This window comes from Corapipo altera, unplaced genomic scaffold (assembly GCF_003945725.1).
Source record: "Corapipo altera isolate COAL_440 unplaced genomic scaffold, ASM394572v1 2b, whole genome shotgun sequence".
NCBI lineage: Eukaryota > Metazoa > Chordata > Aves > Passeriformes > Pipridae > Corapipo > Corapipo altera.
In genome coordinates, this window is record NW_020884874.1 from 14,980,274 (window position 1) to 15,261,525 (window position 281,252).

The following is a 281,252-nucleotide window of genomic DNA, read 5'->3' on the forward strand; positions in this document are numbered from 1 at the left end:
CATTATTAAGGTAAATTAGGAAAGACCATCACAGTTGTTGCTAAGTAAGCCCAGGACAAGTCAGCCATTAGTGTTCTAACCAAGAAAGAACTACTGTTTGCCAGTGAAGCACATATAACAGATTTTGGACCATCAGTGCCTCTACAAATACATTACGCTTTCTCCATCACTGGCTTGGTCTGTTTCAGTCTTAGACTGGTAGACTTTTCAAAATCTAATAGTTCATTAAAGAAAGGTCTTTATAATGTTGCATGCTCTATTTAAGAGGACATACTATATGGGGCATAAAGATGGTCACATGTCCAAACAAGATGAGAGCTTGTTATTCAGCTCTTTCAGCATGATTCATGAAGTTTCTGAAAATTAAGATGACTTCAACTAAGAATTGGTTTGATTTGCTTTTTCAAGACAGAACAGCAGCTATAGCAATGCAGTTAATGGCTACGTGTCTCTACAAACTGCCAGTTTGCCACTCTTTGTTAAATAAGGTGCAGGAGAATTATGAGAGGAAAGAAGGGAAATGGGTGTCAAAAAGCACCCATCAACAGGAATTGTCTCAAGAAAATACCCAAGGTGAAAGGCCTCTTTGGCAAATAGCAGTGTTGGTTTTGTTATTGTAAATTAGAGAGTTGTAATTTGTTTGTCATTAATTTACTAAATAAAAAGAAAGCGAAGGTGATATGAATTATGCAATTGGAAAGTGGGATTACCAAATGACTAAAATAAATGGAAACATCTCACAGAATAAGACATTTCCACTTCAATAATGTAAAAAAAAAGGGAAAGGAGAAAGAGGGAGAGGAAAAATCTAGAAATAATGTACAGAAAAGTAGAGGTAACCCTCCTCAAAGAATTAAAAATTTAAACCCTTCTGATGAGAAACTTGCTATGTCATAGCTCAAGCCAAGTTGTATCTGAACTTCACCCAGTATTACATTATCTTTTTTGACAAAATATTATCATCCAAAGAGAGCTATACAAAGAAGACAGGCAATGTGAAAGTAATGAAGTAATAGAAATATATTATGTCAGCAAAACTTTCCAGTTTGGTACAGTATCATTACTGAACCCCAAGGCAGCAATTTTTATAGATAGAGCTTAGCTACTAGGAGACCTTACATGAAACAACTGTGTGAGTACTTTTTTGAGACCAGTTTCTTAAGGAAATGAGCTGATCAGACCTTATGTCTCTTCATGTCTGTTTTCTTTATGCAGTTGTGAATGGTTAGGCAAATTTCAACTGAGTTTGTTAGAGGAGTTTGTTCTTAAATTGACTTTTTTGCCAGAAAATGTCACATAAAGTGGTGCCTAGGTAGAGGAGAGGTGGCCTCATTGGTGATTCTCTTGGTGGAAAAGCACGTGGAAATTGTAACAGCAGTAAGCCATCCAAGTGGTGGTGCACATCAAAACATCTTCAACAGGCAATGTCTTGACCTCCTCTTACCTTGCTAAAAAAATGAAGAGTGTGCCATGCAGTTAGTTGAAAGGGGGGAACTCATGGCATTGTGGGAGTAGACCATAGGGGTTTGGAAGACATCTGAGATAGGGGAAGTTAGAAGAGTGTGGAAATGAACTACTACCATGGAAGGAAACGAGGAATTCATTAGTTCAGCTGCTGCAGAACACTAATTTTTATCTCCTTTATTTATTTGTTCATTCTGACATTAATAATGCTGCTCTGTTATGAACTCAAATATCTTAATCTTCCAATTCCTTAGTTTCTCTTACGTGCAATGCTCCTAACATTCTTTCCATGTCTTGTAAGTGTGCTCACAGTTTTCATAAAACTAATTTTGTTGTTAATCTTCTGATAAACATGAGTCTAGGTGAGTCTAATTAAAATAATAAGATAGTGTACAAGGTCAATTTGGCAAGGATGTACCATGAAAATTTTATATAGAGAGAACTAATTTAGCTAATGTGTTGCTGGACTAGTGAAAAAAAAGTCTGGTAACAAAACCATTATGGAAAGAAGCTTGGCAATGATCGAAAATGGAAAGCTTTTCCTGCTTGGAACTAAATTTGTGCAGTCTGATAGGTTTAAGAATGAAGGAGAGTGTGATCAATACTAGAATGGGTGAATAAATTGCATGAGGTATATCAGATATCAAATGTCAATTGAAACTTAGAAAGTTCCAAAAAGCATGCAAATAATCATGTTGATGAATAATCAGTATTATTCTTTGAAATAACTGGTTTAGGTTTTCCTTGGATTTTTTTACTGTGATTCTTCATTCATCCACCTGTGTCTTGTAAATCAAAACAAGTTATACAGGAATCATATTTCAACCAGTTATTTGCAGAGTTTGTGTTAATTATTCTTTTGGGACAAGTCAGAAACCTCATATAGGTAGCTAAGTTAGTTGAGTAGTCTGCCTAGACTACCTCTCTAGTCCATGGGGAGTGATAAACACTTTCAGAAGTTGCTTCAGAGCAATCAGAATAATCTATCTTCACTGGCTGCATAATATGTTTATGCATGAATGGAACAGATATAATTCAGTCAGGATATATTTGATGGGAGACAATCACTGCAGTGTGATAACTTCCCTGCCAGTGCACTAGAACATATTAAGAGGAAAAGTGGTACAACTGTCATACCACTTCTTAATATATCTGATTTCTCATCTAGAGAAGGTGAACCTGTTGTATTCTCTTTAAAAAGGAACCAAAATATTCCTGTGCCAGAGCCATATCAGGAGAAATGATCACTCACGATCCAATTTCTTCATCAGATTCTGTCAGGGAGACTAACATTATTTTTGTACCACATTCTGTGGGAGGGTCAACAAACCACTTGATATGAATAAGCACAGCTGAGCATTGACAGACTGTTAAACATTTGGGTTCTTTGTACTAGGATTTCCCAAAAGAAGGGTCAAATGCAGACAGACTTAGCACTGCTACACAGCACTAAATCTGAAGACACATCCCTCTCTCTGGGAACATCAAGATGAATCAGAAGCCAAAGTCATTTCACCTTGGAGTCCACTAAAGAGGTGCTTTCCCCGTACAAATGAACATCTTTTTCCTGGTAGCATGGCAATGTTATCTGTCTTACAGAGGATACTGGATATTGGTTTTAGTTTCTTTCTGACATGTTTTAGTACCAGGAAGAATGTTAGCATTGCGTTGGTATTTGTGTACTCATTGGATGTACCACTTTTGTTGCAAGTACCTAATGAAGACAAATGAACTGTGCCAACGATGTCCACATTTGTTCCATTTCATGATTGCTTCTGATATAATGGAGGATGGACAACAAAAGTTCAGCAAAGGTCAGCACACAGAAGGGGCAACAGGGAACACATCTATAGTTGTCCAGATGTCCCCTCTAGCTGGAAATATTTTGCAGATAAATAACCCCAGGAGAAATGAAGATACACAATGATGACTCAGAAAATTGCCCTGGCCAAGCTCGAAGACGCAATCGACTTTAAAGCTAGGGAAGGGAGAACCTGCCTGCAAAGCCAGCAGGCACAGAAGAACCTTTACTTAATCATGTACACTCTCTTAGTAGCATAAATTAATCACCTAATATTAACAGATCACTCCCAGTCCAGATATGTGTTTTTTGATTTAAATCAGCCTCTAATCTGACAGTACACTTTCCAGTTCCAAATGGAGAGGTCTGACATAGTGCCTGCCCCATAAACCATGGTAGATATTGAACTGTAAAACCCAAGTGTTCATAAGTCAAGCAGGTATAATTACTTGTAGGTTTCCTACTAGAAGCTGGGAAATTTGTTATGCATAAAAGATTTGTTAATGATAGCAGTAAATGTGAAAGTCTTTTATAACTTTTTTCCCTGGTTTGAGTAGAGAGGAAGACAAAAATGTAATCAATTCTATCCACCTCTTTAAAAGAAAAATGCTTCCCCTCAAGGGAAAGAAACAGAATGGGGGGAAAAAAAGACAAAAGAGAAAGTAAAGCATTTCCTGTACCTTTAAAAACACTGAAGGATTGAGGTACTATAGTGCTGAGCATCAGAATCATACCATGCAGTAAAGCACAGGTGTAAAGCGGAATTCCCCCCCTTCCATTTGAGATATCATATTCATCACCAAAAGATAAAAAATGAAGCCATGGAATGAAAGAATATTTCCACTGTTACTGGAAAAATGATGGGACAGGATATATATTCGTGAGGGTGATGAAAAGTCTCTCTGAGTATTCATTTCATTTAGACTTAGTCTCAAAAATAGTATTATCACTATTTTCATAGAGGAAAATAAAGAATATGCTGATTCATTTCCCCCAACTGGAGAACATGGCGACCTCTGAATTCTCTTGATGTAGTAATGTAAACCATTACTATTACTATTCTGTTTACACAACTTTTCCAATCAACAGCATCTCTATGTATGGTATAGCTGTATTCTTGGAGGCACATTTCATAGTTTTGTTATGATTGATATGTTTTTTTGCAAACTATGTTAGTAACTCAATAATATTTATCAATTTAGTGTTATTTCCTCTAGGAAATTAAATCTTATGTGTACATTCAGGTTATGAAGGAGCTGGTGGTGGTGGTGGGTGGAAAACAGGGATGCCTGCATATACCACTGAAGTAGTGTAGAACAGGCATTGGTTGATGTGTCAGAGTTCTCCCATTGACTCACTGTAGCAGAGTAGTTAAGGGAAGGTTGTCATCCAGATATGGGAAGCAGGACACAGTGATGCGTGGATGATTATCATTAGATTTATTGCTAATACATATCTAAATATTGCTAATGCAGTATCTAAATAACAACTTTATCATTGATTACAGTGGATTACAGTATCTAAAGGATTATAATATAAGCAGATTTGGCTAGAAACACACAGGTTTACAATCTTTGGCCTTGCAGAATTCACAATTAAAAAGCTGTAGTGCTTTTTGCTTACCTGTCCAAAAGGTGAGTGTTCCCTCTCTTTGGACTGGACATACTTTGCAGGTGTACCTGCCAGGGCAGGAATCCACTCAGAAGCTACCTGCAACCTCAGTAGCCCAGTCTTCCCCTTTGCCTCAGTCTCCAGCAGCATTTTATTCGCTTTTGGAGGCTGAGGTGCACCAAAGCCAATCACAAACATCTCAGCTACCCCATCTCTGGAATGCATTAATTATGTAAGCATTCAGACAGTTCCTCTTGCAAACCCTACCTGGTGTTCTTATCTTAGAACAGACCATGCTCTCTCTAAGAGATGATGCAAAAGGAGAGGGTTTGTATGTGTACACGTATGTGTGTGTGTATAGGACTGTCCTAGTTAGAACAGCTGGGACCAGTTCATCATTGTATGGGTGTATGGGTGTAAAAACTGTATATTCTGTAGCCTTCCATGCCATTTCCCAGAAACTGTTATTAATGAACCATTTACACCATCTACCCATAGAACCTGACTCCTCAGGCTATAAACTAGGTGCTAAGAGGCCTGTGAGATAGGGGTTGCTCTTGTCCTCATGCCCATTGAGGAACCCCCTGCCCTGAGGGAAGTACTGAACATTCCTGCCTGAACTGGAGGATATATAATCTTAGAGTCTTGGAACTTTTAGAACCACTCGTGGGATCCAGAGGAAGACTGCAGATCACCGCTCTCAACCAGACTGCAACCATCCCTCTCGACCGGACTGCAGTCACCAGTCTTGACCAGACTGCAACAGCACTCTCACCAATAGGTTTTCCCCTCTCCTTTTCCTTTGGACTCAGGGAGCCCAAAGAACACCACTCTGTTCATGCCCCAGGGTGCTGGGTTATACATTTGGGTTTTGTGGGTTAAAACCAATTGTTTGTCTGTATAATTGTACTTATTGTATTATTTTATTAAATTGTTATTCTGATTTATAATCTCTCTTTTGAGTTGAGTTCATTTCCCCTGCTGGTTTACCTTTAAACCAGCACAAGGACACATGTGAAGACCTGAATATCTGTCATTGTTACGTTCTGCAGGGCAAGGCATTTCTTATTTCATTGACTGAAAGAATAGAGATGGACGAAAAGCACAAGGAGGTTGAAACTGTAAAAAGTGCTGATGAACGAACCAAGAATGGCCAGCAATGGTACTGGTTTATGTAATGTGGGCTTCTTTTCTTCAAGAAGTGAACTGAGAAAATAATTGCTTTCAGAGCTGGCTGCGCTGTCATCTGGAAATAATTCTCATGCAGTAGCAGCTGGGTCTGGCTGAAATAAGCTTTTAGTACTGAGGCTTGGTATCCCGTTGCTATTCCCATAACCTATACAGCTGTTTTACTATAAAACTTAGTCAGGTAACATGTTCTCTGAGCACCATGATGTGGAAAACGAATAGTTAAGTTTTCATGATGATGATGTCTGATGATGGGTTATTTTTGTCAGGGGATGAATTGTTTTTATTGGGTTCTGCTGTTCTGCTGTACTCTTAGGCCTCATATCTCATCAATTCATCCTATACTGTTTATTTTCACAGACATAAATTTGGTAAATTGAAATACTGATATCAGCTGTAATCGGTCATTTCACACGTGACCTCTTTTTGTGACTGATTTTACCTAATCTGCTAGATAGATACAAGTGTCTATTTAGAGCTCCTGGGGTTCTCCATTTTGGTAGAGGGTTGTTCCTCTCCACTGTAGTATAATTGGGTGTTGGCAATGTGCATGTTGGCAGTATTCAGGAAGTCCTTCAGGTTTCCAGGCCTGACATATGCAACAAGGCTGCTGCATTTCATCTTTGTCCTAGTTAGAACATCATTGGATGGGTGTAGCCCAAAACTGTGTATTCTATAGCCCTCCATGCCATTTCCCAGAAACTGTTGTCAGTAGAGGCCTGTGAGGTGCCCCTTCCCCCCCCCCCCATGCTCCTGTCCTCATGCCCTTTTGTGGAATTCCCTGACTGAGCACCCTCACACCCTTTTATGGAATTCCCCACTCTGAGGGAAGGATTGAGCATCCTTTTATGGAATTCCCCGCTCTGGGGGAGGGGCTAAGCATTGTTACCTGAGCTGGAGAATATATAAACCTGGAGTTTCAGAACCTTTCCACCACTCGTGGAATCCAGAGGAGGACTGTAGCTCACCGCTCTCAGCCAGACTGCAGCTCACCGCTCTCAGCCTGACTGAGGCCACCACCCTCAACTGAACTGCAATTACCACTTTTGGCCGGACTGCAGTAGCTCTCTCACCAGCAGGTTTTTCCCCTCTCCCTTTGCTTTGGACTCAGGGGGGGCCCAGGGAGCACTATTTTGTTTGTGCCCTGGGGTGCTGGGTTGTACATTTGGGCTTTGTGGGTTAGGGCTGGTTGCTTGTCTGTGTGGTCATACTTATTGTATTATTTTATTAAATTGTTATTCTGATTTGCAATCTCTCTTTTGAGTTGGGTTGGTTTCCCCTGCTGGTTAACTTTTAAACCAGCACAATCTTAATGGCCATATTAAAATTAACCCACTTGGCCACAGTCAAATTTTTGCAAAGAAGAAGCTGTATCTGTGGCAAGAACTCCCATAAGGGAACTAGATGTTTAATTCTGAATTCTTTCAGCACACAGCCTATTCTTAGTATTTATTGATAAAAAATGGTTAAGGAGTAGGTGCTTTTTAAGAGTCAAGACGCGTCGTACATGTTCACTATACTAGAGTTAACAGTCTGCAATACATTAACCATGCATGCTAAAACCCTAATGTATAGTGCCCCAGAGGTTTACTGAAAAGCCACTACCGAAGAGACTTTCCTTTTTTTCCCAGAACTACAGATCTTCAGAAGTCAGACACCTGTTCTCAAACAAACACCTAAACAAGGGCACCCTCACAGGAAATCTGTTTTAGACAGCTTGTGTAAGTACTAGTGGAAAGTAACGCGTGGATTCCTTGACAAATTTTGGTAGATAAAAAACAATGTATCAGCAAAAGATGTACATGTTTAGTAGCACTTCCTCTATAAAACAGTACAAATTAACATATCACCTTTTCAACATTACTTCACTGACAAGTGACAATGTAGAATTGGGGTTCTTCAGGTTGAAAAAACCCGAAATGACTTAGGATAAAAAAGAATACCATGAAATCAGGAGTATCATAAAGGACAAAAATAGGAAATTATTATACACTCCCTTCTAGCACACAAATGGAAGTCAAGCAAATGAACCTAGCAAGTGGCAGGTGAAAACAAACTAAAGGCTATGGTTCCTCACACAGCATGCTATTAAGTAGTGGAGCCCATTCACTCAAAAATATTTTGGATACCAGTATTTTATAGAATTTAAAAACTGGTTAAACTCATGAAAGAAGAATTTGTTTAAAGTTATTAATTAGAAAGACAACCTTATTTCAGGAAACTTATTTCTGCATATTTTTGAATTTCCAAGGAGAATATCTTTATACATTTGCCCTACTCGTACTATTTACTAGAAATTTTCAGCCAGTGACAGACATTGATGTAAACAGAGCAAAAATATGTTTATTTTTCTGTGTGTAAAAATTGTCTGCACTGGTTCAGTGGTGTGCTGTTTTATTGCCCGAGAGGAAACTGTACTTGCTTTACCATATCTTTGTTGTATACTGAGTTACTCGTTTTATTTAGGTTGTTAGGTGGTCATGGAGTAGACAGAAGAATTGAAATCCTTCTGACTTCTCATTCCAGATTGTTCCTCACAATCCAGGTAAGCAGGACCCTTCGGGTGTACCTAATGCAATGCAGTGCACTGCAGACTTACCCAAGCAATTTCTAAATATACTTCCAGGATCCTAATTAACTCACCTAGCTTTGTCATATACTTCAATATAGTTATAACCTAACAACTATGCAAAATGAATTCTGTCAAACACCTCCTTTGCTTTCAGTAATTTCATGACATTAGGTCTTTCCCCTTTTTCATGCTTCGTCTTTCCTGTAGGTTGGTCCTAGCTTCATGTCTTGAGAACACTTCAATTGCTAGAGAAACTAGCAGGTTTCACCTTTTACCTCTCTTGACTGACTGGGCCATTCTTACAGCAATTGCAATATTTGATTCTAATAATATGCAAATATTGATGATTGTAACTCATAAATGCTCTAATCTGGGAGTAATTTACTGTTTATATTTTTTGAATGTATGTGGCTTTCAGTATTATCACAAAGCTGAACAGAAATTCCACAATAGATGTTAATTAACTCCTGAAAACAACTTCTGTAAAATAATACTCTTTATTCACATATTAGTACAAAAAAAGACATAACAGGATTATGGATGGAAAATAAATTATTTAGAGTTTGAAAAAAGCGATGGCACCAAAATATGATGTATTTGATGCAGAGAATTCACTAGAGACATATGAAGAGGAATTCGGTGTGATCATAGTGGTGGACAAAGTGGATGAAGTTTTCCCCAATGTATTGAAAGCTAAGAGACTGAAGAAGTTAGGTTGTAGGGAGTTAGAATGGAAGAAAATGCTCTAGTCAAAGTTTGATTTGCTGTGGAATGAAGAAGAATCCATACATTTTAACAATATGGAAATAATGACACATTATATCATAGATCCCACGTTGGAAGGAGAAGGTATGGTAGTTGAAATTATACTGTTTGGCTAGATAGGTCTTTTTATTCCCCCATCACAGAAAAAAGGAAAGAATGACTTTCAATTTAATTCTTTAAATTGCCTCCTCTTTCTCTGTTGCCCCTGGAGATATTAAGTATTTGGACATGTCCTTTGAGTCACTGACTAGCTCTTTATTAAAATACACACAAGGAGAAGAAACAAGAGAAAGTCAAATTTTAGAGACAGGATGATGAGAAATTTAAGCCCTGAACTTCACCCAGTGTCAGAAAAACTTGTGTGTGATGCCACCCCTTTCAGTGGTGTTGCAATTCAAGTGAATTGCAACACAGTTCACCAACAACCCTTCCCATGCGTGCTCCTCTGGATACACTCCATATGTAACTTATGTATGGAGAGTACAAAAATGAATAACCATATTGGTTTCTACAGGTTAAAATTTTACATAATAAGGTCTTTCATTTATCATGTGCTAAATGAAGCACAAGTGCATTCAGAAATTATATGGCACTTGCCTTCTTTTTAATAATAATAGCTGTTTCATTTACTTACTAACTATTAAGTATTTAATCTATGGACCTAAATTTTTCTTAAATAATTTTTCATGTATCTAGGTCCTTCTTTATGGTTCAACAACTAGAATAATTATCTCCATAGCATACTGTATAGGCAAATATATTATTTCTTTGTTCTGTACACATTCAGTATCACTTGAAATACTTCTGCTTCATCAGGATGTTGAAGAACAGTCAGACAGTTGTCTCTCTTTATAACAAAAAGAGGTTATAGGGATTCTGAGGTCCGGATTCCAGGCTTCCCTTTCTATTATAACTTGTCCCTCTTGCTCTTTATCCATCTCTGCCTACCTCAGTCTGACATATCTGTGAAAGTAGGTGTTTTTTCAAGTTAAGGAGAAGAACCTGGGATCTGTTCAACAGAGGGCTTGGTGCAGGTTTAAAAATCTATTCAGACAAAAAACATTAAAAATACAGTGTTGGCACTCTAGGTGTTATGTTATGCTAAGGTAGGGTAAAATATATCCACTTTCATTAAGATGTAGGAAACATGACAGAACGATGTACTCAGAGCTCTAAATTTGTCATGTTTGATACAAAGTTGAATCAGAAGAAATATCTTGCACTCTGGACAACTGATGGGTAAGTATAGTCCAGCATGGGCTTGCTGTCCGCAGTGCTGTCACTGAGGAGCTCTCTACTAAGGGAGAAGAGGTTCAGGGACAAATATTCTGTATCTACGTGGTGGAAGGAACGCTGCCTTTAGTATTGCACTGATCAGCAACCATGCTTTAAGGACGTGACCTTCCCGTGATTTGAAGTTTGGAAATGTTCCAATTAACTTTAGTGGTGCAGGCTTTTGAGTTGAGAGGAAAGCCTTTGACAAAGTTTTATTCCTGAACTGAAATATTATTGGCTGCTGTGGTTTCATCAGTGTCTCTGCAGAGGAATGAATCACTGATTAGGAAATGAGGGGTTTACACCTCTGTACATTTGAAGTAATTGTAATAAGTCAAAGAAGAAAAAAACCCTCCTACACAAGTAGCATGGGTAAAAAAAGAAATTTCTCTAGATTTTTATAATGTCCCAACAATTCAAACAATATTTATGTTCTGCGTAGTGTTGTGGGAATGGAAGCAGTCAGGGGATACTGATATTGTTCAGAGTTTGAACTGATTTATGTTCATGATGTTTGAATCCCGCCTGGCTGCCGCATACATTTTTTGTTTGTTATGTTACTTCAGTAACTTATGTTACTGAAAACAGTAACTTATGTTGCTGTTTTTTATGTTACTTCCTTTTGATCCTGAAAAGAAAACAGGAGGGAAATGGAAAGCAGCCTATTGTTTATAGGATCAGGGATTTACCAGCCAGCTTTGGTACTTAGGGATGACTTTTCCGTGTTTGGATCTGCAGTAACTCTGTTATGAAAGTACATAATTTCAACATGAGTAAGCCCTTGTGTTATAACTCCCCCACCTAATTTCCTGTAAAAAGACAAATTCTACAAATCCAAGTTATGCTTGTTCCATTTTTATTCATTAGATACAGTTAAGTAAATTGTGATTTTAAATATAACCTCTGCAAAATGTCACCACTTGGTGAGAAAAAAAGTACAATTAGAGAGTCTAGTGGCATCTTAGTCCTGTGGCATATAGGTGACATGGAATTAAAAGGGGAGGGGGAATGAGAAGAGTGAAATGACACTAATGTACCAAATTTGATATTAATACTTTTGCTTTTGGCAACTAACACTTGACAGAAATACAGAAAATGCTTCATTGCACTTTTCCCATATATCAAGATTATTGTCATATACTGAAATAAAGTCCATTTCTAGCTTTAGGACTTGGCACACAGCATCATAGCATCATAGATGAATCTCATATCGCTTCAGTCTTATGAAAGCTACAGAGATCTGCTCTTATCTAATTGAGAATACAGCAAATGAAGAAAGACTTTTTCCTCTCAGGGGTGATTCATCCCACCTCTCAGATTTTTATTTCAGACTAGATGAACTCTCATCAGGAGTTACCAGACTCTTCATTGACTACAGACTTAACATTGACTGAGCAACTGCCTTAGACTGGACACCTGACAAATTAGAGATAAAGTGAGACGAATCACATTCAGTGTCTTTTGAGCAATACAGTTCTGTATTCACTCTGAATTTTAGCTGTTCTATATAGTCACATGTCTTCCCTGTGACCTACTGGGAAATCAGAAATATAGCCTCAGAGTCTCTTTACAGTTTGTTTTATAGATTTATTCTATAAAGTCCAACGTAACAGAAATATATAACACAGATGGATTTTTTTTCTTTCATCTACAAATTAGGGCAGCTGCAGACGCCGAAGTTAGTCGAGTTGCAGAAATCTTAAATAACAGGATTTAATTTCTTTATGTTGGTGCTACTCAACATTCCTGAAAGAGAATTTGTACCAGTGGGATTCACAAAGGTTTTACTACTAAAGTGAGGTCTGTCTTACCAGAAAGAATTTTAATGTAACCCACTGTTTTCAATATTTGAAAAATATTTGATATTTGAAAATATGCCATAGTATTGATTGTCAGAATGTAATTGCTACAATGAAACACCTCATATGCTGTTTTAGAAGCTGGTTGACTTTGAAGGTACATATACTTTCTTGTCACTTCAGAATTCATTGCTACAGCAAGAAAAATGCTAAGGATATATATTAACTCAACCATAGTGTTTAGGGCTAGAACAGGCACTGTGAGGTGATCATCCTTCCCTCTAGGCAGGATCAGTTATAATAGTGTCACTCTTGACATGTGTTTATCAAACCTTTCCTTTAAAAGTTCTGAAAATTCTGTATTGCCTACAAATTTTCCACTTTTTAATTATCTATACAACCAGAAAGTGGTATCTAAGGTTTAACCAAAGCCCTGGAGTGTTTTTATTTTTTCTCTGATAGCTGGAGTATAGGAAGAGAATCTAATCCCATCTTTATTTCTGCAGTGACAGGAGTACGTGCATTTTCTTTTTGTCCTCACGCATTAGAATTTTAGTCAGCAACCAGAATCACATTTGTTGAAGCAATACATAGCACAGATCAGACAAGTTGGAGCCTACTGCACAAGAAAAAAAGATTTCTTATATATGAATATTCTTTTCACATAGAGAATTCCTAGTATTGTTATATGAGGTTATACTTTTTTGCAGCAGAAAGGCAGAATTATTAGGCCCAGGGCTGTGGTTTGCAAGAAAATGTAGTGTGTAAAAGACTGAGCTGGTTTCTATTCATCATGAGTGACTGGGAGAAGCAGGCAATGCAACAAATGATTCATAGAATCTTGTGGAAGGCTGAGCCAGGAGCTGGTGTGAAATACGCTCTGCATGTCTCTTCCTAGAGCTTAGATAGAAGATATTTAACTACCTCGTGGGATAGTAGTGATTACTTTTTTCTTTAACAAAAAATCCAACAGAAGCATTATCTAATATTTACTCCAATGGAAAAGAAATGAAACATCTGAAGATGCTTTTAGACACATTAAATAAAAAAGAAACAAGCAAAATTAATTAATTATTGAGTGGGTTTTCTGTCAGGCTCAGTGGTGAGATCTAGGGCCTTTTGTTTTCCTGCCTTGTACCTGTGAGGGTATAATAGAAATTACTGCCCATTGAAACTGGGTAAGGGGATAAAACTCATTACATTTTCTGTGTAATCACATATTTGCAAGTTTTAAAATTAGATGAGTTTAGCAGTGACTGTTTTGTTTTTGTCAATTTTCAGATTAAGACAAGTATTAACACAATAATATACATTGGACTCTTGATAGTTAAAGACAAGATGAATTTTTAGCTAAATTATCATTATCATAATATATAATTATTGATATATATTATTATTATATGTTATTTAGATGTATGCCAAGCCCCATGCAAATATATAGCAAATGATGGCTACTGATAACAACAATTAACAAAGGATCCAGCCTAGAGGAGTTCAGGAGCACCCTGCCTGAGTGCCTTGTTTGGCACAAACTGTGCTATGACAAGTTCATGAAGCAAATCATTCCCAGTCTTCACATACACTGTATCTGGTGGGTGAGGTGATTGCTTGCATGAGATAACAGCAGTTCAGTCCCCAGGAAGAGTTAAGCTTTCCAATACATCACAGAAGCAAGACTACATTTCTAGTAATTATCCAGTGCATGAGAATCAGTTTTCCAAAGAGCACTGGGATCACGCTGTACAGAGGTAATTTTTATTTCCCAGAGGAACTAGTAGTCAAAATTTAGGGTGTGTTTGTCCATCAGCAGAGGATGGTACAGACAACTTATTGCATTCGGGTGCTTGCCAGAAAATAGAGAAGGAAGAGAGAATGTTAATTTTTTTTAGAGGATCAGCAGCTTCAGCTGCACAGTTTGTAGATTTATACTTGTTAGGGCAATTGATTTGATCAGGGACTGATATCAATCCAAGCCATTATAAGAAAAATAATTAAACAAAAGCAAAGTCTGCTTGTGGTTTGCAAGGGAAATGAATTGAATTCCCTGTTCCTGAAACTGAACTTGAGCACTGTATATTCAAAGATAGCTCCTCAAAAATACTTGCAAAATTGAGTAATACTGTCCCAGAGAAGAATAGAAAATGTTTCAGGGCATTAAAATCTAACTTTTTAGCAGTGACAATATGGTTTGTTGGGTTCCATTACCTCCAAATCATCCAGGACCTCAAGTCTCTTGAGCCTTTACTTTCATTTGCTTTCACTCTCCTCCTGATTCTCATTTCTTCCTGGGAGGAACAATTCCCTGAAGGTCTGGTCTCTCCTCTCCGAGAGAGGGAGAGGGAAGGAATGGAAAACAGTCTTCTTCAGCAAGGAAAAATTCCACTAGTTCAGTTGTACTCATGTTTGTGTCCTTAATCTCTCACTATCATGGGTGATTTGTCCATTCAATAGTTTTTCTCCAGGCACTTTTTTCGTTAGTCTAACATTGGCTTCATAAAGTTTGGATATTTTTTTGGAAGGCTTTCTATTAAAGGAAAGTCTGTTTTCAAACTTTGAAGTAATTTAAGTCAGTTAATTTTAATGTGCAAACCTTAATTTTTAATGTACAAATATGTGCACATTTACTATAACCTAAGATGTTGCACGAGTTGAACCTCTCAGTGCTCCAAAATGAAAAGCTTTATAGCTTTTCCATTATTCATCTCCTGTAGAATGCCAGTGATTGGGTTTGTGTGAATCTGTGCCTCCTGAAGGTTTTTGTGGTAGGAAAAATCTGATCTTTGGCATCAAATACAATAATAATTGGCATAGATTCATCAATGAGCCACAGTGAAGCAATTTGTTCAGATCTCTGCCTCACGTGAGCCTTCACAGTTGACAAAATCAAATTTTGAGAGTCACGTATAGCAGTAAATTGACATGGCTTCATCAATGTTGATGGGAGAATAGTAATAGAAACCATTTCTAAAATGACTGTAGCTGTGTTTGTGGACAGATGAGACAGGGTAGCATTGGAGACTGAGACCTCTTATAATTACAGACAGTATGGGAAAAAGAGAGCACTTAATCTACAAACCTTTTTTTAGTTTGTCCAAAATAGATATTAAAGACTTGTGCTTTATTCCAGCTTGAGTTATTGGACTTAATACAAAAGGTCACAGATTAAAACATGAGGGTTTAAATCCCATGAGTTTACAGATGTATGCTGAAGGAGAGTGCTTAGGTCTCTGCATGTGCATGTCCATAGAAGTAAAGGTGCCTTGCTGCATTCACACACACACAAACATTTCTTCTCCTTGGTCTCTACATGCTGCTTTTGCAATGACTGTGAAAATTATGTCCTCAGATTGCTGACATGGTGTAGCTCCACTAAATGCACTTTTCAAGTGATTGGTATTTGAGCCATCAACATGTAAGAAATCATACACAGTTGTGAGACGCTGAAATGGTTAATGGCTTAAACATTGTTAAAAATCACTGAAGGACTTTTGTCCACTGTAGCAAATTGTGCAAAACAGAGACTGCTCACCAAAACCCACTCCTCCCTGATATACCTACTAATTTGAACTGTGACAGGAACTTGACATAAGATAAAGGTGGTACTATTGTCTAGTTGTCTCAGGAGAAGAATGTATCCACAGGTGTGAGAGACTGGAATGTTGATGGCTCAGGCAATCAAGTCGCAAGCTGACAATGTAACTGCCCCAGTGCAGAGGGCATACAAACCCACCACCTCAGGCTGCAAGCTGGGTCAGATAAAAGGCAAATCGTGCAAGGGGGGTAGTGTTTCTTTGTCCTTACACAAATGACTCCACTGTGATAACATCCTCTGGCAAAGCATCCAGACAATTCACACACAGTCTGAAGGGGCCATAATGTATGCAGATGTAAGTTCTTAGAAAGTCAAAGACTCATGAAATGTCCCATGATCCAGTATTACATCATCCATTGTAAACCTTCCTGCCCCAGGGGAGATATGAGGGGTGTTCCCACCTATCCTAAGCCTAATAAAAGCCACACTTGGGCTTCTTCCTGGACGGCATGGACTGCCCTCCCCCACATGGTCTCCTTCCATCACGACATGGACTTCTTCCTTCACTACCATGGGCTTTTTAGCCCACCACCCTGGGCATCCCTCAGAGGATCCAGGCCGCAACCATCACTTTGACAAATCTGGGACTTTCATCACAGAGAAGACCATAAGAAGAGGATCAATGGGATGCTATCAGAATCCACAGAGTGGTGATATTTTTTCTACTTAATTTGTCTCTCTATCACTTTCTTTCTTTCCACCTTTCTCTCTTTTTCCTATTTCTTTCTATACTTCTCTACCTCACATTTACTGTTAAATAAAAATCTGTACCATTGACTTTGGCATATGGTCTTGTTTGCATCTTAATTCAGGCAGAGGCATCTCTCTAATTTTGAAAGAACTTGATCATAACAACAGTGCTGACAGCTCAGAAGATACAGTCTATGTCATGTGCTTCTGGATTTAATTATTCCTTGCTATTTTTTACAAACAATATTTAATGTGTATGAAATAATTGGAAAAGGTCTTCCTTACTATTATTCTTTGACCAAACAGCCTCCTTCAGTAATTTTCTTTCTCTTAAAAGTTTTGGTTAAGACATTTATACGACAAAAATAAAAGAACAGTCTGATTTAAAAATGAAAACCAGAATTTTCTTATACTGATAGTTTCATCACAACCCTAAAGTGCTCAGTTCTATACTACAACTAAGTTCTTAGCATCTTAGCTAATTATATCGTTTTCACAACATATTAATATTAGAGAAAAAGTGCTAGAAAATGACTTAAACACTCTAACATATACATATATATAAATAAAAGCAGAGAAAGTAAAGTAAAAGACTGACAATGATTGCATATGATAAAAGACTTCTTCACATTAGGGGTCTCAAGGTGAAGGGTAAAAGCTGTCAAACAGGATTATACCTAAACTTGTTAACTGCTCTATGGTTGTGATTTTTTTTCAGAGAATTTATGGTCTCAACTAAATTGCAGAAACATTGTAGTCTACCAGTCACTACTGTTCATGACATAGCTGCCCACAAATAGATGTATTTGCAAAACATCCCTATGAAAATGTGAATTGGTCTCCTACACCTGGATTAAGTTTGCAGTATTTCTACCTTTGATTACATGGATTTGTCATTTTCACTAATTGTAACCTGCCAAAACTATAGGACATCAACAGCACTGCTAGCAGCTGAAAATGCTATACTTAAATCGTTAAGTTTCAGGCAAATTAGAGGCATGTTGTTGTCTTTATTTTCTGGAAGCTGAAGCACAGAGATGTTTCATTTTCATGACATTCAGCATTTAATAACCTCACTGTCATGGGTACTAATTTTCTAAATGCCTTTTCTGCTTTTTTTTTTTTTTTAAATTAATACATGAAAAAATGCTTGGTACTTCAGTTTTCTCTTCTACTTTTTGTGGAAGCTTCTAAAATGATTAGCGAAAAGATCAATCAGTTAAAGAAAAAATAGATTCAGAGTTGGATCCAAATGACCCTATAGTCTATAGCATTCTATTACCTTCTATTACTTGTGTCCAGACATGATAAACTAGTTGACAAGGCATTAATGGGAAAAAAACTCTTGACAATAAACTTAAAAGGAGGAAGATTTTCATGATTTAAACAGTAAGGGTCTTAAAATCTTAAAAAAGAGGGTATTCTACTTTTTTTCCACATGTTTTTGTAAATTTAAAAGAACAGGTAATATTATTTGGCACAACACTCCAGCTTCCTTGTTCTAGTTTACTAATTTGATCTATCAGAGAACACATCATTCCAACTGAAATGGAAGTATGCTACCATACCTATGTATACCCACACATATGTATGTATATGACAGCAGAACACTGTATTGACTTTCACACTCAGAAATCATCAAGCAGCAGTGATTTATTAACATTTTCTCAAGCCAGACTTACATTCACTCACATCAAGTTGGAGACAAGAGAGAATCGGTTTTTTTGAGAAAGGCTGGCCATATCACTTTGGCAGGAAGATACGATATTGAGAGAAGTGCATGGAAGGTTTTCACTAAATTGTCTTCATGTTGCCTATTCTTCACTGCAACACTACTGCTAAGCCCTAATTTAACAGCATGGTAGTCAAGACTACTCCTTTGCATTGTTTCTTTTCTGAAGGAAAGAAAGCGTAGAAGGTAGGTTGCACAATAAATGTGCATTTATATCTTTGTTGTTCAGCTGGAAAGTGAGCTGGAGTATTAATGTCAGCAATTTTATTTTCACATTTCTTTGACAGGTTCAAAACCAAGAAGACTTTCCTTTTGTAATGCCCCTTTGCAGAATAAAAAAGCAGGTGAATAAAGTATTTCTTTACCATAAAGAGTTACCCTTTGCCATAATTACAATTTTTCAGTTTGGTGATTCAGTTTCAAAAAAATATTTGCTTTTTCTGCTAGCTGGAGCTTAGCATGGGGTACATAGGAGAATAAATGAAATTCTGAGCAAAATTTAGCCCCCAAAATGAGAAAACTGTAGAATTAAAAAAGCAAATATGACACTTAACAGGAAGAAGCTGCTCCTTACCACTGCTACTATCTAAATTCAGTGACTTGCTGGTTCAACCACCAGCCCATATTATCTAATATGATTTCCTATTGATGACTAAGAAAAAACTCAAAAGTTTAGGGCATGAGCATGCTTATTACCATTAGATATTGTGAGAGAAAATTAATAGACTATTTCAGGTAAAGAAAATCCGAGAAGAAATTTGCCTGTTGGCAGAGTATCCTTTAGAATCATAGAATGGTTTCGGTTGGAAGAGACCTTAAAGATAATCTAGTTCACACCCTCCTGCCATAGGCAGAGGCATCTTCCACTAGACCAGGTTGCTCAGAGCCCCATCCAACCTGGTCTTGAACACCTCCAGGGATGGGGAGTCCACAACCTCTCTGGGCAACCTGTTCCAGAGCCTCACAACCCTCACAGTAAAAATTTTCTCTCTAATATCTAAACTAAACCTAACCTCCTTCAGCTTAAAGCCATTCCCCCTTGTCCTGTCACTACATGCTTCTGTGAAAAGACCCTCTTTACCTCTCTTGCAGGCCCCCTTTAGGTACTGAAAGACTGTTATTAGGTATCCTCGAAGCCTTCTCTTCTCCAGACTGAACAGTCTCATGTCTCTCATGCTGTCTTCATAGGAGATATGTTCCAGCCCTGTGGTCAACTTACTGGCTCCCCTCTGGACCTCCTCCAACATGTCAACATCTTTCTTGTGTTGAGGGCCCCAAAGCTGGATGCAGTATTCCAGCTGGGGTCTCACCAGAGCAGAGTAGAGGGAGGGAATCACCTCCCTCGACCTGCTAGTCATGCTACTTTTGGTGCAGCCCAGGATACAATTGTTTTTCTGGGCTACAATCACACATTGCCAAGTCATGTTGAGTTTTCTGTCCACCAACAACCCCAAGTCCTTCTCTCTAGGGCTGATCTCAGTCCATTCCCTCCCCAGTCTATACTTGTTCTTGGTATTGTCCCAAGCCAGGTGCAGAACCTTGCACTTGGCCTCGTCAAACTTCATAAGGATCACCTGTACCCACCTCTCAAGCCCACCAAGATCCCTCTGGGTGTCAGTCCTTCCCTCCAGCATGTTGACCGTACCACACAGCTTGGTGTCATCAGTGAACTTACTGAGGGTGCACTCAAGCCCACTGTCCATGTGACCAACAAAGATGGTAAATACTGCCAGTTCCAATACCAATCCCTGAGGAACACCACTAGTCACTGGTTTCCACTTGGACATTGAGCTGCTGACTGCAATTCTTTGACTGTGACCCTCTAGCCAATTCCTTATCTGCCCAGTGGACCATCTGTCAAATCCACGCCTCTTCAGTTTAGAGTCAAGGACATCATGTGGGACAGTGACTTTGCACAAGTCCAGGTAGATGATGCCTGTTGCTCTTCCCTCATTCACCACTGCTGTAACCCTATTGTAGAAGGCTAATGAATTTGTTAGGCTTGATTTGACTTTAGTGATGCCATGTTGGCTGTTAACAGTCACCTCATTATTTTTGATGTGCCTTAGCATAGTTTCCAGGGAGAGCTGCTCCATGATCTTGCCAGACACTGAGGTGAGACTGACTGACCTGTAGTTCCCTGGTTCTTCCTTATTTCCCTTTATAAAAATGGGTATATTTCCTGTTTTCCAGTCAGTGGGAACTCTACCAGATTGCCATGACTTCTCAAATATGATAGATAGTGGCTTAGCTACTTCCTTGGCCAGTTCTTTCAGGACCCATGGATGTATCTTGTCAGGTCCCATGGACTTGTACACCTTCAGGTTCCTTAAATGGTTTTGAACTCGGTCTTCTCCTACAGTGGGTGGAGAAAAAAAATGGGACCACTTAGGTTTTTCTTAACATAGAACAAGAATCAAGTCAAAGGGAACACAGGGGTCATTATGGTCATTTGAGCAAGAACATATTTTTCCCTTTGAGAATAAACAACTCATTGGAAGAAAAAGGGTCAAAGTTTTAGACATATTTTATCTAGTGAGTATTGGTAAAACAGATACATAATAAAAGTGGTATCTGGAAAGTGTATTTTTTTGCAATATCTTTCCAAAGGAAACATTACTGAATAAGTTGAATTGCTGGGCTTTTGGACCAGGTAAAATAAAATGTGTTCAAAAAATTTTACTAATTTCTATCATAATAAGTATCATAAAAAAGACAAGACTGGAAACTGAAAAAAAATGCTGATTTACAATGTTAACTAACCCAGTCCTTCAGATGTGATGTCTTCAGAACAGATTGTTGGGTAGAGTATGTATCACAAACAATGTACATACACAGAAATCCATAAAACAAGAGAAAACCTGAAAAATGTCATGATATTTCATGGTTAAATTGAATGGCTAAGAATTCTGCATTTAGAGGTACACTCTGTTTTGCCCACAGGTGAATAACATGATTCCCTAAGTACTTGGCTAATTGGAAATTTTTGAACAACTTCACTCAGTATGAATAGTTAGTATGCAAGCTAGAGATCTAGTAACCTTTTCAGGTGTATAAATAATACATGTTTCATATTTTCAGTTACCTTTGTGCTTTTTCCTTCTGAAGAACTAAAAGGTGGCAGAAATATCACTTTCTTTAAAATGAATTTTTAGCAAATTTTTCTTCTTTTATGTATGGTTCCTGCCTAGGAACCCTCATAAGGCATTTGATATTTCCTCTTATTTTGTCAAATAACAGCCCCTCACACCGTCACTTTCACCAGTACTACTCATGTAATACTTTTACTTTTGTTCTTGGCTTCCAAAGTCCCTAGAAAGAAGAGCTGCCAATGGTATATAACTCAGGGCAGTCAGATGATGACTGTCTTGAGTTCAAAGCAGCTTAAACAACCAGTGTTCTCCCTAAGGCGGTAAGTCACTCATTTCTTACCATACTGAGTGGTGGAAGAAAAGTATTAAGATAGGAAAGGGAAGAGTCTTTCAGCTGCTCTCCTGAGTGCCTACGTCCTAGCAGATAAAGATATTTCTCTGCAACTGTGTCTACTGCACTTCTATTATGTTGTCTTAAAGCCACATCATATGGTTTTGTCATAGAGAATTTGGCATCTAAACTAGACTACTAAGTAGTAAATGGCTGTGTATAAAAAAAAGTATCGGTGTGGTTCTAGAGCTGGGGGTCACTGGGATAAATCTTTGCGGCAGTGTACAAGTTATGTATGTTCTGTCTTGTGTTCTAGGTGGAGACCCTAAATGCGCAACAAATAACAGTTTGTTGACTTTTAGTAGGAATGTATAGGATCTGTGCTGAGAACACAGCTACACTGGGCAGGATACATCTCAAGGATGAAGGACCACCACCTCCCTAAGATCTTGCTTTATGGTGAACTTGCCACTGGCTGCCACATTAGGGGAGCCCCAAAGAGGAGATACAAGGACTCTCTGAAACAACATCTCAGCCTTGGCCATATTTATCAAAATAACTGGTCTACTCTGGCCTCTAACTGGGAGGTCTGGAGACACATCATCTATAACGCTGCTGATGCCTTTGAGAAAGCACGCAGGATCACCCTTGAGGAGAAAAGGCAACGCAGAAAGAATCGTGCCTTGCAGAACTTACCACCTAAGGAGTCTTTCTGCTGTGCCTTTTGCAACCGGACATCCCTGTCTCGTATTGGACTTTTTAGCCACCAGTGCGCTTGTGACAAACGTGGGTAGAGACCTTTCCCAAATCTTCGTTCGCGAAGCCCAGCCATGATAGGATCTGTGTAACAACCGGTTGTGGTGGGTTAGCCTTGGTTAACAACTGAACTCCCACCCAGCTGATTGCTCACTTATTCCCTAAGGGAGAGGTAATAGGAAGAATAGGAATGACAAAGCTTGTGGGTCAAGCTAAAGACTAGTAGATTTGTTACTTATTATTGTGGTGGACAAAGAAGACTCAGGGAAAATTAAGTCATAAAAAAGTAATTGCTGATTTGGATAGTGGGAAACAGAAAGACAAACATGAAATCAACACCTCTCCTTCCCCTTTCTCAAGATCAGTGTCACTCCTTCACACCAGTCTTCAGCAGTAATGGTTGCTACATGGTAGTTCCTCTCCACTGCTCTGTCCTTGTCACACTTTTAGCCTGTGGCAGCAGGGGTACTCCACAGGCTGCAGGTGAATCTCTGCCCTGGTGTGGAGCAGCTCCTCTTCCACCTCATCTTCTGACCTTGGTGTTTCATCTACTCCTTCCTCTTTTTGTTCTGTCCTCCTCTCTTTGTGGCGTTTCCAAATCTTCCTTACAAATGGTTTCCTTGAGGCACCACCATCATGGCTGCAGGGCTCCATTGTGCTCCGAGATGGGTGCATTGGAGCTGACTGGAACCAGCCAAGTCTAACCCAGGGCAGCCCCAGCAGCTCCTCATAGAGGCTGCCCTGCAGCCCCCACCAGCACCTGGGCATCTGCACTCTGTACACTGGCACAATTAATTATTAGAGAAGCTTTTTACACAGACTTTCTGACCACCCCTCAGTAATTGGTGCAATAGGAATGAGCCACTGAGAAAAGGTCCCATTTGCAGAAAGGTTTTAAAATGGACAAAATTGGACTCCAGCTATGCCATGGGTAGAAGTGTGAAACACTGAACAGGGACTGAGGGCTGCTGATGGGGTTTGAGGGCTGCACCAGTGAAAGCAGACAGCTCTGGGGCAGACAGCAGTTCAAAACTGATCTCACTGGTCTTGCTGGAAATTTACTCATTTCTGTTGCCCCGGTTACTGAAAGGTGGTTAGAAAGTCTGTGTAAGAGGCTTCTTTAGTGATTAACTGTGCCAGTGTATGGCACTGTGCCCAGATCCTGTTGATTTAAGCAGGATTTTAGCATCTCAGAAAAAGGTACACAGCCAAAATTCTGAGTGACACACCTCGCTCACCAAACTCCACAGGGCAAAGGACTCTTGAGCCCCAGTGCAATTGCAGTTGTATGGTCTTCATGCTGGAGTCTGGTTCCCACACTATCTCATCTGTCTTAGCAATTGCTGATATAGGCAAATCTCCTGTGGTGTGTGAGAGGAGGGAATCTCACCATTTTTTGCTATCTCAGCTTCTTGGTGGTCATTTTCTGAGTTGTCTGAACTACAGACTAGTCACTGGAGATCAAAGCTCTGTCTGTATTGGTTGTACAATTGCATGTCAAATAATCACTTTGATGAACATATGAGATTTGGTACAGATGAAGTCCTACCTTGAATGACTGCAGCAACAATTTAGCTTTTCCTACGTCAGAGTGTAACCAACAAAGTGTGTAAAAAAGCTAGCTAAGTATTGCTAAAAGCTCATTAGGAATAAATACAATGCTGAATGAATTATTTTCGCAGCCTAAATTGCATCTTTATAATCAGATTTTTATGAATTTACATATGTAAACCCTTGTCCTTCACTTTGGGATTCACAAAACAACATATTGCAGCCACTGAAACAAGGTTTATATTTTTTATTTTCCAAAATGGATAACAATCAGCATATGATTTTGCAATATTTCAGGCTAATTTGAGTAAAACCATGCAAATCAAGTAATTTTTTTTAATTTTACAGGTGAATTTAAAGAGAAAAATGCTTCCCACTTTGAGAGTAGACATGTTTCTCCAGTTTTTTGAGGCAGTGACTAAAATTGTGAAACAACAGTAAATGACTGATTTTATACCCCTTATTCAATTACACTAATTGTTTATATTTCCAGAGCTTTCAGATAGCTAATTGAAACATTATGGAAATGAGATCTGGAACAAATTCGTGTCATCTCCCCTCTCAGATAGGAAGAAAGGATTAAGGCTAGCTATAACGAGAAAAAATTATTTTGCCAAAAGAAACTGAAAAAAATGAAGGCTTATGGTATATTAAAATGTTGTGCTGATTATTTACATTAGATAAAATCTTGAATTAATTGATTTTTCAGAAAGTTATAATGTCAATTTCAAGATAGCTTTGACAGTAAAAACCTAGGGCAATAACATCCATAATAATACATACAAAATCACAAACTGGGAAGGAAAAAGTAACTGGAAATATAAAAAGAGACGTTGAAACAAAATTAAAGATTATCATGTGCTCTGTTGGCAACACTATATCCAGAGAAGATTTCACAGAGGACTTTGAGGGCATTCACCATAAACACTTATCTGCATTGTGGTCCTACATGGGAGGAGCTACTCCTAGCTGTTCCTACCTCTTTCTGCACACCACTGCCTAAACTGCTTGTTGCAATGACAGTTTTTGCAGCACAGGACCTGTGCAGTATCAGAGCGCGCTAAGACCAAAAACCCAGTTCATGTAAAGCCATGACCAGTAGTCATAGAGTACTAACCTGACCCAGCAGTGTAACAGCAAAGCTTTCTGAATTGCACTAATCTGTCAAAGAATCAGTTGCCCAAAACTCACGTGAGTCAATTATTTGATGAAGGTAAGAATGGATGGGCAGGGAAAGGGAATGAGGGAAAGGGCTAATGTTATCTTCAGCTACACTAAAAATAAAAAATAGTATATAGTTTTTGGTGTGTTCAGATTCCACAAGTAGTCAGGTCGTACAAAGAGAAACATGCTGTTTCACCAAAAAGCTATATAACTAAGATCACTCCTTCGTATTTCCCAGATTAAATGGAAAAATATAGTAAAGAAATACAAACAAATAGCAGCTTGCAAAAATGCGTGATTATTTACAATGCCAGACACAGACAGGCGAGATGCCAATTTTCAGTCATGTACCTTTACATGGATCGAATGCTATCTTGTCTCTTAAGGCAACAAGTTCATTATTTCTACATAAAGGCACAAAAGAAGGTTGAGAACTGGCGTATCTTTCAGTTCTGTAACTTATCTACAGTACTGTGCTATGAGGAAGCCCTTTCATTTAATCTAGTAAAATGAGCTACCTGGATTATTTCATGTGTTCCTGTTTCTGTTTTCTGATTGTTTGTCTGTTTTGGTTTTGGTTTTGCTTTTTTGTTGTTCTTTTTTTTGTTCACTGATCTGAGATATCACCAAATTCGCATGCTTACTTATTGGAAATTTGGGTTGCCTTAGTTTCATGAATGGCATCTCACATCCTAGCTTTTCATCTGATTTATGTTAATAGCCAATGGTTGGCTGGTATATTCTCCATTTACAAGGTTTCCACTGCAAGTCAATCTGATTTAGCCGCAGAAGAAAACTAGAAGCACTGTAACTATTTCATTAGTTTCTGGGGACTTTCATGTTGGTAAAACACTGGTTTTCCTAAACTTTACCATGTGGTTTCACTTTCTCTTCTCACTTTGGGCTTTAAAAGGAGATGAGTTTGTATTTCACCAACAGGCAGAGCAAACAGTCCATGCCTTTACAGCTTTAAGTTAAATAGAAATATTCATCATTAACATGACTTGGGGAGTCAACTTACTGGTAGTATATTGAGCTGTTCCAAGTAAGTGTGAGCTTCAGGCTACACTGGTCAATGAGACATAAAAATAGAACCAGTCACAGAGCACATTTTCACGACTTAGTGAGGTTTTTTCCTGTCAGCAGTTTGATTGAACTTTAAGAAGAAATGATTTAGGATTGCAGGAAGCCTTGCAATCTTGCTGATATAAGAGCTACATTCAACATTTCTCTGCTTAGATAAGATTAAATGGAAAACAGACTCACTTCAATGCTGAGCATGTAGGTAAAGAAAAACAAGAAGAGCAAAAGAGGCAGGAAAACACACACACATGCTCACACACACAGTCATGTCAATGCTTTGTTAGCATTGCAGCCTTTCCATGAGAAACGGGGCACTTTTACATTTCTTTTTGTTAAACACAGTTCATTACTGCTTGTTCTGCCTCTGTCCTATGGAAATTTTATACAGGTACATGTGTGCAAGTGGGTCATGTTCTTGCAATGATAAGTACCATTGTAGCTACTGTGGACCTCAGCAGAAAAGATAAAGTGCAAAATATCAGTGATCACAGGACTCAGTCTCTCTACTGCCCCGGTTTCCTTGTCTTTCTCTTGGAAGTCTTTGAGTGAGTCTTTTCTTCCTTGTTTGAAGGGGGATTAGTGGGAAATTGCAGCCCAAATCCATTAGGTCCATTTAGGAAGACACATTGAAAGTAGCGAACAGGAGCTAGGAAAACAAGGAAGAGATGATTAATGTTTATGGCTTCCAAACTGGGGCCACGAGTCAGTTCCATGTAGTTTCAGAAAACATCTGTATAATTTTATTCCCATTAAATGAGTTATAACAGCAGAAATCTCTAACGTGATCACAAGCCAGGTTTCACGCATCAACAAGATTTTAGCTAAAAGGCTCAATGGGACATCTTTGTAACACAAGATGAGAAATTACTGGCAATTTCACATTGAAATCTATTATTCCTCTCAGTGTTATAGCCCTAGTTCTCCCAGAATATTTGCATTTTGGGATAGCTGAATGTAAGGTGTTTGCTTCTTTGTTTTTCACTTTGTGAAAGGAACAGGAACTTTTTCTCCTCAAAAAAAAGGACAGAATTCCTTTAAATTATTTTTTTTGCCAGGATGGAAATCAGTTTGGAGAGAGAACAGCCAAGAGTTCTGGAAAGCAAAGAAACAAACAAAACCCCCTGGATTCAAAGTTTGTGTGAAGTTGTTTAGTATTTATCTAGTGGAAATGCTAAGTACATTCTGTAATTATTCAACAAATTATACAAATATTCCATGGAGCTTATTTTGCTCTTGATCTCTAAGTGACATGTATGTCACACAGAGAGCTGGTTTAAAGAAATGTGAGGAACATTGCAAGAGCACTGTCCTGGCATTTTCAATTCTTTAGCAGAAAGCAGGAAAGCAGCCTATAATAAAATTCACTAATCCTGAAGAGTATAAAGGTGTTTGTGTTTATGTGTAACAATGATTAAAGTCTTCTTTCTGTAAGGCTCAGATAGCTATTTTCAATGCAAGTCACCAAATAAAATATTCGTTAAAAAAGAAAACTTTTTTAGCAATACAGTTTGGTTATTAAGGGAAAATTACAGAGAATGTGTAAAGAAACAATTTTTACTACAGATGTTTTCTAGCTTAAATCAAATTTCTTCACTTGGAGGCTGTACTAACAGAATTAAAAAAATTCAAAAACCCACAAAAATTCAGGCAATCATAGCATTACAAACTACTATTTGATAAGCAATTACAAATAAAAGAAAAATATTAACTGTTGCACTCATTTATTTCTGATTGCTTCTCGGGAAAGCATATTCTGTGTGTTGGTTCAGCAATGAAAACAAAATCATAAAAGAAAAAAGAAATTTGTTCCAATGACAGAGTAGCCAAAGATTTTTTCACTTACTAAAGGTCCATGTTTAGGTAATGCCTATTCAAACCAACATTTTTGAGTCAAAAAATAAACTTCTTTTTTCTTTTTTTTTAAAATAAATTCTTTTAAACTCCTTTCTTATTGAGCATGCTGTACAGTCATGTGACTGCCATTCTCAGAAAATATAATGTTTAATGGGAAGAAAGAGGGGGAAAAGAAGAGAAGTTTTATACACGCATTAGAAGTAAACAAGAAATATCGCTACCACTTTAAATTAATTCTATGCATCTAAAAAGATCTTCTTAAACTGACATATTTCTAGCTTTGTATAGACAATGCATAGATGGGGAAAAAGCATGCTTCTTTTTCATCTTATTTTGTGTTTTGAATAACGAAAGACAATGAAGAATGTTCGGAAATAGCTCTCGAATGTACTTTCAAAGTGTCTGTGATACAATGCAATTAATTGATTATCTTTGCAAAGACCATCCAAGTTTTCATATCCATTTTAGCATGGGGTCTGTCAGATAATAAGTTATGTAATGAAAAACTTCTAAAGGTGTTTGGGTAGCAGAATTAAATACTAGAAAAATATTGTTATTATAACCATGAGAATTCAGATTGCATGTTCTCCATAAAAGCTCTTTTTCAGGCATTGTGGGACTTCTCCAACAAGGTCTTGAAAGGTAAAATAGATTTATTTTGCAATAATAAATACCTTTTCTCAGAAATAATGCTCAACAGTGAGCTAAAAACACCCAGAAGGTTGTTCTATTTTTTATGTGTGAGGTTGCAACTCACCCAGGAAATTTGCTAAATACACAAAAGAAATCAGCCTTTCTCAGTGTTTCAATCAGCAGAACAAAAATAGTATCAGTACAAAGTCGATAATACATGTCTCTAAAAACACTTTCTTAGTATTAAATGTTGTAGATGTATCAAATCAATAGTGATAGAAGGTCACTCGCATTATACTTAATGTCATTAGAGAGGAAAAATATCACCACAGTAAATGTATATATATAAGATTAAAAGAACAGAACTGGTTAAAACCAGCTATGATCTGTTACTTATCAGAGTCAGTGCTCTTTTTGAAACATAACAACAAAGCTCGATGAATGAGATCTTTATTCTAAGAAAACCAGTTCTTCAATAGAAGGTAAAATTTATTGTTTCTGTCTTTTAGCTTGAATGTGATAGATGACATCTAACTGCCATTTCAGGCATGAAAAAATCTATATTTTTCTAACTGGCTCTTGCATTGTCTAGTAAGAAGACTTAATGGATAAATAAGATGTAAGTTTATAGAATAATGTTATATTCTGTGTTATGGTCACTGCACACAAACAATGTAATTCTCATGCATAAATGTGTGAATAGCCGCAAAGTGACATTCCCCCAAAATTCATTAAAAAATTCTTTTTGTTAGACAGTTAAACCATGCAAGATGTAACAGTGCAACACACATAAGTGGTAATACAGACACTTCCAAAAAAGCAAAGCAATGATCAGAGCACATATGCTTTGCAACTTTGCTAGCATTGAGTTTTCAAAGGAGTCCAGTACTAGCATGATGTGTTTTATTACTGAAACATAGGAGCAAATGGATGAATCATTGAAGACACTATATACAAAAGGACCAAAACTTACTGGATTTTCCCACAGTGCAGTGGTAATTACATGAGACTGCAGTGGTATTTGGTGGGCAGCAAAATCGAATTGGATTTTATTGATATTGCCTAATAAACACTGACAGTGTCATGGTAGGATACACTGTGTGCTGGTCACACAGGCACATGGCAAGTTGACATGACATAGATCCTCTGTCAACTCATTTCTACATCCAGAACATTCAACTAATGTAGTTTCAACATACTGCAAGAAAATAATTGCTTCTGAATAATTGTCAGTCGCTAAAAGACTGGTTTGAACTTTACATACAAACACATTTATGTACACCAAAAGAAAATAAAACCAAAGAAGAAGGTAAAAAAAATGAGGGATCTTATTATGTTAATAAGAATGGATACCAAGTAACTGGAAGTTAATACCATATATTTATTCAGCTGTGAAGGCATGGGGTGGAGAAAGGAGGGGAGGAGAAGAAAAGGGAGAGGAGGGAAACAGTGAATGATAAGGCAGTTAAGCAGCCAATGAAAATTAAGCTGGTGTTTGAATGATACAAGTGATTTCTTAATTTATCATTCTAACTGAAATCTTTATTAAATAAAGGCAAGTGTGTTTGTTTTTGTTGGTTTTTTTTTTTTTTTTGGATGTGTGTTGCATTATGTGCACACATATTCATCAATGAGATTTTTTTCTGCTAGGAACAGCAGCACTTCTTTTATGACAATAAATACCCAGTAAAGAGACAGTGTTGAATTGTCTGATAAACTTTAACTACTTGACAAACCCTGATAGACCCAGATTCACCCTGCTTAACATCAGTCACTGGAGACACTACCTTCTGGGTTTAGCTCTAGCCACATAACATAATCCTAGGAGGTAATTCAGATTTTGAAGTGATGAGTAACCCATTGGAGAAGTTCCTCCCTGATTTACCATGGAGCAAATATGCTCTTATTTAAGTGCTAGCGATCAGAAAGATCAGATCTGTGCCTGTGTGCTACTTACAATGAAAGATAGAGTTAAATTAAAATATCTTCTTCACCCTGAATTTGCACAGTTCTGGGAATAAGGGAAAAAGGAAATAAACTATAGGAGCTCAATAGACTATCTTTTTAAAATATTTCACAACATTTAGTGTCACTAATTAAAAATTAAATCACATAATTATGATTTTTCTACTGAACTTGACTATACTGATGATAGCCTGGAAATATGAACTGACTCCAACATCAGGATGTCTGTTTTTCAGCTAAAATTTTTAAAAACAAAACCCATGTTGTTAAAAAGTAAGACAGCAATTACTTTCCTAAAGTTGAAGAGGGATTTGAAGTAATAGCCATTTATCTGAAACAAAGATAAATAATCTCTGACTCAGAAAACTGCTGAAGAATTACATTTTGTTTACAACTTGACTTTCACAAGGTATGTCATGGAAATATGTAATATGTACTTTTTTTCCTTTTTTTTTGCAATATGATTTAAGAAGATATACCAGTCAAACTAAAGGGCAAAATGAACTTAACAATGTTCATTAAGATAATATACATTGGTATTTTATTTGTGGCTAAATCATTCAGAGACTTATATATATATATATGCATTTGTAATTGTAAACAAATCTAGACCATAAACAAATTCAAGGTAAGACAATGGAATTACCAAATGTAGCTAAAGGTAAAAAAGATTAGTTTAGAGCTAGGGATAGATATCCCCCTGCAGAAGAAACAACAGGAACCCAAAGTGCTTCTTGATTCTCACTGCGAAGTTCTTTGTTTCAAAACATAAGACTTAACACTTTGATTTAAATAGAATCTCTGTAATTCATAATTTAAATTAAAGTGTTACTATGCTGAGAGGCTATAAACTTATTATTAACATAAAACCTGATTTTTGTTATCATTTTTGGTGTGTATTTACAGATTTTGAGTTTCAAAACTTATTGCAATCTATTAGAAGTTTTCCAGTGACATTTAATCTGCTTCAAGACAGGGCATACAGCTTTCATTTTACCTAGATGCCACAATCTGTCCGAAATTTCCCCCTTAGATGGCTTTTCTGTGTAGGAACAATTCAAGTTAACTTTAAAAATAGATTAATTAGGCCATATAAAAGTGTCGTGTGGGTGCTGATTCAGAATTAAATCACCCTCAGTAAAAAATTCATCAATTCAATTTCACAATAGGTTAAACTAAATTAATTCAAGGTCACCTTAGTTCTTAATAAGTGACCACTTCAGCATTTAGCACTCTTTTTCCATGCTCTTTTAACATATACGACTTCTAGTTGGATAGTATTCCTCCGTGTCTTCATTTAGACAAGCCTGATGAGATTTAGTCTCCAAGTATTTCTATAAAGTCAGTTTCAGAATAGCAGAATGACTAACACCAACTTGTTGGAGAGCCTGCATATACAGGCTTGGTCCTCACAATTCTAATGAACATGAAATGCTGAGACATTCCTGAGTGTTGGTTCATTCTAATTATTTTCTAGCCAATGGTAGACTTTCTTATGTCCAGAAAACACATTAATATTAGTGATTTATTGCTAAATTCTGGTGAGGAGAAAAAAAAGAAAGATGAATCTCTCATATAAATTACGTCAAGGATGCTATTACTGTTTTCATTATTACTTCCAGAGACACAGCTGTTACAGTTAATGATCCCTTCCTTAATCTCTATCTCTATTCTGCAAAAGGACATCACATCTTTTCTCCTCAATATTTTCGTTCTGCTTCTTTGATCTACTTGCATTCAAATGGTCAGCTTCAGGAATATTAGTCTATGCAGCTGAATTTCTGGGAGAAACTGCTGATAGAATACAGAACTGTCATACATCTGAGACACAGACACTTTCTGGGTGGCAAGGAGAGTAGAGAGTATACTATCTGCAGTTCATCACCTGTCTATAGATCAGAGCTACCTGTACTGCAGGGATTAAGATCTTGCCTTCTCTTTTGAACATTGTGCATTATTTTTCAAGTAATTCCAAACTTCTATTTTATATAACAGTACCAATGTTTGTGTTTAATGAAACTGACAAAATTTCTGCTACTTCAGAATAATGAAAAGGATCATATTTTATTCTAAAGTCTTCCAGCGCTCAATAACCGAGGAAAAAATTCAGTGGTCTCATTCTCTTTCAAAATAATTATCCATGGGAAGAATCTTACACATTGCATTGCTGACAAGTGTATGTTCCCTTAGCATTGAGGAAATATCCTTGATGATCTCTCAAATGGCTGTCATATCAAATCTCACATCAAATTAAACTTTCTGCTTTCGCAGATTTGGAAATCATCTTTGGTTTAGAAAATTTATTACAGGACAGAAAGTGCAAAGCAATAAACCAACCTCACAGTAATAAATCAATTATCACATGCTTATACAGATGTGATGAGTTTGCCCACTGCAGTTGCTGAGGTTTTCATGCGGTGATTACTATGTACCATTGAATATATTTTGATAGTATGATGAAATGCTTGTCCTTTATACTAGAAAATATTTGAGAATCTGTGTTGTATTTGATGATCTTAACACTGCAGAAGCAGAAGAAAAATCTAGCTGGATATTTTTCTTTTCACAAAAGTGCTTGCATAATATGTTCATATAAACAATATTCCAACTCTACTTAATGATAATTTTAGTTTTTGCAGAGGTAAAACTTCTTTGACTAGACAGTAAGTATAACAGTTCTTATGTCAAAGAAACTTTCAAACCTCTAATAATATATGAGGGTAGATACCTCGTAGAGGTAGATGCATTACGTAAGTCTATTTATGACACATCTATTTACATGGAAGTTAGTATGACTGGTTTGATTTCACTTGACCTTGAGAATAATCTACACTTTTCTCTAATTAAAAAACCCCAAACATATGTATTAGCATAAATTTCAATATTTCTCATTGTCATGCTCTTGCAATACAGCCTTACTTTATTTCTGTCACATTTGTACATTTGTGGGCTTAGATAACAGCACAGCAAAAACACTGACCTGTTCAGCTAACTGTATTATAAATGCAACATACGATGGTTCCAGAGTTTTCAGCCAAGAGGACATTTGGAAGGTAATTACAATAAATGTAATCAACTTTTGATCTATTTAGATTTTCATACTCTGATATTAGCTTTGAAACAAAGTAGGACTTATATAAGTGTACAGCTGTTCACATAAAGGGTATGGCAGATAATCCTTACTAGAGAATTGAATTTGTACACTACTTAAATTTCACCCCAAGAGGCAGAAACCTGCTTCTGTGTGCTTGCAAATACATTTGTTATAAGATGGAAATAAAAATGGAGTTGCGGCAACAATTCCCATTTCTTTGCTTTGGGTAAGTTCCATTCCTGGTACACTGCCAATTTTGACATTTAGAAGAGGAAAAAATTCTAAGTAATTGTTTGCAGATCTACAGGGGAGAGAAATTTAGTGTCTACTGCATATAGCACTGTTGTTTATGAAAGATACAATACTACTTAAAATTCTGTTTAAAAGTGGAGCATTCTAAAATTGAAGCTATATACAGCTTTTTTAATTGCTTATTCTTTCTTATCTGATTGCTGTTTAATATGAGGGAACGGTTGAAGGGGTCGGAGCAAAATCTAAGAACATGTGAATCTCTATTCAGCTTTTGAAGGCTGAAAGAAGATTTACTATTTAAAGTTTTAGATTAGCTCAGAATGTGTAAATCCTTTTCTACTTTCATTTATCAGAAAAAAAGTATTAGTGTTCAATGAACTGGGGAAAAAGCACTGGCTTCATCTGCAAACAGAACAGGGAAAAGCTATCAAGTTCCAATTCAGGTATATATGATCCAGGATTTGGTCTCAACTTTTAAATTCTCAACTTGAGCAAATACTAAAGACCAACATTCATAAAGAGAAGTAACTTTGATGTTCTTCTGGAAACCTCTCATTCACTGTCTGAAAGGTAACTTATTCTTTTCAGTGGACAGAGAATACTTTGAAAATACTTACAGACTAAGTTCCGTTTGCAAAAACAGTTTTGAAGAACTGATTGCACAGAGCTGCTTATGATCTGGGAAATATTCAATCAAGAATAATTGCACAATGATAATATATGATTAAATTAAACAAGCACATCAATTACTATAAATGAAAGCCACAGAAACAGTTTTTGAATGATGCAAACTTTGTAGGAGTGTGGTGTGCAGGAGAAAATCCACTGACAGACAATTTTTAGTACATTCCTGTTTTACACTGAATTTGGACTTTTGACCCATAAGATAATTCTTTTCTCTCCTGGTAAAATCTTTGGTTTAACTTACTGGTTACACATTATGATTAGCATTACTTGATCTATAAAAATTCTATATTAATAAAATAACAATAAATTTTTGCTAACATAGATTCTACCTTCTCTGTGTCTCAGGTAACAACATAATGAAGAGAAATTAAAGTCTGTATCTGACTCCATATCTCTGGAGTCCTGATTAAAGGAAAAAAGATGAAAAAAGCCAAGCCATTCTTTTATGTAAATGTAGTTGCCTTTACAAAATAGTCTGGATGATTAGAAGTGAACTTCTTTCCTCAGTAGTTTAAGCCTACAAAGTTTCATTAGGAGGAACCACATTTATATTTAGTTCATATTTTCTGTGTAAGTCAGTTAGACCTCAGGCGAGACTAAAGACTTCGATCCTTGTTTTTCATGAAATAATGCAGTTCCACTGAAGTCATAGGGATTAATTTATACTCGTCAAGAACCTGGAACATATTTATATTTTTGCTGCGAACTAGTAAAAACATGATAACAAAATGGATGGAGGTTTTCTTCTGAGGTGCCCTACCTTTATTCACCATTTTTGCCAGAGGGGGGTTGGGACAGAGTGTGATGGAAGACAATATTTATTAATATGAAAGAAAATAAATTGAATATGTTTCTCCCTGTGTGGTTTTGTTACAGAAAAGGTTTTCTATGAGGAGAATATATTTGTTTTAAACACTGCATGCCAAATTAATTAGACCACTTGATTAATAAAGTAATTGTCTGAATATATGTTTAAAAGTTTAGGAAGGTGGTACAGTAATACCATTTTAGCAATTAATTCCTCACAGGGACAATATTTATGGATTTGATTTGCCTGGCTTGTCTCACATCTTGTCCCTTAGACTGGAATTCGAAAAGAGAAAAGATTGCAAGTGTGATCTCTCTTACAGAAAAAAAAACAAACAACAAAACACCAAAACAACAAACCAAACAAAACTAAACAAGAAACCACAGCCTTCCTGAAAGGAAGTTCCTTCACAATAAAGGAAAATCATGTACCTGATGTCAGGTTTTGATGTCGTGGGGCTTCTTTTACTGGTGGGGCACCTAAAGGACAAAAGGTAGATAGTACATTAATCTTCAGTTTCAGGTCAAAATACTGAAATAAATTTCAGTAAGAAACATGTTGGTTTCTTGGAATCAAATCTCACATAAGAATTTCTTTAAACTAGACTTTTTTAAGCATGACTCTCCTAATAAATTATTTAAACATAGAAATGTTATGTCTGGTGAAGCCATAAAACCAAACTGCTTCTAGGTGCTAGTTTAATGCACTTGCACGAGTACAACTAACAGTTATCCTTTGAGGGTCAGGACTTCAATATACAAAGTTTATATGTAAGTCACTGTATTTAACCAATGTAGAGAAGATTTTTATGTCTTCCATCACTTCCTTAATAAAATAGGGTAATTTATTACTATTAATTATCTTTAGAGGCATAGCAGAAAACATTTCTCCGTTTGTATATTACTGTAGGGAAAAAATCCAAGGTAGTGCTGTGTCCAGCAGTGTAGCCAGAATATAGGTGATCGTGAAGTCTGTCTTATATATAAAAAAGTGCTTCTTGTTATCAGTGCAGTTATTCTACAGCATGAAGCTGGTGACCTAAGGGATCACACAAGCTATGGAGATGAACTTTGCACTACTTCTGTAGGGAGCATAACAGCAGACACAGTGGGGGCTGCCAACCCTGAAGCTGCAGTGCTGGAGAATCCTGCAGAGAGGCTAATGCTGTGCCAGCCAGGGAGGGTCATGGGCAGGGCATTGCTGCAGCCAGATTGGATGTGCTGATGTAATCCTTGATACTCATATGCAAAGGAGCCACCAGACATTCAATTACTGGAAATTTATGTACAATATCATCACTTTGGCCTACTTGCACACATGTAAAAAGACTAACAAACCTCCTTTTTCCAACCCCCTCAAAAAACCCCAAAACCTAATGCTTGCATTTTTACTACTGTTTACAAAGATACTCATCCCTTTATTACCTTTGTTTTTTTCATTTTTCAACTGTTTCTTCTCTGTTGGTTTTTCTAGCAAGGAAAAAGTAGCACAGTTCAAGTTTGGTAAGCTGACTGTTGAATAGATTATTGCCTAGAATTGTCTGGTAATATTCTTCACAAATTAACACAGATATATTAGGGGTTGTTTCAAACAACAATACATGCAAATTTGCAATCTCATGCTATTTTTATTGTTATTTTCTACATATATGTGCACACACAGAGTAAATCCTACCTTCTTTTTCCTTAGTTGTCTTTGGTTTTGGTTTTTTTGTGGCTAGAAAGATTTGCAAGGAAAGAAAATTACGTGACAGGCAGCAGAAATACAGGGCTCTTACAATAAGTACATTGCACAAAGATTCTCTCCCTTGTAATTTCCCTGCAAGAATTATTGTGGTAAATGTGTCTCATGGCACGTATACAATGTCTCTAATACTATAATAGTGGTTGCTACCCTTAGCAGCAGCAGCCATTCTGGGCTTTATGTAGAGTTTTTGGAAATTTTTTGAATATTGGTGGTTACAGAGTAGTTTAGAAAACTCTGATAAGGGCTTTAGGCACTTGAATTCTGTAATTCCTTAACTACTGCCAGATTTCCCTTATTATTTGTTGCCAAAATGCACCAGGGAAGGATCCCTCTGCCTATTGCTTGTTTCTTTCTCTCTTTCCCAGAGTGATCTCAATCTGAAAAAATTAAACAAACAAAACACCCCAGAATATGGAGCTCGATGGACTTTTAAAACTGCCAAGTGTGACCATTCAGAAGTCCTGCACCAACAGATTGTAATTTCTTTTATTCAAGGTTTTTTTCCCCCCTAATTGTCCATTCACTTAGAGCATGTGCTTTTTTCTTTTCAGCATCCTTTTCCCCAGCCTGCAAACGCATTTGGTCTGTGATTGCATTCAACAGAGCAGACTGAAATTAAGTAAAGTGTATCGCTTCAGGCGTCTGAGTCCATTTCAGTATTCCCTTTTGACTACAGCAGGAAACTAGCAGGCTGCCTTCAAATTGTTCATTTGCACTGTGTATCATCCAACCAGTTGTGATAATGTTTTTTTCAATGTCTTCTGGTGCATGTGTTATCTGATTAACACTAGCTTGCTCCGTGAGGATCACCTGTGTGTAGCTCACCAAGAGATGCTGCAGAAGATGAACAGTGAAAATCACGACTGACCAATCATAACAGTCTGTGGTAGAGAACTACATAGCAGCAATGCTGTCATTTCACCCATGCTGCTTTACATTATCATTGCTTGTTGCTGATGAGCAGTATGCACTAAGTGGTATGTTCATTAGTTCTTTCCACAAGGCATAGTAGAGAAATGTAATATTTACCTGCTGTTGGGATTTCAGCTGTTGGCTCTTCGGGAAAATGATCAATGATGAAGAGGAAGGGGATGGGGAAGGGAAGGAAAAGAATAACAGGTTGAGTACCATGTTTTTTTCAGGGCAAGCAACAATTTATGTAGATCTTCTCTTTCATCTGCAAGATGAAAGATATCTGCGACATCCTTTTCTGTAGGATATTAATTTAGAAAGAAATGCACCTCAACAATGGGTGTGTACATAGTTTCACATTGAAAGCTAAAACTCTTACTCTTTGAAGTACTATAATCCAACATGCAATGGTTCCTGCAAATGCAAACACTGTGCCAATGAAAGCCTTCCAGCAAACAAATATTTAAATACTTATTTTTAAATATGCCTTCAAGGTTATAGATGACTATGCTATTTTCCAAAAAATTTATTAATTTAAAATGTTTCCTCTCATTGTCCACACGCTCCAATGAAAAAATGACACTGACCTTGAATAGCTGCCTTTTCCCCCGTGTGTGTTTCTCCCGCATTAGTAGTTTACCTTGCCTTTTAAGAATAAAACCTCTTGGGAGATGCAAAGATTTTGACTACATATTTGTACAGCACCTAGCACAAGAGAAGCATATATTCTTGTGCTATTTTAATACCCATAACAATGAATGCAAATTGGTCAGTTCAATGGAATAGAAATTCTCTGGTACAAACCATCATTACTCTTTTTAAATCAAAGGAATGAATTAAATCATGATTTTGAATCCAAGAATTTTTTACCCATTGCTACTTCATTAGTCCCAGTTTTATCTTAAAATACAATTTGAAGGAAGAAGAATAACCTCACTAGCCAAGCAAAGCCTCTATTCCCTGAACCTGGAGCTGGACAAAAAGAGAATAACCTCTCAAAACATTTCAGGATATCTTTTGATTGATTTATCTCTGTATTTTCCTCCTGCTGAGCTTTGGTTTCAGGTGAACATGAGGCTCTACAGCTCACACCAAGGTGAAAATGTCTCCATCAATGCTTTTTCAACAGGAAGACTGAGCAATTAAGCATGATTTTCACTAACACATCCCAGGAAACTTTCATTCAAGTCTTGGTTTGTAAAGAAACCCATAAATGTCAATGCTCAATGCTTAGGCACCATGGGCATTCAGCAAAGGCCAGTTTTGCTGCTGTTAAATGCTGACATGCTTAAATCCTTTTAATATTTACATTTTTGCTTATGATCATGTTCATAGCTGCTGAAAGATGATACAGTACTGCATTGTCACCCATGGAATAATTAAAATTTTTTTTTATTTTCAGAAGATAAAACAAGATTTTTCTGAGGTACTAAATCTGGGAAAGAGTTTCATGCTCTCACTCCTTAATTGAGGGATTATCTTTCTGAGGGATCTGAATGGGCCCAGTTATCTGCATGTATCCTAATTTAGGATTAATGACTTAGACAGTGAGGTACGGGAACACTGTTGACCTCAAGGGTAGTCAGCTTGACCCTCTGGTCTATGAAATGTAAGAGCCATTTTCTCTTCTCAATGCATCAACAAACTTCCACTTACTCTGAGGACCTTGAGAAACACACTACCCTTATCATAGGACTTTCATTACAGAGCTAAACAGGAATATGGTTTGGCCAGTTCTTAGTTTTTCTCTTAAAATATCAGCCTACATGTTCTTCCTCTTGATTTCAACCTGCGGTTTGGTATTCTTGTGCGTGCAAGACCAAACATGGTTTGGTCTTGATGTACCAGGCACAGTACAAAAAAAGAAAACATAGGTCCTGTGCTAAAGAGGCTACAACGAATCCATCTGTGAAGGTCCATACCTCAATATTTTCACAATTCAAAGCATGCAGTGTAAGCACTGTCCTTCCGATTCTTGTCTGATCATGATTTGCAGTATGTAATGTGTAATGACTTGCCACAGTAAGAATAGATCCCACTCTTTATCTGTTCAGAAGTCTTAGTGACCTTAAGAACAACATTATCCAATGACTTCAGTGGAAGTATTTGTAATGTGAGAAATTCCACTTGAATCCTCCTTAAAACTCATCTAAATTGGAAATATTCCTTTCTCTTCTTTAATTTAATTTAGGGTTTTTATTAAAGTAGGAAAAAAAATCTTGTTTGGAAACAAGCCCAACAATGTGCTTAGTGAATTAATGGTATAAGTAATTTCAAAATGGTAAAAGAAGTAAGGAAAAGGTTGCCTAATTCAGTTATGCTACATGCCATTTTCAATAAAAAATATATTTGCATAAAGATAAATCATGCATCTAAACTCATCTAAAATCACCAGAACATCAATTTTGATACGAGTGTAATTTAATTTATTTTATAAGAAGTAAAAATTGCAAAAGTAGTTTGAAAGTTGCAGCTTCCCAATATTACATTATAAATGTACTTAGTATTGTTGTGTTCAGCTGCTAGTAAGCAGGCGGAGTACAAGAGTATCTGTAGTATAAGTAAGAAAATAACGTTACCTAACATGACAAAATTACAAAAATGCAAATCGAGACAACATGCATCTGAAAAGAAGGTTTATATTCTGTAAGAAACAAGACATGACACATACTTGCAGTGGTTTTTGGTTTGACTGGGAAGTAAAAAGAGGAAAGAAAAATGGTCAGAGCAGTCAGGTTCAGCATAACATTGTCATAGCAGAGAATAGCTTTATTTGTTCTATATGATTCCTGCGTATCAAAACACAATTTTTAATAATATCACAGTAATTAATAACAATCTAATAATGAATAATAGTAGTAGGGCTGTTCTCATCTACAGATGACAATTGTTTTGCTAGAGTTAAGGATGAATAATAATAAAAATAAGAATTTTAATTCTTCACTTATTTCCTTCCACAGAGAAGCATGGAGCAGACATTTCTTAAACCCATGATGATTGCTACACAGAGAAACTGAACAATACTCCTTCCTAACCCACCAGCAATTTTGCTCATCTTGTACAACTGAGGCTGTGCATGAGTTATGATATGCGGAAACATTTACCATAAATGATAGATAGTGCCAGGTCATGCTGAATAAACTATCATATAATACCTACTATGGATAAAAATTAAACTATTTCTTGTCCTGACAAGTTAACTCATACAGGAAGACCGTGAAGTTCAAATAAAAGGCAAATACCCACAAATAATTAACAAAATGAAGCCATGTAAAGTGAGCAATTCCAGAAAATGGTTCAAATTCCTTGCTGGTATATGCCTTTAACATCAATGGAATTACAAAAGCAGAAATTTGACCTTTGATATATACATATGTCTATATCTTAAGATGACAACCCACATTGTAAACGAGCACTGTGTTATCTTAGTTATGGTATAGCATGTCAAGGCCTTTCTATACAGCAAAATAGATCACAGGGCCATGACTGACATTTGTCATATAAAATTTTATTTCAATATTTCTTTAAATAACATTTTCAGAAGTAATGAATACATAAAGTGCAGGAGTCCTTACCTGGTTTTGTTCGTGGAACATCTTTTTGATGTCTAACTGCTTCCTGCTCTAGATGAGAGAAACAGGATAATAAAATCACCATTATGTTTCTAAGTTACATTTTGTATGGATACTTTGGTGTTTTTTTTCTGATTGGTTGGAGTTTTTGTGTTGTTTCTGATTTGTTTTGGCTTTAACTAAGAAAGACTACATGTATATTTTTCAGGATTAAGCATTCAATTTCTCTTGTTTCATGCTGTTGTTTTGAAAAAAACCAAACACATGCGTGATTATTTACAAATTATCCACTGAAGGATCTGTCACAAAATAACAAAGTTCATTAGTACTGTACATAGCTCTATGCATATAACTACAGTTAATACCACTAAGAGTTATGCATGTATCTTAAGGAAGAAGTCAGTTAACAGGGTCTCCTCTCAATTTTTGAAATGTAATTTGTATCTACTTTCCATTTTTATTATTTTAAAGAAGAGCATAGAGCAAACTCAGCAACTATTTACTCAGCCTTTATGTTGTTGATCCAGATATGCTTGAGTTGAATTCCCAAATTCTTGAACATGTACTGTTCCATATGAATAAATTATATTTAGCTTTGAAAATTGCATTTCATCTCCCCCTTCCCTCCCTTCTACTTCATAATTATTACTGGAAAAAATTATAATTTATGTTACTTTGCTTTGAGAAAACCCCACCCCACAGATCTCACACCATAGTAGAAGCTATGCAGTGCAAACAGGGACCACAATGCAACTCAAGGCTGAGGAATCAATGGACAGATCTGTTGGCCTTGTTTCCAGGTCATGTTTTGCACAGCTAAAGTACTGTGTATCGGTTTCCTTTTGAGCAATGAGGACCCAAAAGTGGGCTGTAAAGTGGAAAGTGGAGAGTGTTGAAAGTGTGAATGGCCCCTGAAAAAGGTCAATATGCCTCATCCTTTCTGCTACTTAGATGAATAATTGAATTCCTAGTAACTGTGATTTCGGGTGAAGATACATGTGGAGAAATACCAAGAGGAACACATGATAGGGAATTTCAAATGGGTAAGAGTTTTATGGTGTGAATGAAAACATATGTCAGTGAAGAGTGATATATTTCTCATATCTGGGCTTTTTTTGATAATGAAATTATTTAGGGAATTAATTTTTTTTTTTTTTGAAGTTTACTTGGGATTCTAAAGGTATGAAAGATATAGTAAAACAACAAGCAAGCTGTGTGGTAAGTTAAGGTATAGACTCTTTCTTGAGTTGTTTTTGACTGAGAAGAATTCAGGATGCAATTATATTAAAATAGTTTATCTTTTTTCTTTTTTTAATTCAGCAGGAGCATTTCTTCAATCCAAATAACTGTTAATAGTGATTTTTTAAAAACTTGTAAATCCTATATTAATTCTTTGTTGGGAGTTGTAATATGGGAAGCATAGAACGAGTTGACTCCTGTGCTGAAGGAATATGTTATGTAAAGTTGACTTTTAAAAAGCAATGACAAGACTATTATAAATCAAAGAAATGGAAGGCATGGTGATAAAGGAATTACAATTTTAGCAAAGCTAGAAATTGCCAAGGGAGGGTTTTCTCATGTAAAAGTAAAAAAAAAAGACACACATATGCAGCTATTTTACAGAAATTTTTCTGATCGAGGTAGGAATCACATACTTGTTGGCTTTGCCTGCACTACAGAAGACAAAAAAAGTTAAATTGTAGTATTTAGATACAAAGAGTAGATAAAATACTCTTTTCTTTCCCCTTTCTTTTTAACATTCAAATATTTTATGGCACTGAGTTCTCACTTGTTCTTAGCTTCCCCTACTTGTGTAAAGGTGCACAGCATTCAAACTGATAAAGTGCAGGTAGGCTAACATATATAGATCTTTGCAATTCCCACTAGTTATCAGCTCCTACTGATAATGCATTATTCTGTCATTTAGCACCGTAACATATTTATGCATTCCAGGATTACTTCTCCCTGTGTAATGGTGTAAATCAGAAGTAGCTTCAGATCAGTCAACAGATGACTGGAAATTTTAGTTAAGATTAATTAGATTTTCAAGATCAAGAGCACATCAGTCTACATATTTAGTCAGGAGAGTACTAGTCATCTCCAGAAGTTAATTCATGTAATTATGAAATGTTTATTAAATAAAGATGTTTGAAGTTGCCTGTTTCAAGCTCAACAGGTATTGATCTGAGAACTTACAATTATTTCTGTACTAACTTATGTTGAGTTGGTCAAACTGAAATGTTGTAATTTCAGTTTGGTTCCAACAAATAGGAAAAAGACATGATAATCACATGAACAAATCTTCTAAAAAGTAGCCAAGTCATGATATTTCTGTCAGTTTTGTTTCCAAATACTTGAACCTTTTAATTTTGATCACAAGCTAAAAGCGAAAATTAACTGACCATAAAAGCAAAATTGGGAATTCAGATGTGAAAATCCTGTAAATTCAAAAATGTAATTTCTTCCTTCTAGAGATTTGTTTACCTATCAGTAATTCCTAACTCATTAACTATTTAGGTTAGAAATATATTGAAGTGTTTGTCAGTAATTTCTCCAGTTAGTATTAGAAGAAACATAATTTATGTGGGTTTGAGCAAGCTACAGCAGTTTAGAATCAGATACAAACTATCAAACCAGTACTTTTACTGGATAATCAGAGAGCTCTAAAACATCATTCATAGTAAAATGACAGATTATCATAAGAGGTCTTATAGAAAGAAATATAAAACCACAAATTATATGAATGTACATCATTAGAGACAGAACCATAATACTCTGTACAACATCTATTCTGCTACTGCAAAAAAGAAAAGACATATACAAAACAAGAATACAAATCATCACCATATCAAATGAAAATCCATTGTTGACATCATTGTCCAAGATTTGGCAATCTTTCAGTTTATGCTTTGATCACAGCTACCCCCAGTAGAAATAAAGAGGTTATGAAAAATCCTTCTGAACGGCTTTGTGTTGACTGCTGCTGCTGATGAGAATGTTTTAATTCCTTAGCTGACTCTTCACAGTTGCTATAACAGTCAATATTACTTGATTTTTTTTTCTGCCATCATTACATTACAAAACTTACAAGGTTTGAATCATAGAAAAGCTCCAAAGATTTAGAGTTTAGTTCCAAAGTTGTTTTCCCCATGAGACAGCCAGTTTAAGACTGATCCAAGTTCCTAATCCAACTGAAGGTTCATCCCCATGTTTGAGATAATTTCAGAAATCTGATTTACAGCTACACCCCATTTCATTAGCCCAGCTCTGACAAAGAGGCTGGAACCAGCAGCTTAGGGGCCAAAAGGCCTTGACCTGTCTTCATCATTGGAAAGACTATCCCTAGAATGGTATCTGCAATTGCCACTCTGCTGGTTTTGCTCTAAGAAACTATTATCAGTTACATATTTCAAAATACTGTAAAAAATTATTGCAGTGCAAACATACTACACTAGATGAGTGCTGAATAGTGTTTGACACTCCCTACCCCCCTCCATAAATCAGGAGAGAAGGATTGATTCTTACCTGATTTCACAGTGGGAGTTGTCTTTTGTTGTTTAATTTTCTCCTCTGTATTGTGAAAGTAACATTAAAATCACAGTGCGTTAGCATAGGTGAATATAATTGGAAAAATATTTCTATAGGTAATAGTATGCATATGGTTCACAATGACAAAATAAATTCATATCTTTAGCATCACTATCCCATTGTAGCACTATAAAACAGCATGCATGCATTATGAGTTCTGACTGCATGGTGAGATCATACTCCATGGAAAAATTAAATTACTGGTCCTAGTGTCTCAGCCGTCAGAAAACAGCCACATACCTTTTAGTTCTTTCAGGCAGGCACTCTGGTGGAAACTATTCTATTAATGCATCTATTATAGTTTTGAGAACATCACTTTCCTAAGTGTCTAAGTTCAACAATTTGGTATCATGCAATAATGAGAACTTCTGCTTAGATGTTACCTAATCACAAGCATGAATGGAGGTATACATGTGTGTCTACACTCTGAAGATGAAGGTATGGAGACTCCTAAGCACATGCTAACTCACAGAGGGACATGTGGGACAGTCTGAATGTCAGTTCATACCACCTGCTACCGGACAAGCTTACTTAGACCTAGCTAGATATCTATCACAAAACCTCAGAGCAGCCCTGAACTGCTAATCTCACGAGAAAAGCTGCCCAAGTTCGCTTGCCCTTCAGCTGCCTGTGGCTTTACTGAGCACGATTCTCAGATGATGTAGACCCATGTCAACACCAGCCACCAGACTTGAGCCGCCTCTTCTCCAAGTTAGATGGTGGATAAAACTTCAAGCAGAGGCATGGGTGGGACTACACTTCCTAATTAGGTGGAGTTTGTCTTACCTGCCAAATGTCCACATCAGGTGGAAATTTGGGTGTTTATTTTCCTATTTCTACTGTACTCAGTTTGTTTGATTTAAACTTCACCCTAACAGATCCTTTTTATAACTACTCCATCTTATCTCTTTTTCCATAACTGAATTCAAGCCCCTCTCCCAGCTGCCACCTTTTGACATTAACATACATCACTAAATTATTCTTAAATATGCTTAAGACATATTCAGACCATATTTCCCCTTCCTCTGCTGAAAGCAGTTTGCAGCCACATGCCTCTGACCCCTTCCTTTCCCCTAAGACTTCTGCAAGGCATCAGACTGAAGCTGACAATGGTTGGGTGGAGGTCAGGTCAGGCAGGTATATTTTTCCCCAAAGCCATTTGACTAATCTGAGTACTATTTGTCTAGAAATCCTAATGTGTAATCTGTCTGCATGCACAAAGCTGCTTGACCCCTGACTGAGACCAATGTTTCCAGCCTGGCAGTCAAACTTGTTCTTAAATGAGTTCATAGAGGGAGGTATTGGAAAAGAGACAGGTGGCTAGAGCCACCTGTGGATGGTCAGAGCCTTGGTTAACCCATCACTATACCTATGTACCCTCAAATAGTCAACCTCAAGAACTGTTCTTTTGTAGGAGCTATTTCTATGGAATCCAAAAGTCCAAGTTCGGCTACTATATCCTAATCTGCACTCTGACTAAATATGTGGGTAGTACAGTAATTAGAAGAGCAGACTGTTGAGTGGTCTCAACATACATGATGTTTCCTTTGAATTTAGTGTGTAACTTCCAGAGAATTTTTCTTTCTGAGGGCAGAGAGAAGGTTTATCTTCTCTTCTGTGCTGATTTCCTTTTAAATTTTTTCTGCTGTTAGAAAAGCTTTACCATATAACACTACATTTCACTAGTTTAGATCAGGATGTTAAGCTTTTGATGTACCAATACAGAAATAAACCCAGCATGCTGACTTTAAACATAGGACCTGTAGCATGCATTGGATTAATAACACGCAAAAATCAAAAGGCTTCTTTTATTTGCGTATGACCCCAACTGTTTTGAACACCAAATAAGGTATTTTTCTAATTCTGTTGAGAATTTACAGCAATCTTTTCTCTGTAATTCTAAGATAATAAGTCTGGAGGAAATAAGTAGGGAAATAAGTCTTTGACTGGATGGCACATCTGATCAATTTAAAAGTAGGGGAGGAATTTCTTCTCAAAATCAATTTATTGTTGAAAACAAGAGTGTCTTGAAGAGGCCTGTGAATTTGTATTCATCTGGGAATAAATACAGCAATTTTTTGGTATTCATTCACCTGCTTATTCTACAATCTAACCATACAGTAAGTATTGATCTATTGACTCCATTGGAGAACACCTTGACACATTCCCTGGCAGATTTCCAGGTGATGACTGTATGGTTTTTTCTCTGAGTTTCTAGCTGTTGATTGTAGCCAAAGTAAAATTGAAGGATTAGATCATCCAGACTTAGGTAGAACAGTTTCTATAAGGGAATACACTTCAAGACATTAGAAAGCTTCACAAAATCACTCTGTTCACCAGCTTCAGTGTGAAAAAAAGCAGTGAAAAAAACCCGATGAGGATAATGCATATTATTTTGCTAAGAACATGTCATATTTCTAATTTCTTATGCATGTTTTGTTTACCATATCATTAGTCTTGCTAAAAAAAAAAAATTAAACTATTTTGATGACCTCATAAAGCAGAAAAAAGTCCAAAATAAATTTTGTGAATATATAAACAAAAAATCTGATTTTGTTTGGATTTTGAGTAAGCCAAAAGTTTAAAACTCTGAAATCTTTCATTGGAGTGAATTTATTTCTTTGCAGAGCTCCAGTTTTGGAAGCACTACAAGCATTAATATTATTTTTTCCCTGATGTATTTAATGTAAATGGAAAAACATAAATCTGTAAACATTTCTCTGTGTGTTGAAGGCAATTTCAGCAGAATTACATCAGGAATGAATTTTCTTGCTTTACTTGCTTTCACTGACATGCACAAAACACTCTTTAATTTAAATATTAATTTAAATATCCCTACAGGATCAATATATTTTCTGAAGTTCTCTAGTACCTCAGCCATGTGATACTTCTAAGTCTGATGACAGGAGGCATAGGAATAATAGTTTTGAAGCTGCTCTGAATCAAGGTGAAAAAGGAGGTCGCTGCTTTGTATAGAATAAAACTTTTATAATTCAAGTTGCTAACTCAAAAGCACTCATTGGCACACAGCGGGCAGAAACACTATTACCACCAGTGCTTGCAGATTAATGCTTCCAGTGATCAACTGAAACTCAAAGCAGCCCCTGTTCTCCAAAGCAACCATTAATCACCTGAGAATAGGTCTTTTATGTTAAAGGAAATTTAGTAAGTTTTTTTCCTTCAAGCATTTAAATTCCTAGGATTTGAGTCTGGAATATACCGAATAAGCTCCTAATCAGTCCAATATGCTGTGACATGATACTCTCATGTTTGAGAATGCCTCACCAAAAAAAATTTATTTTTCTGCTGCTATATGGGTGAGATTGGGCTGATTGTGCAGTAGGACTGATTTCATTTAGCAGGAAAGATAAGTGGTCATGCCACCTGTCCAGGCAACACATTTTTTGGCCACCACTGTGGCCACCAAGTGTGGCTTCCTCACTAGGACATTCCTGCCTTGGCTGAGTCCACCTACACCTGCCTGCTGGTTGAAGCATTCTGGTAGCTTTTAATACACAAAAAGTGAACAACAAGTTAAATTTAAAGCTTGGCCTATGTGACTTTGAAGGATGAACTGAGAAATATTTTCCCCCTATTGACTCAAAGCCAATACATCTTTACTAAATCAGCTACTCAAGGATTGTAGGAAACCTCAAGATGTCTATGGAAATACTTAACTTACAAGGTAGAATATTTAATTATAAAAATGAATGAAAAAAATGCTAAATGCACAGGAGAAATTACTTTCTTTCAAAATAAAATTCAGGAAAAGAAAGTAACGAAAAAAAGCCTGCCTGCTTATCACTGAACACATAAAGGTTTAAATGGTGTATCCAATCACTTGTTCGTGAGCGTTTCATTTCAATGTGAAGTTCAAACAGCAGCACTGCTAACAAAGGTCAACAGTATGTTGATACTTGCATTCTAGTCCCTGAAAAAAATCTGTGCCTAGCTCAAGGAAGTCTCCAAGTTTTTCAGACCATGCATATCCTTATTAAGTGGAGCTGGGATTAACTGGAGATTAAATTACCAGACCTACCTGGCTTACTCTGAGAGATAGTTTTTTCATGTTTAACATGTTCATGCTCTGCAAATAAGGAATCCTAAATTAGAGGGCTTTTTAATTTTTAGAAGATTTAAAAAATAAAAGATTCTCATTATAATTTTAAAAGATGACTGCATTACACATTCACATGAGACCAGAGAAGAATTTTTCGATAGATATATTTCTCAAGAAAGAGTATTTAATTATTTTTCCCTAAAAAATTAAAATAATGACAAGATTTTTTTTAAGTTTTTAATGGTGTTTAAGAAATCACAAAATTATTTTCTGTGTTTTTTTAGAAACATAGAATTTCTAAAAATTTTGAAATGCTTCTACTATTAAATTTAATTGCTATAGCTGATCTTCTATACAGAAAATTTTTCCTTGATGTATAATACAGAAATCATGGAAGTACTTTATTACAACAGAAGTGGGGTTTTCTCATTTAGAATGACAAATAAATGTTCAGTATCCTGCATAAATTAAAAAGTAGTTTTCCATGTTTTTCTGTGCCCTGGATTTGATTGGGATAGAGTTAATTTTCTTCACAGTAGCTAATACAGGGATCCCATAGATATATTGTGAAGCAGTAAGAATAATGGATGTTATACCGTATTATAATATAATGCAATTTTGTGCTATTTAAAAACAGTGTGATATCCAAATCCCAACATTATGAGACAGAAAAAAGAAAGCTATGGAATTTCAGAGGAATGTTAAAAATATATGCAATTCTAATTTATAGCACAGATGTTTAAACTGTACAGCAGGTGAGGTTGCAGCAGACCAACAGATAAATCTCTCTAAAGCTTGGGCCAGAGGCCTAGCCAGAGAATTGTACAGACCCTTCCTCATCTGTGGCTCCCTTGATTTTTTCCCAGTACGAAGCTGCCTTAGATGCAGAAGGCAAAGCTAGGTCTTATCTTGACCTGAATTGGAAAATGGTTTCCATGCAAACTGGGACCTGTGAAACACGCCTGGTCCTGCATTACAGAGCAAGTAATTGAAAACCAGTTTTATAAGTCAAAATATTGTGTGACTTTGTGTTGATGAATCCCATCTTAAGCTGCTAAAACTTTGACAACATAAAGAAATACCTTCCTCCAAAAATCTGAAATAACAATGTTCTTTATCACCTTGATACTCACTGTGTTCATGAGGTTTCTCTGAGGTAGCTAGAAGTAAACAAAAAAGGCACATTTTAATATTTTTGTAATTGTAATGCAGGATTTAATGCATTTATTAATGATATTTTAGACATATAAAAGTTCAGTAAAATCTATGTTAAAATGTTCAACAGCTAGCGTTTTCTTGCACTGTCCGCCCCAGACACCTAACTGGAAATACAGGTACCCTAAGTTAAGGAACACAGTTAAGGAATACAGGCTCCTAAATTCCTCATTTAAACAAAGTTTGATACAAGTACCCCTGGAAGGCTCTGCACCTCTTTGGTGGGCTGAGTCACCCTCACTAAATGGTGTCCATACACCAAACCTAGGGAAACTACCTTGTTAAGTGAAGTGCTCAGTTCAGTGCCAGAGACAGCGTAGGTTCAGACCATAAGGTCCAATACCAGACAAAACCAGACAAACAATTTTAGCTTGAGTGAGGTAACTGCACTTAGGGCAGTCTAAACATGAGTCCCTGACAATTACACCTGCTTTAGTGAGGTCAGTGAATTTCAGGTGGTTTAGTGATACTCCAAGAGGAAAAAAGACATATTTGAAAATGTTAATTAACTTAATTAGGGCACTTGTAAACAAAAGGATTTCAGTGCTGCAACTCCTAAACTTTGTACCATTTCATTTTCCACATTTTTCCAGGAAAAAAATAGATGAGATAAAACTGAAAACCAAGTTAATACTTTCCATGGACGCTAAGAGGGGAGCTCAGGGAGCTGTACCCCGTGTCATTATTTGTTCTAAAGAAAAAAGCTAAATGTCAAGACCTAGCCCCCCAGCTGAATTTTTCTTCTTGACAGTTGCAAGGCAGCTGTTGTTTTTAAGAGAAAAAAGGCTCTACCACCTGCATGCCCAGTATGTGTGAAAGAGTGTAATCCCACAGACAGATGCAGCAGTGCAGGGGATGAGCTGCCTTTGCAGCCCCAGTAACACAAGCAATAAATCTGCTGCTGTGAGCCCCCAGGCTTTGATTCACTGAGCTCCGGAACACCCTAGCTCCCACTCAGGACAAAAAGTAACTGCTGTGCAAGTGTGTTTGTGTTTTGCTTGTTTTCTCTATAGTATAAAATTGCTCCCATTTTATATCCAGTCTCTATTTAATACAAGTTGTTGTGCATTTAAGGAGACAGCAACTGGAGACGGTGTGCAGAGCAAAGTTAAAAAAAAACTAACAGCACAACAAAGCATTTTTGGGGGTAATAGAGACCAAAGATACAAATTAAGCATATATGCCTGCTCCTAATAGGAGAATCAGAAACAGGAAACAGCAGAAAAACAAGTGTCCTATGACAAAGCCACATTTGTTATCTTTTGTAGGTAAACATCACAAGCTGAGGCAAATTCTATTACAATTGAGTTTCCATGAAATATATCTGAAATTAATAGAGAAAATCAATTTTTTATTGTGTCAAAGGACATATGCTCACCTAACTATGAATTTCAATTTGCAAAAGGAAATTTACAGCAAATATTTAAATAAAATCTGAACTTCAGAGTATGATTTAATGGCTTACATAACTGTTACAGAATATTGTGCCACATGGTACTTTCAGTGATAACCAAATATGATCAGAGCTAGGTGGCATTTGAACAGTATTGTTTTAAAGACTCTTTATTGACACTGCTTAATGAATTTTACAGCCAAGCTTTTGTAATAGCATCCTTATCTCAGATCTGCCTAAAATCAAAACAAAACCATTGATCCTTAACTTTCCAGTGAAACCAGTGCAGTTATTTCTCTTTTTATGCTGGTGAATATGAGTCACAGAGAATGTTTAAAAGAATAGAAGCTCAGCTAAGGTCTGGTCCCTCAAGTTTGTGAAGGTATCTCTGTTGTCCTTGTCCATATTTTCTGTGGGGACATTAATAAACCAAACTCATATAGTGCCAGTATCAAGACAGAGATTGAACACTGAGATTGCTTCTATCTGAGCTTTACCTAAAAGTCCAACCTGCTTATTTCTGGTATAACACTCAGAGATATTTCCAGCAGATATTTTGATGAAGTAATGAAGGTCTTCTAAAGTTAAAAGTTTCTAAAGGATGTGTTGGTGTTCTGCTACTCTGGGAATCTCACTGCATGTAGTATCTTGCACTGAAAGTGCAAACCAGCATTTGATGGTTTGGCTGTTGGTGGAGGGAACATGTTGGGCTAAATGACCTCTTGGTCTCACTTCAGTTGTTCTGATGTCATTAACTAACAGGAGTACTTGTTGGGTAAATAAGTCTTTATTGTTCACAGTGTTAGAAAACTCAGTCCTAAGTAAGTACTTTATCTTCATTTGTTTAACACTTAAACTACATTAGAAGAGGAACAGGTTCAGATTTGGATCTAAAGAGAGTAGCTGGATTATTGATGAGATACTTGAAGCTACATAAGATCTGAACTGGATCAGTGAAATCATCTGGTTCTATCCTCAGCAATATGTTTTTGAAATTTAATTTCTGCTATTCTAAATTAAACTTGGAAATTGTGCTTCGTAGATATCTTCCTGTGTTTCACATTCATCTAAAATGTTCTTTGACTCTTGCCTGCTATTCTGAAGGCCACAGGGGCACTAACTATATATGACATATTTTTGTAAATTAGCTTCTGATATGAGTTCAGAAAAGAAATCCTGTGCTTTACTGAACCATAAATTGGTAAGGCTAAAAGCAAAATGTGCTTATTTGATTATAATGTCTATTTTCCATCTGGATAACAGTGATTTGCCATTCAGACAGCAAATACATTTGTGAGTGTACACACTCTGTAAGAAAAGAATATATCACAAAGGAAATGAAAGCAATACCAGAACTATTTGTTTTAGTGAAGAATGACAGAATAACAATGCATGCTGTATCTGAGAAACATTATTTCTAATTGCATAGTTACATGTGTATTATAAATAAGAAACTTTCTATTAGACAAAGCAAGAGTTTGGTTTATTTCTCGTTAAAGAGAAAATAAAGATTTTTTAACAGGTTTTGGACTGGGCATTAGATGAACACTCAGCACATCCATAAAATTAATCTTTAAGAACACTACAGGCCAAAAGAAAGATCAAAATCAACAGGAATCTTTTAACAGAATTCCAATGATTTGAGAAGTATACCTTGCAATTTATACATCATGATGAAGGATAAATCTTTGATTCTCCTATTTGAGTTCATTCTCCCTGAAAATAAACTCCAGATAAACTAGAATTCTGACCTCTATACAAATTAATGGACATTCCTCCTTAAAAATTTAAGTTTCAAGAGCTTAAGAGGCCACATCATTCTGCCTGATCATCAATGCGTTTTTAATTTAAGGTTAAACAAAACAGTTTTATTCTAGTCACTGCAAGACTTTTAAGACTGTGAAGGAACTGCATTAAAAAGAATTCAAAGAGAATAAAATATATTACTTACATTAGGCCAGTTCAAAATGACTCAGATGATAATAAGTTCAGAAAAAAAAGAAGGAATATTAGGATTTATCACTGTTAAGGAGCAGTTCCCTGCCTTTGTGAAGTTATTGTCTGTACTCTTTGTCATTCAAAGGAGAAGTCAGATGATCCCACAATTTTCTAGATCAGCAGACCTGATCTCTCATATCTGCCTGTGTCCTACTCAAGTCCTGCTGGTTAGCTCAGCAGCTGGCAGACCAATTTTGTAGAAAAAACAGTTTAATGAGCACATGTCTAAAAAAATGACTCATAAAGCAGATTAGCTGCAGCAAGATTTCTAAAAAGAGAATGGCTTCTTTTCAGCCTGACCTCTGCTCTATGTTAAAAAATTGCCTTGATTGTGTATGGCCAATAGTTACCCTATGGCTGAGTGAAAGTAAAGAAAGCAGGAAGTGTGTGGTGGTGGTGGCATAAATAGAGGAAGTTGTATACAATTAAATTACAGTGCATACTGTGTAAGCCTTGCCCTTACAGGATCTCTTAATTCCCTATACCATTAGTTTTAAATTTCTGGTTTACTTTAGACCTTGAATTTTCCAGAATATTTTTCTACACATTAAGAAGGTATTATTCCACGTTAACATGACCAGTATGAAATACTAAGTGATTAAGGCTGTCTGGAAAGTTTGAAGAGAAGTAGAGAGCTTGAGCTTATTCATGGTCAGGGAGTGCTCATTTGAGTCTGTGCAGCTCCACAACCTTCCTTGGACCAATGTTTCAGCAGTGGTTGAAGGATGACAATAGGGTAAATGGTTAAGACAAACCTTAAAATTCCATGCTTTGCTCTTATTATTATTAATAGTTAATCACTGGTATTAGAGCCTGTAGGGTATTCGCTTCAACAGACTGATCTTCATATTCCCTCTTTCCTCTAAAAAAAGCTGTCAGGCTGCTCTCACAATTCTTTCTCACAGTTATTTCCAGTACCAGAGCAGCCTGGCCCAAGATATCTATCTAGTTTTCATATAGTTAGCATGTTTGTGTCCCTGCTGTTTGGTTTGCTTTATGCCTTAGGGCTGCACAGGGAAAAATGAGCTGACACTTGGTTTTGGTGGATTTTGCTGTTGTTGTCTAGAGCAACTTGTTTTTTAAGACTTATTTTTAACTGGCAGTTCAAGGGAACTTTATATAGCAGGGAAAACCAAAAAGTAGTCCAGACAGAGGAGGGGAGGAACTTGAGCATGAGGGAAATACAGTAGAAGTAGCAAAGAAGTACAGACATTTTCAACATTTTTAAATGCTTTTTAATGAGAGGAATTACTTCAACTTCAATCTGAGATGCATGCCTTCAGGGATCATCAGTAATGATCCCAATCTTTCTCTGTTTCCCAGTTTGTCACTTAAACAATAGAAATGCACTGGGAAATGTAAGTTTTGTTGAAACAGCAATCTTGCATGGTAGCACTGAAAGCTTGTATATTTAAGGTACTATAAGTCTTAAAATCCCAGCAAGACAAATCTTGTATCGACGGAGCTGGAAAGAATAAAATTTCAGTCAAATGTGGATGAGGTACATCTGCTGCATTAATGCATTTCATCTTTAGGCACGTGTGGTGAAAGACCTGAAGAGTTTCCTCTCAATATCATCCTCAGCTTCTGACGTTTTCATGTGCTCTTCCCTGAAATTGTGGGATGGGAACATACAGATGAGGAAGAGTATGTTTAATAAGCTTTCACTTTTAGAAATATCGTTCTCCATTTATATATAACTGAGACAAAACATAGCCGAGCTTAGGCCATGCTTTATTGTAACAGAAATTATTGACTCACGAAGAGTAACTGAGTGAAATCAGTGGTGTGTCCAGATTCCATGCAAATACTTTGAATATGAACTTCTTTGTTGAGTTCCTTCTCATCTATTACTGGATTTGTAAAAGCATAATAATGTCTGGAAATACATTTACATACATTATTAAATAAAAATGAAATAATTGTCAATTAGATAACAACAAGATGACCATGAAAATCTAGAAAAAAAAGAATTTCAGAGGAAAGATTAGTTGATAATAAGAATGGTGAACAATAAAAAACAATTATCTTTTGCGAAGATGGACTTTTCCTAGTGTGCTACGGAAATTAACATGGTGATTAAAGCAGAGGGCTGACTGACTTCTACAGGTATAACATACTGAACCATCTTTGTTCCTCATGAAATGCTGCTGTTCACTGTTTTTTCTCTAACTACAACTTTGTAAGGGCACATTCTGAAAATGGTCTCTGCATAGATAAAAAAGAAACGTAGATTAGCACTAGAAGAACCACACATTCTGGAATTGCATCTGAGTAGAATACCCCTGAGTGTTCATTTGCAGACATCTTTGTGCAGAACAATAAAGTAATACTTGATCACATGGGGAAATTTTTAGCCAATTAACCATGTGTTATATGACTATCCAGGTGTTCAAGCATATTATGCTTGATTGACAGGTGTGAGTGTTGCTGATATGATGCCAATATACATGTGCTATACCTAACATAACAACACAGGCCAACAATTACGCAGAGCACTCTTTCTTCAGAAATCACAGTTGTTCCATAATCATTAAATAAGTAGTTTAACTGGCTCCGGTTTTTGATAGTAGGGACTGAATAAATTACTGTTGTACTTTAAGGCATGTAAGAATGATTAACACAACTTGTAATCATAACTGCAATTGAAATACTATGCCAGATCTATCAATATGAATTGTTTTACAAGTTTGTTGTTACATAAGACATAAAACAGTGTGATCTCAATTTTATCTAGAATGGATAACAAAGTTGTAGTCAACATTAAGGCTTAGGTTAAATCCTATTGAGAATAAAATTGTGGTCATTTTTTGAAAAAATGGATGTAAGTTAGCATCATTAGTTTTACATGCCTTAACTATGAGTACACTGAAAACAAGGTGCTAGGTAGATAAACACGGAGCTTGAAACTTAATGTTAAAATTTCTAGGTTAAATATTTGCATTAATCCCTCCATGTAAGTAAATGAAAGTGGACATTCAATCAGCTATTAAGATCTACAAATTGTTTGCTCCTTCTCACTTTTCTTTCAATGTCAAATTCTTAAAAGAGAGGAAAAGTTAAAATAATTAACAACAAGCTATCCTGATGTTCACTGACATTCATTTTCTTTTCTTTTTACTAAATGTAAACTGTATTCCCTGTTATAGTCAAGTGAGAAATGTAAGTATCTCTGGGGGTCAAGTAATTGCGTTCTGACAGATATACAAAACAGATGAAACACTCTCTGCAGATGCTAATTTCTGTCTATTAGTTCTAAACTGAGACTGGGGTGAATAGCTTCAATGTAGATGATTAACTTTTGACATCTATGTTTGTATGAGTTAGCGTTTCTTAATGATTAAATCAGTCTGAGCACCTAAAAAATTCTTAAAATTTATTAATTTGGTGAAAAGCCTTGAGTTTACAACACTCATGCCTCTTCCTGCTTTCTACTTATATTGAGCGGGCAATTTGGAGAGTGTTTTTTGGCCAAGTCTTATTATCCTAACTGAAATATCTGCAACATGGAAAGTACATGAGTCTAGTTCCTCAAGGTCTGTTCATCACTTGGCAGATGTTATACAGATCATTAAGTCTCACGTAACCCTGTAAAATGGACATAAATTATTTAAACCCTCAAGATAGTTGAGACAAGGTAAACAGAGATCAAGCGAATTTCAGCTAACTGATGCAGACTTTTCCGATACTTTTCCATATTTCATGTAAATTCTCTGGTTATCAATACTCCTTGAAAATGTTGGGGGTTTATTACATCAGCATGAGAAGTCAAAGTTCACTGGTGCATGGATAGTCATCTATTAAATTAAAAATATTTTTAGACAAACTACATTGTCTGTAGTTTAAAATTCCTATGAAATGTTCTTCAGTAAAACCATGTTATTTAGTTCTTGATCTGATGCAGGCAGGCAAAGTTAACTGCCGTCTGGAAGATCCTTTGGGCTCCATCTTGTGGCTAATTCATCGATTGTTACCTCATAAGAGAGACGTCTACCCTCAGCTAGTCAAAATAGCACTACTAGTTTCAACAGCATAATAGCATGTGGGTGTTTTTGTTATTTTATCATATGTAATACAGAATTTTTGACACTATTTAAAGACGATGGTTTAAAAAATATTTATATTGTTGTGGGGGGGTTTTGTTTATTTGGTTGGTTTTGGTTTGTTTTTGGGTTTTTTACCCCTCTGATTAGGACTACAAATTTTTTTAGGGGACTGTGTAATACACTTAGAGGTTATGGAATCAGGTAATCCACTTTCTTGTCCTTTGATGCATGTTAGAAAACTGCATAATGAAACTGTGATTCATGTTGCACCAGTGGCCTCTGCAGCTGAGCCAAAATCCCATGCTACCATTTGCTTTATGAATAAGATTGTTAACTTCCAATTTTTCCGGTCAACTCCAAAGCCAAATAGTTCTGAAATGCACTACAACCCTTTTTTACTTCAGTTTGGAAAGCGTCCTGATTTTTGTATGTATCGAAAAGGGATGCTGCTGTGCTTGGCCAGTTTGTAACACACTTTGTATGCAGGGCAGCAGTTTCTAAACCATGGATATGGTACCATTACCAGGAGTACTTGAAAGAAGTTGTACTTTATTGGATTGACAAAAATATATACCTTGGAGTTTGAATGAACATGTCTTGCCCATTTTCTGCTTTTGTTTGATATCAGCTGCACTCAGATTATATGCATTTTTTTTTACACCCGCTTGTATTTATTGCAAAAAGGTCTCTAAATGTGATCCTGTACACTCTTCTGTCAATTTATTTTGATGAAACTTGTCACATGAATGTGTGTTGGTTTTTCTGTTTGTTTGTTTCTGAAAACTATTAAACCAACTTCCTGGCAACTCAGGTTCATGATTCACTTTAAAGAGTGGGAGTGTTAAATGTACTCATACCAAAGAACAACTCATAGGGATTATGCAGTGCTTAAATCCTGTTTGGGTTCCTAGAACCACAGACATAAAGAATCTTCAAAACAAGAATTCCTGACACCGACCTGGAGAAAGAAATTACTAAGCTTGTGAAGGTTGCTTGCTTGACATTCCCAGCTCAGTCCACATCCTCTTTAGTCAGAAATAAATAGGGTATGCAAGCTACAAACTGAAATGAGAAATTCCATTTTGTACAAAACTAGGAAAACTTGAAATTTTCTCTAATCTGACTCCATTCCAAACAAAGTATTTTTGGAACTCTCTGTAATTATGAAATATTTTTGAAATATAAAAATACCGCTTTTGTTTATATAAATAAAAATAATTATTAGTATTTCTTTCCTTTAAGAAAGGCAATTAAACCTGAAAAAATCCTGAAATACTACAGAGTGTTACAGCTCTGTTTATTGTTTTCTGGAGCTGCTGTGAAGATCATGAGATTTAATGTTATTTCACCAATACCTGGATCTATATTAATTCACTTGAGTCCTTACTCACAGTGCTTTGAATTATTGGCAAGAATTAAAAATTTTTGTGTACTGGCAGCCAGATTTGCTCTTGGGAAGTTTAGGAAGTGTCTTCTTCATGCAAAGGGTTATTACCTCTTGCCCTTTCAGATCTGACAACACTCTACACATTTCTCTGACAGCTCCTCTATCCCATACGTGTTGAAAGAAGGCATAACATGATGCTGGAAGCTAAAGCTGATTATTTTCTAGAACTTTGATCACAAAGTCTGAGAGAGTTAACCTTTCAAACAGAAATAGTGAATGCCTAAATTTCATACATAAATTGTGCCTTAAGGTTCCTTTTAATACCACTCATATTTGGAGAAATCAAGGAAATACATAAGGTTTCTCCATCTGAATTTTGTTCTTTTCTGTCTCTTTCAAACTCCTTCATGTTTGATTTATGCTATGCACAGAATGTACCATCAACTGAAAGCATCATTCCATCTTCTTCTCTTCTCTTTTTATGATGGGTTGTAACTCTGTATTGCTCATTATTCTTGTTTTTCTAGACGAGGGATGTGTGTTTGAATAAGACAGAATAATTGGAGAAAACTTCGTGTAGAGTAGAGTGTCTATGTGTTGCATGATTCACATGAGAAATGGTAAAGTGCTATTTGAACTGTGCATGCTACTACCACAATATATTTTGGATAATGAGCCAGTCAATTTAGAGCACTGCCAGCTACTTCTATTATTTTTGCAGTTGTGCAAAAAATACTGTATCCTTAAGCAAAACCAGCAAACACTACCCTTTTTTATTGCCAGTCAGAGGAATACACATCAAGCCTGGAGCAATTTCTTGTGATAACAGAACAAGCAGAAATAAATAAAACCTGATCATATTAGGAGTTAGCTAGTAACATGCAATATTTTCCATGTTGGTTCTGCAGAGAGGAGGAAGCTAGATGAGAAAGATAAAGCATGACATGATTGTTTTTTGGCAGAAGCCTTATTAATTCTCTCCAGTTATTAAGTTTAGGGAATATCTAAGAGAATATCAGAGGAACATGTGAAGAGAGGAACATTGCTGAACCAGTTTTCCTTAGTAACTGGAAAATTTCATTGGACTAGCTTTTTTTTCCCACTAGAATCACCACCTTCCTTACTGACAATGTTGGTTATGATCTCAGAAAACCAGAGGAAGGTGGTTTAGTCCAAAAATAAATAGAATGATGACATCATAAAAATGGCTAAAGCTGACTTTCATTTCACACCTCCATGTTTCTGTGAAGTAGGTTGGTGGTAACCACCAGGATGACATATAACCTGTCCTGAGCCAGGGGCTTGAAAGTATCCTACATATATATGTTGGTAGAATCCTTTCAACTAAGAAATCAAAGCAATTTTTTTTTAAGCAGAAAATATATAAACCTGAAAGTGAAATGGAAAAATTAATCTAACTTCAAAGAATGTTCATTAAAAATGCATTTTTCAATCAGTTTTGCTGGGAAAGAATATGGCTAAGGAGAAAAAAAATCCTAACTGGTGAAAAATGAGCCAAGAGCAAGCAGTAGGTATTTAAAACAAATTCCCTTGATGTTTTTCTGTAAATGAATGAGCCCATAATCTGTGGCAAGGGTGACAGAAGTAGCACCCTTAACAATTACCTCACTCTTTTTTTTCCATTAAGGATGTAACAGTCCATGTTTTTGAACACAGCATGCATTTTGATGTCTGAAAACCAATGGTGGTAAGCATAGCTGCCAATTTTCTGATTCTCCGTGCTTCATGTGCTATCCTTCATGCCTCAGTTATTGCAAATTAATCTTTGGACAAAATATCCAGCTTGATACCTATTAAGCATGGTCATTTTTGATAACCAAAATGAATTTTATTATTCTGTTAAAGACATGAGGTGAAATTTTGGCTTCAGTGGATGAATGGGACTTTTGCCACTAACATCAACACAGCCACGATTTCACTCATGAGCTGATAAAACATTTGAGAATGTAATTTTTTTTTCCAGTTCAGTTAACAGCTGTGTATAGGGATAACAGAAAAAATAATAAATTAGCAGGATTGAAGATGTCTTCATGTATAGACAGTAAAAGTTGGCTCCATTATTCACTTATGTGAATCACAGAATTTCCAAATGTTTTTGAAATGGTAAAAGACATCCACCCCCAAGGTCCCCCCAAAAAACTCACATCAGTAAATATCAGCAATAAAGAACAATTTTTTTCCTACTAAATCAAATCTAAATCTCAAATAATCCCATGAAATCTATGGAAATGTTCTGGAAATGTTCCCACTGTCCAGTTTAGTGAGTAAGATATGATTTATAAACCACATAATCAAGAAAGTTGAATAGCCTAAAGAAAAATATCACCTTAGTGCTAATATTTAATTATTTTTGCTGTTTGAATAAAATCAGAAAATTAACAAAAAAAAGTTTAAACTCAGTAAATCTTAAAGACAACACTATAAATAGATATTTAGAATCTGATAAATATATTTTATTTATCTTTAAGCATAAAAAAGTAATATTTTAGGCTCTGATGTAGGGCAAATTTTTCCACTAATCTGTTAAAATATCAAAGAACAGCTTCAGCAAAGGTTACATGCAAGCTCCATACATATCCGAAAAGAGGAAATTAAATGGGCCGAGAAAAGCAATGTCTGCGAAGAGCAAACAGCCAGGTCAGCATGCATGGTGCACTGCAAGTTTTGTTCTCTTTGAAAAATCCTGATGTGATAACAAAGGTCTCTCATTTTCCTCCCAGTCAGAATGATGAACTGTTTGATACCGGGCTGTATTGGCCTGTTTTAACAAGGAGTTGCAACACTGGAAATGACAACTCTGTTATCACAGTAGGAGTGGATAAAGTCGACTGATGGTAGCACATGAGGTGGTGTATGTCATTGCAATTGTTTCACTGAACGAAGGAAACATTTCTCACAGCAGTCACAGCCTGAAAGTCAGTCAAGGGAAAACATTGATTTACCTTTCTTCTCCACCTCCTTTTTCACTGCAACTGAAATAGAAACAAAAATACTGTGTTTTCACAATTGAAGCTAATAATAGTTAGTATCAGTAAAACTAATTCAAATGCCTACATATGAGTCTTTTGTGTACATAAATCATATATACATTATGCAACATAGGAAAAATTTCTTTGCCAGATGAGGAAAATGAAGTGTTTCTTCACAGACACCCATCTCTGCTATTGATGAGAGCAAATTTCAGCTTTCTGTATTCTCATATGTAACTTCAATCATGGTCATCCCCCCTCTCAGATATCAGTACTGGAGATAGTCACAGAGTAAATATTTCAAAATCAACAATGAAGGAAGTGGATAGACTGAAATGGGAAGGCATGAAGGGTCAAGGGAAGTATAGAGGAAGGTTATGAAGCATCATCAGTTCAATAGAAATATGTGCTTTTTTACTATTAAAACTTGTAGTCATAAAAAATGCATAAAATGAGTAGTAAAAATACACCTGAAAGTTATGTTTATGTTTCTAAGACTCTGCCTAAATGGGGAATTACAAGACCTGATCATTCAGCAATTCCACCTCCAGATTCAATAGTATGAGTTTTGTGGGAAGGAAGATGGGAAAGAGACTGTGAAAAACCTGGTACTTTAAACTCAGTTTAAACAACTTGGAATTGGTTCCCCAGTGGAAACTGTGCTGTGTGACCAGTGTTCAAACTCTGGGGACAGAATTAAAGTCCCCTAAAACCCAGCCTGATATTCCAATAAAACATTGCGTGTATCTGCAATGGACACTGTTAAAATGTAATATTTTACTAAAAGGGCTGAGGTGTCAAAAATGGGTGAGTTAGTTGCATTTACACAAGCTCATACCTAAGTCCATTTGAAACCTGTTCCTCAGTCTACATTTATAGGACTGAACCTTCTAAAAATAGTTACAGATACCACTTTATTTTGAAATGTCTGTTAGAAGTGGTCATATTAAGTCTCTGTCTTAGGCTAATATTTGCAGGCAAAAGAAGACAGAGGAATTAAAATTCAGAGCTCTTACTTCCCAGAAAAGGGTGTTCAGCACCCTACTGCCAGTTTGAATGGATCTGATGCGGCGCTGGAACTGGAAACAAAACAAGCAGAAGCATAACTCTGCTCTTCATTGGAGAATGTGCCCTGGTGCAGGACAGAAATGAAGTGTCATGAGGTCAGAGGAGGGAGTAGGCACTCCCTAGTAGTTTCAATGTGTGCATTTAAGGTTTGGGTGCTGATCTCTGGCTCTTCAGTGTTCTTGAAATGAAAAAGTGTTTTATTTCAAAGTGCTAGTACATTTGGATAAAACAGATAAAAAAATATTGAACCTGGAATTACTGAAGTGCCATCTATCGATGGCCTGTGGAAAAAAACATTATGATTTCAAAGATTTTTTGTGTTTTCTGCCACTTACTCCCCTTTGACAATTAAATTTAAGCATCTCAAGAATGTGCCCAACACTAGAAAAAAGGTTTCATGGCTAGAATTAGTGAAAAACTGGCACAGGGTTTCCAGAAACTGGTCCTCTGCAATCATTTCACTTTTCTAGGCAATGTGTGTATCAATGTGTGTAGCTGTGAAGTGCGCCTTTCACAAACTGTTGTTACAGTAGATTTAGTAGCTTTTACCTCCAGAAGCTGCTTTTGAAAGGCATATTTACAAAGCCACTTGAAGTGTGTTGGAGGGACTCCCAAATCAACGGAATACCAAGACTCTTGGAAGGGCGTATATGTTAAGGTGCAGTGCACCTCTCAGCTCCTCCTGACTTCTGTCCTGCCAGCTTATGGGATGTGGCTCACCATGCTTCTGCTCCCGAGGCAAGCACAGGCAGAGCCAAGACCACCCATGCCTAACCCTGCATTTATGGCTGGCTAGTTTCTATTATTGTGCTGTTATATTGTATTGTGAAATCCTTTGGAATTTTCACTTTGGCCACAGTTTTTCTTGTGGAATGTACTGCAAATACTCTACAAGTCTTAAGAGACAGAAGAGAACTCATTCTGACCACTGTTGCCAATAGCATTACTCCTGTTACTCAAACATAAAATGACAAGGAACAAATGAAAAAAGAGCATGGACACCGTCCTTTACACTGCTCTTTTGGAAGTTGAGCAACGTGTTTGAATCTGAAAGGCAGCAAAAAGATGGATAGATTACCCCAAAGAATTTGGTTTACAACTGTTAAAAAACCAGAATACCTGCTGAGTAATATATCGTAGCTGGGCAAGGAAGGGAATGAAATAAACCAGAATGATGAACTAGAAAATCTGATGCTCTGATACGAGAGATGGCCTTGGCTGTGTACTATTTTACCTTGATTATTTGGAGAAAGGACAAATTCTTAAGTCAACTTGTTTTGCACTGTGTTGATGAGAGTTGTCACCTAGTTCTTGAATTAGGAATTTGTACGCACAAAGCTATTCAAAGAGAATTACATTAGCAGTCTTAAATCATATTCTGTCTTTCCTAGACCTATCCAAATCTGATCTTCCAGTTAATACAGACATGATACAAAGCAAAATACATTTATCAAGAATACACATACCATTTTCAGGGATCATAAATCCAGATTGACAACTATTCCAGAAACCAGAAGTGAACATTATTGTATTTTAGATTTTGGGAATGAGTGAAAAAATCATTACAAACCATGGTAGACCTTGTTCAAATTTTTCATGTAGTGTGGGAAAATAAAGGTAAATTTATAGTGATGGAAAGGTCACAAATATATGGCAACTGTGAGTAAGTGTTTTCTGGGAGGAAAAAAAATAAATTCAGGTTTAATATGGTTCTATTATTTTTGATTTGTACCAGAAACTTGAAGATAGATCACCATCAGTCCTTTAATCCCATAAAGTGACAGTTTTGAAGGACTTTTTCCACAGCTGTTGAGCAAACACAAACATTTCTGAAATCTTGAAGACATCTTGAAAGCAATTAAAATCTTTAAAACACTGTTTCCTTCTCAACAATAGTCTATTCCATGTTGCTTTATGATCCAGTAGTGGTTAGGAACAGATATTTAGTCTAAATACCATCATAGAAGTGATTTCTTCTATAAATTCTTCCTTTATTTTCTTATAAGAACCAATTGGTTCCATCCTGACACATGAAGTTTAAATATCTTCCTAAATTTACAATGCTTAATTGTGAAAATTTGGGCTATGAAAACTGCATTTTCATAAAGATATCCAGTTCCTTTGTGTCTTTTCTAAAGAGTCCTTGATTTAGATTTGTGATCTTCTATCTTATCATGGCCATACTAATTAATCACAAAGGGAATCTTGAATCTTTCCTATTTCTCTTTGGCTTTTGCTGTTTTTTCCTAACCCACGTCAGTGCCACATTATCATGTCCGGATTTTGTACACAACGCTCTAGGCAAGATGCACTTTTGATTTATGCATAGTTTTCCAATGTTGTATGCATTTGCCCTAATGCATTTATATATAGAAGAAAGTTCTTCACTGACTTGTCTGCAGTACTACTTGGGTCCTTTCCTGAATTGACACAGTTAGTTTAGAGATAAATTATTCTTTTTTTCCGTCCACTATATATTACATTGTATTTATTGACACTAAATTGTCTTTGCCATCATGCTGTCTGTTTTCCCCTTGTAAATTCAATGTATCAGAGTCCCTTCTAACCCTGAATTTTTTAACTAATTTTTTCGACTGAAAATTTCATTATATTACTATTTCTATATTTTCCTGTTAATTAAGGAATATAACATGAGTCCAGACATGGAATCATAAGCAATTATTCTGTAAACAAGCTGCAAGATGAAAATGAATCAATGGCTTTCTTCTTTTTAATTACATATTTATTTCCTTCAATACTGTAGGTCTTAGGCAGCAGTTATTTAATTTCTGCAGTAATTCCTATACTGGAAGTTTCCATAGGCCTATTTAAACCGTTCCATAAATGGAATTTATGGAATAAATAAATTACTTTATTAATATATTGAAAACACTTTTACTAAGACATAGTTTCCTTTTCTAGATACCATGCAGACAGGATCTCTTTGATTTTCCAGATAGTTGGTTTTGTTCTGAATTTAATTATGATTTCACCAAATTTCTGACTAATTTTTAAATTTCTGAATAGCTCTGGAGTAATTTAAGTGTATTTACCCTGACACAGTAACTGTCTGAAGGTAATGGAAATTTTGCCAAAGTTCTTTCATTTATTTTGGTTATGAACATGTAAGTTATGGTAAAACAAGGTCAAATGCAGACTCATCCCATGTGTCAGGTACTCTGTAATAACTGTTCATATTCATGCTGTTATGCTGAAGTGAAAACCACCTAATGTACGCAGCTACAGTAAAGCATCTGGCATTCACTGAGTTGATACTGTCTTTGCCCATCTCACCATAAATTGTCCATCTGTTCATAGCTTGAGAAGAATGTATTGTTTTAAAATATTTAAGAAATCTATAAAGTGATATTTCTCTCTCAGGTCTTCTTAACAGATATTTTATCTCTCAGTCTTTTGGAGTTCAGAATTTCTCTTATCCACGTCAAAAGAAACCTTAGTCATGTAAGAAATCACAGCTGAAAGAACCAGTACAGTGAGTAACAGAGAGGAGAATTTAGCCTTTAAATCAGCGGGAGCACCTGTTATTTAGAATGATTCTCATTCAGTAGCAGAAAAAACTTTCCTGCCATTTTCCTCCTCTGGTCCAGGTTTTAATAAACAGGTTTGGAGAAATAACCTCTTATTCAATTATATTCATGCATTTTATCACTAATGGGCAAGAATGATCTTACGGTTTAACTCTTTTGCATAACCTGACTATCCCTTCTGCCTCCATTTGTAAGACAGACCTACTTAGAAAAAAATATTTCATTAAATAACCCCCAAAAATTTTACAGTGTTTTTCTCTTTATTACCAGCAATGTCTTAATGAGAATACACAAGCACATTGTCTAGAAGGAAAGTGGGCAAACTCTACTTTGTATTATCAGTATTCACACTATATGGATTATTAAGCCCCTCTTCTGGTTCCAACCAGGACAGGGTTAATTTTTCAGTAGCCAGAAGGGTGCCTGGCTAGGACCCATAGGTTATTCTATACCACCTCACATCATTTTACAGGGATGGGGGAAGAAGTGGCTTCCTGGTCAGATAGGTGGTGGAGGGAGAGGTCTTTTATTGTTGGGAGTTTCCCTGGTGAGAACTTGCATGTGAGTTGTTCAGAGTTTTTTTCTTGTATACTCTATCATTAATATTGTTGCCCTTACTCTTCATTGTCTTATTCCACTGCTGTTTCCAGTAAATTGTTCTTACTTCAACCCATAATCTTTACTTTTTGTGCCCCAATTCTACTCTCCAGCCCACTGCAAGGGGGTGGGGATGGAGAGGGAGGAGTGAGTGGCACGTGGTTTGGAGTGTTCCAGTGGGAACTCTAAGGTGGGAAATACCATTCCTAAACTATGACAGTGCTCTGTAAATTCACTTTGTAGAGGTGGTAACATTCCTGAGCAAATTCTCCTTGGCTGTGTGTGGAGCCTAAGGAATGGGAAACACTGACTACTAGCAGAAACCTTCTCCCAACATTGACTGAGTCCTCGAAACTTGAGACCTAAAATGTATGAGGATTAATTCAATCACACTCCCAAAGACAGGCACAAATCTCTTTTTGAAGATACCACAAAGGGTCAAGGAGTGGGGAAGAGCTGCCCAGGGATTTATTCTCTCTGCCACATCAGAATGTGCAGATCTTTCTCTGCCAGTCTCACTTTTCAGAAAGAGTGCTCAAAGTATGAAGTACTTTTGGAGAAAGACAGATTTTTGCTGGATCTGTGCAGAAAACAGTGCAATTTGGGCCATATATCCGGAGGCACCTTGACACACTTGAGAGGTGGGCCTGTGTGAACATCGTGAAGTTAAACAAGGCCAAGTGCAAGGTCCTGCATGTGGGTCAGGGCAATCCCGAGCACAAGTACAGTCCGGTCAGAGAGTGGATCGAGAGCAGCCCTGAGAGAAAGCCCTGGGGGTGTTGATGGATGTGAAGCTCAGTGACCACACAATGCACGCTTGCAGCCCAAAAGCCGACCATGTCCTGGCCTACATCAAAAGCTGAATGGCCAGCAGGTTGAAGGAAGTGGTTCTGTCCTTCTGCTCTGCTCGGGTGAGACCCCACCTGAAGTACTGCTTCCAGTTTTGGGCCCCCCAGTATCAGAAGGATATGAATAGTTTCAGTGAATGCAGAGGAGGTCACGAAGATGATGAGAGGGCTGGAACGTGTCCAGAAAAGAGTAACAAAAGCTGGTGAAGGGTCTAGAGAATAAGTCATATGAGGAGTGGCTGAGGGAGCTGGGGTTGTTTAACCTGGAGAAGAGGAGGCTCAGGGGAGACTTCATCACTCTCTATAACTACCTCAAAAGGAGGTTGTAGCCGGCTGGGGCTTGGTCTCTTCTCCCAGGAAACTAGCAACAGGACTAGAGGACATAGTCTCAGGCTTCACCAAGAAAGGTTTAGGTTGGACATCAGGAGAAATTTCTTCATGGGAAGGGTTGTTAAACAATGGAATGGACTGCCCAGTGAGGTAAGGGAGTCACCATCCCTGGAAGTGTTCAAGAAATGACTGGACATGGCACTTAGTGCTATGGCCTCATTGGCAAGGTAGTGATCACTCAAAGGTTGGACTTGATGATCTTGGAGGTCTTTTCCAACATAAATGAGTCTGTGAATCTGTGATTCTGTGATTCAGAGGACATTTCAGAATACTAATATGGAGTTTTGTGTGTCCCAGCATGTAGCAGGCTCTGCTTCCAGGAAATACCTTAAGTGTCAGTAGACATACTTCCCTTTAGAAACCTGTTTTGACTACCGAATGTATATTTCTACATACATATGCAGATGCTACTTATTCAGCTTGACTATTTTTTTTAAGAAAAAGTAATTTAAAAAAAAAGTATTAAGCCATAGGACAATGTTATACTTTGTAATTTGCCAGAAAACATGCCTCATCTTTGTGTAACCTGTTTTATGAAATTAAATTTTTAACTCCTTCCTTTTATAAAATGGTATTCATTCACATTATATATGTTATTTCTGATCTTTTTCTCTTACTTTCTAATGTCTATTGGAGATTTTTTTCCACAGAAATGCTGACTCCCAATGGCAATTTTATACCACCTACTACAACTCAGTAATGGTTACATATATGTCATTATCTTAGTGTCTGACTTTTAAAGCTCCTGTATTTTCTTGAAATATTTCTTACTGACAATGTTCAGCAGTGATGTTCTGTAATGGTTGGACCATTTGAACAGGTTGATACTGCAATTTTTATACACTAAATACATCTACCTTACATTTTGGTCCTCTATTATTCAGGATTTTCTATTGCAATTCTATATTGAGCTTGTGTGAATTCAAATTTCACATTTCAAAAATGTATTTATCATAACAAAGGGGTTACACTGTAGCCACTTGTATTAATTCAATTTACACTGGATTTGACAGATTTCTGTAAAGTAGCAAATGCTAATCAAAACACTGTTATTTCTCAAGGTGTTTTCGGTTGGCTAGTTTAATGTGAGATGTCCTCTAAAGAAGCTCCCTATGTACTCTCAGTCGACTGAAAAATGTACCAGTGCTCATAAAAGTGACCTCATGTTTGCCCTTTGTTACAGGGCAATGGCCACAAAATTTCTGGAATACTTTTCCCCATAGAGGATTTTCTCAAACTGTCTGCCTGATGTATGTGACATGTCACTTATCATTAAGAAAGAAAGTTTTAGTAATGTGCAGCATCCCACATGAATGCTTGAAGCCACTTTACAAGTTAGGGTTACGCTCTTCTGACAAAATGTCAATGTCTTGTCATGCATATTCAGTGTCACTGAGTTAGTTGTATTTGCTTTTGGAAATGTTGCACTTGTATGAAACTTGTCACATAAAACAGAAAAGACAGAAATAACTTTTAAAAACCTGCAGCCACTGAGCTGAAGTGCTTTCAAAGTAAGATTCTGTAAAATTTGCTGTGTCATGAACTTTGCTGACTAGAAAATTACTGAATCCTGTTGTAGGCACAAAGGTGGCATCATTATACACATGTGTGCAACCTGAGATCTTCCCAGTCAAGCTCAACTTTCTCACTCAACTTTTCTGTTGCAATCTTGCTTTGGGGCCTCGAAGGATCTGCAGTCCTGCTCCGAATAGCCACTGTGCACAAGACTTAGAAGGCAGTTGACCTGATCATGTGTCTGACAGCATTTAATCCAAATATTTTAAGTTCTTATTGAGCCAGCTAGAGTCAAAGAGAAATACTCTCACACCTGTGAGATATCAGTTGTTCTCAGTGAACTGTGCAAGTGCATCCACAGATGACGTACAAAGTCATATACAAGCCACTAGAAATAATTGAAGTAGACAGTATTCATGTCACTTGGGAAGGTGGTAAAGGCTGTGCAAACTCAGCACTTCTAGTCTCCATTAGATTATGGTATTTCTCATCCAAATATCTTGTTGTTACTACAAAAAACAATCCTAATTCAGACTGAATCTGAACCATTGTTTGTCAGAATAATCACATGTGTTTCTAACGTAATCTTGTACCACAGTGGAGTTAAACTCAGCATACTCCATGCTAAACATTCAGATCATGATTCTTGTGTTTTGACAAACAAGAAACTATAAGTTTTTAAGATAACACAGCAACACGGAATCTTTTACATTTCTTCCAGTGTTTTAATCTGTAGGTTAAAAAAATTAGGCCATGTAGAAAAAATCTGTGTGATATGAATGTTCACTTGGGAACATAGCTTATACTTTCTACTGCTATAGTATAAGAAAAATTTTGCATATGTTTTATCAGCTACTATAGGAAGAAGTAATTAATTTTACTCTAAGAAAAAAAATCACTTCTGGGTACTGACTTTCCTTTTCAAGTATCCGAGCATAAACCACTTCATGTGCAGTAAACAAAAAGTTACAATGTTTAAATAAATATGTCCTTTCTTGAAATAATTCCATTTTGCAACTTGAAAGGAGCTGTTATTCACCAGTTGTTTCAGTGTCTGAGTTAATAAAGTCCTTATTCTTTGTATAGTTGGGTGGATGTTTGACACTTCACTGAAGCCAATTTATTAGCATTGTAGCTAAAACACTTTCACAGACATACATTACTTGTTTACAAAATTTGATCTTTTGAAATAAGTAGTATTTTAGTTTCAATATAACTTAAATTTAAATAATTTGGTCTTCCAATCAGAAATATTTATGGAGAGCTCAAAACAAAAATTAGAGAAGAAACTCAATTAGAGAAGAAGCTCAATAGTCAAATACTTAAGGGTCTGATTAATGTTTAACTCTTCATTAACCTAACTACGTTTCCTAGATACGTTGCAAGAACCTAGCAGGAAGACCATAGGCCTTGCTTGCCTCAAGATTAAAATAAAAAAACAAGTTGTATTAAACCAGTCATCAATACATGAAAAGCCACCCACACTTAGGATCACAGAATGATAAGCTTGGAAAAGATTTCTAAGATCATCAAGTATGACTGTCAGCCTAGCACCACCACCATGTTCATCACTAAACCTGGTCTTCAAATGCCATATCCATACATTCTTTGAATACCTTCAGGAACAGTAACTCTACCACTTCACTAGGTGGTCTGTTCTGATGTTTGACAACCCATTCTGTGAAAGAGTTATCGCTCCTTGTTCACCAAAGTAAACTAAATGAAAGGGTACAATAATGTGTCCCCATTTTTCTAATGTCTTTGACCTTGAACTGACAATTCAGGCTCATCTACTTTTACTACTGCAAGGAGTGTCAGAATATTTATGGTCTACTACATTTTCATAGAATCATAGAACCATAAAATCATAGCATAATAGAATCACAGAACGGTTTGTGTTGAAAGGGGCATTAAGGATCCACTAGTTCCAACCCTGCTGCTCTGGGCAGGCACACCTTCAACTAGACCAGGTTGCTCAGATCCACTTCCAATCTGGCCTTGAACACATCCAGGGATGTGTCATCCACAGCTTCTCTGGACAACCTGTTCCAGTGCCTCACCACCCTCACAGTTAAGAATTTCTTCCTAATATCTAGTCTAGACCTAGTCTCTCTCAGTTTGAAGCCCGTGTCCTGTCACTACATGCCCTGGTAAATAGTCTCTCTCCATCTGTCTTGTAAGTTCCCTTCAGGTACTGGAATGCTGCAATTAGGTCACTCCAAAGCCTTCTCTTTTCCAGGCTGAACAATTCCAATTCACTTAGCCGTTACTCATAGGAGGGATGCTCCATCCCTCTCATTATCTTGGTGCTTATTATCTGGACTTGCTCCAACAGGTCCATGTCTTTTCTGTGCTGGGGACTCCAGAGGTGGATGCAGAACTCCAGGTGGGGTCTCATGAAAGTGGAGTAGATAGAGAGAATCATCCCCCTTGATCTACTGTCCATGCTCCTTTTAATGGAGTCCAGGATATGACTGGCTTTCTGATCTGCGAGTGCACATTGCAGGCTCATGTTCAGCCTCTAATTTACCAGCCCCCCCAGGTCCTTCTCAACAGTGCTGCTCTCGATAACACTTTTTTTTGTAGCATGTAAGCCTTTATTTTTTCTTCAGAATGATACAACTGTGTAAAGCAATACTGCTATTCTCTTATACATTGTGTGAAATAGCTGCACTTAAAAACTTGCAGATGTTATCTTTCATAACTTTGTCGGAGAAAATATTCCTTCATTATTTCTAGTAATTCTTAGGGAAAATCTAAAAATAGGAAGTAGTATTATTCAATTATCTGAAATAGTTTTCAAAACTGACTGGAAGATTTTAAGATTGACTACTATATTCCTATGATTCAAATGACTGTTAGTAGCTAACAAGTTATTACATATTTTTATCCGTGTTAAATTATTTACACATTTAACCTGAGAGACTGTTTTATAATGAACAAGTGACATTTAATCAATATGAAAATAGTGTCAAAGTAAAACTAAGTTTTGTTTGAATTTAGTTCATATGAATAAACCTGAACGTATTTGGTTAATTACAATTATTGTGTTATCATTGCCTAAAAAAGCCTAGTATTTTAGATGTACTATAAACTGTAGTTGATTTTTATTTGATGGCTGATACTGATATTTCGATGTAAGAAGAGAGAGCAAAGTACAGTCAAATAATGTATTATAGAAGAGAAGTAAAATGAAACCTGAAATGACAAATTTTAATAGAAAGAATGAGAAAAAATCAAGAAAAAAGAATATAAGTCCTTTTAACTTTGGAGTCTATAAAATACCACTGCTACAGCTTGCTTGTATAGCCCCATATGTATCTATCACTTGTCAGCCAGGTAAAAAGAATGTCCAGCAGCAAAGGATGCCATTCAAGGATATTTAGGGATTGCTTAATGAAGAAACTAGGATTTCACTTGCAAACATTTGCACAACAGATTTATTTTCTCAACTGAATCTTATGCTCAGTTCAACTTGGGACTGTTACCTTTTTCCTTAGTATTACTTGAAGCCTTAATATCTTTTCCTTTTGAAGAGTCTGAAAAAGAAATCGAAAACAGAAATGGAAGGACAAAGTTACTACTATAAGTATACACTGTGCTCACTGGTACTATAACAGATGTTCATAGCACCAGATCAACAAAATATGCAAAAGAGATATATTAATAATTAAAAATTTCTGTTTACCTCAATAAAAGGCTCAACGTAAGATTTGGAAGCAAAACAAAAATAATTCCCTCAAAATTTGCTGGCAAAATTTCTGTAAGTCAAACCACGTACTCATTCCTGTGCAGTCTATTATTTCAGCCTGACATGTGAATTTAGTAACAGCTCTGTTACTGATTCACTCAGAATAGATTAGCATTCCCACTTCAACACTGGCGGTGCAGGTCAGACAGCAGTTAAACAACACCACAATAAAAGGGTCATGAATTTATTATTTCTGAATCATGTCAGAAACTGCTCTTTTCAATATATCAGATCTATTAAATGAGAAGAAGCTAGGTTTAGTTGCTTTTCACCAACACTCTGTACCAGCAGACAACTGGTTATTTGCCAACCACATAATGATAAGACATTACCCTTTTCTTTTAAGGCTGTTGGAGGCTTCACATCTTTTCTTTTACTGGTCTCTAGAAAAAAACATTTAACATTTATCACAAACCAGGTGAGAAAAAAAATATGACACTTGAAAAGAAAGCAAGTCAAACAATTTGATATGTAGAGAGTAAAAAAGATGTGATAATTAAATTGATTTAACAGTATGGAAATAAAAAAACAGGACGAAAACCCAAGGTCATCCATTCATCTTTTTAGTCTTGTATACGCAAAATAATAAGCCTTCAATATGTCATTAGTTTCTTCACATTTTGAGGAAACTGTTGAGCCCTCTCTCAAGTAGGCAATGAAGAATAATTACTTACACAGAAGTAAGAAATTCTACAGAGCAGTTGACATCAATGGATTTTTCCTTTACTGAATCCAGATAAAAAATTAATCCACATTGATACAATTGAAATATTAGGAATACCAGTCTTGAAAGCCAGAGGCTGTTGATAAAGGTAAGTAGGAGTTTTCTTTATTCAGAAGTGACAAAAGGACCAGTTACTCACTGAGGACTCCATTATTCTTTTAATATCAAAGAGGCCATATGGGTATTGCCTGGGAACTGGATTTTACTTCCTGCATATATATAGCCTTTTAAAATCACAGGCACACTGGGTATAAAAGAAGAGCATTGCTCATCTTTCAAAGGTACATTCATAGATTTTATGTCACAATGAATAGTCCAAGAACTTAATTGTATCTTCTTTTTTTTTTTTTTTTTTCTGCAATATATGACAAAGTATTAAAGGACAAGAGAAAAAAAAATTGATATTCTAGTTTTCTCTTTCTGGTAACTGAAAAGGTAGAACCTAAGGACAAAAAAAAAAAAAAATCTACAAGTTAGCTAAGAACAAATAAAGGAAAACTATGATCTTCCTGTGGTGAGACACACACACTGAGAACAGTGACAAAGAGGAGAATTCTGAGCCCCAAGGGGTGACCTGGCTTCATTTCTCAGACTTTTCAGAAGGAATAAGACATTTCTCACAGAAAAATATATCTCTGTATCTATTCAGATATACTCTGCTGTATATCTATTCAGCAGCCATAGACAGGACTGCATCAAATATCTCCATCTTCCAAAAAAATGAGACTTTGTAATAATTTGAACCTCAGATGTGCTGTTACAGCTCAAGACCCTGGTACAGTTCTGATAGCCTTTGCTATTTCCTTTAAATTTTTAAGCTGTTTCAGTACTCTCCAGAAAGAGTTTTTAATACACATCACAAATACAAATCTTATTTGTAAGATTTTCTCCAAATGGATACTATCAAGCAATCCGTGATCTCTTTGTGCACAGCAGCAGGCCAGCCTCCTGCAACTGAAAAGGTTAGAGACATATGTGCCTACGTTGCCAACAAATTAAGGAAAAATCTTAACATATCAGTCACTCTCAAACACCTGGATCTGCCAGTAGCCTCAGCCAGTTTCATTCTCAGTCATCCACATTCCTGAGCTGTAGCCATGTGGACCAGATTTAGTCTAGCTCTCTGCAGAAATGTTCTTACCGTGGGATTTAGATAACCCATTTTTGACAGACTAACATCTAAAGGTGGTATAAAAATAAATTTTAGTATTTCCCCTCAGATCCAAATTCAAATATGTGCATTTAGAAGAAGTCTAGGTAGTTTCTAGGGACCCTACTGGGATCTATACAACACAAATATTGTTAAAAACAATATAATTATTAAAATAATCTAAACATAAATCAGAAAGGGTTTGGTTTTACACATATATTTCTAGTCAAGACCTGTTTCTAGTGTAGAATAGCTGTTCTGATATTCAGATTTCTGATAATCTTAGCTTCTTCACTTACCTTTTTCCCTTGAACCCTCTGGATTCTTGGGATTTTTTCCTTTCAGAGAATCTGTAGGGAAATAATTATGTTTTTGAGACTTAGAAGATAGGACAGCCCTTCTACATTTAAAAGAAAACTCAAGAAATATTTAAAAATCAAGACTAAAATTGTGAACATAAATGGATACAACTTTGACATCTCTTTACATCCTCTCTAGCAACCGTCTCGTATTTTTTTAAGGTGCAATAATGTTAGTAGTAAATGCAAGAGTAGAAGTTGCTAAGTTGCTATAGATTGTTGTCTGTAGAGACCTCATAGAAGGAAGAAACTGGAAAAGAGAAAGGGAAAATGCAAGTAATGACACAGGATTAGAAATTCTTAGGGCTTTATCCAAAACTTCATGAAGACAGAAGGGATTATTCTACTTTCTCTCTTCGTCTGAAGAATATTTTTTTTACCTCAGTCCTTCAGGAAACATACACTTAGGGCCATCAAACACAGCAAAAGCATGTTATTTTGTATAAACAATTAATGTTTAAACAATTTTTCCAAGAAATAGTCTCTTGACCTCTGAAGTGTATATATCAAGGAAATTAAGAGAAAACAGTTTTTTCCAAAGAAAGGAAGTAGTTTCATAGGCTTATGAATGTATGTGGTTTCAGTGAGAGAATATCAGAGCTTGCAGGGTGCTGAGTAGTCCCAATTGCATTCTATCTGACAGGATATAGCACCTAAGCATCTAGAAAAAGAAACATGCTATTTATTCCAAATGAGAGTAAACCAAATCTTCAGTAAAACAGATAGAGCTAAAAGAAGATCATTTACAAAATAATTATAACTCTGAACATTCTCCTGGCTGCCATGGTACCAGAAAGTGATCCCACTTATCTATCTGGTTTTAAGTGTGAGTTATAACAGAAAAAGTTCATTTCCAGGATGGCTGAAGTTGTGGGAGAAACCATACTGTGAAGGGATAGGCTCTTAGAAGCCTCCTCTTCACCACAGCAGCAGTGGATTCTTCTTCATGGTACTGAGAGAAAACCTGCAGTGTGAAGACTGAAATCCTTTGAAGTAGCCTCTATGTTGACTATATAAGAAGCCTCGAGACAACACCTACCCAATTGACCATTTTACTTTGGCCAAATCTGTGATCTCAATGATCAGCAGCCACTGTTGCAGCCACAGCCAAAAAACATTGCCTTTGGCCTTATGGGTTTGGTGGGATATGGGCATGAGGGCTTTTTCGTCATCCATGTAGCAGATCTCTCTGAGATTTCCTACAATGTGTAGCTCCTAAAACATATTCAGCACTTTCTACTCTTACAACATTTGGATGCAGCTCTCAGTGCAGGACACTTTCCATGGCACACCAAATTCCCCACCCTCTCAGCCAAGACTGCTGAGATCACCAGTTATGCTTTCCTTCCAGGCAGCAGGTTTTCATTTTCAGAGGTTCATACAGGGATTCACTGAAGGCTTTCCAAACTTCTCCTCTCAGCTGACCACTTTCCTGCTGGTCCCAGAAGGGGAAAAACGTAACATGCTCTCTTAAACCCAGCATTTGCCTCACTACTTTGCTCATGCGTTCTACTCCAGGGGTAAAACTGGGTTAGGTTAGGAAGATGGTACAGAAAGACGAAGGAGCAACAGTGTGTGATATCCTCAAGATAAGGACCTGGTTCTCATGCAAATGACAACAAATGGAAATAGGAAGACACTGCCTTTCTGTAGGTAAGTCTCACAATATAACTTCTACATTTAAAGAAAAAAAATTATAAGTTAAGATAAAAAATATAACAGGCAAGGTGTTATTCCATGTTACTTTTGCTTTAAAAGAAACATAAGCATTGCATAGTGAGTGCAAATCAGCACAAGTTTTTTCTTTAATAACAATGTGCTGTTATGTATATGGCAAGAAAGAAATACACACTACTCACTTATTTCCCCTACCAATCTGTGCATAAAAATAAACAGGCTTATTATCCATGCATAGCTGATATAAGAAAAGATGCAAAGATATATCAAAAACATTGTAAAAGCAAATAAGAAAGAAAAGAGGAGCATTTGTTTGGAAAACAAATCCTGTACCATAGGATAAGAGTGAATTTACATTATCTGAGCACAACTGCTCTCAGTTTAATATCACAGCATAATGCTCTTAGAAAAATTCAGTGAGGAGTTGTATATGATATATCATGAGCTTTTAGTGCCACTGTTAGAGACTCTGAATAAATAATTTATCTACCCAAAAACCACCTGGCAAATTACACCTTAGAGTTTCATTGGCCTCAAATTTTTTGAATATGCTAATGTTAACAGAAAATCAGCTTTTATATTTGTTAGTACAAATGGGTTTCTTTACTGCAGGAAAAAGATGAAAAGCTAGTTATAAATTCAGATGGAGTCTTGAGATGTCCTTTATTACAAGGCAACGAAAAATATATTATTCCAGTGTTGTCCTTAATTACTGCCAATAAAATTATTCTCCAAGACTGAAGATACTTTATTCACCTCATAAAATAGATAAAGCAATGTTTTGAGGTTGTGATCTATAGAGTATCCCAGCAATAACTCTAGATTCAGGGATTTATTTTTCCTCTTTCTGATTTAAATAAAACCACTATGCTTCAGGTTACGAAAAATAGTCTGCTTTATGATAAGGGTTTTGGTCTGGACATCATCCTTGTTCATTCAAGCTTAGCCCATCCATCAAAAAGAATGAGGTATGATAATGCCTCCCTTAGTGCATAAGGTGCCAGGCAAACATTAATCACCTCAAATATTCAACACTTCATGTAGAAGTGTTCCTTTATTTGGTTTACATGAATAGTAACAAACTACCAAGAAACTTGATTAGGAAGTATATGCAGTCTTAAAAATCCTTACTTTCCTGTGTCCTTTGAAATATTTGTATTTGTCAAAAACATCCACTTAAGAAAACACCAAGTCACAGAGCAAAAGAAGTCCCCAGTGATCTGGTTAATAAACTCTACAGAGGTCCACTAATGAGGCTTGAAGAGGTGATAGAGAGGTGAAAGAGTTCAAGCAAATAAACATGCAAATAAGGCTTTGATTAATTTATGAACTACAGTTTGATCAAATATGGTGACTGAAATGGGGGATTTACAGTGCTAAATATATGTTTATGTAGCAGAGTAATGCAAAATGCAATAAGAAAACACACAGCTCAGAAAAGGCACCAAGGTTTCTAGGGGTTTCTCCCAGACAGCTTTATAAGTTTTCCCTATGGAGTCTTTGATGTCAATATGTTTTGAACTGAACTATACAGCTCACTAATCAGCACCTTCATTTTCAGACACGGGTAAAAAACTGTGAAGATTTGATGCCTATTATGGGAAACAGCAATGACTACATGAGCAAGTGTTCTCAGGATCTGAGGTACAGGCTCAGGTGGGCTGGTCATCAGTGCTACTTCAGGGTATCAGGAGCCTGTGGTGCATTTATGGCTGTATTCAGCATTGAGTAGCAGGTCGAGATCTTGTTCTCAGCAGCAGTAATGCATTTGGCATAGATGAATGTGTGGAGCTCTGGTTGGTAACACTTTGATTAACATGTTGGAATTTTTACAGAGACTTTTGTCTCATTTTCCCAAAATGTAAGAAATTTGATATAACTTGGCCTGCACTTTGATATTTAAAAGAAATTCCTGCCTGCCCATTTCTGAAGGCTGGTTGGACAATGTCTAACCTCCTTTGTCATGTTAGAAGGACCTGTAAATAACTTAATAATTGAGGTTGCTGATACATTATATATGAGCCCAGGAGATAAAAAGCAGTGCTGTGGGAGCACTCAGCAAAGGACACACTGAGGAAGCTTGTTCAGGGCTGGCAAACCCCTTTTTCATTGGATCTAAAGAAATTCTTGCCAGGGAGAAAAAAATTTTGGGTCTTCTCTCTCTTTCTTTTTCTCTGCTCTCCCTCTCCCCTTAATCCTTTGAAAAGAGCATCAGGTTGAGCATATGTGTTCCATGCAGGGAAAGATGGGGCAGAGCTGTCACTCAAGTCTCTCTTCTAATTTTCCAGCACAATGCTATCATTACAGGCAGCCATAGATTACAGGCAGTCCATGGAGAGGGCCACAGGACCCCAGAGAGGTTGAGTATACAGTTCTGGTCCAGATAACTAAGCTCATGTACGTGGGGTGTGTGTACATTAGGAGTAGAATAGACATAGAAGAACAATATATGCACCACAGGATTTGAAGATTGCTATAGTTTAATTTAAATTTGTGAATAAAGGAGTGAATGAATAAAGCTTCTAAGATTTTGAAAATACATCTAACAATAAGATTATTCCTCCTTTGCTTTACATATTTTTAATCTTTCAATACTGCTTGAACTAACTCTTCATTCAGTAGGTCTTTTTACTCTGAAGTACCTGAATAACATGTCAAATAAGTTATCCATAACTCACTTCATTCAAATAAAGCTATTTGTAATAAGGAGGAAAGAAATAAGATGAATAAAAAGCACCCAGAAAAACAATTGATGAAAGGAAATTTAACTGAGTTAACCATCTATTCTGTCCAAATTACAAAAACCAATACATGGGAAATGTTTGACAAAAATAAATAGCACAAAAAGATTTGGATCATCTCTCATGTTGAAGATGGTTGACCGGATGAAGCTCTGGGTTTTTAGCTATAGTTTTCACAGAGCCCAGAAAGCGCATTTCCTACTCATATATTTATAAACTTTACTTTATTCCTATGTCCAAAGATTTATGCAAGGATTCAGTTGAGACTTCGTTAACTGGTTCCTATTAAAGAACTGCCATTGTTCAGACAAGGAAGGTTTTCTGAAGTTTCTTAACTATTACCCAGAGTGGTTTTGTGATATTTATTTAATTAATTTTGAGACTTCCAAATGTTAATTGGCTCACCATATTCTGTCTTTCTCTCCTTCCCGCTTTTTTCATGACATAAATACTGTAGAATATTTTAACCAATTAAATTTTGATTGGTTGAGATTTGTAGTGGGAAAGATTGATAATGATTATTTTAAAATTAGCACCTTAATTCCTTTTCTTGAGGTTTTCAGCAAGGTTTATATTCTATTCTGTAGTCTTACCTTTTTCTTTTAAAAATATAGGATTCTTTTCTTCCTTTTCTTTAGCATGTGCTGTAAAAATAATAACTAGAGTGATAAAAGGTTAACATCTCATACATCTGGGGTAATGATTGATTGAACAATTGATGGCTTCTAACTGACACAAGATACCAATTAAATGTGTAGAACAAAACTGATTTTCATAAGTTTTAGCATGCTCACAAAGTGAAACCACAATTTTTATTAAGTTTGATGAAAGACAAAATCACATAAAACTTATTTCACTTGGCAGCTTATAATAAATGTTATCAAGTTTCCTAAATTCTAAGTTTGGACTTGTCAGTTTTTATACAGATGTTACCAGGACTCTCTTTGCACTTCTAATCCAGATAATGCCAGTTAAGTTTCACAGTAAATTTAATGAAATAATATTATGTACATGAATTCCTAACTAAACTATACTCTAAAAACAAAATGTCCAGTGCATTTCAAGATCTTAGAGCTGTATACAAATTTGTTCTGCCAGGTTACCTTTATCTTTTGTAGCTGCTGGAGATTTCAATTCTTTCTCTTTTCCAGGATCTGTAAAAGAAGTAGTCACACTGATAAAGCGACAGTTAGAAGGCATAACTGGCTATAACTATAAGATTTAACCATAAGAGAAAATGAAGCATCTAGATCATATGAGAGACTAAAACTGTATATTGGAAGATATGGTAAAAAATTGAGTTCTTGAGAGATTTGTACCAAATTCACCTTTTTCCATCCATAAAGTTCAGTCCACAAAATGTGCTGGAACTGACATCAAGAAATAAATGTTTCATTATTTTTCTCCTTCTACATTTTGTTTCAAAATAGGTAATACTCAATACTTCCAGACAATATGATTTTTAAAGTAGAAGACTTGGGAAAGAAATTTGTTAAACAAGGTCAAAAGTGTAATTTTCTTGTAAAAAAGTTGTCTCTTCTATTCCTTACTACATCCCAGACATCTGCTTCAGAAAATACTGCTGTCCTGCTTTGACCTTCATGTTTTGTACTCATCAGTACAATTCAGTCAATTGTTTTTGAAGTGAGAAAATAAACTATTTACTGCAGATATCTTTGAATCGTATAGAGTGGAACTCAGTATCTCTAAAAGTCTTAATAAAATATCAATGCCATTTTAAAAATATTAAGTTAATGACAGAAATCTGTGCCAACAGAAAGAAAACTCAGTGGGAAGACTGAAAAACTTGTTCTTCTGTGCTCATGAGTCATGAAAAATTCCCAAGAGATTCCATGTTCAGTGCAATAGTGTCTACAAAAAGAAAGAGGATAGTGAAAGAAAAACCTCCAGCCAAAATAAACCACCTATCATGATATAAAACCTTTACTTTCAGAAACCTGCCTGTAAGAACTTAAAGTTACTGGGCACCTCCATCATTAGGAACATAGTTACTCAAACTGTTGTGGAAGATTTTACTTTAATGAGGCATTTTGATAAAGAGAACATTAAACAATACTGTACTGAAAGCTTAAGTCATTGCTGACAAAGCTTGAAGTCCCACGTGATCCCAAACAAGGAAACATTTGGAAAGGTGCTTCAGAGGTAGTTGTCATCTTCAGGAGAAAAAAATATGTGTTTTTAGACATTGTGGCACGTGACACATGTGCTGCTGAAGAATTTGAAGAAATGAAACAGGATTGACCTGGAAATGGGAATTTAAACCGTAAATAAATCCTAGTAAATTCTGTAAGATTGAACTCATCAAGGTCTATTAGAAAGTCTGGTATAACTTGACAAAATGACAACATGTAGCACAAATCCCATGTCAAAAGCCTTGTGCTGATTTGTAGTGTAAGCTCATATTGAAATCAGAATACGTGACTGACACCTATAGTGAGCATAGGAAGTGTGGAGAGAATAATTTTTTGTGTAAAGTAATAAATATAAAATTTATAAATATTTTTGTGTACTGGTATTTCATAAGTCCCTTCTTTTTGTCCAGGAAAAATGTACAGTATTGGGATGAAACTTTCTGGGCATAAACAGATAGGAATTTCTTAACATATACGTTATTACTATTATCAGCTATGTTGTATCAGTTTTAGTCTGTCTAATCAATCATAATCTGCAATTCTGACTAGCACCAGGAATTATTATTTTTTTATTATTTTTTATTATTTATAGATCTGAAATCACTTTTTCAGTTATAGGGAGAAGCAATACATAAAATATGGCTTACTTCCTTGTTTCATCTTTGGTTTATCTGAGGAAAGAGAAGAGAAGGGAAACAAAAATGAAGAGAGAAAAGAAAAAGAAAATGTTAGAATGCATGTTCACATGGGAAATTAATTTTAATATAATCAGCTAATGAAAATGTATTTAAGTGCATGCTGACCCTAAGTGCTTAAATATATTTGAGAGTGGTTTCTACTCCACTGTCGCTTGGCAGTGTATGTGAATAAAGTTCATGTTTCCCATCTCCTGCCTTGTATACACAAAACAAGAGTGTGAAAACCCCCAGTGTCATATGATGTGCTTTAACCAATGGTAATAGTCTCCTTTCTTAGTACTACTGAATATCACAAGAAAAGAATTTTTGCCTTTTCATCATGACTTTTAAATATTAATTCTCAGTAACAGGCAGTAACTCCCTGGCAACCGTCTGACATTTGCTCATGTCATTTTTCAAACACATAGGACAAAGAGTTAAAGTTAAGTGCCTTCTTACTCACCTTTTAATAGTTAAAAATATTACATACAACTTTGCTTTACAACTAATAGAAGATCAATGAACTAAAATGTTGCTACAACCTTTCAGCCCACTTCCAGACGTAGGGATTTGCAATAGATTGGTAGATCACTAAAACCTTCATGCTTGAAACAGTGAAGCTGTGTTCTGATTGCTAAGCAAATCCAGCTGCCAACACTCCAGATTTTTCTGCAAGTCTTTTTATAGTGTTTTTCTTAGATTACAAATCCCAATTTTGTCTAGGTCTAAATCCCTCTACTTTTTGAAATGTATCCTGATGCACAATAATACTCTGTGAGGAGCATGATTAGTGCGTGCTGATGTTCAAAAAATGTCCTGGATGTTTTTTTGACTTGTTTGTCTTTGAGTGATCAATGTATTGGCAGTAGCTTCATACATATAGGGTGCAGAAGTAAGAATCAGAGGCAATTGCTGCCTGAAAGTGTTTATGCTCACTTCTGTGCATCAGAGGAACTGAGCAGCTGCTAGTACACGAAAGTAGCTGCAGAAATAATTGTGACAGACATTACACATTGCTCTTATTCCTTTGACTTGGAGACACTAGATGCTGCTGGCATGGGGAGATAGTTCTGCTGCTGCTGACTGCTGTCATGGGAAACAGTTTGCCCCCCCTTTGAATTCCTTGGGGAATTTGCCCCCCTTTTGAATTCTAAACCACAACCTGTGGTTTAGAAATCTCTGCTCCGTGCCAACCATGTGAAACTAAAGTTTGTACTACTCAGTCTGTGCTCTTTATGGCACAGTTAAAGTATTTGGCAGACAAAGTCCCATCTAATGGTGGTACATTGTAGAAAGGATAAATCTTGCAGCAATCACACACCTCATTGTTGCATCAGATAGCCAAACAGAGGGGAGGCAATGTAGACAGCCCGTAGAGTAAGTACTTGTGTGGAAAATAGTGTGGAGATACTCAGACTAACAATGACTGAAATCTAGGCCAAGGCCCACCTAATTATAACATTTTCCATGACAACTACCAAGTGCTGACAGCTGCTGCAGGGTATCTCTGCTGGCTTGAGTAATGGTGAAGAAAACAAGCTGAGAAACTGGAGAAAAGAAAGGGATAATAGCTCATCTGACCAAAGCTACCTCAGTATGTCTCAGACCTTATTCTGAAGGTTACTGGCAAGTTCATCATCAGGGCTTTAACTGCCAATTTGAGCATAAGTAAATACAAAAATCACCTTGGTAGCTTGTTAGTAATAAAATACAATAGACAAAGATGTGTATCACATTAAGGAAGTCAGGGTTGATAAGGTTTGGGTATTTTACATCAGTCTTTTACCATGCTCCTTACCATACTAAACTAAAAAAGTAGGATTGCTTTTAACAAGCATACAAGAAGCAAGTGTGCAGGATATAATGCTGAAAGTAATAATAATAAAAAATCTAAGTGTATATGATGGGAAAAGACACATATTTATCTCGATGGTTTAAGGCTTCAATACTTCTCTTTTTATATTCAGAATCATCACTCAGTGGCTTGAGTTTTGTTTTGGGTATAGGTGGTCCCTTGGTGTTCCTGCTCTGGTTGTTTTGGGGTAATGTATGTAGACTTTGTGTCCCTCTGAACTATACGCCATCAGCACATGAAGTTCTTGTAGGCTTTCCTCTGGTGTTCCCACTCAGACATTCCCACTCGAGCCTCATCCACACCAATCCTAAGCTTTTCATGAAAAACTTCTAGAAGGTCAGGTCTCACAAGCTTTTGAGTTTCTCTAAAGTGGACCTTTGTGACTTTTCATGGGGCTAACGTTTCGTCTGGGACAGGAAGGGCAACTCAGCTGACTTTAGGGGGCCTCTGCGCCTTTACCTCATTGTGACTTACACTTTAAGACTAAATAGCAAAGGCTGATCCCTGCCCAGGCTGCAGAGGCAGGAAGCCCCCTGCAGGATTGGTGGGACACAAAGTTGCAACACAGAACCTTTAAGCTGAAGTGGACAACTGAAGCATTTTATTGGGGTTGCAGTTTTGTGGAAATGGGACAAAGCCAGTTTCATAATGGAATTTTCCTGTTGTTCTGATAAACACAGCAAAGCCCTGAAAAATACTCTCTCAAAGCAACGGATTTAAAGGTTACTGTCATCCAGCTCTCTGAATCTGAGGTTATTGTTTCTGTGCTATTGTCTTTTAAGAAAGATAATGCCAACATGCTTTTCTTTTTTACCTTGCTCTGTTGCCTTTGTTGCTTTTACTTCCTTCTTTTCAGGTCCTGATGCAAATAAAAGATATGGTTTAAGTAAGATTTTAGTCAGAAGCATTGCTACATCAGAAAAAGCTCTTCTTAAATGCAATCATGAGATTTTCCCCCTCCAGTATATGAATACATAATAGGTATCTTTTACCTGCCTGAAAAAGGGTAATATTTTTTTTTTTCCTTTCAGAATATAAACAGTAGCATTTTCTTCTAGACATTCTAGACATTCTAGACACATTCTAGTGGAATGTGTCCCCGCCCAGTCCAGGGAGATTGTAACTAGATGATCTTTAAGGTCCCCTCCAACCCAAACCGTTCTATGATTCTATGATGTCAGGTGAAAGAGATGCTGAACTGCAGCACATATCATGTAATGGAGAAGGGAGAAAAGCAAGCAGGTTTTTACTTTGTGAGGGTTCCCCAAGCAAGCATGGTTTTATGTTTGCTCCAACAGAAACCTCCACTCTGCATCCCTAACACAGAAAAATATTTCCCTGTATTCTCAATTTTAAGCATGTTGTTAGTCTCAGTGAGGATAGCAGGCCACACATTGGCTGTACATTATGACACCTAACTTTATCCTTATGAATACTGAGATTTCTGCATACAAGAGAGACGCGTGAACCAGACCACTTGTGCAGTAGAGCTGCTAGACCTTTACTGATGCTAGGGGAAGCAGTTGTAACAGGTCAGGATGCCTGGACATATCCAATTGCTCGTTCCCAAGCTTCACCTTGCGCAGTTCCTAATTCAATTGCACAGCTTGAGAGACAAGGGACAGAGATAATTTGTTCATCCAAACTAAGGATTAAATTATCTAAAAAGAGGTGATGCAAGAAGGAATCCCTTCAGACTTTACTCTCTTAGGAAATATGGGTATATTTTATAGTTTCTGACAATTTACGTTGCAGGTTTGGCAATGTACAAGATTATATATTTAGGACAAACCACATATTTTCTAATTGAATTATTCAGGGTTACGTTTTGCATACCTATGAATATATGTGTTTAGCTATAAATGGCACTGCCAACACTTCACTTTTGTGGAACCAAACTTTTGTAGTCATAATTTATGACTATTATGCTAAGTGAAAAGCCTTGTTTTAATTTAAAAATGTATCCTCTTAGAGTGCTTGAGACAAAAAAACATGTGGCATTAAGAAAATAAGCTTCACTGTCATTGCCTTATTTTAAAGTATTGCAAAGAATAGAAAATCAGCGTAAGTGGTAGGATGTAAAGTGGACAGAGAAAATTAATTTACATCTGATAAGTATAGAAATGTCTTTACAGCTTCAGAGGTATTAGCACATAACAACCTCTCAGCTTTTTATGTCAACCTGTCAAGCAAAAAAATATTTTTAGCAAAATGGTTTCTTGCAACAAGTCACAGTTGAAAATTAAGAGTTTGCCTTCTAGAGATAAGGTAAATTCTGAGGATCATGTTTTGTTACCATTATTTATGCTGGGAAAGTCAGGGAATTCAAAGGACCTGTGAAGAGCCTCCACATGTGCTCACTACTTTTGAAGGGATGTCCTGGTGGTACCTCTGGGGTCAGGCTTGCAGTCCAGGTAGCAGGGAAGCATTCTGAAGTTGCTGGGCATGATGGCTCAAGAAGATCAGCTTAGGTAGTAAATTATGGCCTGTCTGCAATGTCTTCTGGTGGGCTGGAGGCCAAAAGAATGATCTGTTCCCAGATTCCCTGAATCCTGAGACTCAGTGAAATGTCAAGTATGGACAGATGAACTGCTTCACGTTGAGTGGGAGGGACCAACTCACAGATATCAATCACTCCCTTGCCACTTGCTCTTGTTTATCGCAGGATGCTGTGAGGTGTACGTGTGTTTGTAAGCAAGCTTCATATAAACAGTGAAATATTGCACTTCTGCACCTCAGTTACCCTGAAAATCAAGTCTAGGTTGAAAAGATGTCTGACTCAATCTTCAAAAAAAAAAAGAAGAGTATTCCATTTCTATCCAAGTACCTAATTTTGTATTGGTGTTCATGGACACATAGAAAGCTGAAGAGGAGCAAAGTCCCTTAATATGTATTGTATATCTCTGCTATTAACAACCATGTTACTTAGGCCCAAATCAGCAGTGCTACTTGTATTAACAATGGACTAGGTGAGTCTGAGCACTGAACCCTGCCACTGAGCAAATTGATATCACAGTGCTTCTAAAAATCCTACTGAAGTGGTCAACATCTTGAAGAAAAGCCTTATTTTAATATGGAGAGAAATATATAAAAAGTGCCACCAGAAACCTGTCCCATTTGTATTCCAAAACACATTTTAGCATCTAAAGCTGTGAAAGCACCTATGACAAGAGTAAAATGAGTTATTGAGAACTTTGTTTCTCCAAAACATGTTTGTGCTTTTTAGTTAAAAGGAAAGCAGTTTTGGCTTGTAAAGTTTCTAAAACCAGAATAGTAATGGAGTAAAAGCATTTTCTGACTATTGAACTGCAGGCTAGAAGAGCTATACAGCTCTCTGAGAAAATCAGGTATTTAGTCATCAAAGTTGTGTGATGGGGATAGACCATGAGTATGGTTATGATGAAGGAACCAGCCATCCTTGAGAAATGTTGAGTCTACTATAACTAGTACTATTGTACTATAGTATTCTGTGTATCAGTGCACTCACTTCTATGAGTGAGTGTTAGTAAAGAGGAACTTGCTGAGACAGAACAGAGCTTGAGTAACTTTTGGGAATTGCCAAGTAGCATCACCTGGACATGGCAGAGCAATATCTGGAAGGACAAAGAGGACATTCCATTATTCTCTTTGCTTTTAAACAAGGGAGGTGTGAGCTGCTTTGGTAATGCTGAGAGGTCTTTTATCATCAAGGTAATAGTTGTCACTTTGACATACATAAATAGAAAGCCTGCACACATATTCGGTGTTTAAAATAAGACTCCAACTCTGTTTCTATCAGAACAGTAACAAGTTTTCTAAATAGCTTAAGATGTCATCCCTTCCACTGGGCAATTTCAAAGTTCATACCACTTCTGAATGGTAGCCTGAAAGATGATCTCTTGGTAAAAAATGGTCCTGTTGCAGGTGTTCCCTATTTGAAAAGTTGATCCTTTAGCCATATGTCTTAAGTAAAATGAAGATGTTATAAGGTATCATATTCTCCTCAGCAGAATATCAAGCATTAAAAAAAAAAAGAAATTCAACCCTCTCCCAATAAAATCAAACCAAAAACCACAAAAAACCCCTGCCTGAAACAATACGAAATAAAATAAATGCGTATGAAGGTAAAACTAGAAATTTACCAGAGATCCATGTTTTCAGTAAGATATGTTTTCAAAAAATAGATTAAGTAAATGGAGTGAAAAACCTGTTTATATTTTTGCTATTTCTCAGCAAAATTCTTGACAACTTGGCATAATGTAGATCAAATGGGTAATTCATTTGGTAATTGTTTCTCTGATTCCATCATAAGCTCTTAGAAATCAAATGAGAGACAACTCAGCAGATACTGTTTTATGCTGAAAGTGTCCAGGAGAGCAATTCATCAGTCAAATATTTCTGCACTCTCAATAGTTGTAGGCTACAATCAAATTCACCAGAATATTTTTATCCCAAAAGAGTCAAGTTGCATAACTAGCATCCACAGCAGAAATATGCATACCAAAATGTCACTGATTTTAAAGATACTTTGAGATATTTGCTCAGTGTGAAGGAAGGCTGAAAGAAATCACTCTGACTGGAAATAACAAACACTTCACTCACTGAACCCTGAGGTCAGAGGCTCCTTATCGTGATCTCACTAATTCAAGAGGTCATTAACTTAAGAAATGTATATTATGGTTTAGGAACTGTTCCTGTTACATGGAGAAATGAAAAAAATTCATGCTGTAGTGGCTTGTGAGAAAATGAAAGAAAACTCCATATGAGTTTGATACTTCTTCAAAAATACAAGTTAATGGGAATTACCTCCTTCTGTGTCAGGAGATTCTTTTTTTTAATTATCAAAGAAGAGAATTTCTTTAAAAGCCTTGGTTGTTTTCAGCACAGGACTGTGTGCATTCCAAAAATGTATTTAAAAATTTAAAATTTGTCACCATCTACTGAATATTGAAAAACACTTTGTGCCTAGAGAGCTGCTACATCTAAAAGGATTAATAGCAAAAAAATAAGAAAAAAGCAAATAAATATCAAAGAAGAACAAATAAATATGGATTAAAAAGAAATGATCTTGATTAGATTTAGTGAAAGTTATAGCAAATAAGCAATACTAGAATTTATCTGCATCACAAGAAATATAGAAGAAAATAACAGCATTCCTTTCTGATTATTACTAAGTGGTAAAAGAAACAGCTGTAACATTTTTTTATAAATACAATTTTTCCCCTGGAGTATAGACTATGTTTGAGTTTCAAAATTAGCAATATAAAGTTAAATTTAGATTACTTGTTAACAAATAATTTTTAAGAAATCAACAATCACTCCAGAGATAAAATCAGTTATTTCTATTTAATGAAGATTAAAACAAAGTTGTTATTTACTCAGACACTGGAGAATAATTTCAGGTTCAACATTAGGTTCATCCTATGGTAAAACTAAGATAGTTGAGACCAACACTTTCAGCTGTGAGACGGTTCTTTTGACAACAGAAATAGGAGAATTACTCTTATTATATAAGTGAAACCAAAAATTTCTACTTATCCTTGATTAACTGTGAAGTTCCTAAAAGTTTTTTTTCAAATGCCCCTTAATTCAGGAGCTCATAAGGAAGAGTTCACTTCCATCCTTCAAAATGCTGGTGGCATGATGAAGACCAGCAAATATTTCCAAATATGCAAATATTTGCTTCTTATCTAAATAAATATGAAATATGAAAAAAATGAGGCTACTCACAGCAATAAAGCATACAGTTAAAAGCTCTGTAGTTTGAAAACCCCTGCTAATTCTGTTTGTAAACTTTACAAGTGACCTAAATAAAGTAGCATTTAATAAAAGGGTAAATACCATCATTGGGATAACAATTTCAAAAGGTATGTGACAACATATCCCAAAAGCAGCCAAAGAGAACTTCAAGTTCACTGAAAGGGACTTAATTTTGCAAGAAATAATTGCTTCACTTCTTTTCAGACTGTGGTGGTCACAGGCTTGACAGAAATGGTTCACAGATATTGAAATGTTGATGACTCCTGCATACTGCAGCATTACAGAAGAAATAATGTCTCAAAAAATTTATTCAGAGGCTTCAAGCAATTAAAAAGCTATTCACCTTTTTTCAATCTTTATTCAGTCACACATAGTGGCAAGACTACTTTTATATTCAGCTTTGGCTTTCTAGAATTTGCTAAAAATGCAAAAGCTTAATACCACATTTTTTTCCCTTTAGTTTCTGTGTTTTGTCTGGTGGGAGTATAAAGAGAACAAATGCTTAAATTACTCTGGTTCCTGTTTTGCTCAATACAATTAGCTGCAGAGCAATGACAACATTATGAATTTAGCCATGAAGCAGGGAACTTATAACAACATCCAATAAAGGGAATAATGTATCAACTTTGATTTCCTTACATTAATCTCCACAGTTGTGATTCTGCAACCCATCCTCATGCTCCAGAAGAGCACCCTCTTGCAATGCAACCTGACTATTTGTGTCAGTATTTACTGGTTAACATGAAAGAGGTTTCGGAGGTGAACTCTAAAGTAAAAGATGATGCTTGAATGATAGCAGGGTATTAAACCGGGACATTTCCCCACTTGTGGTGAACAGCTCAGAGATCACAGTCTACAAGGCTAAGCAGTTGATACATGCAGTTCCATTTGTTTGAAAGAGATAGTTTATAAAGTACGGTGGTCATTGATATGAATAAACATGGACTGAGAGTGAAAGGTGCTTGTAACTTGGCATTCCATTTTCCATTTGTGTTTAGGTTACAGCTGAAATCTTTTATGTTAATGAAGGCAATTTGGAACTAGTATTTTGCATTGTACATATGCAAAAAGTCAGACACTGATGTCAAAAACTCAATATTTGCTCAACTTAAACTTATGTCCTTAATGTTTCTCACCAGTCCCAGTTCCCTGTGCATTGTGGAAAGGAGCAACCTCTGAAGCAAGCACTGATGCTCTCACACCTCCCCCCTTCTGTCATCAACAGTTCATGTGTAAAAGGAAGGTAAAATCTGTTTCACTGAACCTCCCTGTAAAACTCCCTTCATTCCTTAAAGAAAACAACACTTCTGTCACTGGGTTTGTGTTGCAGTAGGACTGACAGAAACAGAAATACTACTCTTTGTGTCATGTCTCTATAGAAGACTGGTTATTTCTCCTTTCTGCCTTTCACAAAAGCCTGATGGTTTGAGTTAGGATTAGAAATTGAATTTGATATAGTTGGAGATTGACAGTTAGTCTGTGAATAACTCTAGGAAAAGGCACCTGCTTTGAGATGCTGCAAGGAAGAAGCCATTATAATTTAAAAGGTTGTTTGTTTTAAATGTCACACCTGTTAACAACTTCTTTTCACAAGAAGCTTTTTTCATTAACAGTAAAATTAACAACAATCTTCTTCCATTTCTATTTTAAAAACAAACACAGTTACCCACCTTTTAACTTCGGATTTTCCACAGATGCTATAAAACAAAAGAAAATTCTCAGACACTAATTTTGTGAATGAATAAAGGAATTAAGACTGATCCTAACATCTTTTCTCTTGGTCAATATGCTACCTATGCTATCTACACAGAAGTAGGAGTTCATTTTTTTATGTAGAAAGAAAGTGACACACATACATTGCTTGTTTGGATAGTCTTGTGGTAGATGACTAATTAACCTGCAGATTAAGAGCAGTGGAAAACAAGGTCAGTATATAAGTTATATATGGAGCTTCAACAGCTCCACTATTTTTAATAATGTGAATGAGAAAAGGAACAATATGGGTTTCAGAATGAGCACATATTAAACAGAGGTGGAGGGTATAAGATAGGAATCTTTTGACACCTTTAGTAATTTAGCAGAAGATAAGGATTTTTTTGTCCTTTTTTTTTTATTTTATTGAAAACTTCTAGTATGGATACAGAGGAGGATCCAGTTATGCAAATCTTCCTCGAAAATATGCTTTTTTCAGATAATTTATTATTCTTCATAATTACATTAACTAAATCCAAATTAATTGAACTACCACATTTCTCTTTCTTCGTTATTCATACCTTCATTCTGATGCACTGTGGTAGGTTTTTATGCTTTAGAAAAGAACAGATTCATTTTTCTATAAATTGGCTGTCTATTGTAGGTATTTCTTGCTCAGAATTTCTGTCTGAGAAAATGGAGTCATCTGATGAATGAGTCATCAAGCTTAGCTGTAAAAGGAGTTGAAAATCTTTATGATATCCCAGATTTGGATAAACTTGAGAAGTGGATTCCAGTCAGAAATAAGATCATCTAGCTGCTCTAAAATAAACCAACAAAATGCATGGGTGTTTGGAATAAAAACATATTAAACAATCTACTTTTTTCCTCCCTTTTACACTCTGAATCTTCTATTTTATTTTTGTTTCTCCATCCATTTACCGTAACTTTTAAGCAAGCCCCCTTCCTTGAAAGGACAAACCCTTTAAAAACTGAAATTAAGAATTATCAACCTCTTGTGCTCCTCAACAGCATTTGATCAGATCTCAGTTCCAGAAGACCAAATGGTTGAATGTCTGCTCCACAGCAATTCAGTTGCTTAAGTTACTTTTATTAAAGCAGCGAATCTTTATCTATGGTATTACTTTTTTTATCCTTCTACTGAAGGATAAAATCCTGTCTCAACTGAAAATCAAACCAGATAAATGAGACTCTAAAACTTACAATATTCCACAGGTCTTACCATGTACTTTTACTTCTTTCTTTGCTGTTTTGGCTGTAAAAACAAACAAAAAATTAAATATTGCCTTTTGACGTGATTTAATTTAAAACATTAGGACAGTTAAAAGGTAAGATAAAAAGGAGAGAATATTCACCAGATTCCATTGCTTTTTCTTTCTTGTGTGGTTCTGAAAAAGAAAAAAAAAGTAAAGATTATATTTCTCTTCCTGTAATGCTTTGTTTAATTGCCTTGGACAGTAATTTTTCATGTTACTAGTGGTGATTGGATGTGAGACATTCCCTTGGACTCTCAACTCAGAGAAGTCCTTCTCTGCTTTCCTACATGTCAAAATAAAACCTTTATAGTTGTAATCAGTCTCTTCAGTGGTTTTCCCACTGCATAAACAGGCTGAGATTAGCTCCTGATAATGGACAGCAAAGGATTTAATTTGTATAATAAGGTGCTAAAAAGAAACTATAGAAACAGTGTAGGTTAAAACATCTGCAGTTTTGCTTCAGGGTGGTTTAAATGGAGGCCTGCAACTGTAGATGTTTCAGGACACCTGTGGTCCTTGTCTTTCTTCACTGGAGAGAATAGAGAATAAGCAGAGTATCTAGTTCAGCCACTGTGCTCTACATCCACAGAAAAGGGGACAGGATCCTGACCTCCTTTACAGGAGTGGACAGTGTGGAAGAAATGATTGCTCACTGGAGCTCACTATCAAAACAGGAGCTGGAAACCTGAAGCTGAAAAGCTTCATCCACCTAAACTCTGTACCCTCTATCAAGCTATGCCTGGGATTTACAATTTCTTAATATAGTTTCTGTAACAGCTCTTTTCATCCTGCCAGGATATGCTTCAAAACCTCCTCACAGAAGGAGCAGGCAGCCTGCCATGGGGAGAGACTGAATGTTTCTCTCAGACACCAAGCATCATCTACCAGTCAGTGCTGATGCTCACAGTAGCAGAAAAAATAGTTAAGTTTTTTCTGTTTGCAGATGCTTTTAAACAGCATATGGAAAGGCTCTGCTGAGCAGGTTTGGATCTACATAGGAACATTTCCTAAATTCAAGAGTATCTGAACTGACTGATCACAAGATATATCATAGAATCATTAAATCATAGAATATCCTGAGTTGGAAGGGATATTCTTGAGTTCCAACTCAGAATATTCTATGATTCTATGATTCACAAGGATTATTGAGTCCATCTCCTCTCTCTCCACAGAATAACCCCAAGAATCACACCATGTACCTGAGAACATTATTCAAGTGCTTCTTGAGCTCTGGCAGGCTTGATGCTGTGACCACTTCCCTGGGGAGCCTGTTCCAGCACCCAAACACCTTTGAGTGAAGAATCTTTTCCTAATATCCAGCCTAAACCTCCCCTGACACAACTTCAGGCCATTCCCTTGGGTCCTGTCACTGGTCACCACAGAGAAGAGATCACTGTCTGACCCTCCTCTTCTCCTCACAAGGAAGTTGTAGACTGCAATGAGGTCTCCCCTCAGCCTCCTATTCTCCAGGCTGAACAGACCAAGTGACCTCAGCTGCTCCTGGTATGGCTTCCCCTCCAGACCTTTCTCCATCTTCACAGCCACTCTTTGGATGCTCTCTCTCTTATGCTGTGGCACTCAAAACAGCACACAGGACCTGAGGTGAATACTCTTAAATACATGCTCATTGCTTACCAGTATCTGATGCCTATATTTTCTCCATATTTATTATAGGTTATATTTTTATTAATACTGTGGTATACAGTTGAGCAGCGTTAATGTTTCAACAGTTTCCACTCTAGAATCAAGACATAAAGTTCTATGTTCAAAGGGATTCTGAATGTTGCACCCTCACAAACCTATTAATAAATCTGAACAATCGTTCATTTGAATAAGCAAAAAGGAACAAGAACCTGCCAATAGAAAATTAAATATGTTTATAAACAACATTAATATGAATAATATTCCTCCTATTAAATATTAATTAATAATAAATATTAATACTGACTGCACAGTATTAATACTGACTGCAGTGGGCAACTAAAAGAGGTAAACTTCATGCAGAGTTGCAAAAGTAATTTATATTAGAAAGGGCATACTGATCTAAAATATAAGCCCCCCAATTGTTAAGTTTGAAACAAAATATGTCATTACTGCATGCTCTCACCCCCAATAAGCTTATATCAAGCAACCCGTGAGGTTCTCTCTGAAATAAAACCTCATTTTTTTCTAGGGTTTCAAATTCATCTGAAGAGCCATATTACACACATTTTAAAGAAAAATAGAGTTTCTAAAATAAAGTTTTGCTCTGAGTTCTTAAAAATCCCAATTATTTTCTTTTTTTTTCCCAAAAATATTTATGTAATTTCATCACAATTTCAAAAACAATATCTTTCAGACAAAATGTACACTTTAAAGTATCAAGACTAGCTGACTGAAATAATGGAAATAGCTTTAATATAGTTATATAAAGCCCATTTTAGTGTATTTATTATAAAATTTATATTTATGAAAATTATTATCGATTCTTGATAGACACATTGTAAACAAGAAGGGGGATTTAGTGGAAATGGTCATGGAGCAGGTTCATGTCATCAAAGCAATGAGTCATAAATATGATTTTCCCAACAATATGAAAAAGTGATAGAGAGCAAGTTTACATTAAATGGTTTATTGCCTGAATAAGTATTATATGTCCTTGATGGCATTCTACCTTGGGTGGCAACCCTATATAGGTCAAGGATGAGAAATATTGTAAAAAACTGAGAAGACAAAAGTTTGGGACTCAGTAGTTTGGCTGACTCGATCTTAATTATAACCACAGCTGCAGGTTTGGTTTTGTGTAGCCCAAGTACTCTTCAGACTACCCACTTTCATGCAGATATTCTAGAATTTATTTTGTGAAATGAGAATTTTTATTGGTTTTGTGCAGTTTTCTGTTTTGCTATTGCTCAGAATAGCTTCCTGGAAACTGAAGGAAATATAATTCTGCCTTCAGTTGTTCGGAGGCAATTATTTTTTCCTCTCATTCTAAGATGTGTCAGCTCTCATGAGATCAGGGAACAGTATGATACTAACAGCACTCGGCAAGTGTTTTGGCAAAGTATAAAATAATCCATTTATTTAGCTTTATTTTGATTTTTTATTCAAAACTTCAAACATTAAGGAAATCCTATAGAGTTTCCTTTACAATAGTTTGACTTCCAGAAACATATGAAATGAGATCCTTTCCTATGAGAAATTTTATAAAAATTAATAGCATGGAATTTGACATCAAGCATTTCTGGGAAATCTGACATGTCGGGAAATTTCAGATGATTCCTTCTTTGAAATTTGAATGGAACGAACTTAAACCTTTCATTACCTGAGCCATAAATTTCAAGAAACTTCAGACCTAGATTTTTCCTGTTTGTTACAAGTTATTATTGCTTGATCTCAACGTCTTTCTCTTTGCTTTTTTTTACTTCCAAGTAGTTAGTATGACATAGGAAAGAATATTGCCAACTGTAGAAACATTAGACATTTGCCATGAGATTTGTCATTCTTTTTATATTTAACCATTTTTGCCTGTATATGAGACTGTACAACATGTTTTTATTTCGGGAAGTTTTGTTGGTAATATATTATTTTTCTACCATGTAGGAATTCAGATTTGGTTTAGTTTGACATTTCATCGTCTTTATATACTCTGATGCTTTGAACAAATGACTTTTCTTTTTTTTTTTTATGAAAACTGGTAATGTATTAGATGCCCATAAAACCATATAAATGTGTTTTTTTTCATTACTAGTAACATACTCCTAGGCAATCCAGAGTAGCTGGAAGATAGAAGAGAACCTGAACCTGCCTCTACACTCTTCCGCAAAGCACAAATGGTGCTGAAAAGCATCTAGGCTGGTAAATTCATTGTGGTGCACTTTAATCTTTACTACCAGGATAGACAGTCACAAACTGGGACTCTCTGCCATCCCTTAGAAGAGAATAAATTGAAATCCCACATAATTTATATAGCTATGTGTGCACATGTATGCATGTGTGTGTACGTGTCATCTCCTAATTCAGATAGAGCATTCGTGTTCAAGAAGTGTTCAGGAAAATAAAAATTGTATGAGGAATGACACAGATTGGGAAAAGTTTAAATAAATGGCACATCAAGTGGCTTTGCTATTGTGCAGAATACACCACATTCAGTTAACCAATACCATTTTTTTTGCACTCAGTAGATGCATAGAAATGGTGTTTAACTGCTGCACTGTTACTTAACTTTTACCACAAATATTCCAGTCACTCTTGTCATATTCTATACAGTGTCTTGAATACTTAAATCCTTAGACAACCAGAAAGTTAGCCTAGTCTTATAGTTTTGTAATCTTGGTTTTATAGGCTATATGCTTGTCATTTCCCTTCTCAGACCTTCATATCACGTTGTTTAATTAAAATCAAATGAGACAGAGTGGTAAAGCTCTCCAAGATATCCTTTCATTAAGAGTAGTGTGAACATAAGCAACCAGACACAGGGAAGATGCCTTTAGTTCCTTCTGGTGGAAGGTGGAAATTTTGCAATATGAGTTCAGTCACATTGTTAGATCTGAGATAATCCCCATGAGAAAGTCTTGCATCAAACTAGGTTTTTCCATTTCTCCTGCTCCCAAGAAGAATGTATTCTACTATAATTCCCTCCTATTCTTACTTTCTAGATCAATGTAGAAAACCTCACCATCATTGGACACTTTGATTCATAAAGATAATGAACTGTACAAATACATTTCTTTCTGGAATAAGAACACAGAAAGGAAATCCCTTACTTGGTGAGATCATGCCACACATATAATTGTTCCTCTATAAATCATCTTTTGAGGAGGGTAACAAACAGTTTTTCTGATGGATTTTTGTGAAGGAAAGGAAAGCATTTGACAATTCTCTGTATCAGCATCTTTATATGAGAATTCTACTATCATGTTGGGAAATACCTGAGAAAAATTTTACGCAAATAAAGAAAGAAAAGAGGCCTGGAGGAAATGAAGTACTTTCAGTTTCATCTATTTGGTCTGTAGCTTTTCTTCACAGGCAGAAAGCAGTGGCATCAAAAGTGAACATCATAAATTCTAGAGGTAGTATGACCATATATGGTATAGAAAAGTAAACCACACCACTGCTCCCCTGTAAGTCAAGTGATGTTTTCATAACAGTCTCAATGAACAAGAAGAGGCCCATTTATTCCTATTCTAGCAAAGTGAAGGTGGCACCACTTTCAAAACATTATTATCTGGGAAGATAATCATAACCATAACGTATCCGATAGTCTAATCAACAAAACTCGAGCATGCCCTTGAATTCTTTGTTGATTCAAGATGGAGTTAAAGATATGTTAATTTCTTGCTCAAAATTGGCCCCATTCTTGACAAAAGTGCACTTAAATCATGAAAAAGTTCAGGGCTATGAAAGTTTGCCAGCTTCAGAACAAAGTACCTTAAAATGCCTTTTCTGTAAAGAGCAGACACTTAAATAATCCTTTTAACTGGGATTTTTATTTAAATAGCACTTAATTTGACCCTCTTTTATTCTCATCATTGTTACTTTCATGTATGGAAAGAAATCGTTTTTGTAGTTTACTTGCTCCCCCTGCCTTGCTCTTAAAGTAGTGTTGCTTTGTGTTAGGAATACAACAGTACTCTGATGCGTATCAAATATCTGGTAATAAAAAAAGAAACAAGGCTGCCTTTTTAGTACAAGTGTCTTCACAGACACTGTGATCTGAAGGGAAGTATTTGAAATTATTTTAAATCTTTATCATCCTTAAACAGAGAATACTGTAAGGAAAGTATAAATACCAAGCTATGAGACAGGGCTTTTCAACATCTTAGTAAAAGTCACAAAAATAACCTGAATTTCAGGACATTTACTCAAAAATAATTTAAAAAATTGGTGAATAAAAACTGGATTTCAGATGAGAAAGCTTAGTGTAAAATAAGCTATTCATGCTCTATTTAAATAAATCCTATAATTAAAGAATTCAAGGTTGTAAAGTAAAATCATCTAACATCAGAAAATTCTTCTCCTTTCAGGGCATCTGTTGAGACATGTCAATAATTCATTTTTCATTTCCTGTTCAGAGTTAGATGAATTCAGAGTTCAGCTTACATAATCATGTGAACCATTTAAGATGTCCTGTTCTGTAATATTTTCTCAGACTTGAGCTGGGATGAAAATGTCAATGGGTTGAAATGATTTGTGGAATACATCTCCATCCACATAATAGATTCCTGCAGATATTAAGAAGTGGCTGAGTGATGGACTACTGCAATAGCAGCAAGGTTTTAGCCGCTGAGGGTACAGTGCATTCCTGGCAGATCAGGAGCAGAGTCAGCTGTAAGGCTTCACTAAAGCCCAGTGGAAGCTCCGTAGGGTGAGAACCAAGACCCAGGTTCTCCTATCCTTTGGCAGGTTGCTAGTGACTGAAATCAGATAATTCCCAACTGCTGTGCAAAAAACAGGCAAGCCTGGAACTATCCATTTAAAACCAGAAAGAAAATTAGTAAGTCAGAGAAGATATGATATTTAACTTCCCAAACAGTTAAAGTGGGAAAGAGGAAGAATTATGCTAATATGGACTGAAAAAAAAAAAGCCTTGGTGATGCAAAAGACCTACAGAATGATCCTGGACCTGAATCCGAGGACCCCAAGCAGCAGGATTAATGCAGGTAGGGTTTCATTATTTTGTTTACTGTTGCATAAACACCTGCTAAGTAATATTTATTTTATAAAGAAATAAACTACAAAACCTGTCCTTATACCATCAATAAGTTACCTCTAACATTTGGCCCTCAAGAGTTAGATTGTAAACCCGGAATATAAACCCTGAGAATGGCTGTTCTGATGTTATGAAAAGTCTGAGAGGGATAACTTCAGGGACCAGAAAACTGAACAGACTACTGCAGCTTCCAGAATAATTTTCTTTGTAACATCTGCATGACAGAAATATGTGCAGATGTGTTCTAACCAGGCGCAGTGGCTGCTTATAAAGAGAAATTTCAGGGCACATAGAGGCACTTCATGACATAAGAGCTCAAGGAGATTGCAGGATGGCAAACCTACTAGGACCATGTCCATATACTGTGAGAGAGACAGAGAACTAAACTATTCCTCTCCTTTTCCTCTTTCCAAAAGTACTTACAGGGGGTGTGTAACATAAAATTATACTGGTTTTTGAAGTCTCTCCTCTTTTACTGACTACGCAAGAAGATACGTGTAGTCACATAAGGTGAGAATAGGTAGGTTGATGGATGATGCAGAGGGTGTGGTGCTGTGAGTAAAATAAATCCCAAGATGTGTGACTTGAGAGAGTTACTTGAGCCTGAGAAACCTGAAAAGCAATCCATTATAATTTTGCCTGTTCCACTGCGTTGATAAATTATTCAATAGACATGCTGAATTTTATTAATTTTTTGTAACATTTACATGGTTTTAGCATTCTTGCTATGTACTTGTGTACTATAAGTGATCATTAAAAGACAACCCAACTCCTTAATAAACCTCTTCTACATTTCAAAGCACATCTACTGTCCCATAAACTTTTGTTATTTCTTCCTTTTTATGTAGAATAGCACTGGTTATACACTATGGAAATAGCTTTCCTGCTGCCATTTTAGTTGCATTGTTTACTTGGAACGAAGAAATAAAATAATTTCTCTGCTAAGTAAATACTGCCCGTTACCAGTAGAATCAGTAGTTCTTCCTGCATTAGATAGAGTGATCTGAATCTCTTCAACACATCCTCTGACCAGGTTTTTCATTATAGACTGCATTCTAATATTCTATACTTATACCATGAAGGCACTTCCTATATAATTTTCTGTATAATATTCTCTTTCTGCTTCTTACCAACAGTGAAATGATCAAAGGCATGATAAATTAATAATAATTCTAACACAACTGGTAGTCAGTTTGAGAGATTGGATGCAGCTGACATTTGAGTACTCAAAATTAGCTATTACCTGTCACATTTATTTTATTCTTTCTGGATCCAAACTAAATTTCATTGATTTTCAAGGGAGAAATTATGCTTAAAAAAAGGTTTTGTTATGAACCCAAAGAGAGAAAAGAATAAGATTTTTTTTTTTTTTTTGCATGTGTGAGGAGAGGAAATATGGAGAAAATTAGGCATTTAAACCCAGTAACCAGTCAGTTACGTGACAGTACAAAATCTGTTAAACATACTGTAAAATTAAATTAAAAATTTCAAGACCATTCCAGGGAAATTCTAAACTGCAATTAGGATTTAATTTTTGCAATGTTGAAAGGAGCTGGAACTGATTTTTAAATCAGGCAAATCATCAGGGGGAAAGCTATCACTGGTGTTTATAGAAGGTGCATGAGTCTTGCCTGTGATATGTTATCCCATAAGATGGACTCACAGATGAGCTGCTCCCAACCCTCACCCCAGTTAAGGGAGTGCATGGGGGCTCAGTGGCACCAAAGCTCCTTGCTGCCTACTGGGGAATACACTCACCCTCCTGCTAATTTAGCTGCAAATGCTCTCTGCATGGTTTGAGCCTGTGCTCCTTGCCCTGTCCTGCACCGCCGTGTGCTTGCTTTCCTCATCATGACAAAACAGACCCAGAAAACTTACCAAGCTGAGGTGTGGTGACTCTGTGCCCCACCGCTGACAGGTGGACCACTGACCCAGCAGAAGTAGCTATAGCTGCGAGGCATGATAAGTGTTGAGATGTGGGAAATTTTTCAAGGTGAGCCTCCACAGGGATGAGAGGGAGAGAATTTTCCCTCCCCACCCCCATCCTGACAAAGGATGGCAGGATGAGGCAGCTGCTCATCACCTACACCCCTGGCTCTGAGAAACCCTCCAGAGAACCTGCTGGGCCCAGCACACACAGAGTGCCTGAGGAAAACCCGTGAAAGAAACGTGCACCTATCCTCAGGGAAAAAGGGTAGACAGATATCCTGTAAGGGTAGGTCACGCTGAGACCTGTCCTGCTTGGCCCAGTTCAGGAGACAAGGCACTGCGGAGAGAGAAAACGGCAGCAGGGTTTGGGATGGAGACAGCATGTGACAGAGTAACTGTGGAAGACTGGTGTAATGAAATATCTTCAACTCTGATTTCTCCCTTCAGAACATTTGCATACACCTATGAAACAATTCTGCTTTACAGCCAAATATCAGCCTCTTCGGCCCAGTTTCTGATGGTTGCCAAAGAGGTAATTTTTTCCAGTTAGAGAAAACTGGAAATATTTGAATGTATCCACTTTCAAAATCATGTAATGGAAATTCATTAGGGCTGATTTCCTGGAGCGGTTGTCAGCTTCCAGATACAGAAGTTCTCATAGACTTCCAAACTCCATATTCACTTCTGTTGCTTTCTCTGTATAAATATATGGAGATAAAAATAGTGTACATTGAATTAGGCAGGGATTTCTTCACCAGTGACATTATGATGAGGAACATATGTGATGTAGGTGTACCGTAAGATGACCAGCTGTGCTGTCAGTCTGTTCAGTCTGTTAAGAGGAGTAAACCTTCAGCTTTAGGCATTCTTGGGTACAGATTGTGATGTAATAAGATATGAGGAAGAAAATGAAATATGAAATTGGATAATGTATTTAATTTACTGTGCTAATAGGCAACAGTCTACTTATGATGTTTCCAAACAAGCATATTTAATATTTTGCTATGGTGAGTTATTCTGGTGGTAAATTAGTTTTCAGAGAACTAGAGGGGAAGCAAAAACGTAGAAGTCAGAGCCTACTGCTCTTTATCACTTTTAAGTCAAACTAAATAATTAGAAAGGTGTCAGAACAGACAAAGTTATTTTATTTTTCCATAAGAAGCCAGTTTTCCCCCTTTCTTTGTCTTAAGCAGATTACTGTCATCACCATTCTTGCCAACAAGTAGACTCATTGGAATATTTTTCAAAAATGAACACAAATATTGGAAGCAAGCAGGTGGAATGAATTAATATGGTTCTAACATAACGGTTTCTGAAGTGTACTGTTCAAACATCTAGAGTCTAGCTATACAACACACTGGGGGAACAAAGCTACTTTAAGAAATTATCGGTTATGTGCATATAAATGCGTGTGAAGCCAGACTTAGGTCCAGACTAAATGTCCTATCACACACACATTTCTGGGATAGTTTTTAGCTGTAAGGCATGGTAATGGTGTGGTTTACACTGTTTTCCCAGTTGTGTTAGCACAAGTGAACATGGTGGCAAACACAGAAAGCAGGGATGGGGAGCATTGGCAGGGAAATGGTGCTTCTTAGGCCAGCTTCACACAGTATATCCTACAGCTGAGCAATAGCCCACATCAACTGTGAGTCCAGAGTACATGTCCTTTGTTGGTAGAGGCAACTGAAGGTGCTCCTGGTTTGCACTGGTCCCTGACCAACTCCCAATCACCCATACTGGTTCAAGTCATTATTCCCTCTTTCATTAGAATGGATCTCTGAGATAGACTACAGACGTGCTATGAATTATACAAAGAGAGCCAGAAAACAATCTTAAAGAAAGGAAGAAAAAAAAAGGAAATAAAAAGATTCCAAATCCGTACAGTAGGATTAGCTAGAGGCAAGAAGCAGTAGAAGTGTGGGCTGGCCACTCCTGCAATGCCAGCACCAGAAACAGCTCAATAGCACAGAGCCTGGTGCAGTATTGGTTGCCCTGCTTTGGGCTAGGATAATATTATAGTTTTATACTGACCACACTTTCACATGGGGATTTCCTGAGCATTTTTTTGATAATCAATAAAAAATGTAGTCAAACTACAAATATAATAAATATTCAGATTGTTATTAATTATATTAGGTTTTATTTAATTAAGCAGAAATGAGATGTGGCTATTTTGAAGATGGCTCTGAAGCAGATGAGATCCAAAATAAAAAAAAAAGTAGTAGATTTTTACAATCCAATATAAATTCAGGTAGGAATTTATGACATTATTTTGTTGAAAAAAGTTTGCTTGTCTTTTCAGTGCATATTTATTATTATCTAAAAGCTGCATTTTGAAAACCTACTGCAAGAGCAGCACTTTGAAAAATCAGATCTTCTTCTTAAAGGGTTGGAATATAGCTTCACAAGGAAAGTAATTTCTGTAAATATTGCTTTTAAAATCAGTCTTTACATTCAGATTAATTTTTTTAATATCAAGACCTGCAGAATGACCCAATAGTTGGTGCCCAATAGTTGGCTCCTCTTTGGAGGTCCAAATCAATAGATCCTTTAAGACCTGCTTGCAAATAGGCAGTTATTTCACTAATAGACGATTACCTGTAAAATAAGTCTATTGAAACTTTTATTCAATATTCCTGCAACCTTATAGTTGCCATGGGATGACAAGAAGTAAATATAATGTTATAAATCAGTGCTAATCAGTGCTATTTTTGTTCTTAGCAAAAATTTAATGTACAAATTATTACAATAATTTAGAGGAAACAGACTAAAAAAAAACCCCAAACCCAAAACCAAACAGTGGCTTTTGTGCAATCCAGCAGATGGTGCTATTATGCAATAAACTGGTTCAAGAGTATAAGAAATGCATTGTATGTGAACATTTTTCTCCTTTACCTGGTGTTGCTGCTTTTTTGATAGCTGGATTGGCTGCAGGAGCTTTTGTTGGCTCTTAAAAAAACAAACAAACAAAAACACAAAGAAAGAAACAAACAAACAACAAATTAAACCAATTATTATGAAGTGTTATATCTTAAACATAGAAATCTGAGGAAAGGCTTCCAACGAGGTATGACCTGTAGCAATTTTTTCACTGAAGAATTAAACAAAGAGATTACCCAAAGGGAGAGGAGCTGGGTTGTCTTCAATAAACTCAAAGGCAACAATAAAATAACCTTACAAGCTGAAGGGCTAATAAGCTCTGGCTGTTAGGCACTGAATCACTTATTTTAGCTTTTTCTGCCTAGTAATTCAGTATCTATTGGCAAAGCAGAGGAAAGGAGGTATGTAGGGGTTCCAGCATGGCCTTGCCCCTCAGGGAGCATGTATGTGCTGGGCATCTCTGCATTTGATCTTGCAGCTATGAGAGCAGAAAGTCCCGAACCAGCCTACATCAGATATTGAGGATTCACTCCTGTGAATTCAGCAGTGGTGCTTCAGGGGATCTCACAGCCATTCAGTGGCATCCTTTCCCCTAATCTGAATCTCTCCCTGGTTAGAAAAGCTGAAATTGGCTACTTCTGCAAAGTACATCCACAGGCTCGTCTCTCCATCCAGAGGAATGGAGGAGCATTAGGAGATCTCCATGTTTGATCCTGCACTTGAAACAGTAACAGTGGTATTCTCCTAGCACAGAAACAGGCCCTCACAAGCCATTAAACTGTAATTCTGTTCCTGGTCTTTTAAGTACACTTGCACTATATTACAGTGCACTTGCACTATACTCTCTTTGTTGGTAGAACATGTCCTTGCAGAATGAAGACCCAAATGATGAAGGGTATGTGCATCCCCAAGTGGATTTGAGGAATCTCAGCCCTAGATAGAAGAATCTAAGTAGTTTACTAGATTTATTTACTCTTCACTAGTGTTTAGTTAATTGCTTTTACTCTCAGGAACTAACAAAACAGACTGTACTTAAACCACAATAATTTAATGAATATCAATAAGGAAAACTCCACCAACTGTCATAAAGGATTTTGTATTACAACTAGAAGGTCCTATAAATTAAAATTCCCATTTCTGTATTTTGAGAGGAAATAACTAATGATTTTAATCACAAGCTGAATTACAGATTGTCAAAAAAATGTTAGTTAATCCTTCACATCTGCCACTGTGTTATTGCAAAGAAAAAAAACATGGCTAAATCAGGAATGTAATTTTGAGTTCTTCCCTCCAGTCTTTTGAGAAGTTCATAAAAGATGCATAGACTGTCTTGTGAAACAGAATGAAAACAAAATATACTTTGCATGTGTGCTATTGTTTTGTTTACATCCATTTGAAACCCCACAGCAGATAATTATATCCTAACTTAGTTATTATCACAGCATTGTAATTACTTGGGGTGCTCACACCTCCTTCATGGACATACGTAGAAGACCTTGAAGAAAAATTTACTTACTATTACTTTCCTAAGTGCCAGTTCTGGTAGAAATAAGAGATGCAACTGGCATGTTCTACAAGTGTCAAGCTGGATTTAATACAAAATTACAGGACTCTTACAAGTCCCTTCTGAGCTCTGAGATAGAGCATGATGGACAGTGAGACTTTTTTTTACTTTTTTGTTCTTAACATCCATGAAAAGAAACTAAGTTAGGATCCTTTTTGTTCTATAAAGATTTTTCTTTTCATTAAAATATTTAATTTCTGAGCAACTGAAATAATTATAGTTGAGAAAAAATAAAATTAAGGGTATGTTTTGTCAGAAATTTCTTTATTTAATTTTTAAATAAATTTTCAGTAGCATTGAAACAAAACCTACCAATGTTTTAAACTTTCTTTTGCAAGAGTACACTTTTCAGTTTGTAATTGACAAATTATTTAAGTGCTAATGACTCTACATATTTATGAACTAGTTTCAGCTGCAAATTTTATGATGGAGCTGGGACATTTTGCTGTGACAGCTGCTGTGGAATTCTGCCATGAAAAGCATCATAAAATGGTTTGGCTTGGAAGGCACATCTAGTGTGCCTTAAAGTCCATCTAGTTCCAACTCCCTTGCCAGTGGCAGGGACACCTTCCACTAGACCAAACTGCTCCAAGCCCCATCCAACCTGGCCTTGAACATTTCTAGAGATGGGGCATCTACAACCCCTCTGGGCAACCTGTTCCAGGGCCTCACAGCAAGATACAATAGAGATACACAGAGATACACAGTAGAGAGTTTGTTCCTAATATCTAATCAAAACCTTCCCTCTTTCATTTTAAAGTCAATACCCCTTGTCCTATCACTGCATACCTTTGTGAAAAGTCCCTCTCCAGCTCTCCTGTAGGTCCTCTTTGGGGGCCCAAATTAACAGATCCTTTAAGACCCGCTTACAAACAGGAAGTTATTTCACTAACAGACCATTACTTGTAAAATAAGTCTATTGAAATTTTTATTCAATATTCCTGCCAAATTTGAGTAAGAAGCAAATGTATAAGCTTTACTTGATTGCCAAAAGAAATCTTTTAATAAATTGCTGCAAAACCAAGGATGGCAGGAGATTAATCTGCCATTCGTGTCATGGATGGCATGGAAAGATCATACATGGAAAGTCAGTGCATTCTTTAATCATGAATTTGAATGAGATTTTGAAACCCCATAGTTTTTCTGTATTTTTCCTCTACACTATACTTTCAGAACAGAGAGCTGACGAGATGAAGTCTTACCAGAGAAACTGTCTTACTATCCTTACTGTGTTGAGGTATTGATGCTTGCAAATTTGTAGGAAAGGAAGACGTAAGTGCTCCTCTGTTAACGATACCACATTCTCAGAACATTTTGTGGTTATTTTTTCAGAAGAGCCCAACTCCCATCTCTCTTCCGAAGTCTCTGAAGTCTCTGTGTTGGAATCAGAAGTAACTAGATAGGCAGGGCCCTTGTACATTTGTGAAGACAAATTTGGTGGTCCTCAACATGTTGAATTCTCAACCTTCTCAGCTCATTTATGGAAATTGCTGCCACTGAGAGCACATTTTGCTGACACTTCAATTTGACATTTCCTTTCCTAGGAAACTTTTGTTTTTTAAGACAGTGATAAGGAGGAGGGGAAGGCAAAACTGTCAGTCACAAAAAAGAGTGTGGAATTAAAAGTAAGACAAGAATGGATTTAGAAAGTAAGAAACACATGAAGTCTAAACATATCATTTTTCAATTATAAATGGTGTAACTGCTTTCTTTGCATTTTCAACTATTCAATAACTATTATTTTTTGATTATTGAAATGTACTCTTTGAAACTGCATGGCATATAAAAGAGATAGTAGTTTCTTACTTTTGAGTTCTTTGGACACAGCAGCTTCTTTTTTATCTGTAAGATAAAAAAAACCAAACCAAAAACACATATGCATGAAACATAGAAAGGATATAAATAGACAAAAAACTACAGTGTGTACTTTAGAGGTGAAACAGCTTATTTGCTGCAAAGTGCATCTGAATGATACAGTGACTCAATTCAGTTCTGTTTCTTTCATGGTACAGTTACACTAATTTAACCTTAAGTGTAAATACAACAAAATCTGTGTGAGCATGAACAGTTTTGTTTAATTTCTGTATTGTAATCCCTGAAATTTGACATGTGGTTGAGTTATCGTGGTTTTTATGTACTGACTGAGCTATAGTTACTCACCATGTGTACTGTTAAGATGTGCATTGTTAAGATGCATAAATGCAAGGGAAGATGAGCTAGGAATGTAATGAAATGTACTGTCTTAAAGATCTTAGAATCATACAACTGAGACCTAGTTTAGAAGACTTCCTACTTAACACCTTTGGAACCTGGAGAAACTCAGCCAGTCCTACATATGGACCAGGTAAATGTAGGCAAAATCTGTCCCTGGTTGATTTAAATAAAATTTAAATGACTTAGCTATATCAAAATGCAGCATGGCCAGGAAGTCTACCAGAAAGACTTAACTAGGCTGTTCAGTCTCTCTTCACTTAAGGTAGTATTTTTGTGCCAATTTTTGTAGGACTTTTTTTCCGATGGCTGAGAGATTTGGAATCTTTACTAAGGAGATATAAGTGGGCAGAAATACTCAGCGATAGCTTGTTCGCTATAATCTTTGCTACCTCAGGGCTTTTAAATGGATATAAAAATCATCCATTTTTAGAAACATACTTGGAGTCTCACATACCTTTTTCATTAGTCTCACTCTTACAACTAAGAGATCTTACAACTTAGGTCCATGGAGATCCTGTGAGACAGGAGCAAAGGGGTGCATAGAGCAGTGGTAGAAGTTACTCCCCTGGGTGGTTATGAGGACATTAACATCCTCTCTAATAATCTATAGTGTGTGGAATAAAGGCAGAATAATGCTTATGTCCACAGCATATATGAAGGACAAATGAACTGTGCTCTTAAATACTAACACAACAGGGTAGAAACTGCCAAATTAAGTTGCCTGCAAACCCAAGACTATTCCATTACTGCTAAAAATATGAAGTTGTTTCAATTTCTGTTGCTTCCTAAATTGCTGTGAAGAAGTTGATATGAGATAAGGTAATGCAAATGACTATCAAGTAGTCTAATAAAAAATCTTGAAAAATTTGGAGGAAAATATATTTCTACTTGGGCAAGATGCTGCTCTGAACTGAAATGTTTCTAGGTTAATCCTCTGCTTCCCCTAACTCTCTGTGAAAGCATGTTTTGCAGGCATAACTTCAAAGCATGATAATTATCACATTTAGATGAAATTAATCATGAGGCAGCTTTTAGCCATGTTATCTGGCTGAGGAGCCTATTGAAGCCTTCAAGAAGCGCCTATAAGTTGCCAGATATGGAAATTTTGAAAGGTATATATTGCAGTGATATGAATCATTTATCAAAATAATCTTCTATTGCTGGAGGTTATAAAAAATAAATAAATTGACAGCATCGTTTACAATAACAGACTGGATCTAAATAAAGCCCTCAGGTTCTTTATTTCTTTTTTTTTTTCATATAAGTTATCATTTATTAGGACAATGTACTTCCTTATATTTTAAAACCATAATTTATGTTCAAAGAATCAGCATGTTTTCCCATTGTCTGAAATACATGACATATAGTAAATTCTGAGTAAAAACTGGACAATTTTTTCCAGTAAGAAAATTTTATAATTTAGGGGGTTTGGTGTATTTTTGTTTTGTTTTTAAAGTGAAGAAAAATTAACAAAACCCGATTCCATTCACACATATTCATATGAAAATGTAAATATTTTTACTCTTATGACATTCTTTTCAAACCAAGGTGCCTAACATTTGATTTCTATAGCTATATTTAACCATCTAGGTTGCGATGATTAACAGAAAATTGTGCAGAGGAGGTTTTGTAGGATCTTGAATCATAGAGGTTCCTTTGAAGGTATATAGCATTTACATCTACGCACTTCATATTTGAGTGAAATAAATGACCCGGTTAACAGAAGGAGGGAAAACTGATCAGAACTTCCGAAGTTCCTAAATGTTGTTACCTGCTATAATGCAGCAATATCACATAACTAAACAACTCAAAGGAAAACAATACCAAAAATGAAGTGAGCAAGGAGTTAATTTGTGCAACTTAAGACAATGAGCATTTTGTCTCATTCACTTTTACTTTACACAGGTCTAGGGTTTAACTTTTAAACTATGGGAGTGTGGTTGGGGAACGTAACTTATATTACATCAGGTTTTAATATTTATTATGTCTTTTTCTTAAAAACAACAATAAGCTCTCTGGCCTCTTGGTGGGTCTGATTTTTCATGTTAGTTAAGAAGAGGTATTTCCAAAACAAATTAACTTATATGCAAACACTAGTATTGGACAACCTGTGAACATTATCTTGAACACATCAACCTAGAAATACCAATCAACCTAGAAAGTATAATCTTCAGACGTCTAGGTTATTTTCTCTTTAAAAATTTACATCTGAAGCCTGGTACAAGAAAGGCAAATGCGTGACATGAGAATGATTATTATGTTTCTCAGAAACTGTGTAATTTCATTAGGACCTGTATAACATGTGAACATCAGTCTGAGTGCTCTAGCAGCCTTGACCAGTAGTACAATCAAAAGCACTGTAGCTATCCTTCATATTGGTGACAGAACTATTTGATATCCAACAACAGGGCATGCATTTTATTTTCAAGAAAAGCAACATTTCTACAACAATGTAAAGCAATAAAAACCCCAAACCTTTAGTAGACTTATAATAGAAGACAAGACTTCAAAATCTGATGCTTTCAATAATTTGGTGCCCAAATTGAAGCAGTCATTTTTTCAGAAGTTTTTGAGGACATGTTTGATATTTAGGTCTTCTTAAAGGTCTTATGTAAACCACACAAATACTGTGCAGTCCAAAGTTTTGGATACCTCTTAGAACCCTAGCCATTACTTTTTCTTGAAAGAACATGCAACAGACTTTAAAAGGCTAAGCACCACAGCTGACAAAATTGTTTGTCAGCTGCGGAGTACTGTGAAGCACCCTTTTCATTTTACAGTTATTCTATCGAGGTGTTTGAAGGCAGTTATATTCTGGTCTATATTATCAAAAAGCAATCATGTTTCTACAAGCTCTCCTCTTCTCAGGTGAATGAACAGGTTTTTCTTTTATTGACTCTTGCAAAAGAGTAAAGTACAGTAATACTTAAAAATTATTTTATTAAAAACCACCAAATATTTAAACAAATATGATCTGACTTTGTTCTTATTTATACAGGTTAAAAGGATCAATTTTGAATTCAAACTAAGAATAAGCACATATGTATCTCAGCAGAACAGCAAAGGAGTATTTTATTTTTTTGCCTCTTTTTAGCACATAGCTCGATCTTTTCCTCAGGCCTTGTTCAAAATTCTTTTGAAGTAAACTAGCAGTACACAGTAACTGCAAATGATATCTAAACTACACATGGGACAAGAAAAAAAATCTCTCCAAGCTTATATAGTGCCTTTCATGACAGTGAGTCCCTAGGAGGTTGGTAATAAGCTATTAGACAAGAATGCCCCAGTACTCTGGTACAGAGTGTGGTTGTTTGAGTTTAAACAAACTTCCAAAATGGAATATTTCAAACACTACTCTGAAGTGAATTCGAGATCTGGCGTTCATGAAACTTTTACACCTTTTTTAGCAGTAGATTTATAATACAGTGTACACTGTACATTTCATTACAGGAGATCTTTGGCAGCTCCATACAAACTATATTTTTGATATCTAAAAGAAAGTTATGGGAAATAAGTGGGTCTCAAATTGCACTCACTTGAAAAGCTTCTCTGCACCTTTCCTCCTAAAAATCTCTCAAACACATATAAGAGTATTAAAAATCTTAAATTAAAAGTATTATTCAGATAAGTGAATATTTCAGAAACAGTATAGTGATAGCTCAGATAATGATACACTATTTAAAATATGTGGCTAAAACCCCTCTTACTCTTGGAAGCATTATCGTTTATGTTGTATATAAACCAACCTTTCTATTTGGAAGCTTCCCAAAGAACACGACAGTAATACCAAATTTACAAGCAGAAATTCATTTCAACACCAGTGGGAAATCACAGTGTCCAAACTGAACGGTAGCTAATATCATTATCAAACATAGTGTAACCCAATAGATTCCTCCACAGATGATCTGGACTAAGTACCAACATCTTGGAGAATTACTAGATGCCTCTGAAAGACATGATTTACTGAATCAAAAACTAAAGAGAAATTTAAGATATTAAGCAGTTACTAAAGGAGAAATTCTCACCCTAAGCCTCAGCTAACACTTTTTTACTTTCTCTATCTTTAATTGATGATCACATACTAGAATGGACTTAATCAAACACCACTGACTGGCTAATGGTCTATATGTACCCACAGAAAATAAGTTGTGCAATGAAGACGCCTCACACAACGTGACCATAGCTCTCAAAGAAGAATGTTCCTAATAAGACTCACACAAATCTTGCATCATTGCTTGGCTCTTACTGTTTATTTTGCCTCAGGTATTCAATTCATTTTGTGATTAAAAGTGGGAGAACAAAAAGAGAAGAGGGAAGAAAAATGAACAGAAACTTCAAGAATCAGAGAGAATTGTGTTGAAAACAAAAATAGTATTTTCCAATGTCTTGGAACCAAAATTGTGTTATTTTTCCAGAAAAACATTATTGACCAAAGCACAATTGAGTGCCAGCTTTGGGAGCTTGGTTCTGGCTTTGCAAGTGCAATACAATAACAGAGCTTTTATGACACCACACCTTACAAGTATGACAGCTAATGTTCTCCTTACTGCCCTGGGCAAGAGTTCAAAGAAGAGGAAATAAAAATCGTAGCAGGTGGCACCTGATGTCTGAGAACTCCCATCATGTGAATGGAAAACATAATTAAAGTAGCCTAAAGACCAGCCTCAGTACAGTCTGTTCCCAAGCTAGCAGATGTGCCAGAATTTAAAAATAATTTGTTAAGTAACAAAGTTTGCTGTTAATGTGATTTACAGTGCTAAAAGAGGAAGACACCCCAGATAGCTGAGCATTTTGAAAAATAAGCTGCTGTTGAGCACATAGTAATTAAAAAAGCATTCTCAAACTTCCTATTAAAATATACTGTGGTCTAACATTTCTGGTTTTCATTTACTTGGAGTTCTTAAAACTGCTTTTCACAATACAACATTGATTTCAACTAATATTACAACAATTCTGAGAAGCGTTCAATTCTGAACTGTCTTTAAGAATTTCTTACCCAATTGCTTTTTAATTTACATTATTTTTGATAATTTTACACTAATTACATGGCATTACTGAAATTATTTTCACCTTACCACATCTAAAAGTTTTTGGGAGTATTTTCTTTATTTTGACTTCAATAATTTCTGAAACAGATGCTCACATATAGGTGTGTTTTCTTGGAATATCTACCCATTTAGTTGTAATGTCTCCATTATACAATAAAGATTTCAAAAATTCCGTATTACATAGAATTAAAGCAGTATTTTTTCTTCTTTTCAGTGGAATTAAAATCTAGGAAGGCTCTATCAAAACTGCTTATACCGATGTAAGATTAAATTTTTAACATACTTCCCCAAAACCCTAAAATTTGATGTTGGCATAAAAGAGCTGTTTAGAAATATCAACATTTCTCCCACATGCAAATTTCTGTGTTTGCACCAACACTTGATTTTGTTCCCTATCTTAATCACTGAGCATAGTATTGCCATATTCTCTGTGACAACTACTGACAAGAACTCCTCTTGTCTTTCCAAAATATAATTTCTTGGTAAGCCTATGAAGGGCACTTCGCTGTACCAATGAGACTGAAAATATGCACAAGGGAAAGTAAAGTACTGCTGTTTCAGAGCTGTTCCTGACCCACTTGGCTATAGCAGTAAACTCTCTGACCAAAGTTTAAATAATTTCCTTTGAGAATAACTTGGGAATAACAGGGAAATTTATTGGCAGGGGCCAGCAAGCCTTGAATCCCAGACTTCAGGTTTTGCATTTAAATCTCTTGTCTGCAGAGATTTCCCCATACGAAATGAGGAGAAACTGCAGATAATGTTATTATAGCTGGGTAAAATGGGAGGATGTGGAGCTTCTGGAAGTCAAAATCAGATTTCCCTAAGCAACGTGAGACTGGACTATAAGAAAGAATTCTTAAATGTACTGATAACCTATGTGGTATATAAAGTAGTTTGAATAATGTAGGACTATGAAAAAGAGTTAATTAACTATCATTCCTCTGTTGTTGATTACCATAGAAAACTTGTGATAATACTCCAAAATTTTGACAGATCATTTTCCATTGAAGCAGAAAAAATTAAACCCTTCCATCCATTCTCTGTGAAGGGTGCCTTCTCAACTCATCATCACCTCTGTTTCCACCCCATTCACAGTAACAGGCTTTTTGAAACTTCTATGGTGTGTCCAAGTCCCTTCTGATTAACCCTTGTGTGTGTTGCTTCTCCTGTGTGCTATCTCCTGGCACCATCCTGTCTATCACCATTTACAAATCAGCTCTATATTCTGCAGAGCCAGTGAGTGCCTACAAATCCTGAATAGCAGAGCATCAGAGTCAGGTAGCAGCTTAAAGTTCATTGAGATTTCCAGTAAGTGGTGTGGCAATGCACATGCGTGAAATACTAAATGTTACGTCAAGCAGACTTCCCAAGATCATTAAAAAGTTCACTTGATAGAGTAAAAGATAAAGCAAGTAGAGGAGGGATGTGAGCGAACAAGTGATTCAGTTACAGTAAAAAAGTCTGCACTTTGGGAATGGCCACTTTCAACTGTACCAGCGATTCATGGTTCCACTAATTGGTGATTTCTCCTTTCTACTTTGTACTTGCTGGAATGGACTCAGTCTTCCCCTCCACAACCACAGAACAGGTGGAAACGTGTTCATGTCCACATTAAATGCTTGCTCATGCATGAACAGTATCCTAGCTTGTATCAGAACACCTGCGGCCAGGGCTAGGGTAGTAATCATCCCCCTGTACTCAGCACTGGTGAGGCTGCAACTCAAATCCTCTGTTCAGTTTTGGACCTCTCACTTCAAGAAAGCTATTGAGATGCTGAAGCATGTCCATAGAAGGGCAATAGGGTTAGTGAAGAGTCTGGAGCACAAGTCACATGAAGGGCAACTAAGGGTGCTGAGGTTACTTAGCTTGGAGAAAAGGAGGCTTGGGAGTGGGGGGAGGGGGATAGACCTTATCACTCCCTACTATGACCTGAAAGGTTGCAGCAAGCGGGATGTCGATCTCTTCTCCCAGAAAACAAGCAATAGGACAAGAAGAAATGGCCTCAAGCTGTGCCAGGGGAGGTTCAGATTTGATATTAGGAAAAAATTCTTCACAAAAATGGTGATCAAGCACTGGAAGAGGCTTCCCAATAAAATGGTTGAGTCATCATCCCTGGAGGTATTGAAAGAAGTGTACATGTGGCGCCTGGAGACATGGTTTAGTGGTGGAGTTGGCAGTGCTGGGTTTAAGGTTGGACTCAATGATCTTAAAGGTGTTTTGCAACCTAAAAGACTATGTTTCTATGTTCCATTTCCTTCTGTATTCATCAGACATGGTTTAAAAAAGTAAAACTTCTGGACCAGGAGATCACAGTCATCCACACACAGGAAGCTCTAAGTGCAGTTAATTACAGAAACTGCAGTCATTTAGGGAAAAGGTGATTTTTTTTATGCAGTAAATGTGAGTAATAACATTATTTCCTAAAATTTAGGAATCAGATATTTTCCTGGAATAAACTGTCATTTGAATTACTGCAAATATTATAAAACCAGAACATTTTCTTCAGCATTTTTTATCTTTTCTTGAAGCAGCATGGGGGATAGACTCTCTAATTTTTTCTTAATAAAGCTCAGCACCAATATTTTTTGAGGGATTCAGAGGAGAAGTTTGGGATTTTTTGCAGTCAGAACAGGCTTTTTTAAGTGTATGTCTGCTATGCATCCTTGTGATACTTTCTGTACTTCTCAACATATTTCCATTTCTTTCTTTCTGTTGAATAGATAGATGTACAGATGGCATCTATAGACATTGTCAATAGGATGAAGATATTTTTCATATTTCTGAACACAGATGCAGTCAACATTCTCACTCTGATGAAAAGGAGATCTTAAATAATGAAATGTCTGTTCGTTCATCTTTATAGATGACACACTACTCTAATTACACTCTCATAAGTGAATCAGAATCTATGAGAAAGGAACCTCATGCAGAAAATATGGCAATCAAGCTAAAAATCAATGCTGTTATAGCCACAGTTATGTAGGGCTCTTCTGTTAAAGAAGATTTGCCTGTTCTATTTTCCTAATCATTCAATTATACTTCATCTGACTTAGTCTCTCAGAGTTACATATAGCAAAGCCACAAAACTGGCTCTGTTTCTTGGAAAACATGTTAGGAGAGCAAACATGGCCATTGGGAACATTTATTGAAAGGTTAAACAATTGTAACTGAGACTGAAGTGTAAAGGTTGCCCTGTTATAAGTTAGGAATACCTCTGATTTATGAATCTTTCTAGGGGAAAGGTACACAAGAGACTGAAGTATACTTTCAAATCAGTGACATGAGTGTCTTTATCCAATAACTGCTCATCAAAATTTGCTAAAGGCTTTTAAAGCTTCATTTCAAGGTCAAGGGAAAAATTTCTTTTTCTTTCTAAGAGTAAAGCAAAAGAAAGGAAAGAAAATCAGTCTGATCCCAGACTCTGAGTATTCCTATTGACTGACTTTACCTGTGAGTCAAGCCTTCAACTTGTTGATGGAGCAACAGTAGAAAATAGATAGCACTGCATAGCTATGCCATTTCAACCTGTCTGATGCATATGTGCATGGATGTTTAACACAGAATAATTATCCTAAATATCAGGCCTGCTGACTCAGGTGCACATCTTATTCTGAGGACACAAAATTTTTCCTTCATTAAAAGATTAACTTTGTGTTGTTTGAGGCATAGGTATATTCTAATCCTGTTATTTCTGGATGTGACTGGAAAAATAAGCATTACATTAATCCCCAGAACAACATAAACAGGGTTGGGCTAATAAATTAGATTCTTTAATTAAAACTATGCCACCCAGCAGCTTGCGCAGCACAGGTAGTTCATTCTACATATTTGAAAGACCAAACGCAAACTGTTTATTTGGTTACCTGTGTGGACTTTAGATTGAATATGTATCACCTTCTAGCTTGATTATTTCTAGCATCATATCTCCTCAAAAAGTTCTTTGTGAGATTGACAATACAGTCTCAGAAGAAATTGCCTGTCAAACACTGAAATGACTCCTATGCTTTACTCAAGGAAGATTTTCTTGCCAACTCATCAAAAAGTAAGTTAGTAGTATAAGCCCAAGCCTCCCCCCTTTTATCTGTATTTATTAAAGGGTTAAAATTTCTAATTCTTTCCCAACCAGATCTTACCAATATAATTTACCAATTGCCTTTCTCACATCGCTCCCTACTTTGTGTAGTCAAACACAAAACACCAGATCTGGACTGAGCAATACTCAGCATAGCCTTGAAAGCACTCAACTCCCAGTAGTCAGCAAATGGGCCACTGCTGTATTTTCATTGGAGAGTTTTGTGCCCACTGGGAGAAAGGGAGGAGCCTTGAAACACTGTCATCCGAAAACAACAGTGAGTTCCGTGGGGGTGGACTACTTTTCTTTTCCTCTTCTTCCTTTTGGGGGAAGGGTCCCCATTTTTTTTTCAGCTTTTCCCGTGATCCGATACCCCAGAACCACCCCCCTCAGCCCCCCCGTGCGGTGACCGCCAGAGCCCAACAGCACCCCCTGCAGGCCACGACAGAGCACTGCAGGTTCTGCACCTCCAGTGATCCAACAGCGCCCCCTGCTGACCATGATTAGAACCGCGCTGAAGGATAGAGAAGTATTCAGACTGTTTCTTTTGTTTGAAGGGGACTTTTTGGGTACAGGACTATTGTCTAGTTGGTTTTTTTGTGTTCTGTTATTGTCCTTACCAACATAAATATATCTTTTAATAAAGGATTGTTATTTCTTCTTTTTTCCATACTTCCTCCATTACAGCCCCTTAATTTTGGATTTACAATTACTGAGAGAGAGGAGTTTGGTCTATCTCATAACTCATCCTCTTTAGCAAACATTTCAGTCTTGTCAAACTGAGACAATTTTGCAGTCAGATACTATCACTGGCAATCCTTGAACCTTAACCTGTCACAATTTTATTAATAAAGATTAAAGATTCTGTAAACTGTTAATGTGAGTCCTTCACAGACACTAGCAGTTGCTGGTAGTGGGTAAAGGTGTGGAGACCCAGGAGGGGGTCTCTCTTTTTAGCATGTGACCCTGCCTAAGTCAGTGAAACCTACCTCTGATCTGATGAACTGCTCAGTGTGAAGTTCCCATAATGGGACACTGACAGACTGGTCAGGTACAACGGTCTCAGCTTTCCTGGGGCACTGACAAACTAATCAAACATTAGGGGTTTAAGAAAATCTCCTCTTTTCATGTGACAGTGGACAAAGATGGGAAGGGAGATGTAGTTTCCTCTAGTGAACGAAAGAGGAAATCAGCCTTTCACTTAAGAGTCACCACATCAATTGCAATGAAGACAGTCTTAGACTGAGTCAGTTCTTACTGCCAGGTAAAGAAGAGACAAGGGGAAGACAGGAAAAGCTTATTTCTAACTCTTTCTCTCTTTGCATTTTGTCTAATTTCTAGCTCTTGAACACTGAATCCTAATGATGTCCTGGAATGACACAATTGTTTGGTTTTGTTTTGGTATAAACAGTGCTACTATTCCTGGCTGAAGACCTCTTTAAACTCTAAAGAACTCTTTTAACACCATAGTGACCTTTGCAGCCTCTGTACATTTTTACAAAAGCAGTTTGGGGGCTCAGTTCTCACAGAAAATCAATGGGAATTATGTACCTGGCCTTCTGTGACGTGTTTGTAAATCCCACCTGGTGTCATGCTACACCTTTTGACACACTTTGAAATCGTGTTGTTGATCACGATGATAATGGAGAACAGAATTCAAAGTACACTGAGTGCTTTGAAGTTTCAGTGTATGGCATATTCAAACTGCCATTTGTCTTCTTTCAGGAAGAGACTCTCTTAATAGGCAGTCATATAGAATCCATGGGAATTGCCTTTCTGCTGTGTTTGCATCTCTGCTGGATTTTTTGCCTTGTTGCTCACTGTAACCCTATTTTTATTCTTCTGGTTTTATCTCTTTGGAGAGATACAATTTGATTTTTACTAAATAGCCCTATCTGTCTTGATGATTTCTGGAAATTCAACTAGAAAAGCAGACTTTTCGATTTTCAAAGGAAGATTAAATACTTAGAGGATGACTACCGGTCATGTGTTCAGCTTACAAAAGTAAAGCAGAAAAGAATTTCTGTTTTTCCAATTGTCTCCAGTTGCATTCCTACACTGACTCTTCAATGCATTCTCTTTTAGCTTATCGTGTATCTCTGAGGATACACCTCCATAATGCTCAAGGCTAGAACACACCATCAGGTTATCTAGTCTGACACTGTTGTCAGAGACTCCTATATTTCAGCTAGGCAACTTTTCAGGTTGATCTGTATCTTCCATTAGGTAAACAATCATCTTCTGCAGACAGAAGGGAAAGCAATATCCACTCTGTGCTGTGGTAGTTTATCACTCTTAGTGTTAAGAACATGTACCTCATTTTCAGTCTGGATTCAGTCAGCTTCAGCTCCCAATCATTCATTCTTGTTTAACTCTCCCTTACTATATTAAAGGGAGCTATTGTAACCAGAATCCTTCTTTTTTTTTTTCTACAAAGGTGCTTAGTATCCACAATAACAAAGTCACCTCTTTCTGAAGAGATGAATAGAATAGTTTATTCTTCTATGTGAAAAAATCCTTAATTTGTAAATAATTTGAGTGACTTTTTTCAGTTTTTTCTCCAATTTGGACATGCAAGTTCAGTCTCTTCAGTGCGCTGTACACAGGTGATGCGTGGCCATGGTCAGTGTTTCCTGTTACAAGACTAGTAATTTCATGGCTGTATGAAAAATATCAACCTCAATTTGCCATTACCTTGTCAGTTTTAAAGTTACTTTCCAGATATAAATGTAAGTGGCAATATAACTCACAAGGCAGTAGGGAATTGGGCCCTGAGGTTAGAAAGACTATATTTGGGTGTCACGAGAGAGCATAACTCAGAGTAATGGGATAAAATTAAGCAAGGGAAAATTTAGTCAGACTGGAATGAAGTATTTCTTAACTGTGAGATCTATTAGGTTGTAGAATAATCTTCTGTGGGAATTGATGGAGGCCTAGTTACTTTAGACATTTAGAACTAAACTTGTGAAAACACTTAAAGATATTCTGTCAGGAATTATCCTGCATTGCCAGAAGGAAGGATCAGATGACCTAGTAGGTCATTTTCATCTCCAGTTTCTGTGATTTTTGTTGTACAAAGCCCCACAAACTGGCAATTTTTATCAAAGTCAAGAGATGCCACTAAACCCTGTGTCAGAGAAAAAAGAGTGAATTACATCATTTGCTGGTAACTGTTCAGGAATCCTAATCCAGTATTTCTGTGGGCCAGTAAAAACAACCGGTTCTGAGGGCTGCATGCATAGTTTGTGTCTGAAAGAAGAAGAAGCATCTACTAATGGAAAGTATCAGGGTAAACAGCAAGTGAGTTATGAATAGGATCTCGGAGAAGAGGAGTAGGAAAGAAAAAATCAGAAGGGACCTGACATGCCTAATAATGTCATGAGCAAGTTATTAGTCAGGAATGGATCAACCTGAAGTAGAGTAGATGAAACCTTAAGCTGCACTCATCCAGACGGGAAAATTGGATGGTTTGTATAGGCTTTGATGTACGGGCATTGATTCATATAATTCATATTACCAATTGAAGTCATAATTAAGATGAAACCAAAACCAGGGTCTTTGCTAAGGGTTGAACAACAACCCAAGTCATGATCTCTACAGAAATATACTAGTGGACAATGAGTCTAGCAGAGAGAGCTGTAAAAAGAATATCGGTAAATAACACATTAGAGAAGGATCACACAGTTCTAAGGTCCATAAGTTGTTTTTCCTTGTTTTTTGTGTGTGTGTGCTTTAAAGTGGTTTGTTCCTAAATTTGCTCCCCACACATATAACACACAGCACTCCCTTAATTATTGTTTTTATTCTTTCGTCTGCATGAGGAATCACTAAGCAGTTCATTGCTTATTATTCCTGTTGCTCAACTTTTGCATTTGTCTCTTCTCCTTATCTCTCTAAACCTACCTGCAAATAAAAAACAACAGGTTCCTGTACTGGGTTTGGGTGGGATGGAGGAGTTAGTTTTCCTCATAGCAGACTGTATGGTGCTGTGGTTTGGATTTGTTGTTCAAATGTTGTTAACACATCAATGTTTTGGCTATTGTGCTGAGCAGTGTTTGCGCAGCACCAGAGCCTTCTCTTTTTCCCACCCTGCCTGCCCCTACTGGAGGCTGGGAAAAGGTTGGGAGGGGACACAGCCGAAATAAATTCACCAAAGGTGTATTCCCTACCGTATAATGTCAAGCTCAGCAATAGGAACTGAGGGTAGAGGAAGAACAGGGGAAGGGTGACCTCTGCTCCAACTGGCTGGGCATTGGTCTGCTTGGCAAGGTGGTGATTGCCATTGCATCACTTGTTTCTTTCCTCTTTCTTTCATTTATTAAGCTGTCTTTGTCTCGACCCATGAACCTTTTCACTTTCGCTCTTCCTATTCTCTTCCCGTCCTGCTGGTGGGTGGGGAGTGAATGAGCAGCTGTGTGGGTGTTTAGCTGCTGGCCAGGATCAACCCAATATAGTGCCTTTTCCTCGTTAAAAAAAAAAAAAGGGCAAAGAAACAGTCAGACAGGGTTCTAAACCTCTCAAAACTCTGTACCTTCTACATGCTGTAGCTGTCATTCTGAAAACAGGTCTGGCCAATCCAAAATACATGATAACACTTATATGTGCACCCAGTTCCTCATCAACACAGTAGTGCTTAGGCTCTTTTGTTCTGTTTTCAGAGTTCCATTTTGTCCCTGTAAGTAACCTAAATTGAGACAGCCTCTACATCTCACTGGCTATTGCAGATGTTATATCGGGGCTTCTTCTGAAAACACCCATCACTCCGACATCTGCTGGCATCTATCACATTAGGGAACATGAGGCACAAAGCAGTGCCCAAGCTGGGCTGCTTACAGCTGCTAGCCACTCAGCTGGAAATACACTCTTGGTAGAGGGCAGGGTAGAGTGAGGAATTTCAAACTCTGCTCTTGAGAGACAACAGAGACATTTTCCTACGAATATGTGCAAGTACAACCCCTTTGCTCAGCTGAAAAATCTGAGATCAACATTTGAATCCCAGATTAAACATTCAATCCATTGCAGATGGATGATCCCAAAGCAGTTCAGGCACTGTGATGTGCACCTACTTCCCTAGATCAGTGGATTAGCCAACTATGTTTTTTTCTGAGTATTAACTTATGTCATAAGTTAATTTTTACTTTTCTGGTAGTAATACTGAAAGCATTTGCATTCCAAAATATTTCTTCTGAGAAGAATGTCACATTCAGATGACATTTTAACATATTTATAGCCATGAAAGCAGCAGGATAAGAAGTGCAGGGAGAAAAGTAATAGGTTCATCATTTCATCGGAAAACTCTTTAAATAGCCTCATTTGAGAGCAAACAACAAAAAAACCCCAGGTATACAGGTTGAAAGAAAAAGATAATTTACCACCAGGTGTCAGTAGTTGTTTTTTTATTATAATGAAAGGTTTAATATCAACGCTGAAAAGGTAGCGGTTAAGCCAAGGAAGTCACAAAATTAAATGGATTTTTTTAATTGTTTTTGAGACCAGGAGTTTAAAAATGATCAAGGGAATTTGTCTTCCTACCTGTATAATAAACAATAACAAGACACTGTCAGTGTATAAATTTATCTTTCCCCTCCATTTTCTATTAAATCATTGGGGTTTTTTTTCCGAATTACACTGTCCTTTAAAGAAAAGAAAGTAGGGTTGATGCTAATGCATCTGTGATCAACTCATGCAAAAAGTCATTGGGACCTGGTAGGTCTTGTTTATTTTTGTTTGATCACCTCCACTCTGCTCTACCTATGTAGTACTAACATCCTTCCTCCAAAGTATGATTAAAGATAGACCTTCCTCCCAGCTACTTGATCTCACTGTATGACAGGGTAGCAAGAACAGCCTGGTTAACCCGGTTCTGTGGCAGTCATAAGTTTCTGTTTTCAGCTTTTATGTTTAAGATTTACTTTTAGATTGTTTTCTTCATGGCTGCAGAGGGAGTTCACTTGATTTTTACAGTGACATAAATAAAATGTACCTCAGCATTTGTAACTTTAAACCCCCGAGACTTTTCCTATTCAGGAGGCAAAGATTTACTCTATATCTAAAGAGAAACATCACCACTCCCCTCCTCAGCTAACACTGACTGGTGTGAAACATATGACACGATCTCATGCGTCACAGATACATCTATACCATACTCATATCTTCATCAATGATCTGTATGAAGGGATCAAGTGCCCCCTCAGTCAATTTGCAGACAATATCAAGTTGACCAGGAGTGGTGATCTGCTTGAGAATAGGAAGGCTCTGCAGAGGGATCTGGACGGGCTGGATCAATGGGCCACGGCTGATGGTGTGAGGTTTAACAAGCCAAAGTGCTGGGTCCTGGGCTTGGGTCACAATAATCCCATGCAGCACTACAGGCCTGGAGAAGAAGGTCTGGAAAGCTTCCTGGTGGAATAGGACCCGGGATTGCTGGTTGATAGTGGCTGAATATGAACCAGGAGTGTGTCCAGGTGGTCAAGAAGACCAATGACACCCTGGTCTGTATCAGAAATAGTGTGGCCAACAGGACGAGAGAAGTGATTGCCCTTCTGTACTTGGTGATGGTGAGGTGACACCTTGAAACCTCTGTTCAGTTTTGGGTCCCTCAGTGCAAGAAAATCATTGAGGTGCTGGAGTGTGTCCAGAGAAGGCCAATGGAGCTGGTGAAGGGGCTGGAACAAAAGTTTTGTAAGAAGCAATGGAGGGAGCTGGAGTTGTTTAGCCTGAAGAAAAGCAGGCTCAAGGGGGACGTTATCACCCTCTACAAATAGAAAAGAGTTGATCTCTTTTTCCAGATAACAAGCAACAGGGTGAGAGGAAACAGTCTCAAGTTGCACTGGGCTGAGGGAGATAAAAATTTCTTCACTGAAAGGATGGTTAAACATTGGAGCAGGCTGCGCAGGGAAGTGGTTGAGTCACCAAACCTGAGTATTTAAAAGGTATTTAAAAGATATTTAGATCATAAAATCATAGAATCATAGAATCAGCTGGGTTGGAAGGGACCTCTGAGGTCATCAAGTCCAACCCTTGATCCAACACCGCCATAGTTACTAGACCATGGCACTAAATGCCACATCCAGTCTCATCTTAAAAACCTCCAGGGACAGAGAATCCACCACTTCCCTGGGCAGCCCATTCCAATGCCTCATTACCCTTTCTGTAAAGAATTTCTTCCTAATATCTAACCTAAACCTCCCCTAGAACAGCTTAAGACTATGCTCTCTTCTCTTACCTGATAGGTCCCTGGGAGAAGAGACCACCCCCCACCCGGCTACAACCTCCTTTCAGGTAGCTGTAGAGAGTGACGAGGTCTCCTCTGAGCCTCCTCTTCTCCAGGCTAAACAACCCCAGCTTCCTCAGCCTCTCTTCATAGGACTTGTGCTCAAGCCCCTTCACCAGCCTCTTTGCTCTCCTCTGGACTTGCTTCAACACCTCGATATCCTTCCTGAACTGAGGGGTCCAGAATTGGACACAGTGCTCCAGGTGTGGCCTCACCAGCACTTAGTACAGGGGGAGAATCACTTCTCTGGTCCTGCTGGCCACACTGTTCCTGAACCAGGCTAGGATACCATTGGCCTTCTTGGTCACCTGGACACACTGCTGGCTCATGTTCAGCTTCCTGTCAGTCCAAACTCCCAGGTCCCTCTCTGCCTGGCTGCTCTCCAGCCACTCTGCCGAGCCTTTAGTGCTTCAGGGGATTGTTGTGGCCAAAGTGGAGGACCCGGCACTTGGCCCTGTTGAACCTCATCCTGTTGGAATCAGCCCAACTCTCCAGCCTGTCCAGGTCCCTCTGTAGAGCCCTCCTGCTTTCTAGCTGATCAACACTCACCCCCAACTTGGTGTCATCTGCAAATTTGCTAATGGTGGACTCAATCCCCTCACCTCAATCATCAGTAAGGATATTAAACAGAACTGGGCCCAACACTGATCCCTGGGGCACACCACTAGTGACCAGACACCAACTGGATGCAGCACCGTTCACCACCACTCTCTGGGCCCGGCTCTACAGCCAGTTCCTAACCCATCACAGAGTGCCCCTGTCCAAGCCGTGGGCTACCAGCTTTTTCAGGAGTATGCCATGGGAGACGGTGTCAAAGGCTTTGCTGAAGTCCAGGTAGACCACATCCACAGCCTTCCCCTCATCTACCAGGGGGGTCACCTGATCATAAAAGGAGATCAGGTTGGTCAGACAGGACCTGCCCCTCCTAAACCCGTGCTGGCTGGGTCTGATCACTTGTCTATCCTGTAGGTTCCGTGTGATTGCAGTTAGGATGATCTGCTCCATAACCTTGCCAGGCACTGAGGTCAGGCTGATGGGCCTGTAGTTTCCCAGGTCCTCCTTCTGGCCCTTTTAGTGGGTCAGTGTGACATTCGCCAACTTCCAATCATCTGGGACCTCCCCAGTGAGCCAGGACTGTTGATAGATGATGGAGAGCGGCTTGGTAAGCTCTTCCACCAGCTCCTTCATCACCCTTGGGTGGATCCCATCTGTCCCACAGACTTGTGGGGATCCAAGTGGCTCAGCAGGTCGCTAACTGTTTCCTCCTGGATTACAGGGGGTTTATTCAGATTCTTATCTCTTTCTACAAGCTCCAGAAGCCAGTTGTCCTCAGGACAACCTGTCTTGCTGTTGAAAACTGAGGTAAAGAAGGTGTTAAATATCAGCCTTTTCCTCGTCTTTGATAACTATATTCCCGCCCATGTCCAATAAATGTGGTGCTTAGGGATATCATTTAGTGGGACTTGGCAGAATTGTGCTAACAGTTGGACTAAATTATTTGGAAGGTCTTTTCCAACCTAAAATAGTCTATGATTCTGTGATACAGGCATCCTCAACACCAGATGTACAACCACCGCAACCTCGTTCCTTGATTTAGAGAGGAGCTGTAATGTTGCTTTGTAAGGGCTTGTATGTTCTGTTGGAGGCATGCACGTATCAGCACAAGATACAAATCAAATTCACGCTGCCTGATCTGAGTGGATCTGTACACCAGAACTGCTCAGGAAGGTACCTACATTTGATTCCCTTAAAAGGTTTTTCACTGACGTCAGAACCTAGGGATTCTTGAGCACTGGTCCAGCTGATAAGGCCTTATGCTTTGTAGCAAAAACGTTTTCTTCCTAAACATCAGTTGCATTTGCTGATGTCTTTGTTTTATCATTAGGGAAATAGTGAAGGTGTATAAAAATTAGGGTTCTTTAATCAGATAGCTTTGGTTTAACTTTCAGAAGATATGTATGAACAGAAGATAAATATGTGAATAACTGGCCTGGATTATATGTCTGTACCTGAATTTCCCTGTGGGGAAAGTGGAGAGAAAGACACTGACTGTCTTTCTAAAGTGTTGCTAAGATTTACTATCAAAAAAATGCAGGAATAACAGGAAGGAAAGATCATCAATGACAGCTGAGCAGACCGTTAGTTAGGAAATGGTATGATGATCCAGGCTGACATTTTTATTGCTTTGTAAACTCATTTATTACCCATGTTATTAGTTCTGAGAATCAAAACAAAATGGGAAAGGAGTTGGCAGCAATGAGATTTAAAGGTTGGTGTGAACATCATTTCTAGGAAAGCTGATACAGAAGGAGCAGAGAAGTTCCAGATTGTTGAGTTTTTGGGAAAGAGACCATCAGAAACATTCTGCAAGTAAACTATGAGTGGCTGAATACATCAGTCTCTGGATATTCATTTTCATGTAGTATTGGACAACAAAGCTTTAACAGAGAAGGCTCCCTTTCTCAGTCAAATTACAGGCTGGACCCCCCCAAGCTGATGTGTCCCAAGCACTGGGAGAGCCTGGCAAAGGCTTGTCTCTGCTGAGCTGTAACAAGCCTCTTCACAGGGATTTGGAGATGCAGCTCCTTCTGTATCCAGAGTAGCACTGGAAAGATTTTTGTAAAATGTTTTGAAGTCTGACTGTGCCAGACCCTTGTGTCTGATGATTATGTTTGTTCAAGTTAGACCTCTGAGTTTATAACAATGGAATTATCTATTTTTCAGAACAATTAACACGATGCTATTGTATGAGCTGGAGGTTGGAGGATTAATGTGGTTTTATCTACAGTGCACTTTTAAAAGCTAATTAAGAATCATTCAGTTCACTCTGTACTAAAGACTGAGAACATTTCACGCTAGATGACTCTTGATCCTCTGAAGGAGCAGAAAGAGAGGGGGAGAGAGAAAGAGGAATGGATGAAGAGAGAATTGTAGAAAGAATGAGCTGGTATTCAAATAAACAAATACGTCATAGGGATGCAGTTAGTAGAAAGCAATAGAAAAAAAGTAATTCTGGTAACACTAGAGATAAAATTGTCTCTTGGACCAAAGGGCTAATCTAAACTATTAATCTGAAATATAATCAGTATTTGAAATTACAAGTTTTCCTTGTTAAAGGAAGAGAGATGAAAAGGAATAAAGAGAAGTGCTTCTCTAAGCCCATTGTTTTAGAGTTTAGAGACATGTTTAGAGACATGTTTTTGTCTCCTAGTGTTTGCAGAGTATCTCCTCCTTCTCCTCTCTCTCTCTTGTGCCTGACATTCTGGATATGGGGAAAGCCTCATTAATGGGCCTCCTGTCAGAGATGGGTCTTCTGGGAGAAGTATGCAAGCATGTGGAGCAGAGGTGGTACTTGGGTGCCAGAAGGACCCTGGAGCAGAAGGAGCTGCCTGCTGGTACAGGGAAGGATGTGGGTGGTGGTGAGAAGACAGCTTGCCCCGCAAGCACCTGGGCTTCAGGGATTGTAGGTGCCAGGGGAAGCAAAATGAGGCACAGAATCAGAGATATACAGAGGTAATGCAGAATTTGAGAACCAGGGCGAGGATTTTATTTTCCATACAGTGGTCTCTGCCTAGCCTTTTAAAGGTAAGAAAATTGAAAGTTGTTTCCTGCTTTTGGATGCTTATCTATGCTACTGCTGATTCAAGCACTTGGAGGTTCATTTTCTGTCTCTGTCCAAAGCATGTAAATACTATCAGACATTGAAGTGCCTCATTTCAAAACTGGGCTATGCACTATTATTCTGTTGATCAAATATGGTAATTATTTCAGGTTTAAAACCTTTTAGGGATAACAATAGGTGCTGCCAACCAAAGCTAGAAAGTACACATGCATTCAGAGCAAGCTGAATGAGGAATAACAGTAACATGTGTACTTAGGATATATTATGGATTACCATCCTCTTACACAAAGGCTAGTAAACTCTTCAAAATGCAGCAACCTACAGAGCTAATAAAAGGGATAGAAATGTGCGGATGTCTCGGTTTGTCTAATTTGTGTCTTTCTAGCGCTGGTAGGATGACTCACTGGATTTAGCAACTGCTTGTGAAGATGAACATATTAATAACTTTATGCTGTAGCTCTGCCATAAAATGTAATCTTTTACAATTCTGTATTCTCAAGTGAAATACAAGCTTAGAATCAGAACAAAATTAGAAAAGATATGTGAATTGCCAGCTTATTTTCTTTTAAAACCTGTGTTTATACATTTAAATATGCAACTTAACTTGGAAAAGAGTATTCCCTTTCTACGTCATCCCTTCTCCGGTGTGTACAACTCCCTACTATGAAAGACATTTAAATATAGGACTACCAGGATAGTTGTCCAAGGTAATTTGTGTAGGTTTATATTGTGACAAAACAGCAAGTAGAATCAGTGTTTCTAGGTATTCAGATGATGACCAAACCACTAAACTGATCATTTTTTTTCTCTTTGATTTTAATGAGACAGTTTCACAGATTGTGTAACTTACTGGAGATATCTTTGCATTTGTGCATTGAACATGCTTGGAAATTTACTGAAATAATGGGAAAAAAATTACAAAATTTTTAATGTAGACTAGACCCAAATGTTGATTTCTAATCTTATGGAAAAATCTATCTTTTTATGCATGACAGTCAATTATGTTTAGGATATTCACTAACACTAACTTTTAAAAAATTCTTTTCTGAGGATGAATAAAGCCTCAGAAAGATAACCATATATTTTCAACCACATTTAGTGGTTTGATATGTTAATGTTTCTATTTATTACTTAAGCTTAAAATGAGCTATATTTGTAAAATAATTCATGTAAAAGCTATGCTCGCCATTCAATCTGTTAATGCCATGTACCCTTTGAAACTACTTAGGCCTTTGATTGATTTAATGTATAAGTAAAAGCAGTGTTTCTAACATTTGTGTAAAAATCATAAACTCATAGAACTGAAAATTACATGTATTATATATTTATATATATAATATGCATAAAATATGTATATATGTCACATGCAAAACCACAATATAATATAATATAATATAATAAATATAAACATATATATCTATATAAATATACTGTGATATATCTGCATCTATGTATCCATATCTCCCACTTGGATTCTTAAATGATAATGAATTACATACACCCTTATCTCAAAGGCTTAAAACTTGAAAGTTCTTACACTAAATAGTCAGATATTAACTGCAGAAAAAGTCCAAGTTCAATTTCTTACCTGTTTTTTTAATTTCAGGGACAGCTGTCTTCTCATGAGTTTTCTCTTTTTTTCCTGTTTTTTCTAAGATTTAATTAAAGAAAGTAATTTGCTATGCTAGAACTCTGAATCATACACTCAAATATGTAGTCAGTCAAGTCCTGTTGGGCACATGCTGAAAAAAGTGTGACTTATTTGGGAGTTTAGTTCAGATTATTCCCTTATAGCATTTGCAGCCAACTAGCCCCAGATCAATCAGCTGAAAATGAAAATTAATCAGTATGCATCAACTATGGATGATTTGGACCCTTAATAATTCATCAAAGGCTAGGTGAAAATCATCAGTGCATGACTGTGGTACCTTTTAGCTTAAGCTCCAGTAGCAATGAGATCATTAAAAAATAATGAATGACTTAAATATTTTCACATGAAACAAGACCTTAGTGGATTTCAGATGCTTCCTGGGAATGAATGATCAAAATATTATTTAGATGGATATCATGGCTTTGAGGTTTGGTCACTGTAAGTTTCGATTCTGATTCAATAAAATAAATAAATAAATCAATCTAACTCACTTTTGGAAAGTGATGTGCCATGAATCGAATGATATCTTCCATGAGTTTTGTGTATTGCAGTATCGCTATGTCCTGCTATATACAGACTCTACTAAATTGTTTAAAAAGCCTATAAATGGCCACCAAACAAGACATTTTATTTGTCCAAAAATAAGTTTGGAAAATATTGGATGCTGAACATATCAGATACTAGATACTGAAGAAGTGGTAACATGTAAACAGTGACTAAGCAACTAAGAAAAGGACAGTACAGAGCCAGAAGCATAGGATTAACACATCAGAAAACAAAGAGAAATGAGCCAGGAGTGTGAGTAAAAGCTGAATAAGGTCAGTGAAAAACATTTCCAACTCATACCTTTCATCTTTGTTTCAGTCCTATTCCTTTTTTCATCGGTCTTCTTCTTTTCCTCTTTTCTCTCTAAAAAAGGAAATAGAAGTTCAGTTGACTATTTTTACATAGATACACACACACAAATGTGTATGTTTGTATGTATGTATACATTTGGGATGGGACTCCTTCTCTAACTGCAATACGTTCTAGATTTGATAACCTGGTCACTTACTACCAGCAGCTCAGAAGGACAGCTTAATACTCTGAGAGTGAATGTGGTGCAAAGGATAGAACTGGAATAAGTATGTACACCAGATTATTAATTAAGTAACTACTAATTCAGGAAGTTATGCCCATTAACATGGTGAAACTAAGAGTTTTTTGTGGTGACTCAATAGCCACGCGCCTGTTCTGCTTCTTTTGTAAAGTCTAACTGAGTGGCAGCAAAACTTGAAAGTGGTACTTGGGAACAAGTGTAGAATGCCATGATAAGCCTGCATGTACAATATATCTTTATAACACCTTTTATGAATTGAATCTTTGAAACTATCATTACAAGACTTCACTTTTTCACAGAGAGTTGCTGTTAAAGTATCATTACAAAAGAACATGACTTGTTCTTTTAAAAGCATCTGCCTCTATTTTGTCAATTAACTGAACAACAGTAGAAATAAGGGGAATATTTTTCCTTTTTTTACAACAAGCTACAACAATTTAATTACTAATTTCATTAATGTTTTTAATTAGAAAACTGAGAGTTCAGTAGAGGATATGAGGAAGCTGTAATTCTTACTTTTCCTTTGGGAAATGAATTCCTTTTTTGATGGGGAAGAATACAAGAATACAAGAGTAGCTAATCTAAGTGTTCTTTTAATTGCTCATCCATGAAAAACCAAATTTGTTACCATCAGGTTGTACTGCATGGCTTTGGGTGTTGATGTAGTTATACATAGAGAAACTAAAATTTTGTGATGTTTTACTGTTACATATGTGGATAAGAAACCAAATTTTACTATCTTACAAAAGAGAGAACCATAAACCTTGAAGCAAGAGTCTTTTCCTTAATTGAAAAATATTTAAGGTATGGAAGTCTTTTCAGATCCAAGAAGAAAATATACTCCTACTTCTTGCATAAACTAACATGAAGACAAGGGAAATATAATTAAAAAAACCAACTTACTTTTCACGTCTCTAGGTACCACAATAGACTTTTCTTCTGCATGAAAAAATACATACAAATGAGGAAAAAAATTAATCTGTATAACATCTTCCTAAACCAAAATAAATATATGCAAATTTGATTTTTGAAAAATTTAAAAATTACTGGCTCTATAGAGTACATGAATTCCACAGTCTGTCCATGGTGGTTTCATAAATTTTCTATTTTGCCTATCGTGGAGGCAATGTATTTACCAATATTCAGGGTCTCCCCAAACCACACTTGTTCTGATTTTCTGAAAGTAGGATTTAATGTTAAGCATAATCTTGATGTGTTACAGCCCTTTCTGCTTTAAACAGATTTGTTCAAGACATTTCTCTAGTTGTTGTCTTCAGAAAATGAAACAGAAAATCCTTACATGCATTCTACAGAATGTTTCTCCTGGTGTTTTATGTGCTTAGGTCTTCAGGAGTGTGCTTTGTGATACTCAGGTTTCTTAGACATGTATAGAGCACTACAGCTGTGTTCATCCTCCACAAACTTGTTTGGAGCTTCATTTTCTTGTATATTTGAATATTTTTGTTATTGGCTATCTCTAGGGTTCCAAGGAGTCTCTCTCTCTCTCTCTCTCTCTCTTTCTGACACGCCATTCGAGAAACTTGTGCTAGGAACTGTGGATGTCTCCTCAAAATGGAAGTCTCTCAGCTTCAGATTTCACCTAAGCTGTTCCACAGCTCCACTTTCCTGTGCAACCTGACCAGCCTGAGCGGTCATGTCTGCTAATGACCCATCAAGGATGCCAAAAATATCTCATGACTCACAATCACCCATTGAGGAACTCCCTACCCTGGAGGAGGTACTGGGCATTCCCACTCGAACCTGAGTGTATATAATCTTGGGGTCTTGGGACTTCTGGGTCCACTTGTTGGATCCAGAGGAGGACCAGAACCTCGACCAGACTGTGACCAGCACTCTCATCAACAGATTTTCCTTTCCTTTTACTTTGGACTCAGGGGGATCAATATGGGGCTCAACACAGCGGCCAAAGAACACCATTCTGTTCCTGCCCCAGGGTACTGGGTTATACATCTGGGTTTTGTGGTTTAAAACCAATTGTTTGTCTGTATAATTGTATTTATTGTATTATTTTTATTAAATTGTAACTCTGACTTATAATCTCTTTTGAGTTGGGTTCATTTCTCCTGCAGGTTTACGTTTAAACTAGCACACACCAGGAGTGCTAGTCCTGAACCACATTTTACAGATAGGGTGTAAGACAAAAAGACCTCATCTTCAAAAACCTGCAATACCTTTACAAGAATGAAATAGGGATATATGCAGCTGGTAGAGTACATTACAGAATCAGTCAGCCAGGCAAGCAATGGACTTTTCACTTAATCAAGGTTTTTTTTTCTGTAGGCTCTGGCAGAAGTTGAGCTTTACGTAGTATAAGAAGTACAGTGATCACAAGAAATGTGAATTAAAGCAGTGATGTACTACTGAATGGGAAATTCAGGTAAATTTTTTCCTAGGCGAAGAATAAGAACAAGCAGCATAGAGTAGTTTTCCTGAGAAGTGACTGAACTGAACAGCCATTAGAGCAAAGAAGCATCTAAGATGGAATTATTTATTTACTCATCTTTGACAATGTCTTTGTGTTGTTCTCATTGAACAGCAACTAATTCTTGAACAACAGTGGGAGAGGAGATAGCAGAAGCATGTTAACAATGCAGTACTTGAAAACAGGCCTTGTGAGACTGATCTGCTACTGTGCCAGCAATGAGTGGAATCTAAATTTAGGGATGCTCATGAGTTACTGGGCATAGTGTCATGGGAATGCTGCATAGGAACTGGAAGAAGAAGGTGCTCTGAAAGTTTCTTCTCTGAATTGCTCCTGATGGTTCATGTGTTTATGGAAAAACTGACTCAAAGGAATTGTCAGCTCACCCCGTCTCCTCTCAGAAACCAAGGTAAGGAGGGCAGCAAAACACAGCCACGATTTCCTTCTTGTGCAGAGGCATGCATACAGCAAACACTGACTAGTGGGACTGAATGCCAGAAGTCTGGAGATGTTTTGGTTCACCAAACCTTTCTTAAGTTCAGGTACTTATATAGAGCTTATCTACATTTATCTAAACCCCTGTTGCCAGGAAATCTCAGGAGAAAAGCTCTTGTGAGAGATTTTAGATATTGCCTGACTTCGTGAAATACTACAACACCTTTTCTTGCCTACTGATTCTCATCCTGGTAGAATTAAAGAGCAGCAAAATATGTGTATAGTCACTTACACACAAACCAGAACAAAACAAACATTTACTTAACTTTTCCTGAGAAACCATAATTCAGACTGAACACAGTAACTTAATTCTGGTTTTCTCCAAACAGCTCTGTACATCTTAAGATGTCACTGGCATAATTTTAAAAGACCATTCCTTATTAATTTTTACGGGTTTACAGTTGTTCTTTGTTTTACTGGTGACTGCAATACTTTTCCTGCTGAACTCAATGAAAGTTTTGCTGTTGATTTCAGTGGAATTTGGATACCCTTTTAAATATTAAAATAACTAGTTGTGTTTCAGTTTTTGATGATATTTCTTTCCCCTTTGTGTTTTGCTTAGAGTGGAGACTGACAATGTTGCATTTTCAATTCCAAACAATTTAACACATTCACAAAATAAGGTCCCTTTAGGGTTACAAAGCTTCTGGAGGAATGGAAAAACAATGCAAGGAAATATTTCTGCTTAACTTAGGATGTCATGGAAACTCATAGTTTTAAGATTAAGTCTAAATGTCAATTAAAAATTTACCTCAACTGTCTCTTTGAAAAAAATCCCTTTCTGTGTCCTTGTTGGTCCAGTTATTTTCTCTATGAGAAATAATTCTCTCTAGATTCACCCAAACTACAGAAAGGTCAAGAAAGATCAAAGAAACCTAAATAATATTAAAGTTCTTAGAATTGCTTCTTTTAACACACAAACACATACACGTGCACACACACATACACACTCACATGCTCTCTCTAACTTACAGGTGAATGCTTAGGCCAAAATGAAGTGCATTTTTTTGCAAAGCTCTGTTTAAGTAGCACCTTTTTTTTTTTTTCAGCAGAGTAATGAAATATGATTTGTTCTCATATCGAGCAAGTGAGAGATTATTGAGGCACATGGATAATTTGAGATATAGCAGAAATCCTAGGCAATTTCTCCAGCTTGACTTTGCTTTTTGAAGCTGCTTTACTGTTTTCAAATCCCAATCTGAAACACTATTTGGCAGCTGTGAAGATTGTTTATGGAGATATTTTTGAGGTCTGCAGAATCTATGTAATAGCAGTACCATGCTTGAAATTCCTAATGTTTTCATGTGACCTACATAAATGTTTCTCATTTCTTCCTGTAGTGATTATAGGCTCCTTTTTCATGGCTCTGTTGAATTAAGCATCAGAACTGTTTGCTAATAGCATGAAGCCATATGTTGCCCTCACTAAAAAACACAGTGGGGAGTAAAGGGATAAAAATACCAGTGCAATGAAGCCAGAGCATGCATGCCAAGAGAAAAAAGAGAGGGCAGGCCAATTTACAAGACAAGACCAGTAATAGGAAATCCACTGGACAGTAGTCAATGGCAAACATGATGCAAATATGATTTGACAGAGAATTAAATTCCCAGGGGAACACTGACTTGTGGTACAACCTTCACTAAAGAGAGCAAACCAACAGAGTTAAGGCAGCAGTTAGCCTTCTCCATCCTTATGACTAACATTCCTACTAGGTAACATGAATCAACAGCAGCACCAATTGTGTTACCAGTGCTGGGAAGGATATTGTTGTCACTTTTTATGGGGCTTACTTTTGAGCAAGAATGTCTGAGCTTTATTAATGGAATGATGCAGGACCTCTTCTGCAGGAGTTTCTCTTTTCTTTCCAAAGAAAAATGGAATTTCTGCTTTTGAAAGCCCAGAGAATCTCAACCAAGTAAGTATTTTTCCATTTGCAGGTACAATATATGCAAAATATTATTGCTTTTCTGTAATATTTAAAAAGCATTTGAAAAAGTTAAAATAATCTTCAGAACTAATTGTTTTTATTTTATTGGGTAAATTTTGGTGAATATTTAAAATGGATAATCTAATATTGTAAATTGTATTATTATTATTAATAATATTAATGATGAGAAACCAAATATGTCTAATCAAAATAGGCATCTTCATAAATACCTTTCTACATTTGAGTAAGTTTTTTTCTAGTGTCTGTTTAACTTTTTGTATTTTATGATAGAATAAAAGTAGTACAGAAGAGCCTCATGTCATTAAGGAAAATGTCAAGGGCTTTCTGAAACCATGACAATTTAGGGTTTTTTTCATCTCAGCTAAATCATTAGAATGTACTGCTTATATGTCTAATCTAAATCATTAAATAACTCACTTTGAAACCTTGTTCGTATTATTTCAAAGGTTTTACTGTCTTCAGTACAGACTCATGGAGATTTAAGGCCCATGTTTCTCAAAAAACCTTGTTATGCTACATATAATGTGTTAAAACTAACCAAACTGTTCCATCTAATAACCTAGATTAAAACCTAGCCTGTTGTATTGGGCTATTTCTCATAGCACTATTTTTATCTTTTTTTTATTATTATTATTTTTATTCTCTCTTGGATTAAAATTTATCAGAAAATGGATTTTTATCCACAACTCATGTCAGTATTATTAGGAATACTTCAAATTGGAAGAATTTTTTCAAAATTGTGCTTTTTGGAAAGGTTTTGGTTGTATCTTGAATCACTGTCTTTCACTGGAAGGATTTTTTTTTTAGGGCAATTGATTTTATAGTACAAAGGAAAAAAATGAGTTTTTTTAATAGAACAATCTTTGTACAGAAGAGAAGGCAGACATCAACAGACTGTACAGAAGATTGATTTGTACAAGATTTATACACTTCTATACATCAAGGAAGCTTTGTCAAAATTTGTATTGACTTTAGTAATTTAAATATTCTTGGCTATATTCTGTAATATTATATTCATGAACAGGGGTATAGACTAGAAATTCTTAAGATAGTCGGATAGTGTACATTCTATACAGCAATAAACATAGATGTAGTTGCCAATTCAGCCTCCGCAGGAGTTTTGGAGGAAGTTAAACATATTTCACAGCAATTCACTTTATTACATTCTGCAAAATTTGTCATTAGAGGATTCAAACAGTGACCTAGAAAAAATATCTTTTCCTCATAGGTTCCCTGAAGATGCTTCAGAAACTTTAATTTTTTTCTTTTTTTTTTCCTTCATTTAATATCACAAATACCAGCAAGATGGCAAGGAACAGCCGGTATACTTCAGTCAAAGAAGGGGGATATGACAGAGCCTGTCACAATGCATTAACAAATCAGAATGGTTATGTTGATGACTCTTCCATTATCAGTGCTATCTTACTTCAAGATGCAAGTACAGAGTTCTAGGACAATACAACCTGGAAAATCATACTCAGATACAAGGCCATTCTGAGGTTTTTCATGATACAGGGCTCTTCAAAGTGGTATAAAGCAAAGTCTGTTTGAGATCATATGTAATATTCATTAAGATTCCTTCCACCAGGAGAAACATTTTGATAAAGGCTTCTCACAAAAGTGCTGTGATCTTGTGAGAAGGCAAAGACATACTATTCTGGAGCAATTAACATGAAGCCTTATGGATAACTACCTAAGCCTCTGAGCTTAGTTTTGACATTTCTTGTCTAACTGCAGCATCTTCCTGAGAGATTACCCTGCCATGTCAGAGAGCTTAACATGAGAGGACTATCAGAAAGGAGAGTCCTTCTTAGGTGAATGGGGAATGGAGGAAGCTAAAAGCTACGTGAGCTGAGTGAAAAAGTCAAGACCTGAGAGAGAGAATCACAGGGGATCAGTATACACTGCAAAGCAGTTTTAGGATACCAGTGAATAACAAAACACAAGAAATCTAGAGTTAAAAGAGGTGGAGAAGAGTACAGTCAAGGAAGAAGAAAAATATTAAAGTCAAAGTTCAGGAAGCCATGGAGAACTGATCTGTTCAAATTACAGGCGACACCAGTGTCCTCCCTAGATGGCAGCATCAGAGTGTCAGCTAAGCTGAGAGCACTGTTCCCAAGTCCTTGTAAAAGCTCCAGAAAAAGATAAGATAAAGAATTTAGAAGTTATTTCACTTTGCAGTTTACCAAACAAGGTTTCCAAGCTTGAAAACTAGGTAGAAGTTAGGTATCAATGCCTTTCTCTACACAAATTTCCTTTTCCTGTTTCTCTTGTTTATTGTTACAGGATCTTTTGTTTTGTTTTATTATTCTCTTCTGTTGGTGACCTGAAACTTCAAACTCTTTGTTGAACTTTGATGGTAAGATCTTTGAAAAGAGCCAAAGAACCATGAAATAGGAGAGCAATGATCTGTTCTTTTTCTTTCTGACTGGATGAATACAAAGCATTTTGTGTTTTGACCAGGAGATAGCTGAAAATTTCACATACACACTTTAATGCCATTTATTGAATACTACTAGAATATAGTATACAAACTGGGATTGTCTTACATAATTACCCCTTTTCCAAAAAATTTGCTGTGGAGGTGAAGGAAGAGCAAATGGTAATGGCAAGGAGAGAAAGTTTGAGTTTTAATACATAATAACGATATACTCTTTTTCTAAGACCTCAAGAATTCAGCAGAACATAGTATCTACAGGGCATAGGATAGTATACAGGAAAAGCTTTCTATTTGAAGGTATCAAAAAATCTAAAAATTCTGGAGATATCTGGCACATTTACTGCCACTATTTTCACCTTATCAGAAAACAAGAATGGACCAAGGTCATGTAAGAAAGCAGTGGCAAAACAGAGTAAAAGTGAAAACATGTCACTCTAGAAAAAGAGTAAGATCCTTTCAGCCTTCACCAGTGGCATGATTATGTATATAGTGTCTGACTATCACTGAGTTGGAAAGCCCAGGGTGTAAATAGATTGGTTTCATAAATTTCCTGTGGGCTAACCATTCTGTTACTTCCTACCATTTTACCATTTTTTTTGGAACTGGTTTCTTCTGTCAGAGGCTGGGCCAGTCTTTTTTATAAAAAGTGCATTTCTCAGTTAATAAATGCTTCTACTTATTCCCTTTTCTGCGAACTTAATATACTATTTTCAATTATATTTATGATAAGAAGGATCTATGGTTCAATCTGCCCCTTCTCCTGATCAGGGATATTTAGTGATGTACCAGTCATAAAGGTGTGTAAGCACTAAGAAGTCACATGGAGATATCTCTTTATCTATTTCAGAGATTTATGTTTCTCTACCTAGTCCTCTTTTTCCCTTCTGATCTTGTGCCAAATATTCCCATAAATTACTTATTTTTTTTCCTCAGGGCTGAAATAAAACTTCAGGGTTTAGGGTTTCTAAAGGCAGTGTGACATATTTTCTCATATATGGAAAACACAGAATAGCACAATATAACAGCTTTTCACAGTAGCATTTTACAAGTAATTCTGCCTTCTTCATTTCCTTTAAAACTCTTGCATGAGCAGTATTGTATCTCAGTGACCAGCCTTGAGCTTTAAAGGAAATTCAGTTTTATGGTTCTGAGCAGATAATATGCCCCCCCAATTTGTTTGCCAAAGGGGTATCTAATTTACATTCCCAATTACCTCAATTGCACACATAAATGAGCTAATGAAACACATAAATGTATAACTGGTCATAAATAGTAATTTCTAAGTGCAATTGCAGTAATTGCATGCTCCTCATGATTTTGAAAATCAAGAACCTAATGTTAATTTAATGCTAGTTCATCTTGTATAACAGTTATATTTAAAGCAGAAGTTTATCACTCAGCAAATGTGGCAGTCTTGTTCTATTATGTCTTTTTTCCATTACGGTTAATTGGTGGATAACAGCGTTTAACATTGCAGGGACTTCTTTCTGCTGATAAGCAGGGATCAGGCACTTTCCTAAAATAAACAGGACTGCAAATCTATTTATAAACTATATCGTGTCACAATAACAGCAGTTCTACACTCCTTTAAACAACATATTTAAAAAGAAATATTCATTTGAGGTAACGAGATTTTGGAGAAAGAGATAATAAGCCACATAACTATTTTTGTCCAAATGTTCTGGTCACAATAATCACATCACAGAAATATCTAATTAACGCTTTGTTTTAGTCACAGGTCCTGCCAAAATCTAAGTCTCATTTTCTGTTTCCAAATGCAGTTAAATCTTGTAGCTCTTGTTACTTATTCTGCTGCCATCCCATCTGTTTTTCTCTTAGACTACAATTGATTTCTGGATAATGTAGAACTAAGACCGCCATGAGAGAGATTAACAAATACTGTGGTGTGACTGAATTACTCTGAAGTATCATATGAAAACTTCTATACAATTACTTGAAAAGATTCATGTGTTATTAAATTTGTATTACTAAAATGTATGGTATAAAGACCAAGAATGTATATTGCAGTAGTAATTCTAAGTCATTGGATGTAGTCCATTTTAAAATTAAAATGCGTATTTCAACCACTTTACTGTTATGGTTAGACTATAAACAATATAATTAAATGGCAGGGATTATGTTTTAATCTCTTGAAGGTAAGATCTGACTTTGTATTTGTCTTTTACTGGTTTTAACAATAGAAATAGGGTTGATAAATGCAGAGCCAGAAATATTATGTTCATTATTGCAGATAATGCATAGAAACGTTACCGAATAACAATAGCTGAAAGAGTAATCCAAAGTATATTAAGAGGATAATGTTGATTATGTTTGTAGTTAGATAACTCATGGCTGAACACCATTCAAAGCATTTTACATATTAGGCCTCAATTCTGTAATCTGTTTCACTCAGGAAATCCCCCAAACCATCTGTGGGTGGCTACTACCACAAGGAACACTTAGGTATTGCGCATATTTCAGTGTCCCAACCCTAATTATTAGATCAGCTTTTTAATATAGGTTATACTTACAAAAAATAAAAATAATAATTAAAAAATCCATTAGGACAGATAGACAAGTTAATGAGAAGAAGCCAATAAAAGTAGAAAAACTCAAACTTGCCGTCAACAGCTGCTGGTTTCTTTCTTGGACTGTGTTCTAGAAGAAGACGAGGTGGTACAAATTCCTTATGTCCTGCGTACAAGTATACGGGTTAAGAAGCATAGAAAATGTATTCACTAACAGGCTGAGCAGTTTCACTGGGAGACAATTCTGAACTCTTTTCAAAATTGTTCATGTTTAAAATATTACACTGTGCATAAAAGCTATTATCTTTCTGACACCTTAGGAAGGAAATGTATTTCTCAACAAACAGAGTAATTTATTTTTAAGAGACACATTTGAAATCAATGAAGTCTAGGTGACTCAAGCATATGCTGAAATGCTTACAGTTTTATTTTTCTTCATTAAACTCAAAACTGAACTATAATACTTTGATAATAAGGTTACATATTCATGATACCTCTTCTACAGTAAAGGCTTATTTTCTTCTGTCAAACAAATGATCTTCAGCAGTTCCCTAAAGTCCACTTATTATGAACTCCTTGAAACACCAGTAAAATGATGATGTTTCTCATCCTTAAGGGTTATTCTTAATTAGGCAATACCAACCATGTCATGCATTGTAAACACTGAGGTCCTGATTCCAGCTGCTGGTTGAAACACCTCTACTCTCTCAGACTGTTCAGCTGGGACTTCCTGTACTGTCTCAGCCTACGTGCAGATATCATGCTTTATAACAAAATATTTTTCACTTCATTTCTACAAAGATTCTCAAGCTGATTTAGCCTACTCTTATTACTTACACTTATTTTCTAGTTTCTAACATGTTTTCAGTCTCATTTCCTTTTAATTCCTTTCTCTGACATTTATTCTCAGTAGCTATCACGTCATTGTCATTTGGAAAGTACATTTTTTTGTGACATGAGAAATAAAATTAAGTAGTTAAATATAATATTGATTCAGTCTTAGGTACCAGCATACATTCACTGCACCAGAGTTCACATGCAATCAGGTTGTTAAATCTCAGCTCCAGCTCCACATCAGAAGCTCAAAGTCATGCCTCATGCTTTATTTCTCAGAAGAGAAATTAAGATCTTAATGGGCCTTGGAAACTGCAGCATCTTACTTACCCCTCTCATTTTACAAAGGTATGTGTACTCATGGGGAATGCATGAGAAAAACATCATCTTGGAGACAGCAGTGGGATTTGAGCATCATGGTCTTAATGTTATTGCATCTCATCAGCATATGTACAATTGCAGGCATGTGGTTTAGTTCATCCAGTAATTTGTATAAAATATCACGTACAGAGTAGCTCAGACTTGACTCGTGCCTGAGCTACTGAGAAAATGTTAACACATTGGTAAAATCAATGCTTGAAGGTGCTTTGCAACAAATAGTAAAAATCGGGTTTTACACATAATTCCTGTCTTGGCAATAATGAAAAGTGGATATTTACCAATCTCATATTAGAATAACTATAGTCTTAAAATGAATGTTAGGCAAACTTTAGGAATCCAGGTATTTAGCTATGATTTTCCAAACACTTTATGTCGTAAAAAAAAAAATCTTGAAGTTGCAAACTCAACTAATGATCCACTGAACACTTTTGTTACCAACCAAAATAGAAAAATTATGTTAATAACATTTGCCAAAATACAGAAACTTCATCAACTGAATTTCTAGTTCAGAATGAAAACAAAAAACCAACATAAAAATTAATAAAGAGTGGGTAATCCTATACTTTCTGTTAGGTTTGATCAGACTAAAGATCACTTTTTTTTCCCCCCTAAACTAGATCACTTACCCCCAGGTAGGAAAATTGATCTATAAGTTGGACTAGTTGTTTCATGTGAAAGATGATAAAGAGCAGTGGCTCAGATTGTTGAGTGGATGAGTAATGAAGGATAATCAATGATTTGGACTGCTGTGTAGTATCTACAGTGTGAGGCAATGATCTAACACCTCTAGGTCAAACTGAAGGCTGGCTCCATTATCTTCTTGTTCTTTACTGTAGCAGCAGTTTTCTAATGACTGCACCAGTGTGAATATACTGCCAGTATGGTACCACTTATTGCTAATGACTTGTCAAGTTTTATTTTATAGTTTTACAAGTTCTAAGAAAATAATTTATTTCATGCAAATTGACCACATGATCCAATATCAGAGTGTTTTAAGCACAAAAATCTTAAGCTTCACACATCAAAAACTTTCCCTTAGGCCAAAATGTTTGTTCTGAGCAGGTTCCTATCCACTCTGATAAAAGGCTTCTTTAATGTCTCCATGTCTTATTAAATGTCTCTATATTCACTTTGATGGGATTGCAAAGGACAGTAGCTGAATAAATATTTTATTCATTCTTTTGATGAAATATGTTAAAGGGGATAACCTAAGTCAAATTTCTTTTCTTTCCTTTTTTCTCTCCTCTTTAAGTTATAAAGCACAAGTGGTTTTCTGCAGTACAGATGGCTCACAAATAGAACCGAAGAATTGGCTTCAGCAGATCAGACCATTAGGATTAATGGTGTCTGCTATCTTGACTCCAGCAGTGGCCAGTTGGACACATATCCATGATGTAAATGAGAGGAAGGCAGGATGCTTTTAATGCTCCCAGTGGACAACCAGATTAGTCCATGAATCATGAGAAGTCATTATCCAGATTACTGTTATTATTATTGGACATACGTTTATCTGACTGCTTTAGAAATGCAGCAGAGCACTGCATAGTTATTTGCTTCTCATTTCAAATGTAGACTTTACTTTTCTACTATGAGATAAGATGAAAAGGTTCATTTAACTTGGTTTTTTTAAAATTTTTTTTAAACTTTTATTAGGGCTTGATTGCTCAAAAAGACGTAATTGCAAACACAAAAATGGGCACACATTTCTATGCCTAATCTGTTCATACAGTTCCACAACATTTACAGGCATAATCATTCCATGCATTTTTGCTACAGATATCTCTTTCGTATATGATATTGTAAACAGTTTTCTAACAACAAATTACATCAGATGACAACTGAAATAGTGAAATATTTTGGTTTTAATCTCATGGGAATGTTCTCATCAGAAGAAAAAGTGTCACATTAACACACAAGTAGCTTCTTCCACTGCCTGAAAGGCAAGAAATATGCTGCAAGGATGAGTAGAAGGTTTAAAACACTAGATGGTAACATGAATACTTAACTGAAAATAAGCTACGGACCTCAAGCTCTGCGAAGCTTCTGTCATTGGTGTTTATTAAATCACTTGAGATGTCTTGAATAAATTAATTCTGACTTGGTTTATTAATATTTTAGATTTTTTATTGCATGGTAAGGAATACAAGACAAAATTTAATTACCTTAATTTTCTCAATCTAGGAAGTGTCTTTCTATGTGTATCAAAAATGTCATGTCCAGACATTGTGGATAAATTGAATTTTTATGACAACAGCAAATCATATGAGTTTTCTTTCTTCCCTGATCTTTTGAGTTCTATTTGTCAGCAGCAACCTTAATAAATTAAGTGTCAAACTATATCTTTCTAATTCAAAAGATCATGAGATAAAATAAAATACTTCTAAAATTGTTATTATCAAACAACTAAACACATTGTAGACAGATGAATATTCCAATTGGATATAGAGAGAAGTAATGCCACCCCAGAATGTAACATGTGGAAATACCACTCCTATGACTGTTCACTTCCTCATACCTATATAGCAGTTATTTAAACAGAAGGAATCCTACAGTCCAGCAGCACCAACACTTTGTTACCGTGTCTCTCTGCGGCAGCAAAATGTCTTCAGATAAATCTCATTCTGCTCAGATGTGATGTCATTCTCTAATGATAGTAAAAATAATTGAAATAAAATAAATGTGCTCTTTGCAGAGTCGTTTGTTACAAAAAGTAAATTCAAATCAAATGTTTCATGAATCTTGGAACAAGATATGGATCAACAGAATGAGGTAAGACTGCCAAATATGCTTTTAGAGGACTGAAAACTTCATGAAGGCCAAACATTTTTTCCAGGCTTCCAGTTTTGACATGTAAGATGCTAGAAGTTAAATGTGAGTCTCTCTCTTGCTATCAGTCGTTACTCTCCAGACATTAGACTGTCATTGTGCTGAGGAAGGGTTTCTCTGCTTAGTACATGTGCATGAAAAACTATGAGCAAACTCTTTTTCATTAAGAAAGAACAGCTGTGGATCAAGAGGTGAGATTGTGCAACTGTACTGAACAATGCAAATGCTCATTTTCAGGAAAGAATGAGTAGATATACTGACACCCGTACAGGTATTCTTTCCTTAGGAACATATTATGACATAAAGGTTTTATGCACACTAGTAATTAAATGGTGCCTGAGAACATTACTGGGCTCTGGAATTCAGACACATATCCTGCAACATTTTTTTGAATAGTCCCTGACAACTTGGACTTGTGCTAAGTAGCAATGTCTCAAACAATTAATTGGCTCAATTTAGGAGTTAACAAGGGCCAGGGACCACTCCCAACAGACAGCCAGGCGACAACCAACCCATTTCGACCTTGAGGAAGTGAACTGGATGCGGATCACTCTATGACAGAAGAAATCGTATTCAGGGAACAGTTGAACTGAGTTTGATTTACTAATCTAGATGTAATCCACAAGTCTTAAAAGTGATAACAAAATTATATCAAATGGAAAAAATAATTTAAACAGTGTCTTAATGACCTATATGGAACTGAATTTTTGGCAGTGGTAGATGGAATTAATGGATAATAAAATTAGGCTTTTAAGAAAGTATATCTTGGAAGCCAACATACATTTCAGTTTTTCAGTTGCACTCAGGATCTGGGTGCTATTAAATGAATAATTGCTTAATATAAAGTAAAACTCTGATTTTGGATAAGGTTGATGTTACCTAAGAAAAGACTCTGTACAGTGGTGCAGTGATTACCAGTACCAACGAAATCCTTTAAATTGTCATATTATGGTGCACACTGACTATCAACCAGTTATCTTTATGATGCATAAGAAAAGAAGAAAAGGGAAAATTACATGGATAATGCCAAATCTATATATCCATCTGTGTTCCACTGTATCTATGCATTTAAGTCCATTAAAAATATCACAGACAATTTTGGAACTCTTCATAGATCCTAACTTATGAGTAAAGCATATTATTGAGAGATGTTCCCTCAACACGCAGACAACAAAACAAGGCATTTATAAATAACCTTGCAGAGTTGGGAGGCCATTGATCTATTAAGTTGAAAGCAAGGACCAATAGGTTAAAAGTGAAGGTGTAGGAAGGATGGATGCAGATTGATAATGTAAATATAAATGCTGTTTTCAATGGAGTAGGTGGAGCAATTAAATTTTGCTTCTCAAGGCACCAAACAAAAAGTAGCAGCAACTTGACGGTCTTCTATTCTTAATACAAAGAGATTCGAGTTCATCCTTTGTTTTTGATGATGCATTCTTTTACATATTTACATGCAGTTATACCTACATAATATATAGTATGTATATGTGCATGCATGGGCATATGTGTACATATGCATACACATATATACACAAATACATATAGGTATTTATTTTGAATGAATTATAGAAAGGTTAGGGTTGGAGGGGACCTTAAAACCATCTATTTCCAAATTCCTGTCGTGGTTTAGTGATGTTTCTGAGCAGAAAATACTTGGTGATTGAACAGGTGTGAGATTCATTGTTGCAGATTCCTGGAGGTTATGTGAACATCAGTTAGTTGCTGCGTTTTCACTCAGCCACCAAATCCAATTAAAGTCACAGCTGGGAACTTGTTTGATATATCTTTTTCTTTTCCTGTGGGTTTATATCTCACACAATGCAAGTGTGAGCAAGTGTACAGATGAGGCAGGCAAGAGAGGCATGGGTAAAGTTATAGGTGTTTTGGTTTTTTCTCTTTTAACCTACAACCAGTACTGTGGGTCCAGAAATGTATGCAATATATTTTAGCTGCATGGCAGATCTGCACAGTTAAATCCAATTAAAATGATATATCTGTTGAGAACTATTTTACTGAGATTTTTACAACAAAATCCCTCTTTACTTCAATCCATACCTTGTGAAAGCTGTTCTAGTTTTTGTGTTCAAAAGACTGAAGTCTTTTAGGAGTTAAAAGGTAAGTATTAGCAATTTTGCCATTAAGTAAGAACTCACACAGCCTTTTCTGACATTAAAATAAAATTGAATTGAAAAAATTGAAAATTCAATTGCCTCCACTTCCTGCCATTATTTATCATGGGCATTTAGCAGATAAAAATAATCCTACATTTATGTTTAGAAATATCCAAAGAGGAATCCCAAAGAACTAAGTAGTAGGACAGTGAAAATGATGGGTTATTGTGTGGAAATGATGGGCTATTATAGTTATTGCTGCATACTTGAGTGTGAAAGGACTGTAAAAGCAGATTATAAAATGGAAAGCCATATTCAGCCTTTCTCTCCCCAAATAACCTTTAATAAATTGGTATCATATAGTTACCTCTAGCATAATTAACATGAATATTAGGAGTTGGTATAGATGCAATTTTTTCACAATATGAAGTATCCAAGGGAAAATAATTAAAACAGAGAAAGGAAAACACTGTAACTAAATACATGCAGCAGAATGGAGGGGACTGATAAGCTGTTATGATGAAAAGTAATAAACACATGGGATCACTGCTCAGTAATTTATAAGTTATTTGTATTTGGTTTATCTGTACATAGCATCATTTCAACTGTCCTTATTCCAACTACATCTAAGAAACATTAAGTGCTAAAGTCAGAAAAGCCAAAAGTAACTACTGCAAGAATGCTAAAACTTTGTGTTGTCTTCGAGAAAGAGTGCATATGCCAGGTTTTGCAAAACAAAGACAGCCTAGGATAGATAAAATCACTATAATAATTTCTTATAACTATACATATTTGCAGATAGTGAATATGTTTAATATAGAAATCACTGGAAGTCAAACTGAACCCAAATATCTCTGACCACAAGTCACAAAGTTTTTCATATCTTTATCTTTTTGCCAAAATGAAACAAGAAGTTAATGACAATCACCTAAGACAGTGAATCCATAACCATTTTTCAGCAGTTATGATTTCAATAATAATTTCAATTTAAAGTTAGAGGGAAAAGAATGGAGAGGTTTTAATAGATCAATTATCAGGAGTTGGGCCCAAAGGTACAGACGTGTTGGGTCCTAACTCCTGTTCCTCACTCCCACTGAAAGCAATGAGAACTAAGTATTAGGTTTGTATCTCATACCTCTGAAGGCTAGGCTCTTGTAATTAAGGAACTCAGTGAGCATTCTCTTTCTTCTATAAGTGCTATGCCTGAAATTATGAGAAATACTGGAACAAAAAACTGCAATACTTGAGATAATGATTACTTTAAAGCAATCTTGCTTTAGTGACTTCTGATTCTTCATTCTCTTTCATTTTCACAGGAAAGACCCTCTGTTTTTTAAAGATATATTTTATATATACAGATATTATTTTTAGAACAAAGAGTCCTGGGATTCACTGTCATTGGTTCTAATCCTTGTGTTCAAGGCCTCCTCTATGATTTTTGAGAAAATTACTGAACTTACCATGCCTTTCCACTACATCTATAAATGGAAGTAACAGAAATTAAAAAAAAAAAATTAATGTTACATGCATACAGCAACTAAAATTCCCAATCTTAAATTATATGAAAGTGAAATCTGTAAAGACCGAGCTTTTGTTCTGATGTTAAAATCATTTAGTTTCTTTGTTTGATTCATTTGGACAGGGAATACCTTCCATATTTTTTCAAGAAAGTATTTCCCTCTGTAGTTCTTCTCCTCCCTTTTTCTCACACCCAAAATGCTATAGTAATTGTTATTCATATTTTTAAGTGTCACCACTGTTTTCTTGATTAACAGCTGTTCCTGATAATAGCCTTTGAAATCTTATAGAAAACTCGTAATTTCAAGTCTTCATTTGAGCAAAATCCTTGTTTGCACATTTTCAGCATGCTTCTTGAATATATGTAGGCTCTTTCACTACTAGACATCTAAAAGTTAACTTTCAGACAGTTAAATCACCCAAGGGATCCATTTATAGTCAATGGAGAGAAATTGCTACCTTCAAAGGGTGATTCATCTTTTTTATCTTAAGGCATCTTTTTTAGGATGAAATTGTCTTCTGGAGGCCTCCATTTCATACTGTTGGCTATAAAGACAGCTAAAGGTTAAACTTTGGCAATTAACTTTTGGGTATCTAAGCGAGGTCCAATGAATTGCAAGCATCTTATTTAGCAGCTCTACATAAAGGCGACACTATGTGCCACCAAAATATTACAGGACTAAAATCAAGAGCCATGCATGATTTTTCACGCTCTAAATGCTGTCTGGTAATGCAGTACTCCCCAACCCCCCAGCAATTATATACATGAATCTCACACAGACAAAGGATTTTGTTGTTAAGCTTAACAGAAAAAAATACCCGAAAAACAAACAAACAAACAAAATTATAAAAGTGTTGTTTAGATTTAATGTGTGTAGGTATTGAACACTTTTTGAACTCTATATGTTCTTTAGTTTATCAGATAATATTGAGTGTATTGAAGGACAAAGTGAAACAATAGGAAGGAAAGTGAAGTACAAGAGAGAAGAATAGCATTTCCTGATGAAATAAAAATAAATTGCTCTTGACTCACTCTAGGTATATGTCATACATTACATGTGTTTTTGAGGAAGCAGATACATACAGAAAGAAATTGGACATCAAAGGAAAGATTGACCTGAAGAGAGAATGGTGAAAAGAATGGATCTACCACAGCTTACTGTCACAGTGGCTGCAGATAAGATGCAGAAGGAGGAGGATATCAAAGGAGGGAGAGCATGTGTTGCTTAGGCCATGTCTGAACACTCTTCTGTCTACTGAATTGCATGTTCTCAGAGCAGAAGAGGTGAGGAATTATTGCTAAGATGGAAATGCTTTATGATGGAATGTATCTTGTCAAAGCATTTGTAGACCCTTTATATGGTCTCCTTATCCATGTGATATGGTGACCTGGTACCATCAGTCAGTGTTAAAACTGAGTGTCATCATTTTCGAGCAGAGAATCTATATTTGGATGAGAAGAGTTACTTCTCTCAGTCCCACGGTGGAGCTATAGGTTATTCCTTGTTAACGAAAATTTCAGGTGAAAACTGGATGCATTTTTCCTCCTTCATGATGTTTCAGCATATTTAGCATCAGGAGGTGTTTAAAGACACATTGTATGCATCTCAGCTATTTTCCTTTTAATTAAAGTTGAGAGAGACTACTTGTTATGGTGGTTAACTTCCCTAAGAATTTTCAGAAGTATATTCTAAAGGTAATGGATTCATTAGCTCATTTATAATTTTTGAAATAAATATATTTTAGAGTTATATAACATGGGCTTATACAACTAACTGAAGGAGAAGATTGTGGTTTATCATGTCTCATCAAAGACAAGTGTTTGCTTCTAACCCATGAAAGATTCCCATTTTACTGAAATGGTTGACATTTAAGATGTAGTTGGCTGGCTGGTTTGGCTTAAGTAACTCTATGATGGACCTCATGGTTTCCCATTCATTGTGTGAGAAGATTAAGCAATTGGTTAGGGTCTTCAGGGACTATTAGGTTGATAAGTATTTAAAATATAGATTCTGTAGTGCTCAATGTTACAACACTAAAATATTTCTACAGGTCAATTTTGGTCTCCAAAATTAGAAAATAACGGAACCTAGAGGTACTTGTAATCAGACCTATGTGGAAAATCCTAAGGTCTTTTTGAATATACTATCAATTTTGCTGAGTATCTGTTCCAACCTCTGCAACAAGAAAGTTGAACCTTTTAGTGAACCTCCTTTTTAGTTAGTTCAGGAGCACTTCGAATATTTGACAGGGAAGGATGAAAAGAGACAAATTTTAAATGACCAACACAAATTATCTTTCTGTGTGTTGGAAATGGCTGAAGTATTTTGTCCAAAATAAGCATCTTTACTGGAAGAATAATCTGTCATAGCAAATTTTGAACTCAGCTGAGGTTTGGCAGAGTTAAATGTAGCTAACTTCAATGGTTGTCTTTTCTACCAACATTACTTATAATGCAATCTCAGATCTATCGACAGTTATATCCCATCCCTCTAAATAGTTAATCCTTATGGGTGTTCCAAATAGAAATACTGTCAGCAAAATCTGAAAAATACATAATCATTGTCTGGGTTCTTTTGCATATACAGGTTTTTAAAAGCTAAAAAATCTAGGCTTGAGAAGGAGGATCTTTCTTTTGCGAATTGTGTTTTTCCTCATACTTGAAACCATCCAAACTCTAAGGAAGAAACATATGTTCTTATAGGTTGACATTCGAAACTTATGTTTTTCTAGGTTTCTGAGATGTTACCTTGCCAACTATGCCTCACAAATATGTATAAAACTACTTTTGGCTTAAATAATTTTCTGCAAGTATTTTTCATATTAAATTCACTTCTGACAATGATATTGAATACTGAAGAATGGTTGTGTAGCTCTAGAATCACAGAATAACAGAATGGATAAGATTGGAAGGGTCCACAGTGGGTCGTCTGATCCACCTTCCCTGCTCAAGGAGGTTCATCCTACAGCATAGGATGAACATGGCACAGGATTTCATCCAGATGGTTCTTGAATGTCTCCAGTGAGGGAAACTTCACAACCTCTCTGGGCAACCCGTTCCAGTGCTCGGTTACTCGCACAGTAAAGAAGTTCTTCCCCTTATTCCTATGCATCAGTTACTGCTCATTGCAATTGTCCTATTGTTTGGCACCACCACGAAGAGCCTCGATCCATCTTCTTGACTCCATCCCTTCAGATACTTTTATACATTAATGAGGTCCCTCTCAGCCATCTCTTCCTGAGGCTGAACAGGCCCAGCTCCCTCAGCTTTTCCTTGTAAGAAAGACACTCCAGTCCCTTGATCATCTTTGTTGCCCTCTACTGGACCTGCTCCTAGAGTTCCATGTCTCTCTTGTGCTGAAGAGCCCAGAACTGGACACAGCACTCCAGATGCCTCATCAGGGCTGAGTATCACCTCTCCTGACTTACTGGTAATGCTCTTCCTAATGCACCCCACGATCCCGTTGGCCTTCATGGCCACAAGGACATGCTGCTGTCTCATGGACAGCTTGTTGTCTACAAGGACCTCCAGGTCCTTCTCCACAGAGCTACTTTCCAGTAGGTCAGTCCCCAGCATGTACTGGTGCATGGAGTTATTATTCCATAGATACAGGACCCTGCGTTTTCCCTTGCTGAATTTCAAAAATTCTTCTCTGCCCATCTCCTTCTGAAGGGTTGCACAGCACTCTGGGGTATCAGACACTCCTACCAGCCTTGTGTCATCAGCAAACTTCCTGAGGAGGCCTCTGCACCTTCATCCAAGTAACTGATGAACAAGCTAAACAATATTGGACCCAGTATTGACTCTAGGGGGACAGCACTAGTGACAGGCCTACAACTAGACCTGGTGCCACTGATTATGACCCTCTGGGATCTGGCATTCAGTCAGTTCTCAATCCACCTCACTGCCCACTCATCCAGTTCACAGTTTCTGAGTTTACCTATGAGGATGTTGTGACAGACAGTGTCAAAAGCCTTGCTGAAGTCAAGGTAGACAATAGCCAGTGCTCTTCCCTCATCCCCCCAGGTAGTTGTTTCATTGTAGAAGGCAGTCGAGTTGGTCAAGTATGATTTACCTTTAGTGAATATATGCTGACTACTCCCGATTACCTTCTTGTCATTCATGTGGATAGAGATGGCCCGCAAATGAGGAGCGCTATCACCTTTCCAGGGACTGAGGTTAGTCTGAATGGCCTGTAGTTCCCTTGGTCCTCCTTCTTGCCCTTTTCAAAGACTGGGGTGACATTTACTTTCTTCCAGTCTTCATACACTCTCCTGACCACCACAGCCTTTACAAGATGATTGCAGGGAGGCTCATGGATCAGCACTCATGGATCCATCCCATCAGGGCCCATGGATCTGTGGATGTCAAGTTTGCCTAGGTGGTGTTCTCTAACCCAATCCTCCTTGATCAGTCTTCCTTACAATATTCCTTTACCCAGGTCTCCTGGTCATCGACTACGGGGGGCTGGTCTTGTCAGTGAAGTCCGATGCAAAGGAGGCGTTCAGTAACTCTGCTTGCTCTGCATCCTCTACTACCAGAGACCCCTCTCCATTTAGTAATGGGCCCACATTATTTTTAGTTTTCCTTTTGTTATTAATGTTTTTGAAGAAGCTGTTCTTGTTGTCCTTGACATCATTGGCCAGATTTAATTCCAGGTAGGCCTTGGCTCATTTCTACTTACTCTGACAACTTCTATATATTCATTCCAAGTAGCTTCACCCTGTTTCTATCTCCTGAGTACTTCCTGCTTATTCTTGAGAAATGATGGGATGTCCTTGTTCATCCGTGCAAATCTCTGGCCCCCTTTGCCTGATTTCTTCTCATCAGGATGCATCATTCTTAAGCATGGAGGAAGTGATCCTTGAATATCAACCATCTCTCTTGGACCCCTGTGATAACTACTGCGAGTTAAAGATCAAGAAGTGCCAATAGCCACAACAAACCCTCTTCACTGAAGGATCTGTTCCCCTGGGGTTCTTTAAAGAAGAACCCTAAAAAGTCTAAAGTTAGTTTACCTGAAATCCATGGTTACAGTCTTGCTTGTTGCCCTGCTTCGTCCTTGCCTGATGCTGAACTCCATAATCTCATGTTTACTACAGTCAAGACAGCCCCCTACCTTCACATCTCTAACAAGACCCTCTCTGTTTGTTAGTATGAGGTTGAGCAGCACCACCATGCCTTGTGAGATCTTCCACTACCTGTGACAGAAGGCTGTCATCATTGCTTCCCAGGAACTTCCTGGACTGTTTGTGCTTTGCTGTGTTATTTCTCCAGCAGATGTCTGGGGAGCTAAATTCCCCCACAAGAACCAATGCCTGTTACTTTGAGGCTGCTTTGGGCTGCCTGTAGAATGCTTCCATTTTTTAACCTACTTGACATACCATCACTATTTGTGGTAATAACTATAACTGGCCACTAATGTATAACTGGTCACTAAATGTAATACATATTTTACAAGGTCACTTCTTAAACTTATTATGACCTTTTAAATATGAGACTCAGTTTGTTTACTATTAGCAGTTTAGGGGGTTTTTTGGCATTTAACTTTTACTCTTATTTTCCAAATAGCTTACTTTTCAAAACTATAGTTGAGTCTTTTGATGATCCTCCATTGAAATGATTCTTGATTTTTAAACTTGTTTACTGAATTATATGAAATTTTTATAATATTAAATAGTAGTAATAAAATATAAAGCAAGTGTGAGAAAAACCTGTTACTCTAGTCTCTCTACCTTCACAGATTAAATTGGTTTATTTCCATTAAAATCAAAGATTTAGAGTCACACCAGCAAAGGTTTAGACTTTCTCTGGTATCCCATAATTTTGCCTCCTCAGAGTGCCTTACAGTGAACTATCAAAGAAAGAGATCCATTCCTCTCTACAGAAGCAAAATACCACACATTCCTTTTGTAGCTGCTTCTGAGAGAGTCAGTCATTTGAAATTTTTTTGGTAAAGTTTCAATAAAGTGCCATAAGAGTGTTGACAGATGCAGCTTTGTGTGCCAGCATCTGTCTCTGGTTCACAGTGGGATGACATAAGCAGGTAATAATGGATAGCTATTTTGCTTCTGTGGGATGGTGTCAGGATTATATTCTGATAACATTCCAATTGAGAGATCAATGTCATTCCAGAGTTTGACCAAAGAGACAGTTTTTGGGGTGAGAGTGGGGTCAAAGAGAAGAAACTTGTTCAAATGAAGATCACTGGATATCTTCTCATTGTTTCTCATAGTTGAATAGAAATTTAAAGAAGCAATATTTAGACTCCAAATGGCAGATAAAGTAATTGCAATAATTGAACATTAATAAAATAGTTATACATTTTTCAACAATTAAAACTTAATTTTCAGTTTCTCATACATGTATTTAAAATCACTCTTCATTAATTCTTTCCTTTCAGACTGATTGAACAGTATTCAAAACTCTCCCATATTACTACAGGAGTAAACTCCTCTGTCATACAATCACCTCCATTTATGTCATCAGCTGAAAAAAAATGTGTCAATAAGTGTTTCATCACATGAGCTGCTTTTTGATAAACTGTCGGACAATTAATTGTCAACTCTGAAGATGAATCCAGATGAATCTCTTCAAATTTTGGGGTACAGTACTGCCCTCAGAAGGTAGTAAAAAAGTGAATATTTAGAAAATAAAACTGGAAAAGTATCACGTCTCCCTTACTCTTTCTTTATTATTTCACTAAAACAAATATCTGGTTTGTTTGTTTTCTGCCAAGGGGGAGAGGGCTATTGAGTAGTTAGCATCAGAAAGCATGTCACCATAGAAAAAAAATCCTATTCTTTGGAATTTTTTCTCAAATGTTAAAGCCTATAACTCAGCCCATAACTTTCCTGCCGAATTTCTCCAAACAAGAAACTGATAACATACTACTTTCTTATTTATTACAATTGATTTTTCTTTCTTTTCTATTTGCACTGCATCAAATACATATCCAGAGAAAGTACACTGGTATCAAAGTCGTTTCCATGTAAATGTGATGTAATGAGGTGAAAAGTTACACCTTGTCATTGAGACATTCACAAGCACATTCTGGTCTTTAATTGAATAGGAGTGACACTTAAAAATAGTTCAAGAGCCTAAAGTGTTTTACTATCTGAACAGCACAGGGCAAGTATTTAACTCCAGTGCTAAAGCCCACCCACAGCAAACAAAGGCATTTTTACTTTCAAAATTAGGTACTTATTGCTCTAGGGGTTTTTTGCAGTATATTTCATGATCTTTCAATATTAATATACTAGTATCTCAATTTGTTTTATATTATATGGCAAGTATCATACTGACAGTCTTGAAATTCTCTTACCACATTTTGTAATAACAATAATACCTCTCTTTTGACTGAATACTTCTTGGTAACGGAGAAGAGGTATGCCTTGGAAGAAGATTGTAGATGTGAGTGATATTCAGTCTACCACTTCTTTCTGGGACAAAGTAATCTCTAAGATTCCCCATGGTCACTCATCACAATTTGCCTGAATTTCTTGACTCTCCATGTTTGTCAGGTTTTCTTCCTTTTTGTTTTTTCACAAGCATATGTGCAAAAGGTGAGACTTCGATGATTTTTTTAATGAGAAGGTGGGATGACTCTTTTACCCTATATGATACACTCTTGTGATGTACACATGCCAGAAATCCTGATGATTTTCTCCAAGGCAAATATTTGTTCAACAGTATAAGATTAGCAATATTGTCTACATCACTTTCCCTGACATGGAAATACACAATAAACATATCAGGGTAAATTGATGAAAGGAAAAGATATGGCCACATTCCTTTGTAGTCTAGTTGTTACCAGAAAGAGGTATGTAGTGGTATAAGCTCCATAGAGGAATTGGGTACCTCCATGCAAAGATTTTAGAAGGTCTAAACTGTGAATAATATCACATCTGTTCTCCCACTGTCTTTGTTGCCAACTAGGCAACTTGAAGATCATCCAGTAGTGAGTCCAGAGTACTGTGAAATGCAAGTGGTTTAACTGAAACTAGAACACCATAAAACTATGCACACAAAATAACTTCTAAGTGATTAAAATGAAAACAAAATCAGACCATGAGTAGAGAGTGTGCCTGTGGAAAGAGAAGGTGCCAAGTTATGAAGAAATACCCAAGAGATACTTATCACTCTTAATTCAGCAGTATGCAGCATGCACAGCGCCATGCTAAGGTGGCATGCAAAAAGAGAAACACACAAGAATCCACTTTATGTAGCTGCAAACCAAAAAAGGCATTTCATCAGAACAGCTCCTTGATCTGCCAGAGTAGTTCAGGATGTGCTAACATAAAGCAAACTGGCAAACATTGCAGGGAAAGCAGGGGGTGAGTGGGAAAACAGGTGTATGGCTCAGGAGGAATAAAATAGAGTAGACCAAGTTAACTTAGAGAATCATGTGCTCCATGCTAAAAGAGTGACCAATTAGTGTCCCTGAAATCCATCCATGTGGGTGAGAATTTCAAACTCTCTAAGGCCAAAAATAGTTACAAAATTAAATTTTAAATTTTCTACTAAAATAGAACCTTTTCTCCTACCAATAAAAAATAAAACTATGAATAAAAACATTAGAAATTCTACTCAGAACAAAATACAGGAATATCAAACAAATTATCAATTACGCGAAACTGTATAAGTCAGTTACCTTCTGTATCAGAAAGGCCATCTTGGATGTCAGAAGTGCCAGTAGAAGAATAGAGGTACCAAAGTTCTTAATAAACAAACTTTCCACCTTTGGTTTTTAAGTTTTATAAGTAAAACTTGGGAAATTAACCCTGGAAGAAGTGTACATTAATTCTCCATTTACAGGCAGCCAGGACTACAAAGCAATTTGGACAGAGAGATTTGTTAATTCTGCAACAGTACTCCCCATATTTGGTTGAGAAACATAGTCCAGCGACAAATAAGGTCAAAAAATTTATGCTTTTGAGAAAAGGTGGTTCAGCAGTCCCTCTGAGAAACTATCACTTATCACAAGCATGTTAGACAGAAAGTAAAAGAAATTCTCAAGCTCCATTTCTCAACAGATAAATTCAGAAAGCAATTTTTTATAATGTATATGGTAAACCTCAAGTGGGCTACCTATAAATGTCTCAGTAGACTCCAACTGGTCACTGTTGCAGTCATAATATTCTTGAGACAGATTTCTGCTTTAGAAAAAAAAAATTACTTTATGGCTAAAACTCTGCTGTTATCTATTGTAAAGGGCTGAGAACTTTAGATACTTCTCTTTCGTAAAAAGTAAAATAGTACTCTTAGAAGTTAGTCAATATTGATACAATTATTGTGATTTTTAGGAGGATCTGCATGCAACTGGTCAGTATCAGAGATGAATACTAGCTAGAGAAACAAGAAAACCAGCTAACGCTGCATGAAGCAGCTCAGCAAGAATTTTTCCTTATTTGGCTTCCTATGAATTCCTTGCGTATATTTCATTCATTTTTTTATAGCTAAGACTTCAGTATCATGACAAAACTTTGCGTAAGTGAAGAACATATCAGCTTCATTTGTTTTAATTAACAGAAGAGTATTAACTGACCTCCAACAGGTTGTTCATGTAACAATGTATTAAGTTGCATGTTTTGAAAAGTGTGTTTAATTAATGAAACGTAAGGATCTGAGTTTTACTTTTAATTTTAATTATTTGAGGATTATGAAGTGCCATCCTAAGTGATCTACTTTTCTACAAATTCCTTCTTAAAATTAATATAAAACTAAAATAATCTAACATAGGAAGTAATTAATATAAATAATATAAAAGAATAAATACTGAATTGCTATCATTGAGATTATGCATTCATGTATTTTGCTTAAGGAATCTAATAAGTGGGTGACTGGTCTTATAAACTCAAGAAGACAAAAATACATGTTTGATGCAAACAATCCTACAGAAAGCCAATATACTTGTGTGAAGGAATTTTCGATGATGAAAATTGTGGGTTTTTCTCCTTCACAAATGGCACTATTGAGATTGATATAAATAATTCCTGTTTTAAAAGTATTACGGTGTCAAACTGACTGTAATTAAATTCCTCAGTTGATTTGCATTCAGATCTCTTTGTTTGGACAAAGTTGTTTATCGTAAAATATATAGACTGATAAAAGGATAAAATATATCAGATTTTCAAGCTAGTTGGATATTAGATTCATTAAAGGGTGTTTTCCCCACGTTCAATAAAATGAATTATAGTAATACTTCAGTTCACAAAAAGACAGGGTGAAATGAGCAGGTTGCCTGAGAAAGACAACAAACACTGAGCAATTTTGGTGGCACTCGCCTCAATGATTTCTATAAATCGAGGCTGAACATACCTGACCTTTACCTTGCTTCTCAGAAACACAGTGTGGATGCTTCAGTTTTGCTTTTCACAGCTAGTGGGTCAACTAAAGCTTGTTGGCAATTAATAAACATTTGAAGGTAATGGTTTTTGGGTTTTTTTTACCTCCCACAAAAACGTGTCTGGCTTCATCACAGCAACCACTCACAGTATTCAACTTCGGGTGTCAAGAACTGATTTAACAGGTCAGATAGCAGTTGCTTTACAGGTGAAGCCACAGGTGAACTTTACGAGATGTTTAGGAGATGTTAAAGGGCTGTTCTTTTCAATTTCACCTGCAAATCTACAAAGTAGATTATTTAAGATGCTTTATGACTTTTTTTCACTTTTTGGGGCCTAGAGCTGTCACCCTAGTTGTTCATTCACCTGTAAGGTCATCTGACCACTCAATGGCCATTGAATGTCTTTCAGCTGTTTAATCTGTGGTTTCTTAACACAACTTAGTCATAGCACTCTGGTATGGCACAAGACAAACGTCGGAAAGCAAGAGTTTTTTATCTTCTTAAATTCAAGTCACTACAGAATTCCCTCTCTACCTTGCTGCTCCCCTTCATGGTTTTCCCAGTTTCCTTGTAGCTGGAATGGACAAAACTGAAAAGAACCTAAACTTTCCCTTCCCACAGCATGTCTACTCTGCCTTCAGAGAGTGTCAAACAGGGCAGGGAGCCATCTGGAAAAAAAGGGGCTTTGACATGTGTCACGACTGCTTGTAAATGTCAGAAGAACTGTAAGAAAGATCTTGAAGATCTCCATGCAGGTATTTGTCATGTGATTTGTTGATGGTACAGCTGTGTAAAGGCAGAAAATAGGTCATTCACACTGGTACAGGCAGTTACTTCGTAAATTAAAGCATACTTGAAGGTCTGTAGAAGGTTTTGTTAATCTTTCTCCCCCTATGAGCCTAAAATAGTTCCTCCATTTATAACCAGTTGTCTTTAAAAGTCATAGAGGGGATACAATATTTTGTTCCCTTTTAATGGAACCCCCTACCTTTCCATGTCACTCTTTGAGAACAGGCTTCACAAACCCTTTCCCTGCAGAATCCCAAGATTTTCATTTTCCCTCCACAAAAATCTGTGTCCTTCTCCTCTTTGTGAGAGTCTTTGTGTCTCAGCTACATCCTTAGGACTTCCCAGATCTTTCTGAATGTCAAGAAAGGATGTAAGCCACAAGACAGAGATAAGAAACCCCATCCAATTCAGAAGTATACTAGTGGAGAGCTTGTTGAGCAACTAACTAACTAAACAAAATTTTTAAGGCTTAGTATATCCTTAAATATTCTCTCCTCGACTCTTCTCATGAATATCATTGCTTTTCATTCCCAGGATTATGTTCTTTCTATAGTAAGTCTTCTTACACTAGATTTCAGGAGGAAGAATACCTATCAACTAAGGTCAGGATAGAGTGACTTAATAATGTGAGATGATGCTCAGTCATCATCAGTAGCTCCATCTTCTTTTTTGGTGAGGAATTGTCTGCATTAGAATAGATTAGCATGGAGATGTGGGAAGAGAGAATATAAAGCACAGAAGTAATAGATCAGTTAAGGTATTTTATGTACTAAGAACAAAAATTACTTTCATTTTTGAAACATTTTGGGCTTAAGCCTTGTTATTTGTGGGGGAAAATCCCCAACAAATAATAAGCTATTAACAATAAGCTTCTTCCTTTTGCATCTAATCCAAAAAAAGCATGGAAAATTTTAGCAATTTCTACAGCCTTCCTTTGACTCTATTTTTAACATAATCTTGATTTTAATTCATGCATTGTAGGCAGAAAATTAAAAGCTTTAAGAAAACAGCCATTAGCTCTTATGCTTTATTAAAACTATTTGCACACTCTTTGCTGCTCTTAAGAGACCTCCCAATAACACAAAATGCACTTTTAATACATAAAGGAGCAAGAACTCTCAGGGAAACAGAAGAATATTAGAACAGAGTCCAATGATATAGGAAAGTACCTGGATAAAAATCCCCTTGCGCAAACATGTCAATCACATAGCGACAGAACGCATATTGATCTAACAGAGTAAAAAGGAAGAAAAGAGTAATGAAGAAAGTAAATTTAACATGTCATTTGTATTCAACAGTGAAGATAAAGCTTGGCAGTGCAAAGACATTTCAGTAGTCTTTTTATAAGTAGTCTTACACATATGTTTGTGCTTTTTTCCTGACCTTCAGTTAATTCACATGTTCCAAAAGCAACAATTGTTGTCCAGGTCTAATTCAAAACCCCTACCAAGAACTGCAGAACTTCCAGTACACCAGAGCTAACAGCTCTTCTTCTGGGCTAGCAGTGCACAACTTTGGTTTTGGCATATATCCTAACCCCATACACAATTAGTGTGTAAGCTGCTGTCTGGACACAGGGCTCAAAGACTTTTCTTTATGCTTAAAGATTAACTTCAGAGACAGGTGATAGAAAATTTTAAAAAAGTTTTGTATTGTGGTATTTTGTTAATATAGTTTTAACAGTATAATGAATGCATATGGTTAGTGAATGGGAATGTAAAGAGAACTCCGTGTACTTACACTCCAATAGTAATGAGACTTTTCACAGAATTTTACTGTTTCACTACAGAATTATCTTCTAAACACTAATCTTTACAAACATATATATGTATATATTAAATCTGTATATATATTATATACATATTAAAACTAAACTATTCAGAAATTAGACTTTGGAATCTAAATGAAACTCAGATTCTAAAAATGTTGATAGTCTACTGATTTCTCCTATACATAGGCAAGTTGGTGACTTTAATAAAAATTTCTAACGTTAAGAATGTGGAAGAAAAGTTATCAGTTGTAACTGAGTACCCAGTGGACTATAAGGGCCAGTAGCTTTGAAAATTAATATTGATGACTAAATGCCAGCTGTGGTTAGCTAAGTTAGTTGCCAACTGTCCATGAGTGAAGCATATCCATCCCTCTGTTATACACTCTTCTAGAACAGTTCCTACGCTATAGAAGTTACAGCTCGTCCTGTCTCCACTGCCTGTTGTATCTCTGTCCTACTCATGTACAAAGTCACTTACTTTTGCTTTGCCAGTTTCAAAATAAAATTATGCAGACTTTGAAATAATTTAAGTTTTAAAAATGGCATTGGAGTTATATCTAAATGCAAAATGCCATTCCCAAGTATGTGACATTCATTATAATATTTGTTTTCATACATAGTTCACTGAAGCATCAGTATCATTTGATGCTGAGGCATTTATGTAGTTGCTGCTGTGTTGACTGTCATAGAAGTCCTTGGATGTGTGTGTTAGTGAGATGACAAGGGTAATACTAGTCAATAATGTAGAGCCTTGGGCAAAATTTTCAGAATGTACACAGAGCTGTTTGCTGTAAACATTGTTTTTGTTCTAATGACTATTCATGATTTTTATTTTCATATTTAGGAATTCAAATTTATCATTTTTTGCCTGGCTTCAGTTTTGGATTACTTCCTTAAAGCTGTAATGTCTGAACTAGGTCTATATGATAATTAAAAAAAAAAAAAGTAGCAGCATATGTGTGAGAAAACCAGTATATACAGATCTGTGTTCTTAAACCCACCTAAAGCCACTGAAGTCAGCAGTGGCACAGTTGCAACTCAGACCTCAATGAGTACTAGTAAATAAAATGTAGCAATGCCAACTCTTCAGCCCACAAAGCTAATGACAGGGCACAGTTCTTTTTCAAAAAGCTGTTTTCCTTACCTCTCTGTTGCCAAAACAAGCTGCCTTTATCCATGCTGCCTGTTGAGAAGATCCCCTGGACCATTTTGGGGTAAAATGTCTGTACAAAAGTCTGCTGGATGGCATGGTACAAAACTATGGCAGGGGACAATAAGCTATATGGACAATCACAGGAGAGAGTGCAAGCCTGTGTTACTTCCATATAAGTTATGATATAAACACAGCCTGAGGGCCTAGAATCACACAATTTCATCGATATTAAAATATTCCATTCTTTCAACATAGTAATATAGTCCAGGAATAAAACAGACTGTGTTATTCGTTATGCGTGTGAGGGGTTTCATTGTTTATTTTAAGTTTGTTTTTCTTTTGGGGGGCTTTTTAGTTTCTTTTTTGTTTGTTTGTTTATTTTGTTTTGTTTTTGTACATGTAATTTGAATAAACTTAAAAAAAAAAAGCCTTAATCTTGATTGTACCTGAGAACAAAGATTTTATATTCATTTTCTCCACGTAGGATTTCTTTAGCAACTCACCCCCTAAAAACTGGGATTTATAAAAGAAATTGAAGGCATAACGTAAAACTCTGAATAACAAAAATATAATTTCTACTGTATATGAATTAGCAAGGTGCTCTATAACATCCCATTTAAGTTCATGAGAATGCTATCAATCAGCAAAAATTGAAATCTAAGAAATTTTAAATTAATATGATTTTTCATATGTCTCTTCATGGCTAAAAATCCCTTTTAATTTAAACACCCTTATTAAAAAGGAGATTTTCACACTATAATTTTCACCTTATAACTCTGTAATGGTGGCCCAAATATCCATCTAAGTGCTAATAAATCATGTCAAAGTTTGGGACTAGATTCTTAATGATAAAAATACTCAAAGATATTTCTGTTCTTGAACTTCATGTGATTTACTCAGAGAGATAACCTATATTTTTTTAATTTCAGTTTGAGTAAGAAATGATGCAACAGCAGGGAAATCATAACAACTTTCTGTGATTAGTGCTATATTTTTTATTTTGTTTCGGATAAGCCAGCAGAACTACCCCCTTGACCAAATAAAAGTAAAGATTGCAAGGTCATGAAATCTTGGTAAAACTGCATTGAATTTAAAATTATGTTTACCTTGGATCACAGTGGGACTGAAACATAGAAATGAATTTTCTGAGAGTATTTAGATGGGCAGCAGTGGCTTATGGTGGAAAAGGGAAGGACGACTAGAAAAGGTAGCTTTCACTGGATGTGTGTAGCCCTATCTCCAGTGATAAGGGCAGTTGAAGAGGTTCCTTCCTTCCACCACTCGAGCTGCTCATTCTCACTTTCACCTAATGGAATTCTGTGCAGAGTCACTGGGGTCACATTCCAAAGCAGACTTACAAAGGGATCTGTTAATGTCTGATGTCAAGACGGATCATTTTGCTAATATTTATCAGCTAAAAATGGTGAAGGTGTGTGGTGCAAAGCCCACAAAAACCAAACCAACAAACAAAAAACCACCACTACTCTCTATTGATCTCTGTAATCTTCGATCCCTACTTAAAATATTTTACTGGGAGTAAAGTGCCTCATGTGTACGCCATTTCTTTTTGAGAGCTTTATCCTGAACAGTATGGGCTGGATCCCTTGTGCACTGAAACTCTGCCACAGCAAACAAAAATTGAAAGAGATTTGCACCTCCCACGGGAACTGAAGAATTTGCTGAATTTTCTCTTTGATCATAGCAATCAGTGTGATAAATGCCGCTGTGATTTCATGCCTCAGAGGCCTGCATATTTCAAACAAAAGACAAAATTATCTGGAATACTGTGAAAAAATGCTAGTTCAGTACCTTGTGCATGTCAGAAAGTGGGCTACGTCTCTCAGTTTTCCAGAAACATATAATTTAGGTAACTCCCAAGGGGTCCAGAGCTGATGGTTATGAAATTCTGAGAGAATCTGCCCAGGCAGATTCAGATATCCAGTAAGGAGTGGCTTCGTTGATGCTCAGGCACAGCTTTATCTGTGGTGATCAGCTGAAACGATCAGATAGGTGTGTCATGCAACACTGAGCTGCCCCTATCAATGTAAAAAAATCCCGTGGCTGCAGTGTGGCAGTTTATACAGAAAACCAGGTCCTGCTGCCTGCATTTATACAAAATTGTATCTAATGCCATGAAAGGGCCACAGGGAAATCAGAGAATCAATCAGTGCAACCTGTGAGTAGAAGAACCCAGACTTGCTCTGAAAAAGGGGAGCATATAGTTAACACCTTTGTTAACTATATAGTGTTGATGCATGTTGATTCCTTGTTTTATCACTTAATTTCTTCCTTTTACCAAAGTAATAGCATTTCTTTCTCTTTTAGGAGAAGTTTAAAAGCTTTCACATTAAATTACATCAGGCAGGTATGACACTATGTTATACGTTTCCTGACAACCTGACAGTGCCTCATACAATATGATATTAGATAAATTATTACATTCCCTTTTCTCTGTTGCTACTTCCTTTATCATTACAAAGGACATGTGCAGATGTAGAAACAAAACAAAATTCCCAACAGGTCGTTGGACGGTTTGTATTTTCCAATATAACTCTACTAGAAATCCATTATATAAAATGCTACTGAGCAAATCCATGAAGTCTCAGACTATCTGAAGAGAAATTGGTCCTTGGTAAAGAAGGATTTAAATTAAAATGAATCTTTAGCCATGACAAACTGTTAGAATCTTCTTGTTATGTGTATGAAACTTATTTTATTTTCAGTAGTCTCCTCCTAGCAGTGTGAGATTCATTTGGAATTTATTCGTACTGCACTTTTGTTTTTCATGGGCAGACTTTGGTCCTTGACAGCTTTAACTCTGTTCTCTCTCCTTCTTCCCTACTACCTTTCTAAGATCTTCATCTGTTTCCTCCTCATTTTGTTTACCTTTCTTGTCCGATTTAGTTACAGTCTGAAGAGCTTTCTCTTCCTTAACTTTCGTTTTGGCCTTTATTAGCCCAGTTTCTGTTGGTTTAATCTCTGCCTGCTTGACCTTCTCGACCGCCTTTGTTTCTCCTTTTCCATCCTTCACTTCCTTTTTAAGTTTTGCTTCCACTTTAGTGCTCTTTACTTTCTTCTCCTCTGCAGGTAATAAAGAAAAAGAATTGTGTCATTCTTTCCCCCTAAAATAATACTCAGTGTCATTTATTTTATACTGTGCTATTACTAATCAGCATTTCTTCATTATTAACACCTTGATCAGATCTGATGAAAACTATAATCCCCTCAAACTGGACAGATTTAAACAGAAATATGAGATGCAAACAGGTTTTAACTTCAGTCCTTCACCAAGTACTTGACTGATACTAAATGAAGTAGGCTATGGCAAATAATATCAAGTGTTTCTAATGACAGTATGATAGTTATTAGGGTATAAACTAGGGAGACAAATGTTGGTCATTAAGCAAACAAATACAGAAGGTACTTCCAGGTAAAATCTGAGTAAATTTAAAATTCAGAGATCAGAGTTAAACTCTGTTGTAAGCTGGAAAAGTAGTTAGTGTGTGGCTATTTGTAAGGGTCGCTTTCATGCACTGATTGTCCATCTTTGTCCAAGAAGTCTTGAGTTCTTGAATCTGTCTCTACACCAGTCCCCCAGGTCAAAAGACTAGTCTGGGACCAATTCACAAGGTGCACTGCAGGAGACCAAGGAGATTTCCAAAGAGAATTACCTAATTCTAAATATCAGTAGCTGAAGTTACACAGGGCTTGGTGAGATCTAGAGTATTCCCTCTGCTTTTGTGTGTCAGCAACTTTTTTCTCATCTGAAACGTGGATATTGACAATATGTGTGTTTCTAGTTTACTCCAGTGAAAAATCCAGTAGTATTATAAAATGCCACTGAATATGTTTTAAACTAATCCTTTAGTTTGATGTTCATATTTCTATTTTCTTCATAGCTCTAAATGTCTTCATCTTTGAGGCAAAATTTTTGTGTGACCAAACCTGTGTTTTCCGTAAGGCTCTAGACTTCTATTTCTATTAAGTCACTGGGCTGACTAGACTGATTTTATCAATATGTTAACAGAATAGATCTAAGTATTATAGATCAGAATGTAGATATTTGGGTAAGAGTGTTTCTCCTCCCAAAAAAAGCCACAGCACAAACAGGTATTGCTGGCTAGTGAAGAATTAATTTCCTTAGTGAAAATATATGTCAGATCACGTACAGATAGGCCTAGTTTTTTGGGGAAATGGTGGTCCATATTTTTAATTCTAATCTTTGAAATTTTAACAGATTTGAAAGGGGATCAAGCATAGAATTAATCCCTGGATGTTCTAGAGACATTTTAAATCTAATTATGTATTAATTTCATTTTAGTTTCATGTAACTGATTTTTCATGCATATTGAAAATCTCTCGAATAAAATAATGTTTATGCATTTTAATGTAAATTCGGTTTAAAAAAATATAGATAAATAAATACCTTTGGGAGGAGGTTTCTTTTCAGCTTTTTCGTGTCTTTCAGGTTTGTCTTTTTGAGTTACTAGAAATGAGAAAAATTGTATGTTAGGGAAAAGACCTCACAAAGAATGAGAAAATATTGCAAAAACAGAGCAATATCCCTGGAAATTTCCCATTTCCTTATAATTCCTGCTTTTCAGTTTTCAAAATTCTTGCTTCTTTTTCTCAGGTCCACATAGTGGGGTAAAAAGCTTCAAAATATCTCTTGAGAGTCTCTAACCAGAAGACAAATGAGTCACACAGATCTCAAGCTTCACTGGGAACGTTTATACTGCATATTTCAGAAGATATGAATTTGCTCCTCTCAAGTTCCAAGAATACACGGACTTGATCTTCTTGTACTCCAGCCAAAAAGAAGCCATGTGACTACATTTGTCTTACAGAAAGGTGATTTTCTTAGCTTGGGCTCATTGTTGCACAAACACAACCACGAGTCTGGCACTCACTTCAGAGCCCGGCTTGAGTGAGTTCATGTCTGCACAGGATATGCTGTGTAAACACACACTGCTATGTTGCAGAAAGGCTGACAAAATTTTATGCAGAGACTTCTATCTTTCCCCTCTTGGTCACCATCCAGACAGATCGCCAGAACAAAACAGCCTTTAGAGTTAATTACACTTGTTTCAACTGACAACTACATAATAACAACATCCTGTCTAATTGAACTCCATCCTGGAATTGCTGCCTGTATGAGCTACGACTGATATTTAGACTTGGGTTTGTTTTTTTTTTAAGATAGCTGTTTCTTAGATGATGTGTTTAAATAACATTCATATCGCTGAGGCTTTCTGGAGCCTTTAATAGAGGCTGAAGAATTACCTTTGGTCTTTTTAAGAATAGAGAAAATCTGCTGAATGTGGGGGAAGCAGCCAATTTTCAGGATACCCATTCCCTGAGGTTGGCCTGACTTGAATATCCTCATTTCCTAGGGACTGCAAGTGGTTGAAATAGCTCCTCAGCACTGCTAGTGGCTGATCTAGTTTAGAGCAGACCCATGAGAAAAGGAAGGTGAGCCTAGCAATAGATAACTCAGTAGCACATTGCTAGAAGAAATGCACCTTTGAGTACACTGAGAACGACTTCCCTGTTGCCCTGAGTCCACCTGTAGGGACTCACACAGCAGGGAAACTACCCAAGTGAGGGCAGCATGACTGTATGTCAGATTGCAGCAGTAAATCTCCTCAGCTACAAAGTATCCAAAGTCTTAATAAAATTTTTCAGCCAGTGACTGGAGTTATGGCTGTTATTAAACACATTAAAGCTCTAAGTGATTATTTGGTTAGCTAGCAGAAGATAAATGGGTAAACAGGTTGGCTGCTCATTATCAGCTATCTCAGTGATTCTTGGAAATTATTTGCTTTTCAGATCTACACAGACGCTTTGGGCATTTATTTTCTCTGGATTACTTCAGTGTGATTTTGTTTTATGGAAAAAAACCCAACTCTACATTTTCAAGCTGTACAGTGAAAGTAGAAAAAATGAACAAATATCCCTTTAAAAGAGAAACTGGACAATGGCTACCTTTCAAATTTTTTAAGTCTCCATTCTGCTTTCTCTTTTTCTTCACTCCTACCTTCTGTTCTACCTTTCTCCATAGAGTACGGTCAAGTACTGTCTGAACAGATTAAAATTAAACCTAATTAATTTATGTATCTCATCATCATGAAAGTAATCTGAATGTCATAACAGACCAATACTGACACATTGCATAGTGTGTTTTCAAGACTTAACTGAGTAAAGTAAAAAGAGGCAAAGACTGAAACTAAACTTCATTAAAGAAGTGTCTGCCTCAGACAAATATTTAACCTCAGAGAAAAACATTCAAATGCCAAGCAACAATAAATGTTAGTCTTTAAAAAATGGCATAATAGGGCAAGGTGATTGGATTTTTAAATCCCCTGTCCATATTGTAGCTAAGATGGAATTATCAGTCAAAAAAATAGTGAAATTCACCTCTTGCACACACACAGTATTGCTTTAGAATATATATGATAATTAGTTGATATATAAATCTTAACCAAAGCCACTTCTACCATGGAGGACAGTGCAAATCGTGTACTGAAATTAAAATGTTACTGAAAAATATAAAAGCAAGAAAATGAAAATCTATTTTTGGATATGATGGAAAACCCAGACTGAGAGACAGTGAACACTCCTGCATTAGGTCTGCATCAGATTGAAAACTGATACACAAGAGAAAACCTACTTTGCAGGTAAATTACTGAATCCCATTGCTGAGGAAAAGGCATCAAGGAATGCAAATAAAATAGTAATAGGCTTAGTTCCTTAGCTGTATAAGAATGATTTGTAATTAACTCTGTCCATCAAAATGAGAGCTAAGCAAGAGATATATGCTGAGCAAGACTTCACTCAGAGGCTGATCAAGACCTGCTCAAGCAGAAGCGAGAACACCCAAAAAATGTACAGCATGAACTAAAAGAGATTTATATTTTAAATACTCATCTCCACACTCTCCTACACTATGTAAGCGTTGAAAATCTAAAATTGTGCAATATCTGAAGACAATCTGTGTTACCTTTAGTAGGTGTTTTCTTTTCAGGTTTTTCTGGCTTTTCAAGTTTGTCTTTGTGAATAGCTAGAAATAAAAACCAACATTCTTAATGACCATTTAGGAAGAGAAAAGTTGCATTTTAAGAAGAAAGAGGAGAAAAAAAGATGAAGAAGCACAACTTGGCACCAGGGTTATCCATGCAAAGAATGCGAAAGATTGATTTAGCTGCTGCTGTCTGCTCTTGATGCCAAAATATGAGATTTGAACTTTCAAAAATTCTTCTACCATTCCTGAGGTCTTTGCCACTGGCTGGGGGAGGAGTGGCCTTTCTAGCTCAACTGTAATCCCGTGAAAGAAACTAGTCAAGAAGAGTCATACTTATGGATATTGTTTAGGGGTTCTTTTTTCTTTAATATGTATTTGTATAATGTAATTTATTGGTTGATTTTAGTTTATTGTTATGTTTGAGCTTTCCTGTTTATAACTTTGGTTAATATCTGAAGAATTTGCTGAACCCCACAGAACAACTAGCAGTTTTTCCAGCTACGAATGATTAACATTATAATTAATTACAGATCTAGTTGCAATGACATTATAACTAATGCTCTTTGGGGCTTTTTGTTTGCTTTTAATTTACACTTTACAAATTCAAATTATCTATACTGTAGTGACTAGATTTCAGGTTTCAAAATACACCTTAGTTGCACAGTAGTCACAGAGTGGTGGGTAGTCTGGAATATTCTCCTATGTGGGCTCTGATTTGCTAATTTTTTGCGATTAATGTTTACACAGTAACTTGTCCACAAGTATGCAGAACCGATATTTGCATATACTCCTATTCCCTAGAGGGACCACGGGTGTGAAAACACTCAACTCTCTGTTTGACTCTGATATATAAGATTATATTAAGAACACAAAAATGTATGCATGAGCATTGTGTTGGTGTTTAAAAAGAAAGCAAGAACCGTGGAAGATAAAACAGTGCTAGATATTTTTTATTGCAAGTAAATACTGAAAGAATTAATCCTGCCCTATTCAATGCCTTTGAAATGTCCATACAAGGTATTGTATTTAAAATGCTTTTTTTTTCTCATGGCCTGCCTCATTACCTTTGTTTACAGTCTATCAGGTGTTTTTTTCTTGGATGACCATAGTCTCTTAGCAACCATACTTATTGCCAGTGCTGGAAACACTCAGCAATTACCATGAGATTATACTAATCCAGAGTACAAAATATATTATCTCCATTCTTCATAAAAAACCCTAAAAAACCTGCAGGAGGAATACAAAATGCTACTTGGTCTGTAAGTCCACAAACCTTTATATAATCTCATAATTTTTATTCATATTATTCTATACCTTTTTTTCCAATCAAGGGGGATACATAAATAGAAATTGAGTAGAGAATTAGTTCTGGGATATCTCCAAACGTGAAATAAAATCTGACATTAAATAATTACCTGCATGCCTTTCCTTTCTTTCAAGTTTTTCTTGTCTTTCCGGTTTGTCTTTATGTGTCACTAGGAAAGAAAGTGTTATATATATAAAAAAAAAAAAAGTGGAAAAACTTAAGAATCAAAAATAATTCCTAAGCCTTAGGAGACAAAATGGCACACTGTGTTACTCCTGAGCTATCCCATGCATATTTGCACAGCATACATCACACTTCATGGGTGTTAGCAGCCAACTCTGGCTAACAAGTTACTGCCATGGTAACATGCCTCAGCTGTTTATTACAGTAACATCATCTCTTGCAATTGTCTGTCAATTCCTGAAGAGAGATTTTCAGAAAACTGTTGAGGACTAAGGCAGAGCTCACAGTAAATGCTGCTGCCTGCAATAGAAAGAGGATTTCACCCTGTCCACTCCATACTCTGTCAGACATAGGTTTTAAAATTCCTGGAATGGATCCTGGAGCATAAGAGCATCACATGCACAAATGAGGCATCTATCACTTGCCAGATGACTTGAAATGGATAACCAGTAATGGATACGGATAGCTAGTAATGGACACTAGCTGAGATCAGTCCCTGGCAATGATGATCTCAGAACCATAATTAGATACCCAGTATGTGCAAAAAAAAGTGAAGACTAGCATTATGACAGTGGAAACTGCATTATGCTGTCCACTCAGAGCATATTTTACACTCATTTTTGTTAAGATTTTACACTATAATTTTCCAGAAAATTAAAAATAAACATGTAGATTTTAGAACACTTCAGAAAAGTCAGCTGTGAAACTGCAAGCTAGCCTTAACTCCTGTGAAGATTTCATTCAAGTTTAGGAAAACTCTCTTTGACAAACATGGGGAAATAATGAACTTCCATTACAGTATCATGAATTCCATATCTAAATGGAAGCAAAAGAAGAATGGCAGGGAATATTCCAGCTTTCACATTTTTTCAGCAATATAGTGATGAAATACATGAAAATGGGTTCCTGACACAGCTGACCAAGTCAGTCTAAGTGACTGAGACCCTTCTAATTAGTCCCTGTGTCATTAAAGAACTTTCCTAAACTTCATCACAGAATTTGATTATAAATTAGAATAGAATGCTATTTACATTCTCCATTATCTATATCTTGAAAAGAGAATGTGTTTAGAGTAGAAAATAAGCAGTCGAAATACAGGGATGCAGTCTCTGGAGTCTTCCTGTCATGCTACAGTGAAATGGGACTTTGAAAAATACATATCCATAGTCATTGTTTTGAAATTTAATGTACAGTCTGAAAGCAATGTTTCTTAGTGAATACAGCGAGTCTCTACACACAGTAGTGTTTCAGGAGCAATTATGACAATATTTCACTAAACAAAACTAATATGTTAACTTTAAGATAAAATGCCATTAGGTAAACAGAATATTAATAGGAATCATGGCGAGTTAAGTCAGCAGGACTGAAAGAGATACTAAGCAAGTTGGCAGATTACCCAAAACTCAGAGTAGCTGTTGGCTCCCTCGAAGGCAGGGAGACCCTGCAGAGAGACCTTGACAAATTTGAGGACTGGACAATCATCAACCATAGGAATTTCGACAAGGGAAATTGCTGGATTCTGCACCTGGGATGGGGCAACCCTGGATGTACATACAGACTGGGGAATGAGATGCTGGAAAGCAGTGCCACGGAGAGGGACCTGGGGTTCCTGATTGATAGTAAGTTGAATATGAGTCAGCAGTGCCCTGGCAGCCAGGAGGGCCAACTGTGTCCTGGGGGGCATCAGGCAAAGCATCACCAGCCAGTCCAGGGAGGAGATTGTCCCTCTCTGCTCTGCACTGGTGCAGTCTCACCTTGAATATTGTGTGTAGTTTTGGGCAATGCAGTATAAGAAAGGTATTAAGCTATTAGAGAGCATCTACAGGAGGGCAGTGAGGATGGTGAAGGGACTTGAGAGGAAGCTATATGAGGAGCAGCTGAGGCTCTTGGTCTGTCCAACCTGAAGAAGAGGAGACTGAGGGGAGACTTCAGTGCAGTTACAACTTCCTTGTCAGGGGAAGAGGATGGTCAGGCACTGACCTCTTCTCTGTGGTGACCAGTGACAGGACACAAGAGAATGACCTGAAGTTGTGTCAGGGGAGGTCTGGGTTGGATATTAGAAAAAGTTCTTCACCCAGAGGGTTGGGTACTGGAACAGAGAAGTGGTCACAGCACCAAGCCTGACAGTTCAAGAAGCATTTGGATGATACTCTCAGGGACATTGTGTGACTTTTGAGAATGGGTGCAGGGCTAAGGGTTGGACTCAATGATCTTTGTGCGTCCATTCCTAGTCAGCATATTCTGTGATTCTAGCATAATAGGCATTATTCTTTTTCACTGATTGTCTGAGATTGGATGGGATAATTTTTTTCCTGTTTCAAGAAACTTAAAAAAACATTAAATATTGTTCTCTTGTGAAATCAAATTGAAGAGTTTCCTGTTTTCCACATAATAACTGAACTCCTAAAGACACATTCATATTTTAATATCGGACATTATTGGTTTTGTAATGTCATTTCTCAAAATTTCAGAAAAAATTCCTCATGTTACCACCATTCCATTTTCTAGTAATAAATATTCATTCCATCAGAAACCTAAATTTATATGCCTGCACTTAACTTCTAAATTTAGTCTTGTTAACTCAATGCTTTTTGAGTTACCTATATAAAATGGGAAAACTTTAATCAGAGATCATTAGAAAGAACTAGTCAAACACAGATTTCAGGAAATGTACATTCACTCAAGTTGTGAGACTTGTGTTCTTGGCCTGAATAAATTTGCTGTTGCTGAATATTCAGTCTTCCCTTTTTTGGGGTGATTTATTATGACCACTGGCCTATCTGCTCTTCCAGAATGTGTTTCTTCCTCCAGCCCAAGACTACATTAGCCACATTTGTTGCAAAGGACATGTTCTCAGAAGGTTTAAATTGTTTCGACAATTAGGTACCCTACAACAAAGTTTCATTTTGCTACAATATCCCTCACAAAAGGCAATGGTGAGACGGTAGCTCTTGGAACCCAGAGCTAAGTCATGAGTCATGGCTGGAGAGTAAGCTGTATCCTGATTCTGACTCCTGCAACAGGCAGATCTTAATTAGTTGTTGGCATGCACCACCAACAGAAAATTAATAAATCTCTCTAAAACCTGTCCCCAATATCTCTGAAAGGAATCCGAAGGATTTTTTTTTTTTTTTTCTAAGGAGGGTCTCCAAAGTAGAACATCTCCAGGGACAAGTATATTGTAACTTACTCATTACATTTTTCTAGGAGTATTCTCAATGACAAATATCATGCTTGGATTTATTAAAGAATTCAAAATATTCTGTGATTCTCTGGTAAGAATAAAAAAGGCACCTATTTATCCTCTGGACATCTTTGACATAAGTTAATAATGCAGTAAAAATTTATTCATTAGTCTCCAGATATAATTTCAGACTTTTTGTGCAGTGATGAATTCAAAGTGCTTTTAAAGTCCTTGTTCTCCTTCCAGCTGGCTTTCACAACACCTCCTCCGTCCTTAAACATAATTGGGATCTACAAGAACAGTCTAGGAGTCAATAGATTAGACTATTTTGAACCACTGGTAAAAAGATAAAAAATGTAAAATGCTGAATACATACCCTTTAGGGGTTCCTTCCTCTCAATTTTTTCTTGTTTTTCAGGTTTATCTCTCTGAATTGCTACAAACAAACAATAAATAAATAAATACAACCCAGCTCACAACGAATTTATAATCTAGAGGTATTACATACCCTTATTATCTCACAAAAGTTATCAAGGAAAAGCATTTGTAAATTCAAATAATGGATTTTAGCTCTGAGTAATGGGTACTTGATGATATATATACCTTCTTAATGTCAATGTTTAATTTCAGGTCCAAGAGAAATATTTTTCTTTGAATAAGCTTTCAGATGTTAGACTATATTTTTCTGAAAGAAGTGATTATTCAGCAACCTTAATCCAATCTGTCTGATCTGTTTTGGTCCCATTACACAAGCACCCTGGCTCTAAGATTTCTGACAGAAGAAATTATTTTCAGTCCTTGACAGCATTGCTTTCTATTCTTAACCAAAAAACCTGCCAGCATATTACTTTCTATGCTATTTTTTCTTTATTTTTAGCTGCTACTTCCGTCACAGGGTAGATTAACAAGAAAACATCTCTTTTAATCAGTATAACTTCAAGAAGAGCAGCTGTTCAAAACACAACCGACTGTATGTCCTGCTAGAAGCAGGCAAACATGAGTCCTTATGGACTCTATTGCCTATGCAGCTTTTTGGTGTGGCTCTATCCCACATCTTAATGATTTAGGTAGATATTTCATTCTTTGTCATTCCTTGTCAACTTGTACTACTAAAAGACTAGAATTTTGCAATTTCATGGAAAAATTATTTTCTTCTCAATACTCAAGTTTCTCTTAACAAGTAAACCCCAGAAAGCAAAACTTTGATTAGAAGACAACAGTGAGTTTTATACACAAGCATATTAATGCTTTTTCATCCATTCGTTTTACCAGCTTTGTAGCAAACATCATTTCACAGAAGTACAAGCATTACTTGTTAAGTATTTCTGCACTAAAAAAATAGGTCATTGTCCATAAGAAAAATAATTCAGAACATTCAGTAAATTCATTATGTCTTATATGTGTTTGCATTATCTAAATACATTTCCAGTCCTAACAGGTAAATTATTGTTGATAACAAATAGCAGTACAGTCGAAAGAGATTGAAGGGAGATTTTTCAAAGCCTTTAGAAATGTGGACAGCAAATTTACACTAAAAAAAATCAGACTGTGAAAAATGCAGCAGTACCAGCAATGTATTATTGAATGAATTACAGACTGTAACTCATTCAAGTGCTTTAGGACATCTAGTAGCATACCAAAGAAAAATCATTCTCTTCTCTATATATACCATGTAGAACTTACTGAATATTTTTTGCAGAAATTGTAGCATGCTTTTACATCTTACATTTGTATTAGCAGATGCTGGCTCTGTGCAAAACACTTCAAACCAATGTATTGTCAGTTTTGGCTGGTGCAATAGAACAGTTTTGCTAATAACAGTTCTGTGATGATCCACGTAAGTGAAACATGAGCTTTTGCACATTCAGTCAAAAGTCCTTGTAGTGTCTATGCCAAAAAACACAGATGAACTATTCAGAACAGACTTGTAATCAGAAAGCTTGTTTTTAGCCACATGATATCTTATTTGTGTAAGAGAGACTGTTGTGGGCATGATTTGAGGAGAAAAAAACCCAAAGCAAAACAAAAAACGTAACACCAGAAAATGAGCCTTGAATGACACTAACTGAATTGAGCGTCAGCAGATCTGAAAGTGGACAGAAAAAATTAAGATTCCTTCGCATCCTCAAAGCAGTATAAAGCACTAAGATGTATAAAGTTATTAATATTGGTGTGGACTAGAACTAAAACGGTGGAGAAGGCATCAGTTGGCCCCTTCTTGAGAAATAAAAACCTTGATGTATCTGGGCAGGGAGCCTGGAATGTTGATAAGTAGAGACCAGGCTGGCATAAGCATAAGCTATTTTTCTCCTCCCAGTTATAGGCCGAAGGTGATCTCTGGTTAGTTCAAGAGCCCTATCCTGTGTGTTGATATACCCATAGCCTCAGAGGTTGCTAATCTCAGATTGTAATGTTTACCATTACCTCTTATGGACACTGTCAGAGCTATGGCTTCCCTAATTTGGGAAGGGCAGGTGCTGCCAAAAATTAAAGTGTTCATGTTTCAGAGCTGTGATGACTGGCCATTTTTGACTCTTCAATCGTAAGTCCACCAAAATGCACTGAAGATTTTGATCTGACAAATTTAAATATGATATTTCTTAGCATATTAACTCTCCCCTGAAATGTTTTTGTGTTCAGTTTCATATATAGTCCTAAAAACTCTGTCATAGAAAATACATTACTGTCTATAGATCTTTTCCAGATTTTGTCTCTTGGATATCTATTTCTTTGTAAAGAAATGCCTTTTCAAACCTGCAGCACTCGGTACAAGCATTAGGTTTTAGAATAAGCCAGGTTGATCATACTGTGAAACAAATTAGACTTGAACAGATTTTCTTTTCCATATATATAAAAAGAAAAAAAAAAGGAAAAAAAGAAAGCATAAAAAAATATTTTTAAGGTTACTCAATAACACACTCTTCAGCTGAAAATTGCTGAAGCTAAACCTGTTCATTCGACTTTAATTCAACAATTCTATTTGTTTTATGACACACTTTGTAATTTAAAGATCACCTCTTCTCTTTTGTTAATAGGATGCTGGATTCATCCAGAAAAAATATTAAGAAGAATAAGTAAAACATGTTTTATAATAATTGTGTAAGCTAAAAATTTTCCACAACTTAAAAGAAATTTTCTCGTACTTCTTCGCAAATACCAAAAGTCATAAACTCAGAAGAACTGTTATAAGCACTGGAAAAAAATATAACACCCCAACCTAATTTTCACTAACCTAGATTTTGGAAATTGCTGATACATTTTTATATGTCTTTGAATGAAAATTCAGCCAGAGGCAAAAAGATGAGCATGAGAAATTTCATCCTCAGTGACTGGAGTATGATAAATTTATAAATAATCTAAAATAGGAGCTCATTATGGAAAATCTTAAGGTAATTTAACAATGTATTCCAAAGTTAATATTGCTATCTATTTCACATAAAATTAAAAAAAAAGAAACATAGCATATATATGAGAGGATTTTCCAAATTTCTATCATCATTTTGCATCAAGTTGAAGACATAGTAAAGGGGGATATGATTTAGTTTTTTTCCCGTAAAGTTCTCCACAAAGGCATTCCACACCTTAAAACAGAAAGTGCAAAAATAAGAGATGTAGTAAGTAGGCACTAGTTCCATACCGAAGGGAAGTAAAAATAGTTTCCATCTGAGTAAGCCTTAAGTCTGCTGCTTAGTATAAAGCTAGGTGATGAGTGCAGTAAGCATGAAGCAGAGATTGCTTGCTCCAGCTAACTGACTAAGTGCTTGTCTACAGAGCAGCACTCTCAGGAAAGTTAAGATAAATGAACTAATACAATGAAGTTACAGTGCATTAGTCAGAGAGCATTAAATCTCTGTGTAGATGCTTTCATTCGGAAGTAAAGTAACTGTAGATGGCTATAACTTAATTCTTCTTGAAGGAACACTGAAAAAAAAAAGCTTTGTCTGGAGAGGGGCATAGACTCCCAAGTCCAAATCAGTAATTTAAGGAAACCACAGCTACATCACTATCAGTACCATGTTCTCTGGTTTAAAGTTAATGCAGTCACATTTGTAGCTGTACCTTGAGAATTCAGGCTAGACAGTCCCGTGTTAAAAATACACCATTTAATTTGCTAACTTGGTCAAATTATGTAGGTTTCTAGTATACTATGGATTTATATGGTCCAGGTCTATTTGTCTATTTAGCTGTCTCAAATACTTTGTCCTCCGGCTACAGCAAATTACATTATTGGGACACACTGTATTTGTATTTATAATCTCATAATTTATACATATGCTAAAATACAGAGAGCTTTATTCTGGCATGTTTAATATTTCCATTATCAGTACAGCCTTATTAACAAGCCATTATGCTATGTATAGTAAATGAAATAGTCTTGAAGGGCCTGGACTCTATTTGTCAAATCAGCCTGAATTCAGAGATACTTCCTGAAAAAAACCCATTGCGGCTAGTGTTAACCCAGAGGTACACGTGTATCTGTCCTAAAATTACTGTTTTAAAATATGTCTGTCAGAGGTAGCCATCATGTATTGTTTTCTTCCTTACCTTACTCCAACAGCAATGTATTAGTGAAGTGATTTTGGGAAAAAACACATGGTAAATCAACCTTTTCTCATTTTGTCTCAATGCTTGTTGTAATTAGAGCTATTTCCCAGAAATGCAGGACAATTAGTTTTCCATAAAAATCAGAAATTATCATTGGACCTTCCATTAGACAGAACTTACATATACTTTTATCTTGATATTTTTTTATTATTGTTCTTACTTGCTGACAACATAAGGCACAGTTACAGCTTATTCATTGCTAGCAACAATAATAATTATGACACCTATTCTTTAAGCAGCCTTCAGTAGTAGCTCAGAGTCCTGCAAAATCTACAAAGTATCACAAAATGATGGACTAACAGACAGCTACCCCGGGCTGAGACAGCACCCTCTGTCAGCCTCTCCCCTCAGGACAACTGCTCCAGCCTTGGCCGCTTCAGTGGCCCCACACTGAACTTGCCCCAGTTTATGGATATCTTTCCTGAATTGGGAGACCCAGAACTGGCAGTATCTAGATGTGGTCTCAGGAGAGTTTAGTGAAGGGGGATAATTAATCCCTTGCCTCCGCTGGCTGGCCAAACTCCTGCTCATACGGTCCAGGGTGCCACTGACCCTTGTGAAAGTACTAATACATCAAATACCAAATTGGAAAGACCCTGTTTTGTAGTGAATTTGTGCTTATATGTACACATAATCATTGAATAATTTGATATCAGGGTTCTTAAGCATGACCAACTGCTTTGTGGAGTTATTTCTCACAGTATTTCTTCTTTCCAGGATTAAATTTACTACAGTAATTGAAATGGACATTATTGCTGTTTTTCAAAATATTTAATTAAAAACAAATTTTAAGGCACAAGTTTGCCTGGTTCTCAATACTGTTAGAATCTCATAAGTTCAGCCACTTCCATCTGGGATTTTTATTCATTACAACTATTCCTCATATTTTGGTTCAATCTTTCCAAAATGAGTCTTATGAATGGAACACCCTTGTAAATTATGGGACTTGGAATGAAAGGGTTTGACTATTAAAAAATATATACATAATTAAATTAGTTTTAAAACTCTATTGTCCCCACATGTTTGGGTGGAGAATTGAAATTCTTTCTGTTGTTTGCTGTTATTAAAAACATTCATTTTACCTCTGGATTTTTCCTATTAATAACAACAAAAGATCATGTTTGTACGTATTTCCTGAAGGTATTTTAGAAGGCAACAGTAAAATCCCCCTAAAGATTCATGCCTTTATCCCACTCTAGACTGAAGCCAGACAGAATGTTTTCTAGTAGTTGATCCTTCTATATACACGTTGCATTTTAGGGACTGAACATGAAAACAAAACAGAAAAAACTATTTGTCTTGTGCTTCAGTAACTGATTGTATAATTAAAGATTACATTATCAGGTACATACATAAAGGGACTTAACTAACGACAACTGAACATTTTTTTTTTTTTTTTTGGCATTTACAACTTCTTAGTAATCATGTCTGCCAGGTTAGTGTAAACCAGCGTAATTCCATATATATGAAATGGTACTGGCTGTTCTGGTCAAGACTGCAACACCATTTGTTTTTTTAGATTATTGTGCTTGAAAAGACCATAACTGGATCCTTTGCTAATGGATCTGAGTTTGTTACTGCCTAGCTAGCCCACTGGTACCCTAAAAAATTCATTTTGATCCAGCATGATTTACTTAGTAGTTGGGAAGCAGTCCTAGGCAGTCCAGAGGATCCTGATTAACACAGAACTGGTACGCTAGCTCAAGATGTGTAAAATACTATAAGAACATAGTAAGAATATATATAAAAATGAATGTAATTGTGTGTGAGTGTATGTGCATAACTACTACGTTTAATAAGATTCCTCCTTGCTTCCTCCTGCCATTACCAAGCACAGTACTGGTGCATCAGAGGGATGCTCATCAAGTTTTTTGTGGCCTAACCTTTATAGGAGAGCTTTCTTAGGCAAAAAAATCTGCAGACATCCCAGGGAAACTTCTTGGTTTACATGACCTCTGAAAACCAGTCCAAACCAGTTCCTCTGTGGATTTTTGGAAAGTGCCAGTTATAAGAGATTAAACAGTCTGAAAAAGAGTAGGTTCTTAAAATGGAGGCCTTTCTTATCTCTGATACACACCTGGCTCACTTTTTACTATGACTTTTTAACTTGGATGGCACCCACTGGCCTATAAACTTATTTTCTTCCTTACCTAACACACTTCATGCCTTTTGCACTAGAGGAATTTTCATCAACACTCTACTTTTTGCACTTTTGCTAGAAAAAAAGATTACTGGAAAAGTTTGGCCTAAGAGAATCTTATTAAGAATTTGCATTTACAATATAGCCACACAAACATAAAATTACATTATTTTTGTTACTGCTAAGATATACAGAAATTTTTGATCTTTTACAGTCAGTGCCAACTGATCTTTGGATGCTTTTACAATACAACGGTGGCAACGTAGTTAACAAAGACACTGTAAATTACATACATATATGTAGGCAAACAGACAAAAAACCAAAGCTACCCTTTGTTGGTGTTCGTTTTTCGTGTCTCTCCGTTTTCTCTTTTTGAATTTCTGAAAACAACGCAATGCAGATTTATCAATTTCAAAATAATTTTCACACACAAAAATATCAGATGCAGTCTCATAATAAAACATTAAAAAGTGCTAATGCTTCAATTATTATAGCAGAACCATGGCTTTATCATCTGCATATTCAGAATTACATACAGTATCACTCAATTTTATATATATATACACAGACAATATATATGGATAAAAATCACAACATCAAGTGTCTTTAATAATTATTCTGTTTTTAATTGAAAAAAGTAGCCATATAGCTACATTTAAAGGCAAGAAGAGGTTTTGCTGATCTGTATACAGAAACATGTTGGTCATGAAACAGAAAAAATATGCTTTTACTAAATATTTCCTGTATGTATCTTGAGTTGTTTACCAAGATTAGCATTGTATGTTTTCCAAATTGCCTTTGAAAGGGAAAAAATGTTCTTTTTGTTATGTTTTATAAAATTTTTAAAGCTCACATACTGAGTTGGTATCTCCAATACACAATAAAAGGTAGACTCAGTACTCTCTACAAATTACAGAGATATAAGTTTCCAGATTAGGGATCATCATCTGGGAGAACGACATTTTAATCATGCTGTATAACAAAGCCTGAGAACTACCTTGTTAGAAGAGGAAGCTGCTACAGCATTTATCTGCACTTTTTATGCCATCTCTTTTGAACAAAAATCTTCAACTATAATATTGATATTAAATTACGCTATATGCCTCCATAAGTATTTTTCTACTGTCCTTATTGTTCCAAAACCAGGATAATATTGAAAATGAAAAATGTTGAATTTTAGAAAGAGCAAACAATTAAATCAAGCTTTCATAGCCTTTTTGGTATGTAGTTATAGAAATTTAAAGGGTATTTTTAATAGGTGTATAATAAATTCATTAAGACTATACTGAGTGCCTTTTTTATTGTATTGTGCATATATTTCCTGCAGTAGGAAACTGGTATAAAATATTGGATCATATTTATTCTTGACAAAAGCAAATGCAGATCTCACTAGACTGTGGGAGGTGCCTCCTTGTTTTTCAGTGTTACTTTTTGTCTGCAGGGTCTAAATAAAAAGAACACTGATCCCAAAGTTAATCTAACAGAAAAAAGTTATGCATATTACATCTCAACTCTAAGGAGCTTCTTTAATGTCTATTGAAGACAACCGAAATCTTCCACTTACAACCTTAGTTATTTTCTCAGGTTGTAACAGGATGTACATTGCCAAACAAACCCAGTAGAAAATGGAACTTTCCCTCCCCAAATCTTTGCATAGTCCTTGAAAATAAATACAGAATATTTTTATTAGATAGTATTTGGTGTCTGAAATAATGATTGTGTCTGGTTTGCAAAAACTTAACTATTCTATGGCATCATCCTATGTTTTCTTCACATAGAGGACCTTATTTCACCAAGATAAAGAGTGAGAACAGGTAAAATACATACCACTGTTTGTCGCTAGTGCATGGCAGCATAACTAAGCTAATTATATGATGTCATTAAGCTAAAGGGATTTTTTATTCATTTTTCATCTTGCTCTTTTCAGCCTGGGTGTGTAGTTCATTTATTGTTCTATAAACCTCAAAGGCTGTGATTAGGAAGAAATATACTTTAGTGATTTACTGTATATCAGCTGAACGTGGATCATTTTTCTTTCTTCATCTATGTGAGAATATTTTATTTCTATTGACATTTCTTCTGCTTAAATGGATGCATGAACTAGTTTGGGTAACGTAAGTGATAGGAATGGTGCAAGACAAGAACAGCTGGAGGATTGCTCCCTAATTCTGGGCACATCTGAGAAATTCTCCATGCCATTGCTCCAGATTGCCTCCAAACATTGACTCAGAGGACTTAATGAAGGCTGAGTCACTTCCTCTACATTGCAACATACAGTTGAGTCATATCTCACCCAATTCAAGAGGTCACCCTACATACAGGAGTGAATATAACCCACTAAGTGATAAATCATATTCTTCCGGTAGAGGCATTCACACAGACACATAATCCTTGCTTGCCTTAAAATGCCTCAGCTCCGCTGTGTTTTCATCATCTGTATGTGTCTCACTACAGAAAATAGGTGTATTCTTCTTGAAAAAATAAGTATAAACATTTTTTAATTAAAAAAATTAATGAAAAATGGTTGCAAAATTACTGTGGGTTTAGGAAATTTATTGCTAGTTTGACTGCAAAATATGTATGGAGCAACGACTGTACAACTGGTTGTCTAAATCAGGCTCACATTGCATCAGCAGTGAAGCTTGCTTTACACAAATATTTCAGTATGGTGCACAAAAAGATGCTTTCTAGACAACCACACTGAGAATCTCGTCTAACTCCCTGCTACATTAGGATACCACACATACAAAAAACCATACACAAATTCCTTGAAGTTAAATACATCTTCATAATACACTAGTGTGTGTATACATGTTTTTATATATTGTGAAACATCCCATAATTAAGATATCTTTACAAACTCTCCATTATAGTCTGAACCATTATAAAATATTGCAGCCTGGAACACATCAATTCTGCTACATTACGACAGAAATTTTCCCAGCACAAATAAGTCTCATCTCAATATAAACTGTTCTGGATTAATTCATAAGATAGAAAATAGTGACTATTTGCTAACTTCAAAATATTTAAAATAAGGAAAGGCATTAGATTATTGGATATTTTTTGTTGTTGTTGTTCTGAGAGTTCTGATACTCTCCGCTTCATCTTTCATGACAAATAGCCTTAATTTTCTAGTAATCATATCATATCTTATTGCTGAGTTGAGAAAGTGGCTGTAATACCGTAGAAGACTTACATGGCCAGTTTAAAGCATGTAATTTATCTCTATCAATGACACATTGTTTATAAATCCCAAATATTACGAGTTTTTGTTTAAAAAAATGACAGAATCAAGCAGCAAAAAGGATAATCTTTGTCACCACAGCAACCATCCAGATTCTTTATGAGATGACAGCATGGTTTATTAAATTATTGTAAAACAGTATGTATTTTAAAAGCCGTATTTCATTGTTCGTTTTCTTAAGTTATTAAGCAGACATGATAAATTATCTTTCTCCTTGTCTTTCTTCGGTTTTGAATGGATAAGTACTTTATTTCCTTAAATATGGATACTGCTTGATGCAGACTTCTCTTGACCTTCTGTGTCTTGTGCAGATACACAGAACAGGCAGGGTGATTATTTTAAATAACTCCAAGAAGGGAAGCTAATAGTCTTCTCACTGACAATTTCAAGATACTCAAAGGAGACACAGTTGACTATATTGTTAGCAGGCTGATATATCTATGTATTGTTGACCCAAGGCAGACCCTCACAATCAGCTGAGGATCAGTATTGCAGGCAGCTTTACTGAAAATCCCTGCTGACCACATAGTCTGGGCACTAGCTTCCCCCACCCCTCACCCAGCTAATTTTCATTAACAGCATTTGACAGTGTCTAATGACAGCACAGTACTGGCCATGCACTCCAGCTCCAGGAAGATCAGGATGGGAGAAAATAATTACAGTCCCTTGAATCCATGTGAGATAGTATGTCAGCACTTGCAGGTTTACATCAGTGTGAATGAAGAGCACAGCCCTTCATGGTAGGGAATGAGGAGATTCTCCTGGTCCCGGTTCCCTTCTTTGTCTGTGTTTGTGTTTCTGATTTTGATTGTTCATTATCTCCTTTTTTTTAACATGGTAAAATAGATGGCATTATTCTTAGCTATTTTAGTTGTATTGTATTATGATAGCATTTAGGAGCCTCAGACCACATTAATTACTTTAGGTACCACATGGGGTTATAACACAATATAAATATCCCATCTCTGTAACACAGAGGTTCAAACTCTGAGGGTTACATTTCTTCTATTAGTGGGAAGGCACAGCCCTGCATCTTGCTTCATTAGAGGGTAAAGTGGTGACTAGCATTGTTAAAACAGGCTATTGTTCTGCTATTGTTAAAACAGGCCCTAAACCTTATCCTCTGCTGAGTTTTCATCTTACATATGAAATATACCTTTAAAAAATCCCAATAAACCATATTAAAAATGTCAGTGATATGAGAGACAAAGTGAGAAAAAAAAAAGGATTATTGTTCTCATTTGAAATACAAGAATGCTTTACTGAATGTAACCCACAAAGTCAGCAAAGGAACTGGGAATTTAACCCTAAGCCCTGACATTCCATATTGTCCCTTCATTCTTAAAGCCATCCTGTTTCTGCTTAAATACTACAGTGAGCATAGAATGTAGTTTTAATATATCTAGATTTTAAAGGTATAATTAAGCACCTGGAATTTTATGCGAAATGAAAAGGCATTTTTTCTATGGAAATTTTACCAGGTGGTTGTCTTTTTCATAATCTCTTACAGGTAAGACAGCACTATACCTCTTTAGTGCTTTGACATTCTTTCTCTCATAAATATCTAAGTGTGAAAAGGAAAATGAGTCCTGGTGTGCCAGAGGCTAATGATTTGCTTTTGAGCAGTTAAAACTCTTACAGCCATTGCCAGCAATTTAATGGGGCTATATCCTGTTAAGTTATCAAGGTTTATTGGTAGCAGGCAGCTGAAGAGTTGGTGGAAATAGATACTGAGGGCAAGGCAAGAGTGAGTGGTGTTAAGAGTTTTAGAAGATGAGAGAGATGTCATTTCTAAAGTGTTTTTAGATGCTGTTTGTATGAAGAATTTTAGTCAACTCTCTTGCTGTTGGTATCCTCAGGAGAAATTTGCAATTGTGCAGCTGATATCTATTTTTAATCCAGATAGTACCAGCTGGTGAGGGTGACAGTTATTCTTGTGGGGCTAGGAGAAGAAGAAAGGAAGCTAGAGCAACTTCTAGCTAACTACTAATAGATCACATAGCTGTACTCTAGAGGGATGAAAAGAAAATCCACAACAAAACCAAAACAAATTTTGCCACAGCCAAAAATCACAGGAAAAAAAAAGAAAGAAAAAAGGAGCAGGAAATATTTAATTGGGGAATTAAATTAGTGTATTGTGCCTGTATCAGTGACCTAAAGACAGCATAACAGAAGACCTTTAATACTAGCATTCAGTATTGGAAGGTACAAGTGACACATATGACTTAGTCAGGTGACTTCTCTACCAACTTGCTACTAGCACAGTTTTCTTAGATCTTGCCCTATTCTTGGGATTCATAGAAACTTCAGGCTGGCGTACATAATAACGTTTCCTGAAGTTATGTGTTGTAAGACCTTTCTTGAAAATGCAACAGGGACAAATTGCTCTTATTGATGAAAATGCTGAACAGTTGGTGTGCTCATTCACTGCATGAGATACCAGGCCACAGTGCCTCTTAAGTATCATTTCAGAATTGTTTATCCTTCTCTTTGGAAATAAAAAGTAGAATTTGGAGTGAGAATAAAGTGGTTTTTTTTTTCTTTTTTTTCTTTCTTTTATATTTTGCAGAATTATACAGTGTCTCTTTCATTTGCTGTGTGACAATACTGTTGACAGGGCTCACACAGCATCACTTCTCATTCTTCTTGGTCCGAAGCCTCTGCTCTAGTGAATATTTACCCAAACCAACAAGTTCTTCTAAATTGTGAATATTGCTGTGAAGTGACATTGATGGGTCCTAAAGCTATTCAGTAAAGTTCATCTTCTTCACCGTAGTTGTCTTTATTTCCTACACTTCGTACTTTGTTTGATATCACTAAACTGCTATCAGAGATACAGAGAACACGACCCTCAAATATTTCTGGAGGATTTACCTATCTTGAGTAACATACAGCAAACAAGTAGGCTTTATGTTCCCCCAAGAACACAGGGATTTAGCATATACTAAGCCCTCTTTGTAAGAGAAAGGACAAAAATGAATAGATTGGATCCCAGTTCAACAGATATTCAGTTGTTTCTGAACTATTGACGTTTCACTGGTCTATAAAAAAAAATTCACTGTAGATGACATGCTGACATCTTCATCCTCGTGCTGAGGAGGGCTTTCATTCCAGGGTGATGTTTTATCTTATTTTTGCTTTTACAAGACTACAGCAAGAGAGATACATTGTTAGGAAGGCATTTGCAGACAGGGTGTTTGTTATTTTCATAACAGCGAAACATTCCAGCCTTACTAAATATTTTATTATGAGTCACTCTTTCTTGATCTCCAGTTTTCTAAACTGAACTTTTTCCAGTCCTCTCTTTCTCATTATGTCAAAGATAATTAAACATGTACATATTTTGCTATATTGCTGTGTTTGAAACAACCTTCCTTCTGCTATAGAATAAAACAGCTTAAGCAATTAATGGTAACTAGAAGTGTATCACTATATTACTATGTACTTGTCGAAAACATTTTGTCACCAAATCACAGATTGGTGGTATTGACCTTTCTATTTGTTATTATATATTTGGGCATTTTCGTGTATCTGCCAGGGCTTCTTAAAAATGTAATATCACAAATTATTTCAATACAAAATTGTCTTTTAAGAAAATAGGGAAAAAAATATTTTTCCTAAAGAGCTGAGGTAAAATGGAAAAGAAAGTAAACGGAATGGTTGTGGCTAATTCCAGCTAGAAATCCTCAGTTTACCAACGCAAATAGAACTTAACATGGTGCACAACCATTTTTCATTTCTTTCTAAAGCTAAATATTTTTTCTTATTTTTCTTTAGTTTTAATTTCCCTCTGGTAAGGTTTCCAGTTGAAGCAGAAAAGCAATATCTTATCAGAAAGGTTTTTATGGGAAGGGGGGTACTCGCAATTATCTTTGACTAGTTGTCTGGTAAACAGCATCCTTCAGAAAGACCATACACAGACTTTTATATGGTGGAATTTCAGTGACTGTGCTTTTGAAAGAATTAAAAGGGGAAGGTATTAAAAGACCTTCAATCCAAAACATTTTTCACATAAAATTAATTTTTATTCCTAGTATGAAAATATGTTAAGACTATATTTTTCATTCCCAGACTGCAATCTGGTACCTCGGTTCTGAAATGTAAAATAAATGCTAATTGCACTTTGATTAAAAGCAAAAACAAAAACAAAACACAGCAAAACTCTTAACCCAAATGCATCAGAGATAGAGCCATGTGATCAAAACCAGGGTTTATTTTCCTTCTGTGGAACACGAAATTTTCTTGGCAAGCTTCTCTTTATGGATTCTAGCCTACAAAGTTGTTATTGGACCAATTTTAAATTACATTTAAATTATTTCAGCTTTTAAATTTCATAATCAATTTTATCAGTCTGCCTTTAATAGACTGTACTTTTATAGAGAAAAATTCCAGGCAAGACTTGTAGACCTCTTAGTAGGGCAAAATTTTATACAAACAACAATACATAAAATCTTTAATTTTGATTAGTATCGAAGAAATATTTTCCCATATGAATCTATTTAATAGTTGGGGGTTTTTTTGTAGTTTTTGTTTGTTTGTTCGATTGGTTAGATGGTTACTTTTTTTGTTGTTTGGTTGGTTGGTTTGATTTTTTGTTTGTTTGTTTTTCTTTTATTGTTGTTGTTGTTTTTTGTGAAAGGAGGAAAAAGTAGAAAAAAAAGAAATTACAAGACTAACCACGGTTACTCTACTCAGCTTTTAAAAACATCAGCAGTGCAGATTCTACCTTACAAAATTAGTGTGAAAATACTTCTAGACCCGCTGATTTTATTTTAGGGGTTTGGTGTGCAGAAGAGAGAAGTTTCTGTGGTCATGACCATGGGCTGGACTTGCTATATCATCTCCTTGGAATAGCAGTAACTGTGAGTAGATCTGAGTTCACCCAGAAAAATATGCAGGACCTCCAGTTTTGATGCTGTGGGTTTAAATGAGTTGTGGAAAAAGTTTTCATTTTCCAGGCCAGGAATTTACTCTGTCTCGCAAGCACAGCATGCTCCAGCCAGTAGGGCATCTTCCTAATGCCCCCTCTTCTCAGAGTGAGAACCCCCCTAACGTTCCATAGACAGGGTACAAATGAAGATTTTCATGAAAGTAGCATGGATAGCTTCACTTCAGGTTTTCTCTGATTTAAGAGGATAGTTTAAACAGCTGCAAGACTCTCTTCTGCTACACTTCTGTCAGGGGTTCCTACTAGCCTTGTGACTCAAAGTCCTCTCTCTATCTTTTAAAATATAGTTGGTAAGTTTGTATTAAAATTGTTCAACTCAAGTTGAAACCCAATCACAATTCTGCAATAGGCAAAAGAACTATAATTGAACATCACTATTCCCTGGTGGTATATAGTATTGTTTCATCTGGATAATACGGAAAACATTTTCTTTCCATTATAAAACATTATTTTGTGGTGGATATGTTATTGCTGCATTGATCAGCCTAAGTAAAACAAGATGAGATTGTTAAAAGAACATTAATAACAGAAATGGATGCCGCAAAAATGAAAAATGCAGAACATACATATCTGGAACAGCAGTTTAACATCTGAGAATTGAACCAATCAATGATTTCCATCTTTTAAGACAGGGTCTACTTTACACAAAGATATGCAAAATGCTTTGTAGCAAAATGTAGCCTAGGGAGAGAGTGAAAGCCTTTTAGAGAGATCTGTAACAGCAACTCATATACAGAAAAGTGAACATTATCATGCGGCAACATAAAAGAAACTCAATTCAGAACGCATTACCAGTACAAATAGGTATATACTTCAGAGATGAATGAAACTGCACAATTATTTTTTAAGATACATATATCTTAACACAGTTTTCAGGTTGCTTCTATGGTATTCTGATTTTTTTTTTTCTCTAGTCCATTTCCAAACTGTCTGTAGCCTTGGGTTCACAGGGAGTGGTAGGTGAATTACAGAGATGTAAAAACTGTCCCCTCACTGGGGAAAATGCTTGGAGTATGGAGAACTTTTTTGGGCTATATCTTTAACTGTTCTGATATGCTTCCTGCTGCATTTGCACTGGTTGCTCTTGGGCAGCAATAAGGATTTCTGTCCTATCCGGTGAGTAAACTGAACTTTTGGTCTGATCTTACATTCTTTGGTATGCAAATAGGTAAAAGCAATCTAACACACATTTTAAATTGCAGGACTAACACTTAAGTATTTGTCAGTATGTTTTTCCCTACCCTGCCTGGATACCAAAACCAGTTCTTTTTAGATTTATACAGGCTAGTATATCAAAACTGCTTTCGAATCCAAATTAGCAAATTCTCTACCAGTCTTCTCTAAGCGGGTTGTTCCTGCCCCTCCCCTTTCCCTACAACAAACAAAGTTGTAGGTGTTTGCTTGATCATTCTTAAAAGGAAATCTAGGAAATTGTCTGTGCTGAGAACCCTTCCTTTTGGGAGCACTTTGTTTGTCATTGTTAGTGCAGATCAATACCCAGGTCTGAACAAGCAGATACATTGTGCTGAATAAATTCTGACTGTTCTAACCTTGGGATGCAGAACGGATTAGTAGGGGTGGGTGTCTGGAGTCAGGTCTGTGGGAGCTGGACCTTGGCCAGAGTTGCTGAGGGTAACTCAGAGTAACTGACTATACCTTTAGAAGTTGCCACATTTTAAGAGCCTGACATGTATGTCTTCAGCATATTAATAACCAGATTATTACTCAGGTAAGGATATTCTCATTTGAACTGAAGACAGAAGGATAAGGTGCTTTTAAAAAAAATTATTTGTATTTTTCAAAATTTCTTGCAACCTTTAACAGAAATTTCTGTTAAAGTATTTTTCTATCTCATATATAGTCTAACAGAAAATTAGAGATCCATCTCTACCTCAAGGAAATCAAGTTTCTTTTGATTGTCAATAAGAATAATATTATGCTAATTAAAAAACTTTTTGGTAATACAGAGATGGATAACACTGTCATGATGGTGCTTTATTTCTTAGTCTGCTTTTTAAATGATTTGTGTTTATTGAAGTGAAAATTATTTACAGTTTAATAATAACATTTTTAGCCATGGTTGTCAATGCTGAAGTGTCTGCACTTGCTTATTATTTACAGATCTTTATTTCCAGTTTTCTTCACTAGATTTCTCAGCTCTTTTTGAAACTCACAACTGATGCCAGCAGTGTCAAAAAAACAAAAAAAAAATTAAAATTTCTCTCTTTTTTTAATAACAATAATTTCTAGTAAAATAGATCAAAATATGACAAAACATGCAGCTGTCAGATAATGAATAACATGAAAAAATGAAGAACATGATCAGTCATAACTGTTGTAGAAAGAAATTAAACCAAAAACATATTAAGCCTGCAAGAAAGAATTAACATTCTCTATGTCTTTTGTGAAAATACCCTACAGCTTTAGTATATTGAAAATATGCATTGTTAAAGACTACAGAATAATCTTTCACTATGTCTGTTGAAGAACATTACTTTTTTAGACAATATTAAATGTTCATTCTTTTCCAATTATTAAAGATAAACATTAGTGATAAGACTTGGACTGGTAAAAATAATTGCAATAAAAAAGGTGCTTGAGAGATATTTTCATGTTTTCTAAAGGATTCTGAAGCTGATATTAGTCCCATTGCCTGCAGAAGCCCATTGTCATTACTCGTACTTCTATTATCTTTACTTTCTCTAGGAAAGCGATCTTTGTTTTCTTTCAGATCATAATTATCATTAGGCTTTTCTTCTTTCATGACTAGTCAATGTCCTTGCCACTCCCCTTGAGTTTTTTTCCAATATTTAATTGCATCATGATACCAGCGATCTTCTTATTTTTTCCAGTTACTCTATTCCATTATAAAGTAAATTTTATGCAAACCTTTTAGTATTCACAAAGGCTGCTAGTCAACAAAGCAAAAGTGTAAAGGCTTGTCCACACACTCAAAATAAGTATGACAATTTTTAAACAAATTCTCATCCTGTTCATGAAAACCGCAATAACTGTGGATTAAATCCAATACAAATAGTTAAAAAGCAGGCATAGCATCCCATAATGCACATTTCCAGAGTGAAATTTGAGAGTGGTTTTCTATAAAAATATGAAAAATATTAATCTGTTAATCTTCTAGAGACAGCAGTAGTGTATTGCACAATCTCACTGTGTCTTTTTTTTCTTTTTTAGGATGTTCAAAAGCCATAAGCATAAGAATCACCTAAAGACCATTCACAAACCTATGGATAAAATTCCTGCTCAGAAGGGAAGGGACTTTGATGCAGAAATGGTCCTTTACGTACACCAGAGAACACACCATAACTAAAATATTTGTTTCCGATTTCATGGATCTAGCTAACATTTTGATACCCAAGAAGTTTCCTGGTTTATTTGTGTAGTGGTCCTCCTTTGGGTCCAGTCCTAACAGCAGCCTTGTTGGAAAAATGACCGATGCAACGTTCTGTTTTAGAAAGCTTTTTTTCTGGAAGTCTTATTTCTGGACCATACAGACAACAGCACACATTTGTTAAGAAAAACTACTCAAAGAGATCTGCACCCTGTGCTGGGAGAACAGATGCTTGTGAGAGTGCTACCTGCAGGAGCTCACCTGAGCCCTCGGCTCACCTCCCAGGGCTTTGCCTTCTGCGCTCATGAGCTTTAGCTCTGGGAATAAATTTCACTGCCTAAGCAGAAAAGCTGTTGACTAGACTGTATCACAGAGCTCTCAGAAAACTTTTGTTTAGGCTAAAGTGCTGGTAATTCAGCTATTGATGTTTATACAATTTTAAGAGAAGTCTGCAGAGAGGCAGGAACAGCTCTGAGGGGCTCAGAGCTGCCTGTCACTGAACAACCATGCAGTACTCTGCGCTGGCGTTTCCAAGGGATTGGTGGCTGCAGGCCACATATATTGTATTTCTGTAGCCCAGTAAAAGAGGTGACAAAACCAAGTATAAACAAGGCCAGGTCCCAGCTGCCAGAATGAAATGGAGACCTCTAGTTACCTGGAGATGGTAAGTTATTTGAGGATGTCGCTATGTGAAATCTTATGGCTATACTCAGAAAGGAGTACTATCTTCAGCAGTCCCAGTCAAGGAACAGCTTTTAGCAGGGAGACAAAGATGGGAAGCCTTTTCCTCTAAAAGACAAAGGAATGATCTTGAGGACACATCCAGGAAATGGAAAAGCCCACTCAGAATTTTTTTACTTCTCGGGCAGATGAAGCATGTTTGAATTTGGGTCTTTTCACATCTGTGTGGCTGAGTCAACCTGTAAGACACCGGACCCTTAGGAATCACCAGCTCCTTGCCCATTTCCTTCACACCAAAGATAAGCCCCTCTCAGGATTTATCTCCAGAGCCAGGTTATGAGCTTTGAATAGTAAGGAAAACGTTCCAAACCGGCAGTTAAATACTTAGCTCCTTGGATGGAAGACTTTTAGGTCCAAACAATTGTCTCATTTCATCACTTCCAACTAAGCAGCTTCCACCTTATTTGGATGGTTTCTCTGAATTGTGTTTCTACAGACTTGTGTCCCAATGTAAAGGGTTAGGCCTGAGTGTGTCACTGATTTCCAGAGAAGAAGGGATTGCAGTGCTGAACATGGTGTTTTCTGTAATGTTTTTATAGGCAATACCTTCCCAGACATGAAGAATCTTCACAGTACTTCCAGCCTGGCCAGCTACACTGGCCCATGGTGAAAAAACATGGTGTACCTAGCATCCCTGCAAACAACAGTCCACAGTTTCAAACTCTGTGCACCCCTTTTTAAAATTAACAATGCATTTCTCTCTCCGGGAGAAAAGACAGAGTGGTGCTGAACATTTTACAATTCTTACTGATGGAGTAAACAGATGGAATGTTTTCCTGCACTGTCTATAAGTTTTCCTAAAAATGAAGGATCATCCATAGAAAGATGATTCATCCTGGTCTTCAAGCCTATTAATTCCTTGGATGCTCTATTGAGAATGACAAAATATGTCACTAAATAGAAGCTTGATCCAGTTCCAATTAACTTCAGAGAAAACTGGATTGTGATCTCAGCAGCAACTGGGGTGATAGATTCTTCAACACAGGCATTTACCTCTTGAGAAATTGATGAATATCAAATTCAGATCACATGGGGCTGGTTCCATATCCTACTATTATCAGGCTTTACTCCATATGGAGAAAAAACACACCCTAGTTTTGAAAAGATTTACATTGTGTCATCAATAACTCAAGCCTTCTAATACATTTTCATTTTGATTTAATAGAAGTTGAACTTAAGTTTTATGTTTAATCATAACAATTTAAATATCTATAAAGATTTATATTATAAATCCTATTTACTTCACTTGTCTGCTTTAAGAATTCAATGACAACTAAGTACTTTTTCTGGAGATTCAGAATCAGGCCTTATTTTACAGTCCTGTGTTGACACAAGATAAAATGCTTTTACGGTGCCTCATTATTTCTAACTATATATTCTTTCCATGGTATTCCATATTATTATTTGTGATTTTTATTTCTATCCAGACATATATGTAACTCATTGATATTAACAAGAGTCCCACATGAAGGGCAAAGATACAGATAATATTTCTATAATTCTATTTTTTATGATAATTTTTAAAAATTTCTGGGTAATAATGTAATACTCAAGAAGTCTCACAGAGCAGCAAACAGCACAGCAAGTATTATTACTTGAGTTTCTTTTATATCACAGATATACCAGTTAATTCTTAAAATAGTTGCAAAGTATTTTCCCTCTATAGTAAAGCAACTGACCAACCTTTTTTCATGGAAGGTTCCACTTCACCTAAACCAAGAGAAGAAAACAAATGTCAGAGAAAAGATATTAAAAAAACCCCCACATTTTTTCTCATGTTTTCTCGTTTTAATTTCAAAAAATAATTTCTCTTCTTTATATGCTAAATGGTAAGCGTCTATTCTGAGATTTTGAATTTTTCATAAAGATTCTCTTACCACAGAGTTTTGGGTGGATAAATTCAAGGTGCACTAGTAACTAAGGAAAGATCCAAATCTGCGTTTGTGCTTCTGAATACTAATTTGTAACTACGATTTACAATTTGCTTTGTTTTATGCACGTTTCCATGTTTTAAGGAAAGGCCCAGTAGTTTGGGTTTAGTTCCAAATGACACAGTGTATATGCAGTTTCGGAAGATTGTAAATCTAGCGATGCTTCCAGTGAAATCCAAGGTAAAAATATAAACTATTTCAGTGGAACTACGAACACTTGATTGCTGCAGTATGTTATTCCACTTCCATGCAGGACATGACAATTTAAAGGCCTGAGCCTGAATGATTGGCTAGCGTGCAGCCTCAGCTGCACTGACTGCAGCACAGAGCTCACATGCGCTTAGTTTTTATATACAGTGCTAATATATTTATTATATAAGATGCCTTACTGCCTTTTCATACTGCTGGTTGATATTGATGAAATTCCACCTGGGCTAAAAGCTGCTAGGACTAAGGTCTCCAAACACCTAGTGAACATTCAGATCTTGCATTTTTCTATGTCAGGTATTTTATGACCTTTTGTACTGCCATTAACACTTACACACTCAAGTATTTGAAAGCTTGTGGCTTCTTTGGGAGTTATTAAACTATAAGAATGAACTCTGATCAAATTTTACCAAGCTCTCCATATTTCATCTTTTCTGTTTCTCAACCATATGAGAGACTGGCTTTCTACTAGTCATAAATCTTATTTCAGAATAGGATACCCAGTTCACAGACTCACATGCAGCAGCCTATTAGTGTTCATATATGATGCTAATGTAAAAAGCTCATGAACATATTTAAAAGGTAGAAATTTGATGACATGTAAAGTTTATGAACAAGCAGATAGAATTCAATTTCAGTACATGTTGCTTTTTAATTATATTCTGGTATAGCCAAATTAATGCTCTTTACTTTAAGATGTACTAATGGTAATATTTAATTCTGACAGCTTTTCTGTAATGGTACATTAAACATGAGATGAAAGCTAACAAAGAGATCAGCTTACTGATTGGAATAGCCAGTAGATGCTTTATGAGCAACAATGTTACTTTTCATTTTGTTTGACCTTGTCTGTGAGGTTAAAAGCTGAGTAGGCCAGCATAACACGTGTAAAACAGCAGTTAGAGCAGTTACAGAAGTCTTTACGTTACAAATACCTTCATCACTGTCGTCATCATCATCACTCCATACGATGTCAGACAGTAAAGAAAAAAAGCCATAAATCCAATCAGCGGATTCTTCCAGTGTCTCATGAATGATTCTCAGTGGTTCTGTGCTGAGCTTGTTAACAGATCTTCCTGAGTGCAAAGTATAAAACAAAAGCGGTTTCAAAAAACCCAACGAATAACTCCTTCAATGATAAAAGTTAATCTTCATTTTATACAGGACTAATTAGACCACCTCTTTTAACAGAAATAAGGATTGTGAATGTTAATTTTTATTATTAGAGGATTTGAGGACAGCTCTCCTTCCTGTGCAAGACTGGTATAAGCTGTATCCTATTGCACTTGCTATTTGCAGAGTGATTAGGGACTCAGTGTACAATTTGGTCTGATGCTGTGCTCCAGGCTCTGGCTCTCCTTCTGAGGCTTGGTTGGACAAAGTATAAAAGTAGATTTGCTTCTAGCTAACATTCATTGTTTTAGATAAGCTCTTCCTTTCAGCTGCTTTTTTTTTTCTTTGAGTCAGGTCCTATACGTCTTGATGCCTGTTTAGGATTCAGTGCCATCAATTTCCTGCTCTTCATATCACGTCCCCCTGAACCTGTTCCCTTACACAAGTTCTGACTAAGGAAATTGCTGAGTGCTGATTTATTTACTTTGTTTATTTTCATTGTCTTCATGAATTGAGATGTAGAGATTTAATTTTTTCAACTGATTTGCCACAGATACTCTTCTAAAGCATTAACCAGGAGAATGAATAACTAATTTAGTCTATTAAAAAGTAAATCTATGACCCAAAACTCACTTCATTCTAATCTAGAGATGCTGAGGAGTAGAAGTCAACTAATAGAACGGACATGACCAGAAGTGTCTTAGCATAACAGAGGTTTTGATTCACAAGCAGGGATGGTTGAATTTGGACAACTGCATTGATTTCCACTGTGGATACCCACCCTCCTTTTATCTACTAGTTGCTTACAGAGGGCTCAGTTGTTTTTACAGCCACAGGCTTTTACAGCCGCAGGGAATACAGCTGAAAACTAAACAAGAACTGGTATCAATTTATTTGAATATACTCATCTATCAAGTAGCAGTGCAAGAACTGCTTCACAGGTAGCAGAGCTGTCCCCCCTGGGCAGGCAAGGGAGATGCTCAGAGAAGAGCAAGATCAAGAGCAGAGGAAATTATTCCAACCACCCCAAGGCAAGCCATCTTTGCTCATGAATCAGTCTTCAACATCATATCCTGGTCTTTAATTCATGACATCTTCATACCCCACTAAGAAAAGGTATTAGAAATTGTAAGTCTCTGGAGGCAAAATTTTCCGGTCATACCCACACTAACAGGCCCAAGTTGCAAATCCTGTTTAGCACATGAAGTTTAGAAAAATTGGTTTGGAGTTGTATAGATGACACTTTATTGGTCTTTGCAAAATGAAATTTTGTATTCAAACAGACACTGTGATCTCACTTGAGGTCTGATGCAAGTGGAACAGGCCTGGAAAATTATCTCCTGCACAGATCTTCTGTTTAACTTGTTGTATTTCCAACATTTTTTAATTGTAATGCTAACAGTAATGATGTGTCCTAAAATTCTGAAGAACATGACAGCAGCTAATGCTAAAGTGAAAATTGCAACTGATTAAATCCATGCTTTTAGCTCTACCCACAACTTGGACAACAGGTTCTACTAGGTCCCTCGTAGAACAAAACACACTAGAAAAAAAAGAAATTAAACAGTTCTAGTGGTAACAAGTGCAGAGAAAGATTCCATTTATCTCAAACACATGCAAAGAAAGTCAACCATTCCCAGGAGATTTGCATATTCTTGCTTCAGGAGTGAAGATGAAAGAATGCAACAAAGTTTGAGTTTGATATTTTCATGTAATTTAATTTCTTTTTTTTTTTTTATTTACAAATGTCCAACAATGGAATAGTATGATGAGATTTTTTAAGATAGTTTTGCATTCAATATATTCAGACTGGATCAGCTGTCTTCTGTCCAACTTTTCATTTCTTAGTAAACCTTAGAACACTAATTATTTTAAAATTAAGGTCACAATTTTCTTTTTTTTTTTGCTAGCATATGTTATATAGTGTGTAATATATAATTTGTAACTAATCTATAGCTATAAACTATAATTAATAGATGACATATCATCTATAAACTACTGTGCTGGGAGTAGAAGGGGCAGGATCTTGAATTTAAACTGTAAAGAGCTTTTATGAATATAGAGTATTTCTCAGACAGATACAGGCTGTGACGTTCTACCTTTCACTGAACTTTTAAGTAGCGACTGAGCCAATTGTGTCTCTTAGATAACGTAATAAAAAAATTACTAAATGCCTGTTGAAGGAGCAAGGAGGGGAAAGGAAGTAAATGGATACTCATGAGGTTAAGCTTGGGCATGAAACATACAATTAATATTGAAGAATTTTGTTGACAGTATGTAATTTCCTTTCATCGTGGCTTTAAGTTTAGATTATCCTACCTAGGCAAATGTACCTGAACTGTTATTGAATCCCTGGTGGTTTCTAGACTCCCTCAAAAGCTAATGCGGATAAACATATTGTGAACTTCTGAAGGCAACTCTCTTGCTTTCCTCTGAAATCTTTTTTAGCATTATATGAATTCATTTCCAAAGATGTCAATTTCTTTCCATTGACTAGAAAGGAAAGGAAGCCTGAAAAATAAACACGGACATGACATCTTATTTTCATATGACTGAGGTATGTGTCATGGATCCTCTTAGTGATGTTATTTCATACTTAAATCTTATTTGTCATTTTACACTTAGGTTAAGCACTTAGATCTGTAACTTTACATTCATAATTAATGCCAGGTCAGTATAACTATTCACATTGATAAATTATTTACATTCTGCAACACTGGTGCCAACAAAAAAGCTTGGCTAGAACATTTTATTTTGTCACGATTTTTTATTACTTGGTACAACATAAGAGATGTTTTGTGGATCAGTTAAAGTTTATCTGTACTTCTGCTAGCATGATCACTGATATGAGAATAATTGTTTTGCCTTTTCGTTTTCAGTGGGAAGTCAAAACTCTAAGTCCATAATCTTCTGGAAAATGCTGAAACTTGTAAGAGTTAAAGCTGACTGAGAAAGAATCCCAATCAAATTGAAGGATATTGTATGTTACTTTTCAACAAAACCTTATTGTAGGAAAGCTCAGTTGTAGAAAGTTGGAGAAAGCTTTTTATCCACTATAGATATCTACATAACAATTTAGAAGCTTGTTTGGATTTTCTTTACTAAAAATATGCAAATTTCTTTAAAATAATTTTCTAAGAAATAATTTTCTAAGAAATAATTTCGGACGTGCTGTAGGTATTTAATACTTCTAAAAACTCCCTATATAAGTTGAAGCTGGCATATCAAATTCTTTGTAGCTCTCTAGCATTATTGGTACAGAAACAGTAATTTGATTAAAAATGTGAAAATAAGAATTCTGAACAATTACTTTCTTCATTTTTGAAATCTCCTTGGCTCACAATTTTAACTCCAATTGATTTGAAAATTGAATTCATAACTTTAATGATAATTAATATCTCACACTTAACACAGCTCCTTGAAACTAACCAATGACAGATTTCTCAAGTCCTGCAATTGGTCTTAAGTGTGTTCATGGGATAGAAGATAATTTTGATAAAGTGACAAAGTAACTTCAGTAAAATTGTGGTATGTTTGAACAGAAGAATGTTTTGTTTCATCAGAACTAATAATGGGTCCTTTAACAGTGACTTTTGGAAACAAGAGTTGAGTAATCACATGGTATGATTTACTGTAGTGCCTCAAGCAAATTTGGTTATGTTTTATGGTCTGTGTCATCTATTCCTATGAAGTGCACTACAAATAAGTGACTACTTGATTTATCTGTGCAAATTACTTCAGTAATTATTCCAGTCTTAATAACTTTACCACAAATATAGTCCCCTATAAATCTTTTTTGTTTGTCAAATTGTTAAATACAAATTCAGAGTTCAATCTATGCTAAAGTGGCGCTTTTTTTAATCAACTACAGCAAATTAGTTAATAATTGTTAGATTTTCATCAATTACATATTTTGACTTCAGTGAATTGAATGCAGTTAAATTACAAATGATGGTAATTATCTGGTGTAAAGATTGATCTATGAGATATAAACTACTTCATTGATACTGACAAGGTACAGCTGATGAAGACAGAATTTGTGTCATGTTTGATAAAATACAAAAGCCTAACACTAGTTTGTGATAAAACATATCTTATTTTTAGTAAAAAATAAAATAGTTAAATATAGAGATCTAGATTTTAATTCAAAAGTTTATATCTCTTAAGTTTAGTATTAATATTACTTTATTTCTACACCGTGAATTAAGATACTAAACTCAATACAAACTTAAAATCTTCCATTATTAAAATTCCAGTTTATCAACATAGCTGTCCTTAGGTCTTATCTTTCTGTTTCAGAGACTAGCATTTTTTTAGCACTAACTTAAGCACCAGAAAAAAACTTGGACAGGTGTCATTGAAATATAAATATAAAAATAATTATTTAATTTTTATACTTATAAGTATATTGAATTATTGCATATAAAAACAATACCAAAAAATGCAGACTAAGCACTTCCCAGTAATTTCCATTTTATAAGTACTGATATTGTAAATATGAAGACTACAGCCTGTAGTCTAAATCTTCTCTGTCTCTTTCTAATATCCGCCTTAGATAATTGTATTGAGGTCAAGTCCATAGAGAAAACCTCACCTGAAAGTGGACAAAGAAGTAGGCATAACTAGAACCTACTCACCAAAATTTAGAAAAAAATTCACAAACTGTCATAAACTATCAGATAATTTCAGGTACTTTTGATATAACTGTACACGTGGACAGGAGTGTATGTTTAGGATATGGCTTGATTTGGTCTCAGCTGGAAGGTTTTGATTTGGTGGGTAAGACCCTCATCAAGTGGCTTTTTCTGAAACAGACAGACATTTTATCTAAAATAATTTGAAACTTTATTTTTTCCTCATTCTATGGGTTCAGTTCTCTGACTAAGAACACAGATCTTAGCTTCAGGTTAAAAAGCTGTTAAGTAATTGTACAATGGCATTTTTAAAGGACATTTAAAGTGTAAAATTAGTACCTCAGCTTGACACAATTTTCTGGGAATCTCCTGACTGGAGTCAACTCTTAGCAGTCAGGTCTACTTCAAGCACAATGTGAAAATCAGGAATAGGCTGTTGCAATGAACTTTGCAGCCCCAGCCATCCAGAGTTGGGGTTAGCTGAGAAGCAAGGCTGCCACATCCTGACACTCTGCTTCTGCCCATGCTTTGTTATCATCGCACACACGTATTCAGAACACTGCAGGCAGAAGGTCTTTACCAGGTGGTAAACAGGGATCATCGCAATGTTGTGAATAGGTGTCTATAGCTGATGGCAACAGGATGAACCCCAGAAAGGCCAATAAAAAAAAAGGAAGAAACACCATTAGCAATAATGAACATTGTCAGCTGTCTCTTGGTTAAAGGAAGCACTTAAGGAGTGAAGTGAGGAGTTTTTTTAATCTCTGTGGGGCTGCTGTTATGAAGCAGAAATTGGAGGTCATTCAAAAAAACCCAATATGATCTAGGTGTAAGATAATACAGTATGAATCAGAGCAATGTGAAAATATGATTGAATAAGATACAGGTATTTTCACAATTTACAAACAAGTTCTATTACTGAAAAGAATAAATCACATACAGTTGATTCTAGTTGAGTTACTTCAATTTCTTCAACAGCAAATAAGCAAAGAGTTGCATCACTGCAATTGTTGCTGAAGTGAATTACCGTTTTGGTTTGCTTGTTTAAAATTAAAAATTTCACAGATACCATTATGCACCTGAAATTTGGGTTGTGTTTTTTTCCCATTTAGCATATTTAAGCATGAATTCTCCTCTTAAATCCTTCCCTATTCATGGAGACAGTTTCTAAAATTTCATATTTTCAACTTCATGACCTCATGAAGTTTGATCTATCACAATTTATCACCTTTATATGCTAGACCTTTTGGGATGAATGCAGCACTTGCAGCACTACAATACTTCATAGGCTGTCATTCTTTCCAGTGTAAACTCATTTTCTAGGGATTTATAACTCAGCTATGAGATCTGCAGAGTGAAACATGACAAACCAGATGTCATCTGGCCAGCCCTTCTTTAAACTGGAATTTGGCTTAAATCTCTTTAGTTGTTTTTATCATTATGAAAGAGAAAAAAATATTTTTTAGGTTTTGGGTACATTAGTTGAAGTCTCGTATAATTCAATTAAGAATTTCATTAAGAACTTTGAAATAGATAAGCTCTTTAATCATGCTTTGGATTGACAATTGTAAATACAGTAAAAATTGTATTTCAGAAGACTATAGCACTGTTTCGATAAATTCCAGGCTAAGAGTTGGACTTGATGATCCTTGTGGATCCCTTCCAAACCACCCTACTCCGTGATTCTATGATTTGCCTAGGGTTTTGTATGTTTGAAAAAGAGACAAAATTATTTGTTCCACTAAATTTTCTGGTGCTTTAAGCTAAGACAGAAGTTCATTTTTTTCCTAAATAAGTGCAGAGGTATTATCAGTTTTAACGTTGGTGAATATGTTGTAAATATAAGAATATATATAAGCACACTTTTTTTTGCATATCTTAAAATTTCCAGTGAACATGAGCCCAACAGGATGACTACAGTGAGATAATATTGTAGGAGAAAAATGTGTGTATATATTCCTAATAATGATTATCTCACAAAAAAATAGACAAAAAAAAAAAGAAGAAAAGAAAAGAAACCCAGTAGAATAGCCATATTTTGCTGAATTCCATGTCTCCTAATGACAATGCTCTGGAACTAGCAGGTTTTGCACCTTACAGTTTTACTGTGAAGGAGGCTAGGGAAAATAATGTCCATGTTGGTGATAAAATACAAGTGGTTTAGAGTCATGTTCTTTACTTTTGTGCATCTTTTTGCTCCAAAATACAGATTTTCATGTGACAAATGGTTCTTAATTTTCATTTGTTTTCCTCTGCTGGAGAATAATAATAGGTATATTCTATGCATACTATCCAGGGCCAGCCAAAACTTTCTGTGATTACAAGGCAGTAATAGAAATGACCATGAGTTCAGGCAGAGAAATGGTGCCTTCAGGCTGTGTTTTTCAGAAGCCAGTATGGGAGAACCCACAACAATTTGGCCAGATGTTCTGCCATTATCTTAGAAAGAAAAAAAAATAATTAAAGAAAAAAATTAAAGACAGTATCTAAGTGGATAGGAGCTTCATGCCTCCATCTCCTGTTAGCTCCCCATTTCTATCATTGGCAGGTATTACCTCCACAGAGATCTGCTTTGCTTCAGGTGTCTAAAAAGCCTCTTGATGGCTGAGCAAAACAAATTATCCACAACAAAGAGCCTATTCTTTTTTTCATTTATGAAAGCAGTCGTGATAAAATGCTAAGCTCATCCTGCTAGGAGTTTGTTTTCTATATTTTCACTTAGATTGTTTTGTGGGTAATTTTGGGTTTCACAGATTTGTTGAGGTTTCATTAGGTTTGGTTTAGTCTGGCCTTTAGGTGACTGGCTAAATCACTATCAATTTTCTCTGAATATTGAACACTCTGAATCTGAAATTAGGATGGTGTTAATTGGTTGTAATTGGTCACAGAGATGGCAGGGAATTTTGAACACTCTATTAGCCCATTACCAAATATGAATTCCTGGGTAATTAATCTTTAAGACCAAAATAATCTTAAAATATTTAGTTACATTTACCAATTAAAATATATAATCCAGTTATACATACAAGAAATGTATGAAATATATTCTTGAATTATGAAGCCAATTAACAAGGTGTATTTTCTAACACAAAGGATGGTAGTAATAAACTGTTGCAATGCACACACCAAAACAATTTTTTTTCTGCATATCTGAAGATATTCAAAATATATGAGACAATTCAATGTAGTATGATACTTATTGCATATTCATGCGCACTATGTACTGCATAAGATTTTTGGTTTCTTATCTCAGACTTTTGTATTGCATGTCACCTTCATACCACATTACAAATATTTCAGTCATGTTTATAGTTGTACAATACAGCATGATAGGAATGCAAGTTTTCATTTCTTTCCTCAAAGGAATGAGCATAATACACTAAAGCACAACACTGCAAAAATTGAATTTCCTTCTTCTGGGTAGATAGAACTGGGGTGAAACTTTCAACACTGATCTAATTTTTGTCTCATGCTTTCCTCAAAATCCAAAGCCAAAGCTGACTTGCAGGTTCGATCTCTGTTCTAACCTCTGAACAAACTGATACATAACCACCAAGGAGGCATAGCTTTACACATGCAACCTGTAACACCAGTGTTCTCCTCTTATGATATATTTTATATCATAACCAGCACCTCCTGAATAATACAGAGTACTATAGTATTTACAGTCAATCATGTTCTGGACATGTAAAATTACACAAAAATATATTGTAAATCTTTTTATGAGTGAAGCTTGAACTCATGTAATCTGACTTCAGTTACCTGAACCTTCAATTTTTTTCCCGCTTGGCCTCCCTCAGTTCTAAAAGCTACTTTTCAAATACTGAGTAAAAAGGCATCCCACAAAAGTAATTTACCACATCTACTTTAGGATGAAACTAAGCACCGTTTTTTCATATAGTTATTTGCGGGACAAATTTCATCCTATATAAATTGTCAAATTTCCCAAACTTGATAGTTTACTTCTAAAAGAACGTGAAACCGTAGTAATCAAAAGCAAAATCTATGGGTTGACACTCTAATCACAGAAGGCAGTGTGAAGTTCATACTGATAAATTAAAAAAATACATTAAGAGATAAATAGACTAATACTATATGTCTTGTTGGAACCATTTGTCTTTCAGATAATGAGATAATGAGATAAAAATTGTTAATTATTGAAGGAAAACAATGCTCCAGTTTAAAGTACTTTCTACTCTGCTGATGTGTTGTGCTTCTACTGACCTCCATGACTCTGTGTGTTATCTAGGTAACTCATAATTTAGGGCATTGCACTTCCTTTATTGCCCAGAGGCTAGCAGCTCTGTAGTGTAGTCAGGGGGACCAAATCCATGTATATTCCTCAGCCACACAGTTCCCAGGCAGGTTTACTGTGTCAACCTACTCTTGTTTTCTGCTGCAGTCAGTCCTATGCAGTGGAATTACTGCTAACAGCTCTGCTATGGAAACAGTCATTTCTGGCACAGAAACATAGTGGAAGTCCCTGGTGGGAACCCATGGATGAGAGTCTTCTGTTATTGTAGCTCTCCTTCAAAAATCTGCAGACTGCTCCTAGGCCATCCCTCCCTCTCCTCTTCTCTAGACTGAGTTTAACTCTCTCAGCTTGCCTCATTCATATGCTATGCATACTTTCTAAACTTGAACTTCATGGAACTTCAGGTAGAGAAATGGGAAAGAAATTGAATGCACTGACTTATGAAAGGCAAGTGTTCTTTGAGGAAAAACACATGGAATTTTCCGTGTTTTATGGATTAAAAAAGTATACAGTTGAATATATTTTCTTTGGCATCTTTCATTTGCATTTGAAAACTAGGAAATTAATTTTAATCATGCTTGCAAAACTATATTTACAGTCCTGAAAATAACTATTCATGCTTTTTATCCAGGTCTGATTCTTCAAAGAACAGTGTCAAACTCAAGAGAAAATATCACTGGGTTTTAGATTTAAGGAGTCACTTATATATGCTCCAAATATGCTCCAAATTCTACTTTCTATGTGAAAAGAAGGCAAAGGGCCTCCTGTGGAGGCAAAGGGCCAGGCTGTCCAAAAGTGAAAATCATTCTAGTATTAATAATGACAGCCAGGTGATTCTATGTGAAATCTTCAGCTATTTTAATGGATTTTTTATAAATCAGTGGATTCAACTTGAAGTAGGAACTCCAGAAGTGAAACCCAAGGGTTATGGTCAGAGCTACGTAGCTATTGTTAAATTTATGTAAATACAGAAAACAGTGTAATACATCCTGGTCTAAAGAAGTACAGCAGTTTCTTCTCTTAACTCTTGACCATTGAGACCTGATTTAAGTGTTGGCTTAATAATCACTTAATTACTATCATTGGAAAAGAAAAGAAATGAACTCGTAAACTCAAAAAACTAAAGTATCATCTCTCAGAGACCTCCACAAAATCCAAACTCATCCTTCAGATTAAATATTATTTTTTTTCTACATCCTGGTCTGAAAATGTCAGTTTCCATCAACATTGGTGACATTTAAACTCATTTAGTCAATATAATATGAGCAGAATTACATCTTAGATGCTTCCTTCAGTCTCCAGTACAAATTCTTATTACTTAGCATTACCCTGACTTGCATTACCCTGACTTATATATCGAACGTGTGTGACTTGACAGCCAGTTCAGGAATTGCTTAGTATAAGAGTGTAGTCTCAGTTATGTTCTCCTTCTTGATTGTTCATATAAAATATATTAAGAACTTGACTAATTGATTGATTGATTGATTAATGGTTAATATGGAAAACTGAAGCAGAATATGATAGTTTCTCTTTCTTGGTTTCTATATATGTTGTAGTATCCAGTGTGTGGTGTCCAAATTAAAATCTGATGTCTATATTGGAAAGATCTCTAAAAAATAACTTTATGTTTTGCTGGAACTCAAGTGATGTCCTTCTGAAAACAAAGACAGAGGAGAAAAAAAATTAAGAAAGTTTTGTGGTACATTTTCTCCACATTTCAAACTCTGTGACATCCATTGATCCAGGATTGGTTGGTTTCTTTCAAGATCTATCTTTGTCTCAAAAGCTTTTTAAGTAAATCTTGAAGTTAATATTGATATATAGCAGGACAAAAAAAAAAAAATCTATGAATTTATCAGTAAACTAATAAAGTCCAGGAAATTTAGTCCAAAACATCAACTCAATTTGTTTTGAATTAAAAGGTTGAAGTCTGAATTTCAATTCCTAGTTAATTATTGTGACAGATGTGATAACTTTAGAGCTGGAGCTCTACTTTAAGAAAGAAAAGGACTGTAATCATTTGTTTTCTGCATCACACACATGTTTCCCAGTTGTTACAGGCTGTTTGTTTCATGTAAGTTTTACTGCCTTAATGTCTTGCTGATCATTATACACCCTTTGCAAACATAGGTAGTTAATTTATTTTTCATTATATATAATTGTCAGACAAAAGGCATAAAAATTCTATTCCCTGTTGCTTTTTCCAGTTCCTCAATTAGAATCACAGTCCTTGTACCACCCGCTTTATTTTCATCTTTGCCCTCATTAATCTATTTGTACCTTTAAACTCGATCTTGTTCAGTCAGCTTGCCAAGTCTTAAACTAGGCTAGAGTTATTGTCTTATTGAAGACAAGGATGTGACCTAGCTAATATTAGGAATCTGGTCCTCTATGCTTATGGTTTTTGAAGATCATTTTTAGGGTTAGCATGTTTAGAAATTATCTGCATTTTTCTAGTCATTGAACTAGTGTAAGCAGATGTCAGAATACTTAAGGCAACTATTAAAGGCTTTATATTTCAGAAAATATGAATTAATTAACTTTATTTTTCTTGAAAAAATTTATGTAGAAATTGAAAAATGGAAATCTGACTATACATGCTCATATACATATTACATTACTGTCAATATGCATAGTTTTGAGGATGAAGATGGGCTGCAAAATGGAAAGACTTAAATTGTAATAATACATTTTGACATTTCTTATATCTTCTCTCTTGGTAAACTCAGCAGAGACACTATGCTGTCCCCAAAGTGAGACACATGCATAACTATGTAATATACATTCCTTAATAAATTTTAAAATTTTAATATACAAGGTGTCAAACAGAATATGTTGAGTTTTACCTGCCAAGTCTTTGTAATCCACCAAGTCAAACATTACAATAGCTACTGCTGACCAGGTAATAATCAGAGCAACAACGAGAAGCCATGCTGCTGGTGAGCTGAATGTTGTCACGAGGTCTTCTGTAACTGATTTCTTGCTGACTTTCATGGATGATGAAGGAACGGATCCATTCTTACCATCTATTATTGTTGTAGTTGTAGACATATGTCCTATGCAAACAGTCAAAGCAGAGAAAAGTCAAGACAACTTGGAGCCTAAAAATCAAGAATATGAATATTGTTTTGAAATTGCTTTATAATAAGAATGTTTAAAATAAATATAAATATTGCATTATTAAAAAAAGGTTTTGCTCTTTCTGGAAGAAGGTTTTCCTCAACTGGGCCTGCTTTTAGTAAAGGTAATTTGGGAACAACATGATGAAACAGCCTTTTGGATTTTAATATGACATTTTTTAATCTGCCACAAACAGGTACAGACCTAGAAGAGTGATTGATGAAAGCATAAAATAACATTACCCTATAAAGGACAATCTTGTTAGGGACTGCAGGTCAGATTCTCAGGTGATGTGATTAAGTGTACTTCCATTGACTGTGATGGAGCTAATGTGTCTACCACTTGAGGATTGGCTGGAATTCTGCTGTCAAGGACACGTATCACTGGTAGTAGAAATATATCTAATCCATTTAATCTCATAGAAACACAAATTATTTACATGTGCAGTATCCTTACAAGTTGTGAAGAAGCTTGTAGCTGATTTTTTAATATCTTTGTTTGTGGAATTTTTCACTAAATGAAATAATCTCCTAAGAAACAAGCATTACAGTGCCAAAGCGGACTAAATTCCAGAAAGTATAGGTTTGGTGCTAGAAAACTGGTATGAAGGTGAGTACTACTTAGCTAAGTGAGCAGTTGACACACATTAACTGTTTAATGGACATCACCAAAAGTGAATTAATCTACTTCTTCCCAGGGTATTAAAAATGTTAATTCTGGACACAAACAAAAATTATGGTAACTGAAGTCTGAGCACATTTGAAAGTTCTCAAATTAATCTTCCTCCTATAGGATAGTGATAAACTAAACAGTCTTGGTTGGCATTTGTTTTTCATTATATGCAATAACAATAGTAAAAATAGTCATAACACTACAGTCAAAACTAGTAGAAGACCACAGTATCTCCACTAAGTTTAGTTTACAACATCTACTTTTAAAATATTCAATTACATGTTACATATATTCTTGGTCTGGTTGATGAAACCAACTTTCATAAATTAATTTCAATTATTTCAGGGACCTTTGCTCACACAGACACCTAAAATTTCACTTTTGACATAGAAAATGGCAAATATGCATTTAGAAACTATTTCTGGAGCTAAGGTACGGGTTATTGAAGACTTTCAGACATTCACCATCACAACACGTGTGTAGCTGTCTCTGAGAATTACAACACTGATATTCTTAAAGAAATACATGAAGAAAGGTTAAGATGTTTAATATTACCTGTAGGTACATACACTTTTCCCTAAAAAAACCAAAAAAGTCTTCCAATCCTTGTGCTAATGAATACTGGTTTTGTTCCTTTTTCTGTAGAAAGTGAAAACAATATTCCAGGGCGATATTGAAATGACCTCTATGTGTCTCACATAAAACTATAGAACTGGGAAGGAAAATTTTGGTGTCAGAAGTTTCCTAACTCTTAATCTGTCATATTTGTAGAGTTTTCAAATTCATACCCCAATGTAGTCTAGATTTCTTTTCTTTTTATTATTATTATGTAGTGCATTGTGTTAGTGTGTATTTCCCCTAGCTCTACCTTTTAAGCTTGCCTCTGCACGAGCATGCTGGTACTGATCCATGCCTTGCTTTAAGCCCCAAAAAACTGCTCTGCTAAACAGCAGTGTTGTGTAAGCAGAACAAGATTGGCATATTACATGCTTTTTGTAACTTATTTGAAATTTAGTCTTATTTATAGAATGTGTATTCTGTTTATAAATAACGTCTATCTCCTGGGATAGAATGTATGCAATTTTTTTAAATATTGTAAAACCATCACTGCTTCCATTTCTCCAAAACATTAATTTTAGATCAAACATTTCACAGTGGGAAGAAAAATCTGCCAAGTGACAACTAGCAATAAAGATCAGCTTCCTAAGTCAAATTCAAAATCGATAGCATTTTGTTATCCAACTGCATACAAAATGCAGGCAATTTGTGCAAGCAACAGGTCATAAATGACACATTATGCATTTTTTCCCCTTGGGAATATCAGTCAGAGTTTATGATGTGTAAAAGAGAATAGAAATGTACTGTCTCATGTCGACAAATCTGATTAGTACCACAGCCTGTCTTCAAGGACATCCTACTGACAGATATTTGTGCAATTATAATACAAGCAATTAAAACTCTGAGTGTGTACGCAGACACAGACTCACAATCACCAGTCAAAGGATCATTCCTCTAGGTCTGATTCTATGTAAAAATAGTTCCTTCCTATTAAGTATACCTAACTTTTCAAATTCAAACTGCTATGTGTCTTCTTTGGTGAAGAAAATAGTTACTGACAAATTATCAATCAAAGTAAAGCTGCAGAGGTAAAGCTCAAGTATGCTAGAAGGTTAGCTATGGCATGCTTTTGGCTGTTGATGTAGTCAAGGCAGATTTCCCCTTGAAAACTTAGGATTTTATACAATAAAATTACCACTGTTAACATTCATTGAAGTGTGAGTGAACAGCTATTGATTCAAATTTGACTGGAAGTCAAGCTAAGAAAACTGTTGTTATACTGCTAGAGGTTCCCAACGCAGGTGTTTGCAGTATGATTCAGGTGCCTAAGAAAAATCTCCAGTGTTGTTATAGATGCTTTATGATATCACAGACATCCTCACAGGACTGGCAAGCAACATCTACAGGGTAAAGATCTACTCCTGAACTGCCTAAAAAAAAAACCAAAACAAAACCAGACAGGATGTCCTAAAGCACTGAAAATAGAAATCAAATTTTCATGTTCCTTGATACCAATATAAACAAAATTGGCTGGAGGACTTTATCTGATGACTCCTGAGAAAGATATTTTTTACTACTACATAATCTCAAGTAGGATGGATTGTATATCGATACCATCATCATTTCATGACTCCAAAAAGAAGAGGCAATAACACCAAGATGACTGCCCTCTCCCTTACAAGCATTTTGTTACTGTAGTACCTTGGTGCTGGCCTCATGCTTTTTTCTGCCTGTTTCTTGCTTTGCAGTGCCTAAGTGCTCTGTTCATTTTTATCCATCTCCTACCACTACTAACCTCCTCCCAAAACCTGCAGTATTGGTATTTGCACAGATAGACAAGTAGAGAAAAGGGGACACATACATGGGCAATATTTCCATCAGTTCAGCCAGTAGTGATCCTCCTTTTCCTCAGAAAAGTATCAAAGTTAGGCAGAGCTCCTGCCCAAGAGGTCATTGGGTCACCACGTGCACAGTGGGGGAATGAGAAAAACAGGCATTTTTGTTGCTTTGAAATCACCTGATGGAGCCTGCTGAGTTTGACTTTTACAATTAACAGAGCTCATTCAGCTGCAGGTTAAAATCAGATTCCCAAACTTCCCCAGGCATCTTTGCTGCCCATATAATAAACATTTTCTCTCCCAAGACAAATTTCAATGTCTGTATTACAGCCAACCAGAATCCAAGTCAGTTTATTTTAGATGAACACAGCAGTGGACCGAGTGATTCATGAGCAGATCAGTTGTCCCTGCTTTGGGGGAGCAACATCCATCATAGGAGTGGAAGGTGCAGCTGAAGGCTGTTACAATTTCAGCCATCCAATTTTAATCCACCACCACATGTCTGCCAGAGCCTCCTGGCACTTTGGGTTGTGATTGCTATTGATTTTCAATGAGGATGGGAACTTTTAGAAGTTATATATACATTTCTATAAAAAGATTACTCCAGGGATATATACCTCTGACTGCACATCACAATTTCTCATGCACACAGAACTACCCCATCAGGTCACAAATGTCACCTTTACATCAACAGATTGATTTGCTAAATTCCAAACAGTTAAAACTCAGAGATTCTTACTATTCCTCTGGTTTCAGAGTTGTCACTTAAAATACAATCTGAAGACCTATAAGGTCTCGTAAGTATAAATAAACCTTGACAATTGGTGACAACTTTGAGTAAAACATTGTGTGACTTTCAGAGTCCAGAGTGAGCTTGTAGTTCTGGCAGCTTCGATGAAATACCCTTTGTATTTGTGAGTTGAACTCTCCTTGAGGCATAATAAGCATAGGAGTCCACGGTTAAGGATGAGTGCTTGATTTTGCAGTTCAGCACCTTTTTACAGTTCAGGTTTACCTATATCTTCCATTACTCCAGTAGAAAAACAAAACAGAAGAAAACCTCCAAAACAAACAAACCTACTCCATTCAGACTCATTCAGATGTAAAAGAGTAATTTTCTCTATTTTTGTTATTTCACAACTCTTTTGTGTATAACAGTCTTAGTTCGCCAATAGTACAAAAAAAATTAGGTAAAATATTTAGTGTGCAATGGCTTTTTAAGGCTAGGCATTTTAAAAGAAGGCTAGACACAACACTGAAAAAAGAGGTTGTTCCCTTTTAAATAATAATATTGTTGCTACGGCAATGCAGTTAGGATGTGAGAAACCTCAGTGCAGTCTGCTCTTAATGAGAGAGTAGGTAGCTTTTGACTTGTCTGTTCCACTCCCCAGATGAGCTCTCCAATAAATAAGCTAGAGAGTATTCTGGATTCAGGTCATTGCTAGCTCCTCTTTGACCTATTCCACTTCAACTGGAATATTTAAATACTAATTAAATAAGCAGAAAAGAGTAAAACTAACTGTGTAAATTGACACTGTGTTAAGCACTAGCTCAGGCCTTGGGCTTGAACCTGGTGACTTTATCAATCCACCACTGTTGTGATAATGCAGGCAGGAGTCTCAACCTACAGAAAGGAATGTACCACAGGAAGAAGAGGATATGGGATTAGAACCCTTAAGTGAAGAACTGGCCAATGGATATATGATAATCTGATGCATTTTTTCAAGCACAGCACATCACCCTTAGTGAGTCCACAGACCTGCAGGTATCACAATAATCACACTTTTCCCATGCGGGGCAAATGATTTCTACCAAAAGAAAAGATTACACCTATACCTCAGGTGATACTTATGCCTGACTGTGGTATCCTCCTGTTTCAACCTCTCTACTATGGTTTCTTCTCCCTTGTCTTACAGAAAGGAAAAGACAGAATATCTGCTGTGGTTAATAGTCAGTAGTTTACAATAAAATATCAGTAATAATACTTTTTCTTAAAGCAGTCTTATGACTTTTGTCATGCTTTTTGTCTTCTTTATATGCTTATCTGAAAACAAAATTCTGAGCAGAGAGAAGAGTTCAGGATCCACTGTACACAATTGAATAGACAGGCTCTACCATCTTATCTGGCCAGCACCAGAGGCCAAAGATGCAGATACTGAATGACGAGTAACAGAATGCAGAACATTTCAGAGGAGGAAGATCAAGAGGAGTCCAGCTGGTCAAAACCTCCAAATACTGCTAAAGTATGTAACTACAGCGGATTTAAAACCATTTCCTGTGGATGATCTGTAGCTGTGGTGAACTTGAATAGATCAGAAACTTAGCTAGATCCACTAACACAGATCATGATTTCTATTGAACATGCATGGAATACTCTAACACTGACAGAGAAGCAGATGGGAACAGGGAAAGACAACTTAAATAGGCAAATGCAGTTCCCTTTGAAAGCTCCTCTCTGTCACAATTACCTGTAAGAGACTCTGTGAGAAGGGTAGGAATCTACAGTTCAGCCCAGAAATGGGTGATGGGCACTTATTGCAGGTCTTCTGAGTATGGAGAAGCTTCTACAACTTTTGAGTAGAAATGTGACAATTTTAAGAAAAGCTAATTTATCTCAAGCATAAATCTCTTGAGATGACTGACATCCAGAAATCTCTTCTCTTTTGAATCATATTATATCCCCATACATATGAATAAATGCAACTCAAATAACTAAAGGGAATAATACATAAAAGGAGCTTCACAACTGATACTACAATTTACACACTTTTAAATTCCCTACACAATGCGTTGAAGGGTTACTCTACTGTTTATGCAATAAAAGTGCAAAGAGAAAAACCTCTCAACACATATGATGCATATTGGCAAATGGCAGACTTTAAGGTAGTTTTTCTGCTTAGAAAACCAGGATTCAGATTGTGTGTAAGGGAACATATGCAGATTTTTTGGTGACTGATAGTTATAAAAATGTAATATTCTTTATGAAATGTGGAAAATAGGGCTAGAGATTATGCAGCAGCCAATTCTACATGACAAAAGAAATAGAATAGAGATTATGGAATATGGAGAGGATGGTGCATGAAAATTAGCTGAATGATTGGATTCAGAAAAGGCACTTATAATTACATATAGTGCTGTGTACTTTTTTAATTTCCTTTTCTGTTATTATAACTGTAATGGTTTTATTTTTGATCAATAGAGAGCATCTGATAATTTAAAGAAGTAAATTGCATTAATCTTTCTATTCATTCTCCAAGAAATTATGTACACCAATTTCATCGATTTGAATAAGAAGTTTGTAGAATAAAAGGTACATTGTATCAAGCCATTTCATTATCTAGTTCAAAGAAACTACGTAGTTCATAAAGTATCGGTAAATAATACTAATAGCAGTACTACTGCTACTAAATATTATGAGGTGAAAACTAGAAGTTATTAATGCTGTATTCTGATATGTGATATATATTTTGGAACAGTAATAATTATGGTTTCTTAGGATACTGTGGGGGGTTGACACTGGCTGAATGCTAGGTGTTCACCAAAGCCACTATATTACTCCCCTCATAGGGGAGAGAAAATATAATGAAAGGCTCGTGGGTCAAGATAAGGACAGGGAGAAATCAGTTGCCCACTCCCATCACAGGCAAAACAGACTCAGCTTATGGAAATAAGTTTAATCAATGAGAATAGGTAATGAGAAATAAAATCTAAATCTTAAAAGTACCTTCTTCCCAGTCCTCCCTTAACTTCACTTCCAGTTTTCTCTACTTCCTCCCTGCGGTGGCACAGGGTGACAGGGTATGGGGGTTGTGGTCAGTCAGTTCATTACATGTTGTCTCTGCTGTTCCTTTATCCTCAGAGGGATGACTCCTCAAACTCTTCCCCTGCTCCAGCACAGAATCTCTTCCACAAGAGAGAGTCCTCCATGAACTTTTCCAGCTTGAGGCCTTTCCATGGGCTGCAGTTCTTCATGAACTTCTCCAGCATGGATCCCTTCCACTAGATGCAGTCCTCCAGGCACAGGCTGCTCCAGCATGAGTTCCCTGTGGCATCACAAGTTCTGTCAGGAGCCTGCTCCAGCATGGTCTTCCCATGGAATCACAGCCTCCTATGGGCACCCACCTGCTCTGGTGTAGAGTCCTCTAGAGGCTGCAGATGGACATCTGTTCCCGTGTAGGACTGCAGGGAGACAGACTGCTTCATCAGGGGCTGCACCAGGAGCTGCAGGTGCCTGGAGCACCTTCTCTTTCTTCACTGATCATTTTCACTCTTTCTGGTTAAAGTTACACAGTTGTTCCCCCCCCCCCTCCGTTATCCCAGAGGTGCTACCATCATCGTGATGGAATCAGCGTTGGCCAGTGGTGGGTCCATCTTGGAGCTGTCTGGCATTGGCTTTGTTGGACATTGGGAAAGCTTCTGGCAGCTTCTCATAGAAAACTGAAGAAAACTATTTAACTAATATTAATTAGAAAACCTCCATAGCTGCATGATCAGAAAATTACTTTCTAGTGGTGTACAGACAGATTGTGATAGGGAGCGGGCAACTGCATGAAAGTAAAAAAGACTTTTGAATAATGAAGATACAGTCTGTGACTCAGGAATTTTCTTTATTTCATATCCCTGAATGCTGAGCAAGTATTCTGGAAGGGCAAGGGTTAAGTATTTAATGTCTGAACTCAAAACTTTTTCCTCAACCAGTGGCTGCTGGTGAAGACAGGACAGTACACAAATTGGACCAATCCTCTGACTTGTTGGCTTGTCCTATATTGTTGACATTTTTTTTATCAAATAATACCTAAGAAATATCAAAGAAAAAAATCCATCTTAAAGAGCATTTTATTTATCTTATTGTTTCTCCAGTGCTCTTTATTTTCAATGTTACTTGTATCGAAACTGGATCTTTTCACTTTAAGAACCTGCTGCTGATAGCCTACTTGCAGTCATAATGCTTCCCTTGCGATATTACAGTCACTTCCATGTCAATATATTGTGAGGATTATGATGATTATAAATGGGAGGGAGCAGACAAAGAAAATAATATTTTAAGAAACCAATCTACTATTTTTGTGTAAGTGTCCTTTATAATAAAAAGGAGAAATATAAAATGTATGGGAGAATTTTTTTTCCACATGGAGCAATTTTACAAAACCAGTTCTCAAGTGCTAGTGACTCTAAACAAAAGAACTATGGAAAACTCAGAAACTAAGTTCCAACATTTTTAAATAAGTTTCTTACTATATTTTGCTTTTTCTTATGTAATGCATCATATACCTGTTATAAATCACTTTTTTAAATAATAAATCAGTGGAAGCACAGCAGTTCATCATACTCCAAGAATGCCAAGTCAAAATGATTTCAAACCCTTGATTTACATCTATCCAAAATTATTTGTATGCATGTATCTGATTTTTTTTTCCTGAGGACAGCTTCAAAGATTGCTTTGAAAATACTTTTATGTATGTATAAGATTAGTTGTACCTCATGTAATAAGTTGGCATATGTGGTTAACTCGTTGCCATGCAGATTCAAATGATGGATTTGGACCTTTGCTATACAACAGGAGTTAGAATCCCCTGAGGGCAACCTGGACTTCTCCCCCTTCCTGATCAAGGAGAGAAATTCAAGTAGTAGAAATCAAGGATATTTTGTCTAGAAAAGCTCAGAAAGGGGAATGGGCTAGTAGGGAAGAAAGTCTTCTACAGCTGGAAAATTAAATTAGCAACCAGTGTAACCAAGAAAAAAAGGTCTTCAGAAGATTTTAAAAGGAATAAGTATATATAACCATGAAAAAGTCTCTTTGCTCCGATAAGATTTCCCCCGAGAAAAGAAAATGTCTGCTTTTTCAGGAATGCAATATTGGGTCCTGTAAAAAAAATACTAATACCTGCTATTAGTTGTTCTGGAATAGGCCAAGGTATGAACTGTAGTATTAGATAAATTACATATGAAGAAGAGGAATTCTACCTCTTTGTACAGATGTCTTGAAACAATCTGAGAACTTCAAGGAGGGGAAGGGGAAACCAGTTTCAGCCAGACCCAGGTTACACTGTGCTTTAAAATACAATCAGCAGTAAAATAAGTTAATTCCCTCTCAACTGACTTACATTTAACCTTTGACTTCAGAGGTCTCAGTTAGGTCAACAGATGTCTGCAGGATCTAGGAGACCATATCCCATAGAAAATTCATACAAGATGATCCCTAAATCACTTGGAAAGCTGAACTTCAGAGATTCGAAGCTGAATTTCTCTCCTTTCTTTTATGTTTGAATTTCACAGTCTAGTAGAGCATTCGTCTATACTTCGAGTTAAGCAGAAGAAAACTTGTCTCATACCTTAGCAAGGAAGTGTAAAAATGTCTTTACTCCATTCCAAAATTCCTTATAAAGAATATTATGCTGATATGACCTTTAACCTTCTGATTTATGGAAATGTTTCCAGTGTGTATATGTATCTCAATGAGCTTTTATATGATTCTGATTTAAGTACCTCAGACACGGAAAGGATTAGTAGTTAGGTAGTAGTCAAAAGATCTTCTTTGTTAGTCTTATATGACTGATTGTAACCTCTCTGCAATAATTCATACCTGAAATTACTTTATACAAAATAGTAAGGGAAATCCTAAAGACCAAATTTAAAAGACGGCAGGTTTTATTGGGAAATTTTACAGATCATTTTACTTACAACTCAATCATTTTCTGTAGTAGTTTCTTGAGAACTTAGCAGACCACAAGGGTGGACAATAATCAAAATAGAATAAACTATTTTATAAAATCAAAGCTGCACTAAGTACAGTTGATAAGAACAAGAGAAATGCCATTTACTTCAGTATAAACTAGATACCAAGTATGGTAAAGGGACACTGAGCTGCTTCCTTTCCAAAAGGCAGAAGACTTTACCTTTTCATGATCTGAAAGTTAGACATTTAAAATATTCTCTTTGAAATAACTCTTCAGTTTGATATGTTTTTTAAATTGTCTTTTGGAAATGTTGAGATTTGTTAAAAAATCAAATGTTTCATTACCAACTCCTCAGTATGTAGATGGGATAAGAATGTAACTGAATTCTGAACACCCTGAAAAATCCATTATTTATTTGGATCCATACCTGAATTTTTTATTGATCTGTAGTAATACCTTCCCTTCTTTGAAAATAAAATGGTGCTTTAAAACAGTAAAAAGTTTTACCTTCTCGTTCATCTTAGAAATTTGACATTTCAGAAGGAGATGCCAAATGATATTTAGACACACTCCTGAGCTGATATAAGCTGAGAGGTACATCTTATCTTTTAAAATGTCAAAATGAAGGTTGGAGGAAAACGATTGCCATTTATCTCTAAATAGCAGGAAACCTTCTGAAGCAAAGCACTGTATGCATTCCCCTTGTTATTAGTTTTTGGAAACTCAACTCTACACATCCTTGAAACATTCAGAAGGAATTAGAGAAAAACATTGACTTATTTTTTTATTATGGAAGAAAAAAATCTGTTCCCATCTGGGAAATAATGAGAGTCATAATAGATAGTGAAAGTTACTAGAATAAATAGTAGGTTACAAACACCTATCTCCACTCTGGACCACTGTATCAGTATAAAGAGACTCTGTAAAGACAATTCCAGATCTGTGTTTCCCATGGTGGAACTACTGTTTCCCTAAAATACGTGTATCAAGGAATGATTAATAAGATTATTTTATTGATTTCATTTATTCCAAGTTAACCTGACTGAGAAGGTAGGACCAACTTTATATGTCTTAATGGACTGATATCTACAGACTCTGAGAACAAAAGAAATTCTGACAATAATTCAAAATACTCTCTACAAGTTATGGTGCCAGTAGTGTCTCATATTGCAAGTCTGTCAAGTTTTCCATATGGAGCTACCCAGTCACAGTAGACCTCAAATATGGAGCTCACCACATGCGCAGTTTAAATGTAAATATCATGAGTCACATTAAGAAACTTGGTCACAGGTGTCTTACCAGAGACAGAAAAAAAAAGCATTTTTAGCAAGCAGCAGAAATTACAAAACTGAGTTATGCAGTGTATATATATATATATATACACATATATGTACATATATATATATATATATACACATATATATATATAAAAGACTTTGCTAAAAATTGGAGACAAAATTCCTCATCTGACAGAAGGGGAAAACTAAAATTAGTGCTTGTGGCAAGTCAGTCATCTATGTCATTGATAGATTTCGTCTGTAAATGACAGTTTGCTACAAAACTGTATTACAGGTCATGCTGCCTGTGAGAGAGAAAACTGAAAGAGAGCTACTGAAGAAAACTGTTATATGGTTTATAAAATAGTATAACCAATTTCACAAGAGACAGTTGTTAGCTATGGTAAACAGATGAACCAAGGTCTATCTTGTCAGGGATAATAAATATGAGAGTATGACATTTGCATACTTACAGAATAGCTAAAGGCAAGTCCACTGCATAGGCATGTAAAATACTAGGGAAACAAGGTTTTCTGAAACTTGTTGTTAAAGTTATGGTCCTATCAAAATATAAGCACAAAATCCTTTCTGATGTACTCTTTATATTCAGTGTGTGTCCGCAGAAGAAAAGAATTCTAGAACACAGTGTAGCCATTATAGAAATGGTTCCTCTGAAGGATTGTTTTGGATTGTTTTTTTTTTTTCTTTTCTGCTTTTTTTGGTCTGACAGGATCCTTGGAAATTATCCTTTCAATTTTAGGGCGCAAAAGGGCTCTTGAACTGACACCAAGGAATATAATTCAGGGTTTAGGTAAAAGTTGATGATGTGTTTCATCATTTTCTTTTTGCAATAATGATTCCAAAAATTGCAATTTGAAGATGAAGTATGATGTTGATAGACTAAATTAATAATGTCATTCATCTCTGATCTTTATTTGGAAATAGGAATGTTGTCTACAGGCAGCTGAGACACATAGACTATGCTGTCACAGTGAGAACAGTTGATCTCTGTTGAGGGTTCATATTCACAACACACCTGTCATCTAACATGTATTCTGGAATCCTCAAGAGCTGAGAAATCTTTACACTGTCTTACAAAGGTTTTCCTAATAGAAGGTTATGCCAGATGATTGCATCTTAGAGGATATTATTTCAAGTTAATATTAAGTAATCTGGAGAAAATTGGATGTTTTTGAGACTACTGAGACCCATTTTAAAATCAAAATCTTAATCCAAGTAAGAAAAAGTCAATGTGCCCTCACTTACACTCATTTCTGAAGCAGCTATGGTGATTTAGCCATATCTTAATCCATTTTATTCAGGATTATACCCTGGCCAAGTTTTGGAATGTGTGAAAAACTTGTCAATTTAAGTTTGAGGAGAAAAGATCACTTCATGGTATTCATGTACATGTAGAGAGTCCTAGGTGTCTTGTTTTCTTTTCTCTTTTTCTCCTTATGTAGATATTTTTGTCTCCTCATCTACACACAGAAGAGAAGGAAAACTAAGAACACTTAGGATTCTTTGAATGTTACCTGAGGAAAAAACAAAATTATTTCAGTAGTCATATCCATTTTCTGCATCCTTCCTTCCGACAGCCCAAATCAATCAACACTTGTCTGCAGAACAAGGTCATGACCACGTTTTAGAAACTGTTAGCAATAACTGACTAAGTAAATTAACAACAAATGGGACTACTAATGAATCTGTCTTGTACCCATACCTAAGTCTGGAAAACTTCTAATATTGCCAACTATATTACAAACAAACAAACCCAGAAGAGCAGCTTCGAAACATAATGAATAGCCTAAAGATTGGTTTAGGGACTCCTGCTTCCGTGACCTGGATATCAGGTCCCAAAATCTCCTCATCTATTATAAGGGGCTAGAGATTTACCTGCAATTCAAATTTTCCTATCACGTCTCTTCAGATCTCTGCAGAGTAGATGAGATATAGTAATAAGGATCTCAACTGATCACACAGATATGAGATTCAGGTCTCTGTTTTATCCTAGTGATAAATGCTGAGGAGTGGTTACCTGGCTACACAATTTAGCTCCAGAAATTGACCCATTCTCTAGAAATATTTCTCGCTAGAAAGAGAGATATTCATGTAGCATGTAAAATAAAACTTGAAATTATGGGCAAGTCTGGATTAAAATGTATGCACAAGTAAGTACAGTTCTGTAACTCTCCACTATTGCTCACCTGAACAAATTATGAAATCCAAATTTAGCCTTTGGATGTCTGCTACAACCTTGTCTTGCAAAAATGAATGGGTGAAAAGGAACAGAATCACAGAATATGTTGATCTGGAAGGGATCCACAAGGATCATCAAGTGCAACCCCTAGCCTTGTACAGGACCATGCCCAAGAGTCACACCATATGCTAATGAGTATCATCCAAATGCTCCTGGAACACTTTGTGTGCATTTAAAAAGGCTATTTGCTTTATTTACAAACTATGAGTCAAGTTCCAATTTCTACATCAACTCTAACTTGAAATGTCACCTAAGTTGTATGATTGCCTTGGGAAATATGCATGGAAGATACCAAGAAGTGCAAGGTTATTAAAGTAAGTATTTTTTTCTTATATTATAGTAGTGTGGAAAAGACCTTTAAGGTCATCAAGTCTAATTGTTAACTCAGCACTGCCAAGGCCACCACTAGACCATGTCCCTAAGTGCCACATCTACATGTCTTTTAAAGATCTCCAGGGATGGTGACTCTACCATTTCCCTGGGCACCCTATTCCAGTGCTTGACAGCCCTTTCCATGATGACATTTTTTCCTAATGTCCAACCTAAACCTCCTGTGGCACAGCTGGAGGCCATTTCCTCTTATCCATTGCTTGTTACTTGGGAGAAAAGATTGACATCCACCTCACTACAATCTCCTTTCAGGTAGCTGTAGAGAGCAATAAGGTCCCCCTTAAGCCCCCTTTTCTCCCATTTTCCCTCAGCTGCTCCTCATAAGACTTCTTGTGCTCTAGACTTCTCACCAGCATAGAATGTTGCAAATTTATCATTCATTTTAATTCACTCTCATTGCATTTTTCTGATTAGCATAAAAATGGGACAAAAATGTTGAAATGTCTCTGAGTTGCTCTTTCTGGGCAACTTTCTGCCCTAGGTATGGATGAGGAATCCATTTGCTTACATTTTTGGAATGTGATTATTTCTGAAGTTCATAGCCTCTCAGTTCCCGTGTCTGCATTATAATATTAGACATAGGGTTGTACCTTATTTGGGTCATGGAAGACTAATTAACATGTAAGCAGACTTCAGCAGAGTAGTCATCAAACCTTAGTGGTACATCTTAGAACAGAAAAAAAAATCTTTCCACTTTTTTTAATTACATGATCAGTCCCAGAAGCTTTCATAATATTAGTCTTGCCTCGGTACAGTTAAAAAAGATTTTATTCCAAGTCAAAACAAACCCATCACCTTGAGATGAGCCCTCCAAGTTGTTATCGGTAACTGGAACAGAAAGTGATCTACATTGGGGAAAAATTTTGACCTGGTTTCCTTATTTCCTTCTATGCATTCTAAATCAACTAATCTTTATCACGTGTTGCAAACATGTACGAAGTCATCACAAAAACATTCAGCTATCTTTCACAAGCTGTAACACCTCCCCACATTCTCTGTAGAGCAGATCTGTATAGTAGGAGCTCCAGTACTCCTAGCCCATAGTAACAGTAGCTGCTAAAAAGTTTCCACTGAGCTTGAGTGTCTTGCATGAGCATCAGACAACTTGCAGGACCTCTATAATGTTCCTGGTATCTTGCCCCAACCTTAGTTATTTTGCGCTTCACTCTCTGACTGAAAAAGAGAAGAACAAAGTTGCATACCTCTACCTGAAGTTCAACCATGAAAAGAATACTTCGGCATATTTGTCCTGATTTTATCCCACACTTTTCCATACAAAAGAAAAACCCATTTTCAGACAATAACTGAAAGAACACTTTTTTCAGCCTGGTATTGTTTTCCAAACTACCTGTCCTGATTCACAAATCTTCTAATGATTCTCAAACATACCCATATAAATACAATGTTTTCCTATTTACTAAACCTTCACATAGTCTCAGGTGATATTCAAAATGTGCAGTTCTGGTCTACGTATTTTTATAGATCTTTAAATCTGGATTTATCTGCCCCTGGTCTTCTAACATTTATCTTCCCCTCAGTTCACACTCTGATGAAAGGCCGTATTATTTTCATTCTGAAGAAAGGAAGCAATGGAGCAGTCATGGGAAGAGAGGAGATCATATTGGAAGACTGGTAGGAGACAGAGCTGAACCCAGGTCTCCCGTTCTAACTTCTAGTTCACTGCTCCTCTACATCGTGTAATGTTTATGTTAAACATGCCACAGGCTTCCCATGAATGTAGTTGTTTGGCTTCTTAGACATCTTTTTAAGCCATTTATACACATTCAGCATATCTATGCATATGTACAAAGTTTCTTGAACATTTCCTTCTTGGATGTTAAGCATACCAAAGCTATTGCTACTTTCTTGTTTCAGGAAACTTTCAAGCAATTGTCTGATATTTCATTAGTATTGTATTTAGTATTAATAAAGCAGTCTAAACTCATAAGTTCGCCAGTATAATAAAAAGACATAGAGATGTCCTCTGCAGATGTAGAAGTTGATGGTCCTTTCTAAATTTTTAATAAAGCTTATGAGAGTTACTTAGTTATTCTGCCTATATGTTTGCAAGATTTTGCTGCGTATTATATTCTGGTCAAAGGCCCATTCATCATCTAACCTTTCTTTATTAATTTCCTCTTCTATTATATCAATAGAGTGCAGCTTCAGCTGTAATTAGGTAAGTGCTAATACATGCATACTTTCATGTTTATAGAAAATGAACATTTACTTTATGATAAATATTTCAGCCTTACAGCTTACATTTACTATATTCTTACGGTCATGTAACTGATAATCTTTCACCTCCCCAAATCTACAAGACGTAGCATGCTATAAAACTATTTCAATAGAAGACAAGATGTACTCAAAATGTATCTAATATAATTGAATGAGTAGTAATAATATTCAAATAATGAAATAGAAAAGGGGCATGATACATTGTACTATGCTTTCTATTTTTCCTGGGTTTTTTCTGTTGTTTAGGGTAGTGCTTTATTTAAACCTTATGTTGAGTGTCGCATAGGAAGTGTGAAATAAACTGTATAGGATGATGTTCTTAAAGAACTCTACCTACATATTGTGCAGCACACAGTCCACTCCCCAGGGCCCACCCGGGCAGGGTGCTTCTGACAGGTAAGTGGAGAAAAGCTGAAGTGTCTTTAGGGTTCTTCCATCATTCAGAACTGTGACAAAAGGGTTGTCTGAGATAAGACTTAAATAAGACATCAGTCTCACACGCAGCTGAGCCTGATCAACAGTGCAAATCAACGGTTCATTTCTACTCATCCTGCTGACGAGGGCCAGAGCAGTATTAGCTTTTAAGGGACATTCACAACATACCTGTTATGAGAGACAGTAGGAAAATTTTCCTTGACACCAAATAGGCAGGCATAGATTAGATTGTCTTCCCTGTATTTCCAGAAATGCTCAGACCTGGTGGCTTACAACTTGACAGTGTCCCTTGGGTATTCATTCCTCAGGGGATACTATTCCCTAGTAAACCACTACAGAAAGGGACATAGAGGACTATTAGATATTGGGGCTTGCTAAAGTCACCATTCCCATGAGCAAGTACTGAAAATGTTGATAACAAGCATGCAATATGAGAAAGTGTAAGATCTACTTGTCATGGAAAAATATTGTCAAGATTTTATCATGCACAGTGTGTTTCTGTCCCAGCTGATACTTCAGTTCACATCACCTTTAATCAGGAGCTACTTCTTTGCAGAAAGAAGTAGAGATTAAAAAGGGTTAGAGTGCTGAAGCACTTGCAGATTTATATAACGGAAATTTTGGCAGGTAACTTCTATACAGAATAAATTCTGATGATACCTTCAGAAGCATACAAGCCATGAAAATGGTATTTATACAAGAGATCTGCAGAAAATTAATAGTCCATGTGTTGGGAAGTTCACATTTTTCATATCTATGTCCAAAAATGTTCATGAAATTCTAGTTATAAAATCAACGAAGAATAAAATAATTTATGATTCTCTTATCTTCCCATTTCATTGCCGTGCCATCAAAGCAAGTTGAAAACCCCAAACAAAAGTTAAGTTTCTGCAACCAAAAGTAAATCAGCAAGGTACTGAATGATAATAAGGACTAAAAATATGTGTTCTTTCAAATAGAATATGTACTCTTTCAGCTGATGAGGTACTACTGCAGTTCTAGTTTTATTCAAAATTATTGAAAAAATGCTTTTCAATTACTGCGAGAATAAAAGAAATATTGTGAGAACAAAAGAAACAGAAAAATTGAAAGTACACATAGATATCAAGTCCTGACCGTGGTTGAAAACACGTGACTCTTTTCCAAAACCAAATTCAGAGATTTAGCAAATTTCATGCAGACAACTTTTATTGAAGACCTAAGTAAGTGCTTCTACTTTGGAAGACTTAGAGTTATGTAATTAGACAGAGTGAAATTATTGTCAACAATACCTTAAAGACAATAAGGATTTTTTAGCAGTAATAGCAACAATAGTTATTTCAAAGGTTTTGACTGGACATATTCAATAAGGCTACAAATGCTGAAGAGTTAGCAATAACAAACACGAAAAGACTGAGATAGAGAAAAACTTTCAATGATATCTTGAAGAATGGAAGTGTGAGGAATGTCTCCTGTAAAAACATGAACACATTATCTAAGTTCTCCTTTATGCTAACTTAAACCAGTGTATCTATGGGAAGGTGGTTTTCACTTGTATATACCTTAGAGACAACTGAAAAAAGGTTTTTCTGGTGAGGAAACTATTGAGACAACTATTATATTAAAATGTACTTTCACAAATACACTGAAGTTTCTGAACTCTTAAAGAGAAGGTAGATAGCTTTGGTATTGCTTAGATTCAAAGATGAGAACTGAGAGGAGAAAGAGGAACACTGTGTACAACCAGAACTTCACAGGCTTTTGTAAACACTCCAATTTTTTAGCAGGCTTCACATATTTTGTTTGTTTTGATATCTATTCTTGTGTAAAAAAAAAGAAACATGTTAGTGTTTGTTTGGATGGTTGGTTCTTTTGTTTTTTCAGGTTGGAGATTGATTTCCACATTACATAGTGAACTACAAGCTCTTCACCAGATATCTGAGAAAATGAGTAGTGCAGGGCAAAAGAAAGATCCAGAGAATTTTTTTAAGGACTTACTAATATAAGCTTTTTTCCACCATTACTTTCTCATCCTATATTAATCATATATTAATCCTAATATTAATCATAACTATTTACTGTGTCTTGTGTGCTCAAAAGACCAGAAATTCAGACTCCCACATAATTTTTTACAGACATTGTATGGGACAATGCTGTAAATGCTTATTTACACAAACATAGAAAATCGGGGAGATGTGGAATTGCCTGAAAATGAGATTTCTGGGCTAGAAAACAGACGCATAGTAAGATGCTTTTTTTTGTTCCTAGCTAAATGGTTTCACCTGGAAAACAGCTGCTTCCTCCAGTGGGACAAGACTGACACTGGAGTTGTTCCAATTCAACCAAGGTACATCTATTTTCAAGAGAAGATGTAATTCATATCTGCCTACCTTGGTACTTGCAGGGAAAGAAGGAGCATCTGGAAGTTAAAACTGTGTTCACATTTGAGAAATTCCACTAATATATTAACAGTTTGAGAAATGAATAGAGGGGAAAGTGGCAGAGTCTGCAGATGCAATGAATCAATGGTTGCACCTTCATGATGTTTACAAATAAATATGATGTTGCATTCACATCTCAGAGTGGCTCAGTACCGTAGAGAGAAGAATGGACAGGTTTAGTTGAAATTTTACATAAAGTTTGCAATATTTAGGACAAATTTCTGCTATGCTGAAAAATTATTTCAGAGCATGAATATTTTTGATCTTTGAGAATAAACTCAAAAGCATTGTAAGCACAAGAACCAAGAAATACTGTTGCTGCCTCTTCTGCTTGAGTAACACCGATTTGAGAAAACAGAACTAAGAATTTAATAGATGGGATAAGCGGGAGGACCAAAGGTGGGGAAAGTGATGAAAGAAGCTGGGTTGGAATAGTATGTGCCTATGGGTAGCATGGGCTCAGCCACCCTCTTCCTTTTCCTGGGGACATGGGACCACCACAGCCATCCAGCACTGGGAGGAGAGGCATCCCACTGCAACTGGCTCTGGCAGGGAGTAGTGAAGAATCTCATAGGTCCTGAAGCCCACCAGATGTGACCATCTCCAGTAGAGTGAGGAGTGCAATAGTCTCTTTTCTTCTTCTTTGGTTTACTCATGTGAAAAATTCAGTCAGTAAACAGAAAGCGTAAAGTATGGTTTATATATCAAAATAGCACAGATTAGCACTAAAAATATTCTCAAGAATTTAATCACAGAATCACAGAATCATTTAGGTTGGAAAAGACCTCTGAGATCATCAAGTTCAACTTTTGACTGATCACTACCTTACCAACTAGACCATGGCATTAAGTGCCATGTCCAGTTGCTTCTTGAACACCTCCAGGGACAACGACTTCATCACCTCCTTGGGCAGTCCATTCCAATGTTTAACGATCCTTTCCATGAAGAAATTCCTCCTGATGTCCAGCTTCCCCCGGTACAACTTGAGGTTATGTCCTCTTGTTCTGTAACTAGTTGCCTGGGAGAGGAGATTGATTGCTACCTTGCTACAACCTCCTTTCTGATAGTTCTGGAGAGTGATAAGGTTGCCCTTGAACCTCCTTTCTCCAGGCTAAGCAACCCTAGCTCCCTCAGCTGCTTCTCACAGGACTTAATCATTAGACCCTTCACCAGCTTCAGTGACCTTCTCTGGACATGCTCCAGCACCTCAGCATCTTTCATGGTGTGTTGGGCCCAGAATTGGACACAGTACTTGAGGTGTGTGGCCTCACCAGGGCCAAGTACAGAAGGACAATCGCTCCCCTAGTCCTGCTGGCCACGCTGTTTTTGATACAAGCCAGGATGCCATTGGCCTTCTTGGTCGCCTGGGCACACTGATTGCTGATGTTCTGTTGCTGTTGACCAGCACCCCCAGGTCCTTTTCTTCTGGACCACTTTCCATGCACTCTTCCCCCAGCCTGAAGCATGGGATTATTGTGGCTGAAGTGTAGAATGCAGTCCTTGACCTTGTTTAACCCCATTCCACTGACCTTGGTCCATCTATTGTCTCTCTGGATTCCTCTGCAGAGACTTCCTTCCTCCAGCAGAGCAAAACTCCCACCCAACTTGATGTCATCCACGAACTTAGTGAGAGTACTTTTGAACAGTTGTATATTTTAATATTCACTTTGCTAGAAAATGAAAACTTAAAATTATTATCAAAAAGCCTTTCATCTCCAAGATGTTAAGGAAATATCTTTAAATTTTTAAATTACTTTAGGATTCTAGGATAGAGACTCTTTCTGGCCACACAAAGTAAAGTGATTAGTCCATTGCAGTCTTGACCTCTAGGTACTACCATGGGGAAAAAAAATCAGATCCAGTGCCACTTTATTGTTCTGCCAGCCTCCACAAGAATGGTATTGTCTCTAATTTTCTATGCTTAGCATAACATGCTGAAGACTGGATAGAAATATTGCTGTAAAACTAAGTCATTTGTACCTCTTCTGTGAAACTGCCTTTAGCACTTCACAGTGTGAAATGCACTAGCCTATCCTGAATGATGAATGAAACGATGGCTAATATATTCTTAAAAGGAAATTCCCACTAATTGGTTTTTAAGACAAAAACCTAACCATCATCATTGTTTTGCCTGTATAGTTGAAATTATCTTAATTCATTAACTGATAAAATTCCACATTCCCCTTCCCAATGCACTAATATTTGCATACGCACATTTTAATTCACATTTAATTTTAATCTTAAATCTGTGTTGAAGCCTTATCAATATTTGTAGCTAACCTCACAAAGTTTTCCTGAAATTGCATTCTCATATATTTGGAGTGGTTTTCCCCATAATTTCGAAAGTTCCCCTCTTTCCAGAGTAATGGTGACCTAGCAAAATTTCCCTTGTGATCTTTCTTACATGACCTCTGTATAAATCACTAAAAGAAAACAACAGCAAATCACTGGACACTTCTGGTTCAATAGAAACTTGCAGGTGAAATATGATGAAGCTGTATTACAAAACGCATGGGTCTCTCCCTTGTGATAAATGAAAGGAATAGGCATGGAGGTGTGTCTCTGGGGAGAGGGTCCCACAGCACTTATTTCTGGAAAAGGAAGAGAGTAGGTTGAGAAAAGAGATTTTGGGCTAGTAACAGCCCTGGAAATTCGTCACTTCATCTGGTTAACTAACAGCAGAGTAGAGCATTACATTCTCTAGACCATTTCAGGTGGCTTTTAGGTAATCAATACAAAATGCTAGAACAAGACACGCATTTTAGGATAGATGTATCTCACATGGATTACTTCTGCTTGACCATCTGACAAAAGGGCTACTCTTTCTGAGAAAAACCCCCACATGTATTTAGTTCTAAGCTGACATGCCTCTTACTAAAGTGAAAACTTTATCAAAAGATTTTTGAGCCCTTGCATTTTTGAAGCAGTAGAAAATCTTGTGTTCTCAAAACTCACTCCACTACTAAAATAACATCTTCATTGACTTTACAGGTTGTGAGACAAATTAAGAGCAGAGTATGTAGTGGTTCTGCTCCAAGTCAATGGATGCAGTCACCCATCTAGTGATGTAGCTGCTCCAGGCAGAGTTCACATTCAATCTCTATCACAGGTCTTTTGCTATAATATACACGTAACATGGAATATATAATACACATTCCTGGTAAAAAACCCCCACAAACAAACACAAAACCCAACCCAACCAAAACCAAACAAAAAAACCCCAAAAAAACCCCACCAACTCCCCCCCCCAAAACACACACACACAAAGAAAACAACAACAACAAAACCAACCAAACAAAAAACCAAACCAAACCAAAAAACCCAGAACCCGCCCCCCCTCCACCAAACCAACCCAAAACAACAAACCAAATCAATAGTAAATATTTAAAAGAATGAGTCTAACTTTGGATATCTCCTTGTAAAATGGTCACATTTTTTAATCCTAACATGAATGATGATTGAACAAAATTTCTGGGAAGAAGAAGGTTTGAATGTTTTCCTTAAAAAATAGCAATTGAAATTATACTAAATTTATGCTGCAATTACAGTTTAACTATTTGGATTCTAAAACTATGAAAGGTATATAACCTGAACTGTATCATATACATGTGATATCACCTCTTTGGGATGGTAAGTTGTATCTTGTGTCAGATATGCTCATACATTAATACAGCTAACTTCAGTAAAAGTCACATGGATAGACCTGAAGTCAAAATTAAGGTCCTATATGCTATAGGAGGAAAAGGTCAATGCAAAATAAGGACGTTAACATTTGAATAAATGTATTAAATTATGTCTCTAAAAACAGCAAAATAGTTACCAGAAAACTATATTTATGGTAATTGTGTCAATTGTGAATAGCCTCTCAGCAAAGATTGAAACAAGATTTAGCCTTCCTGACATGCATAGAGAGCCACGACTTAAACCTACATAATGGAATATAGGAAAAAAATGAGTTCATTTACATACCAAAGGAGGCTACAAAGGCTTAGATTCATTGTGCCTTTGACAATTTGACTCCAGGCAAAGGTACTGAGATACTTTTGAAGTTGTCAGAACATAAGCACGTACAGGGAGTAGCAGGTCTTTACTCATTACATATTTGTAAAGGATTTTTTAAAACTAACTTTGAAGATAGAAAGAGGGCACTTCTCCAGTGAGAAAGTTTTCCTGTGCTTGGCATTTAATATTTTTCTTTCTTATGGTAAATGCCTTCGCATGGCACCAAGAAGAACTTTTAGGCCAGATACAAGTTCATACTGTGCTGTCAGAGTTTATTCTAAAAAAAGGACAAATCAGCCACAGCACTTAAGTGAGGCTTATTCAAGACTTAAAGTGACTGCTTTTTCATTCTGATTTCTAAGGGCAAAACCCAACACCGGCCATGATTTTGAACAACTGACTGAAAGTATAACTTAGGTGAACTTTAGCTTATGGACTGTTTGGGATAGAAGAAACAATAATTAAAAAAAATCAATACCTTCAATACCTACATTTAAAGAAGTGACCAGAGTTACCTCTCCTGAAATCTACCTGCAATATTATCTAACATATTTTGAAAGGGGCAGGAGAGGAGAAAGAGAAAAAGGTAGGACAGGACAAGGTCTGTCAACAGTGTCATCTGGTATCTCTGCTACCTATTAGTGTCACTAACTCTACCATTAGTAGCTTTGGTAGCCATGTACTTGCTGCGTAATTCCAATAGGCTTTTTTACATAAATCAACTGTGCTGTTGGCACACATTAGGAAAAAGACCTAGAAGCTAAATCTTGCTGATCCCTTTTGACCACATACAGCTTAAACACACTCCCACTCAGGGATCTAAAGTCTGAATGGTCTGTTCCAATGCACTAAAGCGAGATTTATATGAAGGTATAGGGCTAACACTAAAATATTAAATAGTCACATTTTTCCAGTAAAAATGTTTAAAGCTGGCAAGAGAACATGACAGTGGGATGATATGGATAAGAAATACAGCTGGTTTTCCATAGCTTAAGTCTTTAGATGGGGTGACTTTATAGTTCAGATCTGCTTATCTGCTTCATGTACTGTGCTACCTGTCTGATCTGTCAATGTAAAGTGCTAAGGATATTAAGCCTGCCCATCTCTGTAAATTCTCTTTGATCACACCTTTGATTTGGTTTTAGTTTAATGTGAAAGCATTGTATGAAAAACCCTGTGTTCCCATTTTACACGTATCTGAATACATTTCAATATTAATCCTCAACAACTTTCTTTTTTAAGACCCACTAAAATGATTTTGCGGGGGGAGGGGAAGGAAGGGAATACAATTGTTGATGCTTTTTGAATCATAAACTAGTTTTCTTTACAAGTCTTTAAAAAAATCCCTTTTAGAAATTAAGAAAACCTGTGCTAAGGACCACACTTCCACAGTACTACAATTTTACACTACTATCTATAGAAATCACTTTTATTTAAACAAAAAAGCCATGATCAAGCCATTAGAGTTGTGAAAACTTTTAAAGAAATCGCTGAACTGTTGGAAATCACTAGCTAAGCAGACACAGTTAAATTAAGGTAGCCTTTTTTTGAGAGCATGATCTGTTTGCAAATACAAAGGATGTGTTCTTAATTCAATTTATTTTACTATTTGAACGTAATTATTATTTTATAACAAGAAATAATTAAGCCTTTAAAAAAACCCCTAGAAATATGTTTTCTTTTTCTAACTTTTGAATAAATATTACATGAAAGAAAATGAGCTCTATCAGTAACATATTCTTGTAGGATGCAATGACCAGAAATTAAATTAGAAATAGTATTATATATACTTTACAGTACACAAATAAGCCATTTTAAATGTTGGATTTGTATCATTTTAATTGAATTCCAATTTCCATCCTAATGAAGCTTGACAGAAACCACAAGTAAAAATTAAATCATTATCTAGCAAAAGAGAAATGCACCATTTACCATTCTCCATTATTAAAAACCCAACCAAAACAACATGAAAAGACTAAGAATCTGGATAAATGACTCCTAAACTGTAGATTTTTTTAATAGATGGATTTTCAGGTTATCTGTCTCTCTAAGAGTAAAAGGCACAAATTTAGTGAGAAAGGCTGTATTCAGTTACCATATTACTAACTGTTTTCCATTCTTTTGGGAAAAAGAACAATATGTAAAAAAAATTAAAATTGCTATTTTGAAATCCAGATTCCTTGTTCGTTGCTTTAAATCGCGATTAAAATTGGTGTTTTAATAAATCAAGTTTTTTCAATCATTTTAATTTAAAGCAATTCACCTCCCACTATTTTGAATATGGTTTAAATTGGTAAAATAAGTAGTGTCCACTAGCTCAATATTTTTAAGAGAGAAGAAATCAGAAAAAAAAATCAGAAAGAAAAGATTCTTCATTTCTGTAACCACATGACCTGATTCAAATAGGATAACTCTTGTTTCTCTGTCCTCAGGATGCCCTAAAATGAAGCCAGACCTATATTATGACATATGATTTAAACTAAAAGGTTAAAAAAAAAAAGTTTCTGCTTTCCACAGCAAAGCAGTAAAAGCAGCATGAATCTACTTCTTATTCAGTATTTACACTGTAGACAATGGGTAAAATTGTGCAAAATATTTATAGACTAGTTTTTTTCAAATTTTCGGTGCTTGAAGCTGTAGATTGGGACTTCTGAGAATGTAAGTAGTTGCACAGATTTCATTTTTAAATCAGTGGTGACTGATCTCCCCAATAACTTGAAAATACTACTAGGATTTTAAACATGTTTCTTATTATATAAATAACCTTAAAATACGTTCCAAATACTTATGAGCACCAGGTTCTTTTAAAAAAAAAAATTAATAAATGTTCAGACCTAAAGTCCAGCTCTTTGACCACAAGTAAAGGAGAGTTAACTGTACGCAGACACTTTCAGCCCATCACAGACTAACAACACCTTAGCCCTCTGGTTTATTGGTTTTAAGTCTTCCTGCTGTCCATAGATAGCTAACTTTCTAAGGGGCTACCTAAAGAGCTTCCCTGTACCAACTGAACATGCATAGATACTGTATCAGCTGTGAGTAGCATTGTCCACAAATTCTTAAACCTAAAACTTAAGATAGTAAATTTGACCTCACGATTGCTTCAACGGCCATGAGAAAGTATCAAGGCTGGAACCAAACTATAAAGCTCAGTTGTCCAGGCCCGCAGTCACAGGGGAATACAAATTTTAAGGAATTTCAGTGAGAATTTGGAGCTTTTGTTCCCCACAAAGACTTTTTTACAGGCAGGGTTTCCTGACTTTTTGTCTCTCTGGGTAATTATGCTGTTAATTTTATCCCGTAGTTCTAAAGAGGAACAGACTGACTCCTTCAAAAAATCATTGCTAAAATTGTTGCATTCTCCTTACCCTGCTGTAAAAGGTATATTATCTGGTTCCTTAACACTGAAAGCCAGAAAAAGAAGACACCTTTTCATTTTGAAAATTCACTAGATGCTAAATGAATTCTATAGAAACCTTCTAATTCCAAACTTGAACAGCAGTCTAACTGAAAGGTAGGAAACCTCATATGCCTAAAGGGTTATTTCCCATATATTATTAGTTTTGTGTCTATCAATCTTCAGGTATGCAGATCTTGTTGCCTTTTGAAATGGTTTACATCTTAAAACTTTTCATAGCTATCAACAAGCCTGAGTAAAGGACTGAAATCCTGAAAAGCTAATTTTGATTTTGTCACTGACAAGTTGTGTGTGGCCTCAGGGTTAACCTGTCTGCTTGCAGCCTGCTCCTAGATAGAGGAAATATGTAGTTGCACAGCTCTCAGCAGCAAAATAAGGACCAAACTGTAACTCATTGTCTTATTTCTATTTGATTCCTGCTTCTTGCTCCACTGGAGAAGTTACTTGTGGTAGACAAACAGCTGGCATAGAAACCTTGTTTTTTCCTCTTCTCACCTCCCTGGATTAGGTCAGTGCACAGTCTCCAGGGCACTGCAGCAAGCAGAGTTGTGTCTCTGTTCATTCTTCCCTGCATAAAGTGTCAGGGGACAGCCATCAACCTTGCACTGTGACCTGCAGGAGACTAGAAAGGACCAACTATAAGGCTGCTGCTGGAGCTACTGTGCACATACAGATTAAGCTGTATTTTGATTGAAGCCATTTCTCAGAGGTGCCAGGCTCAAGGTCAAGTGGTATGGGAAGAATTCAGAGATGCTGCTTGCCTTTGAAGGGAGAAAATTTGTGCTTCCAAAACTCAACTGGAGCAGAATGTGGGCAGAAATGTGGGGGGGCAATAAAAAGAGGTTTTTTGTATATAAATGGCAATAAACAGTATAGAAATATTGGCCCATTGCAGGATGAGGAAAGTCACCTCACAAACCTGTGTCGGGGGAGGTTTAGGCTGGATATTAGAAAAAGGTTCTTCACCAGGTCGTTGGCTGCTGGAACAGGATCCCCAGGGAAGTGGTCACAGCACCAAGCCTGACAGAGTTCAAGAATCATTTGAACAATACTCTCAGGCACATGGTGTGACTCTTGGGGATGGTCCTATAAGGGTTGACTCGATGATCCTTATGGGTCCCTTCCAACTCAGTATATTCTGTGATTCTGTGAACTACATCTGCCATCGAGTCCAGTCCAATCCCTGTGTTCCATAAACACAGCAAAATAACATAGCTTGCTAGACAATCACTTAGGTGGATCATAGTAAAGATCCTGGCCATTAGAAGAATACATAATAACAGCTTAAATGTAATAATAACAATATCAATAATTAATATTAATTAATATTAATATTTTAATAATACTAATAATACTAGTATTAGACCTTGAGAGTGTTGGAAAGACAGAGTACTTAATATCTGTATTGAGATTTTTTTTTAATACAGTTTTAAGGGCTTCCACTTTTTGATAATACATTTCTGTGACTGCAATGACATGTAATACGAGAATGCTAAAGATAATCCCTTGGAATCTTCTCTTAAATACTTGACAGCAGGAGACATAAGTCCTGCCAACTTTCTAAGGACACTTATAAGTTGCTGTCTTCAGAGATCTCATTTTGTCTTTCACTGTGTACATTTCACCAGTATTTCCACAACTAATTTGTAACTGTGGAAAAGAATAGATAGCACATATGACTTGTGATGCAAGTAGACAGGGCAGGGTCATTGCTTAGTGGCAACATTTTTAAGTAACTTAATCTCATTGTCACTATCATGATGTTGACTTGAAAGAGCTCCCCATCATCCCTATTCATCTATCTTTGAATAGATCACAGTCTTGACATGGGCTGTCAGAAAAAGGTATCCTGAGATATGCACCCACACACTCTACCAGGGCTAGACCATCTCTCTAAACCAGCAGCTACACTGGCCATGGCACAGTTGAAGCCTGCATCACTGTTGTGGCCTGCTCTCCTACGTGTTATCATGGTACCTCAAAAGGCAAGGAGCCCGACAGTCTGGCTGATATGAGGCTGACACTGTAAGATAGAGTTATGAACACCTATTCCAAGGAGTAAGTATTTTAATCCTAATCAAGTCATGAACACCTCAGAAAATCAGGGGATGGGATGTAATATGGGAAAAAAAAAGAAGAAATTCTGTGAAGCAACAGGTATTTTAATACATTTTTTATTTAATCAAACTATATGTTGCTGAAGTTTATATTTAAACTTTCAGACTGTGAGTGCCAGTACTAGCCCTGGAGGAAAATAAACTGCAGTGAAACGTTAGCCTGAGGCAGAATTCTTACTTTTCTTCCATGAGTAAAATTTCCATCTCATGGATACAGAGTTTTAAAATCAGTCTATCAACATAAGTTTGTTCTAAATATGTGAAAACAAAACTAGGCTAAACTAAACTAAACTGAACTAATTATATGGCTTATTTACCTGTCATACAGAAGGTCAGCTTACTGTGGAGCTGGTACCCTTTACTACCTAAAGTCTATGCTTTGCACAAGAAAAACACAGAAGAAAGACACACATTATGATAGCTAAGGAATACCTATAAAACCACTATAAAAACACAATAAAAACATTTTCAGATTCTTTTATAGGATCTTTTATTTCATTTTAGGATCTTTTATTGTCTTTCTTCAATAAACCAAATGACTGAAAAGACTTCCAGACTGATTGAAAAGTCTTCTATTTTTAGTATTAATTTTGGACTAAAAATCTTACTAATTTGGTTATTCTGTGGATTTCCCTGATCACAGCTACAATACAACCAATGTTTAAAACAAATTTGGTTAAGAATATTCAAATAAACTAGTGTTTGTCTTAGCTGTCAGGCTGAGACACCTGTTTTGTCAGTATTTGCAACCAGAAGTAAATAAGAGAACAGTCCAACTGGTGATTCAAAAATCACATTGTCTCCTTGCTATGGCTAACCAGACATCAAGCAACGACTGTACAACTTGACATACTCTTAATATCAACCTTTTAGAAGGAAGGGGGTCACTCATTAGTAGCACTTAATGCAGAATCCTCTTACAAGCATGAACAATAAAAAATAGAAGATGAAAACTACAGCTTTCATGCACTGAAAGACAACATAATTGGAAGTAGAACAAAAATAACCTTCAGAAGACTTTTTAAAAGCACCTTTTGTAATGTCATTATAAAATTCATATAAACACTGTAAAAAAAAGGGTTGGAATTAAATGTAACAAAAATATTCAGTATTAAAGAGGGTTGCATTTTAAATATATCCTCTGACTGACTGCAGTTGATAAAATATTGTTATGCATCTAAAATATTTTTAAAATATGAATGGTCAGGAAATATTAAAGTACACGAAACATTCATATTTTAGAATATGTATTTATTGTTTAATACTATTGCCTTTCATTCTTGCAGGCCAAGCTTTCACATACTTATTTCAGCACAATTTTCTCTGACTCCTTTAGAAGTTTATCTGAATAAGGATTTCAGATGTTTTTTTACATTTTACCCTTCAGTGACTACATATGCAGTTCACAAATACTCTGTGCTCCCTAAGGAAAAATCAGGGCCAACAAATTAAACTATTCTGACTCAGGTAAATCTCTCATTATACGGACCACCTGAGCAAAGAGTAGAATGCCCTAAAAATTTAGACATTCCCCTCTTGTATCACTCTAATGGAGCTGCCTAAATGGTGATGTTCTGCAATTGAGACTAAGGTTATTTTTAGAGATGTAAAGAGAACTAGCTTCAGTAACTGGTAAAAACTCAGGCTACAGGATTGAAAAAGTAAAAAAAAGAAAGAAAAAACAGGAAAGAAATGTGAAAGGCAATCCAGCACACAAAATGAAATGGTCCTAGAGTAAAAGCATTATTTGATAAGAGTAACAAACCTTTTTGACATACTATTTCAATTATACTGTTAAAGTACATATAATTTTCAAATAATTATATTTGAAAAGAGTTACTGTACCTTCTGCTGTAATCTCAGCCATGATGATGGTAAAATAGTTAAGATCTACTGTGGCAGCTTAGACTGTACTTCTGGGTTGCTGGCTCTTGCAGGAGCTGCAGAATGAGAAGGAGGGAGGTCCTCTGCTTTGTCTAATTGTGTTCCTTCTTCTTTTGTGCCCCTCTGAAATGTCTTTTTCCTCTGCAGAATCCTGCCCTCTCACAGCAACCCAAGGTCTTCCAGAGGCACCACTTAAAGCTCAGTCTAAAGTATCAGCTTCTAACAAAAATAGCCACGCCTCACCGTGAACCTTCAGCACATTTTTCTAATAATCTCAGAACCGCGCACACTAAAAATAAAAAATAAAAAGACACAGCTCTAAACAGGACAGGAAGTCATGGAAAGGCAACAAAAATCAAAAGAACTCAGAAAGAACTGTTCAATGCTTCTGCAGCCTCTCCAGCGTAATTGCAGTTCTTTGGGGGCTATGTCGGGAAACATGAAATATAGAGTTCAAAGTAACCTTATCCATCCCAGTTCAACTTTATTCTTAGCACACTCAGTGCTTAGCACATTCTTCCTGACCTTATTTGGCTTGGGGAGGTCCTATGAAGCTTACCGCTGACTAAGGGGGAGGGTAAATTTGGGTGATTTTCTTCACTTTGATAGTCATAGTTCAGAACCAATTAAGACACCAATTCAAACCTATGAAAACGGTAACTTCAGTTTGGATTTTTTTCATCTTCTTCTAATTTGTTGCAATTATCACACATACCTGTGAAGTTCATCTAAATATTACAGAACATGGTTGTAATTCAAATAGTAACAGTTTATATGGTGTAAAAACATAAAGGTAATATGCAAAAATATTAAGCAGATAGATTTTTTTTCTGTGTCTGATTGATGGAAATATTTAAATAGCTCAAAAATTCTGTGATTTTAAAAAAGATTTTATACAACTGAAAACAAGTAGATTTTTAAAACTATTTAGAGGAAGAAAAGTATTAACAATTTAAATAAGAATAATGATTTTAAAACCTGAGCAATCTTTTCATTGCACTGCTTGCAATTTCACAACTGTAGAATTATGCATGTGGTCAATAGGTTGAAAATGAAATTAGCAAAAAAGTGCCCTCGAGCCAGCATACTGCTACATAAATGTCATCGTCATATGAAATCAGAAACCATCCTAAACAGTTCTTACTAGGGAACCTATAGTCAACTCCTCTCTGCTACATGAGTTGGCATTTACACTTCTCATCTTCCCCCCAGGAGATATAAGCACCTGGCTCTGTGGCAAAGTATGGGGAAAGGATCTGTTTGTCCAACGTACAAGATGCATAAGCAAAGGTTCATTGAGCAGTACAGTCACGAGCAGGATTTTTCTCTTCCCAGTACTCTTAACGTATTTCAAACTTGTCACTTTACTGAAAACATAAACTTACAATCAGTGCTCTATCCCCTTTCTCCTTTAGCCCTACTGACCAAATCTTTTGCACTGACAAGTTCTGATTACTTGATGCTAAGTACTCATCTCTCTAACCCTTTGTTTGCTCCTTTAACCTGTCCTTCAGAAGACCCTCCTCACTAAAGTTGATAAAGGGGTTTTAGGCACAACCATATTCCTTCAAAAATACTCTTTCATGAATACCAAAATTACATTCATATTGACAAAACAGCTGCCCACAATAGTTCAGTGGTTAGTAAAGGATGATAGCAGATATGATACTCGGGGAAAGCCCTTGTTCTTCTTAACTATTTCTCTTCTGGAGCAGTTCCATTTTCCATGAACAGTTAGATATTTTGGGTCATCTATGTTTTGACAGCTTTGTTACTTGCTTGAAATGTGAGAGACACCATCTCAGTTGATTATTCAAAGCACAGACAATACTGCAAAGTCAAGATTGTTTCACTTGTATTACTACTCAGAATGAAATGAAATAGTAAAGTCTAAGTTTAGATATATGAGGAGAGAGTAATGGTGAAAAATTGTCTGAATTTTTTCTTGTTCTATGAAGCAAGATCCTGAGATTGTGAACTATACCCAGACATATCTGTTTGTATAACCAACTGCATATACATAAATGTCTGTACCTCATTGCTTTCCATTTCATCTTCTGCCAGCTGCTCTGTTGCCTCCATGCCTTACTTCCTTGCTACTATTTATGCTTACTCTCAGTCATGGGCTGTTACTCTGAAACCAAAATATAAGAGCAGAGGAAGTGAGAGAATCCAGATGGAAATCAATTTACCTCAACATCAGCCCAGTGGCCAGAAAGAGAAGTGGTTGATACCTTCTCCATTCCTTGTATATACAAAGCATTCATTCTGAGAAGTGGGCTAAAGATGTCACATGCACCAATATATGCACAAGTATAATTCTAGGCAGCTGTATTGGAAGTTACATAGTTGCTCCCTTTAAAGTCAAAGTATTTGTGTGTCATATTTCCTTCACAACCTTTGTAAAAATACAAAGAACTAAGGTGAAACCAAGTTCTGTGCATGTGTCTGTGCATGTACATTTGTTTTGAAAAACAAGCATTGCCACCTGAAAACTATACAGAATGTCAGATTTATTCTTAAGGAGTCTAAGCAAGGGAGATTGTGAAAATTTTGTTTAGGGTTAGTTAGAAATTTCGTCAAAATCTGAAATTCAGCTCCTGACTCAATTTAGGAGTTTGTTTTACACTAGTCTGTGAAATTCACAGTACGCAGAATGCCAGCACAAAATCTATTCAACTCTTCATCCAACAAAGTAAACATTAATTTCCTGGCCCAGTGTACATACTGAAAATTGCATTTTAGTAGGAGCCTTTTCTGTCTAACCTATCAGAAATATTCTTTTGTAAGGTGTCCTTTCTCTCTCCTTGTCCCTCAAACAGTAACAAAACTGAAAAATTGAAACTAATTTGATTCTTTAAAGTGATATCCAAACCTGGACACATGCAATCCCTGCTTATTTTCTTCCCACCATGTCTTGGGCACAAGGCAAAAATGCTCTTGGTTCAAGCTGGCAACAGGTACTCCCTTCCCACTAAGTGAGGCTACCTGCTAAATGAATTGTCCTAGGATCAGTACTTGCATTCGCTGTTGATGGAGGGAATGGTAGCAGCAGCTAAACCCTCACATCAGATTCCTGAGATACCCAAATTTGTGTTTAAGAAAATAAAATGAAGGTCCTCTTTGCTCTGTAGTTGCCCGGATAGGAAAAAAAAAAACAATCTTAGGAAGAGGGGAGGAGTAAGTACTATATATTGTACTAATGTGTGCATGTAACCATGTGCCCTGATCTCAGATAATGTATATTTCACTAAGAATCCTAACTGATGATTCCATTTGAACATTTTTTTAGGATATTTAGGAAGTTTACTATTTGACAGAATCTAATACAAACTCCTGCTTTTAGGTGTAAAGTTGGGTTATTCGTATAATTAAGGTAGAAATATACAAATACTTTATGAGTTGATTTCTGGGTTGTCTTGGAGACATTATTAACAAGGGAATTGGGAGAAATGACAGATTACATCAAATTATGAGGTAATGAGAAGACAGACTTTCATACCGACACAAGGAAACATTGGAGGAATTGAGTATAACTGTCAGTCAACAAGTGAATGAAGAACAATATTTGAGCTTGTCTGCTAACACATTACTGAAGAATTCTCAGCGTTCAGTCCTAGAAAATCAAACTATGCATGACAAAAGCATTTTGTATGTCAATGCATGCTCAACAGCACAGCAGGGACAGAGAAAGGAAACAACTTTAACTCTGATACATCTGAAGACGTACCTCTATCAGATGGGAATACATTGTTATCAGAAACAGACAGTAATCAATGGATAAGAACTAAATATAGAATGAAAGTATAAGGCCAGGGAGAGGGTGAATGGTACTGAATCAAGTGAAGAGTAAAAACATATGCAGAAGCAAATATAGGATTAGAGTGGTGTCTGTTAACTGAGCTTTCATGTGCATATGAAGCTGTTTTCCTCTGAAATAGATTTTTACTTTTTTTGCTTTATTTTTGTTTAGGAATAGTGTTACTTATAGATGAGATTTGCATTCAGCCCTACTAATAATACTCTGTGTTTTTCAATATGAATAGGAGCACACATTCATATTCTGATGCCTTTGAAGTTCTGATCAGTCAAAAATGTAATTGTGACCTTCTATGGACTACTACACAACTCAAAAGTAATTGTTTTCCATTTGTGATTGATATTTCATGATTAACAGTTGCAAGTTTTTGGAATCAGCGTGACCAAAGTATAGACTTATTTTGGATATGCTAAAGCACACCCAAAATGCAGAACTAAACAAGACAAGGTTAAATCTTGTTATATGTATGTTTAAGTGTTCTCATAAATCAGTCTCCACTGCTTTTTCATTTTGAGAATCGCATATGTAGTACCTTTAAACCACTTTATATTTAATATGTAGGAGAGAGTTGGTTGAAGCCTGTAGAAGATCTGTCCTACATATAATGTGAAAAACTGTCAGATGGGTCAGAAGCTCTACCTCCATAGGCAGACTGATCTGGAAGCAAATCAGCCTTTGCCAGGGGACAGCTCACAAGCACACTAGGGTCACATCACCTTGACACTGAGCTTGTTAAAGGACATTTGGTGGGTTACTTTTCCCAAAAAGAAATTACTCCAAAGCTATAAGATAGAAACGTAGCGGGAAAATATCTATGACACTATTCTGCTTTACTATACAAAATACTCCCAATTAGTCATTGTACTGCAAAACTGCTGAAATAGTCTCAGTCTGGGTGTATGACTGAATAATGAACACTTTCTAACAACTAAGAAGGCCTAAAGTTATAAAACCACTTCCAGAAAAGAAGGAAACTTCCTACTTAGTCTTGCAAGCTGGTTGAGTAGACAGTTTGTGGAAGGAAATCGGGGTAAAGCAGCCCCCTTGTTTACAGAGGTTTTTTTCCGTATTCTCTGCTTTAACTGTACTAAGTATTACTATGAGTTAGGTTCAGGTAAGACATCTATTGCAGCATGTCAAGGTCGACTGTATTTGGATGAGCTTTAACAGTTCCATGTTACATGTTTTTCCTTTGATTACTCTATTCTCACTATTCTTAATGAGTATCATTTTATTAGCACCTGTTTGGATTTACTTTCACACCTAGAAAATTTCTGTGGAGCTGTCTCACAGATAAGACAGCATCCACAGATAAGACAACATCCATGATAGTGAAAAAAGAATATCTGGAACTGACCCTTTTTAAGAAATAATGACAAAAAGTACACTTTAATTATTCTTTACTTCAGAGCAATCTGTATCCAAGCTTTACTGTGTACAGAACATAGAAAGTTGTCGACCAATCGGTAGAGATGGGGAGTGTCTCTGACACAACCTGAATTACCCCTGTTAGAAATACTGGCTGAGAATTTTTCAAATATACTAATGTACTAGGAGTGCTGGCTGGTCAAAAATGTTCTTGCAAAGCAAGATGAATTTAGTTCCAATGACTTTCCTAGAGAAGAGGAAATTTCTAAAAATTTACTGATTTTTTTCAAAATTTTATTTGAAACCAGGTTTCTATGCTAAAAGAACAGGATTCAGAAATATCACACAAAAATATGTAGCAAAAGAGTAAAATTGTTCCCGTATCTCAAATTTCCAAACCAGCTCCAAATTTCCACTGATACATTTTAAATTTGTCTTAATCTTATAAAAAATATCAATAGAAATCGGCATATAGTGGTTTTTTTCCCAAATATAACCATATTTGAGCACATTTCCAAAACAGATAAAGAGAAAGACAATTTTGAAAAACAAGTCTGATGTGAAAAGACAAATATCTGTTCTCATATCACAGAATTGGGGAAAAAATATGGAGTAAAACTAAGTCTCAAGTATCTTCAGTAATGTGAACTGCTTTTGGGATGCTTGAAACTATCTGCTCAGCCTGACCTTCACAACCAAGGAGACATTTCACCTTCTTTTCCATTTAACGGATTATTCTTCTGCTTGATTTGTTACATTATGTACCACATGTTCTTAGGCACTCATGCTAGACTGGACTTTCCCTAGTCACATTACCAAAGGATTTGCCTTGTAAATAAATCCAGTCAAAACCTTAGGAGTCTCATCTGGATTTGGGCACTTTCATAGCCTTTCTGAGAGCTGACACTCAGTATCTAGGCACAGTAAATTAAAAGCCATTTCCAAGTTAAGCACTCTTTGTCCTGGACATCCTTTTGTGTGTGTGATACAGCTGCAGTTCTAAGAGTATTTTGCTGACAGTGTGTGTCTGCTGTGGTTTTTCATTTGGGTTTATTTTAACAGGAGGTTTTTCTGTTATTCCCAGGTCCCTGTTTGCCCTGGGACATTAAGACCTGTTTGAGTTATGCATTTCCACAGATGTGATAGATATCAGCTCCTGGCAGTGGACAAATCATTTTTTGACTCCTGAAATACAAAAGCCTGAAGCTTGAATTAACTCTTTATGTGCCCCATTCAACCATACACAAACCTATGACACAAAATGCTCAAGAACAAAACACATCTGTTACTTGTCGTAAGTATAGAGAGAGACAGATACAGAACAAAAGAGAAAAAGTATAAAGCAGGCAAAGTATTTCATCAATTATCAGTTATAAGAAAGAAAATGCATGAAAGAAACCAAATTTATATATATAAGAAATTGTTTCTACAACAGCTATAATTTTTCTTTGTGTTTTGTCATTCTTTCTCCCTCATTCTAGTCACAGTCTAAGATAAAAGTTACAGTCACAGATGAAAGTTAGTATTACAGATGAAGAATCCACTTTATTATTATCACTATTTAAAAAGAAAATCTAATCTGGGAGCATTTTCATTAGGCAATTTAGCTTCTTTACAGAGTAGAAGTGGAAGAAATGAATTAGTAAATTCAACCTTGTCAGTGCTGACAGCTGTAACTGCGCTGAAAAAAGTATGCTTAAAAAATAAAGGATCTTTTAAAAGGAAAAATAAGTTTGAACATTAATGTCTTTAAAACTCATCATAGCAGATATATACAAATTTTCCTAGAATAGTACATCACCATTTGTCACTGCCAATCACTTTAGATTCCTGTCCAAGCTCCAACATATGTACAAAGTCGACTTCCTAATGCAAATCATAAAGAATTTTTTTCTGCATTTACTGAAAAGAATTGCTACATATTTCTTGCTCCTCCCATCTTACTGGAAGAGCAAAACACAAATAGACGAAGTGTAGAAGACTAACATGATCCTTAAGGGTCAGTTAAACTATTTCTTTAGAGTTTAAATGAAAGTAAAAGTATTAGCCCAGAGACACAAAGTAGAAGATCCTCAGCTGTGTCCCCAGAGCTCAGAAGGCAATGCAAGGACATTGGGGACTTTTGGAAGCTCCTGGATGCATTCCCAGGGCCTGAGGAAAGCATGTAGCACTGGTAAAACTGGCACAAACTGCAGCTGCCAAGGAGATGTTAGCAGTTGTTCCCTGTGGGGTGAAGGGGCCCTGCAGTCAGATTTGGCAGGACAGTACATTGAGCTGTTGTGCAACCATAAAACAATCCAGACCAGGACATGAATATTTTCTGCATCAGGAGGATATGGCCTTCAATATAAAGGTTTGTGCTTGAGATCATCGTGTGTGTCTTGGAAGTAATTATAACTGTACATGTATTTTTTCAATTCATAGACATTCTCTGAGCTGAGCATTTGGCTATAAAATACCATTTCATATACCTTGTGCCCTAAAGATTTTCCTCTCTGGTTACTTCTGATTCTTCCTCTTTCCTGACCCACCTGGCAAGTTCACAGTTTTGGTAAAATTCATACCTGGTGAAAGGTTTGTGAAGAAAATGTAGCCTGGGTATTTGGATTCTGCTTCACCTAACAATGCTCTCTTATGATGAACAAGGAAAAAACCTGTTTCTTGTTACTCAGGTAACAGACAATTGAGAAAGGTGTTTTGATTTTGTTGTGTTGTGGTTTTTGTGGGTTTTTTTTCATAAGATAGGGAAGGTAGCTAGGGTTTTACTTAATCTTTGTGAAAAGTAGATATAACAATACTCCTATTTCCACATTTCAGAGTAACAACAAAAAATGTTATCTGTTCTACTTATGAGAACCAGAGCCTGGCAGTTGGGTGAAGCAAATGTTTGGTTCACACGCAGAAATAACAAAAGCCACACAGAATCAAAGATACAGAAATGTAGGACTAAAAGTACAATCAGCCAGAATGTGCACTTTTCCTATGTCACCAAATTTGAGCTAATGTTCACAATCACATTTATGATCCATATACCACAAAGAGATGCCTGACAGAAATGCTGGTGCTGCACAGCCCTGGGAGAGGTTATGCAGAGGCAGAACGCTACAAGCAGTGAGTGGTTCATGCCACAAACAGGATTATGGTCCCTGTTCCCCTCCTTTGCTACCTGACTTGACAAAACTTGCTCTGCAAATGATACCATTCCATTACTTTACAGCATTTGTCAAATGAGTCCTTCTCACCCCATTCTCCCCACTAGCAAATTTATTTTCTTTGTTAAAAAAAACAACTCTTCATTTGTCATAGTAATGCCCTGACAGTGACTGGCAAACATTACTGGCAGACTAAATACTAATGGTCTCTTTAAACCATTCAGAGTAACGTGATCAGTTCTTCCACTCCATACTAACACAAGTGAACTGGGATATAAATTTACTCCTGCTCTTTTCCTCCTAAAAGGCTGATATCAATGTGTATTAGCAAGAGAATAAAAGTTCTTTTCCTTTGTCTGACCATGCAAGGTCAACCTTTTTATTAGAGTCAAAAGACTGGAGAAGCAGGCACTTAAAGCTAGTGGTCCTGCAGTAAATTCGTGTCTTGAATTGCCCAAGTATTTGAGAGGTTAATTTAAACACACCTGTCAATCTTAAGTACAAGGTAGTTGGAGTATATTAATATTATCCTGAATTATTTAAAAGATATGACTAACGCTTCATGTACCATAAGACTGCTATCTGCAAAAATAACATCTGTGTCAGTCATTGCTGGGTGGTTAGGATTTCATCACTAGCATTTATCAGTATTTCTGAGTCCTGTGTGTGAAGGATTCTGCCATGTTACCAGCTCTCCTTCACCTTCAGGTGTAAAACCCAACCTCCAGACTCCTTCATACTGTTCGTTTTGATCAGAGATGAATCAGACAAAAATATGGAGTCTTTTTCCTGAACAGAATCTCATAAAAAGATCAAAAATATTTTAGAAATATTTCTGATAAACTAAAGACTGCAGAGTAGATATGTTAGACAGTCCAGTGTGATATGTATTCTTTCAAAAAAATAGAAATTGATCCTACAAATTTTTTTGCCTGAGTCCTGATAAAGAGCAATATTATCTAAAGCAATAACTCAGGGAATGGAACTGAATACAATCTACTAACTAAAAAAAATTCTCACTGTTTATACTAAAAAATCCCTCCTGTGGCAGTAGTATTGTACCTTGATATGTATAAAACACAGTCTTCACTTGCACACCAGCAATGGACCATCACTGGTAAGAAAAGTAAACAGGCATAAAAAAGGAAATTTTTGTTCCTTTATTCATGGCAGAGTGTACCTGTCTCCTATGTTATGTGACTGATGTAAGATGCAGAACATTTGACCATGCAAGTTATTTCTGATAATTATCTGACTATATGAAGGAGTTCATGAAGGAATTTCTGCATTCTGCTGTTTCTAAATGGAAAAGCACCAGCACAGTAAATTGTGAACCTCTTTAAAAGCGTAGCCGTCTCGGTGGTTCATCACACAGAAATCATGAAATACAGGAACATTTCATGGAAAGTTACTTTCCTGCTACAGCATGGATTGAAGAAGTTTTTTATCACCTTTTGATCATGCATTGCAGTAGAGGTCCAAAGAACTTCCTCACGCAACTTGATCAATTAAAGCCCAATTTTCAGAGTGTCAAATGTCTCAGTTATAGCAAGTGAGAACTGCAGGAAATTTCAAAACCAGAATGTGGAGTACCTACTTTATTGTTTGTATGCTTGCATTACATATGCAATCAATAACTTTAAACATTTAAGTATTAAATGAAAGCATGTAGATTCTATGATCATGCTGAAAGAAAATAATTTATTAATTTATTCAAAGTTTTGTAGTGACTTCAACAATTGTCTTTCATGAAATGCACAATATAACTGAGATTTTGAGTCAGATTATGGAAGGAATGTGTGAATGAATGAATGAATGTATGAATAAATGAACAAATACTAGCCACTCATTTTAAAGGTCTAGTCCTTTGTTATTTGCTATTATCAATGTAAAAGGACATGTAATATCTGCTACATTTCTTTACAAACTTTTATTTATTTCTAAAATAATCCAAAAAAATCTAGTACACTCCACAGAACTGAAGCTTTTTTCCATCTCAGATTTCAGTTTAATTTTGTAAACTTTGTAAGTAGTTTGTTTTGTGCTTCCTTGGAGCATTGCAGATATACTGTACAAAATACAGTAGTTCATCAATAGAGTATTAGCCAGTGTCTCACATAGTGGTAGCAGTTTACCTCATCATAGTCACAGATAGGAAGAAAATGAGCTTTAGTGTGGAAAACACATTACACACACACACACACACATTTCTAGGGAGTTTCCAGGGATTCAATTTTCACAGTAATATTATACTAAAAGTTTTCTTTTAGGTCTTGGCTAGATCCCAATGTGTTGCAGGTAGCCAATGCATAAGCCTTGTTTTACTGTGAAGATAGGAACTTTTACATTGCTCCAAATCTGCCTAAAGATCTAGTCAGAGCTTTTGATTGGGCCTGCTGTTAAAATCTGGCCTCAGAGGAGGCCACAAATTTTTACTGCCACTTTCTGGGTGTGTTCCAGGAGAGGCTGTGGTGACTGACTAGCTGTGTAGGATTCTGATTATGTAAATCCCAAGTCAAAACACTGGAAAATTTTGAGACTCAGAGTTACATCAGGGGTCCAGATGTAAAGGTATATATAGCTCCAGCTTGAACAGTAGCAGTGTTGTGGTCCCTGTGTCTAGCTGTGCTTGAAAGCACAGGGTCTACTGTTACAGCAGATCTGAGGAAGGCACAGAGAACTGACTATCTCGCTTTTTAGACTTCACCAGAGGAGACATTAGAAATTAGTACATCTTTGGGACAGTAAATAGATATAGGTATGTAAAATAATTTATGAACTAAAAGTTCTGATCTAAATTCATTCCCATACCCTCATCTTGAGAACTATTTTATATCATGTTTTCAAATTAGGCAGCAATTTATGTCCACAGTTCTAAAGAAGAGGTCAAGTGCCTTGTTTGAATGTGTCTCAGTTGCTATACTTTTCACATTTTCATTAGCATTATTTCTACTGTGCCAGAGACATCTAAAATGAAACATCAAGATGTGAAATCTAAATTATTATTTTACAAACCTATGCAAGACTCTGGAACCCAGTGTAAGAAGCTTACACCTATGGTTGCCTAATGTGTCTGTTGCTCAACATCAAAATAACATAGGGAATATTCATCTGTCACTATTAAAAAGAAATAAAACAGAACTATTAATATGTACATTCACTATGAAAATGTTAAATACTTTGACACATCTTTGTAAAAAATCCCACACTTAATAGCTATTTTTCAAGTGATTAACATTGATTAATTCACCACTAAAAAGACTATTTGCATAATTTTTAGGATATATAATTAATACAGTGATTTGTATGAACACTTTAGTTTTGAAAGAGTTTCTAAAGGTTCTCCTTTCAAATCAAGTTGCTATTTTTACAGTCACAACCAGTAGGGCAAAATTAAATATATATGCCTTGCTCTTTTTACTGTTCATACTTATCTTACACAGAGAATAAGAGGGTATTTTGAGGCTGTTCAGAAGGAACCACTGGTGATTGAAATACTGTGCCCAAGCCTTCTGACAGCCAGACAGTGTAGTGTCATTAAGGTGGAGGAATTCCAGTGGCAATTGCAATTTTACTCGTTACAGCAGATGATGGCTACTCATACCTTATGACTTCTGAGAATGCCCAGCATTTTTTACCTGTTAAAGTTAGAACGAAAGAACCTAACTTGTCTGTATGAAAAAGTATGCTTAGAAAGTGTGAATGCCAAAATTCAAAACCACAAGGACATGATACACCAGGGTATGCTGTGGGAACAAGTTAAGCCAGCAAGTCAGCAGCACCTGCATTCAGTCAATTAGGATCAAAAAGGACTGCTTTGCCCTTGACTGGTGTTTTTGATAAAGAGAGTGCTGTGTTCTCAAAGCGAACACCACTCAATGGTCTGCATGTTTTTCCCGTGGCTGAAAACAGTCAGACATGATTTGAGTGTGAATGTGTGGAATCAAAACACCAGTTTAGTAAGATCCTGGGAATTCTGTTTAACTGAACACAACAACAGGTGCTGTTTAGAAAGGAACCCTAATAAAAGGGAAATGCTGGAAAAATCAGTGGATAAGTTCCAAAATTGAACTCAGTGTGTGTGCAGCCTCATTTCTTTCAGCACCCATACTTGCCCTACATGCAGGATAAGGTTGGTACAAGTAGTGTTCTATTCTTTCTGACTTGAAAAGAGACAAAGAAAATGCAGAATTTGAAACTTTCTGTTATCCACCCATCCCTTTTAAAATAGTCTAGGGTTAGACCCCTTGTGATCCGAATGGGCTGAAGAAAGCTCTTAACAGGAAAAAACCCCTACCTTGTTTGGCTGTTGTGAAGTCAATACGCTAATTTTGCAAATAGAGAACATTCTCAAGAATCTCCAAACAAACAGGGGAGCAAATCTACCACATTCACTCATCACAGTATAAAAAAGTACTGTCTGACCATACATACCAATGAAATATCAAAAGAACAGGAGAATAAAGGATACTTGATGTGAACAGACTGGTGTTTATCCTCTGCTGCTAGAAAAATCATTCTGCAGCCAAAATGCCAGTTCATTGGTCAGACTGTATTGATATACCACAGCTGTTTCATAGATCCATATCTACTTTAAATTCCCTTCCAGGTAAATTTTAAAACCTTCAGCATGTTTTAGAGGATCAGAAATTCTACTATCACTGCACTTGATGACTTGTCAGCAGAGGGATTTGCCTTTTTATTGCAAAACCAGGCACACACATACTTGATCGCAAAGATTTCCTTTAGAAGTTATTTATAAAATGACAGCCTCTTTTCTCTCTCATTTCCCTCCGGAAAATCGTGCATTCACAAATTTGATCTTTTGTCTTCCAGATTTTCAAACATCTCCTGAATCTTACAATGTCAGATTGATTCTGTTGTAGAGTTTGAGATGAAGTTAGTCTCTTCTTGATAGGTGTATTTCACTATTCCATCTCAAAGTCTTTATTAAAAATCCCTTAAATTCATCATTTATTTCATTAGCTTTGGCAATCATCTGACACAGAAGGAATACTGAAAGAAAATATTCCCCTGGTATTTCTCACACATCTACTATCTTTTGACAGTACACTCAAACTGTTCTTTGATAGTTTGCGTACACTGCAAGGACATATAGACCAGAAAAAACTGTCAAGTCATTCCAGCTACTTCAACGTACCTGCTTCATCTGGTGCTGTCAGGTTTTGCCCTTACTGGTTTGGGAGGACCAGTACTGATGACAATTAATACTTTTGAAGACTATCAGCCTACTACCATTTTGAGCTTTCTTGCTCCAGTGAAAGCCCTCTACCACACAACAATTCTATTCCTTGTCTATATGAAACTGAGGTGAATACATGGGCTGATAAATAGCAATAGATTGCCTTGTCTTGAAAGGACCATCAGAAATAAGCTGTATAATTACCATGTTTTAGTTGATTACCACAACACAAAATATCTCTAATTATATCAGTAGTTAGACTAAACTAACTTTTTCTTGGTGGTAGAAGAAACGGATTAATCTAATGCAGTTCATTCAGTCTCTGTCAGCAAAATTCCTGCTACAAACATTTGTAAAGGTCCAAAAACTAAATGATCCCAGTTTTGGAGGTAGAAACTGGAATCTTTATTGAATATGCAAAATGCTATTTAAGGGTCTCGGGGGCAGAGCATGCTAATGAGGAGGCTGGGTTGTGCCAACTAGGGGACTACCCAATTGATTAGCATTTCCAGTAACAAGGATCATATATGGGGGAAAAATGGTTAACATTTCCCATATCCAGGATTACATGTGGGGGAAAGAGGATTAATATTTCCAGCAACCAGGATTACATAGGGGGGAGGATGGTTGATGTTTCCTGAAAAAAGGATTACGAGGGAGGGGAGAAAACAAAGGGACTTCTGCATGGACTGATAGCATCATCACAAAGTCTTTCCATATCCTGCTGCAGGAGATAGGACAATCCACATGGTTGAATCTCAGTGGGTCTTGCCTGGTCCTTAGATGATGGAATTTCCCTCAGCCCCTGTTGTCCACGGCTTGCTGCTTAAGCCATCAAGCTCCTTCCTGATGATAGCTGAGTTTTGACCCTTACAGACATTCACCAGACAAAGCACCACTAGCTACAGGCCTTTTCTTCCCTTGTGAGTCTCCAGGTACTGTGTCTAACCACATGGACCCTCCATCTTTCACTTGAGGCAGGGTTTTGGTTTTTTTTTGTAACGAATACACTACATCAGGGAACATAGAAGCAATTATTGACAAACAGCTTCTCTCTGGATGACCACACCACCAGTTAGGGAGCTGGCAGCTCCACTGTAGTCTTTATGGTTATAATGTTCTCACATAGAGACAACAGTTTATTTAGTGACTGCAGAATCTCCAGTGACTCGTTGGAGATGTAAAGTTAAATATAAGCTGAAACCAAAGGTCACAAAATACCTGTTGCCTTGATTTCAAGGCTTGTCTTTTTTTTAAAAGAAAATTATGGAGTTAGTAATCCCATCCATCCTTTGAGACCTTCACTGTCTTGCACAACACCTACCTGCTTCCAGCTGACTTGACAGCTTGCCTAATTTATGACAGTTGCATCAGTGTTTCTACTCTTTCCATTCTAGGGATTCAGCACACTCATCTTGGTTCTCCCTGTCAAATCTCCTTAAGGATCAAAACTCAGATGCAAGATATGGACATCTCTATATCTCAAATTTGAGTCTAAAGTGGAGACTAAAAACTAAATAAAATGCAAAGTCAACAATCAAATCAAAATTTAATTAAGAAGGAAAGATTTGTCATCCTGAACTAAGTATCAGAGCACTGATGGTCAGCGGTGTGTACTCTCAAAAAATTCCACAGAAAACGCTTGTTATAACACCATTAGTTGGCTCTGCAAAGCTATGCTGGTTTTCCATTGGAAAGACTTAAACACAGTTTAGTAAAAAACTGTATAACAGTGTATATGAGGACAAAAGGGACCTATGAACCCTGCTCTCACTCTAAGGAGTTGAAATGTACCAGGTTTTAACCCTATTGTGAATGAGCAGTGCTATTAAGGTACCCGTGTCACACTTCATTGCAGTCTAACACTGGTTTGGAAAGAGAGAAAAAAGCTTTCATGAGAATTGTGTTACACAGAAATATTCCCTTCAAAAACAGTCCTGTGATTTTGTCCTTCATTTAATCCTTCTCTCAGGACTCCAGATTCCTACATGTGTTTTACCACTGACTCAAATTATCCTTGGAACTCAGAGTATATTGAAGGTGCCTCTGATACTGAAAAAGTTACTTATTTAAGTTGTATTCATTATTTTGGTAGTTGACCTATTACTGAAATCACTGAAGATTTCAACCTGATATGCATGTCTTCACACCAAGATATAATGAGTTCATGAATCAATTTCCTTCTGTTACATTTCTTCAAAAAGTAAAATATATATGAGTTCTCTTTCTCTTTCTCTCTCTCTTTCTCTCTCTCTCCCTGCTTTAAATATGGATGGACCACTTGGCTGAAAACTGTCTTGGGGTATCTGAGACCTGAATATAAATAATTCTGTTAATTTTCACTGACTAAAAACTAAATCATAGAATTCTCCTCCTGCCTACAATCCACATTAGTCTTTGGTGGTTAGAAGCTGACTGGACTTATAGTATGTACGTCATTATAATATTTTCTTATTGTAACTGTGACTGCAACTAAAAAGGAACTTAAAAATTACATGGAATGAAAAGTTTGAAAGTAAAGGATTAAGTTTTTAGCAGTTTCTTGTCAGGTCACTCTTTAACAGCTCAAACTTACACACCCTAAAGGGATTTAGAGTTTTATTACCCCTGTATTGCTCCAAACCTAAATACAGAAGGACAGTGCTTACTGTTTCAGTAAAAAGTGGGTTTCAACTCTCTACAACAGAGCCTTCATTTCTAAACCTGACCTCTCAGGGAATATGAGAGGTGTACAGTGGGAACAAAGAGTGGAAGCCTCCAGAAAGGAGCAAATAAATACAGTTTCTTAAAAATTACTAAAGTCAGTTTGTCATAAAATTCAGTCTTAGAATGCAGTGGGAAATATCAACAGGGAATGTAATAACAGGGAGCAATGGGAATTAATTTTGGAGGTGAGTTGCTATATCCTCCATTTACACCGCCATTAGAGAAAGCCACTTAAAGTTTTCTACTACAGACAACCCATGCCCAGAGGTTCAGTGAATATTGTCCAGGAAAGATGGGTAAGCACTTGATAGGGTCAGTAAAAGGTGATGGGTTTACAGTGCTTGAAATACAGTAAGAGCGTCCAAATGTCACTTCTAAAGTCAGCCCCTTTGCATCCTGAATTAGATTGTAATTTTTATTCCATTGGTCATTTCTTATGACTTTTTTTTCCTAGTAGCAGAAGATAACAGCTTGAGTACTAAGAAAATAATTTCTCATGTGTTTGTGACAACCAGATGTTCAGTTCTAGTCTGGTAGAAGGAAGAAAAGCAATGGCAGACATGAAAAAAGAGATCTTAGAGCTTCAAGCACCCTGATTCTTCTTGTTCTGCATAAACATACCTATTCCATGTAGAGATTTTTATCATGTACCACTTAGGCAGAAAAGAATAAGAAATACCTTATGTTACATTCATTAAAACACATTAGAAATTTTTACTAGCCAGGTAACTTTGAAAGAGTGATTGCCTTTTGAGTATGCAAGCACAGGAGGTATAAAACAGAGAATTTTTGCTATCTCTTCCCCCAAATATTAAATAACCATGTCAAAACTGCATTTTTTTGCTATTTTTTTTGCACAGATAATGGTTGATCTATAATTTCTATTCATTATTATAACTTCAAGTCTGTAAGGATCTTGATCTTACAACTCAAAGGATCAATCTGAAGAAAAGGTAAAATATGAAAAAAGGGATGAATATTTTGCTATGAACGAGCCAAATAGGTCTTTTCAGTGCTCCAAACTCTGAGAATATTTCTGTACTGAACATTTCTTCCATGTTCGATCAAAGTTGTACACATTTTGTATTTGTTGCTCAGGACTAGAGTACTGAAGATGTACTGGTATCTTAAGTGACTGTATTTATCCACTCAGACAGGATAACAGATTGTATCACTTACTATTTCTTCTCCCTGCTGATTCGTTTCACAGTGCACTGGTACAAAGAGTTTGTTTGTGGAGATGGAGTTTTGCCGAAGTGACGATTACTGGCTATCATCATCTGCTCACCGTCCTACATGCAGGCTAGAGAAAAAGAGGGAGGGATTTTCAACTCCCTGTTGCAAATATGCAGTTCAGCCTTTGACCAAGTCCTTTATAAAAGATCAGCCTGTATTAGACATGTTAGAAGATCTACAGTGAACAGGAAATCTAGGAAAAAACAGGTATTATTCACTTCATTTCTCATTTTTGAGCCAAGGTAGGACAGAGTGCAATCTGGAGTGGTAATTCTCAAGAAGGAAGGTCAGTACTACAACAATGTAGTAGTTGCAATGAAACAATGGGAAGCAACTTGATACTGGGGGGTCCTTGTCAACCCCATAACAGAAGGAAGATACTTAATTTTGAAAAAAAATGATGTTCCCTGACCTTCCATTTGGAATCAGGATTAGGATCCAGGGAGTGCTACAGAAGCCAGGGAAGGGAACATTTCTCTCCTCAGCAGTCGTATTATGCATTGTAGAAGAACATCACTAGTATATACATACCTTGACTGCTGTGAAGTTTATAAAGAGCCTACCTGCTTCTGTTTTCCTTAGTTTCTGAGTCACAGGAGTTGTCCTCAGCCTGGACCTGGAATTTTCATAGCCCTTATACATGGCTAACCTCAGTCTTTATATTGAAATCGTGGAACCAAAGTGGGGGTAAGCTCATATCAAATAGCTAAGATTCACTTTTCTTCTCTCTTGTTTTTATTTTTTTATCTATGTAAAAATTATTTATTTATTACATAAATGAAATCATATTCACAGTGTGGAATATGCCATTTTTGTCAACATTTGTTATGTTTGATTAGCAGTATAATGTTATTTTCTATATATTCATGTATCAACCATTGTCATGATCAATTAACATTATAGAAACCCAAATAAAATACAAGATAAAATAGATCTAAATCTTGGAAAGATATGGAAATATCTAAATACTAATACATGAAAGAAAATGAAAAGTTACTTTTAGAAAACTTCCTTAAATATCAAAAAAGGAAAAAATAATAATCAATTACATGCAACAGGGAGTTTGATTATCATATGATGATAATTCCCTCAGGCCTTTCCAGCAGTTTTCAATCCAAGTTATAAATAGCATAACAGTAAATGCTAATGGTTGAGTTTCACGTTAATTTTCCATATTATCACTGTGCAGATTTTAAGGGATGTATTCTGAACAATGTCCCTCATGCCCATCTTGAAAAATGAGCAGAATTTCAGACAGAGGTCTGAACAATAGTTTTTAGAGAGGAAAACATTCTTATTTTTTTAAGAAATCTTGAAATAGAAGGAGTTATTATTATAGAAAATCTCATATCTCCTTTCATAAAGAGAGTGTAAAAATGTATTTCCACCCCTGAATTGCGTTTATGAGAATACCAGAACTCTAATAATAATAATCATATTTCCATTAGTGTTTATATTTTGTACCAAGATTACAAAAGAACATTGTGTGGCAGATGGAAAGCGTATAAATTAAAAATGTGTTAAACAGTAACTCAACCAAGCTCTCTATAAGCTTTGTGGATTCCTGAATCTAGAAAAAATCATGAGATTTTAATCAACTTACAAAAACTTATAGGAGTAAATAAAGGTTCTTAATAGCTGGAAGAAATAGAACATTTGCCATCAGATAAGCAAATTTCAGAGAGGGTTTTGTATACACTATATTTTAGTGCTTTTCACCAGTGTATATTTCCACTCTCAATTTCATTGTTCTCAATTAAATAACAAGGTAAGACAAACATAAATACATGCCGGGAAGGCATCATAACAGACTGAAACTCCTTAGAGGCACAGCCTACCATGTATGATCAAACTTGGCATACTCTAATTAATTTACAGTCTCAGTGGCTTTCAGAGACAATGTTTGACAGGGTCCGGTGGTCCTGTTAATTTTTCAACTTGCATCTCATGCATGGAGATGTGAAAGGTAGCCCCACTTACTTGCTTGAAGTTTCTTATTTCTTCAAAGATGCCAGAAGAGACCGCTTCTTCCTGTTCTAAAATTATAATTCAGCACCAGAACAAAAGTCCACACAGAAAAAAATGTTCCTACATAGCTATATGCAACTTATGAAGACACACAGGAACTGGATTTTGGTGATCCTTGTGGGTTCCTTCCAAATCAGGACATTTTGTGATTTTATGATTTTCATATTCCCTGCTATCATATAACACTGAACATTGATGATTAACAAAAAATGAAGTGTAGAAAATATGCAAACCTTGGCCAAATCTATATACTTCTTATAGGTTGCTCTCTGTTGGTGGTTCTCAAAGTCCTATGTCATGACACAGCATTACTGACTTCCATTTCCAGACATGAGAAACAAAACCTTGGAGAGAAATATATGTTTAACAAGACCATCAACTTTTCACAACTGAATGTGGAATGTAAACCAGCTATCTTCAGTCTCAAGCCTTTCCACTGTTTCTAGTTATTTCTTTGATCACCTCTTATACTCTTCAATGAACTTATTATAGAACTACTTTGCCATCTGTGGTTCAGATTATCCAATAAGCATGAGGTGCATTTGATATTTTGTTGTAGTGTTAAGCTTTTCATAGGATCAAATCCACTTACAAATGATTTCTATTTCTGTTTTTCCTCAAGACACATGCTTACTTTCTGTGGTAAGTTTTAAAGAAAAACAATTCAAAAATGTTCCGAAAATAAATTTAAATTATTACAGGGGAAACATAATTTCCTGTTGCAAAGACATCCACTTGCCTTTAGATATGAGTTTTCTATTCTTATGCCAGATGTTAATTTGGCTCATACCCCCTTGCATACAGCCCTATTGCAACTTTAATCGAGTGATTAAGAGAGCTGTCATTTCATTCGTGCATCCTTTCACTGATCATTGTGACACATTAGTCATAGATAAAATGGGTACCAGGGGCCTGCTTAAAAATCGTGTATTGTCATTTCAACTATAATAACACTTTTGTTGCCTTTCAGCCTGCAAGAATGTCATTGTTCTAAATAATATGGTCTAGCAACACTTCCAGCTCTGTCTAAAAGGTGTTTTATTACAGAGCAATAAAGATTCCTTTTGTCTTTTTTAAAAATGAAATAAAAAAGGAAGAATGAGAGAAAGAGAGAAAGAGAGAAAGAGAGAAAGAGAGAAAGAAAGAAAGAGGAAGAGAGGAAGGAAGGAAGGAAGGAAGGAAGGAAGATAAAGACAGGACAAAGTAATTCAAATGAGTATTTTATTTTTTTATTTTTTAAAGCCTGTTGACATAAGGGAAAGACTTGTTATTAATAATTGGCCAAATACCTCCTCCATCACTTGTGGTAAAATTGATCTAACTACTTAAAAAGGCATTATGCTACAGTCTTCATTTTCCTGCATTTGCTGACTCATTTATGCAAATCACTCAGGGTAAGTGGAACTGAGTATTCCAGTAAGAAATGGACTCCACAGTGCAAGTAATGCTATTAATAGTCAGAATTAAGGTATTTGTATTACCAAACAGCCTTTTTTGAGCTATGAGTGAAAAATACCAGAAGTTTTCACACAAAGGTAAATTATACAAAACTTAATCCTTTAGTGAATGACATACATCTCAGATTTGTAAAATTCATAAGTTTGTAAAATCCATCCTATCTTCCCAGACACCTTCAGTGTCATACTATACCAGCATAACTCAGTATACAATGACAGAAACCATTCAAGTATTCACATACATTAGTGATTTTGTCGTTTTGGAGCATACTGACCAAGAGTTTGAGGCTCAGCAGCCCCACAGGTGACCTTCATGTCCTTCTCAAGGACCATGTCAAAGCCGGTGACTCATTTTCCCAGGCTGGATCTGTGAGTCTTCCACTGCCTTTATCTACAGAAATCAGATTCAGCATGACAATGAATGGGTCACTGGTATCAGTCCTTGAAAGATGTATTCAAGCAAGAAATTTTAATAGCTGAAAGTAATAGCTTTTTTCTTCCTGTACACTCAGCTACACAGTTCAGAGATCAGTGGAAAAAATAACTGAGTTTTTTGACCAAAATTTGTTATGATCTAATCTAAGGAGTATGTCATCTTCCTTCAACAGAGAAGCAGGTCTTTTAATTTTGAACCCACATGGGGGCCTAATTGAACAGACCAATCATTCCCCTCAATTTCAACTCAAAATTGTGAAATAAACAGATTTGTAAATAGTTGCCCATTCCACCAAGAAAAGATAGCTTTCAGAATAGCTTTTAAAGAAGTCTTTGATATCTATTATTACAGTCTAATTACTGCACACATTCACAATGCCATACAATTGTGAAAGGGTATGCTGTTACTTTTTGCTGGCAAGTGTATTGTGATGTAAAATGTGTGGAAGTATGAAAGAGCTATAGTGAAATTCAATTGCTGTAGCATTACATATAAGTTTTGAGAAAAACATAACAGAAACATGCAACTCTGTTACTGATAGATAATCAAAGTACTGGCTGCTTTTCACAAATGTTGTAAGAAGAGATTTTCTATTAAAGTTTTCTGTGTTTTTTTTTTTTTAAGTGTAATGTGTACTGCTTCTTTAAAGATCACACAAACAACCAAAGAAAAGTAAAAAGAATGAAATGCATTAAGAGAAATCACATCCTGTGTCCTGTAAATCCTCCTACCTCCAAAACAAATTCGGGGTAGCCCTGCATTTTATATAGGTTTCATCAGTAGATTCAGATCCAGAGCTGTGATTAAAACATGAAAATCTTGGGCTGAAAGATGCATTTCAGTTGCAAATATGTAGCAATTATCATGAAATTAAGTTCAATCCACATTTTAGCTAGTCACCATGGAAACCTATATTCATTGGCTCCTAATTGGAAGTGTTCCCGACCTGGAAAACACTGTAGGCTTAAGACTGCATAATTTCTTATTTAAGCAATTGTACTATTCTTCTGTGTTTGTGATAGTACACCATGGTAATTTTGGCAATAACCTTAGAGAAGAAATGTTTTTGTTTTTCTTTTTTTTTTTTCTGAGAAGCCTGCTTTTGCACATATTTTTCAAACTTTGGTAGTATTTCTGCCCTAGAAGGTTGCTTCATCAAGCCACTTCTACTGTTTGTGACATTAATATCTTAGTACGCAGTCATAAGTTTTACAGAAGGCTGCTGTTCTAGTAAGTCCAAACTAAAAAGTTACAGTAATACTAGTGAAGGTCGTATCATTCTGTTTGAAAGAAAACTGTGGTGCAGTGAAGGCATTAGGAAAACTCATGGAAAAAAATATTCTCCAGAGAACATTCAGCTTGCCATAACACAGTACACAATTGAAGGGAAGAAGTACAGGTTGGAAAAAACACCCTATGTTAGTAACTTCTGACTAAGATTCATGCTTCTAGACTGAACTCAAGAGTACTGCTGCATTACAGAGGTACTGATATCTGAACCAGCTGTTTATAAATCAGTTCTGTTCATCTACAACCACACTATTAGATTACAATGCAAATGCTTCCCAAACTGCTATCAAAAGCACTCTATAAATGCATTTCTTTCCTCCATTAATCTGCACAAACTGATAACCTAGTTTGTTGACATAACACTAATCGCTGCAGCCTTATTTTTTACACTGGGATGCTGCTTCTTTTTAAACCCTGTTTTCTGATAGAAAATTAATGATGAGTCAAAGGAATATATTCCTCAAAATTACAAAACTGAAATGAAATGTGATTGTGTATGAAAGCCATGATCTTCAGGTGGAGCAGAATATGTTTATGTGTTTCAAACACATCTTAAAGTAAATAAACTGAGAAATACACAATTCTTTTTCATTTTCATGGGGCTGAGCTTTGATCTTGCATATTGATAGAAAATTGCTACAAAGACATTGGTTTGGTTTTGACTTGTGTCAAATCAGCATCCTGGGTTTAACCTCCCCTGACAGCAGGAAGCATGGAAACACAACTATTTCAACATTTAGTGAAAGTTCTTTTGGATCAGTTACAACTAAGGTGTGGAAGGATATGAAAACATACCTTTACTCTTTCTATTCTTCAGGTCTTGGTTTGGACTTAGTCTTTGGTTCTCATCACATATACCCTACTCAATGCCTTCTGTGTTTCACTCTTGTAAGCTACTGAATAGGTACTCCTATGCAAACTGCTTTCCAAAGGGGCTCAGGATCATCAGGTTATTTGCAGTACATATTTAATTATCTTTTTATTATAATGGAAATTGCCTCAAGTTCATGTCCAGTCTTTGGTGGTTTTGCCTACAGGTGTTGCCACTGCCTCAGGTTAGCTATGGTCAAATCCTGGGTATCAAGGTTCCTGCAAAGCAGTACAGCCTCTTCAGCGCTGAAAGCTGCTGCCAAAAACTGCTGCCATCCCTTCTTCCTTCCACTAATGACTGCAGTATCCTGCTGTCACTCTTGGCCTTCTTTTCCCCCTATCCCTTCCTCCTTCCCAAGGATCCTGTGTGCATTTCCTCCAGTGATTCTGTGAGCATAAGATGATAAAAGAATGGGCCACCCATTTTCCTAATAGGACCAGGGCAGAATTGTTGTATGAAAAGATGGTGTTCTTCATGTTTCTGAGAAGTGGCCATTGCAGTACCTATTGCACCACACTGTGCATGCCTATTTGTAAAATTTGAGTTTTCATCAGGCTTTTTCTACCTCAATAGCTAAAAACCTAAATATTTCTAATCTGTTCTTTCGGAGAACAACTTCCTGTTGGCTGTTAAAATCTTATACAAGTGTTTTACGTATCTGTTACACTGACTTTAAAACCTTTCAAACCTTTGAAAACATTTCTATTACACACCATGGCCCAGTATCCTAATTTATCTGGAATCAAGAAAAACTTTAAATTTTGTTCTAACTATCCTTTGAGTTTTAAGTCTTGATACACCTGAGAGCTGAAGTTTGAGAGCATAAGTCTTCTCTTGATACATTTCCTGAGAACCTTACAAATAACCAGTCTTTGGACAACTAAATATATTCATTAATTTTAATAATGCTTCTTATCTCTGAGTAGAATTCCTTTTTCCATGAAAATGTTTGGCAAACTTTGAAGTTTTTTGTTATTCTAACACTTAAGAGCATTCAGAGTGTTCATAGCTTTTGCCAAGGTATTCTCTTCAAGTCTTAGTATCCTCAAATGAGCCACTTTACTCCTATAAATATTTACGTGATGAATGAATGCACCTTTACTGCCAGTTGCATTAAAAAATGAGCATTTTTGAGTTCATGCCTTGAATTCTAGTTCTCTAAAACCCATTCCCATAAAGAAAGATTGATTGTATTAAATTAGAGCATACATATTTTGATTCTGATTGCTCTCTTAGGGATTACATGTCTGTATCTTCCTTTCTATATGCTTACCATGTTGCTCTGTTGGCATGGCAAAGGGATGGCAATATGGGAGTTGAGAAATAAGAGGGTTTTTTTCCCAGTTCATCTGTGCAGAAAACAAATGCAAGAAATTAAAATTAGATTTCATGAAATCAAAAAATAAAATAAATTCACTTCAGGTAAAAATAATAATAAATATTTATTCTAAATTATGTTCATTGTTAACATCAGAGTAACAGATTTTGCTTTGTTCATTCATATAGAAAACAAGTAAATTAAGGACTGGTTTGTAAAAAGTGGTTCTGATAGTCAGCAGAAAAAGCAATAAAGAAAGAGCAGAAAAACAATGCTTGAAAGATTTACTTTAAATTCCAGTCTTCAGTGATTTAAACAGCAAAGGTCAAACTGGGATAACCTAGTTCAGGGATAATATAGGAAGTTTTCAGTTTTCATGCCATACATAACGTCATTTTGGACCAAGTACTTTAATATTCATTTAACTGTGGACAAAATCACCACATCTTGTCTTTCCTATTTTAAAAGCCATCACAAATATCCAGGTTACATCATTCCACATCTTGGAAGTTTCTTTCCTTTGGAACCAGCTGAGCAAGAACTTGTCTTGGAGACCCTGTTGTCCTACTGGGAGCAGCTGCTGGAGGTTATCTTCAGAAGGGAAAGTTTCTCATTAGAATTTAACTTTTTGAGATCCAATACACCATTAAAAAAGCGTCACCACCTGATGGACCAGACTGCAACCATCACTTCAACAAGACTGGGACCCTCACCACTGAGAAGACCAGAAGAAGAGGACCAATGGGATGCTGTCAGAATCCACGGAGTGGTGATATTTTTCTACTCGGTCTGTCTCTCTGTCACTCCCTTTCTATTCTTTCCCTCTCTGTTTTTCCTATTTCTTTCTATCTCTCTCTACCTCACATTTACTCTTAAATAAAAATCCATACTATTGACTTTGGTATATGACCTTATTTGTACTTTAATTTGGGCAGAGGCATATCTCTAATAATTTTAATAATTGGATATTAACACCCTGGCAGTGAGGTGAGGTGGTATAGAACAACCTCCAGGTCCTAGCCATGCCCCCTTCTGGCTACTCCAAAAATTAACCCTGTCTTGACTGGAACCAGGGCCATGAGCATAAGTGAGTTTATCTTAGGAACATTTGTTCCAATAAGGAAATGTTCCTAAAATCACCATTTTACTTTCTGAAAAGCATTTCTGGAGATAAAAAGTTGATGTGTGAACAAGATACATGTGCATCTAGCTAAGCTAAATCCTTTCTCCTATGGTGAACAAAGAAATGCAGATAGGACAACTGAAATCACTGTATATTTTTAAGAGAGGAATTAATTTTAAATCTTACAAGGAAGAATGAGGGAAGAGATACATGAGTAGAACTCTGAAAGCAGAAAGGGGATTGCAACTGAAAAACCCTAAAATACCCATTTTATAAGGTTAATCTATATCCATCATGTTATTAAAGTAATTTAATACCATTTTTTTTCTAAAAAAAGATAGTTTAGGAGCTTGAACAGTACAATGACAGATGTTAACAGAAAACCTAGAAAAATATAATAGTGCTGCATTAATTCAGATGGAATAGGTTGGCTAGGCTTTATAAAGTTGTTCTCATAACACTGTTGCTTTATAATACCATGAATACCTAAGTAAAGTTCAGAAATTGTGTCATGATAATAAATGCTATCCAAAAGGTTTTTAACTTTTATTAAACATACAGAAATACCAAGAGAAAATAGTTAAACTTTATGAGATATAAGAAACTAAACAAGGTTAATTTTAAACAGCATTTTTTTTCTATTACTCTCTTCTTTTGCTCTAAAGGTTTTAGAAATAGACTTTTTATATCACAGCTTCTGGATGGCAATAGCAGTCCATTTGGGATAAAGAAAAAAAGGAAGAGTAGTTTAAAATGAGGCTATTGTTGCAGCCTGTGTCCTTCAGAACAAAACAGGATAAACAAAAACAAAGAGAAGATAAAAAAGAGCAGTTAAAAAAAAAAGGAAAATGCAGCTTCTCTTTCTGAGCTTCACTTTTGTATTATGAACTAGAGTTTAACAACTTTTTAACTATGATGAAGGACATGCTCTCTTTTTGACTAACCTGAAGAGACAACAGTTCTCCTTTGGATGTGCATAATCCAGGGCAAGACTCAAGGCCTGCACTTGGGCTTCCATTCCCTAACTGGTTTTTGGCAATGTGTCTGAGAATATGTAAGTTTCTGTTACAGTTTTATATTTTTTTTTCCTATTGAATTCTCTCATACCAACAGTCTGGCCCAAGGGCTACAGCGTGGGCAATTTCCTGCTTGATCTCTTCAAAGGCTTGCTGCTGTTTGAGGCCCCCTTTTTATCCACCAAGTTAAATGTAGTAATTTTTGGTCCCACACTCCTTGGACTCATCATGTCTGTCAGACATGAGTTTAGCACAGTTCTCTACATATAATTTTGTTTGTGTTTCTGTTTGCTTGTTTGTGGTTGGGTTTTTTGTTTATTTTGAGGAAAAGAACAGCTTGGCACAGTTGGTATAATACTGGTTTAACAATCTCTGCATGAGATTAGTTCAGAAAGTCACAGAATTTGCATAGTAAACCAATTGCAATAATTACATCGACAAACTAAAACCATCAATTGAAGAACCTGTGTTTGAAGATAATGCCTTTAATAGTAATGAGGTTAAATACTTCTGACAACAGGGAATCCTTTTGTCGTGCGACATGACTTGGAAGAGAACGTCAATCCACATTATGTTCCGTGACTGTAGCATTATTCTTCATAGACTCAAACATGTGCAAGTGAGCTATATTAGAAGTTGCATAATACTGATCTTTTTACCCTTGAGTCTATTGCAAATGTCTATCATTAAGGCAGCTACAGCTAGCTAGTCAGTTAGTGTCAATCAAAGCCTGTGAGGTATTTTACAAATTAGTCCCTACCGATATATAATGATATATGGATTAAAAACAGGAGATGGATCCATTTGTCATTGTAGCAGCTAAGTTTCCAATTAGCTTATTTAGCTACTTTTATTGTATATGCCATGTGCATGCCACTCATATATTATTACTCAATGCAATTTAATTAAATAACACAAATGCTGGAATGAGCTGACATTAAATCAGAAATCTTTGGTTTTTTTAAATCTACTGTGTGCATGCAGGTAGGAGGAGAATAACATTTCTTACTTTATTCTTTGATTTTGCCTTAATTCTTTACATCACATTTCTTCACACATACAGAGACTTTAGTTATAATCAAAGCCTTTCTGGAAATACTTTGGGGCTAAATTTGGTGATTAAAAAAAAAAAAAAGTAATAGGGAATTCTTAGACAGAAAGAATCCAGAGCAGAAATATCCATCTCAGTGATGCAGATTAGCTTAAATCTCATGATAATAACTGAGTTGCTCCCATATTTTACCAGTGATACTTTTCAAACAGTTCCTTGGAGTTACTTCTGCACACCTGTGGTAAACCTAGCCAAAAGTATATTCCTTTTAGGTGTGTTGGCATACCTAAAATGCATGGTCAATTTGTTCCTTAGGATAATTGGCAGGGAATGAGGGAGCAGAAGAGAAGGTAGAATAACATTCTCACAACTGTACCACAGCATTTCTCTATTCCCTGGATAGGTACCACCAAAGCATAAAAGATCAACTAATTCAGCAGCTGGTTGATAAGCTGTAAGAATGGAAGATTGGTGCTGTGTTAGGAACCACTTTGCTCTAGTTAGATTAGGAAAGTACTATTTAAATTATTCTTTATTGCTCTAGGTTTTAATTGAAGTATCTTAATTTATCCCAATTTCTAAAATGTATTTCTTCCGTGTATAATATTCTCTATGAGAACAGCAATCCTATCAAGTTTATTCCAGAGTTATTTCCATGCTACAAGCTGATTTTTGCATATCAGATCTTAAGTATTTCAGACATGGATTTGTCATTTGTTTGGCCTCAGTACTCAGAGAATATGATAGTTACATTAAATAATACCACAAAGAATAAGGTGCTTTTCAAAGAATCAGAATAAAGTAAACTTAAAAAAAAAAAAAAAAGGAGGAAATTATGTATTTCACGCAATAACATCAAGTATAAAATCTGCTAGAGTATGGAAGAATAATCACAAGTAAACAGCAAGTAAAAGAGAGAATTGTTAGAACATCTATTTTTTAGAAGATTTCTGTTCCAAAGCTTGTGGTTTGAATTTTCAAAAACAGACAAGAGATTTACGCGTTAAAGTCCCGCTGGAAGCATCTTTGGAAGTCCTCCTTAGGAGAATAGCCTGGAAGGAATTTTGTGCAAGGAGTAATTAGGAGCTACTGTGTACCTGCAAGCTGAGCAGATGCAGAATAACACCATCTGTGTAGCAACTCTTATTCTGCATAGAATTTAGTACCATAATGTCACCTTTCTTCACTCATTAATCTGATTGTCCTCGTTCTCCACTTTCCCCTGTGTATTAGTCATCTACAGAAAAAAAACTTGGAGTTAACAGATTGATTTGGCTTTTTAACCCTTAGAAAAACTCTATTTAATGAGAGTTTAGCTATTTGCTAACTCTTTACAAACTAACATTACTTGTTGCATTGCGATATCCTGCTACCACTTCTTGACATAAGGCTGAATATTATATGAATATGGTGGAGCACAGGTGCTACAGGGTACAGGCTGACCAGAAAAGGTAGAAATAAAGGCAGGTAAGAGAGAGTCACAGGGAATTACAAAGCCATGAGAGGCTGCAGAGAAATAAGAAGAAGAAAAAAGTGATAAAACAATTAACATGAGTAAAACTCATTCGGGAAAGGTGTTTTAAAATGTGTTACAGCCATCTTTTACCTTCATGCTACAGAACTCTGGACTCCTGATTGTTATTAAAATAATGGCAAAATTCCTGAAAGTGTTTACAGGAGATCCTTGTTTTGCAGATATAAATTAAGAATAAATACCATTAAAATCATGAATCTGAGAAGACAGTTGATTGTTCTCTCAGAGGGTAGATATGAGAAAGGAGTAAGGGTGATTTACAGTGAAGGACAGAACTGACATAGAACAAATGCATGTACATTGGTGAGGAATTAATTCAGGCTGGAAATTAGAAGCTATTTAATCATCTTGAGGGCTGAGTTCCAAAAAGCCTCGCAGGCAACCCAGAAAAGTAATCAATTTTATGCCAGAACATGAGAAATCTATGACGGCAGGTACATGATAGTTTCACATCATGGAAAGTGATTTAAAAGTGAAAGAAACAAAACAAACAAAACCCCTCCCGTCAGCTGTATTCTTTGCCTGTTATTTATCATTATATACTTAAACATTAAGCAGCAGTTATCTTCTCACTATATATTTGGAGACAGCAAAGGAGAATCTGAATCAAATACAGCTAATATGGTAGAAATAATAACAGATTAACATTAACGTCTAAATAGAGCTATTTAGGTAAAAGACTAAATTGTGATAATGTCTTCCATAGAAAATTTCAGTAAATATGTCAGAGCCAGGTAAGTTCAGAATCAGTGAGACAAGGCTATGGCCATGCTTACTAGATAGAAATGACCTAAATGTGTAATTTCTGTGAGGGGGGAAACTAGGGAAAAAATGGGAAATAGCTTTTTGGAAAAATGAGAACTTGGAGTACACCCAAGCCAAATATTTCTTTTTTTATTATTATTATTATTATTATTATTTTTTTCCCTAAGCAAAATAGTAAAGCTTAACTCCTCACTTTGCATCACGTTATCCTAGATGTAGCTCAAGCCTCAGATTCACATAAAAACATTAGTGCAGTAAAATTTATTAGAGCCAAGTAACAAGAACCACATAATGAGAAGCATCTCTTTGAAAATTAATGTTTTAGTGTGCCTTTACTATTTATTGTATGAATCCAATGTCTTAGGTTCACATAGAAGCAAGAGGCTATTATCATGTAACTTTGTTTTGTTTGATTCATATTAACTCTTAATTAGATTAATATATGCTGTATCACAGACACTTGCTAAAGCAATTGATTGGTAAAGCAGGGCTATGATAGATATAAACATTCCAGTCGTCTTGATGTCATCCATTCAGAGATCTTTGATGATGACTGACTTGAGTAAAATCTGGATTTTGCTCACCCTTGGTGAAAATAACTTACTAGAAATTGGGCTAAATTATTATGCAACTTATTTAGTGCATATCTAGCTAAAACTCTGAAGGTATGATTAAAAGAACTGTAAGGGTTAGTGTTCCTGTTTCCAGACTCAAATATCTAGGCAAAGTTTTCATTCATCCAAAGCAAATATAAGTAAATGAATAAGAACACCACCTCCTTGCCTCAGAACATGATACCATAGATGGTCTGGGACTGTTCCTTCTCCAAAGTCGGTCTGGGACTGTTTCTTCTCTGAAGTCATGAATCTGCAACTTCACAGTGGACACTTGACTCAAATTCATCAATAGCTTTGAAATTTTCAGGACCACTGTCTCTGAGACAGATGTACTTGATTAAGACTGCTAATAATGTACATTACACTTTAACTGGAGACTTTCCAAAACAATGACATGGAGAGTAACCTCTTTTTTAATTTTTATTCCTCTCTCCCCAAGGCATATCTGAGCTGTCTGAAAATCAGTGAAAATACAGTTTAATTACACCAAGAATATGAGAGAAAACAAGTGTTTTTCTCCACATGTAGAAGTTTCCCTCAAAATCTATTAACTTGGTAATGTAATATTAAATTAAGAATTGTCATTACATGTTCTTTGACTAGTACTATTTAAAATTATATTATTGTCTTGAACATCCACTCAGATTTCTACTATATATGATGCTTAGGAATCAAAATCAGCCTTTGATTGGACACTTTTCATTTTCATTGAAGTGGACATTAATCATATGGATTCCTGAGCCATACTGGTAATTTATAAGCTTTTCTAATGCCTTGTATGCAGCCCTGATAACAATCTTAACCAGACCCCAACTTCAGACTTTTGCAAGACTGAATCTAGAAACACAGCAGAATGCTAAATTATACTGTCAAGTAATATCCTTGTAATTAGAATAAAAACCCTGTTTCCTTATAGATAGGTATCATGACTTCAGTCATGTTGAAGATACAGAATTTTCTTTTCACATCAACAATATTAACACAGAAAAATCTATATTCTTGAAGTTTGAGATTTTGCTGAATGGTTCAACTGGCTTTATAATACAGGAAAAAAAAATCCATGGAACTTCTTAAAAAATTGTGGAATTGGTTCTCAATGCAGAAAGAGATTGGTTGCTATGGCTGCTGTTTGTGAAAGCAGCTGGCTGCTTCAGCATCTGATTACTGTAATATATTAAGTGGCAATCTCCAAGTACCAGAATTCAAAAAAAAAAAACCCAAACAACAAAAACCCCACAATCAAAAAAACCATGCATAGACAACATTAAGCAAAGCATTATCTGTTTCAACACTCTCTGTCTCTATATTCCTCTTTCTGTATTGTTTCAGCTACCAGGCTCAGCCAGACATACTTTATAGGACATACTTTGATGAACAAATTGTCTCAGTACTTTAAATTCTATGCTCCTACTTAGATGTCATGACATTTACTTTCACTTGTGAGCAGAGGTAGGATGATTCATTCATATCTATTCCTCTCAGCACTTATTTTCTTTTTTTACCACGAAATTGGAAAGTAAAAAGGAAAATGAAGGATTATCTGGATTCAAGGTTATTTTATTCTTAATTTTGAAACAAAATATTCATGAATAGCATCATTGCTGCCCTAAAACACATATGGTTAATTTTTCTTCAAGTAATTGTATGGATCAAAGAAGCAATTGCAAACAAAAAAATGAAGTAAGCATATAAAAATGAACTTTCATTCATAATTCGCTCAAACAAAGATGATTGTCCCTTTCTTTTTCCCGCTCCAGAACTACAAAACCAGAAGGTGTTTTGTTTCTTTGGTGCACAAGTCATTACTTATGTCTGTGTGGTGTCAACTCACTCTACTGTAACAAGAATTTTCATCTTCAACTATAAAGACTTTAAGAAGGAATCAGTTGTTTTCAAGGCTAAAGCTACAGTTGAAGAAGTTCCAACTCATTACCTATTCTCATTACCTCATTCTACTCTGTCTGAAAATGTATTTTTATAACTTGCAGCCATTGTTCTGTTTCTTTCGAAGTCAAAAAGTTTTTCCAATTGACTTCTTTATGAAAAAAGCATCCCTGTAGTTTTTAAGGGATAACTGAAAGTCACAGGATCATAGAATCACAGAACAACCCAGGCTGAAAGGGACCGCAAAGACCGTCAGGTCTAATCTTTCACAGGAAAGGGAGAGGAAGCCTAGATGAGAACTATTCCTTTCTCTTGTTAGCCTACTTAGATATGAGTAATTGTCTATATTTTATATTTCATTTTATTTTAAAACAGAAAGTGGTACAACATCTAGAAAAGGCCTGCAGTACTGCAGAGGATGTATGGTTATGGACATAAGAGTGACGTTCTCTCAGAGAACTAACTTTTTTGCACATGTTCTGAGACTTGTTTCTTACATTTGAAGTGCAATCCAGCAGCCAATAAATATATGTAGGAGCTCTTTTGTAAGATGGTGGGTGAAATCCTGCTTCTCCTAATCATCAGGTGGAATCCTTTGGAAGTAAAGGACCTCACTACTAATTCTGCTTTGAAATGGAAAACTTGGAGGATGGAAGATTTCACCACTTAAAAAAACAAGGCATACTGATATCTGTTATCTTAGAATGTGGATGGCTTCCTTGTTGCAAAGGTTGTGCTAAATATAGAAATGGTTCTGAGCTGAGGAAGAAAACCTAAAAAATCTGCAGAAACCCCTGATCTATAAAAAGCTTTTTGCTTGCAAAACTTCTCACATATTAGAAATGAAACAGATGTTTAATTAAGGCCAAATTCCCCTAATTTACAGGAATCCTTGTTAGACCAAAATCTCATGATTTAGGAGAACAATAGTTGCTAGATTTGGCTGATTTGTACTGTGAGTCAGAAAGAACAAAAAAAGAAACATTGTTCCTTTTTTCCTGCAGTCACTCTCACACTATCTTTTCCTCCCAGCTTAAAAGCGTTAGCTGAAGAAGCAGCGAGAAAAAAGGAAAGCAAGCATTCATCTAAAACAAATTTAATGATTTTTTTTTTTGACATAAAGACAGATTAATATTTTTGGCAACTTACATTTTTCCCTCTGCAGCTGGAATTCAGCAGCTCATAGCTGTCTGCCAAAGCAGATGCATAGTCTAGGTCATTGCCTCACAACTGCTTTTGTGAGAGTTGTTAAAAGAAACACTTTCTAGCTAAATACTGTGAAAATCTTAAAACTAGAGAGTTTGGTTATAAAGGACAGAATTCACTTGTCCCAGTTGGAGCAGAGGAAACAGCTGGTTGCATAATTTAGGTATGGACATATTTTTTTCTCATTTCTAACAAATGCCATTATTATATTCTCCCTAACTACCCATAACATAAAAATCAATCTGGTAGTTCTGATTCTGAGGATGCCGTATTGATGAAACCAAGCATTTTTCATGATATCCTATTAATATGAATGCAATCATCATGTTATCTTGAATATGGGAAGAATTAAATCACTAGAAAGTTTTCTTGTTCACAGTTCGAAGTCTTTTTCAGATAGTGTACTGGCTTTATAGCTTTCTTTTCAAATGCATTTACAGTGTAGAGATGATATTTTCCCCTCTCCTTTCCAATTTTCAGTTTGCTTCCCTCTCTTTCCCCACACACACAAATGCACATATATATGTACCTATTCAAGAAAATAGTGAGAAATGTCCTTCTGTTTTTGAACTGGGTGGAAATGGGGGCTTTGTGTTGAGGATTTGGAGACCGCTATTTACTCAGCTGTCTCCTGTGAAAGCACTTACGCTAATATTCCTGGTAAACACAAACCATTAAACTCATCAGTTTCAGTAATATTCTATCCAAATCCAGTAGTTTTATGGAGCTGATAAAGATCTCCTTCAAATCAGGGCAATTTGGTGGAACTGTAATCTGCTACATACAATTAAAACATTTCTGCCTTTGGTTCTTCACCTCTGGAGGTCATCTTTTCTCTATGTACAAGCAGTTTAGAGCAGGTTGTTCAGGGCAAGATTTCAAAGCCTGTCTGGGAAACCCACTTCAGTGTTTGATTGCACTCACTTTGGTTTTGCTCTTTCTAATACATACTAAGAATTTCCCTATATGTAACTTGTGACTGTCGTCCTTTTGTTGCTGACTTCCAAGAATAGTCTTGTTGTTTTTTTTTTTTCTACACACCCTCATTAGGTGGCTGAAGACAGCAATAAGATCACTGCTCAGTTGAGAGAACTGGGTTGTCTCAACCTCCTCTTATATGTCAGGTGCTCCAGTCTTTAATCATCACAATGGTCCTCAGCTGAATTTGCTTCAGTTAGTCAATGTCTTATTTTGCAGCAATGGTGTGCTGCAAAGTTGAGCGTAGAAGAAAGCCCCTGAGATCGGATGTCACAAGTTTACTGCTTCTTGCTCTTCCAGCCATCCTTCTGTCTGTTCCAGCATATGGGGTGAATTTTTAACTAGAAATATTTTAGGTCCAGAAGTAGTCCTCCATCTGCATAACTCAGTTCCCAAGCTGATACTTCTTCCCAGTACCAAAACAGCTAAGGACAGTGACACAGATAGGTCCAACCAAACCAATATTGGTCTGTGAGCATCTGCAAAACAATGAAGTTGGTTAAAGCTTCCTAATTAGGGCTGGTTACTCGTGGAGTAGCCCTCTTTTTAATTTGCCATCAATTCCCAGGCTTCTGAGGAAATGGCTACAGAAGCTGTATGAGCTGATCAGTCACACGAAATTTCACTCATTCCCCATTAGGTCAGTTCAGATGCATTTATACCATAGATGGTGAATCTCTGATTTCTGCACTGTCCAAAAAGTAATTTTCTGTAGATATTTGGGTTCACATATCTGTGTATCCACCCACGCATCTATTCTATAGTTTATAGAATGCAATTAAATCTGGATGTAAAAAACTCATCACCACAACCACCGACAAAAACCCACCAACCCAAACCACAGAATTACTTCTTAGGGAAGAGGAGAGGTGTTTTGATGGCTAACTAATAATCATCAAGTTTATCAGAGAAGAAGTCAGAAAGTTTTGAGCATGATATTAGGTAAACCTTAACTATGTATAACAGCTTGTTGGCCAATGTTATGGCTGCATTCATCAAGCTCCTTTCTCAAGCAGTATTGCAATAAACATATTGTAGTTAACAATGTCTTAAGACAAAAAAATGAACTCAACTATAGTGAACTACAGTGGACATCGTTTAATGTTTTTATATTCCTGCCACGAAGACAGATGTGTTCCTTTTGTACTGCCTGACACATCTATCCCTGAAGCAATAGCCACATGATGTCACTGTTGTTCATACATGAGTCATCAACTCGAATCACAAAATTTCCTGTTGACTGAAGCTAAAAGGTGTGACTGGAAAATAAAGTTGTTTGTATTATACATTAACAAAAATCTGTGTCACACAGTCTGCAAAAATAACTTATTAACATGGGAAATATTAATTACAAACCTTAATTGCATAAAATCCAGAATATACTAAAGTGTATTCTGTTTCTTTGCGTTTGAAAAACAGTTAAAAATTATCCCATAGTGGCTGAAAAGCAGCAAGGGCATTGTCTACTATTTTTACTGGAACTTTGTCTATAGTAGTTACTCTCCTCTTATCTTGGTTATTGAACATTTGATGGGCTGTGGTGGGTCAAAACAGTTTCAAGAAAGACTTAGAACTTTGTAATTTTTTAATTGCTTATCTTTCATGAGAGACGTTTACCGTCTTCGGAAGTATAAAGCTGTAAAAGTGATGTGAGATGCTCTGGCATTAGAGAAGCAAGCTGTTAGAGAAGCATTGTTACAACAAACCTGTGTACTGAACTGCAGTGTAAAGCCATTCTGTGAATTTGCTAATGATTTTTTTGTTGACTCCTAAAATACAATATACCTGTTATGCTGGTAGACTTTCTCCGAATGATGAATTCATTCATGTGATTATATCAGTGTATATTACCATAACAACTTCTTTTAAAAGACTACATAGCATATATGATGAATTCAGTGTTATGAGATTTCAGAGAAGATGCATTTCTATTTTGCTGAATTTTTCTCATTAAAGAAGAAGGTGTCATATTCAGTAATGCTATATAGTCATGAAATTAAAAACCTTATCACGACCAAAATCATCAAGAGAATAGAACAGAAATAGCAATCAAAAATATCAGCTGAATTTGAAGAACTGCATAATTAAAATCTTACTCTCCAAACTGAATCAGAGACCCATTCATATGCTGAGATTCTTTCAAGAGGGTGTTTTTTATGCTGGTTATTTCTGAGCATGCATTTAGATGCAAAACCATGATTTGTTCTACTAATAAAATAAAAGATATCATTAAAAGTTGATTAGTTTTTGCAACATCTTTTATCAAACTACCATACATATTAACTTCTACATTTGAGCATTAAAACCCTTCTCTGTATATTCTAATAAAATACTACTTCAATAGGACATTAACATAGTAAAAAAACCCCAGATATGTACTCAACAGTTCTTGCATTTATTTCTTCATCCTTAAGCAGGTGAGTAAATAAAATTCCTCATATTATGTAATTATTTCATATGTTTGGATTCCCATATGGGATTTCAGAGACCATAGAGAAAACTTACACGCTAAATGTATCTATCTTAGGTAAAAGAGGAGCAAAATAATGAGTCTTAAAAGACAGAGACTGTATAAAAAATGGATGAAAAAGTGAGCCAATACATTACCCCAATTTCTATTGACAGCTTATAGCCTTAAAACTGAAAAAAATAAATTTCTCTCATAATTAAATAGCCATTAGCTTAAATTCTACAACAGATCTGACTATACATAATGTGACCTCCATGGTTATAGAAACAAAATATACTAAAATTACAAAATATAATTAACTTTACTAATTAAGCCATAAAATAACAATAACTCTCAGTAAGTATATCACTACCGTTTGGTGCTTAATTGAATTCATGACTGTAAAGGAAGACTAAAATAACTAGATGTGTAGTACAAGAGATCATCCTGCCACAGAAGACAACTGTATTTTGAAAATCAGATGAATAACTGGTGAAAAATCAGTAGCAACAGCAGATGATTGTTCAATGGTGGAAGTGGGTATACTAAAATATGTTGTACTAAAAATTGCCCTATACATATATCACCTTTTAAAACATACCAGCTGTCAATTGTTGCACAAGATAAACATATGAGAGACTTTTTCAGGAAGGAGTCATGTGACAAAAAAATTTCAACTTGATGTTGCTTAGGTGTTTATCAACTAGTGAGTTCCTTCTTTCTTTTGCTATTTTTTCCTAGGAAAGTGTTTCTACCTAAGCAAGCTAATGAGCTAACAATACCTCCTGCTACCTTGTTTTTACTCATTGTAATAAAAATCCTTACTGGAATAATTTATCACAGTGTAAGGAGCATATTTTATGAGTTGAATCCCTTAAATATATTGGCAACACATCACTGTTCCTCAGGATGTTAAAAAAAAAATCTTCTTTACCAGAAATGCATGTTTTAGAGCCAGCTACTATACCACCTAAAAAATCAGCAACCCAGGGGACTACTTTTGATCGCTGATGTTATTGCCCAATGTATCACTCCAGCAGATGATGATGGGGCAGGTGGAAGCCTCTTATATTAATTTATTTCAAGTGAGTTTTAATTTATTCTCCACCTATTCTTTCACTGAGAACTTCTCTCTCTTATCTTAGTAACTCACGTCATCACAGTGTCTAGCAGGCCAGTGAAGAGTAGATAGGATAATATTTTTATGTGAATCATATGCTGGTAATAGTCTGAGCTATTTTACTGTCTAGAGTGGCATAGCTCTTTCATCTTACAGGTAGTTTTACTACTACTGGTTAAAGGTTTAAAGGAATGTATGGCCAGTATATCTTAGGAACAGCTTTCAGAAAATACACTGGGGAAATTTTAGATCAGTGAGGTTCAAATATCATTTAGAAGAAGCAAACAAAAAAAGCCTTTCACCACAGCTCTGTGAACACAAATGTAGTTTTTTTAAATGTATCTCTATAACCTGTGACTTGTAAGGATCAATTTGGTAGCATTCTTTATAGAAATTTTTCACATTTCATCATTTTAGTTGTTTTAGATTATATTTATAAGAGAAAAATCACACAGTTGGTGTCAGATCACCCATAACTCTTTTAGAAAAATCCACATAATTTAAACATACGAATCATACATTTTGCCTTCTTTCGAAATTCATCATCTGTTCACAGAGATGTAAAGATTGCTGCTGATAAAGGCAAATCAGGATGTGAAGTCATCCAGAAGTCTATCAGGATGTACAGTAATAATAACAATAATAATACCATAATAATTATAATAATAATTAAACTTGTGTATAACATTAATATGAAGTAAACCAGTTCTTCCCAACTCTTGTTACTCCCTATACAAGAGTTTCTCTTCCAAACCATGGATATCAAGCTTCAGAGCCACAAAAGGCACCATCTCTCTCATGACTGATCACCACTGTATACACAACTTGTATATATAACTTCTCTTTAAGTGAGTTTTTTAATCTCCACCTTATTAAGACACTGGAGACACATAGACACGCAATTAGTCATCATCAAGACATTTTTGCAATTCATTTTTTCTTAGGAAACACGTGTGTAAGCGTACACATTTTTTTTGTGTGTAAAGAGGGTCACAGTATAATTTAGATTGGAAGAGGCCTTTGGAAGTCAGCTTCCCCAGCCTCCTTGCTCAAGACAGACATATATTCACTAATTAGGCTAGAAATAGCAATTTATTTATTTATATTAGCATCAGGACAGCTATGAAAAAGAAACCCATTCATGATTGTAGTGGTTTGAACCTTGTTTTCCCCCAGAGGTTGAAAAAGTGGTAACCCCCAGGGGTGGAAACCCCTGGAAGTTTTGGAGTTCTGTCCAATGAGCCCTCCTGCAGAAATGTAAACATATCACAAGCACCGGAAGAGAAGGGTTGTAGTTTGGTTGGTAGAAGAAGTAGCCATGATGTAACAGCCACGAGGAAAGGGGCCCGGAGCCCCTTGGGGCCTCTGGGGCCCCCCAGCCCCAGTTGGGGGCTACAGAGACAGAGTAGAAGCGGCGGCAGTGTCCAGAGACTCTGGATAAGAGCCAGGACAGATAAGAACTGAACCGGAGGAAGCAGCAGAAGAGAGCCCGCAGCAGAGCTTTGGAGTTCTGGGGGTAGGAACTGTACCAAACCCCCCAAACTCCTTGAGACCTCCTGGAAGGAGGAAGATGATGGACTCTTGCTTGAAAGAGCCTTGGAGTGCTACAGCACTTGCAGAGAGGAGCTGAGAAGCTCAGAGCATCCTGGGAAGCTGGACCGGGACGGAGAAGGCATGCGGGGGGGGGGTTGACCTTGGCCCCCTTCGCTGCTGCTGCTAAGCTAGCAGCCTTGAGACAGAGCACGGAGCTCTGCAAAGGGGAATTTGAATCTCCTGAGGAAAGGGACTGCCACGAAGACCCCTGAGCTTCGTGGTATGACGTGGTGAAGCAAGCTTGTCCCTGCTACGCAGTCCACGGAAGAGAAAGACCCTTGTTTTGGAGACGACGGGCCAAGGGGCTTGGAGACCCCCTTGTGTGTACTGAACAGAGATCCAGCTACAACAATCCAGTTACTGCTGCATGCATGAGATGAGGAGAACCTGCTGCCTTAGAAGAAGCTGCCACCCTGAGAGACTGGAAAGGATCTGTCCTTCTTTCCCTCCTGGACTTTTATTTGGAGGGGAGAGGAGATCTGATCCATTGTAAATACTATATGTCATGGTAGAGATAGTTGTGATCGTGTGTATAATGTGTTATAGTATAAGTATTTATTTGTACAGTCATTGTAATATATTCCCTTTCCCCCACTTTGAGTCTGGTTGTGTTTTGTCTGGACAAACCCATCTCACATTAGGCTGGGATGTGGGAGGGGGGATGGAGCTAGGGAATTAGATTTTGGGGCTATCTCAAACCATGACAATGATAAAGTAATTTAGTACCTTGCAGTTATATACAATAACAACACAATTTTTCAGTTACCTTTGTAATATATACACATTCCTCTTTACA

At 36.3% G+C, this 281,252-nt stretch overlaps 3 protein-coding genes and 3 long non-coding RNA genes across 7 annotated transcripts; all 6 read right to left on the bottom strand.

The window, feature by feature from the left end:
- Positions 1 to 36,182: 36,182 nt before the first annotated feature.
- On the bottom strand, positions 36,183 to 74,953 carry LOC113941192. The gene is made up of 11 exons (XM_027632350.1): positions 74,716 to 74,953; positions 74,121 to 74,171; positions 62,640 to 62,669; positions 50,771 to 50,797; positions 49,617 to 49,664; positions 45,515 to 45,559; positions 41,993 to 42,040; positions 41,089 to 41,109; positions 38,535 to 38,561; positions 37,434 to 37,475; positions 36,183 to 36,238 (listed from the first exon to the last, which is right to left on the bottom strand). The coding sequence occupies exons 1-11, from the start codon at positions 74,936 to 74,938 to the stop codon at positions 36,183 to 36,185; spliced, it is 618 nt and encodes a 205-aa protein (XP_027488151.1). The 5' UTR covers positions 74,939 to 74,953.
- Positions 55,456 to 62,625, bottom strand: LOC113942381. The gene is made up of 2 exons (XR_003525906.1): positions 62,595 to 62,625; positions 55,456 to 55,853 (listed from the first exon to the last, which is right to left on the bottom strand). It is a non-coding gene; the product is annotated as an uncharacterized LOC113942381 (long non-coding RNA).
- A 6,697-nt stretch (positions 74,954 to 81,650) lies between the features above and the next one.
- On the bottom strand, positions 81,651 to 94,427 carry LOC113943019. Its single transcript, XR_003526158.1, has 6 exons — positions 94,394 to 94,427; positions 93,129 to 93,155; positions 86,534 to 86,578; positions 83,835 to 83,858; positions 82,138 to 82,188; positions 81,651 to 81,678 (listed from the first exon to the last, which is right to left on the bottom strand). It is a non-coding gene; the product is annotated as an uncharacterized LOC113943019 (long non-coding RNA).
- A 99-nt stretch (positions 94,428 to 94,526) lies between these two features.
- LOC113942836 lies at positions 94,527 to 131,351 on the bottom strand. 2 transcript variants are annotated; one of them, XR_003526075.1, is made up of 5 exons: positions 131,315 to 131,349; positions 110,163 to 110,222; positions 109,301 to 109,336; positions 105,946 to 105,999; positions 94,527 to 94,559 (listed from the first exon to the last, which is right to left on the bottom strand). It is a non-coding gene; the product is annotated as an uncharacterized LOC113942836 (long non-coding RNA). The 2 variants fall into 2 exon arrangements; XR_003526076.1 differs by lacking the exon at positions 110,163 to 110,222 and having other exon boundaries at positions 131,315 to 131,351.
- Positions 131,352 to 131,544: 193 nt separating this feature from the next.
- LOC113941222 (triadin-like) lies at positions 131,545 to 169,418 on the bottom strand. The gene is made up of 8 exons (XM_027632385.1): positions 169,349 to 169,418; positions 168,492 to 168,551; positions 166,952 to 167,146; positions 162,311 to 162,370; positions 142,425 to 142,496; positions 133,380 to 133,415; positions 132,224 to 132,286; positions 131,545 to 131,552 (listed from the first exon to the last, which is right to left on the bottom strand). The coding sequence occupies exons 1-8, from the start codon at positions 169,416 to 169,418 to the stop codon at positions 131,545 to 131,547; spliced, it is 564 nt and encodes a 187-aa protein (XP_027488186.1).
- Positions 169,419 to 171,009: 1,591 nt separating this feature from the next.
- LOC113941233 (triadin-like) lies at positions 171,010 to 240,655 on the bottom strand. Its single transcript, XM_027632394.1, has 9 exons — positions 240,197 to 240,655; positions 209,776 to 209,985; positions 203,255 to 203,302; positions 197,863 to 198,003; positions 196,473 to 196,499; positions 182,834 to 182,884; positions 176,136 to 176,195; positions 172,502 to 172,561; positions 171,010 to 171,125 (listed from the first exon to the last, which is right to left on the bottom strand). The coding sequence occupies exons 1-9, from the start codon at positions 240,216 to 240,218 to the stop codon at positions 171,010 to 171,012; spliced, it is 735 nt and encodes a 244-aa protein (XP_027488195.1). The 5' UTR covers positions 240,219 to 240,655.
- Positions 240,656 to 281,252: the final 40,597 nt, after the last annotated feature.

Excerpts from the sequence above, each read along its gene's own strand:
- LOC113941192 (XM_027632350.1), bottom strand. The coding sequence starts at position 74,938 with ATGGATGACCTTGGGTTTTCGTCCTGTTTTTTTATTTCCATACTGTTA. Across the intron at positions 49,665-50,770 it reads AGAGAAACCTCATGAACACA|AGCATGAACATGTTAAACAT; the intron begins GTGAGTATCAAG and ends CCTTATTTGCAG. Across the intron at positions 41,110-41,992 it reads TGTTCCACGAACAAAACCAG|TCAAACCAAAAACCACTGCA; the intron begins GTAAGGACTCCT and ends TTTACTTCCCAG.
- LOC113941222 (XM_027632385.1), bottom strand. The coding sequence starts at position 169,418 with ATGGGTATCCTGAAAATTGGCTGCTTCCCCCACATTCAGCAGATTTTC. Across the intron at positions 167,147-168,491 it reads AAAGAAACCTCCTCCCAAAG|AGGAGAAGAAAGTAAAGAGC; the intron begins GTATTTATTTAT and ends TATTACCTGCAG. Across the intron at positions 132,287-133,379 it reads GGTACCTAGAGACGTGAAAA|AGAGAAAAGAGGAAAAGAAG; the intron begins GTAAGTTGGTTT and ends TTCCTTTTTTAG.
- LOC113941233 (XM_027632394.1), bottom strand. The coding sequence starts at position 240,218 with ATGGCTGAGATTACAGCAGAAG. Across the intron at positions 203,303-209,775 it reads GGATTACAAAGACTTGGCAG|CTATAGACACCTATTCACAA; the intron begins GTAAAACTCAAC and ends TGTTGCCATCAG. Across the intron at positions 171,126-172,501 it reads AAGAAAGGAAAGGCATGCAG|CTATTCACAAAGACAAACTT; the intron begins GTAATTATTTAA and ends TTTTATTTCTAG.